At 22.7% G+C, this 288,358-nt stretch overlaps 18 protein-coding genes and 1 long non-coding RNA gene across 20 annotated transcripts; 10 read left to right on the plus strand and 9 right to left on the minus strand.

Annotated features, from left to right (window-relative positions):
- The first annotated feature begins 4,236 nt into the window (after positions 1-4,236).
- On the plus strand, positions 4,237-6,436 carry LOC129615563 (cholinesterase 2). The gene is made up of 4 exons (XM_055530816.1): positions 4,237-4,299; positions 4,375-4,542; positions 4,607-5,780; positions 5,868-6,436. The coding sequence occupies exons 3-4, from the start codon at positions 4,661-4,663 to the stop codon at positions 6,434-6,436; spliced, it is 1,689 nt and encodes a 562-aa protein (XP_055386791.1). The 5' UTR covers positions 4,237-4,299; positions 4,375-4,542; positions 4,607-4,660.
- An 846-nt stretch (positions 6,437-7,282) lies between these two features.
- LOC129615573 (probable serine/threonine-protein kinase DDB_G0282963) lies at positions 7,283-12,619 on the minus strand. The gene is made up of 3 exons (XM_055530829.1): positions 12,493-12,619; positions 8,611-10,863; positions 7,283-8,479 (listed from the first exon to the last, which is right to left on the minus strand). The coding sequence occupies exons 1-3, from the start codon at positions 12,526-12,528 to the stop codon at positions 7,406-7,408; spliced, it is 3,363 nt and encodes a 1,120-aa protein (XP_055386804.1). The 5' UTR covers positions 12,529-12,619; the 3' UTR covers positions 7,283-7,405.
- Positions 12,620-12,815: 196 nt separating this feature from the next.
- Positions 12,816-38,565, plus strand: LOC129615576 (major facilitator superfamily domain-containing protein 6). Of its 2 annotated transcripts, none has more exons than XM_055530832.1 (4): positions 12,816-12,841; positions 36,721-36,866; positions 36,948-37,106; positions 37,173-38,565. In XM_055530832.1, the coding sequence occupies exons 2-4, from the start codon at positions 36,723-36,725 to the stop codon at positions 38,424-38,426; spliced, it is 1,557 nt and encodes a 518-aa protein (XP_055386807.1). In that variant the 5' UTR covers positions 12,816-12,841; positions 36,721-36,722; the 3' UTR covers positions 38,427-38,565. The 2 variants fall into 2 exon arrangements, with proteins under 2 accessions (XP_055386807.1, XP_055386806.1); XM_055530831.1 differs by lacking the exon at positions 12,816-12,841 and adding an exon at positions 32,874-33,107.
- Positions 13,448-25,286, minus strand: LOC129615574 (transferrin). The gene is made up of 4 exons (XM_055530830.1): positions 25,126-25,286; positions 15,589-15,959; positions 15,219-15,521; positions 13,448-15,135 (listed from the first exon to the last, which is right to left on the minus strand). The coding sequence occupies exons 1-4, from the start codon at positions 25,229-25,231 to the stop codon at positions 13,789-13,791; spliced, it is 2,127 nt and encodes a 708-aa protein (XP_055386805.1). The 5' UTR covers positions 25,232-25,286; the 3' UTR covers positions 13,448-13,788.
- Positions 38,566-44,802: 6,237 nt separating the features above from the next.
- On the minus strand, positions 44,803-45,528 carry LOC129615598 (peptidyl-prolyl cis-trans isomerase Fkbp12). Its single transcript, XM_055530872.1, has 3 exons — positions 45,359-45,528; positions 45,151-45,264; positions 44,803-45,043 (listed from the first exon to the last, which is right to left on the minus strand). Exons 1-3 carry the CDS (start codon positions 45,393-45,395, stop codon positions 44,868-44,870), a joined length of 327 nt encoding a protein of 108 aa, XP_055386847.1. The 5' UTR covers positions 45,396-45,528; the 3' UTR covers positions 44,803-44,867.
- Positions 45,529-52,271: 6,743 nt separating this feature from the next.
- LOC129615604 (adult enhancer factor 1-like) lies at positions 52,272-54,247 on the minus strand. The gene is made up of 7 exons (XM_055530881.1): positions 54,096-54,247; positions 53,894-53,998; positions 53,709-53,826; positions 53,340-53,653; positions 53,193-53,276; positions 53,056-53,131; positions 52,272-52,977 (listed from the first exon to the last, which is right to left on the minus strand). Exons 2-7 carry the CDS (start codon positions 53,915-53,917, stop codon positions 52,793-52,795), a joined length of 801 nt encoding a protein of 266 aa, XP_055386856.1. The 5' UTR covers positions 53,918-53,998; positions 54,096-54,247; the 3' UTR covers positions 52,272-52,792.
- A 1,522-nt stretch (positions 54,248-55,769) lies between these two features.
- LOC129615549 (mitochondrial 2-oxoglutarate/malate carrier protein) lies at positions 55,770-65,114 on the minus strand. Its single transcript, XM_055530788.1, has 5 exons — positions 64,789-65,114; positions 57,088-57,324; positions 56,768-57,000; positions 56,484-56,655; positions 55,770-56,387 (listed from the first exon to the last, which is right to left on the minus strand). The coding sequence occupies exons 1-5, from the start codon at positions 64,845-64,847 to the stop codon at positions 56,159-56,161; spliced, it is 930 nt and encodes a 309-aa protein (XP_055386763.1). The 5' UTR covers positions 64,848-65,114; the 3' UTR covers positions 55,770-56,158.
- An 890-nt stretch (positions 65,115-66,004) lies between these two features.
- LOC129615595 (transmembrane protein 39A) lies at positions 66,005-67,568 on the plus strand. The gene is made up of 4 exons (XM_055530869.1): positions 66,005-66,242; positions 66,307-66,446; positions 66,501-66,599; positions 66,675-67,568. Exons 1-4 carry the CDS (start codon positions 66,033-66,035, stop codon positions 67,465-67,467), a joined length of 1,242 nt encoding a protein of 413 aa, XP_055386844.1. The 5' UTR covers positions 66,005-66,032; the 3' UTR covers positions 67,468-67,568.
- Positions 67,488-68,150, minus strand: LOC129615596 (cytochrome c oxidase assembly factor 5). The gene is made up of 3 exons (XM_055530870.1): positions 67,953-68,150; positions 67,800-67,895; positions 67,488-67,656 (listed from the first exon to the last, which is right to left on the minus strand). The coding sequence occupies exons 1-3, from the start codon at positions 68,058-68,060 to the stop codon at positions 67,615-67,617; spliced, it is 246 nt and encodes an 81-aa protein (XP_055386845.1). The 5' UTR covers positions 68,061-68,150; the 3' UTR covers positions 67,488-67,614.
- A 516-nt stretch (positions 68,151-68,666) lies between these two features.
- LOC129615564 (ATP-dependent DNA/RNA helicase DHX36) lies at positions 68,667-71,646 on the plus strand. The gene is made up of 3 exons (XM_055530818.1): positions 68,667-70,128; positions 70,187-70,264; positions 70,322-71,646. Exons 1-3 carry the CDS (start codon positions 68,772-68,774, stop codon positions 71,644-71,646), a joined length of 2,760 nt encoding a protein of 919 aa, XP_055386793.1. The 5' UTR covers positions 68,667-68,771.
- Positions 71,647-71,705: 59 nt separating this feature from the next.
- Positions 71,706-73,457, minus strand: LOC129615600 (probable cysteine--tRNA ligase, mitochondrial). Its single transcript, XM_055530876.1, has one exon. The coding sequence runs from the start codon at positions 73,336-73,338 to the stop codon at positions 71,728-71,730; it is 1,611 nt and encodes a 536-aa protein (XP_055386851.1). The 5' UTR covers positions 73,339-73,457; the 3' UTR covers positions 71,706-71,727.
- Positions 73,458-73,622: 165 nt separating this feature from the next.
- LOC129615589 (LYR motif-containing protein 2) lies at positions 73,623-74,056 on the plus strand. Its single transcript, XM_055530856.1, has 2 exons — positions 73,623-73,757; positions 73,819-74,056. Exons 1-2 carry the CDS (start codon positions 73,719-73,721, stop codon positions 74,047-74,049), a joined length of 270 nt encoding a protein of 89 aa, XP_055386831.1. The 5' UTR covers positions 73,623-73,718; the 3' UTR covers positions 74,050-74,056.
- Positions 74,057-74,161: 105 nt separating this feature from the next.
- LOC129615588 (membrane-bound transcription factor site-2 protease) lies at positions 74,162-76,084 on the minus strand. Its single transcript, XM_055530855.1, has 2 exons — positions 75,793-76,084; positions 74,162-75,728 (listed from the first exon to the last, which is right to left on the minus strand). Exons 1-2 carry the CDS (start codon positions 75,865-75,867, stop codon positions 74,295-74,297), a joined length of 1,509 nt encoding a protein of 502 aa, XP_055386830.1. The 5' UTR covers positions 75,868-76,084; the 3' UTR covers positions 74,162-74,294.
- Positions 76,085-76,886: 802 nt separating this feature from the next.
- Positions 76,887-145,526, plus strand: LOC129615572 (sine oculis-binding protein homolog A). The gene is made up of 4 exons (XM_055530828.1): positions 76,887-77,461; positions 88,294-89,537; positions 140,529-140,781; positions 143,211-145,526. Exons 2-4 carry the CDS (start codon positions 89,385-89,387, stop codon positions 145,394-145,396), a joined length of 2,592 nt encoding a protein of 863 aa, XP_055386803.1. The 5' UTR covers positions 76,887-77,461; positions 88,294-89,384; the 3' UTR covers positions 145,397-145,526.
- An 844-nt stretch (positions 145,527-146,370) lies between these two features.
- Positions 146,371-148,112, minus strand: LOC129615606 (guanine nucleotide-binding protein subunit beta-like protein 1). The gene is made up of 3 exons (XM_055530885.1): positions 147,934-148,112; positions 147,708-147,826; positions 146,371-147,641 (listed from the first exon to the last, which is right to left on the minus strand). The coding sequence occupies exons 1-3, from the start codon at positions 147,950-147,952 to the stop codon at positions 146,823-146,825; spliced, it is 957 nt and encodes a 318-aa protein (XP_055386860.1). The 5' UTR covers positions 147,953-148,112; the 3' UTR covers positions 146,371-146,822.
- Positions 148,113-151,199: 3,087 nt separating this feature from the next.
- LOC129615613 (uncharacterized) lies at positions 151,200-153,336 on the plus strand. Its single transcript, XM_055530893.1, has 3 exons — positions 151,200-151,844; positions 151,915-152,296; positions 153,133-153,336. The coding sequence occupies exons 1-3, from the start codon at positions 151,323-151,325 to the stop codon at positions 153,141-153,143; spliced, it is 915 nt and encodes a 304-aa protein (XP_055386868.1). The 5' UTR covers positions 151,200-151,322; the 3' UTR covers positions 153,144-153,336.
- A 703-nt stretch (positions 153,337-154,039) lies between these two features.
- LOC129615565 (uncharacterized) lies at positions 154,040-160,015 on the plus strand. The gene is made up of 7 exons (XM_055530819.1): positions 154,040-154,323; positions 154,398-154,757; positions 155,080-155,182; positions 157,274-157,378; positions 158,165-158,499; positions 158,788-159,162; positions 159,513-160,015. Exons 1-7 carry the CDS (start codon positions 154,171-154,173, stop codon positions 159,630-159,632), a joined length of 1,551 nt encoding a protein of 516 aa, XP_055386794.1. The 5' UTR covers positions 154,040-154,170; the 3' UTR covers positions 159,633-160,015.
- Positions 160,016-161,894: 1,879 nt separating this feature from the next.
- Positions 161,895-162,808, plus strand: LOC129615618 (uncharacterized). Its single transcript, XR_008697470.1, has 3 exons — positions 161,895-161,965; positions 162,025-162,269; positions 162,347-162,808. It is a non-coding gene; the product is annotated as an uncharacterized LOC129615618 (long non-coding RNA).
- Positions 162,809-190,645: 27,837 nt separating this feature from the next.
- On the plus strand, positions 190,646-192,570 carry LOC129615610 (coagulation factor X-like). Its single transcript, XM_055530889.1, has 3 exons — positions 190,646-191,189; positions 191,252-191,944; positions 192,012-192,570. Exons 1-3 carry the CDS (start codon positions 190,804-190,806, stop codon positions 192,523-192,525), a joined length of 1,593 nt encoding a protein of 530 aa, XP_055386864.1. The 5' UTR covers positions 190,646-190,803; the 3' UTR covers positions 192,526-192,570.
- The last annotated feature ends 95,788 nt before the right edge of the window (positions 192,571-288,358 follow it).

Raw genomic sequence — 288,358 nt, forward strand, 5'->3', positions numbered from 1 at the left:
TTTCCCTCTGCTTGGATAAATATGAAAATAATATTTAAAAAATATTTAATTGCTTTTTTTTTTTTTCGTTAAAAAATTATTCATATTACATTATCCATCTAAATTATAAACATACATTAAATATTTGAAAGAAAATATTTTTTGTTTATTTTGGTATAAAGTTTATAATCAATTAAATAAAATTTTTGAGAACTAAAATTGTATGATTTTTAACTTATTATTGGTTTCATTATTAGAGGTGCATAAAAACTTTTTTGTATAGTTGTTAAGGAGATTATCAAGACAGATGTTGTGCGACATAAATCACTTGCTTCATTCAGAAGGTGTTTTATGAAAGGACTTGGTATAAATGAAATACTTTTACATATTTGTGAGAGAATTAGAAAAAGCAGATCGAGGTATTAATAAATTTTATTATTTTTGCAAAAAAAAATGTACATCTATTAAAAGCAACTCTTGATGAACATAAACTATATTTTAAAACGAACTCGAAATGACGTTCTCTAACTTTAATATAATATATCTCCGCTAATGGTAATGAAATCATCAAAATTAGAAAAAACTACTTTTGCATTGTTTCATCTCACATGAAAATGTACTAAGAATATTTTATTGTCTGATGAGCTCAAAGTCAAAATCATAAATAAAAATAAAAATTATTCAAAAAAAATTTTTTTTTTGTGATTTATTGCTTATACTTTCGTTGTTTTTTTGTTTTTGATAATTTACTATTATTTTTTAGATATTGCTCCAAATTATTATTAACCGTGTAAACTATAACCGACTATAACTAATTTAAATAATTCATCACATGTTTAATTTGAAATTGTGTAACAGATAACAGAATTTTCGATTAAAATTTTTTTTTTTTTATTAAGGCAATACAATTTGAGAATTAAAAAACGTTCCAAATTGAAAATGTCGCATTGAACTTTAGAATTGCAACTTAATTATTATTTGTGATTCTGAAAAATGTGAAACATAATTGCAAAAGTAGTATGAAACAGGTGATACAAGGGAAATTTTTAATATTTTGTTCTTTAATTTTTGTTTTTGTAAATTTATTTCATATATTCTCATCTCAATATCTATGTATTTTATAATAGCACTATTTCATTTTAATAGTTGAATTTCTTCTCAATAGAGTTTTTAAATTCTAGAAGTAAGCAAAATAAATGAAAAATTACAAAAACAAATAAAAAAAACAAAAAAAAAAACAAGTTAACCGGAACTATGGTCGAATTCGGTTGACATTTTTTACCTTTAACTTTTCCGCAATTTTTATACAGAATATTTCAACTGAATTATATTTTTGGTGTAAGTGAATTAATTTTTTAAAATTGCGCATTCATAATATAACAACTTTAGAATAGTGAATAAAATAAAGTTATTCAGAATTTTTTATTATTTGATTTTTTTTTTTTTTTTATTTAAGAGGGAAGAAATTTTTTTACAGAACCAGGCTTTGGTAGTGTTATACAAAATTTTGAATAGTTAAAAGCAAGTTGATAAATTGTGTTATAAAATAATTTTTGGATAATTTTATATAAAAAAATTGTCTTTGTTGAAAAAGAAATTATTGAATTTAATTTGAATTTAAAATAGAAAATAAAAATTTTAATAACAGTGGGTCGGATGAATTTTGTTTTAATTTAAAAAAAATATACATATAATGTTCAAATTAATAAAAGAAATTAATTGTTTATTATAATGTGATATTCTGTCAATGCAATAATGGTAGCTAAAAATTTATGATTTACATTATAAAAATTAAACTGCATAGTTAAAATAAAAATTTATTTTAAAAAATTTAACAAAAATTAATTTTAAACAATTATTGTTGAATGCAGATGTAGTAATGTGCCTGCATATATATTTTTATAATAAATTAAATATAATATAAAAACAAATTCTGAAAATAATTACATTTTAAAAAATATGGTGTGATTTTTTACTTAAAAATAAATAAAGTTTATATAGATTTACAGGGTTTTATTCAAAATTTAAATAATTTTTAATAGAAAATATTCTATTATACTAACATTCTATTCTAATAATGAAGAGAAAATATATAATATTTATTTACAGTATTTTTTTAAAGCTTATAAACAATTAAAAAAATTAGAAAATTTTATACTTAAAATGTGCTTCGAAAAAATTACTCATTTTATTAATCTACTAATTTGTATCAAATGTGATACATTTCATTTAAATTATTTATACTGTTTTTGTGTTTAAAGTGTTAATATGTCTGTACGTACAAGTAAAAGAACATTATGAATGTGGAAAAGAAATACTTGTACTCATGAATATTGTAGTGGAGTAAAATGCAATACTGCAAAAGCATAAAAGTGATTAATATGTACAATATATTTTTATCTATTATTTAAAATCCTATAATAATTGAGCTACTCATGCTAATTTCACTATGTATATATATATGTATATATATTCCGAAAATTCACCAATGTTTATAAACAAACAAAATTAGAAAAATTAGTTTATTGAAGCGCAGTTTTCGCGATATGCTGCTTGTATGAGAAAGCCTTTCATATTCAAAGTAAATGAATATAAGGAAAATTTAAAATCATCAAATTTTCATTTATGAATATTTTTTTCATTTTAATCTTGTTTTTATTTAAATAATCGAATTTTGAAATCAGCTCAAGGCCATTTTCCTATATAATAATTCCATTCATCAAACCGTCATTTTAATTATATTATACATATTTATATAAAGAAGTACATTTTACATTACTTTGTAACAGAATTTAGACGATCACTATTAGTGTATCAATTAGTTTGATACGTACTGTTATTGTATTTTCATTAGAAAGAAGAGAAAATAAAATCTCTATTAATTATACTTTATTGCAAACATACTTTTTTTTTCTGCAGAATTAATATGTTAAAGCGAGAATGTTAACAATATATTTTTCTACATATACATATATTTTTTCTTTCTTTTCCTCTTTAATGCATTTGCATGCCCTTGTATTTTAAACTCAATTTATGGATATTAATAGCGGAACTAAGCGGATGCTATAATTTAAAAATGTTAACAATTATTTTAATTTCGAAATTTTTTAATAAGGGGAAAATAAATATTGAATATTTTGTATACATATCGTATGTATAATTATTTTAATGGCCATATGTGTATGAATGTATATGTATAGTATCATCCAGTTGAAAGGAAAATTTTTCATTTAGGAATCTGGAGTAATTTTTTTTTCGTAATGAGTCAAACTAAAATTTTGATGACATATTTATATAATATGAGTAAATTACACCACGCGACCCAATTAATAAGTAAATAAAGATATAACAACTTTTATTAAGTTAAAGTTTTTAAGAGACGAATCATTATTATACATTGTATCTACCGTTGAATATTTTAATTAACGAAGCATTAGCTTTGAACATATCTTTTACACGTATATGTATGTATGTATTGTCCGATATAATTTTGTATACTTTCAAAAATATTTTCATGGGGATCTACCCTTTCCCGTTTGATTATACCAGAATTCCTAATATTATTATAGTTATATTAATATTTTTTTAAATAAATTATAAGGTCTGCAGTGTATACAATTTAGAGATTGTGTAGAGATTTGGGGTACATTTTTGTTCAGTTTCCATCAAAACCGTTTGAAATTCAAAAATAATTTCTAAAAAAATTTTTGTAATGACCTAAACATAAGTTTTTGCATGCAAAGTGTCTGATATAGAACTTTTTGAACAAAAATGAGAGAAAATTATGACGTTTTCATTTTCTCAATGTTTAAAATTTTCTCAAATAATTTCATTTTGCAGTATCTCTAGGTCTTTTGAAATTTAATTTTATAATTATTGATAAATTATATATAACTAATTTTTACAAATTTTTATAGAACATAATTTAAATATACAAATGGGTTTATAGCATTTTTTGCTTACTTTCTATAAAAGAAAATAATGAGAAATGGGACGTTATAGAGGAAGAACTCATTTACTCAATTTAGTTTTACTTCAAATTTTATTAATAATAATATTAATGAAAAATTTGACTTCGGCAGAAACTTATAGCTATTTAGTTTTGGACGGACAAGGAGCTATTAGTGGAGTAAGTAATTAAAAAAATATTTTAATTAGAAATAGCTATTCCTTTTAATATATTAAATTTATTTGTTTTAATTTTCTATAATTTTGGCGTATTTGTAGTTAAAAATTTTTCCGGAATCATCAAAAACAGCAGTTTTTGCTTTTTTGGGTGTTCCGTATGCTGAACCTCCAGTGGATAATTTGAGGTTTGCTGTATGTATTCTTATACATGTACATATCCTTTACCGTGCTCTTAATATTTATTGTTTTACAATGTTTTTTTTTAAGGTAGCGCAACCAAATTCTGGTTGGAATAAAACATTATTAACAAATTATGTGAAACCAATCTGCCCCCAATTAACTAATAGTATTTATGATGAAACACCAGACAGAATTTTGCCACGACAAAGTATAATAGATGAAGATTGTTTATATTTAAATATTTGGACCCCAGAGGTAAATCTATAATTTTTATTGAAAATGTAGTAATTTTTTTATCTCATTATTTAAATATTTTTAGATCGCTTTTAAACAAGGGAATTTTCCAGTTCTAGTTATAATTAGTGGTGAAGAAATGTCTTTTGATTGGGCTAAACATAGAATATCCGGCTTAGATTTAGCTTCAGAAGGAATTGTAGTTGTTCATGTACAATATCGAACAAACATTTTTGGTTGGATCACTATGAATAGTTCCGAATTTCCGGGTAATTTTGGACTTTCGGACCAAACATTGGCTCTATTATGGATACAGAAACATATAATAAAATTTGGAGGAAATCCAGATAATGTTACCATAATGGGACATGGTACGTCGGGTGTAACATGTGCCTTACTCCATTTAATAAGTCCGAAAACAGATGAATTATTTTCAAAAATGATACTTATGTCTGGATCATCTTTAAATTTTCGTGTAACAAGTGATAAAAGGGCATCTGAAATAATGATTATAAAATTAGGATGCTATGATACTAAAACAAGTATAGTGTTGAGATGTTTACGATCAAAAAGTGTGTCAGATTTATTAAATGCATTTGATATTGTGTATCAACATGGAAACTATTCTATTATTCCGGGTCCAGTTTTAGATACTTTCCGAATAGAAAAACATCAATATGTTCCAAAAAACTTAGATGATGTTTTAAAATCAGGAGAGTATCGTAAAATTCCAATCATTATTGGTATATGCTCAAACGAAGGTGCATTTATTCGTGATTATTGGATAGATTTAGCCAGGGAAGGATTTGAAAGTCTGAGGAGTTACATAAATTTTACAACATTACCCTTCATTTTAAGAAAATATCTTTTTTTGGAGGGTGAAAATAATCAAGTAATAAAAGCATTAAATTGGCGTTACTTTCAAATGGTAAATCCAAGACACCCAAGTTATTTACTGAATTCTATGCAAAGGCTTATTTCTGAAGCAGAGTTTGAAGCACCATTTTACAATACTATAGAATTAATGGCACGATCTATTCATCAATATACATCACCTGCTGATGCAGCAGATTTATATGTTTATGTGTATCAAAACTCAAATTCGATGGACTTAAGAGGAAAAATTAATTTATTTGGTGGAGCTTCACATTCATCTGATTTACCATTGTTATTTGGTCCAAGTTTATTTCAACAAATTGCGAGAAGACGATTCACACAATCTGAAGACAAAATTTGTCGAAAACTTCGGCAATTTTTTAGTAATTTTATAAAAACTGGTATAGAATTAAAAGTTTTTCAAGAAATTTTTTAAAATTCTGACATTTTTTCTAATTTAAAACTTTTAGGGAATCCAACACCAGGTCGTATATATGACGCTTGGATGACATATACTGTTACCAAAAAATATATTAAAATTTTAGGAGATATGATGCCAACGGCACAAACCAATGAGGATTTTTCAATGACTTTTTTGGAAAAAAATTTTGCTGAAATTGAAGAAATGTTACACAAAGATACAGGCAACTTAGAACCATCTCCGACATCAAGAGAAATCTCAAATCCATATGATTTGAATAAAATAGACACAAAACAAAGGGTTAAATCCACTTATGTAATAAATCGTCAAGATTATGAATATTTTAGTCGCTTAAAAAAAGTTTATTCCTTTTGGAATGTTTTACTGCCCAGCATATATCAATCAAACAATTATCAAAATAATAATATTGACACTACATCAATAAATGATAGAAATGGTAAAAACATAATTATTGGTGAAGCTGAAATTCTAGAAGCTAATAAATATAAACATGCATTTTTTTGGATGTTAGGTTTAGTTTGTATTTTATTAGCTTCGTTAGGAATATGTACTTACGTTTTACGTCGTGATCATCCAGATTGGGCTGCAGAATTATGACATAGATTACGGCTTCGGTCCTCAACATCATCATCAGTGATAAGAACCCGTCAACATACAGATGATAGATTAGGTGATCTTAATCATTTAAGTGATGTTAAAATAGGATTACCTAGAATACGACCGAAGCTGACACCAAAAATGTCAAGACGACAAAAATTAGAAACACATAATCGAAGACAGCGAAGTCCAGATCAATATTTACAACAACATCAACAACGATGTGATAGTCGAGATGATCCTGTGAGAGTTAGTGGAAGAAGTGGTGGTTTAATTGAAAGATATGAACGTCGCAAATCCAAATCAAGTATAGTTGATAGAGTTGATAGTGGAAGAATTGAAATTATTGATTCACCTTCTAATTGTGATTGTAATGAAATTCGAAATTGGCGATATCAAATATCTAGAGAACATATGTAAATTAAGCTTTTAATTAAAATAGATATAAAATTAAAATTTAATTTATGTATGTAAATATTATGCATGTTTTTAGAATTGTAATAGCATTATAATTAATTTGTAAATATTTTAAATTTTTCTAATTATTTTTTATGTTTCAAATATTTTTATAACGCAATATCTAAATAGATAATTAAATTAAGATTATATTCGTAATAAAATTGCTTAAAACTTTTGATCTTAAAGGTAGAGTTTGTTATTAAAGAACTATTCTGTAAGCATAAATGTATTTAATGAAATTTCATCGATAAATACTAGGAAACTCTGGAATAAGAAATTAAAATTTTTAATTTATTTTTAAATTGATTTTCTTATTATTTATGAAATATGATAATTAACAAATCTTTTCGTTAGTTTAATGATTTAAATAAATATTATGCATTTATATTTTATTGAATTATAAAATTTTAAAAATCTTGTAACAACTTTTCATAAAAACTTTCAAAAAAAGGCACATTTTATTTTAAATTACTTTTTTTAATTATTTGATTTTACGATTACTAAATAATTTTATTTAGCTGGCGTGTGTATCTCAACAATATTGTTTGATTTTAATAGCACTATACTGTGTTCGGGACCTGATCCAGATTTAATTAAACCTATTCCTTTTATTTCCTCATCTTTTGAACATTTTATTTCATTTCCATCAAGAAAATCATAGATCTTTATATTACCATCACTTAAACAATACATTTTTCTACCATCAATTGATATTTCAATGCAATCGATAAGATTTTTTCTTAAAATTGTTCCATTTAATAAAATTTGTTGATCAAACATTTTATATTGTTTCCATGGATTTTCAAATAATTCTTCAAATTCTGGTATAGCTGTTCTTGGACGAAATTCTTCATCTATTATAAAATAGTTGTTAGATTGTTCTAGTTCATCAAATTTCATTTTTCTTTCATTACGTATCATATTTTGAATGGCACAAGATGATTGAATTTTTTCCATTTCGATTGAATCTAAATTTGATTTTCTTCCATTGTCTTCATTATCAAATTCTTGTTCTATTGGATTTGTTTTATTTTGATTACAATTAATTGCAATCACAGAACCATTTGATAATCCGACTATTAAAAACTCGTCATTTGGATGTAATCGTATCGCTGTTGGGAACATAAATATACTTTCATTTATATATATTTTTCGAAAACGTTCTGGTCTTAATGTTTTTGAGCACACTAATATAAAATTTCGATTTGTTGCTACATATATCATATTACTACTTGTATCTATTGTAGTAAATCTTAATCCTTGTAATTCTTTGTTTTTATTTTGATCTTCTGTACTGGTTTTTTGTAATTCCTGTAAAGTTTGATCATCGAATATTTCATTTTCAAAATATAGAAGTGTCTGTTCAAATTTTGTTTGTTTTTTGAGAATTTTAATTTCTAAATAACTTCGTAAATCACAAATTGCACTCTGTACTAATTTCACTCTAGTCCATGGTGATGAAAATTCATGTTTAATATCTAAATTATTATATTCATTTGATTGAGATCTTGCAGCAAAATTTGACTGATTTATTTCAATTAAACTCCATATAGTTAATATTCCTGTGTCATTCAACGAAACAAACTAAAAAAAAAAATTTCAAATTTTAATGTTCTTCTTTAAATAGTGCGAGTGCTAAAAAGTAATTACATACATATTATAGTTGTACAACATGAACATTTAAGATTTATACTATTAAAAAGTAAAATTATTACCTGTATTTGTCTGTATGCTTTTAATGCATATGCTCCTGTTTCAGGCTTAAAACTTTTAATATCTACTACGGATCCTAAATCTCCTTTTAACCTTGTTTGAATTCCCCTATCACTAGGCACAATCGGTACAATTGACTGACTTGCAGCAAAATGAGTTAAGTATCCGTCTAATTTTGAACAATATGAATATGATTCACGTAAATCCCACATAGCTATGCTACCATCTTTTAAGCCACTTACAATTATATCTGTTGATTCAGTACAAATATCCACTTTACTAACTTGACTCCAAGTAGATAACAAACGTATCGGATTCTCACAATCAGAATTACTCCAAACAACAATTAAATTTTGAAATTCATTTTTATAAATATCTTCAGTGCTCTCATGTATTGTTAAAATGAAATTATATTTGACTGCTGAAAATATTTTAGTAACTTTAAGAGCATTCAAAAAATTCGCATTTAATGTTCTATAACCGCAACTGAAACTTAATTTTGTAGTATTTAAGGCAGTAGCCGTTTTACTATTTCGATTTAAAACTTCAAAAACTGTCATTTTTACTCCATTTAAAAATTGATTTAACTTATCTAAATCGATGTCTTGATTTTCGGAATGTCGATTAGTATTTTTTGAATCAGTTTTCTTAAATGCTTCTAATAATTTAATTGTTTTTGAAATATTATTAGAGAGTTCGATTTCATCATTTCCTTGATTATTATCCTGATTATCATTTACAGCATTTACATGATTATTTATTACTGATCTACTATCTATATGTGATGAATTTTGATATTCATCAGCATTATTAAAACTGTCATTACCTTCTGTATCTAACTGTGAAACTTTCAAATTACCGTAAATTTTTATAAAATATTCGTAATCCATCGGTTTTAAATCAAAAAGATGATACGAGATTTCATCAAGTTGAATTTTTCTCATTAACTCCTTTCCCCGTATAGATTCGCTTGAAACTGGAAAAATTGATCCAACAAAGTCTTCTTTACTGTACTCCGTAAATATAATAGATCCTTTTGAATTGGAGCCGATCCCTGAATCCAATCTATCAGAATTATTTGTTGTAGTTTCTAAGCTATCTAATTGTTGCTGTTCAAGATTTTTTTCTTCCACATTTTGTTGGTATTGAATAGTCTTATTTTCCAAAGATTTGTTACCAGAATTTGTCGATTTTAAATCATAATTTCCCGAGTCTAATTTTCTCTCAGTTTCTCTTTCTTCTCTGTGGATTACCGTAATTGGTGGTTGAGTTTCATCAGAATCCTCTTCTTCGTCATTGTTAATATTTTGTTTGCCACCTACATCTGACCTACTATGAGTGTTAGAATTTTCAGACACATTGGATTCTTCTGTATCGGTAGCTTCAGCAGATGACGATCCACTTTCAAAATCTGATTCATACGATTCAAAATCATCTGCATATGAATTTTCTAATGAATCATTCGAAGAAATATCTTCATCATCATTATTATTAAGATTTTCTCCACTCTTTTTAGTCTCGTTAAGCCCAATTTGACTAGTTTCTAATTTACTTTTTTCGTTATCGAAATTAATTTCGAAGGCAATAGGTTCTTTAATTGAAATAACTGGAATTACTTCACCCATTAAATCTGTATTAGTGGCAAAGCTTGTTTCGGTGTTTTTTTTTATTTCATTGTCATATTTTTTTAACATAATAACTTCTTTTGGCTCCAATGTAACAGTTCTTCTTCTTTCGTGTATATTTGTAGGAATATCATCAAAATCATCTTTTAATTGAGCTTCAGATGGTAAACTTTGAAATTCCACTGAATTTTGTTTTTTCCTTACTGGTGGCGGCGAGGCAACAGTAACATTGTGATAAGTGTCTTTGACTAAATTCGGTTTACTGGGTATGAGATTTTTAAGTTTATTTTGCATAATAACATCACGTTTTGCTTTTAAAGGTTCATACCTCGAAGATGTGGTATCAGTTTTTATTTTAGTTGAAATTGGTTTCGTTTTCATTTTAGAAACTGAATTAGTCAGTTGATTTACTTTGTTAACTGAGGGTTGTTTTGCAAGTAAGTTTTTTTTACTTGAAACTTTAGTTGGTATTTGGACATTTTTTTCATCCTCTTTAGTTTTTTTAGTATCTGTACTTTTGGAATTTGTTATATTTTTTGAGGAGGTACTAGGGCTTGCTGTTGCTGTTTTTGAAGCAATACGTTTTTTTTGGTCTGTTTTTCCGGACTGAAGAATTTTCGTTGTATTTGACTAAATAGCAATGTTATTGGCAGCGAAAAGAAAAATCATTTTATTTTCATTATTATTTAATTCGTTTAATATAATACATATGTACATGCATATGTGTAATTTCTTAAGCAGTTTTATAATAACAAAATCAAAACAAGTATACATTGCAAAGTAAATTTTGTTTAATTTGCATATTTGTACAAACAACTCAATAATTATAAGAAAGACGAATAAAAATATTCTACGTGGATGCCTAAATTATTTAAAGCACTAACTTAATGAAGCTGGAAGCTTAGAGAAATTTCAATTTACTGTATTTGAATAATTAATTTGAAATCGAAAGAAGTCAAAATTAAGCCTAATCGAAACTCAAATAAGAAATTTTACGAATAAATTTTAAATCGATTCTTTGATATTTCTCCTAAATATATGCAAAATATTTGGAATAGAAAATGATTCCTAATAAAGAGATTTTGACTCGACTTTGGATTCATCGAAATATTTGTATATTTTATTATTTTCTTCCAATTGTCGTTTATAAATAAATATTCATTAGAAATATTATGTTCTTATACTTATTACTAACAATCAATTTATTGTTAACCTAAAAACACTTATTTGTAACCGATATAACATATATGTGTGCACATATATGTACGTATTATCGTGTATTCTATACAAGTTTATCATGCAGAAAAAAGGTTACCCTTCGAACTTTAAAAAAATATTAAGAATTTCTTTGATTTCCTTTTTTATTCACATACTTGTATAACAATTTTCAATTACATAGTTATATTATCTTGATTTGTTGTTCTCTTCAACAGAGTAGACTTATCCCAGATTTATTTTTTACTTTGAAAACTTAAGAACGCTCAAAAATAAAAAAAATATTGTCATAATATTTTTCTTATAAATCATCATGATTGTTATTTTTCTATTCATTTTATTAACGTGGCAATTTGGCAACTCTAATCACTTTAAATATAAACATCCTATTTAATAAACATTAATGACTTCAAAAATCAGATTTTCTTTTATAATATTGCTTTTGGTTTTGAAAATAATTGTTTAGTTCTACAAAAAAAAACTAGATTACTAAGTAAACATCTTTATTTCGTACTTGTTGAAACTATTTAAAGCTCAAAACACTTTAAAACAAATTATATTTAAACATTTAAACTATAGTAATTAAAAAAAATAAGCAGCCATTTATGAGTCAATGAACAAATAACATTAATACTACATGTGAATCTCAAAGTGCGCAGTTATAACTCTTCTTTCGCCGCTGATACAATATTGTATGTATTTAAAAATATACATAGGTACATATCTATAGTAAAGTGCAAAAAATAATAAAAAATGAAATTTATAATTAAACACAAGTTAAAATTTTACTTCAAATTGTATTGTATATTGTTTGTAGTGTGTTTGTGCATTTCGGATAAGAAACCCCAGTGTAGAGAAAATCGAATAAATAAAAAACAAGTTGTATACATTTTTTTTAATATTTTTTTATATTCCAATTTTAAAAAAATAAAATAAATTTTCTTAACATTGTGAAATATTTGGTGCAAAATATAAAAAGGAGTTTTTATAAATCGATATTTTTCTACAAAAGAAAAACTATTGATGAATTTTTGATGAACTCACGATTTTATTCGTTGTGACTTTATTTGGTCTAGACATCTTTTTTATTTTAATTAACAATTAAATTTCATTTTAATAATTTATTTTAAATTAATCTCTTAATGAATATATTATTAAAATAAAGCTACAAAAATAAAACAAATTTGCTTGCATATTATGAAAAATTCTTAAAAATTTGTTTTGAAACTTCACATGACAACTACATTAATATGAAAAAAAAAGAAAAATGACAATCAGCTACTACAAATGAAATAGTCAACTACAGTTTGAGAATATCTTATGGAAATTTTGTTCATGAAGCGACTTCAAGTGGTGAATAAGTAAAATACAGAAAACAAAATCGAATATAATGGTAAGTAAGTTAAATTTGTTTGCAACCTATTTGTAAAATGTTTGGAAAATATAATATGTACATGTATGTATGTATTAATGAAAATATAAATTATGCTATTTGATAAAAATTTTCTTAAATTTATAGATGTGTAACGCATCTCAGTAATAACTATAATAAAATATCTTATTTTAATAATGTCTAAATCTATTGATAATGAATGTATATATTATTATTTACGTACATGCATATCGCACATTTGCGAGAAGAATGATATAAGTCAAAATAAAGAGTAGTAAACTTGCTTTTGTTACTACATATAATATTTTAATAAATAAAGGTTCTCTGTAACAATAAAAAATAAAAAATTTACTAATATACACTCGGCTATAAATATTTTAAATATCGGAAGTCGAAGTTATATTTTTCTGTTGTGTCGTTATTCTTCCCAATGTGCGTTATTACATATGCACATATTATGCAGTTCGTTTTAGTTTATCGTTTAAATTTTTACGATATTGGTTATTAATACGATTTACGATATTTCTCTATGAGTGTACATATATACCTATTTATGTGAGAATGAGATAGTAATAATGGATATTCAAGATCGAAAAACGATTTTTGAAAAATTTCGGTCAATACAGTCGGTGACAAAAACATCACAAAGTTTTATTGTTGTTTAAAATGAATACGCTTTGTGCATTTTTAATGAAATTTTTTATAATAAAAAAGCATTAGTGAAATTTAATTCTAAATTTATTTATAGTACAATAAGTTTTAACTAGATAATAATATCACAATATTTATTTTAAATATTTAAACATCTGACTGAAACATTAAACATAAAAAATAAAAAAAAAAAAATATTTGAAATTTCAATAAAATACTGCATACTCATTCGCATTCATTTTTGTGACAAAATTCAGAAAAAAATAAAATAACAATATTCCCTAAATTGTTTCAATTCAATAAAAACTTATGATTACAATTAAAATTCCTATTAATAGAACACTTAAATAATTTTTATTACTGCTATTTGAAATTATTCTTTCAGAATATTTTTTATAAATATCCTCAAGTAATCTTTCGGCTGAATCTTTTTTCATTTCAATATAACCTTTTAATCCATCTGTATTATCACGGAACATTATATTACTTCTTTTATCAAAAGGTCCATACATCGTAAATGGTTTTGTATGTTCTTTATAATGTTTACCAAAAAGTCGATCCATATCTTTTAAAGAATTGTAAATCTCGTGTTGCCTTGTTAAAGTAGTATTATGTACCATAATATGACCTCTAGGTGTCCAATGCAAATAACATAATTCATAAGGTGATTTCTTACTATGGCCATATGGACAAAGGATTTCATATTCATTTCTATCAACTGATTTATCTAATATAAGGCCATCAGTGAAATTTTTATAAATATCAGAACTAATAAATGCAACATCACCATAACCATCTGCTAAACATTTCAAAGCTCCAGCATCACCCTTGTATGCTTCTGGGCACGTATGACCATTTGGTTTCCATATACAAGATTTTCTAGTAAAATAACTTGGTATACTTTCATATTCCTGATGAGTAATATTTGCAATTGCTTCTAAAACAGAAATATAAGCAGCACCTTCATATGATGGAAAACATGCCTGATAATCACGTAAACTTTCAAAATTTTTAAATTTTGATTTCTTCTTTACAACAGCAATTGTAACGTATCGTTCGTGCATTTCTTTTGAAAATTCATATAATAACGGTATAAGATTATAATCTCTTTGTGCTTTAATACGCGTATCCTGATCAACTAAAACAACATCAGCTACTCTATCTTTAACATCCTCTAAACATTCATCTATACTTAATGTTCGAATGCATTGAATATTTGGTTGGATACCATATACCTGAGATATTTCTTGTAACCAAGAACATTTAACGTGTTGAATAATTGAAGTTGTACAATAAACAATTGAACGTGGAGGATTACATTCTGGAAAACTGTATGCACTTTGAAAGCCAATTGCTTGATCTAAATAATCATCAATTGTTATAGTATTGTCTAATGTTTGAATTTTTGATCTATATGGTTCAATTAAGCTTAATAAAGCACGCCGCCATTCCTCTTCATTATTATAACTTAAACGTGACACAATGTCTTGAATTTTGGCGGCAATTTGTCTTTGCGCTGCAACCGCTGGCCAAGGTTTTGCTACCCAAACACAGGGATGTGTTGTATTTAACGGTTGCAAATGACCATCTGGACAAACGAAACTATATTCATTTGGATTGGCTTCTGGAGGTAGACCACTAAACTAAAAAAGAAAATTAAGATAATTTTACATTCGATATGAAAATATATACTTAATATAAGGTAATTTTTCTTTTATTTACGTACTCCGAAATGAGATTGAATATCATCTAATCTAGCCCATGCTACTTCACCGATACCACTAGTTAAACAATATAGAGAACCTCGGCGACCCCAATGCTTGTCACCAATACCGCAACGATAAGAGTCATAACAAATTTCACATAATGATGGATAACGAGTTTTTAATATTCTATCCTGGACTGGATCTGGTACCCATGGTCCAGCTTTACATGATGGTCCGAAAAAGTTTGCTGTATCACGAATTCTACTTTCTGTTAATGATAAATTTTCATCACATTTTTTCGGTACCAAAACTGATTCAAAATACTGTAAAAAAAATTATTTTAGCATAATTCAAAAGTTTTTAATTGTTTTTTTCTTTTTGAAAACTTACTTTTCCTAGGATCTCTGTCATATGATTTTCTAATCCATGACCTGGATGACAGAAACGACTGCCACGTAAATCATGTGCTGAATTAATACCTGATTCATTATCAACAATTGCAACTATTTCATATTCAAATGGTGTATCATGAAAACGCATTTCATTGGTAACCAAAATCTCAATTGAATTATAACGGGCAGCAATTAAATCTTCAGATGAAAAAACACCAAAATGTGCTGTACCTTTATGAATACGTCGTACACAATCTAATCGATCTACACCAATAACACATTCCATATTTGAATTACTATTTTCTAATATTGGACAAAATTTTGATCCTTTTTTATATGATCCTCTCCCTTCAACTATACAAACTCGAACTGAAATTAAAATATTGAGTTTTATTTTTAATTGATGATTGAATATTTTTGTTTTAATTTTTTTTTATTTTAAAAATCTATTGAACTTTTCGATAAATATTTAATTTATCATTTCATGCACTTCATATAAAGACTTTGAAACCAGTTGGCTTTTTTTTTCTTCATAGTTTTAATTTTTTTTAATATGAAGTTTTTTTTTTTTGTTGATTTTTATTCAAGTTCAAGGTGAGTCAATTGATCTTTTTTTTCTATGTTCTTGTGATCATAAAAAAAAATGTACAATTAAAATTAATTGAGAGCTAAGGGGAGAAAAAATAAAAGTATTTTTTTTCCCGACAATAGGAGTTTTTAAAGAAATTGTCATTAAAGTCACTTTAAGTGACTCTAATTGAATTAAGAGTTTTTTTTATCATTTTTCACATTTTATACTTAATTAAAGGAGTGAAATTTTACGTGGTTATTACCTAATTTTCAAGAAATTAAATGAAAAGGTGTTTTTTTTGCACATGGCTACATGCACGTATTCAATTATCAACTTCTTTTATCGTATATTCAAAACGCGACAAAACTGAAGAAAATTGCTCGCACCTTTTTATTTCAAATTATTAATATAAGAATGAAAATTAGGTTTTAATTGATTTCAAAAGCTGAGTGTGTATGGACAGTTTTTTTTTTCAAAATAACAAATATATGTTTTGCATATTTTGCGAAATTGTCATTAGCATAAGAAATTGTGAGTTAAAGTTTATATACGTAATTATAAGGAAAATAATGTATGGTTTTTGTTAAATATCAATTTCTGAAGTAAACGAAAAAATTCTAACTTTAACCTTTAATTTACAAGATGAAATTTTTTTTAGCATGCTCGTCGAGATGGTAATAATTAGTACACATTGTTATCTTCCAGTTTTCCGTACGTGTTATACGCACGCGGCACGATAACAAAATTAATACTGAGCAAGAGAGCATAAAACAGTATGAAGGGAATGTGAAAGTGTGAGAGAGCAATATAAGGGAGTATTTACAAAAGCAAAATGTTGAAAGAGTAAAATGTTCTACTATCACGTCGATTAAAAATTAATTGCTCTTCTTAATAAATTCTTAAAATATTTAGACCTAAGATTCAATTGTTATAATAAGTTAAACAGTTATTTTGTTTTAGCGCAGCTGTCAAATGCTCTACTAATTTCTTTATATCTTTATATCTATATTTCTGTTAGATATAAAGACATTAGCTCTACTTATTTTTAACAGCTGATATACAAAATATTCAAAATATTACTGAAATTATTAAATTATTATTATAATAAAATTCATTTTATATGCGATCAAATACGCAAAAAATAAAAATTTGAACTGCATATTAATTTCATAGAAATTTTAACTTCACTAATATGTAAGTTAAAGAAATTGACTCATATTGTCTACATGCATCATAAAATATAGCTAGCAATTTAATAGACCTATATATGTACATATATGTAACTCAATTATTAATTAATTTTGCATATTAAAATTTTTTATATTTAATAAATTCATAAAATACATTTTAAATTCAACGTCATTTATATTTTTATTTTATAAATGATAAATATCTTAAATATGGAATTCCCAATCAATATTAAAAAAATTTAAGAAAAGAAAAAAAAACAGCAAAAAAATTGTCAAAGCTTAAAATATATTACACGCATTTTCTATCGTCACCGGGTTTTAAAAATTTTTAAAATAGGAAAAACAAAAAACAATTAATCAAGTTTTCCGCTTTAATCATTTGTAGACACGCGAGAATATTGTGTTTTTTTTTTCTTTTTTTTGTTTCTAACAAATTTATTTATATTCACATATAGAATGTAAACAAAATGAAAATTTATTGAAATTTTATTATTCATAATAATATTATCATTTGTATTCGAACTTTAAAAATTGATATGTGAAAATTGTTAATCTAGAATCTAAAATCAAATAAAAAAGTAAATCATTTGGAAACTGTAAAATTTGCACTGCCTTCAAATTGAGAAAATGATTCCTATATTGAGAAAGAATGTACTCTTTTAATTCTTTTTTCATTTTGAAATAGATTCTTTGAAATCAATCTGAAATCTATATAGGATATCAATTATTCCATGTACACTAAGATTATCTAAAATTTAATCCGGAATATTAAAATTATATTTATGAGAAATTGAAAAACAAAACTGATGAAATTTACATCAAATTATTATTATATTTTAAATTAATGGGCACTATATAACTGTTTTTAAAAGTGGATTATAAATGACGTCAAATCTTCTTCGTATAATCAAAACATTTCACACCTATATAACATTAAATAATTAATTAATACTCTTTATACGCAAATTCATTGCCCAACATAGCATTTTGTTTTTTCTCTCTCTCTCTATTTATTTTAGTTTTTTACTTTCTGTTTTTTCTTAAGAAACATGAAATACGTTTGCATCAATCGGAAATTCCAATTCCTTCAGTTTCCTATATTTATGTATATCAAAAAAATTTGTTTATCTATTACCATATTCGTTATATTTTTACATATATTTCTAGAAAATTTTTTTATTTTTAAATAATTTTTGGCACATTTTTATTTAGTATTCATTTTAAGAATTTTAAGTTTATTTATAGATAATTTTAGCACAATTTAAAAAATCTTCTATTGAATTTTAATCAATTTAATATTATTATAGATCTGATCTAAGCTATGTTATGACTAATTATTATCTAATATACTAGGATATTTTAGTGTAAAAATCAATAAATTCATGTATAATTTGAATAACACTAATAATATATTTATTTATTCAATATTAATGTTATAACTATGAATTTACAAGGAATAATTGGTTAAAAAATTACGCTCTGACGTAAATGTTAAAATTAATTATCAAGCAAATTTTTCATTATGGTAAGCGATTTAAAATGAAAATTGTATATAATTTTTTGTTATACATTTATATAATTTCAGGTTAATAGTATTTTTTTTAAGAAAAAATTGAAAATTTTAAAAATTTCCAATGAGTGTATTCGAATTTCGTACGCATGATTTTTTTTTTTCGAAAATGAAATTGAGAAAAGGCAATATGGATGATCAATAAGGTAGGAAAAACCTTTCTTCTTTATTCGTTGTAGAAGCATAAGATTAACACCCCTTTTTTCTAGTGCCTCTCCGGAAATTGTTTCAGATGGACGCCTCGAAGTTGACCCTCAGGTACGCTATTATTCTACCAAACTAATTTCAAAAATTTCATTCTCTTTTATAATGGCCACTAACATGTTTTCTGGTTTAATTAAAACTCATAATTTGGCATTGCTTATGCATTATACGGCCAGTATTTTATTAGTTCAGAAGAAAAGGAAGTACAGTATACAGTAAAATTACAATAAATGGAAGTTTAATTTTTCTATTAAGTGGACTAAGAGCGATTCGAAATCACTCATGAGTATTCACGTACTTTTTTTTTTTTAATAATTTTACCATCCGACTTCGAATTGCCGTTTTGTGAGTGAAGTGGATTTTGGTATAATACAATTATAAAATTTATTAAATTAAAATTGATCTGTTGAATTGAGTTCAGATGTCTGAATTTTCTTTCGTTGATTTAATACATTCTATATGTTGCACATATTCGATTGAGGAATTTTCCTCCATAATAGTCTTTCGTATTTTTGTAACAGAAATACGATTTGCAACAAATTGTTGAGTTGTAACCAAATATTTACCAGCATATTTTAATAATTTCTCTATAAAAAAATTAAATAATTAATTAAATATTTTTTATGCCAAGTACTAATATCGTATAAAAACATTAGTACTTGGTATTAAAGAAACTAAAGAAACATTATCCAAATTTCACGTACAGAAATGAAAATGATAGTGAAAAAAGAAGGTACATAACGTATAAAACCAGTTTTGTTTTTGTTTTTTTTTTGTTTTATTCAATTTAACAAATTATCGTTATTTCTTTTTTTCATTTTTAAAGAAAAATAATAAAATTCAAGGTTAATTCTTTTCTTCTTTTTTTTTTTAAAATTCACGTGAAATATAAAAATTTGAAGAAGAAAAAGAAGCAAAACAGAAAAAAAAAATTAAATGAAATAAAAATAAATTGTATCTTAATTTTTTTTTAATAAAATTTTTTAATTTCGTTGTCGCAAGACCTTAATATCACGGTTAAGTTTAATTTAAAACGCACATAAATATTAATATATAAAAAAAAACATGCAATTCATTTTAACTTTATACATAATATCATATGTCTTGTAACACATGTTAACATGTATGTGTACATACGTAAAATAAACATTATGCCTTATATGTGCATACACATATATACATTTAACTTTGTAATAATGGCATAACCGGATTTTTTCTCATACATACTATTTTCTTAATGTTTAATATTCTGTGGTCAAAAATATATATGTATATGTATAGAAGTACATATATAATTAAATTTCACAATTTATTTTTAAAAATTATATAACATTATTTAACATCACTTCTTAATATCAAAATTAATAACAATTTATTTAATTTACTTATATGAATTTGTTTTTCAATAACTCAAACTTCTCTTAAAATATTCATAATAGTACATTGCAATTCTAAATTTCAGTTAGTTTATTATTTAGGGAAGGGAAAATATTAGGTTGGAATCCTTGCAATTCAATTTTATTTGAAAAAAAAAAAACAAAGCTCCGGAGTCACTCTCTTTTTAAGTTCTGACTCATTTTTCTTTCATTTAAAATCTAAAACTGAATTTTTTTTCCAAATAACAAAAAATTTTATTAAATTTTTGCATGAAAGTAAGAGTTATTTGAGTATTCTTAAAGCAAAAATAATAAGAACGTATGTATATGAGCAAAAATATACTTAAAACGTTAGCGGACACTAAAAAAATTACTGAGCTGAAAGAAAACTGAAAGAGATTTTATTTATTACAAATATGTAAGCGATATCTAACAATTTATGTAGTAGGAATATTAAAATATTAACGTATAGCTTTCGTATATGTCCCATTTCCAATTTGCAGAAACTCCAATGCTTTAGTATTTACATCCGCAAGCTATTAAGCGACTAATCAAAAACCTATATTATAAATTATTAATATAAATAGAAAAAAATCATTAAAATTTTTTGCCAACACTTATTTTATAAGACAAAAGAATTTGTCGAAAAAAGTGTGTTAAATATTTAAAAAAACATAATTTCTAAAAAAAAAAAAATTATTTTAAATAAAAGCAGAAAACCAGATTATCCAAAAATAAAATATTCTTGTTTTAACTAAAAATCCAGTTCTTCTTTCTTTTTTTTTTGAACTAGAACTTATTCATTTCATTTCTTTATTTAATACTTTGTATATTCATTGAATTCTAGTTTGTAAATTTAAAAATAAATTTAAAGTTCTATAATTACAGTTGTTAAAGAAAACATTGTATAACAGAATTAAATTAAAATGATTTTAAAAATTCATATCAGATTTTGTTAATTGACATTATTACTTAATATGAACACAACTCTTTCTCATCAATATTAACTAACTAGATTAGATCTAATATCAAAAAAAAAGAAATAGTTTAAATTAAAATTTAATATTTGAAAAATAAAAAATATTCTCTTATATTATATTTAATTATAAAATAAATTGAAAATAAATTGATATTAATTAGTTAATTTAATAAAAGTATTCCCATTTCATATTGTTCCGTCTAAGCAATTCAAATTTTGAAAAGTGAAACTATAGTCTTATAAAATTGCGAGATTGTTTTTTTTAAATCAAATTAATATCAGTGTTATAAAAATATATGCATTGTATAAATATCATACAATATAATATGAAAACAATCAATGTATATACAAAACCTTACAAATATATATATTTTTATATACATTCCTAAAAGCTCACAACTATATACATAGATCTAATAAATATTTTACCCCTGAACTTAACATTATGTATACGTAATGAAAATTCAAATAAATAAATCATACTAAGATATTTTCTTATTCTTGTAATATAATATTTATTATGATTTTATATACTAATAAATTACTATTTGTGAATAATATTATAGGGAATTCCATAAAACAGGAAGTTTTATAAAATAAACAATAAATTTACAATTTACCTACTATAACTTTTGATATAGCGTCACAAGTCATTAAATTATCAATCATATTATTTAAAATTTATACTATAGCTGTGGTTACAAATTAAATATACATATACATAACGAGAAAAAATAGAGTTGACCGTGTCAACTCTGTGATACCCTTACGAATTTGTTATCTTATGTGCGAATAAATATGTCATACCTGAAAAGGGACAGCTCTGACTTTAAGTTATACCATATTAATTTATGCAAAATTTCAGTACTGTGTTTTCAATATTTTCTAAGATGATATGGCCAAACTGAGTTGTATATCTGCTACCAGAAAGGTCCAAGCAATTTCAACGATTTTTATTAAACACGTTGGCCCTACTAATATATTCACTTATTTCAATATCATAGCTTTAATAGTTTCTGAGATATAGCCAAATAATTTCTGAAGTTTTATGGCAGCTAGCCGAACCAGTATCCCGATCATATCTAAATAGAGTTCTGGCACTTACTACAATAAATCATTTGTGAAAATTTGGTGAATTCAGCTCAATTAGTTTTTGAGTTATCGTAGGGACGGGCGAACGGACGGACGCACGGACAGATAAAGCTAAATCGACTCAGAATTCGACGCTGGTCAAAAACATACACTTGAGTCTATATCTAAGACCGTTATTTCTTAGCGCTATAAACGGTAAGGCAAATTTAGTATACCCTTCGAACATACATTCGTACGGGTATAATGACAATATTACACTCATAAGTTAAAACTCTAATGAGTCAATATTAACAAACGTGTATATTAATTTTAAAATGAATTATTTAATTTCAAATGTTCAAATGTGATTGATGAAATGCTTTTTTCTTATGAATTTTAAAGAATTAATTTGTAATTTGTTAATTTATTTAGAAAATTTAAAACGAATATTATTTTTTAATTCTGTGGTTCTAAAAAAATACTTAAAAAAAAAAAATCAAGTTTCGATTAGATTAATTTCAAATTTACGATTAAATTTTTGAGAACAAAAATGTAGCTCTATAAATATACTTTTATTCAGATTTTTGGAACTATCAGTGAAATAAACTATAAACAAATTTGTAATTAATTTTCAAAGAATTAATTAATTTTTAATTAATTTTTTTTAAACAAGATTAAGTATTCCGAAATTCTTACTAAATGTTTTGCACGTAACCACAGAATTACTATAATTATGATAATCGAATTTATGTTTCCCACCTTAATTTCATTTGAAATTCGAAATTTTATGAATTCATTTTGAACAATATATTTTTATTTACGTAATATATTAAAAAATGATTTTAAATTTACCTTGATTTATTATCTCACAATTAAAAAGATGCGAACAACGTTTTGTCTAAATAAATTTAAGTATATTTTTACTGTATATAAAATATATATATGCAGAGATATTTTTTTAATAAAATATATTGCAAATTTACTATAGTTAGCATAGTTTTAAAATTTTATTAAGTTTGATTATATTCTTATAATGTAATAAATTGGCTGCCTTCTGGGACATTACCCGCAAAATGTCATCAAGGAATTAAATTCCAGTGAGTAACCAGAAAGCTAACCAAAGACTGATTACCAAGAAGTAATTGCGCATAATTACCTATTTAATGACTTGATTTCCCACTGGGATATGTTTTTATATATATTATATTATTAACGATACTGAATCCAAATATATAATTTTGATAGTGATTTTTATAATTTTCCTTAAATGACATTTTAGCATTGACTAACATAATCTATGTTTGTCAATTGCATTCGCAGCATTTCAAATATATTAACATTATTATGTTCGTTCATTGTACCATATGAAATGACTCTAACACAATAATAATAGGAGCGATAGTTATAACAGTGATAATAATACATGTATGTATGCATAAATTTGTTTCAAAAATGTATGTATGCATAAATTTGTTCCAATAAAAGGAAAAATTATTATTACACTAGTATTTTATTGAGAAAATAAGTAGAATCGGTGAGAATTTTTTATATTTAAGAATAAAATTTAATTATGTAATTCAAATATCTACTCTAATAGTATGTAATAATGTCATAATAATGTAATACATTTAATATGTATGTATATGTAACTGTATATATGTAATATGATTACATTTAATTTTTTAGATCTTTCTACTATATACTAAAAAAATATTAAAAACACAAAAATTCTATGTAAAAATACTTTTTCTATATTACTTGTTTCTTAGTCAAAATTTCTTAATAATAAATTTTCTAATAATATTATTTTCTATATAACCTGACCATTGGTGCAGTGATTATGGCACCGGTCCTTTAACCAAAGGGTCTCGTTCAAAAATTATATTCAATATTATAGCTTAATATTAATACTTATAAAATAGTAAATTAAAATAGTATGCAAGTAATTTTCATACATTCATAATATTCGATATAAAAAGTAAGAAAAATAAAGAATAAATATAATAGCCTTAAATATTTAATATAAAGAAAAAAAAAACTATGGCAGGTTAGTCACCTATACCTAGTTAAAAATTGATGATGCAATGAAACTAGGGCATGATTATCTAAGATGTCATGCACTAGCCCTATACACCTCCTAGGAGTGGAAAAAATAAAATTTGATTCAATTAAAATTAAGGGTAATCCATATTACAAAAATAATTATTATAAAAATAGAAAATCAAAGACAATTTCATTCAATTATATTTAAATGGTGAAAATAAATACAATGATAATAAATTTTCTGATTAATTTGATTATCATTTTAATTATTTATTAAATATTAAAAAAAAAAACACAATATTTTGAAATAAAAACGTCACAATTATATTATCAAAATTAATATTATAAAGTTCAATGTACAATTATTAATATTAATTTACTTAAAATTGGAGGCGTTTTATATTTTGATAAGAATTACAAAATATGTATATGTATACTTTGTATTAAAACCTTTAAAATAACATATAGTACTAATATATACTTCTATAGTAAGTATACTAATAAGTACTTGTATATTAAACATTTACTTACTTTTTTCATTATCATTTTTTGTTATTGAATTTTTAATAGCAAAATTATATTCAAATTTAATTAATATTATTAAAATAAATATAAATAATAATTTATAATATTTCATATTTATTTTTCTTTATTTTTTTTTAACAAACTAATAATTTTTTTAAAATTAATAATTAATTGTAATTTTTTTCTTATTTTCGTTTAATTATTGCATAACACAATAACATAATTAAAAAATTAAATAAAATTATATATTTTTTTTTTATGTGAACATTCGCAAATTATAATATTATTAATGATTATAAATCAAAACTCCAAAATCTTTAATTAATACTGGAGTGAAACAGACGATAAAATTTTGCGACTTTTATAATTTTTATAATAATTTTTTTTATTTCTTCTAAATGATTAACATTGATTTAAATATTTGTAATCAGTAAACTTTTATAATAATTATAACTATATAATATTGTTATACTTTGACTATATTTAATTATAATTTAAAATCACAAAAAAAAATTTTATATATTTATGTATATGCAAATATGTGTGTATTTTCTTTTTTAATATTAATGCTAATGTTATTATACGTCTCGAATCATCAGCGGACGGTTAATTACTGACTGATTCTGTTGGTCAACTGTTATGGAATAAACTTAATGAAATAAAATAACAATAATAATAAAAAAAAAAATAAACTTTAAGATTTTGTGTTTTGAGAAGAGAATTAAAAAAAAATATGAGTAGATTTTATAATTTAAATTTATAAAACAAAACAAAAAAAAAAAACAAAAAGTAAAAACTTAAAAAAAAAACTCATGTGAGAATTTATTATCAATACAAAGTCAATGTTAATGAAATTTAAAATATTATTATTATTATGTATACTAGTACATACACTTTACACACAAATATACATAAAAGTAATTTGAGATACAAATTAAGAAATAAAATAAAATAAAAAAACCCGACTTACAAGTTAATATACTAGAACAGGGATGGCGAACCTAAGGCACGCGTGCCCAAGGTGGCACTCGTCTCTACTTTTCCTGGCACGCGCTAATAAATACTTTAGTGCAAAATTTTTTTAAATTTCCGATATTATATTTGCTTAAAAAATAAAAATTATATTTGCTAAAAATTGTTTCCAAAAATTTTTTAAGTGAAGCCTGTATTTCCTTTAAAAACAACTAATTATCATCCTGATATTGATGAAAAAAATCTCATTAATTCTATATTTATAATATATGTATGTATAAATAAGATTATGTCAGTTATAAATAAATCGACATATTTGTGTAAATGACAAATATGTTTTGTTTATTTTAAGGCACGCGAGCATTTTCATTTTTCTAAAATAATTATGTTTTGGCACGCAGTCCGATAAAGGTTTGCCATCCCTGTACTAGAATATTAAATATCAGTCGACTAACTTTTTTCATATAACTATCATAATCCATTAAGTATATAAGAAGAATAAAATTTTATATAAAAAAAGAAAAATCATATTAACTATTTGATAATTTTAAAAAATTTTACATTAAAATTAAATTAACACAAGTATAACTTAATATTTTAGCAATTTTTGGTATATTATCATTTTTCTTACAATGTGTGTATTGAAAATTTATTTAAAAAAAAAAATAAAAACAATAATTTATGGTAGGCGCTCGATTCAATGGATATAGATTGCAAATTTTAATAGAAATTGGTCATGTATAATTAATGAAAATTATTTAAAACAAGTTAATATTAATATAATGCCACATTATCAGTTAGGTATTATAAGAATTTTATGCGTTCTTAAAATAAATAGAATTAAAATAAAAAGCGAACTAATACCGATAATGAATGCTTTCAAATATCATGGTTCAAATCATATCGTCAAACGGGAAAATCAATGGGGACGTAAGTAGTCGTGGGTTAATGCTGGCTGCATGAAGTGGAGGTCGGTTACAGGCGTTCTTGTATGATAAAAAATTTCCAATTAAACTAAATGGCAAAATCTACAAATCTACGGCGGTCAGACAAGCTCTTATGTATGGAATGGAGTGCTGATTGGCAAATAAAACACATGAAAAAAAGTTATATGTCGCCAAAATGAGAATGTTAATGTGGTCCGCAGGCGTGACGTAACAAAAAAAGATACGAAGCGAACACCTCAGGGGTACCTTCAAGATTGCTGACATTAAAGAAAAACTATTAGAAAAACGAATGAGATGGTACGATCATATCATGCGTCGAGACAAAGAGCACCCTTGACATTGCAATACCTAAGAGAGGACTAGGAAGACCATCAACAACAGGACTAGGAATAGTCAATAGAGATATGTAGAAACCACGATTAAACGTAACGACAACTTAAGACAGATGTTCTTGGATCACGGAAGGCCGACCTCAAATAAAGGAAAAGGTCATTAAGAAGAAGAAGATTAAATAATTTACAGTTTAAGTTTAAATCGGTATGCGTCTTTTACAGTCATGATACATTTTGTTTCAAAGTTTTAATATTCTTAGGCAATTACGGTGTTTTATTAAATTTCAAAATAAATTATATAAAAATTTGTTTAATGATTTTTTATTTTATAATATGTACTCTCTCTCTTTATGGTTTTCGAAGACAACACTCTTAACATGTTTATTATATGTGCCTATTATACAAGCAATATTAACAATATTTTTTACAGCATTTATAACTGAACATTAATGCTAATTAAATTAGCATATTATATATACATACGTATTTTGGCATGTATATATGTATAGTATGTAGCAATATTGTTTTGATTGTCATTAAAATATAATTAAATTGCCATTCCCTTGAAATGTGTTTTTGGTTTGTTTTTTTTTGGTTCTTTTAAAAAACCATCCATGTTACTAATTTGTTTATCTTTTTTTTTTTTTTTGATATTTTGCTTTTGGGTAATTCCCATCAGGTACTTTTACCTAGGTAAAAAATATGTTGAAAGAATAATATAAAAACAGGTAACTGTTGGAAATCATGATTATCTTATAAAATGATATAAAAATTATAAATGAATATTTTCTTTCTAAAAGAATTTTAAATTAAATTTTAAAATGAGAATTCAAATTATGAGTGATAAATTTCAACAAAATATGTTTATAGCTCTATAATTATGTACTCTCTGTATAAGTGCTCTCTATATACTCATATTATATTAAAATTTTTATATATTCTGTTAGAATAGTAGGAGGAAAGAAGGATTAAATTAAGATTTACTATTCAGATCGGATTGAAATTTTAATTATAAATGTATGCCGTACTCGTAAGTAAGAATATTTTTTTGAACGGGATTTAAATTTTGCTTTTAAGTTTTCGTCTTAAATCTTTTGTTTTTTTAAATTTTTTAAAAATATATTTTACATTTTATTAATTTTGAGTTATAATTTTTTAAATGTGATTATTTTTGTTATCATTTTTTCTGTTAAAATTATTCAGAAATAGAGAATAGAGAGTTTCTTATATACAAGTTATTTTTTGTGTAATGATTGTGTGTGTGTGTGTATAATTTTTTACAATGTGTTTCATTAAAAACGATTTGCAGTAGGTACACGACTCTTTATAAAATAAAAACTATTATTTTTATTTAATACTTTTTTAAAATGTTATTTATTTCAAGTTCAAATTTATTTATTTAATTTTCTATTAGTTTAAATACCTATATTGTTTGTTAGAACTTGTTTAATTTTGATATATTATAAACTAGTTTTTGATTGATTAGAAATGCGAGAAATTAAGAGAGCTCTCTTTATCAACAAATGAGTAATTAGTCAAACAATCGCTTTTTGATCAATTTTAGAAGAAAATTAAGTGACTTAACAAATATCAATTACTAAATCCTTATTGTGTTAGAACAAGTTTGTTTCAAGTTCTCTCAGTTTGTTTATTTCAAACTCTCAAACAGTTTTGCTATACACTTCAAAATCGCTATACTTAAAAATTGAAATTTAAAAATATTTCGATTTTAAAATAATTATTTCTAAAATAATTATTAAAATTTAATTGATTTTATGATAATTATTTACGATATTACATGAATTTTTGAGCAATGCCGCTTAAAGAATTCAACAATCAAGAAATCATGTATACGTGTTCGTCAGCAATATTGTCGGCAATGTAATATTCTAATTTGTTTTATAGTTAAGGTGGTATGGGGCTAAATTCAGGATTTATTTCATCATTAAATCATTATTACTTATAAATTAGAAATGTTAAAATTTTATTAATAAAGGTTAGTTTAAAAAAAATTAAATTTTAACTTTGAGTTTTTGATTCATTAAAATTCAACAAATTTTCATTAAATACTTAAACTTCCGAATCATAATAAAAATAACAAATTTTTTAATATGATCTCTTCTCATTTCTCAGTTTCTCAGTATAGTGTCTGAAAAATGAACTTATAACTTATATTATTTTAGTGTATAATTTTCTAATGTATATAATTCACATCTGATTATATAAATATGTAATTTAATGATCATACATAGTTGTAAAATTAAAAATAAATTGTTGAAATTTATAAAATTCAATTTTACTTTGACTCTACTATATATAACTGTATATATATATAAAAATTATTTAATGTGTTATACATATCTAACTTTTTACAATTTTAAGTTTGTACATTTTAGAATAATATTAGTATAATTCTAATCGAATTTTTAGTTAGTCAATATTATTTGGTGTATAAAAAACTCATAAGAAGAGAAACCGAGTATTAAAAAAATTAAAACAAAAGAATTGAGATGAAAAAATTATAAACTTGCAAAGAATTCTGGATTTTCAATTTAAAACGTGGAAGTATATAATATAACATTTTAGTTAAATTTAATTTAAATATTTAAAAATTCATAGATGTTTAAACTATAAATGTTATAATGTTATAATATAACATTATAACATAAAATGTTATAATATAACTATAGGTAATAATATCCTCTACACGCACGTATAAATTATTAAAAATATTTTGCTAATACTTTTTCATAATTAAAATAACAAATTTGAAATTAGAAGTTCCTTAAATATTCATGTACTCGTATCATTATAAATCAATTACAATAATATAATTTTAATTATATGTTGACCCATATATATAATAATATTTATTTGTATTGAAAAATATCAATGAAAGATATGTTTTACATTATCAAACATTCTTTATTAGTTTTGTTTGATTTGAATCAAGTTTTACAAAAGTTTGATAATAGTATGAAATACCGGAAATTTTGTTTGATAGAGAAAAATTAGCTAATATCAAATAAAGTACTGAATTCTCTTCAAGTAAATGATAACCGACAGAAATTGTCACTTATGAAAATGACACATTGTCACCATTATGAAAATTATTTAACACAGTGTGTATAGAATAAATTTAAAATTCTAATATGTAAAACTAATCATAATAATATATATACAAACATATATTGTTATAAATAATTAGAAAATAAAATACGTGATTAAAAAAAAGTAGGTAAATTGTTATAAATTTTTTCATGCAGCTACAATAATTAGAATTTGGTTATATTAAATTAAATCACAAATATTTTAAAAAGACTTAGCCCTCTTATTATACTTAATTAAATAATATCATTCCTATAATGATATAGATCTTCCATGATATTAATCTGGATAATCTATAATTCGATAATCTTAAAGAATACCATAATATACATGTTTTCACTATTTGAGAAAAGATAGTATAATTTTTTTCAATTCACAATGATCGATTTAATAAAATTTCTAGTATTTATATATATAACTTCAATAATTCTATATTAAAATTGAATTCGTATATACGTGCATAATTAATTGATCTTTTAATAAAACTGTATAAACAAATCAGTAATTAGTAATTTATTTGATTCAAATGAATCAACACCTTTTTTTCCGAAAAATATTTGTTTTTGTTTGCTTTTTGTTGGCAAGTTACTTATTAAAAAATCATTATTATTATAAGCATATGCATACCGAAGAACACCTACAATATCTATTAATTTTTTGCTATATTATTTCATTAGATTATAATTTCTAATTTTACTATATTTATCAATTCGATATATGTATACACATACATAATATATATATGTATATATACATTTTATTATATTTTGTTGTAGAAGATATATACATATATTATATATTATATATACTTAAATAATATTTAACAATAGAAACGTTTTCTAAATAAAATATTTACTCGCAATACAAAACAAAACAAATGGTAAAAAATTTTACGATAAGGAATTTTATCATCTGTTATATTTGAGTATGATAGAGACATACATATGTATATCTGATATAATGTATGTAATTATACCCGTACGAACGTATGTTGGAAGGGTATACTAAATTTGCCTTACTGTTTGTAACGCTGAGTAATAATGGTCTGAAATATAGACTCAAGTGTATGTTTTTGATCAGCGCCGAATTCTAAGTTGATTTAGCTTTGTCTGTCCATCCGTTCATCTCAGCGATAACTCAAAAACTAATTGAGCTAAGTTCACTGAATTTTCACAAATGATTTATTGTAATAAGTGCTAGAATCCTATTTAAATTGGATTTGATCGGGGTACTGGTTCGGGTAGCTGCCATACAACTTCAAAATTTATTTGGCTATATCTCAGAAACTATAATTGCTATGGTATAGAAATTTCACAGAAGCGGATATATTAGTAGGGCCGATGTGTTTGATAAAATTTGTTAAAATTGCTTAGCTATTTCTGGTAGGTGCCATACACAACCTCAATAATAGTTTGGCACACACAGTATTTTGAAAAACCCTACTGAAATTTTGCATAAATTGATAGGGTAATACGCACATAGGATAACAAATTCGTACGGGTATCACAGAGTTGACAAGATCCATTTTTTCTCGTTTTTTTATGAATTTTTAAAGACTGCTTTCCTTATCACTGATAAGAAAACAAAAACAAAAAAATATTAATTTTATTATTCTTTTTGTTTCCCTTTTTTTTTGCTTTCAAATTAATTCTAGAATAAAAAAATATTAATATTTTATTTTTATATTTTATTTTGTAGATGGTAGACGTTAAAAGACAATGACATTAAAATAGCGAATTTTTGGAGAAAATAAAGAAAAATTTAAAAATAAACATAACCTATTTTTAAAAGAGCGGTAACAAATAATAACGGATCCAAAGTGCAAATATATTTAATTATTTATGTATTTTTTTTTTATTTAAAAATAAAAAACATTTTACAGATGTTCGAACAAAAAAATAATGAATATTTCAAATTAAAATCGAAAATTATTTTCAATTCACAAAATTATTAAACGCGTATATTCACAAACACTACGCAAAATTCAATGTTGACATTGAAATTTTATTTGTATAACAGTTTTGTAATAAATTTATAAAACAAAATAATTATTATAAAATGATAATTGCAATTAATATAAATTAATTAAATTTTAATTAAAAATTGATAATGAAAATTGTAAGTGAAATATGATATTACAATAAGTTTTATTATACACATGATATGCTAAGCTTAAAAAATACAAAAAAAAAGAGTGTAAATTAGTAAAAAAAACACAATGATATTAATAATTTAGAATAAACTAGATATTTTATACATGAAATTAATATTTAAGTATAAATTATTAATAAATCTAAATAATGAATTTAATAGAATTAAAATATTAACAAAATAATATTTAAGATAATTGTGATATAAATTATAAGAATACAAAGAGGGTGGAAAAAGATTATAATATTGAATTACATGAAAAAAAATAATAAAAATAATATAAGAAAATTTTATACCCTTTATATTATATGATAAAATTACAATATTAAAAAAAATAAAAATTTTAAACTGGAAACTCAATATTTTATATCGAATAAAGTATAGAAGAAGAAATATCGTAAATTATATAATATCAAAATGGTGACGATAAATCGAAGACTTCTACCTATTAAATTTCATTATTTTTTCTTTATGGCTGGTAAGTTTTTATTAAAAATATTAGAATATTAAATATAATACTTACATGCTATATGTATATATATACAAATATTATATTAATATATAATACATAGACATTATATTATTAATGAATTAAGTGAAAAAAAATCATCAAGTTCAAAATCCTTTTTAATTGTTCAAATCAAAAATAAACAAGTAAAAACGTTTCAGTCGGTATAAACTGACCGAATAATACCCTGCACGTTAGCAATCTGAGTTTACAATTTATTTTTGAAATATCTAGAATTAGCTCTAATTGTTATATACCAAGTATTCGAACCAGACAAACCACTCTATAGAAACTGCATGGATATGTCTGACCTACTTATAATTGAAAACATAACTGCAAAGTTTCCTGAATCCAACTCTATTATTTTTCTAAATCATTAAAATTTGCTTTTGGAGATGTATGGCAGCTACTCGAATTTGTTAAGTCGTTCCAACAAAACTTCAGGGATATATGTGACTTATAATTGGACACAGGACTACCAAATTTAGTGAATTTCACTTTAATATTTTTTTCCAAATATTTAAAATTAGCTTTTAGAGTTGTATGGTAGCTACCTGAACCAGTGCAGCCATTCCATTAAAACTTTCAGAACATATGTAGAATGTAATTGGACACATTTTTGCAAAATTCGATATTGATACCTTTATTAGTTTTTGAAATATTTAAAAAAAAACCTTTTTGAGTTGTATGGCAGCTAACCGAACCCGTTGTTGGAATGGACCCAATTATAATAGCAGCCGTCGTTTGCGCAAAAGAAGCAACTTGTGAAGTTTGGTGACGATTTCTTTATTCGTTTTTGAGTTATCGTGCGATCGGACGGACGGACGGACGAACAGGGCTTAATCAACGCAGAATTTTACGCTGAGCAAGAATATGAACCGGAGATGACTCCTTCAAGTGGTTACAAACTCCATACCAAAGTGAATATACCCTTCACGAAGTGCAGGGTATAAAAATAAATAAATATTTTACGTACATACTAAATACGAGTACTTGAAGTAAAAGTACATTCTACTTGAATTAAATGAAATAAATGAAAAAATTTTAATTTCTTTTTATATTTCCCTAAATTGCTTTTAGGTTTAGATTCAAGAGATTTAAGTTGATAAAAAAAATATATATAGGTCCTTATTATGCGAATCGGCGAAGCGAATAAAATTTTTGGCGAATATGAATTTTTTCTATTAGGATTAGCGAATTCGCTTAAATTTAAAGTGAATTTCTTAGCGTATTAAGCACTTAAAAAATTTTCAAATAAATTTTTTATATAATTAATAATATATATAATATGTATGTATGTATATGTGTATAAGTTCTTAAATAATTTTTGATAAAAGAAAAACTATTATCAATTTTTGATAATATTTTTCCTATTTATTTTAGATAATCTATATTATTGTCCAAATAAATATTATCACTATTTTAAAACTACTTATAAGTGAGTTTGAAAAAAAATATTTAAGTAATAATATTAAGTGCTTTAATTTAAAAATATTGTGATTACTCACATAATTTTTATACTAAATATAATTAAGCAATAAATAAAAACAACAACATCGCAATGTGTAAAGGTCATTGAATTCATATTAAGCAAACATATACGTATATATACATAATGTATGAATCTATAGTATACATTATGTCAAATATCTTTTCGTCAATTTTTCAAATTTGGCGTTAGCCTTAAAGTACACACATATATACGTATAACAATAAAATATACTTTTTATATTTTAGGTACACGCATACTTAAATATAAATATTATTTATTTTCTCTTAGTACTATTATACTATTATACTATATATACTTATTATATATACATATACAAAAAGTATATCTATCCAAATTTTACAATTTTTTATCTTGGGAATTAAAAATTTTATAATATTAATGAACTATATACATAATAATCTTAAATTCATTAAAAAGAAAATTCAAATTAGGTATAATAAAATTAAATAGTTTAAATATAATTATATAGGTATATATATATACATATATGTATATTACTATTATATAAATTAATATGTTGCTAATCAAATACCATAAAATGTACAATCTCCTTATATAAATAAAGAGCGGGAATTTCGCAAATTTGTTTTGTGTCATACAGACACTTTGAAAAATAAAATTATTTAAATATAAAAAACATATCTTATGTATACAAGTAAGTTTTTTTTAAAATATAGCATTCTTTATAAGTATATTTTAGTATTAAATATAAGAAAAATAAATATTAATTTAATTAAATAAAACATTTGTAATTTCGCATATTTATACTGGTGATCTCACTAATATATCAATTTTATATTTAACAATTCTTATACGTATAATTATTTATACAGTCTTCTTAAAATTTAATATCTACATTTCTTATGATTTCTTATAATTAATAATAATTCTTACTGTATACAAATTATAATAATATACAGTATGTTAAATAATAATATACAGTATGCAAATAACTTAAAATTAACTTACTTTGGTAGGCGCAATATGCTTGCCGGTAAATATCATGAATAATTCGATTTTGACAAATTATATTTGTTGTACTAAAATTTTATTCAAATATAAATTAAAATTATTAATAATTTACCATTTACGATTTACCCAAAAAAAGGTTAGTATACTTGGTTTTAAAGTGCCATTTGCATTTACCCAAAAAAAGTTAGTATACTTCCTACTAAAAGGTATTTAATTTTGATACTTCTAAATTAAGAAATTGCGAAGAGTTAGCGAGTAACATTTATTAGAAAAAATCTAAAGTCCTAGACATTTTATAAATATTATACAGTGTACCATTTCTAAAGAGATACTAGATAAAAGTAATATAAATATAAAATTAATCATAACTCATTAGCTTATATACATACTTAAATTTGACATTGTAATAACTGTAAAAATAATTCTACTTAAATAATAAAAACATTATCACAGTATTACTTTCGGCAAACGTTAATAGGTTTTGTAAGAAATTGACAAAAATAAACAAAAAAAAGTATTGCCAAATGTTTGCTTTCACCAAACTCTTAGCAAATTGTTCGCTGGAAAGTGTCTTGCCAAATAAACCATTGGGAAAAAGCGATAATTTTTATTCTATGTTGAAATTTAGCATACAAAAGATCTTTCTTTTTCTCTTTTGAATTGCTGTTAAATTTTTCTTTATTTTATTCAAAGTAATATCTCCTTCTGATACGCATATTATACAGATTCCAACTAAAGGTAAAAAAAAAAAATTTTTTTAAGGAAATTGATGGAAAATACTTCCAGTTTTGATACGTTAATGAAAAAAATTTTACTTGCGGTGTTGGTTCATTGCGCTTCCATCTTTTCGTACATTTTTGAAGTTACATTTCGGGAAATTTATCGGAAAATAGAAGTTGTAATGTAATGCTAAACTTCCAGTTAAAATTCCATTTCGAGACATTTTGGAAATGAAGCTCTTACTCGTTTTATAATAAAAATGTAAAATTTATATTTATTAAATTGAAAACAAAGATATTATTTAATTTAAATTAATAATTTAAATTTTATTATAAAGAATCTAATATTAACAATTATTTCTTTTTCATTTCATTATAGCAATGGGTCCAATATTGCCACAACTATCTGTCTATGGAAAACAGTTAGGTGTTAGCTCGGAAATAATGGGTTATATAACATCTTTTTTGCCAATTTTATATGTTCTCGCTAAACCAGTTGCAGGCTTTTTAGCTGACTATTTTTCGGTATTTCTTGTTAAAATCAATAATATTAATAATACATATGCATATATTTATATATGTATGTATATTTTTTGTATTTTTTAGAATTGTCGCAAATTCATTTTTGTATGCATTATTCTTATAATGTCTTTATCATATTCTGGTTTCTACTTTATTCCACCAGCACCACCACATAAAATTGATATTAAATCAAATTTTAGTTTTTCTGTTCTAAGCGGTGATTTGAATATATGTGATGATCAGGTAAGTTTTTTTTTATTTTTCTTAATTCTAAAATATTTTAATTTTACTTAATGATTTTTGTTTTAGATCAATATCAGTCATGAAGCTCAATGTTCTATTACAAGACATTTAAATTGTACAATTTTATCATCGGACATTGAAACTCCAATTAAAAATTTTAAAGCTTATATAAGCAGTTTGAAAGAAAATGAATCATCTACATTTATAAAAGATTTAAATTCAAATGAAACATTTAAATTTTGTGTTCCAAATATAACAATTGATTATAATTTAAATTTTATATGTAATATTGATGATATTCCTGAATGCTTGTATAACACAGCAACATTTTGGATATATTTGATATTATTATGTTTGGGAACAATTGGTTATAATGTAACAAATAGTATAAGTGATGCAGTATGTTTTGATTTTCTAGGAGATGAAAATGAAATGAAATATGGTGCACAAAGAGTTTGGGGTACAATTGGTTTTGGAATATCAGCATTAATTGCCGGAATTGCTGTTGATTTAGCATCAGATGATATAATAAAAAGTATAAGACCAGCTTTAATTATTATGTTAATTTTTACTGGATTTGATTTAATGAGTGTTTCTAAATTAAAATTACCAAAATTTTTAACATCTGAATCTATTGTACGAGATGTTTATAAACTTTTATTACAACCATCAATTTCGATATTTCTTGTATTTGCAACATTAGCTGGTATAATGGATGCTTTTATAATATACTTTATGTTTTGGCATTTGGAAGAAGTTGCTGAAGCTACAGGTTATATGGCACAAGTTAAATTAATTGAAGGTTTTGTTATAGCAGCCGAATGTTTATGTGGTGAAATACCATTTTTTCTATATAGCGGAAAAATATTAAAAAAACTTGGTTATGTTCATTGTTTAACATTATGCTTTTTTACATATTCAATACGTTTATTTTTAATATCATGGATACCAAATCCATGGTATTTAATACCAGTTGAAATGATAATGCAAGGTTGTACATACGCCTTATGTTATACATGTATTGTAGCATATGCTTCAGCGATAGCTCCACCAGGTACTTCAGCTACAGTTCAAGGTCTTGTAGCTGGAATGGATGATGGTTTAGGTTTCTCTATTGGTTCTTTTATTGGTGGTCTTTCAATGAAATATTGGGGTGGTCGAAAAAGTTTTCGAATTTTCTCAATTGGTGCCATTATTACTTGTATAGCACATTTTATATTAAGACCAGCTTCAAAACATGAAACACATCGTGCCAAACAAAAAACAAATGTTGTATATGAAATACCATCTGAACAAGTAAAAATTAATGAAAATTCATAACTAAAAATTTATACTAGTGTAGAATTTTAAATTTTATTTTTTTTATGTATGTATATGCGTAATTATGTACAAAATCGACTATAATTTAAATTAAAATAATTTTGTAAGAAAATTATACACTTTCGTATAGTAAATAAGAATTTTTACATTATATACTTATTATCAATTAGCTAAATGCTTTGATAAAAGTTTTATGCTTATATAAAATTTGTACTAGACATTTAAAAATTAAGAATTATGAGCCGAAGAGTAATAAAGATTTTTATTACTCAATTAAATGTTTTCTTTTGTATATTTATAATGGTTGTATATACTGTGATAATATGAGAAATAATAATATATTTAACAACACCAATTTAGTTTCCTCTTTATTATTTTTTCACTAAGAAAATTAAAAAGATTGAATTTTAATATTTCATTAGAAACAATCATAAATAAAATAATATTATAATAAATAATACTAGAAAATTACAGATTCCGAAAATGTTTACAATTCACCAAATATTTATTTACATGTTTTGTAAATTTTTATAGAATAAATTCATTAAGGTTACCTACTCATTCAAAATTTAATAAAATTTCACCTAAATTTCTCAGTTGCAATGAAAAAAACAAAAATTAATCGTATTTGTGAAAAATTTCGCGAATTTCCCCACACTGACTGTCAAGTCAACATTTTTTGAGTATACACAAATATATTTATGCACGTGGATTTGTAAAATAAACATACATATACTTTGATTTATAGATTCGCGGACTAGCTCCCTATTGAATGTACAAAGTTCATTTTTATAAAAATGTTTCAAAACGAAATTTCTTATTCTATAAAATTTTAAACTCTTTGATTTTGTTTACTATTTCAATAAGACGCCAAATTTCGACCTGTTGCACGATGACGTCAATTTTTAGTTATTTTCTTTTTTAAATAGATTTAAAAATAGAAAATTAGAATTTACTCTCATGTCACATAATATATTTATCTTATATTAAACTATAATATTAACTATATATGTATCTCACACGGTCTCACATTGTCTCAGTAATTAATTTTCTAAAGTAATTTGTAACAATTTTTGTATACGAAACTTTAAAAAGAAAAAAAAAATATCTATAAAAGGGGGAAAAATTGTAATAAAACGAGATAATCAAATTTAGAATTGGAATGTCAAACTTGTTTGTTTGAGGTAATTGGACTCTAATTTTCATAAAATAAAAAATTATTGAACTGTGTACATATGAGTATGTACGTATGTGTTTCAATTTTCAATATTTCAATATTTCAATTTTTAAAATAAAAAAATTTTTAATGAAATTGTTCCAGCTAAGTATATACTATAATTTTCCTAGTAAAATCAAATTTTCAAAAATATTCAAAACAAAAAAAAAATTTTAAAATTGTTATTTATTTTCAAAATTGTCTGAAATACCAGCTTCCTTAAAAAAATAACAAGAGGAAAATCAAGAATTTAAAAGAGAGTGACTGTAAATTTAGAAATTAATTAATTATGGTGTTTTTTTTTATATAGAGTGTCTTGTATCTAAGTGCATTGTTATATATTCAATTGTATAGTTTGTTTGCTGAATAGGCGAAATTTTTGTTCAAAGTTTCGTGTTACAGGTACTTAAAGTCACTCTCGACCATTTTTTTTATTAGTCTATTCAATGACTTTTTCATATGAATATTAATTTTAATTATAATTTGTTCAGATTTCCGAATCAAATGTGATTTTAAAATTCAAAAATTTCAATTTTTAATTTCTTAATTTTTAAAAAAGTGTAATTGTTTTTTAATATAACGCAACATTACAGCTTTCTCTTGTTTATGCACAGCTGGCAACCCCGTTAACTAAGCTTTAATTTGATGAGTCATCTTCCTACTTTAAATGATTTATAAGTTATTGGAAAGAATAAAGTACTACAATAATGTCAACTTAACTATCGAGTTTTCCTTACATTTGCAAAAATTAATGACCCGAATGATACCATAATGGTGTGTCCTTCAATGATATAGCCTTGTAAGTTAGCTTCAATTTTAGCAATCGTTTTGCAGTCCACTTACAAAACACTCTGTATATATTCATAGAATATTTTTTTTTTATAAACAAAAAGAGAGCATCAACACTTATCATTTTTTTTTTTGTATTTATAGTAAAAATAAAAAATTACTCAAAAAATGTAAAATAAAATTTATATTGTTACCAGTTGTTACCATATTAAATTATATTTTTAATTTTATAAATTTAATTTTAAATTTAAATGAAGTAAAAGATAATTTTTGTTGTGATATGCATTTTTGGTTTTCCTTAATCAATTTAAACACTTAAATTTTGTTATATATGCCTCTACATACATGCATACATATTTTAAAATATTCATTATCACTCATTATTAAAAAATATCTTAAACCTACTTAAATATGTATAGAGAATAAGAATATTGATTCAATATAAGGTCCAAGCTACAAGGGTTAAATGTATTAGAGACCTTTTCATAAACGTAGTATATAACGATAAATGGTGGAAACTGTGCTATATTTATTTTCATAAGCTAATGTAACTAATCTGGTTTGTTTAGCGAAATTAGTTTGAGTAGCGCAGTTGAACCATATATGAACTGTTTTGATTTTATAGAATACAAGTTTAGAATACATTATTGTATTTTATAGAATACAATAATGTTTTTGCAGTCATTGTTTTGAAAGATTCCGTTTATTGAAATCTCTTTCAACTCAATATTATGTTACATATAGAACAGTAGCAACAGTGTCGTTTTTATAGAAAATTATAATACATATTAAGAATTTTTGAAACACACACTATCAAATTAATTGAACAAATAATGTTTAGGTATGCACTATTTCTTCATTAAAAATTACATAGAATTGCCCATGAAAGAGTTAATTTACAAATGCATTATACGATCATTAATATACTAGTATACATATATGTATATATATATATATTTTTACTGAAGAGTAAATAAATATTATTGCATTTATTTTTTTGGGCGCCGACAATAAAATTGAACTTTAAATTTTATAACTTGGCAAATTAACATATACTATTTACATATATAAATAAACATAAATCAAAAAATAAACATACATACTAATTTAATAATAAAATAAAATAAATGCAATAGAAAAGTCTACAGTTTTCTACCCCTTATACTGAAGTAAATTATATTTATGAGGGTGATATTTATAAAACATTTTTTTTTTTATTTTATTTTCTCTTTGATTCACTTTATTTTAAAAAAAAAAAAAAAACAAAGAAAAAAATATAAAATTAAAAAATAAAATAAAAAATCAACTTAAAAGATTTAAAATAGCCAAATGGAAACTATTCTGTATATATATACATATATATATTTGATTGTTTCTTTCACACATTCAGTTTAATTCTATCATTTATCTTGGTCGAATGATATAGAAATTAAATATTTTTCAAAAAAGTAATTTTACTCTATAAATAATGTTAAAAACGGGAAATTTACAATTTATTTTAATTTTTTTTCTAAATATTACCACAAAATTATTATTATATACAAATGGATTAATGTTACCAGATGGATATTCACCAGTTTCATCAATTCAATATTTTGATCCATGTTCATTATCACAAAAATTATTAGAAGATAATTCATTATACAATATTAATTTACCAACATGGGGTTGTGTTGAATTTAATAATATTGATGATATTAATCGTATATATACATTAAAATATTTTCAAAAATATTGTGATAATTATCAAGAATTAATAGAGGTTCCTTGTCCTGAAAGAAATTGGAAATTTAATAAACATCAAAATCACCAACAACAGCAGCAGCAGCAGCAGCAGCAACGTATTAATGAAAATAATAATCAAATAATAATTAATAATAATGATAATAATAATAATTATAATGGTATTAAAATGAAAAGACGACGATCTGCAGTAATTGAAAGAAAGAAACCGTATGTAAAATGCGTAAAAATTTTTCCAGAAAAAAGTACCAAAAATCATTGTTTTTTAATTAAAAAACATTCTAAAAATAACAATTTTATTTCGAATTTTTTCATATGAAAATTATTTAGAGCTTTTTTACTTATTTTTTTTTTGTTTTTTTTTTTGTTTTTTGGATCAATTAATAAAAGTAAAAATTTTATATGCTTTGAGCATTTTTTCCGCATTGAATATTTGTTGAAGAATATCGAATATTTTATAAGTAAAATAAAAATTTATAATGCTTATATTTTCGATAAAATCTTATAAAATCATTAAATATTAATAAATCTGTGAAATATATATATATTTTATAAATTACTTGTATTATGTACATACATATATACAAATTCAAAAGTTTTAAATTTGTGGAAAACTTCATCGATAAATTCATAATTTTTAAAAATACTTATTTCATATTTCATTTATTCGAAATAATAATTAACACGAAATAAATAACAAATTAGTTACTCCTACTATAATTATTGTAATACAAAGCATTGTTCGAATTTGAATGCGAGTGAAATTTTATTTTTATCTAGAATGTTTTTTTTTTTTTTTTCAATTAATTAATTTTACATATATAGCGTATATGAAATTGCGAAATTAAAATTTGTCTTGAAAAACTGAAGCTCAATTATAAGCTGAAAAGTAATTTAATTATTATAAAAAAATTTTGTCAAAAAAAACAAGTGATATTCAATACAAAATAATTATAATGTGTGTATAAAAATATTAAATAAAAATTAAAACCATATTAAAGGTTTTGTTTAAAGTCTGAAAAAAAAAAATTAATATTAAAAATATAATTAATAAAATTTTTGATTAAAAAAATTAATTTAGTTTCTTTTCTTTAAAATTTAGAAATCCGACTGTGGCAAATTTACTCACCCATATGAAACAAATTTTTTTTGATCAAAACTTAGTCTTTATTCATAAAGTAAAAACCTATGAAAACCATTTTAAAATGTCCTTTGTTCTTAGAATTTATTTAAAAATTTGAAGATTTTAAGATTTCAATTGGAAATTTTCGAAAATTCTGTTCTTACTGAGATTTTAATATAAAGCATATTATTCAATAAACCAAAACAAACATAATCTTTAAAAACGCTTATATATTCAATTAAATCTTTACTATAAAAGAAGAAGCACGTTCCAAAATTTTTAACATATTCAGAGTTCTAAAACGTTTTTAAAGATTTCTTCCAAAAGTTGTAAAAATATTTTAAGTTTAAACAAAATTACATTGAAAAATTAAAATTATTAAAAATCTGACAAAGTAAACTAGTTAGTTAATAAAGATCTGTATTGATAAACAAAAAAAAAAAAATGTTTAAAATTTAAATTAGAACTTTAAGTAAACATATATCTGAAATACTGAAAATTGCCATTTTTAAAAACTTTCTAAGAGTTCTTAAATCTTAGAAATTAATATCTTACAAAAATATTTATGAATTATGGTTATATTGTTCGTGAAGATCAACGAACTATTACTAAAAAACGAATTTTTAAAAATATTTTTTTGAAAATATTTCTCACGATGAAAAAAATAAAATCAATTCAAAAAGAATAAAGAAAAAAAAAATTGTCAATTTATCGGAGAAATGGAAATTAAAAATATTTTTAAAAAATATGTACTGTGATTCATATTTATAAATAACATGGTACCTATGCGATATGCTTGTAGATTGTCTCTGTTTCCGAAATGTAAATAATCTGAAGTTATACATTATATCTGAATATCTAATATTTCCTAATATCCGGAAATTAATTTTAGTTTTTTTTATCTTTAAATATTTTAATACATTGAATATGTGATATTTTGAATACGAGAAATTAATTAGAATGATTTAAATTAGTAGCCCATGTAAAATTATAAAATTTCAAGCATAAACTTATTTTTTTTTTATATAAAAATAAAATATATAACTTCATTAAAGTTTTTGAAATATTTTTATTTTTGTTTTGTCTGTTGTAATTTAATATTTATTTTTTCTTTTTGTAAAATATTATGACCAAAAAATTTTATGAAAAATTAAATTTAGATTTTGTGTATAAATAGGAAAATTAAATATTAATTTTAGTTAAATGCTTTATTGTTAATGTTTTGACAATATTGATTGTAGTTTAGTAAGAATTTAAAAAACTCTTACATTATTTTCTACAGATAATTTCAATTTTTTTTTTTTTTTAAATTGTATATGTATTAGATTTATTCTAAACGAACTTACAATAATTAGCTAGTAAAATAAAAAACAAACTTAATTTCTCGGTTAAGTTTTCATTTTTTTTTTTTCACTTTCGATTTGAAAGTTTCAACAAACCGGAATTTAAATTACTTTATAGATTTTAAAAAATTTGTGGAATTTTAATTTTTTGGTTAATAGTAATTTTTAATTGTATTTTTTTTTTGTTTTCTATGTAATGAAAACCTTTTGTGTGTGTTTTTTTTTTTTTATTCTACTCTAATGAGTTCGACATCAAAAGTTAATGTTGCATTAGGTGGAATAACACCAGGATGACCTCGGCTACCATATGCATAATCAGGTGAGCAAACTAATTTAGCTCTTTGGCCAACTGAAAGTTTCGCCACACCTTCATCCCAACCACGAATGACTTCACCATTACCAACTAAAAATAGAATATGAGATATACATACATATTTTCTATAAAATGACACTTCATTACTATTCAATGATTCACATAACTTTTAACTATGCACGTATTTTAGTACCTACCTACGAATTTAAATGGTTTCCCACGAGTACGTGATGAATCAAACACGGTTCCATTGCTCAAAGTTCCAGTATAATGGACAACTGCTACTTGTCCATTTTTGGGGAATGTACTTCCTGTACAATAAAAAAAAAAAAAATTTATCAATTTTTTACTTCATTTACACATTCGAAAATTAGGTTAAAAGTATGTATTTTGTAATTTACTTACCATCACCTGGTGAAATTGGAACAATATCAACACCCATTGTTATCAATTAAAATTGTAAAAAGATCAGTTTCTACAAAATTTTATTTTTTATAAATAAAATATGGTGCGAGCGTGCTTGCTTGGTTGGTTTATACTTTTTAGAGCTGCTTGTGATTTTTTGGTATATTTCTGGAAAAAAGCACCGGGTTAAAAAGAGATACATAGTTGATTTTTTTTTCATTTTTAAATGAAAGAGATAAATATAGTATATTGAAAAATATAGCGTTGCCTACTTATTTTGATTACATATTTTTTGCTATATTAAACATTTTTTGATTTTTAAGGTTTACATACCAACTTTATATTAGACAACTGTTGCTTTGGTCAAGTATTAAGTATATTTGCTGAAAAACTATAATAAAAGAAGGTTAAGAAAGAGTTGAGATATAAGCTAGAATAATACCAACCATCAACAGAGAATGAAAAATCAAATATAAATTTCAAAATGAGCAATGAAATTGAAAATATGTTCTGGCATAAGCCACTCTACACACTATAAAATTTAATAGATTGACATTTCTCAAACGTCTATACCTTACAACTTTTAGTGCATCTCGCTCACGATAGGATCAATTGTCAAAGAAACGAATGTACATATTACATACTTAGTGACAGTTCTTTTTTTAAATCAGAATTTACCATAAATGCACGAATTGTTTATGTTGAAAATGACCTTACTGAATAAAAGTGAGTTATTGCACTGTTTAGGTGTAAAATATATAAATTATTCGAAATGCCAAAAACAATGCGGAGATTTATATAGTTCATGAAATTTTTAAAATATGATTACTAACGAAATGTGTCTAATTATTCTAACCCAGCATTTACACGTACAAGTTACTTGCAAGAAAGTTGCAATACATACAAAAATTTTACTAACACATTGAAATATTTCTACTTGCTTGTTTACTTGCAGTTCAACTTGCAAGAAAATTTTGCTGCCAGTAATTTGAGCAAGTAATTTGACATATTGAGAAATTCACAAAAAAAAATTTGTTGTTTTGATTTTTTTTTTTTTTTAATTTAAAATTTTTGAATTTTGTTTTGAAAAAATTAAACTTAGCAAACTTATGGTTTCTAAAATTTGTAAACAATTATATATATTGCTAGTTCTTTTCTTCTCAAAGACATTTTCAAAAATTAACTTGCTAAACGCCTACGTCATAATAGCAAGTAATTTGACATTTCGAAAAACTAATTGACAATTAATATTATACAAACTTGCATGCAAGTAACTTGTATGTGTAAATGCTGGGTAACCGTTAAAACATAATTAAAGCGGTGTGCGCTAACGGCTGACGAATTCTGTTGTCAACTCAGAACAAGAACGGAACGGCAAAATCGAACAGTACATATTTTGCATACATGTTGAAGCGGCAAAATAGGAATTTGGGCTATTTCAATACCGCTGCGGAAAAATTAATTCTGACATTTCGCTGCGAAAAATCGCTCTTATTCTATTTTCAATATAAAAGTACAATATATTTCGGCAACTTTTTTTTAAATTTTGACTTTTGAGAAATGTCAAAAATATGTCAATTTTTGAAAAATGCAAAAATATTTTCAGACAAATATTTTCACTCAAATATATCACTCAATGGTAAAAAAAAACGAGCAACATGGTATTTACCAGGGCAGAACTTTACTCGGACATAAAAATTTCAAGTTATCCGCAAATTCTTTAACGTGTTTAAATTCTTGGTTCTACTTAAAGGCTTTTAAATGTAAATTATTTGTGGGATTGAATTAATATCAGCAAATATTTATTTATTTCTACTTTGTGTTGTTTAATGCGGTTTTGCTAATATTTGAATTATTCAAATTAACGAGTATGTTTGCAAATGGTAAGAAACAGACGACCTACACGAAACTTTCACATATGTATTTGTAAAACAAGAAGTCGTATATATAACAAAAAAAAAATAAAGTCAATTCTCAAATTTTGCAAATAATTTTATTTTAATTATTTCTTTCTCATTTGTTCTTTCCATTATTTAAATGGCAAGTACATTATTTTCTGTATTTATTGTTCTTGCTAATATTTGTTTTTTTTTATCTTTTACTATTTTTAATATTAACTGTCTGTCTGTTTATGAAATTTTCATACTAATCATGAATTTACTTTTTTTACTTTTTTTTTTAACATCATTCTAACGATGGAATCGGTTTCATTTTTCATTACAATTTTTTTTTTTTTTACATTTTTTATTCATTTTAATTAAAATCATTAATTTGAATAATATATATATATATATATAATATAAACATTTCTACCACTTTTTTTATTTTTTAATTTTTTTTTTAATACAATAATAATATAATAATAATAATATTTTAATCTACAAGTATTTTTCAATTTATTTTTTCTTTCCATTATTTAATACTACACTACTATTTTTAATATATAATTCATTTCATATCTTTCTTTAAGTTTTTTAATTTAATTTATATACTTTTTTGTTATCTTATTGTTAATATTTTATTATTTTTTTCGCCCTGTAATCTATATTTTTTTTTTTTTCTTAAACACATTTTCGCATTCTGCAATGTTTAAATAAATTTTTTAGAATAAAATTAACAAAATAAAAAAATGTTATATTTTTTATAAAAATAAGTTTTTTTTTTTTTTTATATCCAGTCTAATAAGGTAGAGACTGCAAAAGGATTATATTTTGAAAAGAAATTATAAGAAAATTTTATTTAAATTTGGATTTTTCATATTAATCCTTAAAATACTTTTGGATTTCAATAAATTCGATAATTAATGACAAATTAATTTGATCTATTAAGCAAGTGATTTTAATATCATTTTAAAAAATTAATAAAATTAAAACAAATTTTTTATACTTAAAATAATTTTAATACTTGATAATGAGAATAAATGTAAAAAATTTTTAAGTTGAAAATTAAAATTTTTAATTTTAATTATTGCAATTAAAAAAAATTATCCGATTTATAATTATTTTATTTTTCAATATAATATAAAAAAAAATGTGTCTTCTTTGAATTAAGAATAAATTTTTAATAATATTAATAAGTAAACTGAATTCATAAAATTTTTATTGAAAATATTCTATCAAATCAAACATCTTTTAAAACAAGCATACTACTTAATTTCATTTCATTAATTATTTTTATATATATATATATATTTATTATTTCATATATGTATGTTTCTTAATTAATATTATGGTTTTATTAAATTAAGAAGAATAAAATGATTGTACTATTTAATGTATTTCATATTTTTGTTATATTCTAAATTTTTTTTTTTTATATAATTTAAAATTTATAAAAATAAATTTTGTTAAATTATTAATTTTAATATAATTCAATTGTATTGTCAAATTAACATACTAAATATTATTGAATTAAAAACATTTAATGAACAAATTGTATCAAATTATTAAAAAATATTTATATTTTATATTGCGATGTCGAAATGATTTCCATTAAAAAAAAATTCTAATATTATGATCAAAATAAAACGACAAATTCTAATTATAAATTTTATGAGCATCCAAAAGATAAAATATAAAATACACTTTTATATGAAAAGAAAAATAAAGTTAAGCTAAATAATATGAGATTACTAATAAAAAATTCCATGCATTTTCCATATTTTTTCTTTTATATCGATTTGATTCTTAAAATAATATTATTTCAAATTAAGTACAATAGCAACTAATTACACAAATTTTAATTCTTTTGTTTTGAATTAATTTAAATTTTTTTTAACATGAAGATTCATATTCAGCTACAATATTATTTATCTGAGACCTATTGCACTAACCACTTTTAATTTTAGGTAAAAAAGTAAAAAAATGGTTTGGTACAATAGACTGCTGATTATTTTTTGTAACTGCAAAGTTGAAAAGTTTGATAAAATTATATTTTATTAAAAATAAAAAAATAGGTGTTATAAAAATTTTTACTACATTAAGTTTTCAATTTGTAGTAGTATTTATTAATAATAACTATTATATTTAAAATTGTTACTAATAAATTAATACATTTATTCTCATTAAATATATACAAACAAAAAAAAAAAGGAAATTATAAATAAAAACCATTACTTATTTTTTTTTTTTTTTGAAGAAAAAAATCTATTTAGAATTTCTTTTTTATTTAAAAAAAAAATTCAAAATTTTTTTGAATAATTTTTCTGTTTTTGTTAAATATTTTATATTTAACTTTTGTAATTTTTTTTTGTTTTTTGTTTAAGACAAATTCGTATACTTACATAATCATTTAAGGTCTTTCATTTTCTCAAATAACCGCCTCACATTTACTTTTTAATTAATTACTTTTTTTTTTTTTTATTAATATTTAATTTTTCTGTTTCTTAAATTAAAACGCATCTACAATTAGATAATTAATTTTCTTCTTATTTTCTTTGAAGAATTTAATATTGATTTTTTTAATGCATATTAATTATATTTTCAAATTCTTCTCAATATTGTTATAATTTTTTTTTAATTTTTGAAATGAGAAAATAAAAAACATAAGTTTTACAAATAAATTTTTTAATAATTTAAATTTCATTTTCTTTTCGAATTGGAAAAAAAAAAAACAATAATTTTTTTTTCTTTGAATGCTTGTAATTACTTTTTATTAAATATATATATTTAATTTTATAATTATTTCAACATATATATATAATATTACTTTTATTATTTATATAGCTATACTAAAAATTAGTATACCAGTTAAAAAATCACGACCGACATTTCATTTTTTTTTTTTTGTGATTATGTCTGTTAATAAAATTATTTATTGAAATACTAAAAAATCTTCAAGAGCCATTATTTACGTTTTTTGTTTTTTTTTCATTTTATTTTATATTAAATTAAATTAAATAAAAATTTTCCTTTGATTATTATTCCTTTTATAATTTATTTTAAATTTCAAATTATAGACGAATCTTTTTGTTCTAATATCGTTAATAAGAATAAATTATTTTAAAATTAAAATGATTTTGATTAAATATAATATAAACCCAAAGTAAATTCAAGCATAATTAATTTCTATTTTTATGGTAATATTAAAATGTTTTTTTTTTTTTGTTATAAAATATCTATTTGAAAACTTAATGTTTTTTCTAATATATACATACATATATTTATGTATAAAGTGAAAAATATAAAATATTATAGTTTTTAGTAATAATATAATTATATCTTGGCTAAAATATCACAATTACAAAATTAATATGCAATTTATTTATTTTTTTCGGTTTGAGGACGTCTATTTATATTTTCTTAATATTTTTGTATGTATTATATAATATAAACGTACATAATGAATGAAATTTATTCTTATTAAATCAAACATCACAATTTATTTCTTTTAATTTATTATAAAATTAAAAAAAAAAAAAAATTACACGGCAATAACAAGCATTTTATGTATCGTACACAATTTTTTTCTACATAAAATCATTATGGGTTCAAAGTTTAATTCCATTTAATTTGTATAATTTTAAAGTTGATAGAATAAAAAGAATTTAAAATAGTGTAAAATGATAATAATTAAATAATAAATTAAGTAAATAAATTATAAGCTACATATTATATAAATATATATATTTTTTTTAATTTATATAAAAATAACTTTTTTCTTTTATAAACAATACTTTGAAATTAAGTATTTTTTTTATTTATACTTTTCGAAAATGAAAAAAGTATATATATATATTTTCAATTAATTGATTTTTTTTTTTTTCATTTTTTGAAATATTTAATCTAAACGCAAATTTGATTAATTTTTATAAATGAGATTTAAAAAATTAATACACCAAATCTTTAATTGTGTTTGGAAAAAGATAAAATTTAAAATTATAAATAATTGTAAAGAAATTGTTCAAAAATAAACAAAATGGTCATAAAAAAATTTTTTCAAATTTAAATGAAATTGTACATTTTTTAATAATTTTCAGTAAACAGTATTTATGGATCATTTGATATTTAACTTTTTTCATATTTTACTTTTGTTATTTTAAATTCAACAGTTTTTGTAATTTTTGAACAAGCCATATTTACAAAATTACTTTTTATTTGGTTAACAAATACAATTTGTATTATTATTGTTTTTAATATTTCTGTAAATTTTGCTATTTCTTAAAAAAAAAAAAAAAAAGAAATTTTTTAATTTTTAATAAAACTATATTTTATAAAAAAAAAATTAGGAATGCTTAATTATGCAAAATACATTTTTTTATAATTTATATATGCGTATATATATATATATATATTGAGCTTTTAAGATTTTCAAATAGCCTAAGTTACATAATTAAACTGAATTTTTAAAATTTGCGTACAATTTTTTGTTTTTTAGGCAAGATGAATTTATTTATTATTTATAATAATAATATGTGCTCTTGAAAATTCAATTTTTGTATTAATTTTATTAAAATTGTTTTTATATTTTTTTTAATAGTGTTTTTTTGTTTTTTTAATTTTTAAGACAACACAACAAATCTAAGAATTTTCTATACATCTAGAGAAGATCTATATTCTTAAAAATTTAGTATTTCTATTTTGTTGTTTTTTTTTTTTAAATTGTATGTAAACTAAAAATTTATTTTAAGTAAATTTTTTTAATAGTTTCGTTTTTTTTTTTATAATTTTTTTTTATGTTTTATTATTTTGTTTTCTGTAACAATATTTAATTTTAAAATTAAAACTTACATAGATAAAACCTATTTGCTTTTTAAATATTTTTACACCTTCTAATTAACTACATTTTTGTGAATATATGATAACTAAATATTTATGATAAATTTTCTTATCAATTTTCGTATTTTGGAATTTTTCTTAAGAATACTACCATTTTTATTTTAAACAGTTGAACGAAAAGTGTTAAATTTAATCTTAAAATTTTAAATTAAGAGAATGAGAACCATTTTTTTTTCTTTTAATATATATATATACATTTAGAAATCAAATAATTATAATTTTTTTGAGATATTTTTAGTTAACATTATAATTCTTAAATGAAATAGTTAGAAAATAAAAATTAAAGAAAAAAATAAACTTAATCTAAAGCAGATTGATTTTTTTCTTGTTACTTTTACATAGTTTTGTGTTTTACTAGGAATTCAAAAATAAAAAATCTCACTAAAGAATACTAAACTTAAGAGTAAGGATAAAAAAAAAATCTAATTTTTCACAATTGTTTTTAAAAATCTTAGTATATGTTTTAATTTATCTTTGTAGGTATAAATGAAGTCCAAATTCCGTACAGTTGGGGGCTTTTTGTATAAATTTTTAACAATATTTTCGTTGATCACCAAAAAATATTTTTTTTTTTTCTTTCATTTGTTTTCTATTTTCAAATATGCCCTCACCATATTTTTCATCCAATTACTAAAGTTATGGACTTCCCGCTACACTCTCAGCCTTCCTCTTCTTCTTCTTTTATTTCAAAAGGTGGAATATAAAGCTTATCCATAACGTGAATTTTTATATGATTGTTCAATGTTGAACTTTGGCGAAATTGTTTTTTGCAAACAACACATTCAAATGGTTTCTCTCCAGTATGAATTTTAAGGTGGTTTGTTAATGTGCTAAGTTGACGAACTAAAATTACAATGTATTTTATTACAAATAAACAAATATGTACATATTATAGCATTGTAAATATTTTAGAAAACTCACATTGTTTAACACAATAGCTACAATTAAATGGTTTCTCTCCAGTATGAATCTTTAAGTGATTTGTTAAAGTTGAAGACTAAGAAATTATAAATTAATTGATATTTGTATCTACTTGACCTAAATATATATATATTTACCTGTCTAAAATACTTTTCACAGACGTTACATTTATATGGCTTTTCACCAGTATGAATTTTAACATGATTTGTTAATGTGGACAGCTAAAACCAAATATGATACATTTAAAAATAACTAACTTAAAAAATTAAAACAAATTTTTGTACCTGCCGGAATTTACGTTCACAAACATTACATTGAAATGGTTTATCTAAAGTTCCTATAGTTGATGATCTACCTGGCCTAATGGGAGTTATGGTGGCTTGAGTAGTTTGAACATTTGTTTGAACAGCGTGAACAGCCTGTGTTATTTGCCCAGTCTGTACTGCCTGTGCTTGAGCAACCTGCACCACTTGTGCTGCTTGAACTGCTTGAGCTGCCGCCTGAACAGCTTGGGCCTGTACACTCTGTACAACATGTGCTGCTTGTACTACTTGTGCTGCCTGAGCAGCCTGCACAACAATTTCTGGAGAAGTATTTTCTAAAAGAAAATATGGGTTAAATTTATTTTAATTTTTTTTTTTTTAATATTTTACCAGCTGTCATAACTCCATTATTAACTACAATAGCGCGAGCGGTGGTAGCATTTATTGTCCTTGGTATTTGAATTTGTTGCTGTCTCGTGTTTCCACCGGAATCAGTGGTAGTAACAATCTAAATCATAATAAAAAAATCATCATGTATAAAAATTTAACTTCCACAAATACTTTTTATGAATTACCAATATATCCGTCATTGCTGTCATATTAATTATTACTATATTATTTTAATATTTGTTAAATTATTTTTCATTAATAGATCGTCATTATATTTTCTGTTACACAACCTGAAAGAAAACAATAGATTGTCTCAATAGGGTTATGTCGTGTTGAATCCTTATTTTCTGTCCTTTTTATTTTAATTTCCAAAATTTTTCTACTTACTACAGTTGCATTCGCTTTTGCAAACTTTTAAATTCAAATCAAATATTAATTAATTATGGAAAAAAATTAGAAAACGTTTTTACATTAACATATTAATGAGAAAATTATTTAAGCAGTTTTCATTTTATGAAGACATTTTTATACGAAAACGAAAACCATCAGGAACAACAAGATTTGACACTGAAATGACAGACGAAACAATTAAATCTTATATTCGTTAAGTTTGGAAATTTTTCGATAAAAATAATTTAACGCCATCTTTCAACAAATCAAACAAAATAGAAATATCAAATCAAAAATATGGTCAACACGAATTTAAATACGTACGCATCTTTGATACTGTAATTTTTTTGCGATAATTACATTATATTAATTTTGGTTCAAAATCGCCCAATCAATTTGACACTTTATTATACTCAAGAGTTCTAGTGAATTTGCGTTCTTTAAGGAAAAAAGAAAGACTTAATTAAAGGAAAAACTTCTAGAAGTTTTTCGCAAAATTGTAAATGCTTGTTAATAAAAATATTCTTTTTTTTTTTAAATATTTGGTACTGTGTTACGACATTTAATAGTAGGCAATATGCCAAGATATTTAACGTTGCTAAATATTCGCAACGCAGCCAAATTATCATATGAGTAGCGTAGATAAATCATATGAAGGTTAAATTCGCGTTTGCAGTTCTGAATGCGAGAGATCTTATTAGTTAAAACTGCACTGCAATAGAACTACTAAAGCAGCTGTGCCAAGAAAAACTATAGTGTCAAAAAATTTAATTTATATTATCTACTAATTCAGAAATTATTCTTCAAATATAAAAGCAGAAAACGATGTTATGCTATCGATTTGATAGATCTTGTGCAGTTCTACCAAAAAGAACTGAATGCTTTTTGCTGCGAACTACAAAAATGCGGTGCTATTACAGACCTCTGCTAAAACTTCAAACGCGAATTCAACAGAATTATTTTGATTTCAAAAAGTTAAAAATACTTCGCATATTCATCAATTTATGTTTTTGCAGTATTGCGTTTCGAGTTTATTTGTTTTGCAGTAGGTATTGTGTTCATAAAAATCTCTAGTATAAGATTATGCATGTTTTGATGATAATAATATACTTCTTGATAAAAAGAAAAAAAAAATCATTTTATGAAAATGCTTTATTTAGATTCTTTTCGTGTTTTTATAATTGTACATTCACAAAAAATAATTAAAAATGTAACGTTTCGGTTTTTGTTTTTAAATAAACAACAAAATTTAATTTTACTGAAAACATTATGGTTTATTTTCTTTTCGTTTATTTAGTTTTTAATATGCTATACAATGACTTCTAACAATATTGTAAAAGGTACGATTATAATGGATAGTTATATTTAGTAAAGGCGTACATATATACAAGTTATATTTATTCAATGAAAATTTTACATTAGAATAACAAGTGCTCAAAAAATAAATTAAATTAAAAACATTTGCATATTTACTTGAAATTAAATAAAACTAATTAAATAAGAAAAAATCTAAATTTGTGAAATTTTTTTTTTAAGTAGGTACTTTAAATGAATAGGAATGTTGAATTCTCCTTATTGCTTTAATTTAAATTATATATTATAATATTTTATTTTCAATGAGCACTTCATATAATAGAAAAAATTTTAATAAAACACTGGTTATAAAATTATTCAATTAAATGCTTTGGAAATTTCATTCAAAAGAATAGGTGACAATAATTTTGCGTGGCGTTGTTATTTTAACAACAAAATTAAACTAAGCTCCATTTTGGCAGCTACAAAATTTTAATATTAAAAATTCTAAATATTTTTCACATCTCTTAAGAATGTGAAAATAACAAAAACTATAATTATATTCATACAAATTTATACATTTTTTTTTTGTATAAATTGTTAACATAACTTATAAAATTTTTTTAATACAGTAACAACAGCGTAATAAATTTGCAAAAAAAAAAATGTGAAAAAAAAAAAAATTGTAACAACATAATTTCATATATCGCTGTAATTTTGTTTAGTTGTCCGTTTTGATTTTAATTATTGAAAAATTATTGAAATGTTTATAGTCCTGATCCGCCACTAGTTGATCCTAACACATATTTTGAATAAATTTGATTTATTTGTTCCAGGAATATAAATGTCAACACTGTATGTGGTCCTAAACGGCAAAAGTATGGAGTAAAACCTTTCCATAAAGCAAATATTCCTTCATGTCTTGCAACTTTTGCTAAAACATCAATGGTACCACGATATTCAGGCTTGCCGTCAGTGATTTTCATATTTTGAATTCTAAAAAGAAACAGTCAAAATTCGATTATTTTAAAATTTTAATTTTAATTAAAATAAAAATAAAAAGAAAAATAAATAAATAATAAATGTGCTGACCTAGTTTTGGCAATGTCAACTGGCATTGAAGCAGCTGTTGTTAAAAATCCTGACACCATACTAGCCGAAAAATGTAATTTTATACCTTCTTGCATTTCAAAAATTTGTGCAAAATAGCCTTTTGCTTGCGAATATGATGCTAATTGCACCATATTAACAACCATAGCTCGTCCTAAAAAGAAAAAACTAAATATTTAAAAAGAACTTGAACATTATTTTTTTATAATACTTTTCATTTAGCCTGAATTTATTATTATATATTGAAAAAAAAATACTAGACATACCAACTGTTGCCGTACATCCTCGCCACAATGCTGTAACACCCTCTTCTGTAGTTATTCTTGCTAATGCATTCACAACATTCGTATAATTTCTTCTTTCTGCAAGTGGTAATTTACCATCAGCAGTCATTCTAATTAGAGCTACTTCGGCTGGAGTTCCGATAAACGCTCCACATGCTCCAGCTATCATACCCATAGCCATACTTGATAATAAATTTGGTTCACCTTTATAATTTCTAAGAAATTTAATTTTAAGTAAATAAAAAATCAATTATGTACTGAAATAATATATAAATAAGAAAAAAATACAAATTCCAACTTACTGTCTATAATAATCATTTAAAAATGTATATACACCTATACGTCCTGTAGTATATGTAGCTTGTCGTAATAATGCAGCACCAATACCTTTATATAATGCTAAGGGTCCTTCTTTACTAACAATGGTTGATATACAATGTAAGGAATTTTTGTATTCTCTTGCTGCACCACCAACTCCTTGAATTTGCATACGTGTTTTAACTAAATCTAGAGGCTGAACTATACATGTCGCGCCCATCCTATAATGATTAAAAATTATCAATTACTATAAATTAATTGTAAAACAAAAATACATTTCAATCAAATCCCTTATTTTATATTATTTTTTTTATAGATGCTCAAAAGCGGATTTATTTTTTAATTATAATAGTATTTATTGCAATAATTTGAGCATACACCGAATTAAATTTAGGGAATTGACACAAAAAAAATTCCATTTTTTTATAAATATTGTAACGAAATATCTGCACTCTTTATCTGCAAAGGTTTAATTTTCTGATCTTTACTGATCGAAATGGTCTAGCACATTTGTTATCATTTATGTACATAAATATATATTATTATTATTACATATAAATTTTTCACTAAGTGAATTACTCCATCTATCTCTTAAACTAATTATATTGAAAATATATCGAACCAAATTACTTATTTCATTCTTTTTCTTGCAACTATTGTTATCAAATAATAAAAAAAAAGCATTTGTTCGAATAGCATAATGTCAATGCTCTACAATCTGTTTGAAATACAGAGTGTCCAAAAATAAGTGATAAATAGATGATAAACGTGGAAATTAAAAATTAAATTTCGTCAACACTGTCCTAATAATTAAAACGAATGTACGAGTGTTCAAAAGACAATTTCAATTCGCCTGCATTTACGAATATCAAAATTTAAATAATTAATAGTGTAATATTTTAGTGAATATTCTCAAAATTACAAATTTTATAATAAATGTAAGAAATTAATGATTTCAAATTAATTTATTTAAGTTGCTTTATTATAAAATATAGTGAAAATTTATAAAAAGTTGACGTAACAAATGAGAATTTAAAAATAAAAAAAACTTAGTATTTTTTTTTTACTATTAAAGCACAGATAAATAATAGTGATGCAAGCAACAAGTGTCAACAGTTAAATTTTCATTTTCAGCAGTGTTATTCAAAGCGTAACAGAAAATTTTCATTGTTACATTGTACATTAGAACTAAACAATTCATTAAGGTTTAATTAAACTAGAGTAATTGATTTTTTCAGTTAGTATTTTGACAGAAATTTCTGACGCATTAATTAATCGATGGATCTAACAGTTAGTCAAACTGAAATTTAATTATAAATAATTTATAAATTAAAATTTTTTGTTAACAAGAATGTAATCTTTATTAATGGCACGACAAAGGGATGACAACTTTGAAACATTTATCGAATAATTATCGAATTATGAAAATTACAATTAAAAAAATTAATTTTCAGTTTTATAGGCACTAAAATTAACACTTATAAATAATTACATATAAAAAAATAAAACATTTTTTTTTTAAATTGAAGGACTTTTGTTGCTAGGTAAAAGATGAAAACACGTTACTCTTATTTTTTCATACCCAACAAATTAGTTATTTAGCAATTTAATGTTAATAGAATAAGTAAATGTTTGCAGCTTAAATAGAATATTTTATTAAATTTGTTTTTTCATTAAATATTTAAATAATTTTTATGTTTTTAATAAATTTAGTTAATATTGGAAAAACTATATTGTAATGTGATAAAATATTAAGCAAAAATTATTGGAAAATTCAAATATTTTTATTTTTGAAATTTTGAACCTAAACTGTCCATTATTGAAGTAAAAAATTAACACTAATTCTATGTACTTAGAAATAGTTTGTAATAGCAAATAGATAATAATTTATGCAAACATATATGTAGATAAATTTAAAATCTAAATTAAAAACTACTTTTGTTACCAAATTTCCATATGCTTTCTTTTTAGAAATTTTTCGGTAATGCAATTTCAAAATGTTATTGCATTCGACTCTCATATGTAAATTTATTATAACGAATTTAAAAATAAAAATTGAAATATAACGAAATATGAATATAAATAGCCGAAAATTTCTCAATATATACTGCGAAATTCACGAAAATTTAACGACAGTCTTATCCAAAGTAAGCAATACATGTTTTTTTTCTGTTTTGTAAAGCAATGTGCGTGTTTATAGAATTTGTGAAAAAATCTTAAGTCATAAATTTTCTAAAAACCTTAGAATTTCCAATTAAGAGCTAATATTGTTATATATGTATGTTTGTTCTTATATTATAATAATACATATATAACTAAAAATAGTTTTACAAATCCTAGAAAAAAGTTTCGATAGGGAAAATATGATCTGTAATAAGTAAATTTATTAATGAGAACTTTGTATATATATGTATATATATGTATATATATGTATATATATGTATATATATGTATATCTATGTATATATATGTATATGTATGTATATGTATATATATGTATATATATACATATATATATATATATATATATATATATATATATATATATATATATATATACATACATAGATACATACATATATATATATATATATATATATTTATATATACATACATATATATATATATATACATATATATATATATATGCATATATATGTATATATATATATATATATATATATATATATATATATATATACATACATACATATATATATATATATATATATATACATATATATATATATGCATATATATGTATATACGAGTATATATATATATATATATATATATACCTACGTAATACCATTGCTACCATAAAATTTTTATATTCAACATTTGGAGCAAATTTTAAAATATTTGGCATAAATACAAAAAAAAAATTATCAAGTAACAATTAAAATAAATTCACATTAATTTTAATTTTCTAATTTTAAATATCACAAGTCTCATAAAATTGTTCGAAAATTTAATTTATTAAAAAAAAAATTTTCATTTATTCAAAATTTCTATAACAAAAAATATTTTGTTTTTAAACCAATTGAAGAAAAATTTTTTTTCATTTCAAAAAAAATTATTTGTATGGGGGAGACTATTGACAATGACCTTGAACTTGACGACTAATGGCGTTAAATTTGTTTCTTTTATTTAAATTTTTAGAAAAACATAAAAAATGAAAAAAAAAACACAAAGAAAAATAGTTCACTAGACTGTTTTTCTTTTTTTTCACGAGAAAAAATAAATTAACTTCCGCGTTTTTTTAATTTATTTTTATTTAATTTTTTTTTTGTAAAAAAAAAAGTGTTGTGACAAAATGTTTTTCGTCGTGCCACTGTATTGCACAAAAATTCACTATAATTTTTGTTTTAATTTTGTTCTAAAATAAAATTAATTACCTAGGGTGTTTGGGAAAATTGGCGGTAACGGGAAGAAATGTATTATAAAAACAAAATTTTCTCAAAAACTATAATGGATTTGAAAAAAGTACATTTCGCATAATTATAGTTTAATTAAAAGCACTTTAACGTTAAAACAGAACCAGAGAAGAAATATGGCGAATGATTTACTTTATTGAACAATATCAGAATGGCAATACCAACTCATCAGTATTTTGCATGTAATGCCACACACATATTATGGACACAGATGATTTCAAAAAAAAAAAACGCCAGGAGAATTGGATTTTTATATTCGTCGATCAAATTCCCGGTGGTAATCATGTTTCATTTGGAACAGTCTCGAAATTTTGACATTTCACAGCGAAAAATCGCTTTTGTTTTATTTTCAATCAAAACGTATAGATATTAAAAAAATTTTAGGTTAGTGGTACTAGAAGTTTCTTAAATTTAAAAAAAATGTCTAATACTAATAGTAATTTTTATTGTAAATTTTATTTTATTCTTAAATTTCTTCTAAAATGTGCTTAAAATAAATATTTTTAAATGTTTGAAGCTCATTTTGAAAGAACATTTATATTCATTTCAGTACAGACTCCCTTCATTTTAGTATATAGATTTTATAGAAAAGTGTATTTATACATGTAGTTTTATAATTACGTAGAAAAAATAAATAAAAACAAAAATATTAGAAAGTTTTCAAAAAAAAAAAAAAAAATTAAAAATAGCTACAAATGATTTTTTGTTTTCTATCTATACAATTGCACATATGTACATACATGGCAGGTTGTTATAGTTTTCACCTAACAAAATATTTACATTTGTTTGTATTTATTCATTTCTGTTCCAAAAAAAATTGTACAAAAAAATTGTAAATATTTATTAAATTTTTTTGAATTTGTTTTTGAATTAATGCAAGAAAATTTTATTTGGAAATAAATAGGTTTGTGACTCTACTAGAAATCAAGAAATTTTAATTAAGTTTTTATAAAGAAACAAGAATAGATTTTACAATAATTTATTGATATATTAAATTGAAAAAGCATTTACATACAGTAATTTTTCAGTATTATACTAAGTAAACAGGAATACCCCCCTGCGCCCTCCCCGTTTTAAACGAAACAACTTACATTTCAAATAGTTTCGATTTAAATGCAAACATTTTGATTCCAAATATTGTTAAGAACGGGGAACGAGTTCCTGTATTTAAATTTTAGAATTTATATTATTATAGTATTTTTAATATAAAATATTAATTAATTATTAAAAAATATAAACAGAAATAATTTTATAAACATAATTAATAATATTCTTTTATAAAATAACCCTCACCCTAGAGTTGAGCAGAATTAATTCTAAAATTAAAATTTATAAATTCTTATTTAAAAAAATTTTCATTCAATTTAAAAATGTGTCGAAAATTATAAATAAATTTTCGTCAGAAAACTGTTTTTATATAAAAATTAAAAAAAAATTAAATAATCATACTTATTATATCATACATAATAAATTGTTTTATGTATGAAACATACAAATAAATGAATAATTATAAAGTCCTATGAACTCATTTTTCTTATCATGAGAAAAAAAAAAATAATTTTTCTATTTTTGTTATCAATCAATATACCTAAGTATAAACAATAAATTATTTATGTATTAAAATAATAATTACTAATTTTAGAATATCATTTGTGACTAAATATACATTTATTAAAATAATTTACAAAATAAATAAGTAATTACAATACTTGACGTTCTACACAGATCATGAAAAGTATATAAGTTCATTACAATATAACACTTTTATTATTGTTATTGATAAGATTTAATATTGAGTATGTTAAAAAATATTATTAATTAATAAATAAATATTATGTGAGCCTTAAAATTTTTACAAACCGAAGAACTTTATTTTGATAAGGGTCTATTATAGTAAGCATCAGCTATCGTAATCTCCACTGAAAATGATTTTTAAATTGTAATAACATAAAACTGAATTAAATATATTCATAACAGAACAAGTACTAGATTAATTAAATTTATATTTTAAATATTTTCGTATTAGTAAATTATTTCAACATTTGGTAAAATGTGTTTGTTCGAGTATAGTCTAAATTAAATTCAAAAAGACACGCGAAAAAACTAAAATTTAAAATTAAAATTGAATTATTGAATAAGTAATTATTAATTATTTTTAACAAATTTTAGGTTAAATAGTTTGAACTGGGTACTATACAAGAATATAGTATTTTGATATGCCGCCATAAGTAATTATAGAATATTTAACTTCAACTAGTTCCAATTCAGTGAAATATTGACTAATTTTTCTTAATTTCATTAATTATAACGCACGTAGTCAAATTATTAAAATCTTATTAGGTATTATTTTCAAAAAAAAAAAAAAAATTAGTATTCAAGATTTGGAGCTTTATTAGTTTTTTTTTTTCCTTATTTTTGGTTTATTTTGCTTACTTATCTAAAATTTTAAACAAATATTTATAATAAGCTAGTAACAAAATGTACATAAATTTTTATAAACTAAATAACTCGATTAAAGCTTTAAAATTATTGATGAAATTATAATTAATTTTGATTTTGATTTTATAAATTTGAATTTTATAAAAGCACTATGGGTCTTTTATTTATACTCGTATATTTTAGCGATTTATCAAGAAAAATTAAATGTAGAAGAAAATGGCTTTTGATGACTTGAATCTTAAATTCAATAAATTGAATTGAATTGAATATTAGAAAGAACTTGTATAATAATAATTTCTAAAATAGGCTATTTTTATTTAATCGTTTAATATTTTTAACATAAAGAAAAAAAATTCTAATTTACTTTAATTCCGCTTTAAAAAAGGAAGGATTCAATCTGTTAGCTTAAATGCATTGGCATTGCTTACCATAAATGTAATGGCAAGGCCATTGCTATTACTCCATTTTAAATATTGTTAGTCCAAAAAATTATTTGTAATTAATTTTTATTTTAAATTTCTATGTTTATAATTTAAATATTTAAAAAAAATATATCAAATGTGTGGAACGAAGTATTAATTTTAAAAGCTTAATAATATGCCTTACTTTAATTGATGTAGATTACTTGATCGAATTGCTAGGTTTGTACGGATTGCAATAAAATATTGCATACTGAATTGCTATTTGTTATAAACACATATTTGAATTTCATGCTTCATTTCAAATAAAGGCCAAATGAAAGAATTAAAATTATAAGTAATAAAATTAACTACGAAAAATAATATTATTTAAGAAAATGGAATAAGGAAAAAGTAGGTAAAATTAAAAATACTTAAAATATAATTTAGCAGATATTTGTATGCCTTTGTTTTAGAAAAAATTTAAATTTAATATAAAAATGTACGCAAATTATGGCATTGACCGGTGATAATAATTTATAAATAAAAACAAAGGATTTCATTTATTTCTTTATTTTATTTAGAAATCATGCTAATAATTTCTTAGATTATATTAATAGGTAATTACTTATAAAGCAAATAAGAATTTTAATTTTAATTTGAAAATATTGTAAGTATGTAATAAACACTAAAAAGAGTAGGCCTTTATGTGATTTTGTTAACAATAAAATTATTTTAGGAAGTATTAATTAGACAAAGTTTTATAATTATGCTATAAGTAACTGAATAACAAAAAATTTTTTTAATAATGAGAATGAAGAAAAATTTGTGTGACGCAAGTTAATTTTAAAATTATTGGTCGATACCAATTGTTCATTTATCTGAAATTTTTTATTTAAAAATAAATAAATAGATAGATAGATGCTACCGCGTACAATATGTGAGTACCTATCCTATCTACTTTACCTATGTAAAGGTGGGCTACATATGTAGGTATACTTGTTTTATTTGTTTTCGGTTAAGCCAGTTGAGATTGTGTATTTTAAATCTTATGGAAAAATAAAGTAGGTATTTTAGATTAGTATAAAAATTATGTAATAAAAGTAGGCTAATTTTTAAATTATTGACCTCGAAATTTGTTTGAGCTTTTTTAATTTGCTTGCGAATCGGTGAAAAGCGCTTGTGAATGTTGTATAGTAAAAGTTTTTAAATTAGAATTCTTAACATATGTATGTATGGTCCTATGTATCTCATTGTGAATATTTTTGTTTTTTTTTATTTTTATCAAAACAAAAACGTTGACAGTCATCCCAAAGTTTTAAGAATTTATTTAATATTTTTATTAATATTAAAATAAATTAATAATTTAAAATTATTTATGATTTCGAATTATTTTAACAAATTAACTTACCCTGATAAACCACTAAAAACAAATCTTAGAGCTGTTGGAGTTTTCTTCGTTTCAGTCATCTTGTGTAGTTAAAAAAAATTTCAATAAAAAATGTATGTATTTCTCTCAATTGTTGAAATTAATTCGAAGCAAGAAAATCAAGTAATATCAATTTTGGGCGCGGAATAAAACAAAACACGGAACTTAAAATGAATATTATTTATGTAAAAATAATAATTAAAAATTAAATTGCACTATTTTTAACTTTCATGTAACCTTCACCTTCTTCTTTCTATCACTTATTTAAGGTTAATAAAAAATATGCTATATTTTGTTGTTTCAATTCAACAAACAACATAAACTGTCTAGTTTACGGCGAAAAATGGATTTTTCTTAAAATAAATTAAATGTCACATGTATATATTCGCCGCATTTGAATAATTCATATGACACTTAAAAATTATTTAAAATAAGTGCTGCCATTGCCTAAAATTTAAGCCCATAGAAAAATGTGCAATGTGTGTACGCAATTGTAATTTGATTATTTCTCATTTTGACAGACACTTCACACAAAAATGTCAATTCATGTGGTGATTTGTGTCACCATTTAGATAACAACTTAGTAGGAATTAAATGACAATTTGATCCTATGATATTTTGTAATCTTTCGTTGCGAAAAGAGAGAAAAATACATTTTTTAACTCAATATTGAGTGTCGAGTAGCGTGCTTATATCCAACAAAATTATTTTTTTTAACTTCTATAAATTTATTCTCATTTTTAATATATCAGACATCAGGCGGCAATAAAAATTATAAGCGAATGGAATAAAAAATCAGTTGATTGTCAAAAATTCAAATTTTAATTGAGATATTTTTAATTTTAATTGGATTTGCTAACAAAATTAAATATATATAAACTTAATTTTAAGCGTTCAATATATATTAATCTATAGTAATAATAATAATATGAAAATGGAAGGAAGGATAATAACTCAGATTTTTTTTTTTGCAGTAACCTTATTCATAACAGGAATTCAATTTAAAATTGCAGTTAACTTATATTGAAATTTTATAAATAATGGCCATCTTGTTCACCCGGTTCTGTAATAAACAATCAGTTTCTGTTGAATGCGAAACGTCAAAAATGTACTAAAAAATAGCGTTATGTCAAATTTAGATATAAGTCTTGTTTTGTTTTTTAAAATTTGGAACTTAGAAGTTGAACTTGGTTTTGTAGAATAAGACAACAAGCATATAGTTACAGATGCGTAAATCTACTGTAGAAAATGAAGGGATTAATAACGAATCGATTCCTCTGCCAAAACACATCCCGTTTCCAGAAATACCTAATACTAACGAAATTTTAAATGAGTTGTTAGTTTTCGTTTTTATTTTATTTTCAGCTGGAATGCAATTTTTACATATATATAGAACAATTTGGTGGCTACCAGAATCCTATATAAATCACACAATTGTAAGATAACTCTCGTATCGTAAGATAATTTTATTACATTTATATATAAAATTTTTATTTCAAGAATTTTTATTTAATTGATCCGTACTTGGTAATATTCGTTATATTTATGTTATCGAGACGAGTGCTATACTGCTTGATGAATTATAGTTTAGAGGCTTTTTACAAGGATACTCAACTAAAAATACATAAATTAGTTGGGAGGTAATAAAATAATTTAAAATTTAAGTTTTTCTTTCTTATGATTTTCAATTTCAGGTACTGCTTTGTTTTTGTTTTAATGTTAATATTAGGATGCTGCATTTCAAAAATTTATACAAAACAAAGTTATTTAAGTATGTTCCTCCTATTATATCCGTAAGTAAAATTGAAAATATTTAATTTATTGAACAAAATGGTCAATTAGTAAGACAAATTAAAATTACATTTTAGACTAGTTGTATATTTTCTGGTTTTCGGCCCTAAAATTGAACCTTTTCTTCGAACAATAAGTGAAATTGAAGGAACATACCTCAATGGTTATCCGATGCATTGTTGCTCATCAAATCCAAGTGCTATTAGAGATGAAGTGGACACATTAAAAAATGATTTCAATAATAGGTTTAAACAGGCAATCTTTACATCAGTTTTAAATGCATATTATTCAGGATTTGTTCCTTGCTTTTTTGCTCAAAATCATTTATATTATGATGTGTTATGGGCGACTCAACATGTATTATTCGTGTGGTTAGGTGGTTTGACAATGGTTTTGGTATTTTGCTTTCCAGCAAAATATTGCGATGTTTTACATCGAGCAGCACTTCATTTAGGAACATGGTCTAAAGTTGAACGTATGAACAATATGACTTTGCCACCAGTTACATATACAAAGACTATTGCTTGGAATAATGGGAGTGTTGTTCGTCATTCTGGAGAATTATATCGTTCTATTGGGCCAGTCACATCTGCAACTCCGGGAAACACGACCCATTACCGATTCTATAAGCTATTCAGTAATCCTTCGGTGGTATATATGTTTCTTACAGGATTGCAAGCTTCGTTAGTTATTTTACAAGTTTCATTGCTCTTTTTCTCAATTGAATGGCATAATATTTTATCATTAAGTTTCTTGACATTAACAAACCATCTTACTTTGTTTAAGGTGATCAGAGATTATTTAGTTACACAAAAGGTGTATGCTGCTGAATCGTCAATCTATGAAAAACTAACGTCCCACTTTAATTAATTAAATTTTAGATAAGTACATATGATATAATGTATTAAGAATTTTATTATTTGAAATTAAATTAATTTCATATTACATTTTGTAATTTATTTCAAAAATTTTAAGTCTATGCATTCTATGTTAATATACAGTTTATAAAAGTATAAATCAATAACCTTTACGACCCCGAAATCTTTGCCTGTTGTCGAGCTATAAATAAAAAAGTTTTTTGAATAAATAAGAAAGATAATGAAAAAAATTAAGATATGTAGATATTTAAATCAAGTTTTAATTTCATAACGAAATTATCATTGATCAGCTGCGTAATATTATTTTGAGAAATTATTACGTACCAAAGATCTTTTACATTCGAAAAAAGTGTTACGGAGAACGAGACACTGTTGCGGACAATCTGGCCTTTGAAGGCATTCTCTAGGAGTTTTTTTTTCCTGTGGAAGAAAGTAAGTACAGTTTTGCTACTATAATCTTAAATAAGATTAACTAACTATTTTGCAACAATCTGATTCTAGTAAACACATTTTTAGATCTGCTCGAACACCAGCGCAAGGTGAAGTATCCGCTAATTTTTCACCCTCTTCTTGATATTTCATCATTTTGACGAATTTTTATTAAATATTTTGTTTTGAAATCAATATTGTCGTTTGTTTAGGTATAGTGTGCATAGTTTTTATTTTATTGATAATTCAAAAGCAGCTGTTTTATTGACAAAAAAAAATTTGCTTCGTGGGACACTAGAGTAGGGGTGGACACCGATTTAAATAAAATTCAAAAATTGCAGTTCTTTGTCCCCAAATTTGCTTTCTAGAATTTATTTTAACAAAAATCATATTGACTATTCAAAGAAAGTTCTGATTTTTGAGCTCTTGCCGTTTTCATTAGTAAATTATTACGGGAATAATATAACAAACATAATTTGAGTTTTGTTTTTTAAATACAATTATTCCAAAATCACAGAAGTGTGTAAAAAGAAGGGGCATTTTAAAATTTTTGTAAGTAAATATTTTATTTACCTACCTACATATGTATAAAATTTTCTATTATTATTTGATTTTTGTTAATTTTACTGTAACTTTGCTGATTTTAATTATTTCTTCGACTATGTAAATTATGCGAATATAATATGAAACCGATTTTTATCAAGTCAATGCTCTTCACATCCCTTATTCTTGTAAATAAAAAAATGAAAAAATCAATAGCAAGATACAACAAAAGTATTCTCTTATTATACCTTCTTAAAGATATGGTTGAATAAGAAGTTACTCGAAAAATTTAAGAATATTGAATAAAATAAATTTTAAAATAATATGAAATCTGCAACAAAACGTAATTGTGATGATTCGCGTAGTCCTCCATCACATTTAAGGGGACGTGAACTTGGTTTATATTATAAACAATTGTCCAAGGAAAAGAGGGCCGACGAAACAAGCAAGAAGGTTGTTGGAGGACGTATAATATTACCAGATGAATTTATTCAGCAAATAGAGGATCAACTAAATGCAATTGAACAAGAAAATTTATGCAAAAAAATTAATTTAAATTTTGAAACATATTTTAATGAAATTATTAATTCTTCATTCCAAGAATGTTTGAAAGAAAAAAGTCAAGAGCTTAAGGAATTAGTGCCATTTGGAACTTTTTCACCCCAGGATCATGTTGATAGAACTTTGACGGAAATGCATTTAAAATTACCAGTATTTAATTATTCAGAACAGATTTTAAAATCTTTATCAGAAAACACATTTGTTTTAATAAGTGGCGATACTGGTTGTGGAAAAACAACCCAGATACCACAAATAATTTTAGATGATTATATTAAGCGTGGTTACGGGTCTTATTGCAATATTATATGTACACAGCCTCGTCGAATATCTGCTATAAGTGTCGCCGAACGAGTAGCATTTGAGCGTTCTGAAAAATTGGGTAAAAGTGTTGGTTACCAAATTCGTTTGGAAAATCGTTTTCCACGTTCTTGTGCATCAATACTCTACTGTACGACGGGAGTTTTATTGCGCCGCCTTGAAACAGACCCATTGTTATCGAATGTTTCTCATGTAATTTTGGATGAAATCCATGAAAGAAACATTGAATCAGATATATTAATTGGGCTATTGAAACAAATAACAAAGTATAATAAAAAACTTAAGGTAGTTTTAATGAGTGCGACTTTTGGAATAGAAGATTTCGCAAAACATTTTAATGATAGTAATATAATCCAAATAGAAGGAACTTTGTTCCCTGTTAAAGTAAATTATCTAGAAGATGTTCTTGAAGAAATAAAATTTTTCAAATTTCCTAATCCTAAATCATTTTTGAAAGATAAACCTAAATACGTAAAGCATTTGAAAAGCACAAAAAATCAACTTAAAAAACAATCAGATTTTGAAGATTTTATCAATCCATACGCTCGAAATTTGAGAGGAGAGTACTCTCCAGAAGTTATTAAAGCTATACAAAATCCTACTTCAGAAGAGATTAATTTAGATATGCTCAAAGCGCTGGTTTTTTACATCGATAGCAAAAAGGACCCTGGTGCAATTCTAATTTTTTTTCCTGGATATGAAAAGATATCAAAATTTCATGAAATTTTAAGAACTTCCCAAAGACGTAGTCATATGTTGATATATCCATTACATTCTATGATGCCAACATTAGAACAAAAGGGTCTGTATACTAATTTTTGGACAAATTTTCAGTATGTAATTTACCTTGAAATCTTTAGGTGTGTTTGAAAAGCCACCAGACGGAATGCGAAAAATAATATTGGCGACAAATATAGCAGAAACTTCTATCACCATTGGTAAGAAAATCTCATTTTCAAATCTTTAATATAAAATCTTATATATATAAATTACAGATGATATAGTATATGTTATTAACACGGGAAAAGTAAAATATAAAGATTACAATATATCCCGAAATTATTCAACTCTTCAAGAACACTGGGTTACAATTGCTCATTCAAAACAAAGGCAAGGTAGAGCCGGTAGATGTCAACCTGGTATATGTTATAATCTTTATACAAAAGCAAGAGAGTACACTTTGGAAGAATATCCGCTACCAGAAATTTTACGATCCCGATTAGAACCCGTTATTTTAAATTTGAAAATGTTAAGAATTCACGATGTTAAAGAATTTATGTCAACTCTGATTAGTTGCCCACAAGAAGCTTCTATTGACAATGGTATAAAACTGCTGAAACGGCTAAATGCACTTGATGAAAATGAAAATATTACACCATTGGGATTACATTTAGCGAAATTGCCTCTTGATCCTCAAATTGGTAAAATGATTTTAATGGCCGCCATTTTCCAGTGCATTGATCCTATTACGTCTGCTGCAGCAACATTGTCCTTTAAAGATCCATTTTACAGACCAATCGGCAAAGAATCTGAAGTTGACAGAGCTAAGAATAAATTTTCTGAGTCATCCCAAAGTGATCATTTAACTTATGGCAACGTTATTAGTGAATTTAGAAAACACAGAAACAATTCAACATTTTTATATGACAATTTTTTAGCATTTTCAACATTAAATCAATTAGAACATATGAAAACCCAACTTTGTGAACTCCTTCATTCTGCGGGTTTTATAAATCATTCAGATCCACGAAATGAAATTTCAAATGCAAACTCTTCCAGAGATCATTTGTTGAGAGCAATTATTGCTGGTGGCCTTTATCCAAACGTCGCTGTGATAAGAAAAGTAAAGCAGTTAAAGAATCGTGTTACTCCTGTCATGCATATTGAGACTCCTGAAGATGGTGTTAAAGTCAAAATCCATCCATCATCAGTGAATTCAAAAGAAAGAAGTTTCGACTCGAAATTTTTGGTATTTTTTAATATACAAAAATCTACAGATGTTTTTTTGCATGATACAACAATGGTATATCCAATATCCCTATTGATTTTTGGAGATCAAGTCGCAATAAAAAGAGACGGTGTGGATGATAAAAAGTGGTATATTAATATGGCCAATAATTCTTATCAATTTGAGAGTAATGAGAAAACAGCTAAAATTATTTTAAAACTGCGTAATCGTTTTGATGTGCTTTTGAGAGATTTGGCTTTAAACCCTACTGTTATAAGTGACGATAAAGGAAGAGATAGAAATTTAATTGATGCTATGGTTATGATTTTAGCATATGAAAGTGGCAGTGAAGACAACTACGAGTATAGATAGTAAATATGAGAAAATAAACTATTTTAAACAAAAATATAAAAATTTTTATTTTACGGCTTTTAATATCTTGCTTTATTTTTTCTAATCGTTTTTTTTAAGTTTACTCCAAGTGCTTCCTTTTTTATGGTCCTTAATTTCAATATTTTCATTTTTAAGAACTTGTCTAATTTCATCGCTAATTTCAAATAAATTTTGATTTTTATCAAGTGCGGCTAACTGTCTTATATTGTATCTAATTTCAACTAATTTCTCAATCATGTTATTTAAGTTTACATCTTCTTGCAAGTTGATTATGTTTTCAGTTCGAGTATTAATAGAAAATCCCATTGTAGTCAAAATTTTCTGTACAAAACTTTTTGCAGCAGCCATCTCTACAATTGATGATGATGTATAGGATTCATTGTATGATTTAGAGATCTTGTTAATATCACTAACAAACTCACTTAAATGCCCAATACATTTTGATGTATCAAAATCATCTTTTAAAGATGTATCAATTGCATTTTTTGTTTTATGAATTCCTTTTAATATATAACTTGGCTCTATTTCTCCCATTTGTGTTTTACCATCTAAATAGGCCTGACAGTCTGACAAAAATGAATCAAATTTATTTAAAGTTGTTTTAGCCAAGATCATTAGCTCATCTGAAAATTCCATTGAATTTCTATAATTTGATAAAGCACAAGCCATTCGAAATTCATCTGAAGTATATTTTTGTAAAAGCTCACTAACATTAATTGTATTTTTCAAAGATTTTGACATTTTTTGCTCTTGGCCTTTTAAATTTAATTGACCTGTGTGCAACCAATAATTAACCCATTGATCTGTATTGTGATAACAACAGCTTTGGGCTTCTTCATTTTCATGATGAGGAAATTTTAAATCCAAACCTCCACAATGAAAATCTATTTTATCGCCAAATATTTTTGTTGCAAGGGCGCTGCACTCTATATGCCAACCCGGTCGCCCATTTGTTGCCGTTGTCCAAGGTGTAGTCCAAGCTGGCTCATTTATTTCTTTTTGAGCTTTCCATAGAGCAAAATCAATATTTTCTTTTTTAATTGAACATCCTTTGTACTCGTATAATTCGTCTTTATTCAAAAATTGTAGTTTACCATAATTTTTATATTTGTTTACATGAAAATACACTGAGTTATCTTGTCCAATATATGCTTGATTATATTTTAGTAGTTTCGAAATGAAATCAATGATATATGGAATATTTTCAGTAACTCTAATTTTAATGTCTGGTCTTTGTATTTTTAGACTTTTCATATCATTCCAAAATTCTCTTTCGTACATTTGAGAAATCGTTTGAGAATTTGTATTACACTCCTTAGCTTTTCTAATAATTTTGTCGTCAATGTCTGTAATATTCATTGCCGTGACTATTTCTATATTAAAATAATTTTTCAAAATTCGTTGAATTATATCAAGCTTCATATAGCAACTAGCATGACCAATATGTGTGGAGTCATATACAGTAGGTCCACAAGTATACCAAGATGTTACTTTATTGCTTTGAAGAATTAAAGGCACCTTTGTTTTAGTTATGCAATTATATATCTTAATTCCAGTATCGTAACCACATTTAGGCATGATCCACGATCCATTTTTAAATGTTCGTTTATTTTTATTTGAAAATGCAATACGGAATGAGGAATTGAAAATTCGAGAATTATAAACAATCATTTTATGCAATTTAATTTAAAATATCATTAAAATCATAATTCAATATTTTTTTACTGATAAAAAATTAATAAACTCTAATATTAGATCAATTCACTTTTTAATTTCTGTTGTCTACAATAATAACACCGACTAATAACAAAAACAGCTGATTACCTATGTACACGGTAAAATCAAAACAAAACAAATTTGTACACATGTTTTTGACACTTTAAATTAAAAGGAAAATCAAAAATTTTGCAGCGAAGCAAAACATCAGCAAACTGTCAATAAATCGTCAATGATGTTGATTATCAGATGATTTTTATTTACCTTTTATTTAGAAAAATTAATTTCCTATCGAAAAATAAAAAAATATTTCCTGAGAAGAATATAAATTAAAGATGAGCAAAATACCTCGGAATGCTTTGTCACTGAAGGAGGTTAGAAACTATAATAGCTTTATAATATTGGTTTTGAATAAATATTGTTGAAAATCTTTAGTTTATGTTACGTCAGGAGGTTTTAAAATTATATCGTGATATATTTCGAACAATCAGGCAGGTGCCTGATAAAAATAGTCAACTAGAACTAAAACAATGGGCTAGACATGATTTCCGAATAAATTCTATGCAAAAGGATGAACTTGCTATTAAAATGTTGATTCAACATGGAAAGCGATCACTTACCGAATTGAAAAATAGCTTACAATTAAGCGGCGTTGGCAAATTTTAATAATAATTATTTTTAAAGTAAATAACAAATTTTTTTTTTACTTATATAATTTAATTTCTATTTTATTTTTAGTAGGTACATAAGCTTGTGTTTTATTGTTATGATTAAATTTTCTAAATTGCAATTATTCCTTTTTGGTTTATGTTTTTGCTTTGATAATAAACTTCTGATTCTAAATTTTCCTATACATAATTATTTTAAGTTCTAAATTAAATAATATTATAGAGCTTCGTTATTAAAGAAGTTCAAATAAATTTCTCTAAAATCGATTTCCATAAAACTTTTAAAGTCCAACTAAAAAGTAGAAATGATCCTAAACTAGTTACTAAAATTGTTATTAAATCTCTCTTATTTCTCTCGGTTACTTTATTTATAAGCATGCTATTAATTATTGTGCTTGATATTTGATATCCGTCTAATCCGAAACATGGAATAGCGTTTACTACTGCTAATCCAAGGGAAAATACAATATTATATTTTAAAAACAACGATATTGTGTCTGCAAATCCTGGAGTAAATATATTTACTTTAGGAACAAACTGTGATACCTCTATACTACGTGAAATGTCAACAGGATGTCCAACAAATATTACGTCCTTTGGATTATTTTCACGTTTTATTGTAATTATTGCCGTTGTGTTTTTTAAGAGTGGTCGAATACAAAATCCTCGATCACATTGACTACTACAAAATGTACTTGAATCTTCAATAGTTTTACGAATATCCAAGCAAAGATGCTGAGGAATTTCTATTGGATCATCATTGCTTAAATCTTCGATATATTCAAAACAGCATGTTTTTTCATTCTTTGGATCGGCACAACATTGAATTACTCCATCAGGCCCATGATAAACACGGCTGCTTTCATCATTTATATGAATAAAATTTGATGAAACACAATATCCAGGTCTTGACCGTATGGATTTTATAAGGCAATCATACCACGAATCCATATCATATGTTTTACAATCATTTATATGTGTAATAATATCTTTCTCAAAAAGCCCTTTCTCACCTAGTAAAGGAGAATTTTTATTTATTGACGTTATTATAAGTGACTCATTGACTTGATAAAATGGTTTAGCTATAAATCCTAATGTAGAATAGATTAAATAACAAAATACAGCTAACAATATGTTATGCCATATTCCGCCACATAAAACTTTTAACTTTCGAAATAATCTTAAAGAGTTCATATGATCTGGACTAATGCGTGTAAAAGCAAATGGAAAACAAAAATATATCATTATTCCAAACCCCGAAACTGGAACATCTTCTAAAACAGCCGCTAATGCATGTCCCATTTCATGAAGAATAGAACATATTATTAATGTCGCTACATAAAAACCAATCTCTTGGAGAGGTAACGTAACACCTGGTAACAGAATTTGCATTTGTGGTATTGCTTGTGTTGATGAACTTGTAGTTGATGAACTTGGTACTTTTCCGCTTCCCAAATCCCATTTAAAAAGAGTCATTATTAATATAATTACGCTGATTGGTATAAGGGCTAAGGCAAAGAATACGCCGATGTTGAATGAAAAACTCAATAATTTACTGGAAGAGCCCCATCGGAACATTGTGCGATTAAAAGCTGTAGTATGCCATTTTATACGTAAAAATTGCACTGTTAAACCTGTTTTATGTAAAAACGAATGGTAAGGATAATGCATACAGCTCTAAAAAAAGAGTAGAAGTTATTGAACTATTGTTTACAAAAATGAAGATCCACCTTTTACTTACTTTGAAAAACATGTCGAAGAACGACATAACACAATATATTCCGAATAGGATAGATAAAAATATTATTGGATCCATATTTTTCAATCAAACTCTAAGGTTACGAAGTTTCATTTATTTTTATTTCCAATTTCCTTAAGAATTACATTATCGTTTTCAATCTTATTGGTTTTAATATTTTGTCGGCGTAATATTTTAAAATTTTTAATTAAAAAAAAATATACACGTTATCTTTTATCAAGAAATTAAACAAAAAACAAAAACAAATGCAATTTTCCGTCTCGCATTCTTTTAATTGTCATTTTACCTGCAGTACATGCGATTTCAAAAATTTTATTTTGTCAAAATAATAAATGAAAGATTTTCAAACTTTATTTATTCTAATTAATGCAGATTAGTCGAGTCTGAATTAATCAAATTTTTACTAACCATAAAATTTTTGTTTTACATTATGTCGATATTTCAATTATTTCTAAAAACTTTCTTTAAATATTTTAGCCGCTTGATATAGAAGTGACAAGTATAAAATTGCCATAACAGTTTATTGCCAACATATGCGCAAATTATTCAAATTTTTTTATGAACATATACATATTAAAAAAGATTTCATAGAAAAAGCTGATTTGCCTTTTGAATATTTAATTGTGGTTCAAAAATATATTAAGTAAATTGTTTTGGTACAGTATTGCAAGGTAGAACAAGTACCAGCTGAATATAAATGTTGTTTTCAAAGCAATAAATTTTACAAAGTTTGCAATGCGAATTTATTTTATTATTTGGCACAAATTACACAATATTTTTAAAATACTTACAATTGTGTATAAATTTCTTAACCATATTGTTGATCGAAGGCAATAATGAATTTTTATGTTTCTTCGTGTTCTTGTTTCTGCTCAAGTAGCAATATTTTCATTATTTAGTATACCTACACAAAAATTTAAGTTATTTTAACTAATGTGGCATCTCTAATCACAGCTGTTTTCTTTTTATTTTTTTGTTCTCTTTTTATTTTGTTTTTTTATTTTTATTTTTTGTTATTAATGGCTTTCAAATATTTCAGTTATTGTCAATTTCAGTTTGTAAAATACTGTTGCTTATTAAGGTTATTTACGGAGCGGAAAAATAAATATTTAAAAAAAAAATAACCATAGCAAAAATAATTATAAAATAAAATATTTTATTTAAAGTTATTTTTATAAATTTTTTATAACAAATTATAAAAAATCAATATTAATTAATAAAAATTGATAATAATTAATAAAACTAAATCAAGCTTATTATAAAATTTAGTTTATTCTTTATAATCTTACAAAAAATAATAATCTAAATTTATTTAAAATACACTTCGTAACTACATACATATGAATGTGTACATTGATACATATACATACATATACAATAAAAATGATCTTAATTAAAATAAATAATTAATTTAAAATAAAGAAATTAAAATTATATGTTATTAAAAAAAAAAACATACTAGTTATAAAAAATTTTAATTTAATTAAAATTGTTAAATAAGAAAATATAATATGTTTAGTATCTATGTACTTACCTATACTTAACTACATAATAAATAAAAGAAAAAAAGATTAAAAATTTTGCATTTAAAAACATTTTTAATACCTACATAATTTTGGATAAGATCCAAGGATTTTTACGAATATAATTTGTAAGTGTGTAAACAGATATATATATATATATATATATGAAATTATAGTTTTTATATGTTATCTACAGAATGTTTTGAAATTTTTATTTAAAATTAGTATTTTAAAATTAGAAACGATTTAAAATCCTTTACTGTTTTTCATCATCCTAATTAAAATAATACTTACCTATAAATAATTTATTAAATATTTAACTATTCCGTTTCTTATGTGAATGGCTTATTTTGAAATTGGCCTAAGTTGTACTCGTAATTGAAATTTTATATTCTCGAATAGGAAAATAAATACTGTATAAAGTAAATAATTTGTAAATCGAATTTTTAGTTACATACTTTACATTATAACTTATTTAATATTATACCAAGCAATATATTATTTTTAATTAGAATGGACTTAGATTACTTTCAAAATAAATCATCCATATAAAAGAAGTATACATATTTATTTAATTGTTAAACAAGAAACGAGTAATTTAAAAAAAAATCTGGACAAATTGTTCAATATATTTTTTGGGTTTTTAATACGTATATAGTGATTATACGAATAACGAAGGTCTATTCTGAAGTTTTTATTCTATTAAACTTCAAAAATTTTACAAATTAATTTGTTATAACGTCCTATTAAATATATATTGTAATATATAAAGTGTCTAATATAAATAGATCCTCCATAATGTTGGAAGTTATGTTATAGCTCCCAATATTAAGTACGACATTTTAAAACCATTTTGTATAAATTGGGTCAGATAATTAGGTACAGGTATTTGTTTAATAATAGCGTTTTATAATATTAATCCCATATTTATGATATTTTATTATTCTTATTCCTATTTATTGTAACGATTAATTAATGACGCAATCGTTATATTTTTTCGTAACAATTTGTTTTTTTTTTTTTTTATTAAAATTTACATGCTTTTAATTAAATATTAATGTAAAATTAAGATTAATTGATTTGCGCAATTATATTTTGACGATAATATATACTTTATTTTTTTTAACTTATAATGGTTATGCATGTGTAAATAAATTTGAAAATAACGGCCAAATTATTTATTTTTAATAATAGAACATGATAAAAAATATTATGCTATCTATGTTTATAAATATGTTATACATGTACTACAATACATATATATTATATACATAAATACCTATACTATGTTACAATGTTTTATTTATAGACATATAAATATTTTGTTATAATTTCAATCAACAACAGGTTAAACACGTGCTTTATGTAAAATCCAAATAAAAATCAGAGTTGAATAAAAAAACGAAAAAGAAAAGATAACGTACAATAACATAAAAAACGTAAAAAACAACGGTGTAAAAGCTAAAAAATCATTCGAACAAAAAGAGCGAGACAAAAGTATATGTTGTATAGCAATATATCTATGCATGTATGTATATATATGTATCTAAATTGCAAAAATTATAACACATATATATGTTAAGTATCTATATTATATCCTAATATTTAGTTAAATTGCATTGAAAAGGATAGGTACTTAATTTCGCCTTTAAAAGTAACCTTAATTTTCCACTATTAACTACCTATATACTCGTAATAATGTAATGAGTAAATTAAAACATAATTAAAAATGTAGAGAAAAAATTAATAAATAGTTTATAAATAAATTTTACTGTCGATTATAATTAGGGTTTTGTGTATTAAATTCTTACATATATCGTCTATTTTTGATATAGAGGGCGTAAGTATTAAATTTTTGACGTAACACTGAGAGAGAATTTTCGATCCTATAAAATATATTTATAAGAATATTGAGTAATATACATTCATCAGATTATAATATAATCTTTTTTATATAAATGTTTGTGAGTTATTTGATCTTATTACAACAAAAAATGGTAGTCCTCGAATTTGCCACAGACGAATATTTTCATGTCACACAGATTTGTATCGAAAATAAGAAATTTTGCGTTACACCAACAGAGTTTTTGCAATACAAGATCAGTTTTTAAGTATTTGCTTTTACAGTCAAACTGAATAATACTCGTATGTGTATACTTAATCATACACCCTTAATATTTAAAAGTACTTCATAATTTTTATTGTAGATCTTTGTTACATATTTCTCTTTATGATCTTTTTAGTATCACAAAAGTGATTCTGACTTCATATACAAAATGTAAATGTTAAATAGTTTAAAGAGATTGCATATAATTATAGAAAATAACATCTAGTTTTATAAAGGATCTGTGCGATTAAATTACTATATTTAGCCTTCTATTACTATTGTGAGCCACTACCAACGCAGGGAATGATAAAGTGTACTTATATAATATACCCATACTTATAGTTATTCAATACAAATATTTTGTTTTTTTTGATAAGAAGTTACTAAATCGAGTCCTACTGGTTATCGATTTATGTTATACGAGTACTAATGGTTTAAAATAAATTTTTAAATTATTGAATACAATTTTAATTTTAATTTAATGCTTAAATTATTAAAATTTAAAATATTTATTATTTCTCATTTCTTTATTCTTTTATACTTTAAGTATTTTAATTTTTATAAATGTTTTTAAAAAGAATTTTTGGCAAACATATGAGCATTTAATTCATCATCTTGTTTAAAAATTTAACATGTAGACATGTAAATGTTTTCAGTTATCATTTTTCTATTTAATTAGAAAATTATAAATTAATTTAATTTTATTTAATGATTAAATGATGATAAAAGTGATCCCATTTTATTTTTTAAACGTAAAAAATATCTAAATACAATTTAGAATTTTTTTGCATTGTTGCTTAAATAAAATTGAAACATTGTAATTTATATTTCGTATGAATTTACTTTTGTGTTATACTATATACTATATACTTATTACAGATATACTTACGTATATATTAATTACTTTTCTCTTTGATGCAATTTTTTTAATTTTAGAATTTTATTTTTAGTTGTTTTTTATTTCTTTTATAAAATTTTGCTAAGTATTACATATTTTATATTATGAAATTATTTTATTTAATTTTGTTGTATTTTTATAAAAGAATGCTGATATATTATATAGATCCTAAAATACATTAAATATTTGTACATATAATACGTAAATTTATTGTTAAGTACATAGTTGAATGTCCACTTTGATCGAACAATAAATTTAATTGACTGTTTCTAGCAAAAAATTCTTGAAAAACCCTTTGTTTTAAAAAAAAAACTATGAAGGTTTCTTAAATTATTTTCAAATAGCAATTTTAAATAGAATATAATATGTATTGTATATATTAAAGATAACATTATAAGATAATATGAGTTTTTAATTTAATTTAAATAAAATGTATGTAATTAAGAGAATGGAAATGAAGTTAAAGGAGATTTCAATATCTCGGATTTACTTACTTATATTAACTTTTAAGAAAAATGCTATTATTTATTTGCAATGATTTTTTGTAAAAGTAGAATAATTATAATTATATAAATTTAAAATATTAAAATTGTATACCCATATTATTTATTAATTATATATGCTGGTATACATACACATACTCGTAGTTTTGTATAGATCGAATTTTGTGTTTTGTATATATTTTATCACGTGAAAATTCTTGGCATTAAAAATAATTTTCATATATTTTGAAATACGTAATATAAATATGATTACCGTAGTATAGTATATATGTATATATACATGTATGTACATGCATAATTATGTATCAATGTAGAAATTCAAAAGAAAAATGAGGTTGATGAAAATATATATACACACATGTATAAACATTCCGACATATGTTATGTATGTGCCTTAAAATTTTTTCTTTTATTATCTTATAGTTTTTTTTTTTTTTTGTCTTAAAATTGAAGATAAGTAATTTGCGTCAGGTGTAGTTATTAAAAATTTCTCTTGTAAATATTTTTATAAGTGTATAGAATGCCAGAGAAATTCATAAATAAAGAAAAAATCGTCATAGAATTTAAAAAAAGAACTAGATATTAATTGCCAATAATTGTATGCATAATAAATTAATACAAAAATTATTTTAGTTACATACACATATACATATATACATAATATATTGCTGAAAATAATTGAAAAAAAAAAAATAATGTTATTTTACCTTTGAAATCATTTAGTCAAAAAATACAAATTTAATACTAATTTTTGTATATGAAAATGCTTTGATATTTTTCTTTTAAATATAAAAAAAAAAAAAATATTTATGCCAAATTTTTTAAATTGAATTTCTTCTTAATTCAATAAAATTTTTATATGTATACATTGTACATATATATATATATAAAAATAAAATTGTCTAAAAAATAATCTAGGAATATTATGTACATATATATAACTGTAACACTGCAATTTATGTAATCTGTAAACTCTTGTACAGATTAAAATTATATTATTTAATTGGGATGCTACTGAATTGGGATGCTTAATCAGTTAGTTAAATCGAATACAACAAACAACATAACCAAAGCACTACATTTTTTTTTTTACAATTATTGAGTAAATGTAAGCCTTTTGTAATTGTAAAATTTTCATCAATTTGTATACAAGATGTTTAATCCTTTTTTATTTTCCGAAACAAAACTTACACGCACATCAATTAGATGCTCTTTAATTTTACAAACATATTAGGTAATTTTCATCTACCCCATAAAATTATATGCTTTTAAAATTTTTAAATAAAATTTTTGTAATAAATTTTTATACTGAACTGCTAAGTTGTTATATAAATTTTTTAAAAGAATAAAAATAAAATTTGTAATTTATAAATTTACATAACCAGGAAAATTTAGTATTTTAATCATTATTCATTAATATTATGCTTATACTAATGCTTATGGGTTGCAGTTTCCACATTTCGAAATACGAATTAAAATGAATGTGTTCGCTTCTACCTTTATTTACACTTAGCTTATGCAGATTTACACTTAGTTTATAAGTGATTTTATGTATATGAATTGAATATCATCTACACGATCTATCATTTTATAACAGTGTGGGGTATATCATATATTAATATTACGTACGTCCATAATAGATATATGTATAGTATATCATAGATGATATTTAAAATATTAAATTATTTTAGCCTTAATAAATTTTTTGGCATGATTCGTCAAAATGTATTAATTTTCCATGAAAACAAAATGATTAATGTTTATATTTATTTTATTTATTTAGAAATTTTTATTTAAAATATATTTTTTGCATGTGATGTACATATGTATGAATATGTACTGTACATATACTCATATATTCTTGTTCGTTGAACAAAAGTTTTTGAACTTTAATTATTATTTAATTTTATTAACCACCCATATTAATAATAATTTTTAATCACAAGTTTTAATTAAAATTCAAAATAATTTCAAAATAATTTCAAATTTATTTTTTTATATAATACAATATTACAATATATTTTATAAATACATCTATACATATGTTTACATTTTATACATACATATTTTTCTTTCAAATTAAATATTTAAAATTTGAGATTTTTTTCTTAAATGTGTATTTGTTTGTGTGTTTCTTTTTGAAAAAATTCGACCATTCGAAAATTCCCTCACCTATTTCTCTTAATAGTTTGATGATGACGACGATAAGAAAATACTAAATACATATTTTTTTTTTTATTTTTTTATATATACATACATATATGAATTTCACAATAATTTTAAGAGCAGAAACCTCTTAAATTTTATTTTTAATTTTAAAATATGTTACAATACAATATGCTGTTGTGTTATACGTTAAAGTTATTTCACATATGTATGAGCGTATAGGTACATATATAAATATCATACGTTTGTAAAAAAGTATGTATTCTAATTTGTATTAAGCATTAAAGCATATAAATATGTGAATATATCTTTTGATGGGAAGAAATTTATTTTTTATTTTCTTTGTGCCTTTAATGTACATATATATATATATATATACGAACTTACATATGTATATACATATTTTAAAATTGATATTTGATACCATTGTATATGTTAAATTTAATGTACGAGTATTAAATTTCAGTAGATTAAAAATATTATTTGGATCAGAGAATAATATTAATTGTAAAAAAATATATAGATATGTATTTATGTTAGTTAAAATTTAAAATCAGGGTTGAGTCTAGACTTTTATATTAAATTGCAAATAATTATCTTATATAAATTCTAACATTCTTAATGAATAACACATTGACTTATTTCGGAGAATATTGTTTGAGATTTTGTTAAAAATGAAAAATAAATATAAATATAATTATAAGTGAATGAAAGTTTCCTGCTCTATAAAGTATACATATAGATTTTTTGAACGTAATAAAGAATATAATAAGGTGTAAGGGAAAAAACTTTTAAAATAGTTGTAATCACTAAGTCAAATATTATAATTTCCTTTACGCAAAATAGTTGTTACCCTTATTAGTTTAGGTAAAATGCATTACATAATATATTAAAAGGATTGGCATATAGAACATTGTTATATTTGCATACAACTTCGAGAGTAGTTTCGAGTGAATACCCTTAATTTAAATATGAGCGATATAATGTCATCTCTGATTTCTATCCGTACAATGCATATGTGCATAGTAAATGAATTATTTAAGAATGCATATAAAATACGTGCAGTTCACATGGAAAACTACGAGTACATATATAAAAAACGGATAGTGTTACAAAGGAAAAATAAATGTTTATTTTTTCCTTTTTGTAACCGTAGCTTAAATTTCGAAGTTAATAATCTTTATGTATCATATTATAAGAATGCAAATGCTTATTATTATTACTCCTCTATTTAAGACGCACATGTGTGCGAGCATTTCTATATTTGTGTATTTGCGTATGAGAATTATAATAACATACATATACATACATATATACAAATAACATGATATTTATGTATTAAAGAATTTAAAAAATAAAATGAAATAAAAAAATATAAAATTACAGAAAAAAAAATAAATGGAAAATTAAAAAAAAAAAAGAAAAAAAAAATGGAAAATATTGGGAACGTCTGTAATATTAGAATTTGTACTTTGTATAATATGCATGCATATACATATGTATGCGAGTATATTAACAGAATATTTTACATACAGCTACAAACGTCATATATAATAATATGTGAAAGAAATTTTTTCTGCCTTGATTTTTACTTCAATAAAATTATTTTATAAATATAGAAACTGTTTTTGTTTCATTTTTATTTTTTTTGTAAAAATAACATTTTTGTATTTTTAATGAAAGAGAGAAAAAAACAAAAAATAGAAATGTACAGATTAAATTCATTTAAAAAAATCAAAACATAAAAAAAAAACAAAAATAAATAGAAAAACAGAAACATTAACAAAAAATATTTTTTTTGTGCGTCATTTTTGTTTAAAATTTTTTTTTTTTTTAAATTTTAAATACACACATTTACATATGTACGTACACAGAATGACATGAGTACATACAATAGTTTTGCTATAGGATTCATGTATTAAGATTTTCTTTGAATGAAAATTTTTGGAAAATTTATTATGAAAACTCAAAATTAGTTTAATGAGGTCCTGACATATTTTAAAAAAAAAAATTTAAAAATCATGCTCGTTAACTTGTACGTTAGTATACATTATTGTACATACAGTTGTTGCAAATACATAAGAAATGTTTTTGCAAAGAAAATAATCTCAAAATTTAAAATGCATAATTTTCACTATTATTAATAAAAGGATGTAGCTTAAAAATAATTAACCACTTATTAGGCTATTTAGAAATACAATTAAAAGGCACGTCCTGTTTTCACTCAAAGTTCTTTAAGTGAAAACACTGTGAATTCTATAGACTAGGAATAATTTAAAATTAATGCTTTTGGGTGAAAAATTAGCGCTGTTTTTCTTAAGGTTGATTTTTTTTTACTCTTCTTATATTATTGTTTCTAAATAGCGAAATCAAAAAGAAAAAAATTTCCATAAGTTTTTTAAGTAAGTTAATAGAGCTTTAATAAGACATAAAATTTGTTTTTATTTTTTATTTTTGGGAATCTTGTATGTATATGTATTTTGATTTTCTTTAATAACGGTATTATTTACAACTAAATCGGAAAAAAGATAGATTAGAAGGAACCTCAGAAGACGCAAGATCTATATTCTGTTGGACAACAGGGCAGTTTTCGAAGCCCTTTGGTCTGAAGTGATAATATCAAATATATGAAGTGCGTCGATCTCCTCGGAGATTTTGCTATGCACAAAAGTTTAACGATGATGTGGGTTATCGGCATCGACCTGACTTGTTTGGTGGTTGCGATTCCATTTGTTGGGTCTGAGTCTTGATTTGAGGTGTCGAGGACGACAGTCATTCGTGCCTTTGATAGTTGGCTTAGCAGGCTAGGAATGACTGGTAGAGTTGGTTTCAAGGAGTGCGATATTCCAAAAAATTTATTGTGCCTTCAGGGAGCGGAGTGGAAAAAGCTGATATCTTTGTGTCGTCCATTCTTGAGGCTGGTGGCTTGGTTACTAAATTGTGAAAACTATTAATAGTGAACTGGGTCGTCTTTATTTGGAAGACAATTTGGGTAATCTCGTTCTAGATTGTTTAAAATTTTGATGTACCTTAAGGAAATTTTTCCCAACTTTGCATTTTTCAAATTTGTCTTTTACTGGTTATTACAATGTGATTATATAAGTAAAACAAAAAAACGAAAATTTCTTTGAAAAATTTCTAAATTTTTGAATGATGAAAAAGCAGGTATTCAAATAATTTCCTTTTTTTTTAACTTTTAATTGCATTTTAATTGTTGGTATTTATAATTTTTTTGTGAATAAAAAATTTATATTTGTCATTTACTTATATTATATGTATTTATAATTGGGTATATATATGAATATATACATGTGTCTCTCACGTAATCATAAATTCTTAGAATTTTTCATTTTTTTTTTTTGATTTTCAATTTTAAAATAAGCATGTTGTTTTATTTACAGTAATACTTCGGTTTCGCGCTATCTATTATAATATGATTTTTGCTATAACGCAATTTTTAGTTTTCTAAAATAATTTTATTGTTCAATCAATAATAATAATAATCTCATGACTAGATTATTGTGATTTGAATTTGAATTGAAGTTGCTAGAGATGAGTGAGATGGAATTGTGTTGAAAGTATATCCAGAGAATGCGGAAATTTCAATATATTATTTAACCTTGCCTTTTAATGTGGTGTTACTGTTCTGCACGTTCCCATATTAAAATTTTTATTATCAAAATGATGGAAAAAGTTCGTGTGAATAATTTTAATTAAAAACACTCGCAGATCAATAAAAGAAAAAATAATGGGATATATATTTTATTTTTAGCAATTATTGTTGACGAAATGTTCAAAACCCACTAAAAGCCAAACAATTATTTTAAAAAATATATTAAGTATGTATTTTATAATAATAAAATAGTTAATAATTTTAATTTCTTCTATTTTTTTACTATTTTGAAATTACCAGTGATTTGGATGTATTTCAAGATATCCGGGGAAAAGTAAATGAGGTCGTACATTAGATTCCTAATAAAAATAAAATAATTCTACATAAATAGTACATATAGGTGACATAAAATGTTATAATTAAGTAAGTAATATGGTATGATATGTATTGCACATAAAAATTCTTAACCTATCTACAAGATTATCTAACTTTTCAAAATTAAAGAATTTTAAAATTTCAGTTCAATTTCTTTATTACAATCTAAGTTTTTAATTGAAGTAGGAAGTTTTTTGATATTGTAATTAATAAACTTTGGCCTTATAAATGCAAATTTAAATTGCAATTTATACTGACGTAAAGTGCGCTTTCCATCAGACTACTTCCACGCATGTCGGAGGGCTCGAAACAAACACCTTCCACCCCTTTTCTATTAAGTATGAAAGTATCTTCAACTCAGCGCCTCGCAAGTGCATAGAACATGTTTCCCTGTCTCATCTCACCATGACAAAATTTTCGTAATATGCTGATTGGTTTTGAAATTTTCTTTGAGAAGAGTAACTGCCATCTTTTTGCATTTTTTTGCTGCTATCTAAAATCTTGGACGATTGCTAGAGGGATAAAACCTGTGCCAAAACTGCAGCATCTTGTTGCAGTGTTGTCTTTTTCTTAAAATAAATAATTCGGCAAACTAATATCATTTGTTGTTAAATCAGAGAGCACGATTGGCATGTGCTGCTCACTTTAAATATATTAATTTGTCATTGGCTAAAAATTATTACAAATTTTTTTTTTTATATTTAAAATATACTTACCTAGGCCCATAATATAATTTCAATAAAATTTTTAAATTGGAAATGTTAATTTAACAATTATAGATAAACTTATTATTGCGGCATTAAACAAAAAAAACAATTAAATATATAAATTGTAAGTGATATTAAAAGAATGTTTTTTTTTTCTTTGCGTCTCCGTAAAAATTGGTTTCTATAAATAATTATAAATAAAATTATAATAATATATAATAAAAAATTATAAATATAAAAGTATAAAAGTTCTGTTTTTGAAAATTTTATTATCAATTATTATTGAGGAGGAGTTATGAATTTCTATTTTCTTTATAGTTTATTTAATTATCTTCTAATTTAAATGGTATATTTTTATGTTGTATGCGAATTATATACACTTAGGGTGCTTTAAAAATAAAAAACTAAATAATTTTAAAAATTAATTACAATATAATAAATTTATGTGTACATATTTTATTTTTTTTTTAAAGTATTTTTGCATCATAAAAAAAAACTTATTTCTTTCTTAAATTTTTATTTGTGTTTTTTTTTCCTTTTTTTATTTTTAATGTTTTCATTTCTCAATTCTTTTTTTCTTTTCATTTTTAGGTAAAATGACATTGAGAAAATGATCCACTGGCTCATTGAACCCTGATATTCAGATCATTTACGTACATAGAGGAAAAAAAAGTATAATTATAAAAATTTTATATAGAACATTATATTGAATCTAAATTTATGTACAATTTATACTTAGTACCTACGAGTATTATAACATTTGTGCTGTTATACACATACATTTAATTTAAATAAAAAAAAAAAAAAACAAAAAATAAAAGAAAAATACTAAACATGTGCACGATATCGTTTTGTAGTTGTTTTTGCTTCTCCTTTTTTTTGATTAGTGAAAAACAAGATATAAAATTTTAAAGATATTTAAAATATAATATAAAAGCATTTTTTATATAAAAAAATTATATATATATATATATAGATATATAGCTTAAATTATATATAAACAGGGATGGAAAATTCATAAAAAAAAGAAAGAATAAGAAAATATTTAATTTTTATTAAAAAAAATTGTTGGAATTTAAAATAAGAAGCAAAAGTATAAAACAAAAAAAAAAATCAGTGTGAATTTAGGACGTTTATTTTTATTTTTTATTTATTATTTTTTTTCATATATAAATTTTTTTATAAGTATATTATTTATAAATATAATATAATTTTTTTTTTATCCGAATACGTGTGAAAATTATGATTTAAATAGCGAAAAGCTGCCTAAAAATTGCATAAAAAGATGTTTATTTTCCCATTTATTTTTATTAAATTCTCATAAATATTTACAAAACAAAAAAAAAAGTCCTACATACATATATAAAGTAATTAAATTAATTTATTATTTGGGCAATGAAAAATGTAATATTATTTTATTACATATATATATAAATACATATTTATATAGGTATTAAATAAAATACGAATGAAAATAAAAAAAAAATGTATTAATTTTTTTATTTTATATTTAAACAAACAAAAAAAAAAAAAAAATTAATTTATTTTAAATAAAATTAAGAATATAAAAAATTTAAAAGTAATATCTGTAATTATTAATAATTTATCAACAAATAACAAAAACACAAAAAAAAAGAAAGAGAAAATATTATTAAAAAAAAAACAAAAAAACATAAACAAAAATGACAACAAAAGCTTCACCACCAGCACACCAACATTCAACAACTGGAACATCTGGAACAGTTGGTGTTTCAACATCACTTGTTGGTGTCGGTAATTCTGTTAATTTAGCCAATGTTAAAATTAAAAAAGAATTACCAACAGATGAAATAAATGTAAGTGAAATTTTATTTTGAAAATACAAAATAAATTTTAAAATGAATTTCTTTATTTAATTTTAAGAAATTATAAAATTGAATTGGGTAAGTTGGTGTTTATTACCGTCGTCCCTTGGTACTCTAGAAAATTTTAAAAATTTGACGTGGAAGACCATCATATATGGTATCGAGATTTCGGTTGGATTACTTAGAATTTGTTGTTGTCTATGATCGTTATGGCTCTTTCTGAATTACTTTATGACTATCATATATTTTTGAATAGTAAGCGTAGGTCTGATAGTTTTCCGTCGTCTTTTTAATTTCTTGGTCTGGCTACATGTTATATCGAACTTTTTTGCTTTTTATTTCTCAGGCGGTTTGCGGATGTTGATGATTTTTACTTTGAGTTCATAACGAGATGAAGTTTTCTGGTTCTACTCCTTTTCATTTAGGTGAAATAATTATTGATGAGGCTGTTGTTTTGCAAAATTTATTACCTTTTAGTAACGATTGGTGTTCTGGCTCGAATGGAGTTACTCCTATTGTTTTGCGGAATTGTATTTCGAATCTTGATAGTTCACACCGTTTTCTTCACAATCTGTCGCTTCGTAGTTCTGCATTTTCAGATGTTTGCAAGAATACTTTTATGATACAGGGCCATAAAAGAAGTCGCGTAATTTAATTAGTAATTATAGTATAAACACATCGATAGGTTGTCTTCTATTCCTAAACTCTTCGAAAAAATCTTAATATATTATGTATTTTGTGTGAACCTTATATAAAATATCAAATCTTTGTTAAAGAAACTAAAGAATATTGTTCGTTTTATTTTTAAATCTAAAATTACAACCAAGAATTGCCACTGCATTTAGACATAAAAATATATTTCCACACATAAGCATATATTCATATATGAATATACATGTGAATGTATATTATTTTGCTTTCATCTATAAATTAAGTATTAAATACTGACTATAGCCGATAAATGACCAGCTAAAGAAAGAAAAGTAAAAATATAACAGTAATATAATATCAAAAACAATCTATAACCATATATCTACATACAATTAAGTGAAAATGAGAACGGTGGAAAAAAGTGCAAAAAAAAAAATTAATACACTAGTAAAAGCCTATATTATATACAGGCATGCGATGAAATTTGATAATTTAAATCGCGCGGCTCACCACTATTCTTGCACTATTGTTTGTTTATAAATGCATAACTTATAATGTTCAGGATTGTTATAATGTTTGCGTATATATATATTTCTATATGTATGAGGTAAATAAATTTATGAGTTTGTAGGTACAAACTTACTTTTGTAGCTAATCGCTGTATATTTTTCACTTTTTAACTTTTTTTACTGTTTTTGTTATTCCCATTGTAATACACTTTATCGTCACAATAAGTTTTTAGACCTCTCATCTAATAAGAACATGTATTTATAAAAGATTAGGATACAGATACCTTCAGCAAAAACAAAACTAATGAAATTTGGGTCAAAACATTAGTTTGTAAAACGTCACATTTCCGTCAAATAAATTAAGTTAAAAACAAGTAAAGCTATAAAAATAACGGTGAAAATTAAATGATATGATAGATTTTACCAATTTAATATATTATGTTGCATATTTGCAGGAGGAAAAGCAAAAATATAAAAAGCAAGTTGAAATAGCACAAAATGAGTTCCATTTAAAAGTATACATATGTATGTAAAAAATTGAGAACTCGAGACTTTAACTTTTAAGTATTAATTTAACGAAAAACCGGTTTCAATTTGCGAATTTAATGGACATTGGACATCAATACGTTTTTAGAATTTACCGAAATTGCCTATATGAAAAAACAATACTCAAGTTGCTAAAAATTTGCATTTTCTTGACATTGAAAAATAATAGTTTTCTATGTCTAGTTATAAAAGTATAGAAGTTGGATCGAGATATGCAATAAATTTTTTTAGAGAAATATTTTTAGTAAAAATCTATTAACACATAAAATTTCGGCTTTTCATATCGAAAGTTTTCCAGTCAGGCAGACAATGAAACTAATAAACATATTTTTTCTAAAAATTTTTTCAATATAAAAATAGGAGGAAAAAAAGAAAAATTTTTAATTTTGCTTATTAACACATACTCGTATTCATTTTAGTACCATACGCAATAACAACAAAACTATTTTTTTCTGTTCTAAATTTATACATACAATATATACCAAAATACATTATACATACATACATATAAATGTGACATCAACAACGTCAATGATTATACTTATTATAATATTATATTTGAGTATATTTGTGTATATGTTAATATAAATGATATATGTAAAGGTGTCATATTTCTTTTCTTTATTAAAAGTATGCACAAGATAAATATATAAAGCGACAAAGAACTTTATTATATACCTACATTACTACGACAGTCTTTAAAAATATTTCCAAAATTTATATAGTATTACATTATTATAGATTTTATATTTCACTTTATGTTATATACGCATATACATAAGTGCTTGTATTCAGGATTCAAAGGTAAAATAATGCTGAAGGTATAAAAGTAAATGAATTTTTTTTTCTTTTCTTTTTTTTTTGATATATGATCTTTAGATAATATCCTGTTTCATAGATTCTAAATTTTCATCATTTTTCGTTTTATATTAAATACACACTCCATAGTGTACATAAAATATTTAGGAAAAAAAAAACAAAGAAAAAATAAAATGTTGCATAATTGAGGAAGATATTGTATGCGATATACCATCATACAATATATATTTTGTAATATGAATTCTTAGATAAAATTTAAATAATAATGAAGGAAAAGTGGAAAAAAATAACTTGCTATTAGTATATGCGTTAAAAATAAGAACAACAATAATTAAAATAGAAGAATAATTTTATATATGTATGAGTAGAATTGTAAATATTTTAAACAAATTCATTGTATGTTATATAAATGCTATACCTTTTGTAATTTGACTGTCAAATATTTAATTACAAAAAAAAAAATTAAATGAATAAAAATATTTTAATTTTTAAAATAAAATTTGTATTTTGATAATTTATAAAAAAAACTATATTTAAAAGGTATAATCAAGTTTCAGAGATATTTGATAAAATACGTGAATACCTTCAAAAATGATGCTTATTAAACATTATATACATACTTAAATATACATAAAATTATTTAAATACTATGTTTGTGGATATAATATATTAGTTTATTTCATTAATGCTAGACATATTCCCAAATGGACTTAGACAGCAGTTGAATACTTATGAAATTCTGCCTTAAACAATTGCACCGCCGGACAGCAAGTACTGGGCGATCGAAAAGGATATGTATCGTGGTTTCGTCACTGTCCTCACGGAATCTATACAAGGGAACTAGATTTTCCCAGTTCATGCAGGTGATATTTTATTGGGCCCAATAAAGAAATTTGGAATGGTACGAACTAGGTTTTTATCTATCCCTAAAAACTCTGAAATCGAATACAATCTTTAATCTGCAACAAAGCTACACCCTATATTTTTGAAATTTCGTTTGAATTACACAAAACTGGTCTTTAATCGTATCTCAACAATTTAAAAAAAATTTATTACTAATTGAAAAATAACTTCGATTTTTAATTATTTACCATTCTGGTCACTTTTTAATTTTGTATATTATAAGAGTATAATAATTACGGTTTATATAACTTACATGAAAATATTTTAAATAATTATTTTCTAATAATAAATTTTATATCTAATTATAATCAATTCTTTACCGACCGCATTGCATACAATAAGGGAGGGTAAGTGATGCCAATAAATTTTGGACATCGAGCTTTCGGTGGGAACGTGCTTCTCTATATTAGGGAAGCGTAAATAAATTTTTCGGATATATCAGATCTCAGGAACTGGATCTTTTTTATTTTACATTTTTGCCCATATAAAGAGATAATTTTCTTGAAATTTATTATTTAAACTTGGGTTGTTAAAACAATGAACTCGGAAAATAAACTAAGAGGGGCCCGGAACCTAAAATTTTTATTTTTTACCGATCGATTTTACATTTTTTACCATTTCTACGGAATTAAGTGATAAAATTTCTTGAAATTTAATATTTAAGCTCTTGTTGTTACCGAAACTAACTGATTTACTTTTCAATTCGAATGACATAAAACGAAACTCTACTAACATTTTCGGGTAATGTTAACTAAAACCTGATTTGTATCCTCAAAATTGTAAAGAAGTGTTTAAATAGCATTTTTATAATGTTCTGAAACACTTGCACTAAACTAGACAATGTATATTGCGATCGCTTATGTGTTGACTACATCATATTTTTTTTATTTCATTTTCAACAAATTCATTTTTTAATTCATTACCTTTTTAATTTGTCAGAGGTAAACAAGAATATAAAATTTCAAATTAATATTTTATTTTTTTTTTAATTATAATAATATGTAGTTGCATCAAGTACAATGACATATACAAAAAGTATAATATACGAAAAATATCTACAATCCCAAACAGACAATACATACGTATAATCTAACTTAAAAATACAAAATGTGCAAGTAAAATTTGTACACAAATATACAAATGTACATACATACTCGTATATGCATGCATATATACGTATAAATTTTTTACTGTAACATTATTATTTTACAATATCAATAAAATGCTGTGTAAATATCTAATGAGTCGCTCCGATAATTTTTTCTATTCACATAATATCATTGTTTCAAAAAAAAAAACAAAAATGGCAACTAAAAATGTAGAAAAAATAAAAAGAATTCATTTAAAATTTTTTTTTTTTGTATTTTATTTTCTAATTCATTAATTCTTGCAACTTTCAAATAATAATGGTGTCAATTACAATTTACATATCACATTTTCCACCTATTTTATGGTACGTACACATGCATTTTATTATGTAGAAATATTTAAGTTTTTATGTATGTGTATGATGAAAAATTTTTAAGGTACAATTATATGTATGTATGTATATGTTTTTGTAGAAATTTTTTTTCTATAATGACGGCGTATAGCGTATAATTATTAGAGAATATTGTAGAAATGACAAAAGTTAGTAAACTAGAAAATGTTTGAAATTTTTTTCTATACCTACCTTATTATTGTTATTAGGATTTTTTTCCTCTCGAAAAGTAATAAGTAAATTCTATCTATTTTAAAATAATAATAAGAAAGAAATGTAAAAAATAAAAAAAAAAAAACAAAATAAACTGAAAAATTTTTTATTTTATTTCTCTAATGATATTAAAGTAATCTGAGAATGATTAAGGTAGAAAATTATGCAAAAAATAAAAACAAAAATGAAACAATATCAAAAATTATAAAAAAAAATGCTGCAATTTGTTGGAAAAAAGTTAAATATCCGGAAAATGTAACGAGAAAAATTGTAAAAAAATTAAAACAAAAATTTTATTCGTATTTTATTTATTATTTAACAAAATGACCATATTTATAAATTAAATTTGTACAAAACTGAAAACATAAATGTCATTGTACTTAAACTTGTTATTTCCGAATTTTAAAATTGTTATTGAATTTTTAAAACAAACTTACTAACAATTAAAACTCTTTTCCTTTTTGTGATTCAAAATAAGGAATAAAAATTTTCATATCCTTAATGTGAGTGGTTACATCATACTGAGGATTACCTCCATAGCAAGCTTGTATTAGTTTTGAAGATGGTCAGACTTTAATTAAATTTTTATTTCTTTCTTTACTCTCATTAAGAATGAAGCTCACACATGATATGAAAGTCGTTGTTAGTTATTGCACTATTAATTAAAACTCTTGTAATTTAAAATCTTTGAGTTATATATTCCGCGACACCAAACTCGTTTCCGACACCTCTCTTCCGACTCCTCGAATTCTGAACTTTTGATTCTGCGAATCCAACTCCTTGCCTTTCACTGTTTAACTCAGGGTACAACGGTTACAATGCCAGAAATGAGAAGTAATTTTTGTATAAAAATTTTGATAGTTACTTATAATAAAGTTTATGTACCGCGTATATTATAGAAGTATGGTCAATTTATTAATATTGTAGCAGTAAATATTTAAATATGTAATGCATGCATAATATTGGTCGGTAATTCTTTTATTTTTTTCAAAAAAAAGGATTTAATTGAAATTTTAGAAAGGTACGAAAGTATGAATAATTGTAATATTATTTACGCAATGATAATTATATTTAAATTTAATATTTTATTTATAATACATTATAACTTCATGAAAGTTTATATATAATTACATTTTCAATTTTAGCTAAAAAGAATTAATTTTAAACTTTAAACTATTCGCTGATTCTGAATGATCTTCCTTTATTAATAATGAGTTCATTAAAGGAAAGGCTTTTTTACTATGTTTTTTTTGACTTCGTTTCGGGTTTGCGGTCAAATTTTGTAACTCAGCTTTTGGTTACTTCTAAAATGGAAGGACAGAGACATGTGGATAGATGGTGTGAAAGGGGGATGAAAGTTTGAGAAAGATAGAGTGAGAGGGACAAAAAGATAAAAGTTAGAGAGAAAAGAAGAAGGAGAGAGGGAGAAGAATAGATACAAAGGGCGAAAAAGGGGGAGGAAAAGGCTCATGGAAAAAAGAGAAAAGAAAAGAACTTTTTATTCCAAGCAATGCTGCCAAGTAAATAATTCCGTATATCTTATTTTTTTAATAATAAAATATATTTTGAAGATACGATTAAGAAAAAAATCTTCACGAACCTCTCCACCCTCAATTCAGGTTCAGTTGAAAAAAGTAGGAAGCCAAAATATCATGATTTCAAATCAAATCAAAACATACACCAAAAAGATAAGCTTCGCATTTAGTTAATGCCCCAAGTCGATTGACATAAAATTAATTATTATTATACATTATAGTTTTTTTAGCATTATTTGATTGAAACATCAAATATTAAATTTTTTAAAAAAAAGTATACATAAGTAAATAGTTATCGTTGGTATTAATGTTATTTAGTTTTCATAAAACTGAATATTTTTAGTTATTTTTTTACATGTACGAGTATGTATTAAATTTTGCAAAATAATATATTTTGAGTTGTTTGGCATATGCCCTGAGTTTTTTTTAAATCATATGTTGATATATAGCTCATTCGCATTACTAATTCTCACATATCGCAACTCGGCTTAAAAGATAATAAAGTTTTAAAATTGAATTAAGTAGATAATTTAGAAGTAATTTCTATGAAAAGTTCGCTGCTTACTACTTTTGTTACACAACCTTTTACAAAAACTTTGCAAGAACTTCTTTATATAGTGAATAATTATATAATATATTGAAACACAAAAATTTACTTTAAAATAGATTCAATGCCTTTTCATTCGAGCTTAATTAATTTAATGATTTCAAGAATCAATTTAATGTACAAATAAGTGACTGAAGGAGCGAGAAGAAAACACCTTTAACAATTTGAAGGTGAATGAAACTCATATAAAATATTGTTAGTTACAAGAATCAATGAAGTGTATTTTTTCCAAATCGAAGTTTATTTTTATTTAACAAAGTAGAGACTACTAAATTCAGTATTAAATTGAACAAATATTTGCTAAACAATCAATCAAGGAATAATGCATACTCGTAATATATAAGCATAGGTAAATAATAAACATTTTTTTTTTGCTATAATTTTCGGGCAAAGTTTTATAATTACAAATTTTTAGTATATAAGTACTATTTAGATTATATATATGTGTATATTATATGCGTATATTTTATAAGTTTAAATATGTACATACGCATAAAAATTTAAAAGTATTTTTATTATAAAAAATTTTTGAAAAAAAATTTAATGTATTTTATGAAAAAAAATTTCATGCTCATAAATATGTTTGTATTATTATTTTATATATGTGTAAATCATTATACTCACTTATATATACAAGTACATAATTTAATTTATTTTATACTTGATATTTAAAATATAAAGTATTTGATTACAAAGTATGTGAAAATTATTATACAAAATAATTTTATTATTTTTTTTTTTGTATTTAATTTGCATAAAATTATACCATGATTTTTATATTGTATAAAAATCATGGTAGACAAACTAAATATCAAAATATATGTTAAAAGTATGTAATATATAAACTATATAGTCGTCTCATTTTCATTTTGCTTTCATTATATTTTATTTTAAATTTTCTGTGTTTTTTTTTTCTCTTTAAATTAAGTGTTGTAATAAAAATAAAAATTATTATATTACCTATTTAAGTATATATACCTTTATATTATATTCCATTTTAAATATTAATTTAAAAGAAAAAACAATACTTGGTTACACTATTACAGTGTTTGTCAGATTTGTGTATACTTATACATTTTTATACATAGTGTCAGATAGTACACAATATACTGAGTTAATTGAGCTTATATAGTAGTTTATTTTATAAAATTTTTCATATGAGTCGGTAATTATTTATGTGTCCATTCTAAATTGAGTGTGACTGTTAAATTAAAAAAAAAATATATATATATAAATGGTATTAAATATTATATTTTTATGTACTGTATTATATATATACAAATACGTATATGTATATATATAATAATTATATGGTTGTATACACATGGACATACAATATTTTTGTATTCTTTTTTTTTCCCTTTTCTGTTTATTTTTTACTTTGCGCTCTTATACATTTTATATTCCATTATTAATGGATCGCTCTGTAATGTTGTATTAAATTTCAAAAAGAATATCGAATTTCACTCATTTTATATAAAATTAATTTTATTTTAAAGTTTATAATAATAAAGTTTTATTTTACTTTATTTATATTTTCTGTTTTTTTGTTTTTTTTTTTTTTTGTTAAAATTCGAACTTTATAATTTTCTTTTTTTTTTCTAATTGTTTGTCATTTGTAATTTCGGTCGAAATATAAATCCAGAATACAGAAAGAAAAATAGGAACATTATTAATAATTAAATAATAGCAATCATGAAAGTGTACAAGGTAAAAAAAATTTCAATTAAAAAAAATTTTTTATTTCTATTTTTGCTTTTCTGTACTGCGTACATGTTTATAGTATATTTGTATATATATGATTGTAAGTAAATAATTTTAATATAATGACGAATTTAACATACCGCACATTCGTATTGAAGAGCATTACATACATATTTATATAATCTACGGTATTGCATTAAGCTACTATAGTGTAATCATAATAGTATAGGAGGATTCAAGATTTTAATACTGTTTTAAAATACATAACATTCTATTTATTCTAGTAAATTTTTATTAAATGTATACTTACAATCTACTCAATAATGTACGAAAATTCCACTTTATTAAATGTATTGAAAATGTAAAAAATATTGAATTCATTTATACACATACATACCATACTAGGTTGCAAGATTTGCAAAAATGTATTTAATTAATTTTCATTCTATAATGTTTAATATTCGGATATTTACATATGTAGTACTAATTGCACGTCCAAAATAAAAATTAAAGTTTATAACAACAAATAGAAATAATAATAAATTTTAAAAGCAAGAGCTAGAGCTTCTATTCAAATTCAGGGGTTCATTTTAGAGGAATTATTATTGTATTAAGTATATATCATGAAAAAACTCATAATTAATTAAAAAATTATCTTATAATTTTATATTTCCAAAAAATTTGTTATAAAATGCTATAGCAAGTGATTAAATAATATGAATAAAAATATTGTAAAACCCCCAAAAGTATGCAATCTTTCATTTTTAAAATTGCATGTAAGGTTTTTAATTTATTGTATGCCATTTTAATTGACATACATACAAATTTTAAATAATAGAACATAATAAAATTCAAAAAATAATATCAGTAGTTTTTCTATTTATAACACAATTATGTATTATTTGTGTTTTTTTTTGTATATTTGTAGTATTTATATACATAACTTAAATCCAAAATATGTACTTATAAGTGTATATGCATATTTGGAAATTATATTTTTTTTATTTTAATAGAGATTGTAAAATAATCCATTTTTACTTAAATTTCTTTTCTTATTTTTCATTATTTTTAATAAAATTTTTTATATTTAAATATAAATGATATTTATATGTATTATAAAGTCCATGAGCATTTATAGGCTTGTATAATCGTAACATGAATTTTTTATTAAAAAATTCAATGAAAATATAAAAGAGAGAGAAAAAAATAAAAAACTGAAATATCAAATTTATTTTACTTACCTTTAGGTTGGAAAATTAACACCTTTTTTTGTATATTTAATATACTCGCATTACATATTCATACATATTTATTGAGTATACATTTAAACATATAAATGTACATATTTATTATGTTTACTATTATTCTATTCAAATATTTTAACACTGTAGTATCGGGGTACTTTATTTAAAAAAAAAAAATATCATATTGAAAATTTAAAAATAATTTGTTTTTGTACACTTCCATAAGTTGTGCATATTTTAGAAAAATGAATCATAAATTTTCTTTCTATATATACGTAAGTACAAAACAATGTATAGTACTTATATAAAATAGTTTATTTAATTAATTATTTTATTTAGGAAATGAGAATAAATTTTATTTAAAACTTTGAAAATACTTTAATACGTATTTAAGTTTTACAGGTTGATAAAATAAAAATAAATGTTAAACTTTAACTTTTGTCCCTTAAATTTTGAAAGATGCACATTTCTAAATTTCTAAATTTTCTTTACATTGTTTCGCATAAATATGCGAAAATATTTTTTTATATTTATATGTCTTCTCGGGCATCTCAGTTGAAATTGAACTGATTTTAATAAAAATTTATGACAGCAGATATTTTGAAATTTCTAATTATCCAAAAATATGCAGCGCTATAAGTTATGTGCTAATCATACCTGATTTTTTACATACCATATTTTAAAATTAGCGTTTTAAATTTTTATATTACAAAATATTAGGTGATAACAGTATTTGCAAGTAAAAGGCTTTGGTTAACATTTTATTCTTAATATGTAATAATATGTAATTATAATAATTTTCTATTAAACAAAATGAAATTTACAAAATTATTTCAAACTACTCACTCACACATATCAAATGAAAAAATTTTGAAAAAAAACTCTTTTTTAGAAATTTCCTCATTTATGTTACTCTACTTTTTGTATTTTTATTATATTTTTTTTATTGTAAGTTTACTTAATTAAAATTTTTATCCTTCTTTTGTTCAAAATTATCAAATTTCAAAGAAAATATATAAATTTATATTATTACACTTAATATTTTTATTATCTATTTTTTTTTTTTGTATAACTACATATGGTTTTATGTATGCATCACTTTTCAATCTCACATATAATCATTATTTAATTTTCAAAATAAAATGCAATAGAGAAAAAAGGTTGAGATTATGATTCATTGAGAAAAAAAAAAGCAAAATAATACAATGATATTTTGTATCACAATCAAAAACTGCAGCAAATAAATTTAAGAAGAAAACAAAAAGTCCTCTTTTTATATCTCATATTATCTACGTATAACACATATTATGGGATAGTTATATGTATACTATGATATTTATATTTACTAGCAAAGAATATAATCACACCATACCCTATATGGTATATATATATATATATATATACAACAATAATCATTCATTGTCGTTCAAGGCGAAATACAATCCAACATTATCTTCAACATCATCATTTTGCATCAATATACATTTTTACTACAATTTTAAATATGATGATGAAAAATATGAAATGATATACAAAGCAATGACAAAAAAAAAATGTACATGATAAAAATAAAAATAATACAAATAATAATATAGGGGAAAAAAGGAATGAAACAAGAAATGAATAAAAAAAAAAAATGTGATCCAAAAGATCACAGTATAAGAATCTCACCTTACCAAAAGAGGATCATATTTTGTTATAATACAGAATAAATATTACGTATATGCCTTAATGCAATATACTCGTACATGTGTTAATGTGGGTATAAGTATATACATACTACATTCTCATAACATTTATATGCCGTAACAAATGAATAGATATACGTTTATTAATACAATGTTATATAAATGCAATTGCATGTATTTAGGGGCATTTAATAAAATTTGTTTTAAAATGAACATTTCTTTGTTATCTTGAAATTTAAAACGAATTAATGATAAAAATATTTTTTATTTAAATTTTGAAAAAAATTAATTTTGTTTTAAAAACAAGTTACTTACCTAAAATTAGTTTTGATTTTATTCTTGACAATTGTGTACAATATTCGATAAACAATTTTCAATAAATTTTATCATAATAGTCCCCGAATTTTTGTTATTTGTCACGGTATTTCTAAATATATTTGATATTTATCGCACTATTCACCGCTTTAAAAGAAAGGTTTTCATTCAGTAAAATCAAGACTATTATTTTTATCTGAATTTCCTATATATGTTTTTGCTTTCAGCATACTCAAATATATAAAATATATTTATGCATATGGTGTAATTTTATAGTAACATATTATACTACATTCATTATCCTGTTTTAGTTTTTTTAATTTTTTTAATAGGATATTGGATACTTATATGCAAAAGATTTTATCATTTATATTATTTTCTTCTTATTGTTTTTGAAACTTTCAACCACTGATAAATTACACTTACTATAGTTTTTTATTTTTATTTTTTTTTTGTTTCGTATAAATTCGTATGTTGGACGTTTACTATATTATCATCATCGCATGATATACGTTTCAAATTCTTAGGTGACAAATTATAATGTTGAAGGATTGTTGAAGTATATACTATATACTTAAAGGAGAAATGACAAAAAAAAGTGTGATTTAAATTTTAATATAACATACATACATATATACATTTTGTTCAAAGTTCTCTTCATTATACAGAAGTTGACATTGATAATGATAATCAGACTCTTTTGTATAATGATGATAACTACAGTTGAACCTGAATAAAAGAAAGAACATAAACCTTCCCGCAAAGAACATATTTTTACAAAGATCTGAAGGGTCCAGCAGACTAGGAAGGCCTGAATTGAGATGGAGCGACTGTGTGGAAAATGATGTTGATCGGGTTGCATTGATGATGATACAGCTCTTATACTCTTTATGAATTCTTGAATGTTATGCTCAAATTTTGTTTAGGAAATTTAAATAAAAACAGTATGAAAAATCTTGAAAGAATTCAAACTACACTCAATTTTGTGATTGAGTAGTTGATGGACAAAAGAAACAATTATTTCGGTCTCTTGAAATTCCTCTTATTCAGGTTCAACTGTAGGCATATGAATGTATATACGTACGTATATACTTTGCATACTGATGTATTAAAATTATACAAAATAATATTTAGTGTAAATTAGAGCACCATATTTCTGTTTTTTGTTATTTTTTTTTTTGCATAAAATTTTCTTATTATTTTATGTCTTTTAATCTTTGTAGTACTCAACCATGGGATTTTTCTGTATTTTCATATGTTATGATATAATTCATTATTGTGTATATATGTATAACTATATGGGTTTATAAATATGTATAACATATTATATTATATGGTTTAGAATTTCAAAGTGTACCCATTTACATGCGTTTTCTTTGTTTAGTGTTTTTTTAATGATACCTGTGTAATATGGAAGTGTGAATCAATGAATATTTTTAGGGTGCTCTTATTCCTGGTCTTTTTGTTTTTTTCTTCATAATGTTTTTCTATTTTTTGTTCTCGTTTTTTGTTTCAATTTAACTCACCATTTATAACAGTTAGGTTAGAAATACATTTCATATTTATATATAACGTACTTATATCTGTATCGTACATTTATATAAATATTGACGTATTAGTAAATAAAAACACACGAGAATGATGTTAATTGGGAATTTTATTCTCTTTCGTTAATAACAAAAATAAAAAAAAAATATAAAAATAATAACAAAATAGAATTTAATAAAGTTGGGTCAAACCAATGGTTTGTATTGTAGCACTTTTCCCTTCAACAAGTGAAAATTCTGTAACAGTCTACGAGTATGTATACCTATCACACTATTAAAATTATTTTCATTCATATACAAAACTATTTCTAGGATTGCATATATTTAGGATGATGCATACATGCAGTCTTTGAAATAAAGCAAAAATTAATATAAAGTGGGGTTAACATAATGCTCGATTTTAAGGATTAATTGTGTGAGTTAAGAAAAATAATTATATTTTTTAATGTTATATAATTTACCGTTAGCTTTTCGTGTTTATAGAAATTTGAAAATGTTTGCGGTTTCGGAAATATAAGGCGCCAAAAATTCAAATTTTACAAATTTCAAGAGGCGATAACTTGAGAGGGGGTGGAGATGGAAAAAAATTTTATTCTAACGAAATAAACTATTTGTTAATGTCTATAAGCCACTAAAATTTCAAGCTTCTACAGGCTGGGGTCTAGAAGAAAAATGACATCAAAAATTTGGAAAAAAAGGACTTTAGATAATGGTAAATTTGAACGGCCATTTTGTTTTTCTAAAGTTTAACTATAGTATACCGCGCTAGGGAAAGCAAACCGCTGCCTTTCTGCGCTTGCAAAATTTCAAAAATGCTTATGGTTTCATTGCAACAAATAGTTAAAATAGGCCATTTTTAGTGCTTTGGGGGGGTATAACTTCTAGAGGGGGGGAGATAGGTAAAAATTTTGTTCTACAAAAATTAGTTTCTAGTAAAAATCTATGTACGTACAAAATTTCAGCTTTCTATCTTTAGAAATGTAGAAGTTTTGTAAACAGACACACGGACAGACGGACGGACGGACGGACGGACGGACGGACGGACGGTCGGACGGACGGACGGACGGACGGACGGACGGACAGAGTGAAACTAATAAGCACTTTTTTTCAAAATTTTTTTGGAAAAGTGCTAAAAATGATTGCGCGTGGTGCAAAAAATCAGAGAATTTACCCATAAAACAGACATATTGAGAATTGCATTCAATTGTTATATGAGTACAAATTTTAATAATTAAAAATTAAATAATTTAAAAGTTTAAAAACAGAAGTTTCATTTGCAGTATATTTTGCGGCTTCTCATTATTTTTTGACCACACCATTTTGCAAACGAGTGGAGTATTTTAATTTTTTTGTTACTAAACAGTTAATATATAGAACGCTAAACATTGGAAAATATTCTATTCTATATAAATATATTCTTTACTACATTTTTTTTTTATTCTTACTCCTGTTGGGAATATAGGGATTCCATTTGCATCTTCACCTCGTTTATTTTTTTGCTATTTACTTGACTTGACCCGATATTAGATCTGTTTTTTCTAGCTATGCTTTAACAAATCTCCATCAAGTGTTCTTCCGGGTTTTCTTGAACTTTGTGAGTTTTTTTAAAGCGTGTCCGATCCATTTTCCCTTTATTCTTTTTATTTGTCTATAAATAAATTTCTCGCCTGTTATTATCCAAATCGGTTGTAGTAAAGCAAGAGGTGCTCTTGCTTGCTTTATGGTGTTACATCTTCCTGGACCACACCATCAACTGCTATATAATGCTGCCCAAGTAGCAGAACCTGCTGATACACTTTATTTATTGGTGTTCCAGACAGACTATGCTAGTGAGTTTATTTTTGTCGCCTTGGTTTTGTCTATGTTTATTCTAGACCCAAATGTCTGGCAAATTGTTCAAGGTATTTTAATTTGTTCTGCATGTCTTGTGGGAGAGAAGGCGGATGTTATCGTCATTATCCAGATTTTCTAGATTTTAGATAAGATTCCAGATTATGCCCCTTCTCTGTGAACAAGCAACTTGTATTATACTGTTTAGCACGATTGTAAAGAGTAACGGTGAAATTGGTCAACCATGTTTGACCTCTGATTGGGTGGTGAAAGGTTCGTTTATTTTTCTTCTATGTATTACCGCGGTTTTTTTGTACAGCGCTCGGTACGGTTTCAATGCCTTTATTTGTGTTATTTTGCGTTACTTGCTCCCATACATATAATTTTTTTTTAATTATGTATTTCATTAGTTTAATTATATTATATAGAGAGATTACAATTTCATTTTTCAAAATTCTATGCTTATTAAATTTCATATTTTTTGCTGTTTTTTTTGTTCGTTTTATTTAATATTACACATTATGAGCACTTTTTTGTAAATACATGTATAATTATATGTGTATAACTGTGTATTACCTAAATAGTTTATTTCATAAATTATAAATATAAAGACCATAGAGTATAATATGTATATGTATATACGCATAACAGAAGGATGTATATTTGAGAATTTATTTTTAGAGAACAATTTCATTATTACAAAATAAAACATTAAAAAAAAAAACTATCTATTTATACTTTAGAATAAAAACAAAAAAAAAAAACTGGGGAAAAAAGTATAAGAAATAAAATAATTTTTTTTTAACATTTTTGTAAATGAGTACGTATAAGAAAATTAAAACCATCTATTAAATTCGATATTTATATGCCAGGAGCTTTTTTGTTTTTTAATTCATATACACATGCATATCTATATACAATTACAACAATGTCTGTGTATGAGTAAATACAATGTGTTACGAATATTGTTATGTTTGGATGTAATTTTTTGAGTAATGTTCTTTTTTTTCTTCGTCTTTCTCTTTAGAATTAAAATATAAATTACTACATTTCTATATACTTGAGTGTTTGTATATAAAAATTTTGTTTATATTTTTTAAAATAATATGAAAATAAAAAAAAAAGAATATGGATTAAAAAAACAGAGTGATTTCTATAATATGTATATGTTAATATCGTAACTGTAGATTACGTGTGTTTAGAAAAACAAAATTTCTGAGTGTTGCCACACATATAAAAATTAAATGTTACAAACTTTCATTAGAAATTTCAAGAAATTTTAATACTTAGGGTTTTCTAGCGTATTAAAAATTTTAATGCAATTTTTTCATGATCCGAACCTTTAATATTCAAATATTATGAAAAGAACAAAGGTAAGAGTAGTACTGTGAGAGCGAGAGATGTAAACAACAAAAATTGTGTTATGCATGTACATGTGTGAAAAGACCTTTAACTCAGCTCTATTGCCGAGCCATATAATAGACAAATATCAGTAGAAATTGGTACAATAGTTAAAAGAACAGTTTTAGATCGTACGCAAATGGGTCAAAGATCAGTATTGGAACGGATGCGGGGGTATTTGGGCCAAGAACCAAATTCTCCGAACCTATGGGAACTTTTCCGAGTGTATTTCGGGCTAAGTTGTACGCCATTGAAATGTACGTGCGGTTCAGCCTGGAAAGGGTGTATCGGGGAGAGGAGATAATGATTATGTCGGATAGCCGGGCTGCGATCGGAGCGTTGAACTAGTTTTCAGTATCCTCCGCGGCAGTATGGGGCTGTCTTGAGAAACTCAATGAGTTAGGCAGATGCAACCGGGTCACACTGTGTTGGGTGCAGGGCAATGTGGGCGTGGAAGGAAATGAGGCCGCTGCTGCGCTTGCAAGGAAGGAGGCAAACAAACCGCATCTTGGGCCGGAGCTCTTCTGCGGAATCGGACCAGATACTATTCGTTGGAAATTAAGTAAAGAATCAGAAAGAAGGCGGTCGGAGCGCTAGGGAAGTCTTCCGGGGCTGCGGCAAGCCAAGGAGCTCCTGGGAGGTTATGACCAGAAGCGATTTAAGAAAATTATAGGGATGGGCAAGAACCAGGTGAGAGTCCTCACCGGCATTTTGACGGGTCACTGCAGGCTTAGGGAACACCTCAGTCGGGGAGGTGCTGGGGAGCTTTGCTCTAGCGGTGGCGGATTTACGGTCTGCTGGTCCTCAGGAGTTGCTTGAGTTCATCAGGAGGGTGGGTCCCGAGCTTGTGTTGTAGGGCATGCCCCGCACTGGGATGGGGGCGCGCAATAGGTCCTTATACGTGGTCACGGTGCACTGTTACTCCCGTTGTACAAATCTAAAAATCTACAAATTAGAACAGTTAATTGTTAATAATTAGCAGATATGTAAATGAATTAAGTGGTTAATTTAAATGGTTCCGGAAGCCGTTAATATTCATTTGTATATGATATAAAGGTCTGGGATCTATAGTTTTCGGCAAGTTATAGCTAAAGCACGAAAATATTTTTTCTTAAATTCAATATAATTTTGTTATATTAGATTTTTGTATTTTTTTAGTAAATATATAAAATTATTTACAGTTCAATTTCGATAATTTTTTTAGCAATTTTCTTCAATCAAAACTTAATTTTAAATCACTCTGTATACAATTATTATAAGTAACTGTTTGTATATTGCATTTACATATACATATATTATATAAATATTTCATATTTTATTGTATTAAAAATATATGTGAGCATAACTAAAAGTTCTTATAACAACAAAAATCTAAAATTTCATGTTTCAAATTTCACCAACTCATTATTATTATTTTAATGTATATATACAGCGAACATTAAACCATCCCGATTTTTATTTTATTTTATTATTATTTTTTTTTTTAACTAAATATTAAGTAACAAAAAAAAAGAAAAGAAAATAGAAACAAAAATTATTTAAAAAAAAAAAATTTAATACTTTTTCATAAAAGATAGGACAAATAATATTTTCTATGTACATAATGTACTAATGTAAATATATGTATATACATTTATATTTAGAATATTTTATATATGTAAGTATGAAAGTATATGTCTATATGACAGTACAATATTACAAAGTATATATTATTATATTTTTGTGAATACTTTAGTTCTATACAAAAATATAAGTATATGGATATAATTTTTTAGTATATAAATGTTATATAATAATATTATATATATAATTATATATATAAATTTAATACTCATTTTATATTGTATATAATATTTCAATTTGTATATTGAAGTTTCAAATTAAATATTATACTACATTGAATCGTGATACATGAAACCTTCAATCTATGTCTAAATTTCAAAAAAAAAAAAATATTAATAAAGCATTAATAGCATAAAATTCTCATCTTCATTATCACAAAACTAATACTGCCATTACCCTATAATATAGTGCAAAGAAATATTTTAATAATTGAATTGTAAATTAAATATTTGATTTAATTTATTTTTGTATATATACAATAATATTAATCATATAATAAAAATTATCTTCTATCTGCAAACATATATTAATTTTAATGTAATATTATATTTTTTGTTATGATTGTATTGAAGGTTATACTTGTAATACAATTTTAAATGTCCTTAAAATTTAATATACAAAAATAAGTGTTGAAAATTAATCTTTAATTAGGTTACTAATGAAATATGAATTTATTGAAACTATTTAAAATTTGTAATATCAAGGAAGATTATTTGTATTATTGTTTATTATTCATTATAAGTATAATATTTTCGTACATTTTAATGCATATATTGTCGGCTTCATCCAATAGTACGGAACTACTTTTACGCTAACTTTACCGGAGACAAAAAAAAACAAACTATTTTGAGACAATATGTAGCTTCTAACGCATTCTTTTACTTAATGCTTAATGTTTAAAAATAATTTCAATTAAAATACAACCCTTATTTATCTTTCAATAAAATATTTACTTAGAAAAATTAGTTACAGAAAATGAAATGAGAATTAAAATTTGATTTACGGCTCATTCGGATAACTTATTATACTTTCCCCTTTTTTAACAATATTTATAACCCAAGCAAAAAAAAATGTATTTCTTTTTTCTCTTTTTTATATAATCTTAAAAAAAATTAATAACGGAAATGAGTTATTTGATATTAGAATTAAGCCGACGATATAATTATGTGTACAAAAGTAAAAATATTCTTAATTTCATTACTATATTTAAATACGTTAAAAGCCATTGCAATCATGGTCTATAACCGCCCAACTGTTTAAATTATATAAACTGTAATATGATAAAATTATATACAAATTCTTTAAGTAATAAACCATTGTGTTAAAATATTATTAATATAAAATAAAGAGAAAATTGGAAATCATTAAAAGTTCTTTTAAAATTTTAATGAAATAATAAAATTAGTGCTTGGAAAAATTTATTTAAAAAATATTTATGAAACAAGAAAAGAAATATTAAATGGACAATGTTGAAGTTTTTAGATTTTAAAATAAATTTAAAATTCATTCTTAACAGTTTAAAGTTTAAAGGTATATATATATTAAAAATTAAATAGGAAATTTAATATCTAATAGGTAATTACAAATATTTTTAATAAAGGTTCTGTAATAATATTAAAAAGTCTATGGTAATATAATTTATCTATACTTATTGTAAATTTTTTTTGCAGTTTTCTTTTTTTTTAATATGCTTTTCATTATTTTCTTTGTTTTAATATATATACGAGTATATATATACATTGAAGAATTTAATATGAGATATTAGGTTTTCTTTTCCTTTCTGATTTGTTTTTTTTTAATTTTTTTTATTTTGTTATTGTTCATTAGTTAGAAGGATACGTCATTCTAAACGCAAACTTTATGTGTACATTTTCTTTTTTAGGTTTCAGTTTCCTTTTACTTTTTGTTTTTTTTTGTTTTTTCTTGGGAGTTGTAAGTAAAATATTTTCTTTTTATTTTTTTTTTTCCTTGTTTCTGTTAACTAATAGGTACACCTAATAATATTCTTATTACAAGTTATTGATGTATAAATGTATAATACTATAAATAATATTTACAAGCTCATTTGTATTATTAGAGGTGGTAAATTAATAAATTATAAAAAAAAAATTTTAGATTGTAATTGTGTAATAGTTTAGCTTAGAGACTGTAGACTATTTGAACGATATAATGAAAGGCGAATTTTGTTACCAAAATTTGGAAATTTTTAATTTTTTGATATTAAAAAAACGCAAAGTTGTTTTTTATTATTGAAGATCGTGTACACAAAAAATATTGGCCATTATTTTCATCGGTTACGAACATCGAATATGGTGTTATTCTTCTTCAACTCAAATAATCATATCAGATTCCTGTGGTCTACAGTTTAAGTTATGAAACATTCGAACAATTTTTCAGTGTCAAAAACATAAAAATTATTCAACAATATGCTTTATTATATATACAGTGATCTTGTTAAAGAAAAAAAAATAAATATCGAATAACTTTAAATATCTAATACAAAATTTATCAGCTAACTTAACTCTTCAAAAAATTTTTTACCATCGCAATTGCTTATGGATTTTTTCAAGCCCGACAAAAATTTTTATTTTAAATTATACAAAATCAGTCGATTAGATTCCGTTACCCTTGAAAATATTTTTAATTTTATCGTAACTTTGAAAATTTATGCAATATATTTTTCATTTGTACTCGTAATCATAATTTTAATGTAAGAAAATATCAAAAGGATACAAAGGATCTTTTGCAAAAAAATGAAAAAAAATTTTTTTTTTTCTATTTTAAAGAAAAGAACATTGAATATCCTTGATGGTTTAGCTTTAGTTTCTTTTATTCCGTATTTCTTGTATTCCTGTACATGTGTGTATGTGTATTTATGTTCTTGGTATATTATAAATAAGTATATGTATAGATATATAATATATATTTCCTTTTAAAATTTATCCTAAGATCATGTGTCTTTCATTCATGTAAATATGTGTATGTTTAAATATATGGATATATATATATATATATATATGGATATAAATATATATATATATATAAATATCCATATATATACAAACATATTTATTTATTTTGTTATGTATGATGTATTTGTATAATTGAATGTCATTTCTTGTATAAAATAATGTATAGAATAGTTGGTAGTTCTTTTATGTAATCGAATATTGATAGCTTAGGATTAAATATCCTTAAAAGAGATACTATATATATATATATGTATATATATTGTGTATATATACATATTTGTATATAAATTTTTATGAGTTATACTTGGAACAGTATATATAAATGGGTATAATGTGTTTTGGTATTAAAAAATATAAAATATATTTTGCCGGCCGCCTTTTTATATTTTTATTGCCTCGTTTTCTTTATATATTTATTTTATATATGTGTATATAGTTATATAAACATATTTTTATTGGTAAATGTAGGTATATATAATAAAATTAAATGTATATTTTGTTTTTTAGGTATATGCATAGTATAATTTTAAACTATAAGTGACTTAGGGAAATAATTTTAATTGTTACAATATTACTGCGTATACTATCTTATAAGTAGTTAAAATATTACTATGTATATGGTATACTACTTACATATATAGGCCTAATTTGTCCGATTTTTTAAATTTTTTTTTCGAAATAATCATAAATTTTTCACAGTTATTAAAATAATCTCTTTCAGTATGATATTGATTATACAAAAGAAGTATATTTTTGGAGGGATAAAAAACAAAAATTTGATCAGGAAAAAACACAATTTATGGTTATAATAAATAATATAACACAATTTATGACAGATAAATAGACAACAATCTAAAGTGCGATCAACAACATCTTTGGTGTAACCACCTTTGGTTATTCCACTCCAAAGGTTGTTACATTTTATTTATAATTTGAGGTGGACCTTAAAATAATATGGGGAGAATATAATGTTCCCTAATTTCAATCTAAAAGTAATGTTTCCAATATTTTTATATAATTTACATTTATACACCGTTTCTACATTTAAACGAATTTAATTGTTTTAAATTGTTAATATATTTTATATATATATATATATAACTCGTATAACTCTTGTTATTTTCTTGTTTTGTTCGTCTGCAATTACCACCTTTAATGTCGATTTAAATTGCATTTAATTAGGGTTTTATTTTTAAGATATATAAGTAATATATAGTAAAAATATTTTCTTATAATGTCGGCTAATTAAGTGTATATAAAATAAAAAAAATATTACCTTAAGCATATTTATTGTTTTTATACAATTACATAATGTTTATATATATAAAATAAATATAGAATTGCGGTGGCTTTTTATCTACATAGATCTGATTACCTCTTTATCGAAATACATAATATACTTTTGATTATTTTTATATGATTAAAAGCATATATATATATCAAAGAAATAAATTGGTATAATGTCATTTCATTTGCAAAATGTGTTCAATATAATATTAAATATCAAAAAAGGATTAAAGAAAAAAAGTGCTTGCAATTGTCTTAATCCACACCTAAATTAATTTGTAAAATTTCTATATTGTTAGTTAGTTAGAATGAATTGTAAAAAAAAATTTTATATGAGTACATATTCTTGTAATGCATATTTGTGTAAGTCTTTGATTTTAAAATTTTAAACGAAATAGAAGAAAAAATGCGAATTTGAATTCATTTTCAGTTAAATGATTGCTGTTAACCTTTTAAATATAATTTTTATGTTAAAGTTTTTCGTATATTTCCGATAGAATATGCCCGAAAGCCCGCTTAATAAAGTTTTCCAAAGTTATAATCGTTATTGGATCTTCGATATAATTGAGATATTTTGAGTATCCACTAGAAGAACAATCTAAGGATGTTAAAATATAAGCCTATTTTGGACCTCTTATACCATGTAAGAGATTCAAAAGAATTTCGAAGTAATATTTATTAAAATGTTAATAATAAAACATAATCTACAATCATCAGCTATTCCTTGTTAAAATGACCATTTGAGTTAAATCAATTTAAATTCATAGAGATTTCGATTATCCCCAAGAGAATAATGTTTGAGGATATCAAAATGCATTATTCTGGAGACAAAATGAGAGTGCCAAAAGAATTCTTGATTCTTGTTTGTTACAATATTACTTAGTAATAAATATTAGTGTTCAAGCGCTCCGGGGTGTAATGATTTAATTTTTTGATGATTTTGAATTGTAACAATTTAATCTTTCATAATTTAAATTTTTACTGTTAATTGTTTAATGTTGTATATTGAATATAATTTTGAAATCCATAATTTGATATTTAAGGTTATGTAAAATTTAATTTGAAATTTTGTGCAGTTTGAATGTTAATTATGTTAATACAAATCATTTGTTATGATTAGTTAGTCGTATTTTTGTTTTTCAAGCCTCGCATATTAAAATACTAAAAGAAATTGAATTATAATAAATTTATAATCACTTATATTAACAATAAGTCACCACATTACATACTTATATATGTACATCTTGTATTAAGTAGATAGTATAAAATGATTAACAATATTTGTGTGTGACATTCTCTTTTTTGTACGCAAGAATACAATGTTAATAAATTTGTGATTACTGATTATATTCAATGATATTTGTTTAGACTTAAGATCATATATTGCTTAAATCTTTCCCACTTTAAATGAAATATGAGATTATTAGTTTTTCTTTTTTTTTTTTTTTTGGGAGATGAAAAGGCGAATAATTTATTCGCATATATACATATATCAACATTATCTACAAATATAATGTATGAAAAATTTAAATATACGTGCAAACATTTACATACGTTTCAATAGTTTTCTTGAAATTCTAAGCGGTATAACACAAAATTTTTGTTTTTTTGGGATTTTTCACGACACTGTTTACCAAATTGTGTATTATAATGTACTATATTCTATATACACGCAAATTTTATTTAATTAAAGATTAACCATAAGTTAAAGTGATTGTTACAACTCATGTAAGCATTAAACATTTTCTATAATATTACGTATATAGGAAATTTTTCCACAAAATATTTTTGAATTTTATGAAATTTAGAATATATTCTTCCTAATTTTACTTTTACACGGTACAATCTCATATTTATTTGAGTTACACCAAATTCAATATAGAAGTTCATAATATACGAGTATATTCTTATTATTTACTCCTATAAATTATTATGACTGGTTATACTTAACATATAATATGAGAACGGTAAAGCCATATTTGGTTATCGTGTATACTATATACATTTATGATCAATAATACGATATATCTGTCGGTCATCATTGCCATTGTCGTCAGCATCATCATCATCATCATCATTATATCAGATTATTATTGTCAACATCATCTGTATGATTATCATCATATAATCATTGGAATTTATGTTTGCCACTAAATCACTGGCTGACTGACTGTGCCGAGTAAATTTTGACTTACTTTGTTGATGCTTTACAGAGAAACACGTTATTTTAATTATACATTAAAAGAAGTGTAAATGTAAAACTTCGAATATAAAAAAAAAATTCAAAAAAATTTTTTTTTTTATTTTGGACGAAATTTGATACTTTTTTGACATTGATTAAAAAAAAAAATACATATTTTAATGGTTTTTTTTTTGTTTTTTTTTTTATTTCGTATGGTGATATCCAATATCAATTTCATTCGGCGAATATTCAAAAACGAGAAAAGAGAAAAAAAAAAATATGATTTTCTTCTTTTTTTTAAATTTTTAATGCATCTAAAAACGTATCATTTAAGGCTTAAGGAAAGTCTGCAAGTCATGAATTTTTAAATTTAAAAAAAAAAAATAAAATTTTCATTTTGAATTTTTTTGTTTTTGTAGTTTAAGTGTTGACTTCCAATGCTGAGCATAAGTTTAGAATTTCAAAATTAAAAAAAATAAATTCTTCTTGAAAGAAAAAGAAATTTCGATTTTTGTAGGAGTGGTTGTGGCCATCCGAATATCTTATTAGTTTTTCAAGCAAAAGAAATAATTATATTCGGAAAACCATTGGAAAGAATAATGAGATATTGGTTATTGTACAGGTTCCGTGTGTAGATTCTCTCAGTTTTTATAGTTTGTTAAAATTTCTTCTATAAGTTAAGTATATTTAGATTCATTGAGTTTTTGATTATATTCATGTTCAACTAAGAGATATGCTCATTAAAACTCTATATTATTACGATATTGGATTAAGAGAATGAAATAAAAACCTTAGGACCTTTTACGTTGCGTGTTTAAAAAATTATATGGGGGCGCTTTTTATTATTTTTTTTTTTTTTTTAAATCTTATTAATATATTTTTAAAAAGTTGATTATTTATTCATTTATTTTTTAATATCAAACAAAATTTATAGCTCATTGATATTAAAATTTAATATTTTTACCATTTCATATGTTTTGATTTTAGATTTCTTTATAAATACATAATATATTTGTGTGTATGTAGTAATCGATTCAATGGTTAAAAAATTGATTATAAAAATTATTCGGATTTTTTTTTTAAATGATTATTATTACTTCAGGCTACCTGTTTTCATTAAAAATATTAGAATTAATAAAATGTATAATATGTGTGTGCGCGCCACGTAAATATGTAGTTAAATTCGAATTTTATTTGTTTTTATTTTTTATTTTAAAGTTTCTTGGATGCGTTTGCTTGGTATATCTACATACGTTATATAAAATTTTAGTAATAGGTTTTTATACATACACTTTTTGTAGTTAAAAAGCAGAAGTCAATAGCACCCAATTGAAAATTTCTTTTATTAAAAAAGAATGAAATTTGAGACGTTTTTTTTTTAATAAAGTGAATTGTGAACAGAGAGAGAAAAAAAAGAAAAATTTATTATAAAGGTGTTGAACCAAAAATGGTTACCGGAAAAGTTAAAAAATCAAAAAAATATACTTACTATTTTAATTTTTTCAATGATATTAAGAATTGATTATTTCGTTGCTAACAAACAAAAACTAATAAATGGTTTTATATCAAGACATTCAGAAATAGATTTTGTTTTATTTAGCGCAAAATATAAACTTTTAGGACATGATCGTGTATCTCACTATTCAAATTCACCAAAAAGAGAAGAAAGTGAAAAGCTGTCATGTATTTGTTTAATGTAATTTTCGAGTGAGAAGAATTTGACCGTATTGTGTATCTTGCTTTTTTTTTTAATGTATACAAAATTTTAATCATTATTTAGTTGATCTTCTGAAATACTTTCCCGAAAAAATACAAAATTTCCTGAGAATTGACCGTTTACACCTTTCTGTCACAAGAATTGTGCTCGAGAGACTTTTTATTTCAAGTTTAAATTATAAGTTTCCCCCATAATTTATAATGAGCTAATTACAATTATATACATATGTATGTGAAAAATTTCATCATTTAAATGTCCACTGAGCACGTACGTCTAAATGGTGTCATACGAAAATCAAAATTTTCACGGACTCGCTCGCACATTATCACATTCAGTGTAGCAATCTCGTTCCGATGGTTGTGTTTTAAATTTGAAATTTCTCTAATTTTATTAGACTCTGTTTTTGTTGATTTTTTTTTTATCTATGTATTTAAATAAGCGAACAACAATTATGAATAACCAATTATTAAAATTATTTATGAAAATTTTCTATTTAATGAAAACGAAATTTTAGAATATTTTAAATACATACACATGTATTACATGTACACTATTCATACATAAGCATTAAAGAATTAAAGTAAATCAAATAAAGAAAAGTTAATATTGTTTTCCTATCTTTTTTGAATTCTTAAATAAATTATATAAGAAATTGATTGTTATTTAAAACCATTTCCAAAATTAATAATTTTTATTAAATATTCTATTACTTGTTTTTATTTTAGTCATTTATGTAGGGAATTGCTAGTTATTTTATATTTAATTATATTCTGTTTATATTATTTATTTTACCAAAACCACTTCCTTTTGGAATTTTTAATTAAATTATTTTCTTTTTGTTTTAATATTGTTTTTGAAAATTGAAAAAAAAAAGAAACAATTACAACGTTTGCACGTGAAAAATAAGAGTACATAAAAAAAATGCCCCATCGCTTAACTAAGAAATCTGTACAAAAAATAGGAAAAAAGTATAGTAATAATAAATATAAGTTAGTATGTTAATAAAAGTTTTGAAATCAACAAATTTTTATAAATATTTATATAATATTTAAAAAATTTTTATTAAATGAATATTTTTCTTGATTTGAATTAAAAAACGATAATTTTCTGGTGTTGTGTCTAGTATTTAGTCTAGTAATGTCAGTATGAGTGAGAAAATCTATACGGCAAGCAATTCAAGATTAAAGAATTATACTCCCATTTTGTAGAGAAAGTGTGTCATTTCTTTTAAGCAAATTTGGTTGCGTATAGGCTTGACAATGCATATTCGATTCTGAAAGTCAACTTCCAAAATCGTCGTATATTGCTAGTTGCATTTTAAAGAGATAACGTACCACACAAAATATGTTCACATTCGGAATTCTTGCAAATAGGAACAGGAAGTCTCTTTCTTGCTATTAAAAAATTAAGCTGTTTTTCAAAAGTTCGAACAAATGACGATCGTATAATAAAGAGATTACTCAATATTTACAATATTGCTTTAGTGTTTTGTATTCCATCTATTTTAATTTTACCTGTTTTTATACCCTGCACTTTCGTAAAAGGTATATGTAATAATTTTGGTACAGAATTTATAATCACTTGAAGGAGTCATCTGCGGAATTGACATTTATATATTATATTCTTTTTCAGTGTAAAATTCTGCCCATTCGCTCGCACGATAAGCCAAAAATTAATAAAGCAAACACAACCAAACTCTTACAAAGTCTTTTTTTTTTGCCAAGGACGGAACCTATTTTAATTGGACCGGCAAACGTGTTTGCGTATAGTTGCCATACAACTCAAAGAAATTTTTCTAAATATTTCAAAAACTGTTAAGAATATTTATTTGAAATTTTGTAAATATATGTCCAATGAGATTTTACATATATTTTGAAAATTTTAATAGAATTCCTGTACTGGCTCCATAAGATAATCTTAAATATTCGCGAAAATAATAAATTTAGATTTATGAAACTTGTCATAGGTTACACATGTCTTGGAAGTTTTCTTGGAATGGCTTGACAGGTTCGGATAGCGGCCATACAACTATATGAAAGCTGATTTGTTTACAAAATCAAATTTTAATATTGTGCAGGGTATATTATAAGAGAAAAATATTAATCATTTTTTATTCAGCAAAAAAAAAAAAATATAAAAACAAGAACAAAAAATAAAAAATTTAACCGAACCAGAGAGTTTTTAAGAATTAAGAGAATCTTTTATGGTTTGTTTTTTTTTTGTTGGATAAAAAACGCAAAAATAAATAAAATATATACGGCTATATATGCTTATAAAAATTGAAATAATAAAAAAAAAAGAGTAGATACAACAAGAAAAATATTCAAATTGAAAATTAATCAGATGATACCTTAGAAACTGGCCATACTTTTCATAATAAAATTTTGTATATATATACTTTACGACACTGCCGTATATATAAATCTATAATTATATATAGATAGGTTACTTAATGTAATCTCTTTAATATATATATATATGTTTGTACACAATGGTGAGAGAGGTAAGAATATAAATGAATATACCAAACCCAGGTGTAATATTATATTTTCTTCTTTATAAAAAGTAATATTTCGCAATCAGATACTTTCAGATTTTATTTTGGTTTATTTTTTTTTTTTTGCTTTTATTACTTTTATTTTACTCTTTTTTTTTTTGTTTTTTCCTTCAAAACTCAAATTTCCATAAATAAAAATTCTAGGGTATAACTATATTATATTATGAAAATAAAATGTATATACGAATTTGTACATATAAAATAAATATGATCAAGTATTGAATATATGTATGTGTGTATGTATATTTATTAAAAAATATAAATAAATTTTGCAAAAAGAAAAATAAAACAGTGCCTAATTTAAAAATAATTCGAAATTATGTACTTAAAATCCTCGTATTATTGCGTTCTGCTTTTCTCATTATTATAGTAAAAAATATACATATATATACATATATATATATATTTATGTAAATACATTATACGTTTTATGTTTTATTAAAGTGTTAATATACCGAATTTCATTGTATATATAATAAGTAAGAACTAAACTGTGCTTTACATTTTCATAAATAATAATAAAATATTGAGTAGACACATACATAAGTTATAGTTTAAGCTTTTAAAAGGATATAAAGAATTTTATAAATGAATATAGATAGCATAGAGTCATTTGGAACAAAAACGTGGTAGGAAATAATAATTTTAGGTATACTTATATATATACAAATATAATCGAAATATAGAAATTTAAATATGATAATATTATTACAAGCATTTAAATTATAATATTTAGTATATAATTTATTTTAAATGTAAGAGTTTATCTCATATTACATTTTTGCATTTTAAATTTTTTATGTTACTTATATGAGAATGTAAATATATACATTTATTGTGAGTATGTGTGGAAATGTTAAAAGTATAAATTACAAAATACCACAAAATAATATGATCCATAAAGAATGGGACGAAAAATATATATTTACATAGCTATATATATATAAGTAATATTAATAAAATAAAAAAAAAAAACAAGGATAATAATGCCATACAGTGTTTAATTACAAAAATTAATAAGAATAAAAATAATGGTTATAAAAACAACCACAACTTAAAATGTGGATTATATATAAGAAGAAAATTCTAACTAAGTATAAAGGATTGTATTTATAATTAAAAACTAAATTAAGAAAAATTAAAAATTTTAATTTGATCATGATCATTTTATATTTATAATATTATTCATAATATTGTGTAATGCTATTAAATTTGATAATTTTAAATTATTCTTAAATTAAGAGTAAGTACATAAGTTTTTTGTTATAAAAATACAATAATTATTATTCTCGAATTGTGTTCCTTATTCGAATTCATATTGAATATGTATTAGCGTGTTTCCTGAATTTACATTCACTATATAGAATAAAAATAAATTGACTAGAAATTGTTTAAGTATATAAGATTTTTAGTTGTTTATGAAATAACTAATTTTATAAATAATAATTTTAGTTATTTAACAATAATTTTACTTGCTTTTTTACGATTACCCATTTTTCTCAAATTATCACCAGAACGTCTCCACTCAAAAACAAAGTGAATAAATTCTGTATACATTTTAGAAAAAAACCTGATAAACAATACCAAATCATTTTTCTCACTCGAAAATTACATATAACAGGTATATGTCAGTTGCTCTCTTAATTCTCACTTTCTAAGTATAATATCGAGTTAGACGATCAAGCCCTAAGAATTTTTAAATTTTGACCATTACATATTACATATGTATATATAAGTACATAATATAACAAGTTGAAAATGTTTCTTAGAATATACATTTTATATTCGTTCGTCCCATTGTTCATCATATATATATATATCTATATGATGAACAATGTACACATTGATGAAGTACACATCTATACATATATGATATATGGAGTAATTTTAATTTGATAATTTGAAAATCGATAGTATGCATTTGGATATTCTTCTAATTTTCCCAAGTAATATTTAAATGTAGTATAATGTAGTTAAAATTGCGTTAAATAAGAACAAGAATTCTACGTACATTATTGTATTTAAATAAATAAACTTTTATTTTCATATTTCTTTTCATAATTTCTAAAAAAATAAATAGAACATGTTCAATTATAATGTCAAATATTTTGTATATCATTATTATATAATTTATGTTAAAAATTACCAACAAATGTTTTTTTTTATATAAAAACGTACGCATAAAATATTTTGTGAGAAATTCATGTATATTAAAAATATGTGACACATTGTGTACCTACTCATAAATATGGGTAAACTACTCATAAATATATATATATAAATTATTTTAGTAGGTATACCACTTATTTAATAATTTAACCACCAAATGCTTTAATTTTATAAAGCCGCAAATATTTTATTAATTTTTCTTTTAATCTTTACCTCGTTTCATACACATAAAATATCCAGTACAATATAAATATGCTTGTGTGTATAGTCATATTGTATATATATGTATAGTTCTTGTACACATATTATATTAAAATATAATAAAAAAAATCTTAGCTTCAATGTCAAAATTACATTTAATTAATTATTATTAATATTTTATTTTTTTCCATAATTCAATAGCGGGTTAAACAACTTAAAAATATGCAAAAACAAGAAAAGAACAAAAAAAAAACGAAAATAAAAATTAAAATTCAAATAAAAGAAATAATAAATTTAAAAGAAAAATTATATCGTATTCAACAATAAAATAAAGAATTATTATGTATCAAGTTACAAAAAATATCAAATTTCCAATTTTTTAATTTTATTTTTTTTTTTTGTCATTTTTCTGAATAAAAATTAATAAAAATGTATTATAAATATATTTGTATGCATATATATACATTTGACATATAAAAATGAACAAAAAGTATAAGTAAAAACGAGAAATTTTTATATAGTTATTCAAATCAATTATAGGGTATACACATACCTACATAATGTATACTCGTATGTAAAAAAATTATCAGCAAAAAATGAGTTGTGTTAAAAAGAAGTTAAATGAAGTTTTTGATATTTTTTTTGAATTATAATTTGCTAAAATTCAATGAATATACGTATATTATTCAGTAATGTAATGAAGAATATATATATGGTTTTATATATAAGTAGTATGGATTTAAGAATATGACCGCTTATATAAATATGGACAGTTCCAATATTTCAAATTGCTAATATTAGCGGAATATTATTGTCAAAATGAAAATATCCAGAATATTTTTAGAAGATATTATTTAAACATAAGACCATTTAATATGGTCATATTCATTTTTATATTGTCCATAACTGCCTTTTCATTAATACGAATATTAATGAAAAGAAATACTCGTATGTACGTTATGTACGTATTTTCAAAATTAAAGAATTGAAACTAAAATTTATTCCTCGTTCTAATTATACCCTGCACTTCGTGAAGGATATATTACCTTTAGTATCGAGTTTGTAACTACTTGAAGGAGTCACCTGCGGCATGGACATATATATACTTATATATATATATATATATATGTATATATATATATATATTCTTACTCAGCGTAAAATTCTGCGTTGATTCGTTCCGTTCAATCGCACGATAACTTAAAAACGAACAATGCTATCGCAAGCAAATTTTCAAATAAGCTGTTTCTTTTATGCCAAGGACGAACCCTATTGTAATTGGAGTAATTTCGAAAACTGGTTCGGATAGCTTTACAACTCTAAGAATTTATTTCAAATATTTCAAAAACTAATAAAGGTATAAATGTGGAATTTTGTATACGTGTGTCTAATTACATTCTACATATACTCTAAAAATTTTAATGGTTCGGGTGGCTGACGTACAACTTCAAAAGCAAATTTTTTGTATTCGGAAAAATAATAAAATTAGATTCATGAAACTCGACAGTCGTATGTCAAGTTATAGATCAGATATATTTCTGAAGTTTTGGTGGAATTTCTTGACAGGTTCGAGTAGCTCCCATACAAGTCCAAAAGCTTATTCTAATTATTCGGAAAAATAATAAAGTCAGATTCATGACACTTGACAGTCATATGTCAAATTATAGATCAGACATTTTTCTGAAGATTCAAGTTGCTCCCATACAAGAGTTTATTCTAAATGTTCAAAAAATAATAAAGTAAGGTTCATGAAACTTGGCAATCGTATGTCAAATTATAAGTCAGACACAGCTGTGAATTTTCTATAGAATGGTTTCACAGGTTCGAGTAATTGCTATACAACAATGCAGGGTATAATTCAATCGGGTTATACCGACTGAAACGTTTTGACTTGTTTTATTACTTATATTGTTCTTATATAATATGTGTAAATGTAATGCTATTAAGGGGAATAAAATTATGATTGCAAAACAAAACGAGCTTGTTATTTGTTACCTTCGAATTTTTTTAGTATGAATTTGAAATTCATACTAAGTATTAATAAAAAAAAACTTTTTTTCTAGCATTTTTGACTCTTAGCTGAAAATCCAAAAAAAGTTTTTTTATTTTCAACTAGTTTTTTGATTCATAGATTTTGATACAATAAAAAACTTTTCGAATATTAATTTCAGTGTTGTACTTATACATTATGAGTTATCCTTTTATTTATTACTTAGAATTAATATATTTTTTGTACCAAAAATATTAGATACATATTTACATAATATATTTAATTGCAACTTTTGTGTGGTTTATTAACCCTAGAACAAAATTCTTAAAACGGTTATAAATACAAACGTTTCTCTTTAATTTTAAAACTCTGTGTTCTTATTAAAAATATTGTATTTTATTATTAAACAATTATAAAAACAATTAATGTAATATCAAAATAATATAAAAATAATATTATTTTTGCTATTTACGAAAATTACTAGACACAACTACCTTATAAAAAACTTGAAAATTTTTTAAAATTTTGCACGACCCCCTACCTTGTCAAAAAATTGAAAATTTTTTAAAATTTTGCACACAAATTGAAAATTTTTTAAAATTTTGCACGACCCCCTACCTTGTCAAAAAATTGAAAATTTTTTAAAATTTTGCACGACCCCCTACCTTGTCAAAAAATTGAAAATTTTTTAAAATTTTGCACGACCCCCTACCTTGTCAAAAAATTGAAATTTTTTAAAATTTTGCACGACCCCCTACCTTGTCAAAAAATTGAAAATTTTTAAAATTTTGCACGACCCCCTACCTTGTCAAAAAATTGAAATTTTTTAAAATTTTGCACGACCCCCTACCTTGTTAAAAAATTGAAATTTTTTAAAATTTTGCACGACCCCCTACCTTGTCAAAAAATTGAAAATTTTTAAAATTTTGCACGACCCCCTACATTGTCAAAAAATTGAAATTTTTTAAAATTTTGCACGACCCCCTACCTTGTCAAAAAATTGAAAATTTTTTAAAATTTTGCACGACCCCCTACCTTGTCAAAAAATTGAAATTTTTTAAAATTTTGCACGACCCCTTACCTTGTCAAAAAATTGAAAATTTTTAAAATTTTGCACGACCCCCTACCTTGTCAAAAAATTGAAAATTTTTAAAATTTTGCACGACCCCCTACCTTGTCAAAAAATTGAAATTTTTTAAAATTTTGCACGACCCCCTACCTTGTCAAAAAATTGAAATTTTTTAAAATTTTGCACGACCCCCTACCTTGTCAAAAAATTGAAATTTTTTAAAATTTTGCACGACCCCCTACCTTGTCAAAAAATTGAAATTTTTTAAAATTTTGCACGACCCCCTACCTTGTCAAAAAATTGAAATTTTTTAAAATTTTGCACGACCCCCTACCTTGTCAAAAAATTGAAAATTTTTAAAATTTTGCACGACCCCCTACCTTGTCAAAAAATTGAAATTTTTTAAAATTTTGCACGACCCCCTACCTTGTCAAAAAATTGAAATTTTTTAAAATTTTGTACGACCCCCTACCTTGTCAAAAAATTGAAATTTTTTGAAATTCTGCACGACCCCCTACCTTGTCAAAAAATTGAAATTTTTGAAATACCTTGTCAAAAAATTGAAATTTTTTAAAATTTTGCACGACCCCCTACCTTGTTAAAAAATTGAAATTTTTTAAAATTTTGCACGACCCCCTACCTTGTCAAAAAATTGAAAATTTTTAAAATTTTGCACGACCCACTACCTTGTCAAAAAATTGAAATTTTTTAAAATTTTGCACGACCTTGTCAAAAAATTGAAAATTTTTTAAAATTTTGCACGACCCCCTACCTTGTCAAAAAATTGAAAATTTTTTAAAATTTTGCACGACCCCCTACCTTGTCAAAAAATTGAAAATTTTTAAAATTTTGCACGACCCCCTACCTTGTCAAAAAATTGAAAATTTTTTAAAATTTTGCACGACCCCCTACCTTGTCAAAAAATTGAAAATTTTTTAAAATTTTGCACGACCCCCTACCTTGTCAAAAAATTGAAATTTTTTAAAATTTTGCACGACCCCCTACCTTGTCAAAAAATTGAAAATTTTTAAAATTTTGCACGACCCCCTACCTTGTCAAAAAATTGAAATTTTTTAAAATTTTGCACGACCCCCTACCTTGTTAAAAAATTGAAATTTTTTAAAATTTTGCACGACCCCCTACCTTGTCAAAAAATTGAAAATTTTTAAAATTTTGCACGACCCCCTACCTTGTCAAAAAATTGAAATTTTTTAAAATTTTGCACGACCCCCTACCTTGTCAAAAAATTGAAAATTTTTTAAAATTTTGCACGACCCCCTACCTTGTCAAAAAATTGAAATTTTTTAAAATTTTGCACGACCCCCTACCTTGTCAAAAAATTGAAAATTTTTTAAAATTTTGCACGACCCCTTACCTTGTCAAAAAATTGAAAATTTTTAAAATTTTGCACGACCCCCTACCTTGTCAAAAAATTGAAAATTTTTAAAATTTTGCACGACCCCCTACCTTGTCAAAAAATTGAAAATTTTTTAAAATTTTGCACGACCCCCTACCTTGTCAAAAAATTGAAAATTTTTTAAAATTTTGCACGACCCCCTACTTTGTCAAAAAATTGAAAATTTTTAAAATTTTGCACGACCCCCTACCTTGTCAAAAAATTTAAAATTTTTTAAAATTTTGCACGACCCCCTACCTTGTCAAAAAATTGAAATTTTTTAAAATTTTGCACGACCCCCTACCTTGTCAAAAAATTGAAAATTTTTTAAAATTTTGCACGACCCCCTACCTTGTCAAAAAATTGAAAATTTTTTAAAATTTTGCACGACCCCCTACCTTGTCAAAAAATTGAAATTTTTTAAAATTTTGCACGACCCCCTACCTTGTCAAAAAATTGAAATTTTTTAAAATTTTGCACGACCCCCTACCTTGTCAAAAAATTGAAATTTTTTAAAATTTTGCACGACCCCCTACCTTGTCAAAAAATTGAAAATTTTTAAAATTTTGCACGACCCCCTACCTTGTCAAAAAATTGAAATTTTTTAAAATTTTGCACGACCCCCTACCTTGTCAAAAAATTGAAAATTTTTTAAAATTTTGCACGACCCCCTACCTTGTCAAAAAATTGAAAATTTTTTAAAATTTTGCACGACCCTCTACCTTGTCAAAAAATTGAAAATTTTTTAAAATTTTGCACGACCCCCTACCTTGTCAAAAAATTGAAAATTTTTTAAAATTTTGCACGACCCCCTACCTTGGCCAAAAATTTGAAAATTTTTTAAAATTTTGCACGACCCCCTACCTTGTCAAAAAATTGAAAATTTTTAAAATTTTGCACGACCCCCTACCTTGTCAAAAAATTGAAATTTTTTAAAATTTTGCACGACCCCCTACCTTGTCAAAAAATTGAAAATTTTTTAAAATTTTGCACGACCCTCTACCTTGTCAAAAAATTGAAAATTTTTTAAAATTTTGCACGACCCCCTACCTTGTCAAAAAATTGAAATTTTTTAAAATTTTGCACGACCCCCTACCTTGTCAAAAAATTGAAATTTTTTAAAATTTTGCACGACCCCCTACCTTGTCAAAAAATTGAAATTTTTTAAAATTTTGCACGACCCCCTACCTTGTCAAAAAATTGAAAATTTTTAAAATTTTGCACGACCCCCTACCTTGTCAAAAAATTGAAATTTTTTAAAATTTTGCACGACCCCCTACCTTGTCAAAAAATTGAAAATTTTTTAAAATTTTGCACGACCCCCTACCTTGTCAAAAATTGAAAATTTTTTAAAATTTTGCACGACCCTCTACCTTGTCAAAAAATTGAAAATTTTTTAAAATTTTGCACGACCCCCTACCTTGTCAAAAAATTGAAAATTTTTTAAAATTTTGCACGACCCCCTACCTTGGCCAAAATTTGAAAATTTTTTAAAATTTTGCACGACCCCCTACCTTGTCAAAAAATTGAAAATTTTTAAAATTTTGCACGACCCCCTACCTTGTCAAAAAATTGAAATTTTTTAAAATTTTGCACGACCCCCTACCTTGTCAAAAAATTGAAAATTTTTTAAAATTTTGCACGACCCCCCTACCTTGTCAAAAAATTGAAATTATTTAAAATTTTGCACGACCCCCTACCTTGTCAAAAAATTGAAATTTTTTAAAATTTTGCACGACCCCCTACCTTGTCAAAAAATTGAAAATTTTTTAAAATTTTGCACGACCCCCTACCTTGTCAAAAAATTGAAAATTTTTTAAAATTTTGCACGACCCCCTACCTTGGCCAAAATTTGAAAATTTTTTAAAATTTTGCACGACCCCCCTACCTTGTCAAAAAATTGAAAATTTTTAAAATTTTGCACGACCCCCTACCTTGTCAAAAAATTGAAATTTTTTAAAATTTTGCACGACCCCCTACCTTGTCAAAAAATTGAAAATTTTTAAAATTTTGCACGACCCCCTACCTTGTCAAAAAATTGAAAATTTTTTAAAATTTTGCACGACCCCCTACCTTGTCAAAAAATTGAAAATTTTTAAAATTTTGCACGACCCCCTACCTTGTCAAAAAATTGAAAATTTTTTAAAATTTTGCACGACCCCCTACCTTGTCAAAAAATTGAAAATTTTTTAAAATTTTGCACGACCCCCTACCTTGTCAAAAAATTGAAAATTTTTTAAAATTTTGCACGACCCCCTACCTTGTCAAAAAATTGAAAATTTTTTAAAATTTTGCACGACCCCCTACCTTGTCAAAAAATTGAAAATTTTTTAAAATTTTGCACGACCCCCTACCTTGTCAAAAAATTGAAAATTTTTTAAAATTTTGCACGACCCCCTACCTTGGCCAAAATTTGAAAATTTTTTAAAATTTTGCACGACCCCCTACCTTGTCAAAAAATTGAAAATTTTTAAAATTTTGCACGACCCACTACATTGTCAAAAAATTGAAATTTTTTAAAATTTTGCACGACCCCCTACCTCGTCAAAAAATTGAAAATTTTTTAAAATTTTGCACGACCCCCTACCTTGTCAAAAAATTGAAAATTTTTTAAAATTTTGCACGACCCCCTACCTTGTCAAAAAATTGAAAATTTTTAAAATTTTGCACGACCCCCTACCTTGTCAAAAAATTAAAATTTTTTAAAATTTTGCACGACCCCCTACCTTGTCAAAAAATTGAAAATTTTTTAAAATTTTGCACGACCCCCTACCTTGTCAAAAAATTGAAAATTTTTTAAAATTTTGCACGACCCCCTACCTTGTCAAAAAATTGAAAATTTTTTAAAATTTTGCACGACCCCCTATCTTGTCAAAAAATTGAAAATTTTTAAAATTTTGCACGACCCCCTACCTTGTCAAAAAATTGAAATTTTTTAAAATTTTGCACGACCCCCTACCTTGTCAAAAAATTGAAAATTTTTTAAAATTTTGCACGACCCCCTACCTTGTCAAAAAATTGAAAATTTTTAAAATTTTGCACGACCCACTACATTGTCAAAAAATTGAAATTTTTTAAAATTTTGCACGACCCCCTACCTCGTCAAAAAATTGAAAATTTTTTAAAATTTTGCACGACCCCCTACCTTGTCAAAAAATTGAAAATTTTTTAAAATTTTGCACGACCCCCTACCTTGTCAAAAAATTGAAAATTTTTAAAATTTTGCACGACCCCCTACCTTGTCAAAAAATTGAAATTTTTTAAAATTTTGCACGACCCCCTACCTTGTCAAAAAATTGAAAATTTTTAAAATTTTGCACGACCCCCTACCTTATCAAAAAATTGAAATTTTTTGAAATTTTGCACGACCCCCTACCTTGTCAAAAAATTGAAATTATTTAAAATTTTGCACGACCCCCTACCTTGTCAAAAAATTGAAAATTTTTAAAATTTTGCACGACCCCCTACCTTGTCAAAAAATTGAAAATTTTTTAAAATTTTGCACGACCCCCTACCTTGTCAAAAAATTGAAAATTTTTAAAATTTTGCACGACCCCTACCTTGTCAAAAAATTAAAATTTTTTAAAATTTTGCACGACCCCCTACCTTGTCAAAAAATTGAAAATTTTTTAAAATTTTGCACGACCCCCTACCTTGTCAAAAAATTAAAATTTTTTAAAATTTTGCACGACCCCCTACCTTGTCAAAAAATTGAAAATTTTTTAAAATTTTGCACGACCCCCTACCTTGTCAAAAAATTGAAAATTTTTTAAAATTTTGCACGACCCTCTACCTTGTCAAAAAATTGAAAATTTTTTAAAATTTTGCACGACCCCCTACCTTGTCAAAAAATTGAAAATTTTTTAAAATTTTGCACGACCCCCTACCTTGGCCAAAATTTGAAAATTTTTTAAAATTTTGCACGACCCCCTACCTTGTCAAAAAATTGAAAATTTTTAAAATTTTGCACGACCCCCTACCTTGTCAAAAAATTGAAATTTTTTAAAATTTTGCACGACCCCCTACCTTGTCAAAAAATTGAAAATTTTTAAAATTTTGCACGACCCCCTACCTTGTCAAAAAATTGAAAATTTTTTAAAATTTTGCACGACCCCCTACCTTGTCAAAAAATTGAAAATTTTTAAAATTTTGCACGACCCCCTACCTTGTCAAAAAATTGAAAATTTTTTAAAATTTTGCACGACCCCCTACCTTGTCAAAAAATTGAAAATTTTTTAAAATTTTGCACGACCCCCTACCTTGTCAAAAAATTGAAAATTTTTTAAAATTTTGCACGACCCCCTACCTTGTCAAAAAATTGAAAATTTTTTAAAATTTTGCACGACCCCCTACCTTGTCAAAAAATTGAAAATTTTTTAAAATTTTGCACGACCCCCTACCTTGGCCAAAATTTGAAAATTTTTTAAAATTTTGCACGACCCCCTACCTTGTCAAAAAATTGAAAATTTTTAAAATTTTGCACGACCCACTACATTGTCAAAAAATTGAAATTTTTTAAAATTTTGCACGACCCCCTACCTCGTCAAAAAATTGAAAATTTTTTAAAATTTTGCACGACCCCCTACCTTGTCAAAAAATTGAAAATTTTTTAAAATTTTGCACGACCCCCTACCTTGTCAAAAAATTGAAAATTTTTAAAATTTTGCACGACCCCCTACCTTGTCAAAAAATTAAAATTTTTTAAAATTTTGCACGACCCCCTACCTTGTCAAAAAATTGAAAATTTTTTAAAATTTTGCACGACCCCCTACCTTGTCAAAAAATTGAAAATTTTTTAAAATTTTGCACGACCCCCTACCTTGTCAAAAAATTGAAAATTTTTAAAATTTTGCACGACCCCCTATCTTGTCAAAAAATTGAAAATTTTTAAAATTTTGCACGACCCCCTACCTTGTCAAAAAATTGAAATTTTTTAAAATTTTGCACGACCCCCTACCTTGTCAAAAAATTGAAAATTTTTTAAAATTTTGCACGACCCCCTACCTTGTCAAAAAATTGAAAATTTTTAAAATTTTGCACGACCCACTACATTGTCAAAAAATTGAAATTTTTTAAAATTTTGCACGACCCCCTACCTCGTCAAAAAATTGAAAATTTTTTAAAATTTTGCACGACCCCCTACCTTGTCAAAAAATTGAAAATTTTTTAAAATTTTGCACGACCCCCTACCTTGTCAAAAAATTGAAAATTTTTAAAATTTTGCACGACCCCCTACCTTGTCAAAAAATTGAAATTTTTTAAAATTTTGCACGACCCCCTACCTTGTCAAAAAATTGAAAATTTTTAAAATTTTGCACGACCCCCTACCTTATCAAAAAATTGAAATTTTTTGAAATTTTGCACGACCCCCTACCTTGTCAAAACATTGAAAATTTTTAAAATTTTGCACGACCCCCTACCTTGTCAAAAAATTGAAATTTTTTAAAATTTTGCACGACCCCCTACCTTGTCAAAAAATTGAAAATTTTTTAAAATTTTGCACGACCCCCTACCTTGTCAAAAAATTGAAATTATTTAAAATTTTGCACGACCCCCTACCTTGTCAAAAAATTGAAAATTTTTAAAATTTTGCACGACCCCCTACCTTGTCAAAAAATTGAAAATTTTTTAAAATTTTGCACGACCCCCTACCTTGTCAAAAAATTGAAAATTTTTAAAATTTTGCACGACCCCTACCTTGTCAAAAAATTAAAATTTTTTAAAATTTTGCACGACCCCCTACCTTGTCAAAAAATTGAAAATTTTTTAAAATTTTGCACGACCCCCTACCTTGTCAAAAAATTAAAATTTTTTAAAATTTTGCACGACCCCCTACCTTGTCAAAAAATTGAAAATTTTTTAAAATTTTGCACGACCCCCTACCTTGTCAAAAAATTGAAAATTTTTTAAAATTTTGCACGACCCTCTACCTTGTCAAAAAATTGAAAATTTTTTAAAATTTTGCACGACCCCCTACCTTGTCAAAAAATTGAAAATTTTTTAAAATTTTGCACGACCCCCTACCTTGGCCAAAATTTGAAAATTTTTTAAAATTTTGCACGACCCCCTACCTTGTCAAAAAATTGAAAATTTTTAAAATTTTGCACGACCCCCTACCTTGTCAAAAAATTGAAATTTTTTAAAATTTTGCACGACCCCCTACCTTGTCAAAAAATTGAAAATTTTTAAAATTTTGCACGACCCCCTACCTTATCAAAAAATTGAAATTTTTTGAAATTTTGCACGACCCCCTACCTTGTCAAAACATTGAAAATTTTTAAAATTTTGCACGACCCCCTACCTTGTCAAAAAATTGAAATTTTTTAAAATTTTGCACGACCCCCTACCTTGTCAAAAAATTGAAAATTTTTTAAAATTTTGCACGACCCCCTACCTTGTCAAAAAATTGAAATTATTTAAAATTTTGCACGACCCCCTACCTTGTCAAAAAATTGAAAATTTTTAAAATTTTGCACGACCCCCTACCTTGTCAAAAAATTGAAAATTTTTTAAAATTTTGCACGACCCCCTACCTTGTCAAAAAATTGAAAATTTTTAAAATTTTGCACGACCCCTACCTTGTCAAAAAATTAAAATTTTTTAAAATTTTGCACGACCCCCTACCTTGTCAAAAAATTGAAAATTTTTTAAAATTTTGCACGACCCCCTACCTTGTCAAAAAATTAAAATTTTTTAAAATTTTGCACGACCCCCTACCTTGTCAAAAAATTGAAAATTTTTTAAAATTTTGCACGACCCCCTACCTTGTCAAAAAATTGAAAATTTTTAAAATTTTGCACGACCCCTACCTTGTCAAAAAATTAAAATTTTTTAAAATTTTGCACGACCCCCTACCTTGTCAAAAAATTGAAAATTTTTTAAAATTTTGCACGACCCTCTACCTTGTCAAAAAATTGAAAATTTTTTAAAATTTTGCACGACCCCCTACCTTGTCAAAAAATTGAAAATTTTTTAAAATTTTGCACGACCCCCTACCTTGGCCAAAATTTGAAAATTTTTTAAAATTTTGCACGACCCCCTACCTTGTCAAAAAATTGAAAATTTTTAAAATTTTGCACGACCCCCTACCTTGTCAAAAAATTGAAATTTTTTAAAATTTTGCACGACCCCCTACCTTGTCAAAAAATTGAAAATTTTTTAAAATTTTGCACGACCCCCTACCTTGTCAAAAAATTGAAAATTTTTAAAATTTTGCACGACCCCCTACCTTGTCAAAAAATTAAAATTTTTTAAAATTTTGCACGACCCCCTACCTTGTCAAAAAATTGAAAATTTTTTAAAATTTTGCACGACCCCCTACCTTGTCAAAAAATTGAAAATTTTTTAAAATTTTGCACGACCCTCTACCTTGTCAAAAAATTGAAAATTTTTTAAAATTTTGCACGACCCCCTACCTTGTCAAAAAATTGAAAATTTTTTAAAATTTTGCACGACCCCCTACCTTGGCCAAAATTTGAAAATTTTTTAAAATTTTGCACGACCCCCTACCTTGTCAAAAAATTGAAAATTTTTAAAATTTTGCACGACCCCCTACCTTGTCAAAAAATTGAAATTTTTTAAAATTTTGCACGACCCCCTACCTTGTCAAAAAATTGAAAATTTTTTAAAATTTTGCACGACCCCCTACCTTGTCAAAAAATTGAAAATTTTTTAAAATTTTGCACGACCCCCTATCTTGTCAAAAAATTGAAAATTTTTAAAATTTTGCACGACTCCCTACCTTGTCAAAAAATTGAAATTTTTTAAAATTTTGCACGACCCCCTACCTTGTCAAAAAATTGAAAATTTTTTAAAATTTTGCACGACCCCCTACCTTGTCAAAAAATTGAAAATTTTTAAAATTTTGCACGACCCACTACATTGTCAAAAAATTGAAATTTTTTAAAATTTTGCACGACCCCCTACCTCGTCAAAAAATTGAAAATTTTTTAAAATTTTGCACGACCCCCTACCTTGTCAAAAAATTGAAAATTTTTTAAAATTTTGCACGACCCCCTACCTTGTCAAAAAATTGAAAATTTTTAAAATTTTGCACGACCCCCTACCTTGTCAAAAAATTGAAATTTTTTAAAATTTTGCACGACCCCCTACCTTGTCAAAAAATTGAAAATTTTTAAAATTTTGCACGACCCCCTACCTTATCAAAAAATTGAAATTTTTTGAAATTTTGCACGACCCCCTACCTTGTCAAAACATTGAAAATTTTTTAAAATTTTGCACGACCCCCTACCTTGTCAAAAAATTGAAAATTTTTTAAAATTTTGCACGACCCCCTACCTTGTCAAAAAATTGAAATTTTTTAAAATTTTGCACGACCCCCTACCTTGTCAAAAAATTGAAAATTTTTAAAATTTTGCACGACCCCCTACCTTGTCAAAAAATTGAAAATTTTTTAAAATTTTGCACGACCCCCTACCTTGTCAAAAAATTGAAATTTTTTAAAATTTTGCACGACCCCCTACCTTGTCAAAAAATTGAAATTTTTTAAAATTTTGCACGACCCCCTACCTTGTCAAAAAATTGAAAATTTTTAAAATTTTGCACGACCCCCTACATTGTCAAAAAATTGAAATTTTTTAAAATTTTGCACGACCCCCTACCTCGTCAAAAAATTGAAAATTTTTTAAAATTTTGCACGACCCCCTACCTTGTCAAAAAATTGAAAATTTTTAAAATTTTGCACGACCCCCTACCTTGTCAAAAAATTGAAATTTTTTAAAATTTTGCACGACCCCCTACCTTGTCAAAAAATTGAAAATTTTTAAAATTTTGCACGACCCCCTACCTTGTCAAAAAATTGAAAATTTTTTAAAATTTTGCACGACCCCCTACCTTGTCAAAAAATTGAAATTTTTTAAAATTTTGCACGACCCCCTACCTTGTCAAAAAATTGAAATTTTTTAAAATTTTGCACGACCCCCTACCTTGTCAAAAAATTGAAAATTTTTAAAATTTTGCACGACCCCCTACCTTGTCAAAAAATTGAAATTTTTTAAAATTTTGCACGACCCCCTACCTTGTCAAAAAATTGAAAATTTTTTAAAATTTTGCACGACCCCCTACCTTGTCAAAAAATTGAAAATTTTTAAAATTTTGCACGACCCCCTACCTTGTCAAAAAATTGAAATTTTTTAAAATTTTGCACGACCCCCTACCTTGTCAAAAAATTGAAATTTTTTAAAATTTTGCACGACCCCCTACCTTGTCAAAAAATTGAAAATTTTTAAAATTTTGCACGACCCCCTACCTTGTCAAAAAATTGAAAATTTTTTAAAATTTTGCACGACCTCCTCTTGTCAAAAAATTGAAATTTTTTAAAATTTTGCACGACCCCCTACCTTGTCAAAAAATTGAAATTTTTTAAAATTTTGCACGACCCCCTACCTTGTCAAAAAATTGAAATTTTTTAAAATTTTGCACGACCCCCTACCTTGTCAAAAAATTGAAAATTTTTTAAAATTTTGCACGACCCCCTACCTTGTCAAAAAATTGAAAATTTTTAAAATTTTGCACGACCCCCTACCTTGTCAAAAAATTGAAATTTTTTAAAATTTTGCACGACCCCCTACCTTGTCAAAAAATTGAAATTTTTTAAAATTTTGCACGACCCCCTACCTTGTCAAAAAATTGAAATTTTTTAAAATTTTGCACGACCCCCTACCTTGTCAAAAAATTGAAAATTTTTAAAATTTTGCACGACCCCCTACCTTGTCAAAAAATTGAAAATTTTTTAAAATTTTGCACGACCTCCTCTTGTCAAAAAATTGAAATTTTTTAAAATTTTGCACGACCCCCCTACCTTGTCAAAAAATTGAAAATTTTTTAAAATTTTGCACGACCCCCTACCTTGTCAAAAAATTGAAAATTTTTAAAATTTTGCACGACCCCCTACCTTGTCAAAAAATTGAAATTTTTTAAAATTTTGCACGACCCCCTACCTTGTCAAAAAATTGAAAATTTTTAAAATTTTGCACGACCCCCTACCTTGTCAAAAAATTGAAATTTTTTAAAATTTTGCACGACCCCCTACCTTGTCAAAAAATTGAAATTTTTTAAAATTTTGCACGACCCCCTACCTTGTCAAAAAATTGAAAATTTTTTAAAATTTTGCACGACCCCCTACTTTGTCAAAAAATTGAAAATTTTTAAAATTTTGCACGACCCCCTACCTTGTCAAAAAATTTAAAATTTTTTAAAATTTTGCACGACCCCCTACCTTGTCAAAAAATTGAAATTTTTTAAAATTTTGCACGACCCCCTACCTTGTCAAAAAATTGAAATTTTTTAAAATTTTGCACGACCCCCTACCTTGTCAAAAAATTGAAAATTTTTAAAATTTTGCACGACCCCCTACCTTGTCAAAAAATTGAAAATTTTTTAAAATTTTGCACGACCCCCTACTTTGTCAAAAAATTGAAAATTTTTAAAATTTTGCACGACCCCCTACCTTGTCAAAAAATTTAAAATTTTTTAAAATTTTGCACGACCCCCTACCTTGTCAAAAAATTGAAAATTTTTTAAAATTTTGCACGACCCCCTACCTTGTCAAAAAATTGAAAATTTTTAAAATTTTGCACGACCCCCTACCTTGTCAAAAAATTAAAATTTTTTAAAATTTTGCACGACCCCCTACCTTGTCAAAAAATTGAAAATTTTTTAAAATTTTGCACGACCCCCTACCTTGTCAAAAAATTGAAAATTTTTAAAATTTTGCACGACCCCCTACCTTGTCAAAAAATTGAAAATTTTTTAAAATTTTGCACGACCCCCTACCTTGTCAAAAAATTGAAAATTTTTAAAATTTTGCACGACCCCCTACCTTGTCAAAAAATTGAAAATTTTTTAAAATTTTGCACGACCCCCTACCTTGGCCAAAATTTGAAAATTTTTTAAAATTTTGCACGACCCCCTACCTTGTCAAAAAATTGAAAATTTTTAAAATTTTGCACGACCCCCTACCTTGTCAAAAAATTGAAATTTTTTAAAATTTTGCACGACCCCCTACCTTGTCAAAAAATTGAAAATTTTTTAAAATTTTGCACGACCCCCTACCTTGTCAAAAAATTGAAATTTTTTAAAATTTTGCACGACCCCCTACCTTGTCAAAAAATTGAAATTTTTTAAAATTTTGCACGACCCCCTACCTTGTCAAAAAATTGAAATTTTTTAAAATTTTACACGACCGCCTACCTTGTCAAAAAATTGAAAATTTTTTAAAATTTTGCACGACCCCCTACCTTGCCAAAAAATTGAAAATTTTTAAAATTTTGCACGACCCCCTACCTTGTCAAAAAATTGAAAATTTTTTAAAATTTTGCACGACCCCCTACCTTGTCAAAAAATTGAAATTTTTTAAAATTTTGCACGACCCCCTACCTTGTCAAAAAATTGAAATTTTTTAAAATTTTGCACGACCCCCTACCTTGTCAAAAAATTGAAATTTTTTAAAATTTTGCACGACCCCCTACCTTGTCAAAAAAATTGAAAATTTTTAAAATTTTGCACGACCCCCTACCTTGTCAAAAAATTGAAATTTTTTAAAATTTTGCACGACCCCCTACCTTGTCAAAAAAATTGAAAATTTTTAAAATTTTGCACGACCCCTACCTTGTCAAAAAATTGAAATTTTTTAAAATTTTGCACGACCCCCTACCTTGTCAAAAAATTGAAAATTTTTAAAATTTTGCACGACCCCCTACCTTGTCAAAAAATTGAAATTTTTTAAAATTTTGCACGACCCCCTACCTTGTCAAAAAAATTGAAAATTTTTAAAATTTTGCACGACCCCTACCTTGTCAAAAAATTGAAATTTTTTAAAATTTTGCACGACCCCCTACCTTGTCAAAAAATTGAAAATTTTTAAAATTTTGCACGACCCCCTACCTTGTCAAAAAATTGAAAATTTTTTAAAATTTTGCACGACCCCCTACCTTGCCAAAAAATTGAAAATTTTTAAAATTTTGCACGACCCCCTACCTTGTCAAAAAATTGAAAATTTTTTAAAATTTTGCACGACCCCCTACCTTGTCAAAAAATTGAAAATTTTTAAAATTTTACACGACCCCCTACCTTGTCAAAAAATTGAAAATTTTTTAAAATTTTGCACGACCCCCTACCTTGCCAAAAAATTGAAAATTTTTAAAATTTTGCACGACCCCCTACCTTGTCAAAAAATTGAAAATTTTTTAAAATTTTGCACGACCCCCTACCTTGTCAAAAAATTGAAATTTTTTAAAATTTTGCACGACCCCCTACCTTGTCAAAAAATTGAAAATTTTTAAAATTTTACACGACCCCCTACCTTGTCAAAAAATTGAAAATTTTTTAAAATTTTGCACGACCCCCTACCTTGCCAAAAAATTGAAAATTTTTAAAATTTTGCACGACCCCCTACCTTGTCAAAAAATTGAAAATTTTTTAAAATTTTGCACGACCCCCTACCTTGTCAAAAAATTGAAAATTTTTTAAAATTTTGCACGACCCCCTACCTTGTCAAAAAATTGAAAATTTTTAAAATTTTGCACGACCCCCTACCTTGTCAAAAAATTGAAAATTTTTAAAATTTTGCACGACCCCCTACCTTGTCAAAAAATTGAAAATTTTTTAAAATTTTGCACGAGCCCCTACCTTGTCAAAAAATTGAAAATTTTTTAAAATTTTGCACGAGCCCCTACCTTGTGAAAAAATTGAAAATTTTTTAAAATTTTGCACGACCCTCTAAAAAAAGGTTTTTCTTTTCTCAGTAACAATATTAAGGGATAATTTCTGTTGTATAGGATCAAGAAAAATGTCATACGTATATAATTTTACAAATATACAAAATTATTATATAAGAGAATGTAGCATATTATATAATAAAATATAAGTTCTTATATGAAATACATCAGAAATTGTGCAAGGTATTAAGCCATCATTTATTTATTTGTTAATTAATTTCTTAAAAATAGTGATTAAAATTATGATTTTATGGATTAAGTATAAACATAATTAAAATCAAAAGTATGACATATGTACGTATAGGTTGATCAATAATGAAAATTTTCATTTACTTTTGATTTAATTTTTTAAATTATAAAATTAAAATGAAAACAAAATTCTTTTTGTTGGTTAGTTGATTTTTGTTTCACTCAAAAAATATTTTGTAAAAATTATCGCGGAAATTTTAGTCATCAAAACGGACATACTATGTACATATACATATATACATATAAATATAGAATTTTATAGATATGTATGTACAAATGTTTGCTACTGAAATTGGAGGACAAAGAGAAAAATTATATTCTATAAACATTAAGTTGGAAAAATTAAGGCACAAAAAAAAAGAAAAACCAAGAAAAAATTTTGTTTTTTTGTCAGCGTTCATGAAAAATATGAAATTTTGTCATTATGATACGAATTATATTGGAAAATTTTATTTTCTTTTGATGTTGGATCAAATTGAAACTTCAGTGAAAGGAATATTAAATTTTTGTTTTTTTTTTAGTTGCTGCTATTATTTGACAGGTTTTGTGGGCCAATATTTTTGTGTTTTTATTTTATTTTTAAATTTTTTTAAATTTATTTTTGAACTAAATTGGAAATTTACGTAAGATTTTTTTTTTTTTGACATTTTATGATTTAATTTGTAGTTGATGAATAAATTTATAATATTATGCTTATAATATTATTTATCTACATATTATGTATGTGTGTTCAATGTATGCATTATGTATGTGTTTATGTGTGAATTACTCTAATTTAAATAAAAAATAATTTTAAAATTTCGGTCCATTCAATATTTTGTGTATTTAAAAAAAATCTGAGTGGAGGAAGTTACTTAATATTATAAAATGTATATATATTTAAAAATTAAACTATTTATTACTGTCGTATTTATTAGCTGGAAAATTTCGAACAATTAAAAAAATTCGTATACTGATTCGTATACTGTCATAATATTCCGAACATGTACTACTGCATTTCATAATTTATATTTGTTCTACCGTATATCGTCGGTTAAAAGGCAGAAAGCACTAAGTGCATTTTTTGAGAATTCGGATTTCATATAGATGAATTAAATCAGAATAATATAATCTTTGTTGTGGCAAAAAATCATGCAAATCCAGATTATAGTTTATAAATCCCGAAATTAAAGAGACCAATTCCATTGCACTAATTGATTAGTTTGACAATTTTACGATCGATCTTTTCAAATTGAATTTACTCAAAACATAGTTTCCTGACTTAATGCTTTCTGCTTCTTAATCGACGATATTATATTTTTGCAATAAATGTTATAAAGTAATGAATAAGAACGCTTTATTAAATATCTAATGTCTAAATGTAAGGCTCCTGTGTATTGAGTACTCATCTGAAAAGAGTTTAGGCTAATTAATAATTCTTATAAATAATATAGAAATTATATTCAATAATATAAATCTTAATATACATTACATACATATATATAAAATACAAAATTAATATTAAATAATTAAGTACCATATTCCCATAATATCTAACTTTAAGTACCAGCAAATTAAAACAATAAATATTAATAACCATTAATATTTAATATACGAGTACTTATAAAAAAAACTAAGATAGCCTAGTCACCCAACTATAATTGAAAATCAAATGACGCAAGAAACTGGGTTACGGTTATCTGCGACATCATGCAGCAGTCCTATATATTCCTCGCAGGGGTGAATCAGAACAAAAATATAAAATTAAATTAACAGTTAATTATATTAAATAATATAGAAAAAATACAATAATAATTTCAAAAGTAATTAAAATATTTTTTTTTTTTTGTCTTTTAATATAGGATTTTGCTGAAACAGCAATGAATGAAGTTTTAGGCTGGTATGGTTATGATAATGTTGATCGTTTAGATTTATCAACAAAAGCTTCAAGACTGATGATAGCATCATTACAAAATAGTAATAATAATCGTAATGAATTATTAAATGGTAGTAAGAATAATAGTATACGAGAAGATAGTACAACACCAGATCATGATAGCTCTAGAGAAGATGATTCAAAAAGTCCTTGTTCAACAAAAACTAATGAAAAAATTGGTAAGATTATTAAAATATAAAAAATATTAAAAATTTATTTATGTAATAACATAAAAGTGAAAATTACTTTTAACATATATATGTAGATTCAATTTCAAATAGTTAAGTAAAAGTTTCAAAGAATAACTTTAAATTCTTATGTCTACAATATAAATATATATATATATATATATACTTGTATAAAGTAATATATGGCTATTAACAACTTAAATGAAAATAAATAATGTTTGTTTATAAATTAAACAATAGCCAATAATTATTATATATATATATGTATGTACATATATTGATGTTCTCTTCCTGTATAATATTATTCATAACATATAATATGTAAAGGAACCTTACAAAATTTCTAATATTTCATAAAACTTCTAATATACTTTTTGATTTGTTTTACAAACTATAAATATAAAAAAAATAAAATTAAATTTTATAGATTTGTACTTATTCATATTATATTTATGTACATATGTATGTGCATATATATAAAAATTTTTGTAGACTAAAATTTGTTAGAAAACTATTTAGTATGAAATATTTATGATGTGTATTATGTAAGTATAGTATACGTGGATTATCAATTTTATTAATTTTGGTAATACTTGAGATAAAATTTCAAGATTGCCAGAATTAACGAAATTAATTAACGAAAGTGTTTTTTTTTTATAAATGTTAATGGAAATTTACCATAACCTTTTTTTAGTTTAGATTTTCTAAGCATTTTTGTAATTGAATGAGAAGAGTTAGAATAAAATCCTATAAAAGTTAGGATATACATACATTCGATTAAACTAAAATATTGCTTAATTTGATTTAAATTTTGGCTACTTTCAATTACACTACTTTGAAATACTCGAATTGCCGGCACATTAATTATACAAACTACAATAAATTTGAACAATTCATTTTCGTCTGCTTAATTTAAACTTTCAATTAGACTATTAATTGTAAACGATTTTTATTATATTTATTTAAATACTTATAATCATTTTTTGTAGTATATGCTAATTTATCAAACTGCATTTATTGGACTTTAAACAAAATTGTTACCCCATATACTATGGGTCATTTAGTAGTTCTCAGTAATACAAAAATAGATTATTTCCCTAAACATATTCTGTAAAATAATAAGAAATTTCTACGAAAAATTCACAACTTACAATACATTATATTTACAAAGGATTCATTTAAAAGGATCAAATAAAATTGATTAAGTTTGAGAATACTTTTTTTTTTTGGCTTTCAGGTTTGTTTTTTTACAATTTTTAATAAATTTTCAATTTTTCTTATTGTTATTAAAAAATTAATAACATTCAAACAAATGTATACAGTTCTCCCCGGTTAATTGAACCGAGAAAAGTTGCACACTTTTTGTATCAATTAAGCGAGTAAATCAATTAAAAAAATCCCGTTTAATTGAACAATTGGTGCAATAAAACGAATTTTTTTAACTGAATCGTTTACGCATGAAAACGAATACTCGCTATTGAAGATCAGGCGCAAAAACGAATTTGATCCTGCTACTGCATAAAATTAATAAAAACAATAGGAAGCATATCCTATTACATATACTTATCAAAATATCCTAGGTAAAAAGCTATATTTAAAATAGGGGATACACTAATGAAATACTAAAACTCAAATTTTTTTTTATTTCAAAATTTAAAAACTTAAATTTTTCTTTATTTTAAATCCATCTAAGTAATGTAACTATGAATTCAAATTCAAAATATTTAAATCATAATATTTTTATATCACATAACATAACAAAAATTAAAAATAAATATTTCATATTACAAAGAAAACAAAATATTTCATACGTTATATCTAATTTTTCAATAAATTTACTATTGCTAGTTTAACAACAACAAATAGAATAATAAAAAATTAAACCTATTTAAAAAAATTTGTAATTTTCGTTTGGTTATGTTTGTAATGATTCTTAATAATAAAGGTTTCCATTTCATCTAAGTTTTCAATAAATTTATTTTGTGGGATAAAAAATTTCCGTACAATGTTTATGCCGTTATCAGGTCAATAAACAGGGGAATTTTTCACAGTTTTTATAAGGTAATACCAAAAAAAGAGATTCATTTAAGCGAGTTGTTCAATTAAACGGGACTCAATTAAACGATGTTATTCATGTATATTTTAATAGGGATTTAAAGTTGCCTTAGTTTTTCGTTCAATAAAAGGGGAAAATCAATTAAGCGTGGTGCATTTAACCGGGGAGAACTGTATATATATATATATATATTTATCTAACTTTTACGCTATGTTAATTTTAATATAACTGTGTATTAGAAATAACCAAACATAATATGTAGGCATATATTATCTAAATACATAATATTAAATTAAAATTATAAATCTTATGTACATATATAAAATTTATAACAGTTCTCCATTTATTTATATGTTTATTTTAGAAATCACATGTGGATGGTGCCATCGTATAGTACCAGATAGTTCACCTGAATTTCTACGAGCTCCAGATGGCCCACGTTATTGTTCAGAAGCCTGTTTTGCTCAATCACGTCGAGCATCATTTAAAAGAGCAAAACAATGTGATTGGTGTCGTCATATTCGACATGCTGTCAGCTATGTTGATTTTCAAGATGGTGCATCACAATTGCAATTTTGTTCCGATAAATGTTTAAATCAATATAAAATGCAAATATTTTGTAAGGAAACTCAGGCTCATTTAGATATGAACCCTCATTTAAAAGAAAAGGGTTGTGATTCAACAAATAGTGCTAATTTAATTACACCAGATTTATGGTTGAAAAATTGTCGAAGTCGTTCAGCATCTCCACAAACGGATGGTGTAGGTATCGGTTGTGGATCTGGTTCTAGATCACCAACACCATCTATAAATAGTGCAATATCAATAACACCAATAACAAATGTAAGTTGTGGAACATCAAATAATTCAAAACTAGAACAGCATAGATTGGGAAGTGTCCCATCGCAGCAACAACAAAATCATAAGCCAATAATATCTGTAGCACCGGTTTCAAAATTAATGTCAAAGCAACATAATGTTCCAAGTGCTAATTCAATAATAGTAACTAATCGGCAATCTCCAAAGCATGCTAGCAGGAAAAAACGTAATATTAGACTTCAAAATCAGAGTAATGTTAATAATAACAACAATAGCATCACTAGTAATAATAATAATAATATTAGCAACAACAATAGTAATAACATTAATAATAGTAATAATAAAAATGGAAATAGCAATAACAAAAATAACAATAATAGTCATAGTTTATTAAGTCCAAATAACGGTTCAAATCTGAACAAATCAAAGATATTATTAAATAGCTTAAGTCAATCAGATCGAATTTCGAAACCGCAAATAGCATCATTTCCAAATGTTCAAGATTTACGTTTGAATGTTCCCCCAATATCACCTATAGATCGGTCACAATCAGCTCAAAGTCATCATTCATCTCAGTCACAACATCAACAACCACAGGTTCCCCAAATACGTGCTAACTTTCCTCCCCACGGATATTTTGCGTCAACTGGGACAAATAATTTTCCGCAGCTTCCTCCTAGATTACCATTTCCTCCACCCGGCACACATCTTGCTCCTCCACCACCACCGCACTTAAGGGCTGGAATGCATCCTTTACCTCATCCATCGTTACAAAATTTAATACAATCATCACCGGAGCTCACTATAAATCCTTTATCAGCTCTTGTTGGTACTGTTCCTCCAGTAACGGTCATGGTGCCGTACCCAATAATTATTCCATTACCAATACCAATCCCTATTCCTCTTCCTATTACAGATTTTATTAAAGCAGCTGCATTGAATTCTAAAGATATTAAACCATCATATTCTCAAAGTAAAACATCGTCTGCTAGATCACAGATAGATCCTAATGTATCTACTATAATAGATACTGATTTAGATGAAGATGAAGATAGGAATTCAAAAAATTTGGATCCATTAGAAATTTCAATAGAAAAATCATACAACGATCATGATTCAAATCGAATTTCTGACTCGGAAACACAATCAGATACAGTATTCTCAAATATAAATACGAAAAATTCAGATGAAAGTTTAATAAGAGATATGGATGAACCATTAGATTTTACCAAAGCTAAAATTGTAAAAACAACTGACTTATCTAAAACGAGATTACAAACTTCAAATAATACACAAAATTTAGATGATATTAATGATAACGATAAAACTGAAACTGTTATACAGCAAATCATCCCGGATGATGAAGATTTATCGACAGAAGATAATGCAAAACAGAAAGTTCCAAAATTTAAAATAACACGTTTACATACTAGACGGAATAATACTAACAACGCTAATAATAGTAATAGTAATAATAACAATAATAATAACGATAATAACAACAATAACAACAACAACAATAGTAACAATAATAATAACCATGATAGTAATGTGTCAGGGTCATCGGACTCAATAAATCAAATTAATATGGCCAATTTATCACAAGCTAAAGAAGAATGTAGCCGTCCATTAAGGAAAAGAAAACGTGTCATTGATTGTGATTATAATGTTCGAAATCCAAAGGATGACGATAACAATGTTAATAGTTCTAGTCCTAAATTGAAAAAATAAAAACAACGGAAAAATTAAAAAAATTAAAATTACAAATAAAAATATTATAGATTATTTCAAAATTTGAAAAAGCAATTAACTTACATTTTTTTTTTTGAATTTTAGTACAAGTTTTCACAATAAAATTTTTGCGACGAATATTCTTAAAAATTTGACATGAAAATTGAACTAGTTTTTGTAATTTTTGTAGATATTTAAAACTTATTTTTAGATTTTATGTAATTAATTTATTTTAAATATTTTTATTTAAAATTGGAAATAAATATATGTACTTAATAAACAAATCATATTATGTAGTCATTTAATATATTTGGCTGTGCACATCATACTTATGTGTGAATATGCAAAATCTTGGATGTTTTTCCAGTTTAAACATATTTTTTTTATAAATCGAAAGCAAAAATTAGATTTAAATATTAGAGTTAGGTAAGATGCATAAATGAAGAAAATCTTCACTAAGTGTAAAACCGGTTGCTTTGTAGCCTTTTATAGTGTTTGATTAGATTTTTCGAAGTATTTACGAATCAACGGCAGACATGCTTACATTTGATTTCTAGGTACAGTCTATTTTATTTTTTATTGAGTTTCTCTAAGTGTAAAACGATTGTCTACAACCAGGCACAGGTTTAACGATTAATTAAAAAAAAAAACAATTTGAAATTTTATTTTTCTTATTTTCTGCCTTTTATTCTCATATTAATTTAATTTAACAGCGTACATTGCAGCTATTAAAAAAACTTATTGAGCTTTATCTATCTTTGATTTCTTGTTGAAAAAAATTTCAGATTTAACATAACTAAGAATTTCATAAAAAATGTTTACAAAATTATACAAGTACAAATTAAAGCTAAAAGTAGGACTAAAAACAAAATTTTATAAAACAAAGATGAAGTCACGTTTATAACTTTAAAGATATAAAGCTATACATACATATAATTATATTATTTTTTGTACTACAAGTACAAAAACTATGGTAAGCAATCATGAAAAATTTTGGTATTTGGTAGTCTCAAAATTTAACAATAATTATTATTATGCACATAAATGATAAATAATGAAATTTACTTAAATAGAAAAAGGTTTCTAAGTTCCAATAACTTTTACGAAAATTTCTACTTGTTAATTTGCAAAGTTCATTTTTTTAATTATATTAAAATTTAAACAATATTGTTATTTAAACAAACTTCACTAATTTAATATTATTTATATTAATATTATGTAAAAATTTTACTAACTTAAAAAAATTATTTCTGAATCATTTTGAAAATGATACTAATATAAAAATTATCTTGTAGTAGTAAAAAAGTAAGAGTTTATTTTGCAAAGTTTGCAACGTCATGCAAAACATATTCAATTTTATTGAAAGTCTATGTCCTCTTTATTCTCTTTTGTTATAAAAATATGTTATCATCTTAAGTGTTATTCTTTAGTTATATAAGTCCCACAAAGTTATTTGTCCATCAAAACCTCCAGCTGCCATTATATTTGCATTCCAGGTTGATACTTTACCTGATGAGAAACAAATATCCATAACACCTCCACTTTTATGTTCTGTTAAAACAGCTAAAGGTCTTAAACTCTTCCATGAAAATATTCTAATACGTCCATCCCAACCACCAGATACAAAAACTTTTTGATCAGGTCGTATTTTTATACAATTTATACCTGGATTCTTTATACTTAATTCATTTACTGATTTTATATCAAAACTTTGGCGTGGTGTAAATGAAATAACTTCTAATCTATCGTTTGCAGAACCACATATACCACGATTTGATTGTACATCAAAATCAATGGCCATTGGAAATTCATTTACTTTAGAACTGCTTACTATTTTATTAGAACGAATATCCCAAGTTATTATATCACCAGATTCATAACCAGCTATAATGTAATCTTGTCCAAGCCTATTAATTGCTTTTAAACAAGTTATATGACCTAATTTTAGGGTTTCTGACGGTTGCAAATCAGGTATTTCTTGCATATTTTCATCATTTAAATACGCAAAACCTATAGAATTTTCACTTTTGGGATATATAAGAATATCTTTGTTTTGAATATAGTCACATTTACAAAATGCTATATGTGTTGTTTCATAATTTTTTTTCAATTCGTAACCTGTATTAGTCAATGTCCAGCACTTTATATTTCCGCCTTTTTCTTGCGTAAACAAACTATCTTCAGCATGATATAGGTAAGTTATTGGATTTGTACCAGCTTCAAAGTTTAAAAATGGACGATTCGTCTACAATGATTAAATTATAAAACATAAAAAAAAGAGTTAAAGGCAATTGTAATAAGTGTGACAAACTTGTAAATCCCATAAGTGAATTGATCCTTTTACGGTTCCAGCTAAAATTCTTTCATTATGATGAAAGCAGACACTATTTACTGAGCCCATTTCTGCACACCTTAATGTAAATACAGGATCTAAAATTTAAATTTTCATTAAATAAATTCCATACCTTATATAGAAATACATTTTATTTTCTTCAATGTATGAATGCAGGAATGCAAAAGTAATGATTTTTTTTTACCTGGAGGAAGCACAGCCATTTTTTTTTTTTCAATTCAACGTACTCAGAGATTTTATTTAAATTAACACCTTTTCATACTTTTATAAATTTCAAAATTCACAAAAAAAAATGTTTTATTTCGTTTTCACTTTCCAACTTTATTAGAATAAATTTCGGAATTAGACAATCAAAACATTAACAGCTGCTTGGGTGAAGTTCAGTGATACCAATATATGGTATGTCAAACAAATGTCATTACAAATGCAACTGGCCAATAATTCATTGAATCGTTGTTGGTTGTGTTGTGCTAGTTTAAGGAAAAAAGTTATTTGAAAATTATTATTCGTGGATATTTAAATATTATGTGTTTTTATAGATTTTATATAATAGACATAATTAATTACATGTAATGTTAATATTTTTAATTATGATTATTAAAAGTAATAATATTCATTATTACTTTTAATGATTTTATATCATATTAATGTTGTCGTTAAAAAAAATAAAAACTTGAATCTATATTATGTTTGTATGCATACTACCCGGTAACATTAATCAGTTTATCAGTCAACAAATTTTGATTGAATTTAAATTGTAAATTTGTGGCAATATTGGCAACTACTACAATGTAATTTTTGATCCACGGCTCAATAACGTCACTATTTGTTTTTGTTTATGTTTATAAGATATTTACACATTATGTTAAAGTTTTTCGATTCAAATTGACAAATTGGTTTTATATTGCTATTGTAAATATGTAGCTGCATTTATGATTCATACTAAATATTGAATAAGAATCGGAATTACCCAAACAGGTTTAACTAATTTCTTAAAAATTAAATTAGTTCTAAAAAGTTTTTTGTTGTGACCGTACGTGTATTTAAAATAAAAAAAGTATTAGTTATTGAAATGTCGCACAGTTATAACGAATTACCGCTAGAGGTATTTATTTTATTCAAGAAAATTAATATTTTAAGTTTTAAGCGGCGTGGTCATATATTAGATTTATAGTAATAACCAGATTTTATTAAATTTGTACACTAATAACATTATTATAGAAATGACGTGTATGTTATTTATAAGCTGTAATTTTTACGTTATTTAAATGCAATCCAATAAGAAACTTTCAAATGTAAATAGGGCTACCAGGGGGTTATAGGTACCTCTACCTAAATAATAAAAAATGAAAATTATTTTTCACTACGAATATTCGAAATTTTAATTTCCATTTAAAATAATTTTTAAATAGATGATTTTTTTAATTCACTAAGTAATTTACATTAAAATGAAATATTATTCAATTTAAATTAAAATGAAAAGAAAAGTAAAAGTAATCTAAAATAAACACACTTCGAATGTACAAATTCGTATACTCGGTAGTATTCTAGTACTCTGGGAGGTATTCTGGTAACCTTAAATGTGAATAATATTTAAAATTTATTTACGTTGTATCTACTATGATTTAAATATGAATTTACAATATTGGATATTGTAAATTGGATTTAAAGTTAGTTTAAACGAAAATACATAAGTTTTTCTACCACAAGAATTTACCGCAAAACGAAAAAAAAAACAAAAATGGTTCACCAAGTTGAAAAAATGACTTAATTTAATTTTGAAGAAATACGTTTAATGTAAGATAAATGTAATGTTGCAAAAACATACAGAGTTTACGTATTATGCAATATATAGGGTGGTTCCCATAAGATGGCAAATAATTTTATCAATTTCCAGCAAGAAATTTTAGGTCGTGGGGGGGGGGGGGGGTTTGTTATATTTGCATTTTTAACTATTATATAAAGTCAAAAGAGTTTATATGATTTAATTGCGCTATTCGCTACTACCTACAAGTATCGCAATACATATGTATTTCGAAAATGCAGTACATAATTTTCATAAAAAAATTAGTGTAGCAACATTTTTTTATAAACTTCAATAAAACGCAGTTTTCACTGTACATCGCAATATGCAGATTAGTGGTAAATTCTTAAACGTCAAATTTTACAAAATCTGAGTTGTCTGAGTTTACGGATACTCTACTACGTTTTTCCTCTCAGTCAAAGTTTAAATTCTTAAACGTTTAAAAAAAGTCAATTAAGCGTCAAAATTGTAGATTTTTTTTTTTACATGCAGACAGTCTGACGTAATTCAGTAAATAAATTTCATGTGTTGAGCGACTATCATTACGTTAAAAATAATATAAAAAATATTTTTATTGTTAATTTTTAATATGTAAGTATAAAATTATTTTAAATCTAAAAAAAAAATTTTTTTTGTTTTGACGTTTACGGATGATCAAAATTCAAAGTCAATTACGGGTAAAAAGTTTACTAGATTTCTGTCCGTAAAAGTTTTAGTTTCAGACAGTTTGCAGACTAAAATCAAAATTTTGACGTTAAAGAATTTGCGGTAGTTTATCAAAATATTCCTGAATTAAATATGTATGTATGTATGTATGCAGTTAATATCTTCGGTTATAATATTTATCTTTTTTTTAAATAAAATAATTTCATTAATATTGCAATTTCCATTGATGTAACTAAATGAAAAATTTTCATATAGTAGGTAATTATTAAACCTAATCTAAAAATATATTGAACTGAACTATGTGTGCGTGTATATAATATGTGTTCATGTATGTATGTATTCTACATTTTTTTGCCATTATTTTGCTAACGTGTTAGATATATGATTTTTCAAATTTAATAATATACAGCATAAAACTAAAGAAATACTTTCAGGTAATCGCTAACGTATTTAAATACTTAAATTTTGATGAAATAAAAACAGCACAGTTAACATGTCATCAATGGCTAAAAGCATCTCAATTTAAAGAATTCAACCAACGAGTAGTATTAAATATGAAACTCAATAAGGATAATATCGAGATATGCAAGAAAACTTTTAGGAAATTTTCAAATATACGTTTAGCAATTTATATGAGATCAACTGAAGAATTAGATATATGTGAGAATAATTTAATTGAATTTTTTTCAATACCCAACATGATTGAAGATTTAAAATGTTTGAACATAGAATCTTTTTTTAATTCAATACCATATGAGACGTTAATTAAAATTTTTAAAATTTTACCAAATATTGTTGAACTTAAATGTGGTGGACCAAATTTCTTAAAATGTAATATTACAGAAGAAGAACATATTAAATTCGAAGAATTTTCCAATTTGATACCAACTATATTTAAAAATTTACAACTTCTACATATTCACAGTGCATATATACATCTTTTTTCGAAAATCAAACATTTAAAAACATTATTTATTTTTTTGTATGATTTTGGCGACGATATAAATTCTCAATTATATGAAATTATAAAGAATAATGAAACCACTTTGAAAAGTTTGGGTTTTTATCCGTTTGCTATTGGTAGACAAGATTGGCGTGAATTAATGTTGGATTTTAGAAGTGAACTTCTTACAAATTTAAAATTACAGGAATTTCAAATATGTAGCTATGTGGACTGGCCAAAAATGAAAGATTTTATTGAAAAGCAAAATTTAATATCAAATTTGAGCATGTGTAATAGTCGATATAACCTAACAGAAAATGACATTATTTCAATTATAAATAATTTACCACTTCTAGAAGTATTAAATTTGGAGAGAAACGATGCTTTCAATAGTACTGCTATGAAAAAAGTATTAGAATTAAGGCATCTTAAAATTTTGAATATAAATCAAGCATATAATTCTTTTAATTATGATATTACACCAAGAAAAAATTTTAAGCTAGTACAATTACAATGTGATGGAATTAATTTGAACGATGAAAATTTTTGTAAATTATTTGAGAATTTACCAAATCTTGAAGTTTTACACACAAGTACAACTACAGTTAGTAACATCGGTATACAATCTATAATCAAAAATTGTAAAAAGCTCACTGAATTACATTTTGTTGGTAGTGAAAAGGTAAGAAAAAAATTTTACGCAAATATGCGCTACGGTATGTTAACATTTTATATTTAAACTTTCATTGCAGATTACAAAGTACGGTTTGAATGGTATTGATCCAGTTTCAAGTGAAAAAACGGGGAATTGTATAACAGAATTAAAAAATTTAGAAGTATTGAATGTGCGAAACTGTCACATAACTAAAGATCTACCACTTGAGTTGAAATTCCAAAACTTAAAGAAGCTTATTTTAACTGATATTTTTTTGGAAAATTCAATTCTGGACGAAACAATATTTGAATGTATTAGAAAAAACTGTCCAAATGTCAATTATCTATCTGTATTTCTTAAAAATGTTGATACCTCTGAAGAAATTGAAAGTGTAATTGAGCGCATCACAGAAAAATTGGGTTGTAATATTAAAGATTGGATTTATCATCATCTTCAAGATGGCTTTTGGATAAGTATAAGTAATTTTTCTATAAAGAAATTAATTTATTTTGAAGAAGAAAAATATACTTAGTATTTATTTTTATAATGGTACTATAACTAAAAGTTTGTCAGATATTTGAAATAAAAAAATAAATAAAATAATTTTTTTTTGTTTTGAATAAAATAAATATGTATCTAAAAAGTATTTTTTAGAAAATATAGACAGATATATATATATATAGTATATGCCACTAACAGCCAGTTTTCAATGATACGAAGCAATTTAATGTAAACGAGCTAATAATCTAAAAATTAGAAGTTAAAAAAATTTAATTTTGCATATAATCAGTAATTGTCTACTCATTTTCTGAAAATGGAAAATGAAAGAAATTCAAAGTTAGCCATAGAAAATGTTATTGACTTTTGATTTTAGAAATTTTACGAATCTAATACGTGAGTTGGAAATATTTTTATTGAAAAAAACTTATAAACGTGTAACAATTAAATTTTCATTACCTATGATATGTAAAACTATTAGAATACCCCATTTTACTGTAGCATTCTCTTGATAAATCGATTAAAATAATTTTATTTTTAAGTAGGCACGTGTATATCATATCTGGTATTTGAATGAATTTTGATAAGGGTTATCAATTTCAGATATTCAGTTGTATTTTAATATTTCTAAACATTTATATTTTGAAATTGGAAGAATACGTACAACATTTCAAAATGGTTCATTCTTTTAATGAATTACCTCTAGAGGTATTTATTTATTTGATTTAATTTTGAATTTTTCTGCAAATTATATGTAAACTTCGTAATATGTAAAAAAATATTCATTTTAAAATACTATACCTGGTTATATTTTTAGGTAATAGCTAATATTTATAAATATTTAGAGGTGAAGGAAATAAAAGCGGCACAATTAACATGTCATCAATGGTTACGAGCATCTGAATTTCAAGAATTCGAGCAAAGAATAGTATTTAAAAATTTTATTTGGAATGGCAATTTGGAATTATTTAAAAAAAGTTTTAGAAGAATTTCAAATATATTTTTAAAATTGGATAGACAAAATAATGAACACTCAAAAATTGATGAAGATAGCCTAATTGAATTTTTTTCAATACCAAATATAAATGAAAATTTAAAGTGTTTGACGATAGAATCTTATGCTGGTTCAATATCTTATAATACTTTAATTCAAATATTTCAATTATTACCAAATATTATTGAGTTAACATGTAGTGGATCAATGTTTTTAACATGTAATATACCTAAAGAAACTATTAAAGAATTAATTCCAATTAAATTCAATAATTTGAGTAATTTACATATTCATAATCATTATTTGAAATTATTTTTACATGTTAAAAATTTAAAAACATTAACTATTGATTTATATGATATTGATGATACAATCAATTCATATATATGCCATATTATTAAAAATAATGAAATTACTTTAAAATGTTTATTCATAAATTGTTATTTATTTACTTTATATAGACCCGATAAAGATAAATTGATATTAGATTTTAAAATAAATTTTTTACAAAATTTAAAATTACAAGAATTCTCTATTAATAATAATATAAAATGGCCATTTATGATAAGTTTTTTTCAAAAACAAAATTCTATAAAAAATTTAATTTTAGAAAATTTCCAATACACTTTAAAAGATGATAATATAGTATCAATATTAAATAGCTTACCATTATTAGAAAAATTAAATATACAAAAGAATTATTCTTTAACAAATGTAACAATATTAGAAATATCAAAATTACAAAATCTTAAAAATTTAAATATTAATAATATAAACAGTATCAATAGTTATGGTTTAATATGTGGTTTAGCTAAAACGAAAAATTATAATCTTAGTGAGTTGAAATGTGAAGATATAAGGATGTACGATGAACATTGTAATCAATTATTTGAGAATTTACCAAATCTTCAAGTATTACATATTAAATCAGTTGCAATAAGTGATATTGCTATTCAAGCTATATTAAAAAATTGTAAAAAATTAATTAATTTGTCTATTAATGGTAATAATAAGGTATAAAATTTGATAGTATATTTAGTTGAAAATTGTTAATTTTTGTTTTTTTGAATTTGTAATAATATTTTTAGATTACGAACTATGGTTTTACCGGCATTGATTCGATTACTCAAGAGAAAACAGGAAATTGTATATCGGAATTGAAAAACTTGAAAATTTTATGTATACGTGATTGCCATATTACACATGAACTGCAATATGAATTGAAATTTAATTATTTAAAAACTCTTTATCTTAATATGTGCTTTAAAAATTCAATTTTATGTGAAGCAACACTAGAAACTTTACAGAAAAATTGTCCAACAATTAATAATTTGACATTGTACGTTCATAATTACATAATCAATGGAAATCAATATTTTGATAAAATAATTGAACTAATTATCAAAAGTTTAGATAGGGGTGAAATTAAAATAAATTATAAACATAATGTAAGTATGTAATTGTAAATTGTATTTTAATTTCATTACTTAAAAAACTGCATAAACGAAATTGCAGATTTCACATTTCATTGCAGTCACATTATTTTGTAGTCAATTTAAATTACAACCGTAAATATGTAGCTTTGAAGTACAAGCATTGTCATAATACATATTTATTATTATATATGTATGCATTAAAAAATAATTTTAAATGCATGTCCTACTTGATGGTTGTATTTTTATTGATTAATGTTTAAAGATGTTATTTAAATTTGCAATTTAATATATGCGCATATTTTTTTTATGGATATTATTCATATTGCATTTTTAGGAAGTGGATGAGATATGTTACTTCAGTTTTACCTACACTAAATACGTACGCTCATGTTATTTGAGCTGCAAATGCAATACCTGCAGTGAAATTGAAAAATTATGTAAAAATGTTTTAAAATAAAAATTTAATAATCTAGTTTAATTTTTTTACTTTTTATTTATTTTAAATTTGTAGAAAATGTCTTTTAAAATTCTTTAAATAATATTATAGAGATGCAAACTGTTGAAGCAGTATTTCTTGATCGATGCAGTCGAAAAACCTTCTGAATAAACCAAAAAGACGTAAGCAATGCACTTCCCACTATCAAAGTATCTCGTTATAAAATCTGTTAAACTCAAAAACGCTGCAGTATTCTTGGAGTTTGGTTCAAAGCCATATTGTTCCCTATGAAAACCATCATTGTTTCTCAAGAAGTACGTAAGACGGTTCTTCACAATGACTTCAAATACTTACGATATCGCAGGTAAGACCGAAATCGGTCTATAGTTGGAACAAGTATTTCTTGTACCACCCTTGTAAACTGAGGTAACAATTGCTTTCTTCAGTGAGGCCGAAAAAGAAGGAATCTAAAAAGACTATCTATAAATAAACAGATTAGAGTCATACATAAACGGCGACGATTTATGTTTTATTGCATTAGTTCTTGTTGTTGATTTGAGTAAAACAGAATGTAAATATATCCACATTTTATGTAAAATTTAAAATAACAAATATTCTTTTTCTACATTTTTATTGGCATCTACACGCATGTAGACAAATGAAAAACTAAAAATGAATAAAATGTTGTTTTTACATACACTTGTAAGTATTCTATAAATATTTTCTTGTAAAAGGAGGAATGTCAGTTAAAGTTATATTGAAAATTGTAACTAAAATGACATTTACGTACGAGTGTACAGTTAATATTTTTCATCAGAGATTAACAACATTTTCAATAAATGGTCAATTCACAAATGCTTATTACTTGTATTTTTAATTCACAATAATGATTTTTTACTTACTCTATTTTTTTGTTTTTAATATTTCCAAATAAACATAAAACATAATCTAAATTTAATTTTTTAAATTTAATTTGAAATTTTAATTTTCAGAAGAATTTTAAAAAAAACATATTATTTTTTCAATTTATTTTAAAGAAAAAATTTGTTTCGAATTGAATTACAATAATTTGAACGATAAACTTATTACCAAATTACCAAAAATTTTGATCTTAAAATTAATAATTATGTTTTATTGTTATTGGACTGAATTCGGCCCGCCGCTAAATTTTTATATCAATTATGAATTCTTTATTTGAATTACAAATAATGTACATAACAGAAAAGAAAAGTAAATTTTCAGTTTTAGTATTGCAATAAAATTTAGAACAATAATATAACAGGTAAACGGAAAATTCTTGTGTTAAATATTAAAAATGGAGTTTAGTCGTTTTAATGAACTTCCTTTAGAGGTATTTATATTAAATGAGAATTATTTAATATGAAATTTTAATAAATATATTTATTAAATAATAAATATTATATAACCTTGTAATTTTTGCACTTAATTCAATTAAATTATAAATTAGTTACACATAATGTAAATTACATTGCGTTTTGTTTTGTCATGGATGAATTATATGAAAAGTGTAAGATTGCTATTATTAATTGTAGAACTATAGTTCAAAATGGGTAATGAATCAATTTGTAATTCGGATTAGCTTTTGAAGAAAAGACAAATTTTCTTCGTATTTGCATAAGTATATTAATTATGTAGCCATGAGTAAATCACATTACTCATTTTTGGATATAATCTTTGGATAAGCATTCTTGAATTATGTTATAAAATAAAAAACTTGTAATTAAACTCAGATTTAGGGTCTATTTTCGTAATTTCTATGTTTTGTGATTCGAATTAATAACAAATTTTCGAAAAATTTTATAAAATTTTACAGCTTCTCTTTATATTAAATTTCCAAAGTACAACTATGATTCGGGAAGCAATATGTAAGTATTGAGTCTGGTAGCAATATGTAAGAACGATTGCGGCGATATGAGTGATATGTTCTATAGTTATTTTAAATTAATTATATACATAAATATGTATATATGCATTTTGTAATATAAATATAAGAAATTTATTGTTATAGTTTTATACTTAACTAATGGATATATTTTTTTTTAGGTCATCGCTAATATTTATAAATATTTAGATGTTAAAGATATTAAAGCAGCACAATTAACATGTCATCAGTGGTTGTATGCATCACAATTACCAGAATTTGATAAAAGAATAGTTTTATCATTTTTTTTTCCTGGTAGACTTATTTTAGAATTATTTCAAAAAAGTTTTAGAATATTTCCAAATGTTTATTTAAGATTTAATAGACAAAATAAGGATAAAATGAAAGAAGATGAAAATGATTTAATTGAATTTTTTTCAATAACTAATATTAGTGATAATATAAAATATTTAGAATTAGAATCATTTGGTGATTCAATATCACCTCCAACATTATTTATTATATTAAAATATTTACCAAAATTATTAGAATTGAAATGTATTGGAACCGGTTTTATTGATTTTAAAATGAAAGAGAATAATATTAAAGAAAATAATAATAAACAAACTGAAAATTTAATAAAAAATTCAAAATTTATAAATTTTTCTGAATCTGTACCAAATATAATATCATGTAATATAAAATCATTGTATATACGTAATACATATTTAGAATTTTTTTCAAATATTAAAAATTTAACAGCATTAATTATTGATTTATATGATTTAGATGATGAAATTAATTTATTTTTATATAAATTTATTTTAAATAATGAAACAACATTAAAAACTTTATCATTTAGATCAAATTTAAATTCATATTATAATGGTATAAATAATAATTTAATATTAGATTTTCAAATAAATAATATGAAAAATTTAAAATTAAAAAATTTTTATATAAATAATAATATTAATTGGCCAAATATGATGAGTTTTTTTGAAAAACAAAATACAATAATTAGTTTAAGTTTAGAAAATTTTCGTTATGGTTTAAATGATAATGATGTTATAACAATAATAAATAATTTACCATTATTAGAAAATTTAAATTTAGCAAAAAATGGTATTACAAATGCAACAATGATAGAAATATCAAAATTAGAAAATTTAAAAAGTTTAAATATAAATTATGCATATGATATTGATAGTTATGGTTTATTAATTGGTATAGGAAAAAATAAAAATTATAAATTAATTGATTTAAAATGTGAAGGTATTAGATTAAATGAAATTGATTGTATTCAATTATTTGAAAATTTACCAAATCTTGAAATATTTCATTGTCGTTCAAGTGTATTATGTAATATTATAATACAGACAATAATAAAAAATTGTAAGAAACTTATTGATTTGCGTATCAATGGAAATGATAAGGTACAAAAATATATTTAATAATAAAAATTCTATAAAAAAATCTATTCGATTATTTTAATTATTATAATTATATTCTTTTTAATATATTATGTAAATTTTTAAATGTTTTTAATAATTTTATATTTAATTTATATTTTTGAAATTGCAATTATAGTTTTACTAATATAAAATTTAATTTAAAATTAAAATAATCGAAGAGGCTTAAATATTTTATAATATAAAATATAACAAATAACGTTTATATAAAAAAAATTGTTATAATATAATATATTCTCCAAAATATTTTAGATAACTGACTATGGTTTTACTGGAATTGATTTGATAACAAAAGAAAAAGCAGGCTATTGTATATCAGAATTAGAACAACTTCAATTTTTACATATATGGGATTGTCAAATAACATATAAATTATTATATATGATAAAATTAAAACATTTAAAGAGATTATATTTATTTTTAAATTTTCAAAATTCATTTTCATTAGATGAACTTAATATAATTGAAGAAAATTGTCCAAGAATTAATAATATAACATTATTTTTTAAAAATTATTCATTAAATAAAAATATTAATTTAAATAAAATAATTGAAATGATAAAAAAATTAGAAAAAGTACGTTTACATGGTCGCTATAAACATAATTGGAATCATCCAAAACAAGAGGTGATTTTAAAATTATAACACAAAAATTATAACGCACCTATATAGGAATTTTTTTTTGCATTATAAATTGAACATTTTGCTAATATTATTTATTAGTTTTATTGTCCCTTTTTCACTAACGTACATATATCATACAATTTCTTGTAGAGAACTGTAGAGAAATATAATATACCGTTAAAATATAACTTGTAATATTATGTTAGAGCCATCAGTCACCTAATTAAACTCACAAGTTTAATTTAAATATACATAATATGTAATTATTTTGATGCTGTCATTCATTTACTAACAGCTTATTATAGTCCAATTTTTATATGAATTTAATGAATATTTTAATTTCTTTTTTGCAGAAACTATTTTATTTCAGTTTCAACTATACAAAATATGCACGATCTTTTAATATGACATGTAAATGTGAAATTTGTGCAAATATCGATAAGTTATGCAAAACTGCTTTATTTTCTAAATAAAAAATTCGATTACAATTTCATATATAGATTTGTTCTGAAAATATTTATATAAATGAATAAATTAAATAGTTATTATCAAATTATTTTTGAATATCATATTTTTATTCAATTTATTTAAAATATATTAGCACGACCTACATATTATATTAAAGTAATAAAATATAATATATATGTATAGGTAATTGTATAAGGTTTTGGAACAAAATAACATCATTTCTAGTTTTTACAAAAAGGCGATAGATGGCACTAAGGTAACTAACTATACATTTTTGTACTTTGGTAATGCTGTTAAAAATTGACATTTTATAGTAAAATTTTCAGTTGTCATTATTTCTCAAAAAAGTATTATCAAAGGATATCAATTTTATTTCATAATAATGTAAAAACAAGTAAAAACGTTTCAGTCGGTATGAACCGATTGAATTATACCCTGCACCTTTTTTCATTGTTGTATAGCAATTACTCAAACCTGTGAAACCATTCTATAGAAACTTCACGGATATGTCTGACCTATAACTGAACACACAACTACCAAGTTTCATGAATCTGGTTTCAAAATTTCCGAACCTGCCAAGTAATTCCACTAAAATTTCGCTAATATATCTGATCTATAATTGGACACACAACTGCCAAGTTTCATGAATCTAACTTTATTACTTTTCCAAATATTTAAAATAAGGTTTTGGACTTGTATGGGAGCCACTCGAACCTGTCAAGCAATTCCACCAAAACTTCAGACATATCTTTGACGTATAATTGGACACACAACTGCCAAGTTTTATGAATCTGTCTTTATTATTTTTCCAAATATTTAAAATTAACTTTTGGAGTTGTATGGCAGGTACCCGAACCTGCCAAGCAATTCCACTAAAACTTCGCAAATATATCTGATCTTTAATTGGACACACAACTGATAAGCTTCATGAATTTTACTTTATTATTTTTCCAAATATTTAAAATTAGCTTTTGGAGTTGTATGGCAGGTACCCGAACCTGTTAAGCAATTCCACTAAAACTTCGCAAATATATCTGATCTTTAATTGGACACACAACTGCCAAGTTTCATGAATCTAACTTTATTACTTTTCCAAATATTTAAAATAAGGTTTTGGACTTGTATGGGAGCCACTCGAACCTGTCAAGCAATTCCACCAAAACTTCAGACATATCTTTGACGTGTAATTGGACACACAACTGCCAAGTTTTATGAATCTGTCTTTATTATTTTTCCAAATATTTAAAATTAACTTTTGGAGTTGTATGGCAGGTACCCGAACCTGCTAAGCAATTCCACTAAAACTTCGCAAATATATCTGACCTTTAATTGGACACAAAACTGCTAAGTTTCATGAATTTTACTTTTTTTTTTTCCAAATATTTAAAATTAGCTTTTGGAGTTGTATGGCAGGTACCCGAACCTGTTAAGCAATTCCACTAAAACTTCGCAGGTATATCTGATCAATAATTGGACACACAACTGCCAAGTTTCATGAATCTAACTTCTTTATTTTTTCAAATATTTAAAGTAAGCTTTTGGACTTGTATGGGAGCTACTCGAACCTGTCAAGCAATTCCACCAAAACTTCAGAAATATCTTTGACCTATAATTGGACACACAACTGCAAAGTTTCATTAATCTGACTTTATTATTTTTCCAAATATTTAAAATAAGCTTTTGGACTTGTATAGGAGCCACTCGAACCTGTCAAGCAATTCCACAAAAACTTCAGAAATATCTTTGACCTACAATTGGACACACGACTGCCAAGTTTCATGAATCTGACTTTATTATTTTGCCGATTATAAAAAATTTGCTTTTGGAGTTGTATGGCAGCCACCCGAACCGGTGCAGCTATCTCATTAGAATTTTTAGAGCATATGTAGAATATAATTGGACACATTTATACAAAATTTTATAATTGTACCTTGATTAGTTTTTGAAATAATTAAAATAAACTCTTTGAGTTGTATGGCAGCTACCCGAACCCGTTGTCCGAATTGGTCCAATAACAATAGGGTTCGTCCTTGGCACAAAAGAAGCAACTTGTGAAAGTTTGGTGTCGATTGCATTATTCGTTTTTGAGTTATCGTGCGATCGGACGGACGGACGGACGGACGGACGGACGGACGGACATGTCTAAATCGACGCAGAATTTTACGCTGAGCAAGAATATATATATATGTCCATACCGCAGGTGACTCCTTCAAGTAGTTACAAACTCCATACCAAAGTTAATATACCCTTCACGAAGTGCAGGGTATAAAAAAAGATTACACAACTCAATTATGTAATTTATAATGGAAGAATATAATTACAGGAAAATTTCGCAGAAGTATTTTTTGAAATTTCATCCTATGCTATTCCATGCATATTAATATTTTTAAATTAAAGTTGCAGATTTGGTTACTTGAATTCCATTGCTTGATGGTTTCAAAATGATTTAAAGATGAAATTGTATAAAAGTTTTAACATACTCGCATACAGCTCGAATAAATGCATAATATGAAGTTCTAAAATAAGAGAAAAATAAAAATATTTAAACACGTTTCACTTTTTGGTTAACAATTTAAATTTTAATCTCTATTCTGCACAATTCATCAACAATAAGCAGATTCTTACCTTTGAAATTAATTTAGGTACAGTATTTAACAAAAATTCTTTTTTCAAATTGTAAATTTTATAGTTCAGATCTCATGAAATCCTTTAATTTCAGGTACATGTTCTTTAACCGAAATGTGACTGTGATTTGAATGAAAATTGTTAAAGCTGTTTATATTAACGCAATATGCATTTTTAATGTTCCATAAAAATTAAATTAAATTTGCATTTGTTATAAGGTTTATTAGTTCCACAAAGATATTTTTCAGTTGAAATTTTTATCACCATGTTACCATTGTTAATCATCTTTTCTACTCCGTTTGTTACTTGGATATATAAATAAAATTCTTTCCATAATACAATTATAAAAAAACTGACTTTGAATCTGAAATTGGAATAAATATTAGAAATTAAAATAAAAAATTATTAGTGTTCCTATCGCTTCTAAAAAAAAAATTACTTTTTATACAAATTTTAAGATTTGATTTCAGTTTATGTGGACATCTAACCCAATATTATTCCCAAAAGGGACAGGCGATAGTTCTACGCAAAAGTTTTTAATTGATGCAAATTAGAAATAAATTCTTAAGATTCTTATAATGATTTTAAAAGTGGCTCATTCTAGTAAAATCTTATGACTAAATTTAACTTTGATTTTTTCCTCAAGTTAAAATTCAAATATCAATATTGAAAATAATATGCTGATAATTTCCGTGACAATAATAAAATCATTTTTGTCCACCCAATTTTATATACGAAAAGACGAAAGTGATGACAAAAATTGTTATAAAATCCTTTTTCTTCATTTTTTTAGCTGAGCATATTCCAAAGGTCATTTTCTATAGATTTGCATGCACATATTAAGAAAAAAATTTTTTTTAAAGATTATAGCGTTTTGGGATTAATAAAATTATAATATCAGAGCTGAGGTGAAAATAAAATAATAAAAATATTATAAAAAATTAAAATATTTTTTTCTCATAATTTTCACATTGGGATCTTCTGAAAGCAAAAAATTACAGTATAGAGAAGAGCAAATTAAAATATAAAAATTACTCTCCAAGCAACTAAAGACAGATAAAACTAAAGTAAATTTGTATAGATTATATTAAAGCGACATCTATGTTTATAATATTATATATGTATCAGTTACATTCTTGAAAACTAATAAAGTTCGAAAAGAAAATTACCGAATTAAATTAGTGTTATTAGAAATTTTGGCTTTTAAAAAAGAGGGTTAGAACATGCTTAGTAACAAATTGTTGCTTTTGCTGTTGCTATAATCTTGTTATAAGCAAGAAAATATAGTCTCTTTTAGAAATGGCTGCAAGACCACAATGTTGTGACATGAATCAAACAAGACGGATACCTAATACGATATGGAATCTTATTATCTTTACTGCTCTTTTATATATTATAATATCTAGTTTCTTTATATATATTTGAGACGCATTACTCCAGATTGAATTTAAGAGATTTTATGAAATATATGACGAATGTATGGCAAATAATGTGCTTTTGCCAAGGTATTTTCTCAATTTTTTTAATATAAACACAATTTTCTTCATAACATAATCTATGTATGGTCATACTGTTAAAGCATATTATCTAATATTAGTCCCAAATAGTCAAAGCTTTTTCTCTACATCAATTTGACTGATTTCGTAGCCGATAAAAAAGAAGTTTAAGGTTTGGTTTTCAAAAAACAATCGTATTTTCTTTTTAAGATTTAAGGACACTCTGTTTTTAGGCAGCCATTCCTCAATAATGTTCAGGTGAATTTCTCAAGTATATCTCATTAATATTAATTATCATCACAGCATTATCAGCAAAAAGTCAATCTAGCCGTATCGTCAATATAAATGTTAAATAAGTCCAGACCTTGAATTGATCCCCGGAACACATCCTTTCCCATGTACTGCACCGTAATTTAGGAGTCATTACAGTACATCTGTTGCCTTCTATTTATCAATTTATAACAGTAAGCTTTTGCGGATTTCTATAAAAGCAAAAAAAACTAATCGTAAATAAGTTACCAACAAAAAATATATTTTTTAGTTTTAACTCACCGTTTATTCGAAATGTGCTTCGTAATTAAATGCTTCTTTTATTTTGTAATTATTTAAATTAAAGGCTTGAAAGTTTCAGAATTTCTTTTTTATATTTAAATATGATTTTTTTTTTATAAAACCAATTTTTAGCCTTGTAATTTTTTGAATAGAATTCAATCTAGTTGCTTGATAATTCCACCTACAATAGTCTGATGTTTTTTCTATTATATTATTTATATGTATGTTCATATATGCATATGTATATGAATTTCTACAATTTCTTAATAAATAAAATATTTAATATGAAAGAGGAAACTTTTTAATATGTATGTGAATATTATTATAATTTATTTACTGAATAAACATATCATGTGATCATTAAAAAACGAAAAAACCAGAAAAAAACACCAATTTCAGTAAAAATGTATAAAAATTCAATTTCTTTTTTTTTAAAGGTAAATTTTTGGTAAGAAATAGGATACTTTTATTTTTTGATTTGAAAATAATAACTGAAAAAAAAAAATTATGATCGGCACAACAATCATGTTTTGTTTACAGTAATTGTACAAAAATATAAATAAAGCGGCGAGCGGCAACGGCGGATGATACCTTTGTTAACCCATAACAATAGTGGGACGGTGAAATCAACTGTTCAGTATATTGCATATAATGCCACACACAGATGAAAACGGATTATAATAAAGAAAACCGCCAGCAGTAAATAGGGATTTAAACTATTGTACTACCCGCGGTTAAATTTGCGATGGTGATTTCTCTTGATTTTATAAGTAGTTCCATTTTAATATATTCTATATGAATTTTGATATTTGGTCGCGAGAAGCTGCTCTTGTTCTATTTTTAACTTAAACAATGTATATATGACATTTGTCAAATTTACTTATTAATGTATACGCAAGTTTAAAAGAGCATACTACAAAATTTATGTAACACTAAATTTTAGCTACTTTTGCGTATAATAGAAATGAGTATAATCATTCAGTTAATTTTTAACAACTTTCGATTTTCAAATTAAATAAATATGCAAATCCTTGCCTTGTTTCAATACATCTTTGTTCATAAAGATATTTTCAATAACAAAAAAACAAATTTGTAATAAAAGCATACGAGTATATTTTGAAGATACGTTGTACAATATAATAATACAACAGTATTGATAACTTAATAAGTATGAAATAATATGTAAAATTAATTTTATATATTAAAAAAATAAATTTGAGAAATAAGATTATGATATCAATAATAAAAAAAAAATATTCGAATTGTATAAATTTTCATATTTTGTGTTTATTTAATGTTGAATTAAAATTTCTCGCCCTACACGAACAAATTCTTTGTTGAATCGTGTATTAATACAATGTTACTGAAATTCTGAGTTCATGGTTAATATGTTAAATTTTTTTTTGTTTTAATTTAAGTTTAAGTAATATGTCGAGGAATTATTCATATTAAAGATTTTTTATTTTTCTGTAATTAGAATAATATGTATCCTGCTATTTTTATAAAAATATTCCGCCTTCTGATTTAATTATGACTAATTATGTATATTAATAAGTGCCCATAATATGCTATTAACTTTTGTTATTTAAATTTTGTTTCGTTCAGAATCAAAAAGAAAAACTCTCGCCTTTTTTAATTTGCAATTTTAAAACGTATCTCGTAAAAGTTTCAGACGGCTCAATTACACATAATTGAAAATTACTTCGACTATGTATAATATAGTTCCTAAGTTTCGGTAATTTTTTTTGCTCTTAACGACAAATTTGTTTGATAACATTATAAAATTTGTTTAATAACATGATATTTTAATCAAATAGAAATTTTAGTGGAACAAATTTAATAGGATCAGTTTTCTTTTAAATAATTTGTTCTCTTGTGTATCCTAAAATCAATGAATTAAACATGGATTGGGTAGAATTTTCATTGTATATGTATACATATACTTACATTTATTATGAAATTTATCTATGACGTTGGCTTCCAGGTAAAATTTTATTGGAATTGAAAATTTTTTCTTGGATTTTTCTCACAAATAAATTTCGTTTGTTTTGTTTTTTTTTTTATTTATTTTTCAAATGTCCTTTTTCATTTTATTTATGATCCTTCTTCTAAAAAATTTCCTATTATTTATTTTTGTTTCATACTTTTTATTTTCTATTTCCCTATTTTCTACTTTTATTTATTTTAGCAGAACAAAAGATTTTGTAATTGAAAATTTTGTTGAATAATTTATTTTATTTTTATTTTTTTACTTTGATTAAATTAAAAATTTAAGAATAAAATATTTTCAGGAATTGATGACGTCAAAATGCAAAATAAAAAAAATTTTCTAACATTGTTAAGAAGGGTGTTTTATTAAAATGTTAAAGTACGGTTTAAGTAAATAAAAGAAAAAAATTGTACCATGTTTTGACATTTCGTTTTATTAATATTATTGTATTATGTTTATTATTAGGTAAATTAGGTGCCTATATAAATTGAAAAATTTATTAAAAATTCTTATTTATAAAATATATGTACATTATGTACATATATTATTTGAATTAAAAATATTTGTATATATATATCTATGTAATGACAATCTAAATGCTTGCAATTTTTCTAGCGTCACTTTGACGTTCAAAAAGATTACATTGACAATTAAAGTTTTTTAGTTGTCATTATATGATTTTTTAAAATTAAATATTGTGATTGTTTAGATACGACCTTTTAGAAGTTTCCCAAAAAAAATTTGAAAGAAGTGCTTATTAGTTTCACTCTGTCCATCTGTTCGTCGAAATGTTAACAAAACTTTTACACCTTTGAAGATAGAAAGCTAAAATTTTATATGTATGTACGTAGATCTTTACTAAAAACTTATATCCGTAGAAAAAAAAATTTTACTCCCTAAAAAATTTTAGTCCCTTAAAATCTTAAAAATGTCATTTTTTAACTAATTATTGCAGCGAAATCGGAAGTATTTTTCAAAATTTGTAAACGCAGAAAATATAAAGAAATCTTAGTAGACGTACATGTAATTAAGAGAAAATACTTAGGACTAGTGTCAAACAATTTAAAGAAAAATCCAAAACATGCAAAAGTTAAAGTGATTGGTACGGGGAAAAGCACAATTGGAGTATTTTTTGTGAAAAAAAAAATTTACTTAAACAAACGAGTTTGAATTAAATAAACAATTTTGTTTTTTTATGTTTGTATTATGAGATGAACTGTAAACTTAATTTACCGCACTTGTGTGGTAAATTGTGCTGAATATAAGCAAATATTTCTTTATGTTTTTTGAATTTAAAATAAACATATATAAGAAAAAAACACATTGTGTTACAGTGCTCGTTTAAATATAAAAAAGGTCAAAAGACAAAAAAAACAATCTTTAAAAAGTGCCCAAGTATCGTGAAAAATAGTTGAGGTGGAAAAACAAAAAATAAAAGACAAATAATTGCTTATTTTTCTTCTCCTGAAAATATTTCTCATTTTTGCTAAAAAAAAATTCATAATGAAATTTAAAATATACAATGAAAAATCATTAAAATTTTGTAAGAATAAAAGAGAATACGTTTAAATGAAAGGCTTAAAAAACAAAAAACGATTCAAACAAAAATTGAAAGGAAAAATTTTTTTTATTGGTAAAGAATTTCTGTGTAGGTTTTATTTTCAACGGCAATAAAATATGATACAGAATTTCGAATTGGTAAAGAATTTTACAAAATGTTACAAACAGAATATTACGAAAAAAATATTCGCCCATTAATATCGAATCTATTAAAATTTTTCGATACGAAAAAATATTCGTATTGCGTTTGCAGTATAGTGCACTTAAACACTGACATTTTTCATAACACAATCAACTTCACTTTGAAAATCTTTTCGTAATTGGGTTGGTGTTGAAAGACAATATAATTGAAAATATTGGGTTCCTTTGAATTTTTTTTTTTTTGTATTTTATTTATTTAAAAGACAGTATGCTACCTTAAAACTACCTTACATTTTTTTACAAGCAATCTTGAAATTTATTACAAAGCGATTATAAATCACTTTTTATTTTACATTTTTTTAGTAAAAAGTATTCCCTATTCGATTCGAAAAGAATTTGAATCACGCGATTCGTTTTAAGGTTTGACATTTTTTTGGGTTTTAACATTTCAGCGTTTATACGTTTAAATTGTCAATCAAATATAAATGTCATACTACATAATATGATAAAAAATATTTTATAAAAACCAAACGATTTCGTAAAGTTATGCATTGTTGATAATGTAAGGGATGCAGTATGAAATCAAATATGCTGAAATGTTATCAACCTACCTATGTATAGTAATTTAATATTTGTATTTCAGATTTATATACCTGGCCACTTATGACAGAATGAATATATTTATTTTACCAACATTTTCCTTTAACTGACAATTCTTTTTCTTTAATTAATAATGTAATTAACACAACTCTAGATGCGAAACTAAATTAGTGTTCTCAAAGAAATAATTGAGAAAATTAATTACGCATATTTATTACAGTAGATTGCTTCACATAGATAATCAACACAAAATCGTCAATAATTAAATTTTTAGGTAAATTTTCTCTTTTATGTATGTATGTATTTAATAAAATTTTCTAAACAACAAAACAGAGTTGTATTTACAACTTATAATTCTAATTATCTTTTCGAGTAGTTTGAAGTGTTATATACTTTCGTTAAAGAAATGCACAAAATTATTGTGATTATTTAATAATAAATATGTTATACGAGTATATATTAAATTTTTAACACTGCGTTTAAAATGAATTTTTTCAACTTCATTTTAATTAATTTTAATTTGATCAGAACAAAATTATTTATATCAAATATATATTAATAAAATAATCTTATTAAAATTGATTATTTTTAAATTTTTTTTTCTTTTATTTGGCATTTAATTTTCGTTTAATATTTATAATAAAAATTACATTTTTCGTTATTTATATTAGCGTATATTTATTATTCTATACATATGTATGCATATGTAATTATATAGTTGTGTTCTCAATGAATTAATCTTATAAAATAAATAAAGAAAATGTTGCATGACATGAGAATACAATACAATAATTAATGAAATTGTAAAGAAAAAAAAAATTTAAATAAATATTTACCGTTGTTCTTAATATATGAAAATGAAAATAAACCGTTTTAATAAATCCCACTACATAAAAATAATTGTTTTCTTTCCTTTATTATTTTTGTATACCTTGTATAACTACAATAATATTTACAAACACACATATATTTCGATTTAAATAACAATAATAATTTATATGTACATGGTTGGTGTACATAATATGTGTGTGTACATATGTAAGTAACTGGCGATGACCACAGGTGCAATGTAAATATTTGTAAATGACATTAAAAGTTTTATTTCATTATAATGCATATATGTATGTATGGTTAGATGAAGAAATTATGTAAAAGGTGAAAATTTTTATAATTGTTTCAGTTTTATTATATAAACAATTAATATTATATTAATATTTAATTAACTTATATAATATTATGTACATACATATATAAATATTGCATGTTGTAGATCCTTGATATTTTAAAGAAATCAATTTTTATACATGCAAATAGTTACAAAATGTGGTTAATTAAATATGATGTTAAACATATACTTAATTATGAGGTATAGTAATTTTAAAAAAAATATATATATATATGTATATAAGTATATGTAACGTATGCATGTATACTAAGTGATTACAAAATAATTATGTAGTTTCAAGAAAAAATAAATTATTGATTACTTGAAATTTATTCAAGGAATATCGAGCGGAATTAAATGATACTCGTAGATGGTTCGTAATGTATTTTAATACATCTTTTCCTGTTATTTAAAATTGCATAGCTCTGGAAGGCATTAAATATTTTAAAGAGAACCTGTTATGAATAGGGATTGTATTATCGGTTAACGATTAACCGATTAACCGATAAATCGTCGAAAAATTGACGATAAATATTATCGATAATTTTTTTTAAAATTTACCGATAATTCCGATAAATTAAGTTTTACGAGTATACAACATTAAATATTATACAACAACATCAACTGATAAAATGACGAAAATCAATCAAATCTTGGTTGCTTTGGAATTTTGAAGATTCAAATTGAGAAACGCATTATTAAAGACATACTGTCCTTATGTGAAAGACAAAAGCAAATAGTATGCGACAAAGAATTGTTATATGAAAATTATAATATTTTCAATCAAACTTCTCGTTTGGTTATATCAAAAATTATTGTTGAAATTATTCTTCGTGTTAAAGAAATAAACATAAGTAATACTTCTGATTCGACACCACAAGAGTGGAGTGGAGTGGAGAATTGTGATAAAACTTTATCGCTCGAAAAACAACTAGATTTAAAAATTAAGCCTAAGTTGAATAGCAATAGTGAATCGCCAAATATAAGTTCAAAAGAAACAAATGGTAAAGAACTTATGAAAATTATTAAGAGGGAAATGGTTCATTATGAAGATATTGGGGTACGTGGAGTATATCTGGAAATGGTATATAAATATTTAGAAACAATTAAACCGGCCAGTGTAGAAGCCGAAAGAGCTTTTTCATCGGCCGGTTTATTTTGTACTAAAATTAGATCTAGATTAAGCGATTATACATTAAATTGCCTTTGTTTCTTGCGAACCTATTTTATGAATAAAAATAATCCAAAATACGAGTAATAATGTAAAGTAGAACTAATTTGAATTAATAAAGCATTTATATGTACAAAACAAAAATTAAATTTTTATCGGTAAATTATCGGTAAACCGATAATTGAGAAGAAATTTATCGGATTACCGATAAATGATTTTCGACGGTAAATTGCAATCCCTAGTTATGAATAATTCATGAAAATATATACTAAATACTTTCCATTTTGAATAAGATCCTTCAAAAAAAAAATATTGAAATTTTATTTTAAAATTCTTTGAATTTAATAATAGGTACTACCATTGTGTATATAGTGGTATACAAAACAGAATTTTTGTAACTGCTCAAATGAACTACGTTTTTGTCTTCATACTAACGCTGTTTTTTTGTATAATTTAAAACAGCGCCACTCAAAAAAAGTAATTCTATTGTGTAATTACAAAAATTACCTTTTGTACAGTACTATTTACTATATATTTACACAATAGTACTATCAAATTTTCATTTCAAATTTATGCTCATTACATTTTATGTCATCTTGTAACTCTATATAATTATAGTGTTCCTCTCACGTACATGCCAATAATTACCACTATTATAAAAACGAAAATAAAAAAGAAAAATACATAAGCAAAATTTATTTTCTTAGCATGTACCATATAAGAAAATTTTTTCACATATTTGAAAATATAAAGTTTGTTTTATGCAGATTTCCAAAAATTTTAATATAATTATGGAATGCCATAAACTGAATTATAGCTTAAGGTATAATTTCGTAATTTTTTTCTTCTAAAATTATGGTTTTCATTGTGGTAGTTTTTAACTATATTAAAAAAATTTTTTTTTTAACCAAATATTCATCTATAATACAAACAAATATTTTATTGTAAATTTTAAAGATAAAATAAATTTTGTTAATTTTGAATTTCAAATACGAATATTAATTAAAATTTTATGTAATTATATTTTGTTACTTTTTGGTGAAGATTAATGTATTAATATGAATTATATGTATGTATATATAACAAGTAAAATATTTCCAACCCTATGGAAATGGTAGACTGATCATTTGAGGTAAAAAGGAGAAAAATAATGAAAACCTTAAAAATACTACGCGATTTTCATTGCTATTAGAATTTATAAAATTTTTTAAAATATTGATTTTATTTTGAAAATTAGGAAATTAATAATTTGTGTTTAAATTCGTAAATAAAAAAAAACAATATTTAATTAAAAAAATTCTGTAATTTCTTATGATAAGTTTTTTTGTGTTCGTAATTTAAGAAAAGTTAAAAAATCTATAAAAATAAAATTTTTTAAAAAAATTTTGTATTCGTAAATTTTCTTTAAGCTTCACTTGGTTCATCTATTGATGTGTATTAAAGGGCTCAGGAAAACATGCAATTTTTAGTACTGCAATTAATACTAGTTTGAAAAAACGTGACGCGTACATCTAAGGAACTCAACTATTTTGTCAATTCTGTTTGTTAAAAAATTACAAACTGTTTGATTCCTTAATTGCGTACAATCATACAGTTGCATGCGTGCTCTTACACTTGTGAATTACAAATAAGCAATCAAACAGTTGGAAAACTAAAAATTGCATGTCTTCCTAAGCACTAAAAGCAACTGTTTCACTTAAAACCGTGTTAACCGTTTCTAACAAAATAATAATAAAAAATATTGAATTACTCATATTTTAAAATAAAATTTTTTTAGCATAAATTTAGGCGCTACAACGTAATTTTTGTTTTCAACTTTTTGTTTTGCTCTTGTTATTTTTGTTTTTGTCGTTATTACAAATAAATTCATTACTATTTAAGATCGTATTTTATTCTTCCTCTTAAATTATTAAAATTTCCCAGTTTTTTTTTTTTTATACAAAATGAATTTATGACTATATAAAAGAAAAATAAAAATATAACAAATTATAAAAGAAAGCAAAAAAAAAAAAGTAAAATAAAATTACCTGTAGATTTTCATTACCTTGAAGAAAAAATTCTCCACTTCCCTTATGTCTTTTTAATATCTTATGGTATTGAGTTAAAGTTTTCCTTTCGTTAAAGCATCCGAAAAAAAAAAACAAAATATATAACAAAAATATAACGTTAACAAACACAACAAAAAAACTGAAAACCATTAAATTATAATCCATTTAAGACATTCATTTTTTATAATGATTTTTTAACTGGGTGTTACCTTTATTTACCTGTGGAAATTTTATTATACAAAACAAAAATAAAAGTAACGGAAAAGAAAACGAAAGAAAGCGAAAAAAAAAAATAAGAAAAACGGAAAAGCCCCAGACGTAAATTCAATGTTGTTTATATAGGAAAAACAACTCAGTACCGGATTTTTATAAAAACGCTAATTTCAATGAGAATTAATTTTTCTTATATCTTAATGACATTAATACAAGGGCAGCGGATAAAATCAACATATTTTTTGTATTTCTCTCCACCCATATATACGAATATTATTGAAGACAATGGTAATTAAGAATTTTTCTTTTCATAGGTTCAATTTCTCGAAATATAGCGGATTTCAATATTAGTCTTCCATACAAACGATTTGAACATGTTTGATTAGACAGTGATTAATCATACAATATTTTGTGATCATACAAAATGTTTCTCTTCAATGAATTAAAAAAATCCAGTTATACCTTTTTTAAGTTATGTCTCTAGAGCCATGTTTATCGAGATAGGTAGAACCGTATTACAGAGCTTTAAAAAAAGAAATATTATTAAAATATGAACATTACCTGATCTCTTTGAATTGAAAATTCAAATAATTGACATAATACGACTCTGTTTCATTTTATTTGTGTTATTATTATAACTGTTATTGTATTCATTTTGATGAATTGTATTCAATGTTTTTTTGGTAAATGATAGTAGGAGTAGATCATAAATAAATTGAAATGAAGAAATATAAAAGAGGAGAAAAATAAAAAAAAAAAAAAACGAGGAACTTGGTATATAAAATGAGAGAAAATATTAATTTTTGTTTTTTTTTTTTTTTGTTTGTTGTGATTGCCTTACTGCGTAAAAATCAAAAAAAAATTGTATGTATAAGATTTCTTAAAGAATTAATGGCATATTGTATATGAGAAAAATATTTCAGAGAAAGATCATATGCATACGTATGTATATTATAAATTTCCAAATGGAATCAATTTAAAATTGTGTTGTCAGAAATATTTATAATAAAAATGTTAAATATGAAATGTCTGTTACAGTTTAAAAGTATAGTGTTTTCAATGGGATTTTTCAAAGGCATCATACCGATTGGGTTGCTTTTAATCGCTAATTAAATTCTTAATTACAGGTATAACAGTTTAAATTCTTTATTATGGAATTATATTCCAGTTAATTATTAAAATTTATTTTAAAATTTAGAATTTTATTAGGATCAAATGTTAAAAACAATACAATTTAATCAACAGCTTTTCTGTTATACGCAATGTAGATATATGGATATATAACAAATGTATTTGTTTAGTACATATAATACAAGGTATATAAGGAAAAAAATAATATCAGCAACAGGTGCTATTAACTTTATTGCACCCAAAATACTAAAGTTTTATAACCATCATTTTAATTTAGATATTGAATTGCCTTGAAAATATTACAAAATTTTTATTTTTTAAGTCTCCTAGGTACAAGTAATCATAATAATTATGAATGTAAATATCGTGAAAATATATATGAAAGCATCAGGAATTCAACAAATGGAAATGAAGAAGAAAAGAAAAAATGTCATGTCAATTGATATGAAATGTATAAAGTTTTAGTTATTTCCGAAAATTATAAGACCAAAAATTAATATTCAAAAATTTATATCAAGAAAATTATTTGAATTGAGAATTTTATGTAGCATTATTTTCTAATTAAAAAGAGTTTAATAAGAAAAAGAACCATAGGTTCCATAACATATTATTGGTTGACTGAGAGAAGTCGAAATAAATCTAGGAAAAAAGGGCAAAAGGGGCTTTAGAAGTAATATTATCATGCAGAAAAAGAGTGTATTGCAAGTATTTAAAACTTTATCGCTGAGATAAAAATTATACCATTGATGTGGTTCAGAGGGGTATTGTGTTTCACCATTTGAGGTGTTACGACGCCTCTCGGGAGCGGGAGTAAAAAATATATTTATTCGGATTCTAGAAATAGCGCTGATATGAAAAGTGTCAAAGATCATAAAAAATCATATGAGTCGAAAAATACTCTGGTTCCCTAGAAAAAAAAAATGTTCATTTAATATATGTAATGTTCAGGTAAACTACCTTCTATGTTTTTTCATATTTCTGACGAACTAGGAAATTTTCTTCTTCTATCTTCAATTTTCTTTTTCAAGAAATGAAAATAAGAAAAAAAATTATTTGGGGATACAATAAAAAACTTAGAATATTGTGCGTATATTTTTTTTTTTTTTTTGTTATAAAAAATATTTTCTGAAATTGACTTGAGATTTTCGTCGCATTGTGGTTTTATTAAAATTAACTACTGGTTTAAATGAGGGATGAACTGAAGTAAACAATATTAGCGTTGTTTAAAAATAATGAGTGTTATTGGACTTTGAAGTTTTTGATTAAAAAAATTAAAAATTGAAATAAAAATTTGAAAATTGTACAGTCATAATTTTAAGGTTTGTGCGTGAATTTATAATTTTTCTATCTGAAAATTTTGTTTCATTATAATAATTAATGCAGATTTAGAATAATGAATGTACTACACGTTTGTATGTAGTTTTTTAGTACGAAATCATACGCGTGTTTCTGATTAATCTTCATTGTACATGTATAAAAAATGGTATAAATGATGGTTGTAAATGAATTCTAACAGATTTATGAAGTATATTTCAAATAGTTCCATACATATACACATTCATAATGATCAATAACATTTGGTTTTCTCAAATTTTTCATAATTCAAAATTATTATTAATTAAGTTTCTGTATTTTTAAATCAGATGCATTTGTTTTATTAAAATAATTTGATTAAATTTTACAAAATTCAAAAACTTCATTTATTTTTCCGATTCCGATTGAAATTTTCTAAATAGTGTTTTACCGTATTCTTAAGATTGTAAGCGAAAGTTTTTTAAAAAGAGAATTTTATTTTTTTCCTATTTTTAAATATACAAATTACATTTCTCAAAACTTAATAGAACACGCAGAAGTAAATATATGAAGAGCAATTACCCAGTCTGCGGCTATGGATTTTCTTTCATCGTAAAGGGACCAGAGAAACACACAAAAAAAAAAAAAAATAAATATTTTTCTTTTTTATTTTGTTATTCAAAAGGTTACGTTTTTACTGTTATGCTACCAAAAGCAGTAGCAATAGATTTTGTTTATTTTTTTTTTTACTCTCCTTTTACTCTTTTTATTGCCACTACTTTTTTATATTTTTAATTTTGTTTTTTTTTTTTGCTTTCTTTTTTTGAAGTAAAAAAATTTTCATAAGTTCTTTAGAAAATTTTTTTTTTGGTATTTTTTGTTTACCTTTGTTTTTTATTTTTGGGTAATTTTTCTCACCATTTTATGTTCATTAAAAGAACAAGAAGTTGATTTAAAATATTATGGGTAATGGAAATTTTTATTTTAAAACAAAAAAAAAAAATTTGTTTTTTTTTTTGTGTGTATTTTTATATAAAAAGTTGAATGATTTATGATGACTAAGGACGTCCAACAGAAATGAAAATAAAACAACATCAATTTAGAATAAAGCAACAGAATTTGAAAATCCCTAAATCCTTAGTGTTTACTTAATATTAAAAAAAAAGATATACATACACACATACATAAGTATATGAAAATATTTATATATGTATTTATATATGGTGTATTAGTAAAAGTAATTCAATTTTTAAATTAAAATATTTTTAGGTGAAATTTAAAATAATGCCGAAAAAGATTTTCAATAAAGAAACAAAAAGAGTAAAAGAGATGAAAAGAGAAAGGAACAGTAAGAATTAGTTTTTTTGGAAAAATGTACGCGGTTAGAATAATTTTAAAATATTCTATTTTGTTTTTTTTTTCATATCGGCAATATTGATAAATTTTGAATTCAAGTTTAGTGTTTTAGATTAACCTTGAATTTTTACTAAATAAAAAAAAAACAAAACTGTTGTTCTTAAATTAAATGTAATTTTCATTTACGTAGGTATTTGAATTTTGTCTATTAAATTAAATTATAAATAAAATTGCATATATTTAGGGGATTATAAATGATTTTGTTATTGGTCTTTTGCTTCTTACAATTTGTTGTAATTTTTAATAATTTTCAATGAAAACTTGTATTTAAATTTGTTATACACATATTAATTTTTATATATAATAAAAGAAGTCAATATTAATAATATCAGTGATAGATTTCGGGATTGGAAATGAAAATTATATAGGAATATAGAAGTATACAGCTTTTGTTTTGTGACACTATTTTTTTTTATACAAAGTTGGAAAATAGCATGTTAAAATTATGGAATAAAATTAAAAAAAATAATATAACTTTTTTTAATTGTGTATAGAAAAAATATTTATTTTTAATTATTTCGTTGTAATTTTCATTATTTTAAGTGAAAAATTATCTATTTTTATTGAATATAGTTGATCCGTATTATTTGTTAGAGTGACGTAATATCAAATAGAAGGAGAAAATGGTACATACTAAATAAAGTTGTGTCAAACCAACAATTGGTAAATTGGTAATTGTAAAGTAGCACTCTTTCCTTCAACAAGTAAAAGCTTGTTAATTAATTACAATTATTACTTTCATTCATATGCAAAATTTTTTTAAACATTACATGTATTTAGGATAAGACAACAAAAAAATGAAATAGGTGTTAGCATAATGCTGGAATTTATGGATGAATTGCACTATTTAAGAAATATAATTATATTTTTTGATGGCATAGCATTTACCGTTAGCTTTCTGCATTTATAGAAATTTGAAAGAGTTTGTAGTTGCGTATGCCTCACAAAAGAACAGAATATCCTGTTAGAAAGTGCAGAGACCAGCATAAGGGCCAATATCCCTTTCCTGTTTACAAATGTGGGATTATTATCTACGTTAGTCACACTAGAATTGCTACTAGTAAGGAAATCAAAAAGGTACTCACCTCTACCATTCATATCCGTATCATCTGGCTCCAGATACCATTTATATCCATGCTCTCCAGATGGTATGATGGCAAAGTTTACCAACCGTTTCAGAACCATAGGAGAGCACTCTAAATTTCCATTAAAGTAAGCCGAACACATTATAAAGTCTTGACGTCCTGGGTGGATACATAGACTCCTACCAGGTTTCCTTGACAGAACTCTCAAATTGAAACAAAATTAATATGTTTCCCAAACAATAAACAAGCTTTGGGACGATCAGACAAGATCTGGGTCGATCAGTATAACAATATCTCTTCTGATTCATTCAAACTACACATTTGCTTACCATTTTTACAAAAATGCGGCTCTTACAGTAGACCCACATCCATATTCACTTTAACAAATTTACAGGCTTGGACAGTTGAAGACATCTGAGCATGGTGTAGATTTTCCTGCACCACCTTTAAAGATTGGAGCTCACGACTACTTTTTTGCGTTTATAGAATTCAAAAAAAAAATTGGGGTTTTTGTTACGATAATAAGTCAAAAAATGGCATTTTTCGGATTTTGTGGAATTAAAAGTTTTTGAGGAGGTGGGGGGGGGGGGGGCAGAAGAGTAAAAATATTTATCTACGGACAAAGTGAAACTAATAAGCACAAATTGTTTTTTTCGGAAAAGTGCTAAAAAAGACGCGTTTTTACATTAATTAGAATCCTACTAATCTGGAAAATCATTATAATTGAAATTATTATTTATTAAATTTGTATAGCCTTTCTTGTATACCTACACGAAAATAATAATAATGGTATTAAGAATTTGTATTAAAAGTTAAAATATTTTAATTTTTTAGAATTGTCTTTTGTTTTTTTTTCAAAAAATTTTTTATTTTAAAACTTCTTTATATTAGAAAATAAAAATAAAATTATTAATTTTGGTAAGAGAACATTTGATAATTATTATTATTTTTATTTTCTTTTGGTATCCTTTATTAATAATTAGAAAAAATTTTTTGATCTTGATGTTTTTTTCCCCATTTAGTTAATTACGAATTCTTTGAAAATTTAATCCTTTTTTTTGTTTTTTTTTTTTTTTAAAGTTTTATGTTAATTTTCCACGATTATAATCAAATCACTATATATAAAAAGAATTTTTTAGATTTTTGTGTTTGCTTTTTTTTATAATATTTGAATAATTTCCACTCGAATTAATAATTATAATTAAGATTACAATAAAAATATTCTAATTATATAAAATTATATTAGGTTAGTCTTTTTAAATTTTTGTTTTTTTTAATAATAAAATTTTGGGTATAGTTAAAATATTTAATATTTTTATAATAGAAAGGAGTAAACCGTTTATAATTTTCTTTTATGTATAATTTTAGATCGTAAAATCATAAAACAGTCTGAGTGACAAAAAAAAAAAAAAATGGTCATAAATAATTTTATTATAAATTTTCTAAATTGAATTTTAATCAAATTTAAGAAATGAATAAATAAGGGTCAGATATAATAATTTTATGGTTGGATAAATATTTTGTATATATGATTACAAAGTTCTATTATGTTTTCTATCATTCTAATCACTAATAGAATTAAATTTTCTTTTTACGAAAAAAAGAGACACCCCGTGAAAAAGTTTACAATGGGTGTTTTAATTTTTTATTTCGGAAATTGAATTTGATATTTGAAATTCAGAGTTGCTTCAGAGTAAAAGTAATTTGAAGAGAGATTTAGAGTAATATGAAAACTCTGATTTTGATTTAAATTTTTTGAATTCAAATATTTTTAAAGAAATCTTTATGAGAAAATAAATAAATAATATAATTTTGCCTAATGACCGCGAGGTGTCATATTTGTATTACATGAGATCTATACGAGTACTACAATATTAATCGAAGTCAATATATATATACAGCGATATATATACATATATATATTTTTTGTAAGTAAATAGACGAGTTGTAACTGCGATCATGTTGCTTTTTATTTCTAATCATCTTGTTCTTACAATTTTTTACCTTTAAGATTATTGAACTGTGGCTGTTAAATGTAGCCAGCAGAACGTAAATGACAAAATATGTAGATGGCAGCACGCAAATAGAAAAATAGAGGAATGTCAAGTTTAAAATAGAGAAATGTCAAGTTTAAATTAAAAATATAAAATTTATTTAAATTTGTGAGTTGTGTGCAAAAAAAAAACAATGATTTTATAAAGATTAAAGTTTATTTAAAATTTTCAAAATTTAAAAAATCATTGCATGTTATAAGATATTTAATTTTATATATTTATTATTTAATTTTCATTAATCATTATCATATATTTTTCCATTAATTTATTTTTGTATTTTGGTAACATGCGAATTTATTTTTTCTTTTTTTCATATTTTCTCTAAATTTTGAATTCAACTTTACAAAATACAATATTGAACAGTATTGTACTCATATAAAATTTCAAATTATGTAAGAGTACATAATATATTGTATGTGTTTGCGTATATACATATTTAACAAAAATATTAATATATATTGAATGCCATATAAATTTTGTAAGTAAATGAGTGCAAAGAAAATGCTTAAATGCTTGTACTATATTTTTATTTAATTTTATTTGAGTAAAATGTAATTTGTTACAAATGTGGCCAGCATTGAATTTTGTTTGTTTTTGAAAATTTTGCGTGTTCAAATTCATTTCTTAATAATTTGTTTCGCACATGCACTGTATACAAAAATGTAATTTGTATTTTTTTCTCTATTTTTAATTAAATTCAATTTTATTTAATAAAAAATTATGTATGTTATTTTATCACAATTGTTGAAATAAGAAAACTTAATTAAAATATATATATAAAAAATTAAGGCAATTATTTACAAATTATATAAATGTGTTAAATGACATCAGGCGGGTATTGTGTGAGTTTCATAAAAAATGGAATTTATACTAAACATGATGTCTTTATTTAAACTGACTAATGTCAACCTTAATGATGTCTTCGTGAAACAATTAAAAAAATTTGTATCTAACCAATAATTTTTAACAATATTACATTGTTTTCAATTATTTTACTCTTGTGGGGAAAGCAGACAAATACTGTCTAAGAAAGTAAAAGATATTAACAATTTGAAAGAAAAAAAAAATGAGTTTAAAATAAGACTGTCTAATTATTTTAATGGCTACTTTGGCTACTCAAATATGAAATAAAATGATAAAAAATATGTCCCTTTCATAAATTTATAGTAATTTACCTTTTGAATAGATGGAGGGTGCGGGGAGCAGTAAAACTTGCGTTAAGATTTACAAATGTCCGTCCCATTATCCTCTCTATCGAACAAATAACTCAAAAATTAATAAATTAAACGCACGATCAATCTTTCAGAAATTATTATTCCTCTTCCAAGGAGACCTGCTAGTGTTTAAAATTAGATCAATTTGAACAATGGTCTGCGGTGGTTTCGTATACCAAAAGATTATTTTAATCTTTAATTATAATATAAAAGATTTTGTAAACGTGTGCCCAATTACATATTTTTTATATTTTTGATATATTTGTAGAATTGTTGAACAGGTCAGGCAATTACCATTCATGTGTTCGATTATATAGGTCAGAAATATTTTTAAACTTCTTGTTGTATGACAAATTCGGTTAGCTGTCATACAAGCAAATGATTTTCTTAATTTTTATAGTTATCGGCTATGATATATTTATTCTAAATTCCATCTAAAACCAATAAATTGAAAATTTTTTTTCTTTAATAAAATTTTGCTTAATTATTTTTATATTTCATATTAAAATGTGAAATGTATTCTTAAAACATAAATATTAACGCAGTATAACCATTAGTAAAAAAAAATATTAGAGTAAATTTGATTTATGTATTTATTATTTTGTGTTCTTTATGGTGTAAATTTGTGAATAAAATTAACATTTAATGATGATGTAAAATATAATGTAAATATAAAATAAAATAAAAATCATTATTTCCGTTAATTAAAATTAAGATTATTATTTTGAAATATTATGAAATTTACTTTAAGGTCTAAGGTTACAAAAATTTAGAGTTAATATTTATATTATGAAATTTACTTTAAGGTCTAAGGTTACAAAAATTTCGAGTTAATATTTTTAGCCTTTTTGTTTCTCTACATTTTGTATACTACTTTTTAGAAATAAACGAAAAAAAAATGTATAAGAAAATTTTTATAATTTGTAAATTTTGACATTTAACATATAAAAAATTATTATAATAAATTTTTTTTTTTTTTTGGAAATAATAAATAATTAAGGTAAATAAATTATGTATGTATGTATATAGGTATACGTAGATTTAAGTGTTTTTTTTGAGATTATCATATAAATTATTAAGGATATTTTTAGAAAAAAAGGAAATTACAATTTTATAAATTATTATATGTATAGAAATTAAGTAGGTATATATATATATATATATATATATATATATATATTTATATAATATACCTACATCGTAATATTGTGCGTATAAATTATACAAAGAAATTATTAAAAATGATTATAAAATCATTTTAAAAGGCCAAAGTTAATTTTTCATAGCATTCGAATATAATATGAAATTATTGTCGAAATAAAATACTAATAGTTTTGATTAAATTATATTTTCTATCTGTTTACTCTTAGGGAAGAACAATTCCAATTTACTATCCTTTTATTTTACATAATAGTAAAGCCCTGTCGTGACACTGCTTCCTTCCAAACCACCGCAATCTCTAAAAAAAAAATCACTCAAAAAAATCTCTCAAAAATGTCACTCAAAAAATTCACTCAAAAAAACAATTAAAATAAGTCACTCAAAGAGCTGTATCTAAAGGTCCAAACCCCAACTTTCTACGTTAAGCCGTTTTCGAGCCATTCAAAAATGTCATCAAAAGTGTGACCGACAAACAAACTAACATACAACATCGGACTATTATTATAATAATTTTTTTCAATTTTTCATCAAAATTTATCCTATAAGGTTTTTATATGATGAGCAATGCATTAATTATCATTTTAATGTTAGAATCAATTTTATCTCCTCACCTCACTCAAAACAATGTGGAAATGTAGTAGCTATACGATGTCAGTTCCACATTTCATCCGCAACCTAGTCGTTCATTTGTCTACTGTAGCCAGGCACCCAAATTAAAGTAACTCTGTTTGTCGATGTCATTGAAATGAGTGCAATAAGGTTGCTCCAAAACAATTTGGATGTAACCTAAGCTGAATGGAATGCCAACAGTGCTGTCCTGCTTTTGGAGAACACAAAAATGATATGATTTTATATACCATTTCTGTGTGCATATGTGCACATTTCACATTATCATTAATGTTTTTTCTCTGTCATAATATACAATCTCAACAATATTGCATATTGTGGCATAATTATTTTATAATTAAAATTTATTTTTTATAATATATAAATTTTTTTTTCTAATTAAATAATTTTCACCCATATAAACCACATTTTGTTTGTTATTATTGTTTTTCAACCTAATTTGGTGAAATCGAGGTAAATGTGAAATATATTTTACTAACCGGATAACCAGATAAGTATATTAAAATATGTTTAAATGAATGTAGATCTAAATATTAATATTTGTGTGTGTATGTCATTTATTTTTACAAAAGTTAAAATTTTTTTTACCAACTGCCTTGCATATAATCAAAGAGGTAATGTGATGGCACCAAATTTCACATGTTAACTACTTTTTCTGAAGCGAATTTTTCTAAAATTTGTGTTGTGGAGCACAAAACACAACAAAACACCTAACTATATTGATATTCACATATTTTACATGTTTGACTTTATTTCAGGGGGACTACTTGATGAAATTTTTTGAAATTAAATATTTAAGTTATGAATGTTAACGAAATAAACTGGGAAATTTTGCAATGATTGAAATAAATCTCTAGTAAGAATTAAATTTAAATTTTTCTAAGTACATAAAATATAGAGTCTACTTTCTTTCTCTCATAGAATTTGAAATAAATACTAAAAGAATTTTCCATTATCTTCTGCCACACTTTAACGATCTGTGAAACTATCTGCAATACGGTCGTTTATGTGCTGTTTACATCAGATTTTTTCCAATGTGATTCCATATATTGTAATTCATGTTTTTGAGGGCGAAAATATGATGAGGGAAATTTTTGGTTTTGGTCTTTTCCTTTTTTTTTTTTGTAGAAAAGAAATTCTAGATTTTTTTTCTAAAGGTAGGTGAAATTTTTTAAAATTAGATTTGCAAAATTAGTATTTATAGATAAAGTTTTTAATATATCCCTATAATTATATTTGTTTGTGTGTGCTTCACACGTATAAGTTTACTTTATAATATCTCATATATGAATAACCGTTTTTCTTGCTCTCAGATTCTTATTATAAATTTATAATAATATAATGTTGATTTTTGATATTAAAATTTCATTATATATATACATTACATGCAAAATATCTACATAAAAATAGAAATGTGGAAAATATTAAATTTCCTTATGTGTAAAAAAAAAAACCTGACTAAAAATATGCAACAAGAAAATAGAAGATGTCGCAAATTTTTGATACCGTTGCGGCTGTACGTATATTTTGAACCTGATATTTTTTATTATTTTGTCGTAGTTGTTGTTTATTTTTGTTTTTTTAAATAATTTACCAAGAAATTGACAAGGTCATATAATTATTAAAATTTATAATGAAAAAGGTTTTTGTGGGTTTAAATATTATTTGTTTCTTTTTCCCAAAATATTGCATAGTTATAGGCCTGTAAATATATAAAAAATAAGAGACACATTTGTAATTTATTTTTTTTTTAAGAATTTGAAGGTGTAAAAAGTTATTTAACAACGAAAAAAAAGAAAAAACAAATAAACGAAAAAATTTACGTCATAAGAGAATTTTATTATTAAAACCCCACAAAATAATGTAATTTAAGCATAATTTTAATACAGGGTTTTAGGAGATTTTATAAAAATTTCTCAAAATTAAAATAAAAAAATTATATAAAGTTATTATTAGAGGAAATTGCACTTGCGGCAATGAAAAAAAATTCTATATTTTATCATTTGTGACTTTTCAAATATTTCGTAATTTAATTATTTGAAATATAGTTTTTAAAACAGATGTTAATAACATAAAATTTGGAAAGCGTAAAAAATTAAATAAACACAACATTTTTTCTAAAAATGTAATAGTTCTACGACGTCAATGATTCAGAAAATTTTAAGATATGAAAAATTTTTTAAAAATGAAAAACAGATTGTAGATTTGTACAATCGGGGTAATAGTGCAAAGCGATGACACACGAGAGTATGACACTCACCAAGAAGGTATACTTGGGTCTCCCCATCTTCCCCACAGAATCTGCAAGTGTTGTTACTGTCGGGTATCAGTCAACTGGGTTGTCCCCTAAGACTGCAGTGACCTGTAAAAACCATGATGAGAATTTTCACCTTATTCATGCCCATCCCTATACTCTTCTTAAATCGCTTTTGTCATAATCTCCCAGCACCTCGTTGATCTACCGCAACATCTTCTTCACCGCTTCGAACACCTCAACGAGCCATAAGCCTCCCTATGACAGCGCGTCTGTTGTCTCATAGAAATGAGCGTAGGAAGAATCCTACGCTCACATAACCTGGCACCTAGCTCAGGGTGATTTGATTGCACCTACCTAATTCAATGAGCTTCTCAAGACATCTCCACACTGCCTTGGATACTGATACGATACTGAAAATTAATTCAGCCCGGATATGCGACATGATCAATATCTCGGGTATCTCGGTCAGAAACACGCTCGGAATTCGAAATATTTGATTCTTGGCCAAATCACCCTCGCACCAGTGCTCGCAAAGGTCTTATACAAATCAGTGTGTATCATAATGATCAGGTTATACATTGATTCGGTTGCTTCTTCTATTGCTCAGCAACTACGTAAAATTTTTCTGAAGCTGCATCTCCTTACCATGTCATATTCCGAGAAGATGATTCGAATATCCTGCGCTATATCATTTCAACGCCATTCCATCTCAATTTCTGAATAGAAGTCTTCGCTGCCATCTCAATGGCAAGGTTCATCTCAAAATCACCTTCATTGCTGCAGTTGAGCACGTCTTCATTACCTACGTGTTGCAGACGTATGCGAATCTCTATAATTATTCTTGGCTCCACGGGCTATTCTTCTCGCCCATACTACTGCTCCATATGTCAGGACGAGCGGCACCACCATTATCATAAAAATAATATCAACATAACAGACGGGGAGCAGTTTCATGTCCTGAAAGAGATTTTGAAAGATGAATAGAATGTTTTAAAATATACTAACCTTCTGTAATCGGAAATGTCACTTTCAAAAACAATTAATTAAAAATACGTAAAATTTATTCAACTCTTGACACAAATGTAATTGATTTAAAATTAAATGATTTAGTGATAATTTTCATTAAAGTGTAAAAAGTTGAAGAAAAATATCGAAAAATTATTAAAAATGTAGATTTTACTTGAAATTTTATGATAATTTATTCTATTATCCCAATTTAAAATTAAATATTAAGAATTAACTGAATTAAATTTTTAAATATAGTAAACAAAATATTCGTTACACATAAAATATTCATTAAATTGAAATAAATGTAAATATGCAATAATATAAATAATTTATTTATGAATAGTTTATGCGATGGCTATATTGAAATGGGATGTTTGTATTTGGAACTAAATAAATTTGAATGCTAGAATTAAACAAATTATATTTGACCTCTGTAAGAGGGAGGTGGATTTGTTTCAAATATAATATAGCTCATCATTCAGGGTATATGGTATATTTTAAAATTTTATATGCCTATCATACAATTTTTCTGCTGCTAAGGAAACCTATTATCTTTTACTAACCCTAATACCTTATTACGCCAATAAAGTAAAATTTACATTATTTTGGAATCATGTGGTATTAGTCAATTTATCTTATGTATACTGAGAATTTTCTTATACTTTCAATTATGAAAAATTCATAATTTCATCGTAACATACATTATTTATTTTTTCGGTATATAGAATATATTTAAATAAATATGTATGAATCTTTGAATCGCTTATGCATGCAGTCAAAATAATTAATAACGATTCAGTAACTTTGAATATTTTAATAATATCAATTTAGTGAGAAAAATTGGTAGTATACATTACCTTTTTATGAGCTGTAAATTATAATTATGTAAAATATGAATTTTAATGAGTTGCTATTTTTAAAATTATAAACACTTGTGTTACACTTACCTGCCCACACAAAAATTCAGATTAAAAGTATTTTTTTTTTTTTGTTTTGATATTTTATGGACATTTCTGTATAATTTTAATTTAATATTTTGCTATTATTTATTTGATATATATTTATATATATATATATATATAGAATACATATAGTTACATATTTAAGTTCATTGCTCATTTAAAAACTTTTAATTTATAAAAGTGTGTAATCTAATTTCACTTAAAAATACAAAAATGAAAGGAAAAAAAAAATTTGAGAGATTTGGAAATTTCAAAGGAAATACGAAAAAGAAAAAATAAGTTTATAAATTTTCACTATAACGCGGACGGTAGATAATTGAACACGTTTTTCTTTAAAAACGAACTATTTTTGAATTTTTGAATTATATTTAATTATTTTAGTTATCCCGATATAATATAACATCCACGCATAAGTGTTTTTGCAAACCAAAAAATCTGATGTGGTCAGCACATAACCGACCGTAATATGTATTGTCTAGTTAAGTGAAAATGTTACAGAATATTATAAAAATGTCTGCTTAATGCTTCTTTCCAATTTTTGAGGACATTAGTCAGCTTATAGTTAATATACCTAGAAAAGTGTAAATTTGACTCTTAGTAGATTTTCACTTTGTACTACCCGAATTCTTTAAAATGCTCGCCAGTTAGTTTCGGTAATTATGCTAACAATTTGATATATGTATATCAAATTATATGCAGATATATATCATAATTTGATATATATCAAATTATGATATATATGAACATTATATGCAGGTCGCGTTCTGTACGTATACCGAAGACATATATGACAAAATCAGAGTGCACGTTCAATTATTACTTGTAATTATAATGAAAAGAAGCAGAGATTCTTTGTACCTTTTAATTATTTATTTGCTTCTACATTTTAGATTAAAGATATTCTCAAATGCTGGGGAGAATATTCAGTGTAACAAAGGTCAAATATAAAAATTTTTATGAATAAAATAAAGTTCAAATTAAGAACTTGATTAAAACATTTTATGTGGAGACTTAGACAGATAATAAGTATACATATTGGACTATTGATTAACGGAAGACATCCTGTGTATTATGTTATTAAACTCAACTTAGACAATACAGTGTTTATATCAAATTTTATTTGAGTAAGCTTCAATTGTAAAGGAGAACCGATATCGTACATTTTGTATAATAAATATATTCAGCACATTGAATATGTTTTCTCATATTGTAAATATTTTGGTTCAGATCTTTTATATTTTGATCTACATTCTAAAATATTTAAAGTTCCTAAAATTGCATAAGTATTCTGTATTAGTCGAATTAGACCGACAATAATTTCTTATTTATTTGTAAAACTGAAAATTTTATATATAAAATTTTAATAAATATTTTTAATTAGAAATAAACTTTTTAAATGTCATTTTTATGCAGAAATAAATTATTATAATGGCTATTTAAGTTTTAAATAAAATTTTTGATCTTTTGCAAATAAATTCTATAATAAAATTAACGAAAAGAAAAATCATGCAACGTTAATTACATTGTTAAGAGTTTTTAAATAGATTACTCATAAATTTATTTAAGATAAAATAATTTAACTATATATTTATATATAGTGAATATTATTGTAATAATTAGATATTTGCGGACTTAAAGGTTAAAAGTGAAAATGAATTTTTCAAGGTTTCTTCTATAATTAACTGTCGTAATTAAGTAAATCTTTGTCAATATACTATTAATTTTCTTAAGTATCAATATACCTTCTCTCCACAGTTAAAATCAAAATTTTAATAGGATTCTATTAAGACATAATCCCGGCGGATTGGGCTACGAAATATCCGCAGTAAGGTATGCTTGTGGTAAGAGTTCACTAAAATCCAAATGAAAATCCAGGCGCGACGGACTCACAATGAGCGGCTCTCTGGTCTGCGACTGATCCCTGAGGGGCAGCAGAAATTATATGTGCTAACTTGCACGAGGGAATTATTCTCAAAGGCTAGGAGAAGAAAACTCCGAAATAAAACAAACAAATGAAATGAACAAAACACAAGGATTGAATACCACAGATGGTAATCCAGTAATACTGGAAAATCCACACTCTTCCGAGACTGGTCTCATGGATTCTGTGGGAGACCACTTATTGCATAGTAGATCGGTGTTGATGGACCCATTTAGAACGAGATCGGAGGTTATGCGATCACCCCCATTGGTGATTGCAGAGAAAACAAATTATTTTATTATGGCCAATATTTTTAAATTGAATCAAATGCAAACCCTTTCAAAAGAACCGGCTTAATTCATATCTAATTCATATCAAATATGCTTAGGAAACAATAGGCTACTGGTTCGAGTCCGGTTCCAATATAAGAATTTTTCGAATCTGCCTTGAGTCATTCCCTTGATTACGTCTCTCATCTATTCTGCAGTTACATGAAGTAATTTTTCGTTTAGTTTTTCTTGTAATAATTAATAATAAAGATAAACAGCTAAATGTTGTATTGGTAATTAATAATATTAAAATATTTAAAAATATTAATATTAAATTAATATTAAAATCTGTTTTGAATAAAATCCATGAATTTATTTTTAAACTTCTAGTTTAATTATTTACAGATCATATGGCCTATTATTTATATATGTATCTCTTTTTTTATTTACATAATCTTATTCTTCATTACATAGACTTTCTCTTTCACTATCTATGAAGATTACTTTCATTATGGTTACTCTGATATTGTGAATTAATTGCAATTTTAACAACAATAAAATTGACCAGTAATATTAATAAAAAAAATTTTTATTATTAGAATGAATGTGTAAGTGTTATATGCGAAAATAGCTCATTTATAAAAAATGCTTTATGTATACATACATATAAAGTATAACTAAATAAATCTATCTGTATGTAGGTACATACACCTTTTCTTTCAAGAAGATATTTAAAAATATAAATTTTTACTTATTGACATTGAAATTGATTAAATAAGACAAGTTATTCCACTGTTTGTTTTTATTTTTCTTAGCTTATAATTTACTTGAATTTCATCTATGCAATATGATATATGATATGTAGCTATATTATTAATGTATATATATACATACTTGTTAACTGAAATAAAATTAATTCAAATTTCTAGTTTTATAAAAATTAACCTGTTTCTTGAAATTATTTGAGAAATTTTTTTATTATGAATCAAAAAGCAGAAAGTTATTTACAAGTATTACAGTTAATCATTTCAAACTGTAACATAATGAGTAACTATTATCGGAATATTTTTATTAATTTTATTGTTCCAATTTTAATATTATTGCAATTTATTAAATATTCAAATACAAAATCATGTAATCATGATAATTTATTTCGAATTGGATTAAAAACATTTTGTGAATCAATTGAAGAAAATTCTATATCTTGTTTAGGTGATATGGCACCAATTAAAAAAGCTTATATTCGTTGTACAAACGGTTATCGTAATGACAATAATATAACAGAACAAATTATTTATTGTATGGATAATGGAGAATGGAATGAACAACCAATTAAATGTACAGCTGATTGTATTCATATTGATGAAAATGAATTTAAATTAATGGAAAATCAAAAAGAATATTTAATTTCAATAGTTGATATTATTAAGAAATTATCAAATGGTGAAAAAATAAAGATAACTAGTGGTAAAATAATTTCTGAAAGAGAAATTTTAGCAGAATGTCATTATTTTGATAGTACAAATGTTGATGATTTGAGAATAAAGATGATGTCTGATGTTAAAGGAGATTATAAAGAGAAAAAAATTGCTAGTCTTTCAAGGTTTATAATTTTGTGAAAATTAATTTTTATTTTTTTAAATACCTTTAATAATTTGTTTTTAGGGTATCGGGAACTAAAGATGATATTTGTATTTTAAACCTTTATTATAATGATTACTTAAAATTTAATGAAAAATTTAAGCCGATATGTAGTGATCTTACTTTATCACGTTCAAAAGATTTAAAAAGTAAATTCTTTCAACGTATTATACCAAAAGGTAAATGTTTTATACCACGTCCATATGATTCTAGTATTGAATATCAATGTTTTGAAAGTAAAATGGATTCAAATTCAATTTTGTACGATGTGAAATGTTTAAAATATTCGGAAAAAGTTATAAAACGTTGTCAAATTGGTTATCAAAATAAAAAATATAATGAAAATGGATTAGATCGATTAGATACTTGTATATCTGGTAATTGGTTAAATGAATCTAATGAAAATGGAGATGATTGTGAATTAAAATGTAATAGTGATATAAATCCATCAAATATTGATTTAAATGATGTTATAAAAGCACCATGGCATGTAGGAATTTATTATAATGCAACGAATGGTTTGGATAAGAAAGAAATTGAACAAATATGTAGTGGTACACTTATCCACTTGAATATTGTAATTTCAGTTGGTAGCTGTTTTAATAAAACAAATAATATAAAAAATTATCGTATTGGTGTTGGTAAAAAATTTTATAATGATAAAATAGAGGAATATGAACAATATGCTGGTATTAAAGAATGGCATGTTCCTTTACAGTTAGTATATAGAAGTTATATATGAAATTTCATTATTATAAATTTTTTTTTTTTTGGTTTTGTTTAGATATGAATCAGAGCCAGATCAATATGATATATCCATTATAATTCTTGATAATTATTTACATTATACATCGTACGTTAAACCAGCTTGTATTGAATGGAAATCTTATAAAAATTATGATATTGAGAAAGGAACATTAGGAGTAGTTGCCGGTTGGAGTATTTTAAATATTACAGATTCTTCAAGTAAAAAATTTTATGAAACAAATGTGGAAATTGTTGATAATAAACAGTGCCAAAAAGCTATTGATGAATATTTTCAAATTGAAAGTTTCAATAATCAATTTTGTGGTAAAAATATTAATGGATCAGTAAATTGCTTAAGTGATAATGGTAGTGGATTAATTTCAAAAAGAAAAATTGAATTTGCTGATCATTATTTTTTAATTGGTATTCTTACAGTAGAAAACGATAAAAAAAATAATTGTTTAGAAAATTCACACACATCTTTTATAAATCTGCAATACTATCAAGATTTTATTAAATATGTAATTACAGAAAGTAGAAATTCGATGTAACATCATATTATGTAAGTTGTTGTATATGAATATATTATTGTTATATGTATATGTATGTCCCAACGTTTATACGTATATGTATGTTTGTTAATAAATTGAATACCAATAAAATATTATATTGTTGAATTCATGTAAATAATTTGATTATAATTACAAATTTTTCCATTCATATTCCAAAATATGCAAATAAAACCGTATACGCATAATTAAATTAAAATTTATTGAAATAATAATTTTTTATTGATCACTTCACTAGAATTTGTCATAATCGATTATATTAAAAAAATATTACGGTAATTTATTAAACACAATGTATTTTTTGTCGAAAACATTGAAAAAGGGTAATATAGGACTCGCCTACTTAATTTAATTTGTTGTGTCCTATGTATAACTTATATTGAGACAAAATATATTCTTGCAATATGACTTAATAGAAAAAAGATATTACAAATTTATAATTTTAAATTCGTAGCCCTAAGGCAAACGAATCAAAAGAGAAGTAATGAGAACCAAAAAGAGTTTTTGAACACATTATACTACTGAGACAATAAAGAAATGGACGAGAAAGGCCTTAAAATTTTTTAAAAAAGTTGTGAATTAGAAACGTACTAAATGCTAAAATATCGAGAAGAAAATTACAGGAAGTAAGTAATAATATAAGTAAATAAACAAATGAATGGAAAATTAAAATAAACGAAAGTAATCTGTAAATTTCAAAAACAAGTTGGCTGAACCCACCGCATAATATGTATTTTCATGCTTGGAAGGATTTTGAACGTCAAACTTAGTCAGCAAAAATATGCTAAAAAGAAAAAAAGTAGAATTCGAAAACAAATATAGAGAATTGGATCGGAGATTGTTTCTCTAAATTGACAACATACAAATACATTCAAATAAATTATATATAACCAAATAATAAAAACTGTATGAAGATAGCATTTAGTCATGGGTAATACCAAGCAAAAGCTTATCAAACAAAAACCGGCTTTCTAAAACAAGGTCTTTTGTAAGGAATTCGGTACCTTCGGTTATGTATTAAAGTCAGATTCATAGGGGTATAGTTGCCTCCAGAGTAACAATGGAAGTTCTATGCCAGTTCTATATCATCAATTACTTTAGCGATAACCAGAGGTTAGGGTTTTTATCTATAGCATTTGTGGTTCTGTGTGATAGAGAACTATGAATACAAGCTATATTTCTCGGAGAGATCTCTGCCTATCTGTTGATTTTGATAATAATTTATATCTGAGGTTATTGGTTCTGAGAGACGCTTTGATAACTAGATTTTTACTACGTCCCGTTATACTGTTCAAGGATATCAGATGACGAGCAAAAACTTGACAAGTCGAGTTTACATTTTTGCCCTTATATAGAGAAATTTAATTTCTTTGAAATTGAGATATAACTATGGTTGTCAAAATAGTGTATTAAATCGGGAATATCACTATCGGAACCGAACAAGGAACTTGAAATTATTACTTGGATAAGTTAAAATTTAATATTTGAGATCTGTTTTATCATCGCCACTAATTGAGGAATTTTTTTCAAAGAAATCTGATCACATTAAAAGTGAAACTTTACTAAGATTAAAATTTACGTTTTTACTAAAATTTGGCTAGAAGCCAAATTAACTTAAACCTTGCACATTTCCTTAAAATTTTTGAAGAAGCGTGAATATTTTTCTTAAATAATAGAAAATACAATTTTGAAAGAACATTGCGCTCGGTTATTGAATGATCATATTAGATTTGTTATAACTCTCGTGCCTTGTTTTTTTTTTGTTTTCACTTTCTGGAATTAATTTAACCATCAATTTCATAAGTAAATGCGCACCTGTCGCGCACAGCAACACAAAAGACCTCCAATTAATATATCTTAGCATATATTAGTATATTTCATTGATTATCTCATTAATTGCATGAATTGCAAAAATTTTTATTGGATTACCTAAAAGTATGCAATTTTAAATAAAATACAATTAATTTTTTATACTGACTGAGGCATTTATTTTACATATATATATCCATAATCTGTTTTTTTTTTTTTTTGTTTTTTTTTTTTTTTAATGTATAATAATATAATTTTTTTTTGTGTTTTTTTATGTTCAATTTTTTTTTTTTGTTTTTGTTTTTTTTCTAATTTTTTTTTTTTTAAGATTTAATTATTAATTTATAATTTTCATGTTCTTGTTATTATTTTTTTTTCTTGTTTCGAATTAGTTGTTTTTTTTTATGGTTTTTCTTGGATTTTTTTTTTATTTATTTTATTTTCTTTTTTTTTTTGTTTTAGTTTCTTGAATATACATAAATATATTTTATATAGTATATAATATAACACATGTACAATTTTTTAAATGGTTTTTTTTTTATGTTTTTAGAAATATTTTTTTTTTGGAATTTTTTTTTTACGTTTTTTTTTCTTTTTTGTCAAATAATTTTAATTATTTTTTTACTTTTTTTTTTTTAGTTTGTTTTTTTTTGTTCTTTTATTTATATATATATTTGTTTTTTTTTTTTTAATAGTAAATATCAATGTAATATCAGATTTTGTTTTTTTTTTATTTAATTAAGTAATTTATTTTATATTAAATATAAATTTTTTATTAAATTAAATTTAATTGATTTTTTAAATTTTTTTTTATTTATTTATTTTTTTTTTTGTTTTTCTGTTGTCTGTTATGTAGTTTTTTTCTTTTAAATAATTATATATGAATTTATATATGTATATACATGTTACATAATATATTTATTGTATAATTTACCTATATAATATATATATATATACATAAAATATATATAATTTATACATGTATGCATGTTATATGTACATATAATTATATATATAGAAGTGTAAATTTTTTTTTTTCAATAATTATGTATATATATGTATATATTTAAATACAAATATACAATAAAGTAAATGGCATATAATATAAATAATATTATGAAATATATTTGAGTATTTTTATATATATATATACATTATATAATAAATTATAATTGTTATATATGTATATTAAAAAAGATCATTATTATTATTATGTATTTCATATTTATTATTTTATAAGAATAATTGCGTTGCGTGTATATATTCTCATTCATTTTTTTGTTTTCTTCCAAAATTTTGTTATTTACTCTTTCTCATTTATTTTCTCTTCTTTTTTTTCTTCTCTCTCTATATTTTTATTGTAATTATAGTGTTTTTGTATTTCTCATTTTAATATTTTTCTATTTTAGGATTTTTTTTATTGTTTTTTTTGTTTTTTTATCTTCTGTATTATTCTTTTCTGATTATTTTTTTTTTGTTTGTTTTATTATTATAATAGTAGTGGTAGTATAGTAACAATTTAGTATAGTTTTTTTTTTATTATAGTATATTTATAGTGTTAGGGTATATATATTTCATTTTATATTGGTATTATTTTATTATGATATAATTAATGAATAAATTAATTAATTATTATAATTAATTTGAATTGGTTTTTTTTTTCTTAATAATTAATAATATATAATTAATTTATTTATTAATTATATTTGTATATTAATATATTTTTGATATAGTATTTATTTGAAATGGTTTTATATTAATTTAGAGCTTGTGTATATATATATATATATATATATATATATTTATATTTTTTTTTTCTTATTTACTTTTATTATATACAAATAGATTATTTTGTTTTTATAGTATAATACAAATATTATATGATATATATATATATATATATATTAATATATATATATTATATGTATATTTTTAAATATTTTATATTCATTGTTTAAATAGTTAGGTCTCATTCTCAGTTTTTATAATATTTTTATTATTATATTATTGCATTTTCAATTATCATTTCTCATTTTTTTTTTTGATTTTTATATATTTTTAATTTTAATTTCATTTCTCATCTGTCATATAAATTGTGTCTAGAATTTATATGAATTTCCGTTTTTTGAATTTATTCTTTTTTGTGAACTCTCTCTTTTTTGTATATATTAGTATTTCAATCTATTTAGTGTGTGTGTAGTTGACTTTTATATTATAATAATATTATGTTTGTTTGTTTTTTATTATTATTCATTTTTTTTTAATATAATTATACTTAATTATAGTTTTATTGACATTTTAAAAATTAAAAATAAATTTTTTATGTTACTAATGTTTTGTTTTTGTTTCTTTTTTTTTTTCTTGGTTTTTTTAATAATTGAAATAATCATAATATAATGATTTATTTATTAATAATAAAAATTGATTTTTAAATTTTGTAAATTTATTGTTTATACAAATGATAAAATGTTTATTAATTAATTTTACAAATGTAGTTTTTGGGATTTTTTTTCTTCTTTTTTTTTTTTTATATAATTATTAAATTTTAAGAAAATTATTTTACATATATATATAAATTTTTTGTTTTTTTCTTTTTTATTTTTTTTTTAATTAATTTTTTTTTTCTTTCATTAATATTGTTTGTTTGTTATTTAAATAAAAAATAATGTTTTTCAATATTAATTTTTGCAAAAATGAAAATGTGTTTGATTTTTTGTGTATGTGTGTGTGATTTTTGGTTTGAAATTGTTTTTTTTTTTTTTTGAAAGTATTTTAAAGAGTAGAGAGGATTAGGGGCTATAAAAAGAGCAGAAACAAAAAGAAAATAAAAAAAATTTATTTCTTGGATTTATTTTGATTTTAAATAATTTATGTGGTGTTAATTGTTTTTCGGGTTAGCTCTTTCTTAGAAAGTACATTATACATGAAAATTGCTTTAGTATCAATTAGTTTTAAAAGAGGATTATTTTTTCTTGTCTTTTTTTGCCTTTTTTTTTCTTTAAATTTTGAAAAATATTTTAATAATTTTTTTTTTTTTTTGTTTTTAATTTATTAAATTTTTTTTTTTTTAATTTTTGTTTTTGGTTTTTTTTATGAATACAACAATGAACATAATTAATTTTATATAAAAGTATATATGTATGTGTGTATATATAGAGAATAAAGAATTATTAATATAATACATAAATATATTTTAAAAATTTATATAATGAATTTTGTATAATAAATTGAATTTATACATAAAATTATTGGTACATTTTTTAATGTTTAATTAATATACATGTGTATTTATATATAGATTTGTTGTTAAGGTTTTGAACATAGAAAAATATAGAAAAAAAAAAATTAATTATAATTTCTATATAATTTTGGTTTGATTTTTTTTTTCGCTTGCATTTGAAATTTTTTAAATGGACTTGTGATTTGATTAAAAAAAATTATGGGTATATAAAGTAATCATCAATGCAAACAAGCAAATTTTTGTAACCACACAAACGAACTATTTTGTTTTTGTGAGTGGAGTTATTCTTAATTAAAACTTATTACTCACTAGCGTCATTCAAGAAAAGTATAGTTCGTTTGTGTTATTAGAAGAATTTAGTTGTTTGCATTAATGTTTGTTATACAACTATTTCTGGGTGTAATTAGAAGAATTGTTTTATGTATGACATTATAAACTATATATACAATAATATAATATATGTAATTAAATGTTTATATGGAAATGCTAAACGAAATTTTATTAAATAATAAATAAAATTTAAAAAAATAAAAATTTTATTTTATGTCCCATTTAAAATTCAAAAAACCATAGATTCAATTAAAATAAAACTCTCCTGCAACTTTTTAATATTTTATTAATATCTGTATTATTTTTTAAATATATAAATATTTATTAATTAATTTTGATATTTTGTTTTCTCATCAAAAAAATATAAAACAATTATATTAAATTTGAAATTAAAGAAACAAAAAAAATTTTTAATAAGTATAATTAAAAAAAAAAAATTAATTTAATTAATAAAACTAAAATTAAAATTTAGTAAAAGTTGTTTTTTTTTTTTTTATTAATTGTGTTCGAAAATGTTCGAAAATAATAAATTGTTGTTGTTTTTGGTTCAACATTTTTTTATGTTCAATAAAATGTTTCAATAATTTATTTGTTAATTAATTTTATATAATTTTAGTTTTTTTATAAAATAATTATATTTTTATAGCTGCCATATGAATTAATAAGAATTTTATGAAAACATTAAATATTTCTTTGCTTTGCTCTTCTATTTTTCTTTATTTTTTTTTTTTTTTTTTGTTCAATTTTTCAATTTTAGACAATTCTAATTGTCTTTTTTAATAAAAGTTTTTCAGAATTTCAATTATTTTATGCATTAATTTTTTTTAATTTATTTTCAATTTAATATTATTTTTTAATAAAAAAAATTAAATAATAAAAATTTAAAAAATCATTTCTAATCGTGATTATATCGCCAATTGTAAGCGATCCGGGATTGATTTAAAATTGTAATTTTCGTACAAAATTGTACTTTTTTTTTTTGGTAAAATATTAACGATAAGCAAATTGTACGTAGGCCATAAAAATGGTACTTAGGACTTAACGAAATTTTTTTAATTTTCTGAAAATGTTGGTTGGCAGGTATATATCTAATTTTTTTGTTGAGAAATTTAATAATTGTGCATAATAAAAAATTTTAATATTATTGTATTATGTGTGTGAATGTGTAGAATGTAAAAAAATTTAGCAGGAGCTTTTAAATAAAAATGTGTATATATAAAATGAATAATTTAAATGAGAAGCAAAAAATCAGATGAGGAAAATAAAAAAAAAAAAATTTGTTTTTGTAATACAATTGTGTCCTTGTTTTATTTATATAATTATTTATTTTTTTTCTTTTTTGTTCAATTATTTTATTTTATAAAAACTGAGTTAAATTTCCATTTGTTTTAGATTTATAAATGTGTGTAAACAAATGTATATATATGTATATATAATGTATTTATATTTATACTTACATATATACACATATAAATATATATTTCTATATATATATAGATATATATACATATATTATATTTATAAGTATAAGTATATATACATTAAACACATACGTATATGTTTAAATCCATGTTTATATATATATATATATATATATATATGTATATATATACATGAACGTATGTATATACATACGTATATATTAATGCATATGTATATATATATATTTATCATATATATTGAAATATATATATTATATTATATATATAAAATATACATGTATATATATATATGTAATATACATATATATATGTAATATATATATATATATTGATATATATATATATTTATAAATAATATATATATGTATATAACTAATATATATATATATATATATATATATATATATATATATATATATATATATATACATATATATATGTATATATATATATATATATATATATATATATATATATATATACATATATATATGTATATCTAATATATATATAGCTATATATATATAGATATATATACATAGATAGATATATATATATAATATATATAATATAAATAATATATATTATATATATATATACATGTATATATATATATATATTAATTATATATATATATATATATATATATATATATATGTATATTGATATATATATATATTTATAAATAATATATATATGTATATATCTAATATATATGTCGCTATATATATAGATATATATACATAATATATATATGAATATATATGTATATATATATATATTATATATATAAATATATATATGATATATATATATTTATAAATAATATGTATATATATATATATATATATATATATATATTTGTAAATTCATATTTTATTTGCAATTTTTTGTTTTATTTTTTATTTTATTTTTTATTGTTTTCTATTTAAATATTTAATATTAAATAAGCATAAATCATTCGGTTGTTTTTAAAATTTCGGTTCATTTTTACGTTTCTATTTTTTAGAATTTTTTTTTTTTGGTTTTTGAATAATGTAAAGGTTTCTGTTAGGTTTTCTTTTTTGGAAATATTAAGGAGTTGATTTTTGTATATTTTTTTAAATTTATTTTGCTTTTGTGCAAAGCGTTTTATTTATAAATTGTTTTTTTTTTATTTATTATATATTGGTATATTTAAATATTAGTTTGGTTATAATTATTAATTTTTTTTTTTAATTTTTGTTTTTTAATTTAAATAATTTGTTTTTTTTTTCACATATTTTGTGCAATTTTAAGTGCAATAAGGTGGTGCATCACAACATTGAAAAAATTGTGCATTTTTTTTTTTTAAGTAAAAATCGTTTAAAGTGTATATAATTTGGTTTATAATATTTTTTTTGGGTTTTTTTGTTTTTTTTTTTTTATTAATAAATATAATTATAATTAAGTAATAATAATAATAATAAATGTAATAAATACAACAACTATATATAAAAATATTTTTATAATGCTTATTATTAGTATATCAAATATATATGAATATAATAATATGTTTATACATACATAAATGTACATATATGTAAATATTTATACAGTATATACCTGTATATATATATATATATATATATTTACGGTATACATATGTACATATATAAAGTATGTATAAAACATACATAATTATAAGGTAGAATGATTTTCTCAAATTTTTTTTTATATTTTTTGGTTAAGCACTTTTGTCTTCATAATTTTATTTTTTCAATTTTGCAATTGTTTAATTTTCTTCTTTTTTCAATTTTAATAAAAATCAATTTAAAGAATTTTATTTATATATTATTTTTTGAGAAAACAAAAACAAAAATTTCCAATATTGTAATAGTCGTGCATGAAGCAAACTAATTTAAATATTTTAGGTACTAAAAACAAAAAGAAATGATAAAAGTTATACTTTTTAAATTCAATATCGAATAATTAATATGAATATCGTATACGATATTTTAAAATTTTATATCTGAGAAAATGTATGAAGAAAATGTATTATAGTACTTATTTATAGAAATCATACGAACATGCATATACTCAACATATTTTAATAATTATTATTATTGTATAATAGAAAAGAAAGTCTTTGAATTTTATGTATTTTTTAAGTTACATAAAAAAATATTCTAAAATTTTGATATTAAAACGATAAACAATAAATTTCTAGTATATTGAAATTGATTTTTTGTATTTGAAAATCTGCTCTTAAATCATGCTAAATCATTTCGATGAAAAATTTCGATTTGTTACAGTCATTCTGTTTTCCTTATTTCTGCTTTTAATTAAAATTTTTATTTTAGTCTTCAAAAATATTTATCTTAAATGAAATTATTATTAAAAGTATTTTGTTCATACATTCCGATTCATTTTATAAAAATCTATATTGCAGGAATACCAAACGAATTTAGAAAATTTCGGAAATTGGTATAAATTTGGAATAATAGCAATTTAATTAATTTGTTTATCACGTAAATGATGAATTTCTTACCGCAAATAATTTGATTATGACATTTCATATAAAAATATGTTAGAATACATAACAAATTCAAATTCTTCCCAAAATTAAAACAAATTTTTTAAATTTAAATTAAATTTATTGTAATTAATGTAAAATTGAATTATGCATGTTTTATTAAATAAACTAAAATTAAGTAGAGATTTCAATTCTTTTTCTTTAAATTGAAGACAATTATTAATACATATGAAGATACTATTATAAAAACAAAAATATTTTGATAAAAATTTAAAATACACTGAGAAAAAACTTTATATCAATATTTTTATAATTTTTTTCTTTTTATTTCTTTTTTTGTTAAATATTATACAAATATATTGTGTTCGAGTTTTATAAAATATGAAAAGCTAGAGAAATATTATTAGGCCAAAAATAAAAAAAAAATAGAAAGAAAAAATACAAAAATGAAGAAATAAGAAAAATATGAAAGAAAAGCTTGATTAAGGACGGTTTCGTTTGCATCACTGAGAGAAAAATATTTTTTTTTTGGTTTTTTTTTTCGTTTTCTTTGTATTTCATATAATATTTTTAATTTTTATAATTATGTAATTAATTTAATATTATTACTTTTTTGGCTTTGCTTTCCTTGTTCTTAAATGCAAAATTCATGAATTTATTTTAGTATATTTTTTTTTTTAATTATTTTTTTTTTCTAGTTTATTTCTTTTTTTTTTCATATATATGATTTAAATAATTAGAAGAAGCTTTGCTTCAAGCTTTTTTTTTTCAAAATTTATGAAATATTTTATTATGTACTTAATAATTTTACAGTTCATCATGTATTTTGCTTACTTTTAATTTTTTGATTACTTTTTTTGTTATTTTTATTTCATTTACATTTTTATAGCAATTTAATAAAAATAATAATAAGAATAATAATAATTTATATTGAAAATTATTGAAAAAAAATTTTTTTCTTCAATTAATTCACTATTATTATTATTATTGTTATTTTTTTTTAATATATGTTAGGTACATGTGACTTCAAATTTAACGAATTTTTTTTATTTTAAAAAATTAACATACACATAAATATATATGTACATATATTGTATATATATATATATATATATATACATATATATTGATTAACATGGAATATATGAAAATTAATATTAAAAAAATTGAAAAAAAAAAATAATATAAAAAAAGGATAGGTACAATTGAATTGAACAAAACAAATTAATAGAGCACAATGGCAACACTATATGCAAACTAATAAAGTTTATTATATAAAAATTTATGGAAATTTTTTTTTATTCTAAAATTCATGTTAAAAATTACATAAGTTTAATTTAATATCATTTTGTTTTGCTTTTTGTTTATCATATCCATATATATATATATATTTATATGTATATATGTTTATGTATACATATATATATACTTATATATATTTTTTTGTTATTGTTTGCGAATTTTATTTCAAAAATATTTAATTTGTATATTTAATATGTCTTTAATTTTTTAATATTTTTAAGAACTTTTTTTTTTTTATCTTTACAATAATATACTATATATAATTTAAATTTTGGTTAAAATTATAATTTTTGAAATTAGTAATTGGAATAAAATTAAAAAATTTCACTTCATTTTAAAAAAGTTTATACTTTTATTACCAAAATTTGTATTATATCAAATTGTATTGAGACAAAGTTGTTAACAACATTTCGATTGTTAGCGTTTCAAATCAAATTTAATGCTTTTTCTTTGTTTATTTATTAAAATAAATTTAAATTTTATTCAAATTTGTTATTTAATAATAGTCAATATATTTAACATAACATATAAACTAGATATTTTTAAAAAAAATAATTCATGGTTGATTAAAAAAAAAATTAAAATCAAAAACTAATTCTTTTAAATTAAATCAATTGACTTTTTAAATTGCTTTTAGGTTTCTGAAATGATATATAAAGTGATAATTTTTTGTTTTATACTATTTCGAATTATATTTGATATATATATATATATATATATATATATATATGTATATATATAAAAAATACATAACGTTTTTTTAAAATTTTAATCATAAGAAATTTTTTTTTTAAATCTGGTTCTCATAATATTAATAATACACACTTATTTGAATATATTTAAATATATATGATAAATATTGATATATATATAAATAATATCATATATACTCGTACATAGTGAATGAAAAATTATGTGTAAAGAAATTTTTTTTAAAATTCTCAATAATAAAAATTAACTCGTTAAGTATTACATGTAAATATTTTTAATTATTTTTTTTTTTATTTAAATAAGATGCAATTTTTAAAAAAAAAAATAAAAAAATAAAAGAAAAAGTGCTAAAATTTATTAATTTGTTTTTTTTAAATACTTTTTAATTTTCAATTTAATTTTTTGTTTATAATTTTTAATTGTGTAATTTTATAATATTATATAAAAGTGCAAATTTTTGTGATGGGAACGTTTATAAAGTGTTAATTAATTTTTTAGTTAATTTTGTTTTAATTAATTTTTTTTTAAAACAGAAAAAAAAACTTATATAATATATATGTATTAATTTTTTTTTTGTGGATTAATTCTATATTTATAATGTTTACATACATGCTACTGCTTTATATATATAGAGATATTTGATGGCTATTTAGATATATAAAGATATATATATGTATATATATGTAAAACGTGATATATATGTATATGTGTACAATATATTCGTATAATATATAAATATATATATATATATATATATATATATATATATATACATATATCGTATAGAGTCCTATATATGCACATATATATATATATAAATATATATATATCTATAACACAATAAATGAATATATATTATATATATGTTACATAATATATGTATAGTAAATTATATAAATTATAAGTAATTTAGAGTACATAACATATACATATATGTAAGGTAATTTATTATATGCTATTTGTTGGTATATATTATACATATGATACATATTATAAATATGTAGAATATACAAATTATGTATTTATTATTTTATTTATTGCAATGTCATTTTTATTTTTAGTTTTTCATTTCTTTTTAATTTTAATTTTTTTTTACATAATATTAAATTTCGATGTTACATATATGATATATATATATATATATATATGCGATTATAAAATTTGTACAACTAATATTCATACAATATAATATTATGTGTATAAAAAGAAAGTTGAAAAAAATAAATTGAATTAAATGGTCATTATTTAGAGGACTGTTTATATATATTTAATAATATATATCGTATATATCATCTATATGATACAATTAATGTGCTAAATTAAACATGTTTATAGTTTAAAATATAATTTAAAAATTAATTTGTTTTATGTGTGGAATTTTTAAATTATTTATTTAATTATCAGTACATTTCATTAGAAAAATAATAAAGTTGCTCGTAAAAGAGTAAAAAATAAGAATTTCTTAATATTCCTTTAATAAGATGTATACGAATAATTTGATATATATATATATGATATATACATATATATATTACATTCATATTATCTTAATAAATAAAATCTTAACTACACGTATATAAACATATGCATTTGTATATAAATTTATATATACATGCATACGTATGTACACGTTATATTTATATAATATATTATGTATGCAAGTATATATGTATGATATATAAGTATATATATATATGTATATTTACAATTTTAGTAATTAGTAATTAATGTATATATCAATATTTTTCATACTTTTTTTCTATTTGAATTTAATTTTTATTGCATTGTCTGCATTGCTTTTTTTCATTGTTTTATTTATGTTTTTTTTTTTTTTTGCGTATTTTATGTCATTTAAAAATTGTTTTAACACCGATGATAAAATGTATTTTGTATATTTATTTATTATTATTATTATTTTGAACATTATTGAATTCAAATTTAAGGTAAAAATTATTATCAATATTTTTAAAATATATAATTAAAAAAAAAAAAATTAATTAAATAAATTCACATATATATATTTGAAATGCGGTTTTTAAAACAAGAAATTTTATTATAGCACTGCTTTTTATTTATTTACTTGTGTAATTTATAGTTATATATTATTGATATATTGTTATATATTTATATATTTTGCAATCATATATTATAGTTATATTTTATTATATATTATATTATATATGTTGCACTCAATATGCGCTTTATATCGAATTATATATATATATCAATATATATATATATAATTGTAATGAGTATTTTAATAAATATTTTGTAATATAAAACTTAACATATGAAATATATTCAAGTTTATAATTATATATATATATATATATATATATATATATATATATATATATATATATATATAAGATATTGTTATCACAACAAATTTCACCTACATTGATCCTTTAGAGCAATAATACAAAAAAAAAAAATCACGGTGTATTTATTAAGAAGTAATTTTATATTTTATTTGAGGAAAACTAAGGAAATAATATTCAATTTCTTGATATTTTTTGAATCATTGTTATATATTGTAATAAAAGTAAAAGCATTTTCAAGAAAATAGGATTTATAACCAAATCTATTTTACATTCAAAATTAAGAAAATAGTATACAACACGGTTTATGTTCAATTCAAATAAGTTGAATAATTTTTTTATTTACCAAAGTCGGTTCCTATATATACTTTTATGCCTTTTACAATATTTTTTTGTGAATTTCTATAATTTAATTTGTTTCTAATAATATCAAAAAAAAAATTTTAATCAGCAGTTATTCAGTTAGAGATTATAACATAATTGTATTTATAACATTTTTTTCTTATCATATTTATCATATTTTTAGTTTCCCTGGAAGTAAAAGGTGCAAAAATAATAATTGTAATTGTAAATTTAATAATTTGTAAATACCTGCTTTTTTATAAAAAAAAATTTATATGATTTTTATAATTTTTTTTATACTTTGCATGTTTTAAGGATTTGGTAATTTGTACACTTCACTTTTTATGTATATGATGGGTTTTGTAAAATATTTTCCTTTTTTGAGTATTTTCGATTCGACAATATTTTGGTTTTGACTAACAAACATTGTGATATTAAATTTCGATATTTCTAAATTTAATTTTTTAAATTTATTTTAATTAAATTAGAAAAGAAACAAGGAAATAATTTTTATTTTAAGAAAATTTGCAAATTTACTTATTAAAGGAAAAAATTAAATAATTAGAATTTTTGAGCAAAATCTCTAAAAAATTTTCCTTAAAAACTATATTTTATTTTTTGTTTTCTTGTATTTTCCTTAAAATCTAAGTTTTTCTTTTTTCCCATATTATTAATGTTCTCAAAATAGATTTAATTTTTATCTATTTATTTTTTAACATTAAAATTCGAAACATAATGAATATAAATTTCTAATTTGAGTTTTTTGATTTTTCAAATTATTTTTTTTCAAATATTGTTAACATATTTTTGGGAGAATAGTTAACAATAAATTTTAGATAGAATTTTCTTTATTGCAATATGCTTATTGTAAATTTTTTTGTAAAAAAATTATGTCGGTGGCTCTGAGATAATATTGAAATCTTTATTTTATTTATTATTAAAATATTAACTCTTATTTATTTTATTAATTATAATTTTAATACAATATATATAAGAAAATAAATTAATATATTTATATTTATATAAATTTATTTAATTAATTATAATATTATGTGTAGATAAATGTGTATTGAATTTTTATTTAAATAATTTTAAATATTATTAAATAAAATTATTTGAGTTTTTTTTTTTTGTAATTCAAAAAAATTCATTTTAAGAATTTAAATTTTATATATATATGGGTGCTTGTATAATTATAATTTTATTTTATAAAATAATTTAAAATTATATTTATGTAAAATATAATTGATTTCAATATTATCATCCGGCATAATTTTTAAAAAAATTTTTCTACTTTTACCTTTTTGTTCATTAAGTTTAATATTATTGTTCATGCAGATGTACAAGAAATTTATATTCAGCCTCCAATATAGTTTCAAAAATTAATGTAAGAGATCATTAAAATTTTTATTATTTTCACTTAATTTAAATTGTATTTGTGTTTTTAATATTATTTTTGTATAAACATACTTATAATATGTTTATAAATATAAGATTTTGTTCATCGAAAAAAAAAAAATTAAATTAAATTAAATTAAAAAAATAATGTCGTGCAATTTCCTAGTTATCTAAAATTTGTTCTCATCTCAATCATGGCATAGAATTTGTGTTTTTCCAATCGTTATGCAATTACATAAAAAATATCATGATTTTCATGAAAAATATTATTTGAAAGAAATTTTAATTTTTTAATATAATTTTAGTGATTCTATTCTAATCAAATTTATGTCAATTATGACGATGCAATGGTGTATAGTTGCTTATAAAATGTGACAATATAAATCATATTTAATTCAAGCGCCTTATGATAGAATAATTTCCAAAAATGCTTGATTTAAACATTTTGTATATGATACAAAACAAAAGTCATAATGTAAGAAATTATAAATAAAATAATATTATATTAAATTTTTATACGCATATATGCAATTATTTGAATAAATCAAAATTAAAAATATTATTTAAATGTAAATCAATTATTAAGGAATTTACTACAAAATTTGATGACAATATTTATTACCGAATATAATTGTATTAAGAGTACATTGACAATATTACTATTTGAGAAATATTTAAACACAATTGAGAGATTTATAGAAAATTTTATTGTATAACTGTTATTGAGTAGTAGGATGATTCAATTCAAATATTTTTTATATTGTAGATGAGTACTAAACAATAGTATAATAGAATTATAATAAAGATATAAGATGAGTAAAAAATAAATTTCAATTCTATAACATGTATGATTCATGTTTGTTTATATTTTGTTCATAGTCTCTAAAAGTCTAAACAAATAAATTATTATACAGCCATATTCTAAGTTAGTCGAATCAATTGACGTGATCGGATATCTTGAAAAATCTTCTAATATTCTATACAGAAAAATTAAATTCTTTTCAATAATATTCAATCATCACAAACAATGCGACTAACAGAATATGAGTTATAATTATATTATTCTCTTTGTATATTCTCTTTCTCTTTCTCTTTCTCTTTGTTTTTTTTTATCTGACCATTGGTGCAGTGGTTATGGCACCGGTCCTTTAACCGAAGGGTCTCGGGTTCAAACCCCGGTCAGGTCACTATAAAAATTATATTCAATATTATTATAACTTAATATACAATACTAATAAAAATATTATACAAGTAATTTTCAAATATTCCTTAATATTCGATATTAAAAAAACTAAGAAAAATAAACAGTAAATATTAATAACCTCAAATAATTAATATAAATAAAAACTACGGCAGGCTAGTCACCTACCTAGTTAAACCCTATGACGCTATGAAACTAGTGCATGAGAAATCATGCACTAGCCCTATGCTCCTTCTAGGAGTGAACAAAGGAAAAAAAAAAAAAAAAAAAATAAGAGAAATTTTTAGTTGCATTATCAAGAAAAAATGAATTGAATAATTAAATTAATATTATATAATATTTAATTATTAACTTAATATTATAATAATAATGTTATAAAATTTGAAAATAGAAGACAAAAAAAAAAAAATTTTCGAAAAACACATCACATAATTTTCATTGAATTTATTTTCTCTTCGATTTTTAGAACTATTTATTCTTGCACTTTTGAAATTAAAATGGAAATAGAATTTAAATTTTAAAATAAGAATATAACCATGAAAAAAAAAATTAATATAATAAATTTCGGAAAATAATTTAAGCAAATTCTTAAATACTAATAAGAGTGTTTGGGTTTTTTTTTTTCCACCTTAAAATTTACCAAAGAAATTTTTAATTTAATTTTCGTGTTTCATAATTATCTTAATTATAATAAAATGTGTATTTTTTTTAATAATTATATTTTATAAGTAAATTTTTAATTAAAATTTTTTTATTTTATATGGTTGTTTTTTTTTTTTTTTTTTGTTTTCTTTTTAAATTACAATTTAATAAAGATGATTTTTACAACAAATAATACGCAATTTTTAGACATAATTTCTTTTTTTTTAATTTTTTTTTTTTGTTTTTTTACTATAGTTCTTTTTTATTGAATAGCTATTTAAATATTTTATTGTGAATTTTATAATATATTGTTTTTTTTTTGCGTTGTGTATGTGTATGCTTGTTTTTTAATTGAATTTCTAATTTGAATTGAAAATCTGTAATGGTTTTAAAAAAAAAAGGACAATAACAATGGGACGCATTTTGATTTTGGAATCATTAATAGTATAGCTTCAAAATATCATTAAAAGTAATAATGATATTTTTATCGTAAAAATTTCAAATATATTATTATAGACACGAATCATTTATATAAATTGGTTTGTGTTTACAATAATAATATTGAATTTTTTTACGATAATTATGATTACTATTATTTTTAATGATTCGATTGACCAGTATAAAACACCACTAATATTATTAGATTTGAATATTTTGAAAAAATTATGAAGAGAATTTAAAATATTAAATTTTGTTTTTGGTTCTTGGTTTGTGTTTTTCTTGTTTCTTATATTGTATAGCATACACAATATAAAAATTCTGCAATCTGTTATTAAATAATATTAAAAATATTATTATTGTATATACATAAAACAATAATAATATATATGGGGTAATATAATATATGTATATATATATATATATATATATATATATATATATATACCAATATATATATACCAATTTATTGGTAATATATATATTACCAATAAAACAATAATAATATATATGGGATAATATAATATATGTATATAATATATATAAAATATATATATATATATATATATATATATATATATATATTATATATATATATATATATATATATATATATGATATATATATTATATATATATATTATATATAATATATATATATATATATATATATATATATATATCATATATCATAAATAAACAGTATAATATAAAATTTTGTATTTGAAAGAATTTTTGAAAAAAAAAAAATATTATGTAATAAATGTAGAAGAGTATACATAAATAATTTATTAGGTAGGTATTAATTATTTTTTTTGTGTTTTTTTTTTTTAATTTAAATGTGTTCTTTAATATTTAAATATTTTGGGTTTCTCTTTGTATATTTCATAATTTAGTAATATAATAATTGTATATAATTAAGTGTAGGTGCTATTTTTGTGATTTTTTTTTTATTTTATATTTTTTTATATTTTTCTTTTATTTCTTTTTTAATCATATTTTTTGAGATTTACATACATACATTAATTCTCTACAAATATTCATTTTTAGACATTAAAATTGTCATTCATATTTTTTTTTGTTTTTCTTCTTCTTTCTATAATTAATGGTTTTTTTTTTTTGAAAGGATAACGAATATAATTCTTATTTATTATAATTATTAGTTTTTTTTTTTTTTAAATTATATAGGTATATATCTGGCATATATAGATGTTATATTATAATTATATAATATTTTTCTTATCAAATATATAATTTTTTCTTATACAAACTACCAAAAATGTTTTTTTGTTTTTCTTCTTTTCTTGAAGATTTTGTGTTTTTTTTTTTTTACAATTTCTCAATTTTAATAAACATACACATATATTTTTACATATATATATATGTATATATTTGGTTTTTTCAAATATATATTTATTTTTCTTAAAAACTACAAATAATTTTCATATATACATACTTATGCAGTATGTACATACATACAAATGTGTTAATTGTGTTGTAATTCAATATTTTATTAAATTTTTTTCAATTTTGTTTTTTTTTTTTGAATAATTTTTTATTTTAGCTTAAATTACTTTCCTCTGAAAAGAAATAATAATTAAATAATAGAAAATAATAATTAATAATTTTAAAATCAAAAATTTATAATAATTTATTATTTTCTTGAAATATCAAAATTATTGGATTATCATTATCAAATCGAAAATATGTAAATTCAAACTATATGGATTTTATTCTAAATATTAATTATTACCAAAATATTTCTTTGTTTTATATATTCAAATCCTTTTAAATCATGCATCAAATATGTTGTTATATTTAATTGTACATACAGTATTTCATAGCAATTTCATTTGTTTTTACAAAATGAAAAAAATGCAATTAGATATTATTGTTAATATTTTTTAAAAAAGTTTGAAATAATTATAATTGTATTGAGTTCTTAATATTTTGTATATAATCTAGAAATATTTTATTAAATATGTAATTTAATATAACAATTATAACATATTGAAAAGATTGTATTTTGATGTTTGAATTTTTTTAATTTAAAATTTCAAATTTATTAAAGAATTCAAATCATATAAATAATCGAAAATAAACAACAAAATTTTTCCAGCTTTGGTAAATTTTGAATTGTGAAAAGATATACTTTCCTGAACATTTTTATTCGGTTTGTAATTTGTTATTTTGGTTGCAATATAAAATTGCAAATATCATTTTAAGTTTTCTCAAGGGGAACTCTGAAAATTTTCAATTTATTTCTATTATACAATGCTACATCTCTTTTACATATTGCAATATACTATATATATTGTTTAGTAAATGAAATTCCCCTTAAAAATCGTAAGTTATATATATTGTTTTTTTTGAAGAAAATAATTAAAAAGCAAGAGCATACTAATTGCTTCTGTAGAAAATTTTTAACAAACTGTAATTAGTATTAATAAAATAGGAAGAAGATGCTATTAAAAATGCAATATTAAATTTGATTCTTGTAAATTTAGTTATAAAATAAACACTTTTCGTGATTAAATTATGTTATTTTAGTTATTTAAAGCCGAAGAAAGCAAAATTTTAAAGCACAATGAATGACAGAAAATATTTATTATGTAATATTTAGTATGTAAATATTAGAATTTAAAATATTTTAGTGTTGAATTTTATACAGTGCCGGATCTAATATATATGCAAAGGAAGCATACGCATTGAGCGTCGGAAAGCAGGGTCGCAATTATTATGCGCAAATTTGCAATGTTTATTGCATACTGTTCATTGTGCGAGGGCGTATTTTTTGGAAATTGCTTAGGGCACCGAACAAGTTAGAACCGTGTCTGATTTTATATTTTGGGTTTATATTTGAATATATAATGCTGAATAGAAGAAAATTTTCTTAAATATCCGAGTCATACCCTTATATTTTTAGTTTTATGTAAATTGTACAGTTTTAATTATAATATGTTGTTAAATATTCATAAATATTTTATTATATTTAAATCTTTTATTATTTTATATTTTTTCCAATTTTATCATAATTTTACAATTACAAATAATTTATTTTATATTTATATTTTTTTATTTTGCAGTAAAAAATTTCTTGTTTTAAAAACACCATCAAATATAAAAAATTAACAATTTAAGTAATAAAAAAAAAATTAAAAAAATTATTTTTATTACAATTTTATTTAATATAAAAGAGTAAAATATAAAATAACAATTAAAATAATACTAGTAATGCACATAAATGTGTGTATTGAATATAATATAATATTATAAGTGCAAATATAATGTTATTCGAGACTTATACTGTATACATGTGTATGTACAGTCACCATTTAATTGCATTAATTAATGACATTATGACAGTTTTATTTTCATTTTAATATTAATATTAAGAAATTATTAGTTTAATTTTATAAAACAAAATGATTACTTTGCTTTTTTGGCTACTTGCATTAAAATTATGAGAAAACAATAATTTTTATTTAAGAAATGTAATTAAAAAATTATTATTTACAGTATTTCTTCGCTTTTTATTCGAAAATTATATTGTTATTATTTTATTTATTAAGCAATTGTTTTAAGTAACATTAATTATTAATAATTGTTTTTAATAACAAAAAAATTATTTATTGTAAATCATTTTGATATCATTTTGTATTTTAATGTAATTTGACATTTCATGTTATGCCACAAAATTTGTCATATGTCATAATGACATTTAATAGAAATTAATGCCAAATTTTATTATATTGTATTAATTATGCATTATTACAAATTTTTGGTTTTTTTAACACTTAAAATTTATTTTTGAATAATTTAATTTTGTGTATTTATAGCCAAAAATTGAAAAATTGAAAAATAAAAATAGTTTTAAGGAGAGTTTTTTATATTAATTATTTTTTTTGTAAATTTTTAAATCTCTGAATTATTTAATCAAAAAAAAAAAATGCAATATAAAATAAAATAACAGAAAAAAAAACATTATATCATAACATAAATATTATTTTGGCAAATTGTTTTTTGAATAACTTTCATTTAAATTTATTAAATTCAATTTAATTAAACATGTTTTATTGAAAACCAAATATTTTATGGTTGAAATTTTAATTAGTTATATATGAATGAAAATTATTTAAACATTTATAAAAAAATTTTTTTATACAAATTATAGAATTCTACTTTAAATGATTATAATTTTTTTGAAAAATTTATTTATTCCATTTGTTTCGAATTTATTGTAATTCTAAAGTGCTCACGAAAATTGTCATATTCAATTGTCAATTATTATGATTTAATTATTTATATATAATAATTATTTTATTGAAATGATATTATAAAATTAAATGTTATAATATTTTGTTGACAGTATAATCATGACATTAACTCATTATTTCATTAATTATTAAACAAAATTCTTAAATATAAAAAAAAATGAAAAAAAAATTGAATGAATTCAATAATTTTTTAATATTTATATATAACATATAAAATGCTATAAAACAGTTATTTTTATATTTTATTTTATAAATATTTTAAAATAATAATTTTTCAGAAAATTTATAAATTATTAATTTTTATAAAGTTCATTTCTAAAATTCATTTCCATAATTCATTTCATAATTCATTTCATTTTCTTACAAAATAATGTTATTTATATTTAAACAGCGTTGTCATCTTTCCTATTACATATTTTGTTTACATTTTGCATATATGTAGCTATAAAAGTGTTGTATATATTATGTGTTTTGCTTAAATGTTTTTTTATATGTTTATACGTTGTTGCAATTTTCATATTTTGTAAAATGTTTAAATTTATGTTTTCATGATCTATTTTATTATTACATGAGGTTTTTCATAATATATTTGAAATTTGTTTTTTTTTTTTCATAGAATTTTATATAATTTGCAATGAACTGATTTTATTGTTATAATTTTCATAATAATTGTAATTATAATAGTTATATAATTCAAAATTTTATTAAATATTTTTATTTTATTTACAATTTTATTCTTTTGAAATTTTTGCATTTTTTTTTTCTTTTATTAATATTGTTATTATTAATTTAAGAGTTTTTATAATTTTTATTTATTTGGTGGGATTAATTTTTAATTAGTATACACATTTTAATTTTGTAAATATTAAAAGAAGAAAAAATAAAATTAAAAATATTTTTATTAATTTAATTCAAAAAAATAAAATAAATAATTATTTTTGTGTATTTTAAAAATATTAATTATTTTAATAAAAATAAAAATTGAAACATTTAAAAATGAAACAATTAATTAAATAAATTTAAATTTTAATTTCAAATTTTTCTAATTTTAATTTTTATTTCAAAAAATTATTTTAATACAATATAAGAATAGTTTAAAAAATATCATCAGTCATTTTATCGATATTTAACCTTTTTTTTAACTTTATTTCTTCTACATGATTACTTTTTTATTTTAGTTTTTTGTTATAAATTGTTTATTTTTTTTTTTTATTTTTTCATTTTTAAGTTTTAAAAAAATATTGTTATGATATAATGTTTTCTATATAATATTTTATTTATTTTAATAAATATATATTAATTGCTATAATTAAAAATTAGAAAAAAAAAAACAAAACTGAATAATATGAAATAATATGAAAAAAAAAAATCAATTTTAAATTAACCCATTTGTTACCAATGCACTCGTTTAAGTACAAAGTCTATATTTTTTAATGCTTTGAATAGAAAATGAATTTAAATGAATTAAAAACGAGTAGCACATATACGTACAGATGGATTAATAAAATCATAATAATTGGCAAATGAAGGCTAAAATATATTAAGTTAATGTTAACAGTTACTTTTCTAACAGCTACAATATATATATGATATAATAATTATAATTATTATAATAAATAAATTTTTTTTTTTGTTTTTATAATAAAAATTAAATTTTTCAAAATAATTTTTGTTATTTTTCAAATAATTAAAATTTCTGTGGTAACAAGTAATAACTGCCTAATTTGATTTTTTTAAATATTTTGTTTTATTGTCAAATTCAAGTTCTCTTTAAAATTTGACAAATATACTTTGATTAGTTCCAAAAAGTGATGATGGGTAAAAAAAGAGAAAAGCTTTTTCCGAAAAATTAAATCTTACTAAATCAAACTTAATTTAGTAGGTTGAGTTTATTGAAATTTCTGACAATAAGATTAAATTTTGACATTACTATGGCTGTAATGTATTATGCTGTTGAAATTTTCTCCGAAATTTATTCGGAATTCCGAAATTTATTCGAAAAGAATTGTTTTTTTTGTTTGGTTTTTGTAATTAAGCAGTTTTTTCTTTAAAATCACAGAATTGATTTTTTTTTTCAAAAATTTAATAAAAAACAAAAAAAAGATATTGTAATCAATTTTGTAGAGAAATTTTTTAATGGTAAATAAAACTACGTGAAATTATTAATCAAATGAAGACTAATGCAGTTAATTTTTTTATTTTATTTTTTTTTTAATTAATTTTTAAAAATAATTGGAATAATATTTTCTTGGTTATTAATTATGAATATTTTTTTTTGTTTCTGTTATATTTGTTAATTTTTATTTCAATAATGATTGTTTCAAATCTGATTGTTGTAAATTTATTATTAATTTTTTTTTTGGTTTTACTTCAGTTTTGTATTATACACAAGCTTGTTTTTGTTTTCTTTCTTGTAATTTATACTTTTGTTTATACACATTTCCATTTTCTAAAAAATTAAATAAATTTTTTATTATACTCACACAATTTTTAACAGAATATTTTTTTTTGCATAGCTTGATTTGTTTTTTGGTTGCATTTATTTCTTATTTCATAAATTTAGTTTTAAATATAAGGATTATGGGATTTTAGGGGTGGTCGGATTGAATTTAGGATTTTTACATACGCCATTTGTTTTCATTTATACTACAATTAAATTATTTATTTAATTATTTTCAATAGTGGAATTATCAGGATATTTTTATTTAATTATCTCAAAAACTTAGTTTTTTCTCATTAAATTTTAATTTTTTGTTTTTTTTTTTAGGACAATTCAATAGGTTTTTGTTTTTAACTTAAAAATTTTTTATAATTCATTGATTTGGGTTTCTTCAGCATAATGTTGATCTCAAATTTTTAATTTTTTATTTAATTTTTTATATATTTTAATATATTTGAGAGTTTTGTTTTTGCAATTGTATAGGGGTGTACGGTACATATTTTTTTTTTGTATTTTAATATTTTCATAATAATTTTTATATTTTTATTTCACAATATTTTGTTTTTCTGCTATTTTACATTTTATTCAATGTGTTGAAACTTTTTCTATTAATTCTATACTCTTTCTTTTTTATATACTATATTTCTCATTTGTGTTGAGAGCAATATTTATTAAAGGATTTGTGAGGTAAAATTATAAAATTTCACTACATTTAACAGTGTAAAATAGCGGAAATTTGTATATATTGTACGAGTATGTTTTTGTAAAGTGAAGACATTTTTAAATTATGTGATTTTCATTTTATTTTCATTAAATTTTTTTTTTTTTCTTTTTGAAATTTCATTGGTTTTCTTTTTCTTTAATTTATCGAAGGCTGTTTATTTAATTTTCTATATATTCAATTTTTTTATATGTTTTATTAATTTTGATTTTGTATAATAATATAATATAATATATATATAAATATATTAAGTGTATTAAATATTATTTAATGTATATATGTATTTACATGTATATACAATTCGATCAGTTTTTTTTGGTTTTAAATGTATGTATAAGTTTGTTAATGCATTGTATATATATAAGAGATTTTGTATTATTGATTTCATTAAATTATTTCGGATCATTTAACATTTTATTGAAGAAGATTTTTTAAATAGAAAAATTTTAAATAAATAAAATCTAAAAATTATAAAAAATTATTTAGTTAATATTATTTATTAAAAATTATTAAATCAAATTTAAATATACGTCAAGAAATTTTGGTTCATATTAGATTTGTATTTGAATTAGGTTGTAAAAGTTGCTTTCTCTTATACTGAACAGATCACACAAGATCATGTAGCAGCGTGGATAGGATTATTGTAAATCACATGTGAATACATTTTAGGTACTTAAATATACTCACATATACTCAAACTGTATATACCTTTTTTGCGTTCAGAAATTATATTAGTTGACTTTGAAGATTCATAGACCATAAGGATGTGTGGTAACAGTCATATATAACTTTGTAATAGTGTATATAATTTTATATATTTTTTTTAAATTCAATAAATATGCGGGTTGTTTGATTGTGGATGGAATTAATCTTTTATTTTTTTTTCTTAATTCCATTCTGGATAAAATTATTGTTAAATGTGCGCTGGTTAAGGTGTCGATATAAGGTTTTGTCTATTTAAGTTTTCTCTAATAATCATATTTCTTTATATATATATATATATATATACACACAAATTATTTAATTTATCTCTTTTTAATTATTTAAAAAAAAAAATTTAAAATTAAAACACAAAAATTAAGTGAGTAAGTGAATTTATACATTGTGATAGAACCGAGAACTTGTTCAAAGTATCATCATTTGTAGATTCTAGGAATTTAGGAATATTTTAGGAATTCCTCAAAATTTAGGAGTATTATAATGACAACATTATATTTTTAAAAATTCCAAATTTTTTATTAGATAACACAGACATTTGATGCAGTTAAAAAATGCAACAGTTTTTCATTCATTATTATTGCGATATTTTAATACATAATAAAATGTTATACGATCCCAAAAAAAAAAAAAAAAATAGTAAAAATTGTATTTTCTTATATACAATTTTTTTCTTTTCTTTTTTAAAAAATCATATGTATAACATTTGTGACGTTATTTAATTTATGTATGTTTGGGTGTGTGTGTGTTTGTGTTTATTATGTAATTTTAATACCAAACTGCTATGCATATGAATAAACTTATATATTTATATATATATTTATATATATATATATATATATATATATATTAATATATTTAAAAAAAAAAATATATATATATATATATATATATATATATATATATATATATATATATATACTAATATATTTAAATATATATATATATGTTAATAATACTTTTTTTTATTTTAAAATAATAAAAATCACAGAAAAAATCTTTATATATATATATACATATATATATAATTTTTTTTATATATATTTTTTCTCTTTTAATTTTATTTTACAAATATGTTTGTATATAACACATATATTTAAAAATATAAGTATGGTTTATGAAAAATTTAAGTACATTAATTATTTTTTTTTTTTGTAAATTAATATTATCATTTATTTATATCGTTATGTTATGTAATTACATTAAATAGAACTTCAATATTTAACTTCGGAAAATATAATATAATTACATTCAATTAAAACATTAATCAAATAAGTAAGTTTAAGAGTAAAACTTAATAATTAATCAAAAATTTGGCAAAAAAAAATTAAATAAGTTAAAATTTATTAAAAAAAAATATTGATATTTTAAATTTTAATAATTTAATAACTTATAGACGCCATGTTAATTTGTAATTTTTTTTCTTTATTTTCCGTTCATATAATATTATACATTACTAATTAACATAAATCAAAAACAATATTTATAATACAAAAAATTATTTTTTAAATAACAATTAATTATATTGTTATACTTATCAAAGAGATGCCATGAGGCATTTATTTAATTCACATACTTCACACACACTTTAATAATTTATACGAAATAAATATGTATACTGAATTTGTTTTCCTGTTATATTATGTGTTCCACATATCATGAATGAGTACTAAGTGTGTATGTCAAAATAAATGTATGAATGAATGAATGTTTCTCTCTCATATAATAATTTTCTCTCACATTTTATTCTGTCATTTCTTTTTTGTCAAATTATAATTAAACTAGGTTATATACGCTATAATTCAATAGCATTTATTGAAAATAAATAAGATCACTTATTAAAAATGTTTAAAAAATTCAATATTCAGGTCCGATTTATAATAAAAATTATAAAAAGGAGGATAATTTGATTGCATGTTATCTTGGGCATTTATATCTAATTGTATTAATTACGATTATAATGTTTATACAAATAATAATAATTAATTAGAATAATTAAATGTACTCATTTCTTTCTATACTCAAATAATAATTTAAAATATAATTAAAGAATAATTTGATTAAATAGCTCAATAATCAATTTAAATTTATTTTTTTAAATATTTTATATAAATATATAAAGATATTTCTGTTTTATTTTTTTTTTGTAACTCAATATTATGTATAAGAGATAAATTAATTAATTCTCAAAAAATATTTTAAGTTTATACTGCGTCATATAATAAAGTTTTGAGTGAAAAAATTCATTATATGATGTAGAAAAATATGAATGAGAAAACAAAATTTAAAACCATAATAAATATATATATATATATATATATATATATTGTTCTGAAAAATAAACTCAATTAAAAATAAAGAAAGAAAAGGAAGAAAATAAAATAAAATAAAACTCAAAAATGATTTGTTAAATTTAATATTTTATTTTCATTTTTCATACGTTTGAAAATTTTTTTTCTTTTTTTTTTTTTTTTCTCTTGATTTTTGTTTTCAAAAAAACTTTTAAAATTAAATTAATTTTTAATCTTACTTTTGTTTTTTTTTTATAATATATTACATAAATGCGTTTTCTTTACACTAATTATTATATATATATATTTATATATATATATATATATATATATATATATATATATATATATATAATATTAAACAAATAAATAAACAATATATAATGTTAGAATAAAAGTAAAATATAAGTATATATATAATAATTATATAATATTAATTAATTAATTAATAATGACATGATGTTCAAAAAGGCCTACGATTTTAAAACAACAGAAATTTATTAAAAATTTAATTTTATATTTTTTTTTTGTAATTTAAGCCATTTTTGTATTTGAAACTTTTTCATTTTGTTTTTTTTTTGCAATTTTTAAGGTTAACATTTTAGTTTTGTAAATAATTTTTATTTATTAATTTTTATATTTATTTATTTATTTTAAATTATTATTGCATTTTGGATTTTTAGTTATTCAGTTTTTCGTGTTTGTTAATTGTGAATATACTTTTTTTTTGTTTTGTTTTAGTACAAATCCAAAATATATATATATATAGATATATATATATATATATATATATTATATAATATAAATATTTAATTTTTTAAATTTTTTTTTTTAAAAATTTTTTAATTATTTTATTTTTTATATATATATTTTTTTTGTATCTACAATAGCTGCCTTGTCCATGAGAATTGTTTTCATTATTGTTATTTTTAATTTCATTTGTTTTGTTTGTTAATTTTTGTTTCTAAAGGACTTTTTTCTTTTATACAATTATAAATAAAGTCTCTTTTTGTATTTTATTTTAATATTATAAAATAATATTGAATTAATTTATATTTTTTATAAAATGAATTTATTTTTCAGATTATTGAAAAATTTTTTTGTTTGAATAATTTCGTGGAATCTAAAATAAATTATTATTTCGATTTTACATTTTTATAGAACAAAATTTTGGTGAAATTATAAAATTAGGTGTATAAGTTGTAGGAAATATTTATGCATTAAATCATTATTATGTTTTTTACATTATTTATACTTGAATATTTCAATTGAACAGTCTTATTTTATTATAAAACAATTAATAAAGAATTTTATTTCAAAAAAAAAAGGAATGCTTAATTTTGAAAATTAAATAAGAAAAAGAAGATTAAATAATGTATATTATATACTATATTAGTATATTATAAGTATAATATATAATAATAATTATTGACAGTCAAAAATCATTATTACCATTATTTAGTGACAATATGCCATTTTCGAAATTATTTTTCAAAAGAGTATTGTCTCATACATATCTACTATGTAATATGTGAGTATTATGAATTAATTGGAGTAGAATTAATTCAATAAAATTTGTTAGAATAAGAAAGCTTTAATTTTGATTTTCGAAGCTTTATTCCTGATAAATATAAATAATTTTTGTTTTTTTAAAAAAAACCATGTTAGAAATTGATGAATTTAATCATGTGGTTACCACGTGACGCTGCGTAATTTTTTTCACAATTTTGTGTTATGAATTTTATCATTGTGAATTTTAAAATACATTTTGTGGTAATGTCAATTAATTACAAGTTAAACATGTAATAGATTAAAAAATAATGTATTAGTAATTCAATGAGAAATAATTAAGCAACTCTAGTAAATTTTAAAATAATGGAAAAAGAATTAAAAGAATTAATATTTAAAATTTTAAATGGAAAAAGAACGTTAGCAGGTATTTTATAGTTGAAACGAGGTTTTAAAGAGAGCAGTCGAATTTTGGAATTCAAACCACAGCAACTTAATTTCTGTTATCCACATGAAATTTGTTAAAATTAAATAAAAATTATATTTGCAATAAAATTTAGAATCGAATTTTTGCGATAATTTTTTAAATTTAATATTATTTATAAGCAGATTCTTTTAATATATGTAAAATTTATTTTAATAATGTTATAAAATATTATGTAAATTAAAATAAAATTACGTATATAATAATATTATATTATTAATAAAAATAATCAAATATATTTTCAACATTTTATTTTGGAATTAATAAAAAAGAAAATTAAGATTTCGAAAAGAATATTTTTTTTTTTTAATTTTCACACCATAATGCGCCATAATGATTTTAAAAATTCATTATTTATTTTATTATTTAGTATAGACACAAACCAATTCACATAATATTTCCGGAATGCATTTGATTTTTTTATTAATATGACAATATAAATAAAGGGGATTTTATTATAACAATTTAGTTTAATTCAATATTTCTTTTATATTATTAAGATAATAACATTTTTAATGTTAAATAGTGTAAGTTTTATTTAAAAAAAAAAAGACGAAAAGAAAAAAATTTAATTTATTTTGATTTTTTTTTAAATAGTCGCGAATCATCTCAATTTCAGCAATAATTTCATTTTTTGTTTATTTTTCATTTCTGTATACTTTAAATTTACTTATGTACCTTATGAGTTGTCTTCTTCGTGTTTCTTTTCTTCTTTTCTTTATTTCAATATTATTTCATAATTTTTTTTTTTAATATTATTATATTTTCATGTATGTATATGTGTGTATATACATATTTTGTATACGTGAATGCTTTACAGCTTTATACAGCGTTGAACATTTTGAATTATTTTGTTAATATTGTTGTTGTTGATTTTTTTTTCTCTTTCATATTCTTTTGTTAATATATTTAATGCTCTGTATATATATATATGTATATATATATATATATATATATATATATATAGATATATATATATATATATATATATATATGTATATATTTCAATTGTAATTGTATCAGTCAAACAAAAGTTTCATAATATATTTAAGTAATATATATAATTAATTTTCTCACATGTACATTATTTTAATATATTCATAATATAATAAATATAATTGCAAATTAATAATATTATTTATGTACATTTATAGAGTTTTGCATTATATTTTTTATATTTTTTTTTTTAATTTTATATATTATGTTTTTTTTTGTGGTTTTTACATTTTTCATTTTTTATTTTTTGTTTTTTTTTTTTTCAATATTAATAATTATTTTCTATATTTTTTTCTTTTGTATTATTTTGTGTAAACTAACCTTGTGATAATTTATGTTTTTTTTTTAAATTTTAAATATGATACAATAAATTTATTATAATTATATATAATTAAATTTTAATTATAATTAAAAAAAATTTTTTTTTTATTTTATTCACAATTTTCAATTATATATTAAGAAATTAAGGGGGTGTTAAGAATTTAACAGATGAAAATTGAATTTTAAAGAAAAAAATTAAAATTAATAGTTAAAAATATTCTATTTATATAAAAAAGAAATAATTATTTATATATATATATATACATATATATAATATTATAATATTATATATATATGATATTATATATATATAAAATTTATATATATAATTTTTATATATTATTATATATAAGAAAATTGAATATGAAAATGAAATAAAATAAATTATTTATTATAAATTTTTAATTTTTTTTTTTTTGCTACTAATATACATAATATCTATATATTTAATATTATTAGTATTATATAAAGTCTTAATCTGTTGATTTGTTTGTTGATTTCTCTCTTTATTTCATTCTTTTTTTTATTTGTTCTGTTCTTTATATTATGTTTCATTTATTCTGTATAAAATGTCTTGTTATACTTTCTCTCAAAATGATGTTTATATTTTGATTTTATAATTATATTTTTGTTATTTTAATTTCCTTTTGTTAGTCTTTTAATCTTGTCACCTTTTTCAATAATGTTATTTAATCTTATCACTTTTTTATAACAAATGTTAGTTATAAAAAATGATCGTTATATCGATTAAAAAGTGATAAGTTTATATTTATATAGTTATCCTGACTGATTATAATGTTTTCATTGTGATCAGAAATAGTAAAATTATTGTTGTTATTTAATAATTGCTGAATAAAATATAAATCATTTTATTATTTCTGATCATAAGCTTTAGTTCTTGTTTTCTGACTTTTTTATTTGAAAATTGTTTGTATTAATTTTTAACATTTATGGATGATATTCATTTGTTTTTAGTTTTTTTTTTTCACTTTCTTTCATTTTATATTCTTGGTGATTTACACAATATTTTTTTTTATTTGAAATATTTTTCAATTCAATTGTATAATTTTGCTCTTTTTTTTGTCTTTCAATTCATTTTGTGTTCTTGCTTTTGTATTGTATATAGGATTGTATTAAATCGGATTGTTGTTGATGCAAAATATTAATATTAACTATTAATTAATATATTTTTTAATTTTTTTTTTAGTTTTGTACTTTTTTTTTGTATATTGTGTAACTTTCAATATTTTATAATTAAGTTATTTGAAATTGTTGTCTTTTTGTATTTTTTTTTTTAAATTAGCCCTTTTTTTAATTTTTACATATACATGTATATATGTATATATATGTAATATATATATATCCTTTATATATATATATTTATATATATATATATTTATATATATATATATATTATATACTACATATATATATATATATATATATATACATTATATATATATATATATATATATACATATATATATATATATATCATATACTACATATATATATATACATATACATATATATAAATTTATGTAATATATTTATATATATATATGTTTAAATTATCATAGCCTTTTTTAATACATACATATGTACGGATTATACAGACATGTATATATATTGTTTTTTTTTTGTAATATTTTACATACGTTGTTTTTTGATCATTTTTTTTTTTGAAGGACAAATTAATTTCGTGTGAATTTTCATATTCATTCAAAATATAATTATATAAAAGAAACATTGTTTATAGGAATTTTACAGTGTATCGTGGAAAAAAACAAAATTTATTCAAGACTTTCAATAATTTTTTGTGTTGTTTTTTTTTCAAATATTTATATATAAAGTCTCGTAGCAAAATTTTGTAATTTTTTAAAATTTATTGTAAAATTTTATAAAAAATATTTCTAATATATAGAATTTTTTTGGGTGTGTTTAATAAAATAATAACAATCCTTTTTATTTAAAATTATTATTTTTGGAATGATTTTTGCATAATTTTTTTTTTGGTATATTATAAATGTATGTGTTTGTGTGTTACCATCTTAAATATTGGAATGTTATTTATATTTTTACAATTTAAATTTATACGATGGTATTTATGTGTGTACAATTTTTTGGTTTTTGAAATTTTCTACATATTTAGATCTTAATATTGTGTGATTTGTGTAAAATATCTATGATATTTTATATTATTTTATCTTTTATTCTATACAATTTTTCTTTCAATTTTTTATAATATTTTTGTGTTTTCTTCTGTTTTAAATTAAACATTTAAATAATATATATATATATATATATATATATATATATATATATATATATATATATATATATATATATAAATATAAATATATATATTATAATATATATTATAATATATATATATATATATATATATATATATATATATATATTATAATATATATTATATATACATATTATATATATATATATAAATATTTAGTCTTTTCAATTTTTGTATTACATAAGTTTTATAAATTGTTCTTGATTCATTTTTGCTTTGTCATTTCTCCTTATTAATCCTTATAATTGCAAATAATTTATGTAATATAATTTTTTATTAAATAATATTCTTACACATATATTAGTATTTTATTTTTATTTTATTTTTTTGCTATATATAATAAATTCTAACTTTTTACACTCATTTTCTGTTTTTTTTTTTTTAATTTTAATATTACTTTTATAAATATTGCAATAATATTTATATTAGCTTTCAGATATCCGTACAAACTATATATATATATATATATAGAAGTATTTTTTTAATATATATATGTATATATATATTTACATAGTCTTACATTTATTGTAGTTACTTTTTGTGTTATATATATGTGTATGTATATATTTATATTGTATACAATATGTGTCAGTATATATATATAATTTAACGTCCTCTTGCCCATCTTAGTAAAGCATCCGCTAAAACATCTAAATGTGCTTTTGTCTGAAATAATTTGAAAAGAATAAAATATTAAATATAAAATTAATTTGAAAATATTGCATAATTAAAATTAAATATTTATTTAAGATAAAATATTTATAAAAGTGAGATATAGTAAATTCTAAAAAAATTTTAAGGTGTAATTTTAGAGAATGAACTATCCTTGTACAATGCTGGTACTAACTGAAATGTTCGAAGTTGACTAGAAATTAAAGTTATTAAATAATTTTAATTTTTAATTAGACATTTTTTTTTTAATTAAATGAAATATCAATTAATTTTATTATAAAAATTTTAATCTTGATTGAAATCAATTTGCCAATTTGAGAATGAATGTCTTTCCAATGAGATTTTAGGTCGATAGTAATTTTTAATACAGTAAAATAAAACATTTGAAACGTGGTATAAAATTTGAGATTTTGTAATAATTTTTTTGGTTTGGTAACCGAATAGAATATGGGAATAGGAATTACAAAAAAAATTTCATTTTTGAATTCGTTTTACCATGTCTGATCCTAAATGATTAAAAATCTGGTTTGAGTTGAGGGTTAATTTAAAGGACTAATCTAAAGGACTATTATAATAGAATGAAAGTGGAGGTTTTTTGAAACAGATTAAAGCAATTCAGTCAATTAAAATATTATAATTTTTGTAAAGGTTATCATTATTTAGTTTTCGAATCATTGAATTTAGCCAATTTAATTCGAAATGAATTTTGTAATACTTGTGAAATATTTATATATTTATTTACTATACTTTTATGTACATATTTATATTATATATTGTATGTGTATATATACAATTAAATGCCCCATAATATAGACTGGTTTTAGTTTTATTTATTTGTGCAGAAAGGCATAAATATTTTTTTTTCCTTATATTGGTTTTCTCCCCCATTTTGGAAAACGTAATTTATAATGTAATCAAACAGTGTTAAGAAAGTGTAGGCGTTATTTTTGTTCTTTTATTTCTTGAAATTTAAATGTAAGTACTTAAATATTTTTTTTTGTAAAAAAATTTTTTTGAAAAAAAAAAGAAATTAAAAATAATATGAATATAAATGTATGAACCCAGAATACAGGGTGTATAGTTGTTAAGAGTAAAACGTTTATAGATTGTTGGGGAAATCAAATCAATTAATATAAAAATTTAAAGATTTGCAAAATGCACGAAGTGACAATAGATTTTGATTGGAGGCGTTGAAATTTAAAAAAAAAAGTATTGTTTTATTTGAATACTTTTTAATTTTTGATCGTTCCGGCAAAGCTATTGTAGTTTTTATATGGTTCCGTAGGTAAATCCAAAAATCATTTGGATTCCTTTACAAATTTTTACTTTTGATGATATTTCTCTTTGTAATTCAAAATAAAATTTTTTTTTTTTCAAATTCTTGGAAAATATATAATTATTTATTTTTTATTAAATAGATTTATTTTTAATATTTAATTGTTACGAAGAAACAATTAAATCAAATAAATACTCTCTTTCTCTTTTGTTCTATTTTCTCTCATTTATTTTGAACTTACACACGCACTAATCGCATTGTTATTTGAAGTGCTATTTTTGAAATTTTTATGGAGAAGCAAAAGAAAGGGGAATTAAAGAATAGCTTATTAAAAATAAAATGTCAATCATAGTTTTGAATTCAGAAATTTCTAGTAATGTAATGTTATTATTACTTTTATTGTTCTTCTCTGCTCTTTTGTTATAATTTTTTTTTTGTTGTTGGATATAATAATAGGCTTTTTATATTACTATTTAAATTTTATTTTCTTTTTTTATATAAAAAAATCAAAATAGAGGTCCTAAATAAATATGTTTACGTATATAGAAATGATTATGTTTATATAGTTTTAATTTAAATTTTAATATTAAATAATATAAAATAGACTATATAGGAGACAGTGAAATATTTTTTATAACAATAGGCGAAATGGCAAAATATAGCAAATTTTGTTTAATGTCATGAAAAATTTATGTAGTTTTAATAAAAATTTTACTGTTTTTACTCTTAAAATTTAATTATTAAATATTAGAACAATATTTTCTAATTAATCAATAAAATCAATAAAAATATTTTAATTCACAAAATATTTTTCAAGAATTAAACATTTATCAATTGTGGGGTCCTGGAGGAATTAAGTGTCAGTTGAAACAACAACTACAGTATAGTTATAGCTCCCTATCGTGTTTTTGAGTCTAATTATATACTTAAAAATCCAGAAAATAATATAAAATATACTTGAAAATGTAAGTAAATTAGAATGAAAATAAAATTCTACCCTCAAGTTATGAGGCATACGAAATTCTTGCTAAAATAAATTTTAAGAAAAAATATTAAATAAAAAAAAATGAACATTAAGAAAAAGCATAGACAAAAATAAATTTTAGAAAATTTTTAATAAATAACAGAAAAATACGAGACTTGACGAGGATATAAAAACAAAAAAAAAAAAAAGAACAATAACAACAGCAAAAATCATAAAAATATAAAAGAATTGTTTCCACTTCTCTTAAAAGATTCTTCATTGATTTGATAAATTGAAATTGAGAAATACCAACTGTGAACAGAAGTAGGGAAATAAAACTTGAGGGGAAAAAAAAAAATAAGAATAAAATCTTTTTTTAAGGGCTTTCTTTCTTGAGAATCTATTAAATATAAGCCCATGAATCCTTTGAGTTTTTGTTCTTTATTTTGTTTTTTTTTTTTGGTTTTTCTTTTTCGGTTAACTTATGAATAAGTTGAAAGTTTTCATTTATTAAAATGCTAAAATATTTGGTGATTTTTTTTTTTTATTTTTTATTTTTTATTTAGAATATTTAATTTTTGTTTTTGGTTTTTATTATGGGAAAATTTTTAGGTAATTTTTTTTTCATTTATTTTATATGATGAATTGTTTTGGGATTAATAAACAATATAAATTTTGGTGTTAAATTTTCAAAATGAATTTGTTATGTGTATGTGTGTCTGAAAATTATCTATTATTTAAAAAAAAAATAAATAAAAATTATTTATAAATCATAAAAGATTATTTTTAGAAATTCCAAACTTTCAATTTTAATTTAATTAGTTTATATGGTTAGATTTTCTGTAATATTTTATTAATTGAATTATGATTTTAATTTGCAAGAATTTCATTAATAATATTAAATAGGGTTTAATGTTAAAGGTCTATATTCCAAAAAATATATTAAAATTTTATTTCGCATATTTATGTGTGTATGTAAAAGTACCGCATATTGACTTGTTTTATTTTTTTTTGGAATAAGTACATTAAAATATTTGAAAAAGTTTCCTCGCCACTATAAAATAATAAAATTAAAGAAGAATTTAAAAACTTCATATTTTCCTTGAAAAAAGGAATTGCTGTTGGTTTAAAAATTATGTTCTAAAATATTTCTTTTTTTTTTTATTTAAAAATTTTTGCTAATGTATTTATTCATTTTAGAATAAGTAGGTATTTTTAAATCAACTTACCGTTTTATAGAACATACATGATGACCTTTCTTCATCTTCACCTTCAGGACAATCAATGAAACCATCACACAGTACATGATCATCTATACATCTATATCGACCTTGTCGATCTGGTGACGGACATGCAAATCTTTCCATACCATCCATCGCTGACGGACACTCTGAAATTAAATTAAAAAAAAAAAATGATTAAAATTTTTATAATTAAGAAAATTATTTTAAAATTATTAATTGATTACATGATTTTTTATAAAATTATTTTATTTTCTATTATTTATACGTTTAAAATAGGTGGTTCCCATTTATTATTATTATATAGTTATTTTTCGTTATATATCAAATATAATCTAGGAATTTTGAATTTTTGAAATGCATGTTTGAACCCAGAGAATATCATATTCTATTGTAGAACCATGTGTTACAATATTAAGAAATAACCTGTCATTCGTTAACATATTTGCAAAATTTTCACAATTACCTGAAAATGCAGGTTTTTTTTAAAGGGTGTGCGATTTTGACACTTTTTTTGAGAATATTATGCGTGCTAGCCCGACCAAAGAAATTTCGATATTGCGACTGTGATAAAACATCTAAATAGGTTTCTTTGATAGGTATGACTTATAAAAGGCGGTCTACTTACAAATACTGTCTCGAATACTATTCGAATACTGTCTCTAGCAATTCTGTCACTTTTTTAAATTTTTGTTAAATTATTAAAGCATATATTAGCTCAATTTGCATAAATTTATATAAAAGTGACAAATTTGACTAAATCAATTCATTTTTTTTTTTCTTCTTTTTTTCAATTTAACTAAGATAATGTTATTGTTAAAATTAAAAGTTTACAGTTTTTTTTACATTTTTGTTTACCTAGGTGCATTTTAAAAAAGTTTGTTTTTGCATAAATTTTTGTTTTTTTTTTTTTTTGTGTTGTCAATTTTCAGAGAAATGTGGAAGAGTTTTGTATGAGATTTTATTTTTCTGAGCATAAAATCTCATTAATAATTCATTCAATATTAAATGATCACAAACATAAAAATGAAAAATAAAAAAAAAAATATAAGAAAATTTATGCGACGGCTAAAATAAAACTTAAAAAAAAATTTTCAATAAATTTTACCTTTTCAAAAGACAAACCATATAAAAAAGTGTATAGGAAAAAAAAAACTGAAAGAAAATAAAAAGTTTTAAAAGAGAGCGGTTTTTATTTTTCTCTTGTCTTGTTATTTTGAATTTTTTATTTTTCCTGCAGTTTTATTTTCCTGTCGTCTGGATGAAACTTTTACAATTTTTTTTTTCTACAAAATAAAAAAATTTATAGTAACTAACATAAAGAATCATTAAAATATTGCCCTTATCGACTCAAAATTTATAATATTGTATGTCTGTATGTATAGTATATGATATGAATGTATGCGTGAATATTGAAACGCACAAACAAATTGAAAAATAACAAATACAAAAGAAAAAAAAAGAGAATCCTTTTGGAAAGAAAATAAATAAAAAAAAAAATTCTAAAAAAATAAGAAATATAAAAGAAAAATTGATGTTATACGAACATTTTATAACAATGTTGCAAACACTGAACTGAAAAACTTTTAAACACGTCCATAAAAATTACTTAAAAAAATATCACGTTTAATAAAAAAAATTCATATAAAATAAAATTACTGTTATATTTTATCTACATATATAATAATAATTATCTTAAAACACAATGTATGGAGAACGATATTCGCAAGCGTTTTTCGCAATGTCAATGGAATTCATGCATTTATACACGGAGGAAAATAATTAGTTGTATATATAATAAAATCTTGTATATAGTTGTGTTCTTAGACATTGTAATATTTAAACTAGATAATGAGTTCTAAAAGAATTGCAGTCTTACGAGGAAACTAAAAACCTCATAATATGAAGGATAAATTGTAATCGAACGTTAGTATGTTGAAAAACGAAAGAAATTAAGTATATGCATGAATCTAACTTCATTTTTTTTTATATAAAATGCAAGTAAATGAATATTAATAATTTTTTAATTAATATGATTACTAATAGATCGAATTCAGTAGTTTGCCAAATGACCTAGAGAATATTTTGTAAACTCATACTCATCATACCCAGAAAAACAAATGAAAGTTAATGAAAAATGTTTAATTTATCCAAATTTCTAAATTTTGCTATCGAATTTGCTAAAAAAGTTGATTTTGCTTTGCATCCAGACCTATGAGCCAGAATTCTCCAAAAAGAAAAAAAAAAATAATTAAAAAAAAAGTAAAATTATTTGAAAGTTTAGCTTCAAAAAATTATATACGCCATGAATATTATTGCCTTGACACTGGCCATTAACATAGCGAAAATATTAGTTTTTAAAACAAAAAGTATTATGTATTAAAAATTGCTTGAAGTTTTCGAATCACAATGTCGTTAAGAAAGATTTGGGGGTAACAAGTCGGGATTATTTGTGACGGAAAAGCATTGGGATAACAATTTCGGGTCCAGGCTAATAATGTATATTGCTGCAAATAAAAAGTTTAAATTTTGGTGAAAGAGTCAAGATCACATTTTATTTTTTAATTTAAAATATTTAGAAAATTTTTGAAGCGACCATCAACACCATAAAATAAAGTAGAATGTTTACGACAACAACAGCTGTCAACTACAACAATTTATTTTGTTGTATCCTTTTTCGATTGCAACAAAGAAGATTTTACATTTTTTATATATGTTTGTATGTATATAAATTTCATTTTATAAAATACAAAAAAAAAAAAGAAAACAAAAAATGTAAAATAAAATAAAAAACTCCAGAAAGGAAAATACTTAAGAAGTTTTAACAAAAATAACATGAAAAATAATATTATGTACCGTTATAGTACACAATTTTTAAAACGGAAAACGAAAAATAGAAGAAGAAGAATACAAAAAAAGAAACAAAAATACAAAAATAAAAGAAAAAAGATGAAACGAGTGAAGGAACCAGAAAATTCCCAGGTTAATATCTAGTAAAAGTTCAATACACTTTTTTTTGTTTTTCTTCTTTTTGTTTTATTATTTTTATTATTCTGACGATGTTGTCTTTATCTTCAGTTTTTTTTTTTTTTTAATTTTTAACTGTATTTTTAATCTACTTATATATTATATGTACCTGAATAGTTACGGACATGCGGTGTATGGGTTAGTACATAAGGATCCCGAATAAGAGGGAGGGAACAAGAGAGATTACACTTTTCGAAAGAAATTGTAGTAGTATAGGATAGCATTGAATGTTCAGAAAAATCAGAAACAAAATAGGAAAAAGACAAAAATAGGAAGAATAACACTATAAAAAAAATAAAAGTTTTTATTTTACCTGGCAGCGGTACCTATAGCAGCCAATAAACTGAATTTCATTTAAAAATTGATCTAAAAAAAAACTTTTATTTTTTTTTTCTTCTCATTTTAGTGCTTATTTTTTTTTTAAGTTGAAAAGAAAATAAAATTAAAAACATAAAAATTATATTTAAAAAAATTTTCAAATTAGGATTTTTTTTAATTTTATGTACCAATAAAGATGGTAAAAAAAAAATTCAAAATATACTCGTAATTTTTGTCAAACAAGAGAGAAAAATTGAAGTTGTTTTGAAGAAAATTTACCCAATAAATTAAAAAGTAATGATTTCCTTTAAATTTTTGTTATTAAATTATGAAAATATTTTAAAATTATTTTTAATATATTATTGTATTTACATATTAATTAAGGAAGTAGAAGAAATTAAATTCATACTCTAGATTAAATATGAGTTTTTTATACCAAACTTTACTCTCTTAGAATTGTACAAATAAGAGAATTTTTTTTCAAATATTTTATAATTACGGTTGTCGTTTAGACTTTGAACAGAGATTGTTGCCCCTCTGGGTCAGTGTTCCCATAATGACACCTTCGTGTAAAAATTTTCACTTTTTTAAGATTTTGTGCACCTTTTATTTTTTAATCTCAAGATTTTGCACTTTTGTTTTAATTTCGAAAAAAAAAATTTATACTATTAACAAAACTGATTTTTACAATTCTTACAAATAAGTTGTCGGAAGAATATATCAACATTTTGCAATTTGGACTTTTTTTTTGCACCTTTGAAATTTCCCAAGGGGAACAATGTTTCGGATATATTTCTAAACTCATGATTTAAGTGATTTTTTTTTGCATTTTTAGTACAGAAACAATTTATTATAATTTTGAATTTTAATAAACATAAAAATATTGATAAATAATAATTGTCTCCGCTATTCGATAATAGCCCTATATAAAATCCTACATAACGAAAATTATTCCTAAAACACAAAAATATACAAAAGTGCATTTTACATTAATTACATTTAAAGTTTCTTGGTCTATTTAATTTTTTGTGTTCTTAAAATATTTTGATTTGTGAAATACGTTTCTTGGTTTGTAGTGAAATGTCTACTTTGAGAGAAGTTGAAATGTTGAGAGAAGAGAACGAAAATGTTTACATTTTTCAAAATTTCGGTAACTTTAAAAAATGTTGGGTATCTGAGTCTGTATCGGCTCAGTGTGTATAAAAAAATTTAAATAAAATTTTATTCTAATAGTACCGAAAATTTCAAAATTAAAATATTAAATTTGAAATTGTTTTCAACATTTTTTTTTTGTTCACCATAAAATAATTGTTATTTGATCTTTCACCTATATGCAAGTGGATGTATTATTTCTCTCATATAAAAGTATATAATGGTGTGTACATGATATTTAGATGATTATTTTATTATTACTGCACATGTGATGTTTTTGTGTATGTGGATTGTGTTTATTTTTTAAAACATTTGTATACGACATGTTATCCCCCTTTTTTATAAATTGTTTTTTTTTTTGTTTTTTTGGAAGGGTTTTGTGATTTAAGTGTATTGTATGACATGTAATGTTACCTGATATTATTTTGTAGTGTCAAATGTCAAAATAACAATTTGAAAAATATTAAAAGAACTGTTGGAAACAACATTAATTTATTTTATTTAGAAATTTTTTTTGCTATTTTCGAAATTTAATATTGCATATTTTTGGTAATATTTTTACGGAAAACAAAATTGATCCAACTTTATTTCAATTTTTTAATAAATTGATTTTCAAGTGTATGGTATCGAAATTGTGTACTAGTATAAAATCAAATGATATTCAGGAAGATATAAATTTTAGAGTAAGGATAGAAAAAATGCCAATTTTGTGGAGTTAAAAAGCAAAAATATTCTTTGTGCGAAAAAGAAAAATTCTTATGAATAATAGGGCTTACTCTGAATGCACGAGCTGTCAACCACCTGTCCTTCTCCATTCAAAGAATTTTTTCCAAGAGAAGCTCCAAGAAATCAATATAAAACCACTGAGGTCACCTTTGCGAATCAACGGCTAAGGTTAAACCCCATCTATACTAACAATTCCATTCCCAAACCCGCAACAATTTTTGTATCTACATTGTGACTGTAGATGATTACAATGTACATCAAAATTTTTGTAAAATTCATATTGTTGATTTAAAATTAAAAAAACATTTTAATGTTTACAGTTAAAGAATCGACATAAAAGGACAACTAATCAAACAAAACATAAGAGAAAAAAAATTACAAGTACCATAGTTTTCCATATTGATTTTAAAACCACACGCCTAATAGAAAATTTAAATTGTCGCAAAATGTATTCACTTATTCATTCATTCGTGAATAGAATTTAAATTCCTAAATTGTTATTGAATTTGAACTCTTTGTATAACATCAAATAAAATGCATAAGCAATTATGTTCGCGATAAAGATGAGACGCATTTACATTTTAAGAACAGAGTGTCCAGTAAATAAATTTAACAATAAAAATTCACAATTAAAAATTCATTTTGTATATCAAGTTTTATTTTTGGGGAAAAACGAGGCAAATATTTTATTAAGGGATTCTCTGTAATGCACGAGGCATGCATTTATAAAAGATGCTGTCTTGTAAAAACGTGTATTTGTTTCATCGACTTTTTTCCAGCAAAGTAGTGTATGATTGTAGAAATCAATTCGATTTAAATATTATACGAAAACAGTGAGTTCTGCTTATCTACATATACAAATTTCAAAGTCTTTTATGGGATACTTTGTATATTTTATTAAAGAAAAAGTTATGCATATATAAATATTAATTGAACAAACATGTTTGGTATAAGCATATATTATGGTGATAGAACAAGATGTATAGGTACAGAAAAATTAGACGGAAACACAAGAATGATGTTCACCAAAAAAAAAAAAAAGGAAAAAAACAAGATTAAAATAAACGACCGACGACACAAACAAAAACGAAAAAAAAACAGAAGAAAATCAACAAAAAGAAAGGAAGAAATAATGTTAAATTGAAAAGGAGCATAGGCCAAGTATTGCACAATGACACTATATGGTAATTGTAATTCATTTACCTCTTGTTATTGAATTGACTGAAAAATGGCATCTGCTGGGCTGCTTCTCAATTTTAAACAATACAAAAATTGAAAATATAACAAAAGAACAACCAGTATAGAAGGTATAAAAGCACAAATAAGAAAAAATAAATAAAAAAAAACAAAAAAAATTTCTCTTTATTTTTTCATTTAAGTGTTCTTTTTGTGTTGTGTTCTGTGTGCTATGATGGTATAAGAAAGAAAAAGAGAAAAACAGAAGAAATATGAAAAAAAAAGTAATAATAAAAATTTATATGTAAAAAATTGCAAGGACAATAGAAAATTCTTGTATAAATTGTTTATGAATTCCTGATTTGTTCGCTCTTAATCTTGTTCATCAATTTATTTTTACTGTAATATTCTCACTAGATTGCTTTCCTCTTTTTTATTTTACTCTTATTTTTCTCTTTCTCTTGTTTTTTTTTTGCACTTCTTGTACCTTTATAAAATTTTTTTGTTTTTTTGTTCATGATTAATTTACTCATGCCATTGTGTATAGGAATTCAGGTACACATAATATATATATTTATAACATTGTATATCATTATTATGCATATGATATATTATATATATATATGTATATATAAATTTATATTATATGCACATAGTATAATATAATACACCTCTGACTGGTAAGTGTAAAATTGTCTGAGATTTACAATTGAAATTATAAATTGAGGGTTTTGTGATAGACTCTTGGGTCTAATGATTTTATGTTTTTCGTTAAGTGTGTTATATTTAGAGTTTTTGTTATTTTAACTTTTTCATTTCATTAACAACTAAAAACTCTTGAGTTTATGTCTCTTTTTGAAATTGCGATTTTTTTTTTATTATTTCATTTTCAGTACATTTAATTTTTATTATATTATTGTTACTTAAGTATATAAATGTAAAAATGTGCATATAGACATATATATATATATATATATATATATATATATATATATTTATTATATAGAAATTTAATTGTTATTATTGTAAATTTAAAAAAAAAAATTTGAAATATTCAATAAATGTTAAAATTTATTCAAGAAATGAGAATAATGAAATTTGGCTAATTTTGACAGATAATAACAAGAAGGGGGGTGTAGCAGAGAGAAAAGCAACCATTTTTACCAGCAAAATTAATCATTTGCTAACAATTATAATTGTCAAAATATCGAAATTCAACATCTTATTACTTATACTCGTAAGGCGTTACTGAATGTCACTAATATTATAAGTGACATTCTTCAACTCCATTTTGAGATAGAACAAAAAATTTGCTATCTTTTCACGAAATTTAAAAACTATAAATAAATGTTATGTGGTTTCGAAACAATAAGATTGTAAATGAATGCAATTTCACTGATTTTGACGATGGTGCCGTTGGTTAGGAGTACTCCACTTTTTTTTTAAATTGAAGTATTCCCCACTTTAAGGTGAAAATAAAACAAGAGCGATTTTCTACTGCAAAATATCAAAATTCATAAAGATTATATAAATAGGATTTCGCTCAATATAAAGCGAAATTATCGTGGCAAATTCAACCGATGACGAAATCGGTTTTTAACCTAAAATTGGGTTTTTTTTTAATATCATCTCCTTCTATAAGTGTGTGACATTATAATTATGCAAAATATACAAAAGGGTTGAGTTTGTGTGTCGCTTTTGTTCTGTGTTAATAACAGTAATCTTAAGCAATGGCCTTAGGCTAGATGTTTTTGAGAATCAATCGACGGAATCAACAGAACTTGGACGTTTTGGTATAAAAATCTTAATTGATTTTTAAAATTTATTTAGGTTTTTTTTTATGTTTTATTAATTCTTATGCCAAAAAAAAAATTGTTACATTCTAATATTGTAACAGGAAAAGAATTGTTTAATTTAAGAATTTAGAATATTTTTTTCATATTTGTGCATCTCAGTTTATTCAATAGACATTGTGACGACAATTAAAAATCTAGGTTTAATTTTTTTCCACTACATTTGATTTTGTAATTAATTTTCTAATAAATTATTTAGAAATAGGAAAAAAACAAACCCTAAAACCTAATTAGAATTTTTTTTTTAAATTGGAAAGTACAAAATTTACGTTGGTGTTGATTATTTTGCTGTGAAAATAATAAATTGAAAAACCAAAATCTAAATCATTAAATTAGAAAAAAACCAAACCCTATTTAATTTTTAAATTTTTTTTTTAAATCACGAAAATACGGTATTCGATTTTAAGAATGGTTAAAATATTTGTAGGTTGAAATAAGAAGATTTCATTTAATAGGAAATCAAAGGTTTGGTTTATTAGCATGAAGAGTTAGTTAAATGATTCTTGGGAAGAATAATTTTTTTTTTTGTAAAAACGCGGATTTTCAATTATTATTTGGAAAGACCTACTTGTGTTATTTAAGGGTCTTATGCTTATATGAATATTAAAAATAAAAATTTTGCTTAACTTCAACAGAAATAAATTTATAAAAAGAAAAAAAAAAATTGGGTTCTTGGTTGGATTTAAAAAAAAAAAATTAAAATATTCAAAAATGGTAAAAAAGTAGGCAAAAATACCTTCCTTGGAATATTTTCATTTTTTCTTTTGTAACAAAAAACATTTTCTTAAAAAAATTATAAATTACCTAGATTTATTTATGTGTATAGAATAATAAAATTTGTACTTCTTTTCGTTCATTTGTATATACAAAAATATGTTTACCTTATATACACAAACACAGTGGTGGATTTACCTATAGTCTGAGAACAGAGTAGATTCCGAAATTGTTTGAATTTGTGATATTTTATATAATAATGTGCAATTTATTTAAAATAAATTTATATTATCAGAAAGAAGTGATACTGGCTAACGATTGTTTTCGGCATTTAGTTTGAAAAATACTAAAAATTTATAAAACCGAAAAGAGCATATTTCATACATTTCATACAAATTACGCAAATTACACATACAAAACTAAAAAAAATATTTGTAAATGCTGTTTGTATGGAAAATGTATGAAATGTATGAATCGCATGTTTGTAAACACAAAAAAAAAACAAAAATTCTGGCTTTGACGAGCTGTATCTCGAAAACTGTGGCTCAAATCAAATTAATTGTGAAACCATAAATAAAGAACAATCAATCGTCTGTAAAACAAGCTCCGGTATTTTTTTTTTCAACAGGCTGACTATATCTGCACCCCCCCCCCCCCCCCCCCCCCCACCCCATCTTCCAACCATATAATTTTTTGCTGGAAATTGATCAAAGAATTATTCCTGAAATTATTTTTAAATTTTAGAATTTATTCTGAACACAATCAAGTTTTACAATTTCAATTATAACAAAATTATATTGTGTTTATTATCTATATATTGGTTAAAGGTTCCTAATATCTGTTAATTCAGCTCTGCTTATTAATATACCCGAGTATCACATAAAATGTAAAATTACATACATACATTGTAGGGCTGTACATAGAAAAAAATTTTTAGTGAACCATTTGGTATGAAAAAATTTATTTATTTTATGTTTTGTCTAAGGTTTATTTGTCCGTAATACCCAACTTTGGTGTAATGAATTTGGATAAAATTCAAAATAAAATACAAAGTACGAAATGCAAAAATGAAAAAATGAAAAAACAAAGTACAAAACCAAATTTTTATATACTAAATTGCTTGGCATACTTATGGAAGCAATTCCCAGATGGACATTTGCCCAGTCCTTATAACGTACACACACCGACAAAATACGTATATGTGTAGAAAATTTTTTTTTTGATTATTTTTTATTTTCTTTTTCTGTCACCTTATTAAGATGACTTTAGTTTAGTTTTTACTTTTTTTTTGCTTATGGCACTTTCCATGTTTAGAATTTTATTTTTTGGTTTTAAATATATGTATGAGTTTGTATAATAATATATCTTATTATATATTATGCATGTGAATGAATATGTGCTCTAGTATATTGCACGATATGTATATATATGTATATACATAAATATACGTCTTATATTTATAAGCACTTTTTTTTCATTTTGAACATTTGCTGTTATACAATTTATATTCTACATATTAGAAATATTTAGTTTGTTATTTTGTTGTATGCCACCATTAATAAGAAAAATAAAAATTAAAGGATATACGAAAGGATAATTTCTTATACACGAATAGTAGGCTTAGAGGGAAAATAAGATCTGATTAGAAATTAAAGGGAAAAAATTCATAAAATATCGTAAGCAAATATATAGATATATATGTTCTTTTTAATATATACAGCTATGGTCAAAATAATAGAAGCACCTAATATTTTTGTTCATAACAATCCCAAATCATTATATTGCCGCCACCTTGTTTTACGGTTTTGAGCGTGAACCTAGGGTTTAATTCAGTATTTGGTGGACGTATAACGAATGTAGGAACATCTGGCCCAAAGAAATTAATTTTTGTTTCTTCCGAACAAAGGATATTGCGCCACTTCTTTACACCCTCTAGCCCACTGCACACGTAATGAGTTTTAGCAAAAGTTTTTCTATGTTTAATATTGTTTTTACTGACATAGGGAACTTTTCGAACTTCGCGACCAAATAAATTATTTTTGTTCAATATTTTGCGTATGGTTCTACCACTCACATTAGCCTCTTCCTCATCCTATTCAGGACTTTTATTACTTTTTAAAGCGTTAAAAACTAAATGTACTCAACGTTCAATAATTGTGGCAATTTCTTTTATACTTTTTCCTTGGTTTGTTAAGTTTTTAATTAATATATAAACCATATTTCCAATAAAAATTGGAAAAATATAGACCCATAATTCTGCAATATTTTTCCAATTTTTCAAAAAATTAAATTATTTAATTATTAAAATTCAAATATTGTTCAATATTTGCTTAAATAATTTAAAAAAAAATTAGTTTTCTTCATCAATAAAGCTACCTTCGTCGGGTGTTTCTATTATTTTGACCAGATGAAATACGGTATTTTTACTTTCAAATGCTGAATTCCCGCAGATTACAGTTCTTTAGTGACAATAAATATATTCACAATAGAACATAATATAGCAAAATAATTTTACAAAAGATGGCATTTAATTCGAATATAATTTACAAAAGATATAAAAGAAATTAAAAACGTATATAAAGTGTTTCTATTATTTTGATCATAGCTGTATATATATATATATATATATATATATATATACATATATATATATGATATAATATCATATATGATATATATATAATATATATATGATATATATATAATATATATGATATATATATAATATATATATGATATATATTATATATATATGTATATATACATATATCATATATATATATATATGATATATATCATATATATATCATATATATGATATATATTATAATATATATATGATTATATCATATATATATATATTTATATATCATATATATATATAATATATATATATTATATATATATGATATATATGTAATATATATATATATATATTATATATATATATATATATATATATATATATATATATATATATATTATGTATTAAAATTTTTAAATGGAATAGATTATTTTGTGTGGGCTTCCAAAATTGAAAAAAAAACAGCATGGGTATACTTGATCGTGTTAACTGTGTGATACCCGAACGAATAAATGATTTTTAATGTTGAAGATAATTGACAAACAATTGAGTTTTACACAATCTCTTGCTTTTTAAAATATGTCTAGTGCTATGCTGTTCATATATGGTACTTACCATATAAACTCATACGATCTAAAAGAATTTTACAGAAAATTATGACCATTTCACCAAATTTATTTATTCAAAATTTCAGTTTTGCAACTTTAATAGTTTCTTGGCTATGAACAAACAACTTATGAGACTGTATGACAACTACCACAAGCAGTCGCAAAACTTCAATGGTTTTTAACAAACAGCCCTAGCAATACATTTGCTTGTGCAAAGTTTTAAAACTGTACCCTGAATAATTAATAATAAGATATGGCCAAACAATTTTTGAAGTTGAAATAAATTATGAACTTGAGCTTATATCTCAGACTTATTTCTTAACGTTACAAAAATAGTATACCATTCGATCATACGTTCATAAATTTAGTATACCATTCGATCATACGTTCGTACGGATATACGTATGTTTACTACAAGAATGTAAATTTTATTATTATTAAGCATAAATATCTATATATGAAATATATATATCTATATATGAAATATTTGTTATGTTATATAAGTATAAATATGGTTCAGTTTTTGAATTAAATAAAATGTAATAAATAGTAAAAAATTAATTTTGTTAAATATTTTCAGGGTTTCATTTATCAGGGTCGTACTGTATTACATTGTGTACATAATTTAAATCTGCACGCTATTTTTCCTTTTACGGTTTAATTTTTTTTTTTTGATTTTCTCTTATATTTTATTTAAATTTGTAAATCAGAGAAAAAAAGTTAAAAATCTCACAAAATTTTTTTACAAAAATAAAAACAAATTATATTTCGAAATGTTAAGATTAAAACATAATGTATGTTAGTGTGTACATATGTATACAATACATACATTTTTTCATGGAATAATAAATATTATTTTGTTATTGTGGATGTCATCATACATGTTTTTAAAATATGTTCAGCCGAAATTATCAATAATTTTTAAATAAATTTTTAATATGAAAATTTTGTTTCTTATATCCTTATTAAAGTACAAAATGTATTATTTTCTTACTTCACTCGATATGTACTCGATTTTTATATGTATGCATATATGTTTGAAATTTATATATTATATGAATTATATATTTATACTTATTTATTTGAATTTAAGTAATTATAAAAATATATAACTTTAAGATACAAGGTTGATGCATGTTTTCATTTAAAATTTTGTTATTATACATGTTATGATTGTGGTTAAGTACTTGAATATGTTAAAATATTATTATTTAATATTTACAATATAAAATAAAAATCAATAATTGGTATTTTAATTTTTTATTTAAAATATGATTACTAGCTGCCAAGCTTTTGTATTTGTAAATGTTTTTCAAAATAATTTTTGTATTTTTTTTAATTTGTTCTACATTTTGACACCAGCATGAATTATATTTAGAAAAGAAGTGATACTTTCTTAAACCAAAATTCTCATTTCGTTCGAAGTTGCAATAATACAATGCTGCAGCACAATTCAGAAACTGCAACTGTATAAGCCGAATTGTATATTGATACATTGTTGCTGCTATAAAATGTAGCCGTCATAATTATTTTGATTTTATATACTGCGTTTTGAATGATAGGGTTTATAATAAAAAAATAATTTTTTTTTTTCATTTAAATTTTAACACACTCTTTTAGAGTTTGAATAAATATATTATTAAAAATTTTGTATAATTTATCGCACGATATGTCATTATATATGCACATGTATTTATTTTTTGTTCCAATCTTTTTAGCTAATCTACATAATTTTATCTAATATTGCCTTGAAATTGAAAATCTAATACAGTAAATTTATATTATTTTCATTTTTATAATTTTATAGTAGGCGTATACAGTAGTAGTAGGTATAGTGGGCTTTTAATCAGATTTTCACGAATTATATAAATTTTAGAAATATTTTTTAATCAAATTTTGTATTTTTTTTTTCTTGTATATTTTCGCTACAATTTCGCAAAGAATACTTTGAACTTTAAAATTTATTTTAAATCTATAAATAATAAATTTAATTTTTGGAATTTGAAATTTTTATGCCTGTTTTTTTTGCTGTTGTATAAAGCATTAAATTTTTAATATTTTGTACTTGATAAAATTTATGTTTCATTAATTGCTTTTACAAATTTTTTTTTTTTAAAAGACAATTACATAAGGCATATAAAAATTGTAATTATACAAATTTAATTAAAAATTTAAAAATTTCAAAAGAAAAACAGAAAATTAAATTACGCATTCTAATAAAATATTTAATTTTTGTATGTGTGTGTGTGTGTACTGGTTTTAATTAGTTTGCAGTACATTTTATATAATATGTGAGTGTAGAAGGATAATATGTTGCATCAAAGTTATGTTATGATTTTTTTTTTGATTTCTGAGGATAGAAAGTATATGAAGAAAATATAATAGGCATATTATGTAGGATTGTATTTTATTGGAAGCACATTGTATATATGTAAGTGTGTAATTCTAAAATTAAAATATAAATTGAATTACTTAAAATTTTTGTTACAAATCATTTAATTACCCTTAATTAAAGTACTTTAAATTTATAAAAAATTTTAACTTTAAATTAATATTATAAATTATGCAGTATAAAAGAATTTGAAGAAAATTTTTGTTATATAAAATACAGGATGTTTAATTAAATTGCTATAAAAGAGCGTTTTAAATTTAAAAGTTTTATTTGTTATATGTTTTTGTATTATACTAACATATTAGTGTAATATGTTTAGCTTTAATCAATATGGGTTATTATAGTTAAAAAATTATTCTAAAAATACATTGTATAGGTATACTATATAAGAAGAACTCGAAATATATAAAAAGTATATTTGTATAACAGTTATAAATAAAAGCAAAAACTGTTATACACTTTTGTATAACAAAAAACTAAAAAAGAATACGTAAAATATAAAAATGAAACTATTTCCAATTACTTTATTTCGTTATTACTGAGATTTTGCGTAACTGTTATATGGTATATTATACTCTAATATATCGTTTTCATTATAATACTTTCATATTACATAACTTAAATGTTATTTAATGAAATTTGATAATATTTTTAAATTTTCTCATAGAATTTACATGACATGTTATTCATTAATTCTAAAAATATAACAGTTTTTTTTTTATAAAATTCTTGAAATTTTAGTTAATAAATTTTGAATTCAAGTTAACTTGATTTATTAACAATAATTATATTGTAATATTAATTGAATTAGTTTTAAAAAACAAAAAAAAAAAATTTCAAGTCCCTCAATAAAATTTGAAATTGAATCCACTTGTAAGTAAATTTATTCAAATATAAGAACGAAATTATATACATACATACAGTGTAATTTGTATATAATATTATGTATATATTATATGAGTATATGTAGGTACATATTTTAAGAGTAAGAAATATAATTTTTTCTAACCACTTTTTCAAAAAATAAAAAAAAAATTAAATTAAAATTATTAAAATAAGAGAAAAACTTTTATAAAAATAAATTGAAAATTTATTTTGGTTTTTTGTTTTTTTTTTCTTCTTTCATTCATTTTATTTTAACTTTTATTTTGTAACAAAAATATTACATATAAACTGCATTATAAGTATGTATATATAGAACGCACTTAGTCCAAAAGGGTACTTGTAACATTTTTTTTTTTTCATTTCAAGTACACACTTAAATATAAATATTTTGCGTTTTATATTCAGTATAATACTTTCTTTATATCATATATGTATACTATGTAGTTGTATAACAAATATATAAATATATTATTTTATAATTTCTGCATATAAATATACCAATAATAAATTTTAAACATATCCATCATTATATGTGCATGTGATATGGGTAAATTCACTTGTCCATAATTTATTATAATATTTGTGTAAAATAATCTAAAAATAATATTGAAGCTGGTTATAATAAAAACATTTTATATAAAATACGAGTATAAGCTATGAAAGAAAACTATAAATATTAAGAGAAGTGAAAATATAAAGGCATTTTTACATAAAGAAAATTTATATAATAAAATATATATTAAAAAAAATTATATAATATATATTGAAAACTGTTATATTAGTAACATAAAGTAATTTTGTATATATTATATTAATATATATATATAAAAAAATATTGAAGTGGTATGAAAATTTTCGAGTTCGTTTCAACTATCAATATTGACTATAAGAAAATTGTTATATATTATTTCATATTTTTATATAAAATAAAATATAAAATATTTTTATACATAAAAATTATATATTAATATAATATAACAGATATATTTGTCGTTTTTAATATGAGACACAGCTGGGGAACATTTCATATTTGACTGTAAATTACTAAATGACAAAAATGCGTAAATGGGTAAATGATTTCTCCATTTTATTTTGTTTCATTTAATAGCGCATTTCTTTTTAATAATTAAAACAAAAAAAATTACAATTGTTCATATTATTTACATTATTCTTTTAATATCATAAAAAGTAGTAAAATTGCATACTTTTAGGTCGAGCAGAAGGAAAATTGAAAGAAACATTAAAAAAGAAATAAAATTTGTAGAACTTTTTAGTTCTCTTAAAATTTATAATAATTTTTTTTAATAAAGTAATTGAAAATCCCTATAAGTTAACGAAAATTGAAATTCTGGTTTTGAGATAATACGGTCTTAAAGAGAGAAAAAAGGTTAGAATTTTTTCTGTGTAATAAACTGTAATAAACTGGAAAATATTTTTTATTTTTGAAATTTGTTTATGTTTAAATAAATAAATTATTTGATTTATTGACTAAATTATTAATATACTAACTGAATTGTCGGCCAACACAGCTATAATAAATATCCCGTCATATAATTTTACGGTCATAATTTTACCGAAAAAAAAAATGAAATAGTTTGTGAACGTAGTGCAGAGTCTGCACAGTCTATTTTTTTTTTTTGTTATCTAGTATGTAAAAATAAGAGAGATTTTAATTTTTTTCCTAAATTTTTATTATAAAATATTTGTATAACTACATTATGTACAAATATTATTATATGTATATGTATGTAGTATGTATGTGAAAATAAAAGAAAAAAAAATTTAATAATAAATGTGTACATGCATTCAAGTTGAAATAAATTTTCTCTTAATTTTTTTCTTTTTTTGTTATACATTTTGTTTTATTTTTCTTTTTCTATATTTTTCTTTATAGGACAATATTTTTAGTATCATTTAAATCATTTCAGTTCCAGTTATTTCAGGAAGGAATCATGGAGCCAGGTAGATTATAGTTTAGATTACAATAATATTTTATCCATTTTACGAATTACACATGATATATACATATATTATATAACATATATAAATATATATTTGTATATTTATTCAATTGCATATATATATATATATGAATTTTTTTATTTTAAATTTTGTATGTCAAAATATAATAGTTGTTATACAAACCATATAATATGCAACTGCACTGCGTTACATTGAAATTAAAACATACATTCATATGTATATTATCACATGAATACGTATATATATTTGAACTTACAGTATACTTGTTTGTGGTTATATACTTATATATATATAGCATGGTATATACAGTATTGTTAATGCTTAAATGTCATTTCCATTCTATATAATATCTATAATATTTTATTTGAATGTTAAAATGTATGTTAATTTGTAATATTGTATACTTAAAAAAAAAACATTTTCAATTTTTCGTTTTTCTATTTTATTTTTTTATGCAGAACATAACCTATAATTGAAATTATATTTATAAAAATATCAATATATATCTATATGAATACATGCTGACATATCATATAGTATAACAAATATTTTCTTCTCATACAAAACTTATACATAACGTATGTATAAATGTATATTTTGTATATAATGTTTTAGTTATATTGTGTGGGTATATGCACCTTTTTTACATACTTATATATTATATTTTTGTGTAGAACAAAATATTATAACTAGTATTATTTTTGTTTATTCTTTTTTAATTTTTTTTTGACATATAAAACTATATTATACTTATGTATTAAGGTGTGTATAAGTATTATATTTGTTTGTTATTTTAACTGTTACTGTTATTATTTTCATATGCATTTATCATTAGTATGTTTTTCATGTTTTTGTTTACCATACACTTAAATTTACGTATATATATATATGTATAAATTTATATTATTTATGTAGATAACTTATAATATGGCGTAAATAAACTATTTAAAAATTTTTCAATTTTTTTTTGTGTTTGTTTTTTTAATTTTTCTTGTAATAGAATTTCGTATAACAAAATTTTTATATGAAAATTTTGTATTTATAAGTACCTTATATGAATATTCACAAACATAACAAGTATATATATATATATATGTATATATACATACTATATATAAGTATATATATGTATATATACTAGAAAGTATATGCATATATGTATATCAATGTCCATGCATATTTGAAAATTTTAGAAAAAATATAAAATAAGAAAAAGAAAAAAAACAAAAGAAGAATTATGTGAACAAAATTATTATGTGTTGATGTTTGTGCGTATTCATATATATATCATATGTACAAATATATGTGTATAAATAACATGTGTATATAATTGTATATATTGTATGTATAGTCTATAAAAATGCATATTCATATTTTGTTAAAAAATAAATTCAAAAACTAACAAAAAAAAAAAAAAATAAAAATGAAAAACAAAATGACTCTGTGACATTTTGAACGTGTAAAGTGGGGGTGCGATGAACTTTAAAAAAAAAAAAAAACAAATACAAAAATGAAATAAACTAAAAAGGATGGCAAAAAAAGTGAAAAACTAAGTAAAAGACAAAAAAAAAAACGTTTATTTTTTATTTTAAATTTGCTGCTTTTGTGTTATAGTTTTGCTTTGCTTTAAAGAAAAAAAAAAAATCTATTGCATAAAAAACCTGAAAAAAAAAACAATAAATTTAATAGAAAGAGAGGAGAAAGAGAGAAGAGAAATACATGTAACAGAGGGCCAGGGAGGGAGAGAGAAAGAATAAGAGAATACAAAAAAAAATTATGTTTCCGTTTTTGTTTTTTGTAGTTAAATCGTAAGTTTTTTTGTTTTGCATGCCGATATATGCAAGTATATATATGTATATAGCCAACATGTATGTATGTACCTTTAATAATATTGATTCATCAAAACAAACTGGAACCAATCATTATAATATTTTTGTTAAAATTTTGATAAAAATCAAACTGAATTTCGATTATAAATCAATTTTTGTTAGATTTTTTAAAAAAATTAATACGTTCCTTTAAATTGCCACTTTTAAAAATTTCAATTAAGCGTTCCCATGTGAAGAAAGTTACTCTTTATTTTGATATTTCACTCAAACGAAAACTTTCTTATCAGCCTAGTTATGTGCACAAAGCCAAATTGTTAACCATAGAAATTTGAAGACGGAAAAGCATCAGGGGCGCAAAATATATTAAACACTTAAAAACTGTATAGCAATAGGATGTGTTTAATTGTTTACTTCTTTCAGTAGAAGAATGGTTACAAAAATTCTGTACAGTTTCAGTAGAAGAATCCGTAACGGCTCGTGAGAGTCGTATGTACCTCTTTTACTTATTTTTATTTAATACTGTTTAATATTTACTAGCAATTAGCAAGGCATTTAGATTAGAACTCTGTCAGCTAAGGCTAATTATCTTCTAAAATTTCTTAAAAAATTTTTTTTTTTATATGAGGTTTTAATCTCATTTGCTTCCATTATATTATTTATAAGCATAACATGATATTTAAATTAATAAGAGAGAATAGCAAACATTACAAAATATTTGATACATGTTTATGTGTTTGTGTGTATGTATATTAAGTTTGTGTTTTTGTTTATTAAATTAAAATAATTTTTTATTTTGTTTATGTCTCGTGTTTACCATTAAAAATTTTCCGCATTTGAATTTTTCTTTTTTGATTCTCAATTTAAATTTAATTTTTAAAATCAATTCCGATTTGTATTTGTGCTAATTGGTTTGTTAATGAACTGTTCGTCAGTTTTATAAGGTGAATTTAAGTTGACCGTTGTGCTAATACAAAATTAATTTTGGATTTCTTAATATAAATATTGTACCTAAAGATATGCAATGCAATATCATAAAAATATTGGAAATTTATTAATAGAAAGGCCTAAAAATCATAACCATCGGCAAATAAAATTTCTAAGGTGAAAAATAACATTTTATAAAAAATAATATTTGTAAGTAAAAATCACATGCTACAGACATATATACAAATATTTTCTATTTTATTATAATATAATTTGTTTATAGATTTTATGCCTAAAGGTATGTTATAAACATGAATTGAATTAATCAATTAGATATTTTTTTTGTTCATTTATTTTGTTGTTTTCTCTTTTTTAATTTTAAACTTCTTAAATCAATAATACTATTATTTTGATTGTTACTATTTGCTTCTACTTTGTTGTTATTTTTATTATTTCTATTTGTTTGTTTTCATAAGTTTTTTATGTATTAAAAGGATTAAAAAGAATCGTGACAATTTAATTTATTCTTTTGTATACAATGCATATATATATATATATATATATATATATATATATATATATATATATATATATATATATATATATATATATATGTACATATATATATATATATACATACATATATAAATGTAATATTATTTCCTGGTTTATTTTGTTTATTTTATTTAAAAAAAAAAGAATATGTTAGTTATAGAGTAACGATAACGTGTTATGAGATTATGTGTATAGCCATGTGGAAATTGTTTAAATGAAAATTCAATAATTCAATTTGATTAAACTGTATTGAATAATTCACAATAGTTAAATTGAAAATAATTTAAAAACGATTCTAAAGTAGAGTTAAAAAAATTTCGAAACAAAATTTAATTAAAAAACAAAAATTTAGTTAAAATTTTTTTATTTATTTTCGCCTGGGATTCAGGCGAAATAACAATAATTATATAAATTTATAATTGAAATTTCTTGAATTATAAAAATTAAATATTTTGTAAATTGTTCTATTTTTGAACTTACTGTTAAAATTATATTATAATAGGAGTAAAATTTGTATTTTAATTTTTTGGATTTCTGTTCACGAACAAATGTTATTGCCTATTTGGAAATTAAAATAATTTCATTGTAAATTAAATATTTTTAAGCAAATATTTCGGAATATTTCTAATTTGGTTGGTTGAATCACAATATAGTTAAATGACTATAATAGTATCAAATTTGGGAAGAATTTATTTCTTAAACCTCATTTCATTTTTTATCTCTTCCACCTAAATACACACTTGAAATGTATTTTAAATTCTAATGGGTCACTGAACACACACAAACAATTTGAACTCTTATAGCATTTGCGTAAGTATTCTCGTTATGATTTTTTTAGTGTAAACAAATTTTGACTTAACTCATCCTGACCCAGGAAATAACTTTATTATGACGAGTATACTCGTTTATGATTTTGAGTAGGGCTAAATGAAAACATGTTATTGTAAAACAAAAGAACTTTTACTTAGATTTATTTTATTTAAATTATGCTAATACTGAAGTTCTCAATAAGTAGTTTTTAATTTAGCATTATAAAAAAATTTTGAATTCAATTAAATTAGTATAAATATTTTAATGATAGTACGATATATTTTGGCCTTGCATAATTTTTCTAGATTTTGATTCTAGAAGTGAAAATATTTATAAAATTTATTAAAATTTATTTCTCTAAAATTGTTAATTATTTATTTTGAATTATACTACAGCAATAACCAGAAGATTCAATGTATACCTATGTGTATTATATACGAATTTCAAGATTTTTCTATATTATTTTATTCTATTATATAATTTGTATTGGTACTCGCTGCTCTACTCATTTCAATAAGAGTCCCTTCTCAATTTTTTTAAAGTAGCACTTTTTAAAAAATAGTAAAATTTTCAAAATGCAAAATAATTTAATTTGAATTTCAAAGATTATTTAATAAATATTATTATATATTTAGAATATAAATACATGAATATACTATAGGTGTATACTAAATTCTATTTTCATCTGGCATTACAAAATTATTTTACAAAAAAAAATTGTAATTTTTTTTTGAAAAAAAATTGTAACAAGTTCAATAAACTTTAAGTCTTATAGAAAACACTTGACATAATATTAAGTTTTTTTCTTGTATAATTTTTATTATTTCAATGTAATAAAATTGTACAGGGTATTTTTAATATTTGATTGTGAAAAAATTTCAAATATAATTCCTTTGAAAATAATTTAAAACTATTTCGCGCTGCTAATAACAATCTTGTACAAATAAAATAAAGTGAAAAATGTTTGTTGAAAATGTTTTGCATTCTAAAAAATTTTAAATCACTTATTGTTTTGGAATATTGTGAATATGGTTATATTGTTTTCGGTTCGGAAATCAAATACACAAAATTTTCGATAATATTTTCACTTAAATTGAAATCACCATGTTTAACAAAATAATGCGAAAAATTGTTTTTATATTTTTTTTTTTTAGTAGTAAATTATCATTCGTTTACGTTCCATTTAAAACCAATTATAAAATATCATATTATATTTTTTGTTCTCCAGTTATGTATAAGTAAGTGCATACATAAAATATAGATATATAAATAATATTGTTATACATATATATATATATAATTATGGTGTATATTAAAAAATATTTAGAAAACAACTATAATAGCTATACACAATTTTTGTTTTTTTTTAGTTTTATCCTCAAACTTTATGTTAAAATATAAGTAGGAAACAAAAAACAGGAAAAGAAAAACAATAAACTAAAAGAAAAAACGAACATATATTTGGATATGTATATGTATATATATATAGTCAAATAAAACAATAATATTAACCACATTCCAACGAAGATTACTTATATAATACGTAGGTACTCATATGAACTTAAAAATGAATGTTTTTTTTTTCCTTCATTTCAAGTTAATGTTTTATAAAATATACTAATGTTTTTTGTATACACAAAAAAATATAATATATGTATATACAGATTTTTTTCTTTCAAATGATAAATCTAACTAAATTGGCTTATAATGCAAAATATTTTAAAAAGTAGGATTAAATTAATGTGGCGCCCATAAGTATGCATTTAAAATTTATTTTTCTCGCTATTTAATATTAATTTTTTTTTTTAATTTTACATTTTTTTTTTGTAGCAGGTATTTTTTTTTAAATACTTGGTAATCTTTAATATATGTATATGTAAATAAAGTTTATAATATAAATATATAAATAGGTGTACAATATTATAACACTTACTTAAAAAAGTAATGTACAGTTGAATGACTCGCAGTCTTTAAAAGTGTTATACATAATTGAAAAATTAAAACTATTTTTAATATTAAATCTTAATGCAAAAAAAAAAATTTTATACAATTAAAACTGTTATACAATTGAATCTGTTATACATTTTAAACTGTTATAAATTTTGAAAATTGAATTAAATTAAGCATCAATTGATATGTTTATTTTTTTTTTTTTTTTTTGTTACTTATTTTGGGCCTACTCCTTATTTTAGTTAACTAACTGAAAAATTTCATCTCTTGTTGCTGAGCTCTCTTCCTATAGTAAGACTCATTAAATTTTATTATTGTAATTCCATTACACATTTATACTCTTTATTTCTATGTATAAAATCTTAGTCTACAAATAAAATTATTATATAATTATGAATCATATATTACAAATTATAATTACGTAAAAATTTTCAAAAACTATACTATATGATATATAATAAATATTATGACTATATAAATATTATTAATTTTATTAAACAAAATGAACAAGAGAATATCTTTTAATGCAACTTTTAACATTGTTTAAATATCATTTATCGATAATTTCTCATTTCATTTTCATTAATATTTTGTAAATATAATAATATTAAGTAATCATAAATTTTACATCTAAAAGTACTTTCTTAAATTCTTTATATAGAATATAATTTGTTATCATTTCTCTTTTAATACATATAAATAATAAATATGTATTTGGATAAAGAGGAGCTAAAGTCTTAAATAAAAAAAAAAGCTACAACTAATAAACAATAGTTCTGTATATACATACATGGAAACAAAGAATTTTAAAAACTAATATTCAATAAACGAAAACAAACAAACAAAAAAAAAAGCAAATAAACAATTCAGAAATCGGAAAAAAGTAAAATAAAACAACAATTGACAAGAATTTTTAGTCCATTTTTTAATTTATTTGAGTTTTTCGTATCGTAAATTGTCCTTAAGACTATTTACTACATAAGATAAAAAAAAAAATTTGTATGTATATGCGTGTGTTTGTATGTATGTATGTATATAATTAACATGAAGTACAGGGTGGGAGTAATGATATTTTGTTAAGAGAATATTGTGAGTGTAAAATTTTTTTTTCTGTTTAACTAAAACATATCGTATTGTTTTTAAACTCTGAAATACTAATTACGATGAACAACATCATTAGTTCATGGTATTTAGTATTTATACGATATTAAAAATATCTCAAAACTTTTACGATAATAAATAATATCGTAAATTCTTTACGATAACAAATGATATCGTAAATTTTTTACAATAATTGAAAATTGTATTGTTTTGTATTACTATAATTGCTTTAAAATTATTAAATTTCAAATGATTTTAATTTAATAATTTTGATATTGCATAAAATTTCTTCTACGTACACACATAATTATAATTTGATTTTTTTCATAGGGTCAAAATTTTCAAAATGGTCGATGTTTTTGCTTTATCTAAATTTATGTGTATTGTGCCTTTGTCATTTTCCGATATTCTAAAAAATATTTATATATTAAAATTGTGCATTGTATTAAAATTTTCCAAAATATGAAAATGTGTGTATGTCTAGTACATAGTGTATACGAGTATGTAGCTAAATCATATATGCACTAAAAGAGTATATTTGTATTTATTTATATATATAAAATATATTTGCAAAGAAAATTTTGTAAATTTTTTTGCTTTTTGTTTTTTTTTTGCACATATTATAAATCAAAGTGGGTGATATTATTTTATTTTTTTCTTTGCGAATATTGGTATGATAAATATGAAAAACCGGATGTTATTCGAATTGGCGGATTTCTTTTTATATACCCGAATGCCATTTTTACAATAACAAACAAACAAACAAAAACAAAACAATAATATTAATAATAATAGAAGAGAAGAGAAGAAAATGTTTTTAAGGATATTTCATCGCTTTAAAAGAATATAAAGAGAAAAGTTTTATTGGTATAATGGCAACAAGGCAATCAAAGAGCAGCAAAAATTTACAACTAAAAATATTAAAAAAAAAATTATATTTTTACTTTTTTTTCGGGTTTTTGCATTTTATATATACAATATATATATAGAACTATTAATGCACATCTATATCTATAGTATATTTATAAGTTCACAAAATAAAAAATGAACAATTTATACGATCAAAATTGCTTGTAAGTGTGTGTGTGTAATAAACTCTTATAACATGTGGGTTGAGAGTATGTATATATAGAGTTTTTAATATTCCATTTTTATAGAATTATTTATTTCTGTTGCTACTATTGCTTCCTGCTGTTTTTATTGCATAAGATAACTGTTCAAAATATTGGCTACTCTTTATGAGCGAAGAAGATGAAAGATTCAGTTTTAAAAAAAATCACACAAAAAAAACTTTTTTAAATCTTATTTGTCATGAGAGTTTTGTTTTTTTTTTTTGTATTTTTTTTTATTCTACAGAATATTGTCTTTTCCATTCATAAAAAATCAAAAAAAATAATAAAAATCGGAATGTCAATTTATAGTGTGTGCGTTTTTTATTTTTCTTAACTTTTTAATGTGTAAGTGCATTGATTTGGGCAACACAAAAAAAAAAAAAACAAAAAAAAAACCAATTATTTTTACAATATTTTTTAGTTTTAATATTTTAAAGTAAAATTTTTATTTTAAGATGGAATTAAATCAGAAAATATTTCAATAATTTTAATAATTTTATTAAGAGAAATGCAAAACTGTTGTAAAAATGGGACAATTAAAAAATCTTTTTACATTTAGGTACTTACTTATAATTAATTTAAATTTATATTATTAGCTTTCCAATAATATTTATTCAATTGAATGTTATATAAATTTCCATAACAATTGATATTAAATTTTTTAACGGAAATTAAATTTTCATTAGAATTCCTTGGCATTTTTGTGAAAATTTGATTCAAAATGTAGTCTAAATAAAATCTAAATTCGAAGCTTTTGGTTGATTTAGATTTTTAAGTTTAAACTAAATTATAAAAACTATAACTAATTGTTTAATAAAAAATTGATTTGTAATAATTATGTTAAGGTTTGATTTTTATTCGATTTAATGATAAAATAAAAAAAATTGCATATATTACGGCGCAGAAATTTTTTTTATTTTGTATTTCTACTGGAAAAAAATAAAATTTAATTGTTCATTTCTCTAACCGAGCATAGAATTTTTAAATTTATTTATTAATAAAAATTTATTTAATATTTTGATTTTAATCCTTGATTTTATTTACATACACAATTATTATTTTAATATCAAATGCACCATGTATAAGAGTGACAAAATTTCAATATACAATCAAATTCAATTGAAAATACAAATATATAAAAAAAAAATTTGTACAATACTATTATATCAATGTGCTTAAATGTTCAACATTATGTATAAAAGATAAATTCTTAAAATATGTATAATAAAACTATTTATCTATCAATTTTTGATTTTGTTATTTTTTTTTTTTTTGTGCTTTATATTGAACAATTTGTTAAAGTATGTATCAACAATATTATTGAATATCAACGATTATAAATATGAATATACTTATATACACATATTATAATAATATATATATACGCATATATATTTTTATAAACATATTAAAATTGTTGTATATAATCTTTATTTTAGCAAATTCTCATGCAATACTTTTATATAATATAATATTCGTATATAAATATTCATAAATATATATATATACATATGTATATATATATATATGTGCATATATATATATATATATGTATAATATTAGCTTTATCATGTTTTTATATTATATAAATTATATGTATGTATGTAAAAAAGAAATATGAAGGAAAACTTTTGTATAAACAAACACCCCCAAAATGTCTGGACAAAACGGCGCCTAAAAATTTCATTCAAGTTAGATTTAAAGTTATCTATTTATTTTTGAATATGTATTAAGTGTATATATATATATATATATATATATATGTACATATTGTTATATTGTGTATATAAAAGTGTTATACAAATATAATATATAATATATTGTATAAATAATAGTGCAGATAGTATTATGTACATAATCAGTGTTCAACTTACCAAAAATTCTGATTTAGTATTGTAATTTTATGATTTTTCATTTGCTATTTGTTGTTTTTTTGCTTGCTACATATATAAAACGGATTTAAAATTTTTGCACTGTTTCAATTATAAAAATACATACATACTATATTATAATATACTGTAAAATAATAATTTCTACATATATACATACTAATATAGAGTAATATAATAAGTATATTATAGAGGTGTGGATATAATAATGTGTAGGTACTTGAATGAGAACGGAGACTTAAAAATGCTTTTAAGAAAATATAAATTTCGTATATGTACTCTTTTGTTTTTGGGTTATGTTATGTTTTTTTTTTTTAACATTTTTTGCAATAAGCAATCAAATATTTTCATAAAATCTATTATATTCTTGTGTTTGTGTATGTATATAAATTTATTGCATTTGTGTATATAAAATGTACAATACATATTTTCATAGATCTATATTGAATGTGTATAATACCCTAATGTCTATTATAAAAAAAAATATTTCTTTAGACTTGCTTTAAATAATTCAGGGCATTTTTTATTCCGTTTTATGTTATTTTTATATAAAGAAAAAAAAAAATTCAAATAAATGAGTACATCTCCATAACTACATTCACATGTGTACAAAATTACTAAAATGTTATATAATTTTAAATATCTTATTATCTATATTGGTATCAGTAATTTAAATTCATCATATAATATTCAAATTTTTCTTATGACTTTAATCTTTAATACATACATAATATTATGTGTATATATTTTTTATTTGCATAATTTTACCCCTAAACTTAATTGTTATTAATATTATGTAATAATACTCTTTTAAACACATTAATATTAGCGGAAGTTGAAGTATTAACAATAATTATAACAAGGATTATATAAGGATTATTACAAGTTTAAAAGTAAATTAATATCAATAATGAAAAAGTAAAAAAAACAAAAAATAAATGAATAAATTTTTGATCTTTAGTAATGTGGATGATTGTTTTTGTTTTTAATTGATAATAATTAACTTTGTAGTTTTTTTAACAAAAATTTTGTTATATGGAATATTTAATTTTATATTTTAAATTTATGAGTTATGAGTATATTGTAAATATTTTTATTAATATAATTATAATGTTATTAGTTACATATGATAGTAAATGTGTGTAACATCGCCTTGTTTTGAAACATAATTACATTATTAAAGTATACTAGTTACAGTGCTCTCAGTTTAAATATGATATGATCAAATATATAAATTTAATTAGTAATTTAATTTAAATTCGAAACATAATAAGAATATAACAGTATGACAGTATAACAGTATGATAGTATAACAGTATGACAGTATAACAGTATAACAATAAAATTATTTCATAAATTAGACAAAATGTATATATATATACATGGATTTTTTATATATGCCCAGCTTTTTTTTTACTGTTAGTAATTTTTCTATTGATTTTCATAATATTATGTAGTTATATAACAATTTTTTTTTTGTTTGGAATCATTTACATGTTTTTGATTTTTAACAAAAATTCTTGAAATCAAAGTATGTAAAGCTTGACATTGTGTTTTTTTACGTAAAATAAATTTAATAGTTTGTGATTTGTAAAAAATTGCATGGGTAAGCTTAAAACAAAATCAACAACATTTTAATAAAAAAAAATTTTTTTTTTATGTAAAATAGCAAAGTCTTTTTAAACAAACATTGTTTTTGTTTGTGTAAAAAATCAATTTTACCCCATACCCTCTTAGAAAATAAGAAAAAACAACAACTTTTTTTTATATATTTTTTTTTTTGTGTAGGTTGAAATTTAAATTACTTATTTTATCATAATTTTCTTAAGATACTAATTTTTTTTCTGTTATTTTCAATATCACATATGTATTACAGTTATATTTATATTTTAGTAGTGAATATTGTGTATGTTTTTTGTGAAATGTTGAATAAAAATTTTTATCCTTAAAAATGCCGGCTGAAAATCAACTTTTGTAAAAATAGGGTCTAATTTTAATATAAATTTTTTATTTTTTTTTTTTTTTAGTTTAATTTGTAAGGATCAAAATTGTTATACGCACATACATTCTGAAATTATATTATTTGTATTTTATACAGGGTGCAAAATATATTATGAATTATAAATATTTCTCAATTTTGATTGTATTACATGAACTTTAAACCTATTTAGGTTTCTTAGCATTATTGTAGTAAAAATAATGGTTTATTATATTATAGTGAGTAGAAGACATGAGTGGCCCAGATATTAAATTAATTATGAATTGTAAATCTTCTCAATTAATTATGAATTTCTAAATAAATTTTAATAAAATATTATTGAAATGGGGTGAAATTATTTGTATTAAACAAGAATAAAATTAATTTGTTTTGCACCAGTGCCTCAGTATTACTCATTTTTCAACTGATTTCCTTTATCTCGTTACTTTAATTTAAGGGCACATGAGGTGAAGGAATGAACTCATATGCACTTGGTATTTTTTCGAAATAAAAGGTGAAATACACGATTTGTTTTATTATCTTTCATTACGATCGAAAATATACGATAGAATGAGAGTATAAAGAAGGGGACGAAATAATTCACTTTGGAAGTGTGTTTTTTCTAATTTTTTTGAAACACATGTAAAATATTATAGGTAATCCATTTCATGAAAAATTAATATTTGACTCTAAATCATTGATACTGTCTTAGTTTAATTAATTTTTATGGAAATTTCAAATCAAAATATTTAAAGTAAAGATTAATATGCTAACATACTTTTTATCGGACATCAATATCACAAGTAAACACTTTTGCGAAAGATTATTTTGTTCAAATCTACAAACAAAACCCTGTTAGTATAAATGATTATAAATAAAAATGAGAATTAAAAAACGAAAAAGAAAAAAATAATGATGTGAAAAGAATGTATAGATAAAAATGAGAAAAAGAATAAAAAAAAAAGATGCCGAAAAATGTAGAGGCTCCGGCTTTGTCTTATGTTTGTAGTTAAGATTTTTTTTAATCCATATTGTGTTGTACATACGTTATTTTATTTTTATCTTTGTGTTTGTACCAATATTTATTACAATTTCTTTTCTTTTTCCTATTTGTTATATTTTGCATGTGTTCCATCCTTTTTTATAATATTAGGTTGTATATGTTTATTTCAATTGCGTTTATCTTATTATGAATTTTTGTTATATTTTTTATTTATTTTCTCCTATATACTTTTTCATATATGAATTTTTTTTTTTTTAGAATATAATTTTCTATTTTATTCCAATTTTTATTACTACATATCTATATTTTATTTCTTTCATATAAAATAATTTAAAAACCGACTCCTACGATATTATTGTGAATGAACTTAATAATATTCAAACAATTTTAAGAGTATTGCCATAAATTTTCATATTTATTCACATTCAATTGATAATATTGTGAATTCAAACGGAATTGCATTTTTGTAATATTTTCCAGGTTACGTTGTAATTATATATATTGTGAATCGGATATTTACTAATTGGAAGGTAAATGAGTTTAATTTCAACTATCATTCATTACATTTTAAAAATAAAAATTTAATTTTAAATTCTCATTATATAGAATTTCTACACAAAAATATATATAGTCAATATTATACAAACAACAGTTCAACTAATTGAGGAGTAACTGCGAGTCTTTCTTAAAATGGAATACTCGTATAAGAAATTTTCATATTTGTTTGGTAGTGTTGTTAAAAATAAACTAGTGTAAAACTAAGTAAAATCGTATGACTAAGCGTATAGATATTAAATTTTGTAGTATAATATATATGTACATGTATAACAATATGCATGTATGTATATGCATGTGTAATAATATATTATATGTAATAGTAATATTTGTGTAATAATTGCAAATGATTTGCAAAGTAGCACTTTTTTCTTGAACAAGTAAAAATACTGCTTTTAAAACAAATCTACTACATTATTTAAATTACTTTTTCTCATATACGAAAATACATAAAACTATTGCATACTTTTAGGGTGAGTAAAAAAAAAGGAATATTAAAGAATCGTTAAGACAATGGTTTAATTTGAAGATTAAATAAGTGAAAGAAGGATTCAGTATTCATTAATTTTGATTTTAAATTTGTTAAAACTACCTAACTAGTTGATATCTGCTGGTATACCAATAAGTTTTGCTGTACAACATCTTGATAGTTGAATCTAACCTTGGACAGCTTTATATGTATTTTGTCAGCATATCTCATTTTCATAAGCATCTGCGTATAGATATGGTTTACTATTTAGATCTTAATCAAGCAAATTACTTATATACAATGAAAAAAATGTGGGTTCAAGCGAGATTACTTGTATCACACCAAAATTCATTTTTCTGGTAATAAGACCATAATATTTTGCGAACTGTTTTCTGTTACTGAAAGAGTTGTGAAAGCATTCGTATTCTATACCTTTTATGCCATATACTGAAATAATACTCTTAGTAGAATCAAATTTTAAAAAAAATATTAAGTCAAAGATTTACGAATATTTGACTCAATCTTATAACCCGTGAAGATAAATGAGAACGAAAAATTTAATATGAGAGAAGGGTATGAAAAAGAGGGTATTCAGTTATAAAACATTGCTGGATGCATGACTTGTTTGTGGAGGAGTTTTAACTTTTACTGTAGGTATATTTTCGTCAGAGAGTTTAATAAAAATTATAAATTTTTTTTTTATATTGTCAATGATTTTTCGGCTTAATGGTAATCCATGTGCAGATTTTTTGAGAAAAAAAAAAACCAAAAATTTCATGTACGTGAGGTTTTTTTTTCACATACATGGAGGTACACATATATGGATGTTGCGTACCACTCCATATATATTTTATATATGTACATATATATGATTTTTGTGTAACGTATGTATGCTTAAACACATTTGAGTTTATTACATTTTGTTTATTTAACCCCGCAAATAAAAATTTATGTGATAATTGTCAAAAGTTACTTTCGTACTTTAAACGTGTTCGGTATGTTTTATGATTTTTGTGGTTATTAATTTTAAAATAAAATGTTAAAATCATAAATTTGTTTTTTATTCCTTTATGATAAAGTAAAATAATTTGAAGAACAAAATAATATTTATATAGTTATATTGCAACAAAATATTCTAATAATCAAAACAGATGGTTCCGAAATCTTATATTGTATATTATAATGGTAATTTTTGTTCTTTTCATTTAAGGGACGAATCGAATAATCAAATTGACTGGCCTTGACTTTTCATCATGTCCGTGTCTATGAAGTATTAGTAGTCAAAATGTAATTGTTAGATAAGGCATATCAAATGTGTGGAGTATGGAACAATTTGTCAAAACTCATGTACGCGAGCTATACATAAATACATAAATGTTTTTATTTTTTAAAATTTCAAATTAAAAAAAAATTGCATATATGTGGGCGCGAACAATTTCTATTACGTAGCAGCCATACAATTTACTACAATATTTATTTTTGTTATAATGACTTTAATTTAGACATGCTTTAATTTTTGGCGTTCTAATCGCTTAACAATAGTTTTTATGAAATTGAAAGAAATTTAAAAAAATGTAATAACTAATAATTTTTAAAGGTAACAATGTAAAAGTAAATTAGATTTCTGAAAATTGCATTTATGTAGGCGCATTAATCTAATTGATATTATAGATAACAACAATAAATATAGATACCATATTTTATTTAATTCTGATTTGGTTTTGCAATAAAATTAATATTACAGTTAATATGTCTTTTTATATTGATTTTCTCCTTTCTCTGAATGTTATACAACATTTTACATAAAATGTCAAAATATATGGAAGATATACTGCTAAATAATATTTCCCGTAATTTCTTTATTATCGACTGCATTGCATACAATAAGGGAGGTTGTGTGATGGCAACAAATTTTGCATATCGAATGGTAGAGAAGTGTTAATAAAGTACTTTTAGATAAATTTCGGTCTGTGAATTTGTCTGTCTCTGTGTGTGCAGACACGCGTTCGGCTGAACTAATTTTGATAAGATTTTTAATGTATGATGTTATTTTATGAATTGATCAACTTTTGTGATATGTCAGATCTCGGGAACTGGATCTTTTTGCGAATTGATTTTACATTTTTTGCGCACGTAAAGAGAAATAATCAAACAATTTGCTTCATATTTAATATTCCAATTCTAGGTGTTAAATTAATGAACTTATAAAATTTTTTTGGAAAGATACGAGCTTGTAAACCAAATTGGAGGCTGTTTTTAAATTTTTTTCCATGTCTACTGAACTAATTGATGAAATTTCTTGAAATTTAATATTTGAGTTCTAGTTATTACCGAAACTGATTTTGTGAATTTTTTTAGAAAAATCGATTAGCACTAAGCGAAATTCTATTAAGAGCCAAATTTCAATTTTTCTAGGTATATTAACTAAAGCTCTTTAGCCTTCTTAAAATTTAAAAGAAGTATTTAAAAACCATTTTAAAAGGCATCCTGTGTAACACTTACGGTCAACTAGGCAATATATATTACGGTCGGTTATGTGCTCACCATATCAGATTTTTTTTTTTCTTATGTTATGTATTTATATTTCTCTTATAATTATTATATAAAAGTGTTATATATACGAACAAAATATCTTGTGATCTATTTCAGAAATGGTTTCTTTTTATTATTATTTATATATTGAATGAACTAGAAAACTATAATTATTTATTGGAAGTATATACGTATATTTTTAGTTTATAAAGGAAGTTAAAGTATTTTAGAAGATGAAGTAGAATTGAAAAAAAAAAAAAATTTTTTTTTTAAATGAACGCACACAAATATCAATAAATTGATATTTATTGATAAGAATAATACTTTTATATATCTATATATATATATATATATATATATATATATGTATTTTAGGATTATATTATATAAATTATATATATATACATATATATATATATTTATTATATTATTATTTATGTTTATAGGTTATGTGGACCATTATTTTATTGTTTGTCCAGTGGTTTTATGGTACATAAAATTTATGAAGGCGACATCTAATAGATAGATAAATTATATATTATAAAAAGGATAAGATTTTCATTTATATATATATACACATATTATATATGAAAATATTTCTGTATTTATATGTATATATATTACAATATATAGTTCAAAATAACTGTAATAGATCATGATTGATTGTCGTTCTAATAATAATTTATGTACTGTACCTACTTTACAATTATTTATAAGAGTAACAAAATATAAAATGTAATTTATATTAATTTATATTTCACATTTATTGTCATTAAGTTTTTAAATCTTTGTATATGTCTATTAGTTTAAAATATAATTGAGTGCAGATACACGTAATATTATGATAAAATTAATTTAATTTAAAACTAAAAATGAAACATTGTGATATTCTAAAACTAAAATCTGTAGAAGTTTGAGTAGAAGAATTTGATTAAAGGTGAAATTTGTATAACAGTTATTTTTTATGAAAATATGTTATTGTCTAGGTTTGTTATAAGAATTAATAATATAATCGAATGCTATAGAGTTCTTCTTCAAAATGCATAAAATGTAGTTAATATCGGAAATTTTTAAATAGAGCCCTACTATAGAGTCAATTAGTGTAGTCTTCGAAAATATTTACTTTTTGTTCCTTATTACTTGCTAAAATTCCTTATTACTTGGTAATTACTTCTGAATTCACATGTATTTAAATTTATAAATTCTGAGATCATAGTTTTAATCTAACATTCATTGGTGACGTAAAAAATTTTTTCGTTACCAATGCAACGCTTCAATAATTGCAATAAACGATCATTGTTTTAATTGTATATTGGACTAATTACTTCTTTGATTTCATTTGTTCCATTTTTTAAATAAATTTTTTTTTCTCAAAGTTGTATGATTTTTGTAAAAAATGTTTATAATTAATTTTTCTGTTAATACTCAAGTTGTCTAATAAAAATTGCTAAAAATATAATTTTGGATATGCAATCAAATATTTTTTTTATGTATCTAAAGGTATAAATATATTTTGTATAATGAATTTCTAAAAATAACTTTTTGAAAAATTTTCTCTATTAATGAGTACTTTCAATTTTAAGTTTTTCTTTTTCCAAAAGACAAAAATAAGTTTCTTGTTCTCTTGATTTTTATTAAAAGGATATTTTATTTAAAAATTAGAAACAACATTATTAACTTTGAAAAAAACATTTGGAACAACAACATTTTCGCTTACTTAACCTTTGTGTTCACACTCAAATCAGTTTACCTCTTTTGTACACCTATAACGTACCCAGGTAAACCTAAATGTTGTCTATGAAAATAATATATAGGAGTAAGGATGATATGTACAAAAAAAAAAAAACAAAGGGGGAGTAAAATTTTTAATGATTTCACTGTTGGTACTACTTTTGATTATCTTGATTATCTAACTTTTCAACATGATTTGTATTTTTCTTTATTAAGATTTGATTCTGAATAAATTACATAAGGAGTTAAAGCTGCAATATCTAATATAATAAAAGGGAAGGCTATGGGTTATCGATTTCTCAGCTATTTACAGATATGTTTCATACAGAATTTTATCTAAATTATTGACACCACTCTTTGTACGGCTGCAATCCAAAATCAAATCCGGGTTTTTGTGTGAAATGCGTCAAAAATGTCTGTGTCATAATTTTTCATAAATCCACTTGCCTTATAATTATATTCACTTTTATAAGTTTAAATGATTCCGTCCGGTATGGTAAAATGAGAAGCTTTCTCCAAGTTACAATTTTGTAAACTCACAAATATCATGTATTTTATATAAAGAATAACTAAATTTTCGATACTAGTTCAGATAACAGTTATTTTGAGTATCTGCTTTCAATCATATTTTTTTTCGAATTCAATATAAAATGTATGAAATGCATACTGTTTACCTGGGTATGTTGAGTGTACGAAATATAAGTTGCATATAAATTAAATCGCTCAGAATAGATGAACTTAACAGAAATATAACAGTTTTTGATATTTATCAATTATATGAGATTATTTGAGATTCTAGAGAGAAAATATTAAAATCAAGCGTTAAAATCGAAAAATACATTCAGATAATTGGTGTGTCAACATAAGGGTTAATAGTAAACATTTAAATAAAAAGGAAAACTAATGATTTTGATTAAGATTATTTTCAGCACATTTTTTTTTGGTTAAAGTTTTTCAATAGAAATGAAAAATTTTCTAATTGGCGAATTAAAAAATTTTTTTTCTAATTTTAGAAAAACAAAAGATAAGATTTTTTTTTTTCATTATAAATTAAATCGTAAATTAAAATATTTGAATACGAAAATTAGGTTAACCTTGAGCTTAATTTTCATGAAACTTAAACGAACTGATATTGTTTATTTTCTAAAACACGGTATATTATAGAGAATTTAACTGTAAAATCCCAGATACTTTGACTCTTTTATTTGAAATCAATGGTAATTAATGGTATGATTTGAAAATATCAATTGAATTTTTTAATTTTTTTTTCTTTTATTAACAGAATGGAATGCAAATGTGAGAGCCTTATCTAACAATTTCAATTAATTTTGTAAATTTTAATTTTGCAATTATAAAGAATTTTACAAGATGAATTGATAATTTTGTGAATTCAAAAAAAAATGTTGTTTTAATTCGAAAAAAAACACCTCATTTCTGCTAACTTTTCCACTTATGAATTTCGTTCACAATATACACACTTTATCAAGGCCGATTTTTTTCCATGTAATGTACTCTTGCAGTTACCTGATAGTATTTACCAGGTTCTAAACAAACCAACAAAACTGTAAGAAGATATCGTTAAGATATTGAAATTCAATTAAAAATTTCAAATTATAACAATTGATGAATATTGTGATTGTGTCATTTTTAATTAATAAATTAAATTTCTAATTGAAATATGTATCCAGCTTTTCACCTTGAACAGATTCATTGCTTTTAAACATAATAAATCATTGTTGTACAAATTATTGTCTATTTGCTCAACAATATTAAAAGCAACAATGTAAATGTTTCGTATTCCCTATTTCTTTCTATATATATATACAATTAAAATTTTTCAATTGGGATTTAAGAATGTATTTAGAAAGTTTTTAACCTTTAAAATGAAAATTTTTCTGGTAATCCTAAGTATTTGTTCGATTGTTTGTTGTTTTCTTTTCCTTTTTTTTTTATTGCACCTTGAAATTTTAAAAAATGGAACCATTTTTTTTTTTTTTTTATATTAAATCTAAATTAATTGGATTAATTAAAATCTGTTCTTAATACGAAAAAAAAGGACGTCAAAAAAAAAAATATTTTCCTATTTTAAAGTGGAATCGGAAACCGAGACAGAAATAAGAGAAGTAATAAGTGAAAGGAGGAAGGAAGAAAAACAAAATGAACAATGAAACTTTACGGAAATTTTTTGTACAATCTAGTTGAATATTCTTTTGTACATTAACTGAATTGCAATTTAACTGTAATTGAAAATAATTGCAATTTTTTTTTTAATTTTTGCACACTCCTACATACATATAAATATTCTACATAAAATTTATATATATAGATAGTAGGAGTATTTTACACAATCAAAAAATTCAATTTCTATTTCGTTTTTTTACGATAAAATAAGTATACAAGGCTATTCAACGGAAGAAGGATTAAGGTAAGGCCTGAGATTGTTAAATTTTTTTATTATTTTTTTGCTGTTGTTTTTTTCGGTTTTCGATTTTTTCTTTCCCGTTTTTAATGGATTACGTAAATGAAAAGTATGAATTTAGTTGAATTAAAACGATTCCATTTGAGTTTTTCATTGGTATTTTTCCTTTTATGTTTTTCTGACGTCAAAAATAAAGTCTATAGATGTATATATATGTATGTAAACGAATAGATATATTGAAGAAACAGGATATACAAATAAATAATAATTTAAAAAGTAAAAGAAAATGAACAAATAATTAGGAAATTTAGATTATAATAGATTAAAGGGTTGTAAACTACGTAAAAAAAAAAAACAAATTAATCAAATAGAAATTTCGTATGAAATTTAAGTAGGTACATGCCTTTAAAATTATGATATGTTTGTATATTTGTAAAACTGTTCATTTCTATTATAAGATAGTGAAAAAATTTTATAAAAATTTTTGCCTAATTATTTGTAGATGATTATAAATTCTTTTGCTCTTTTAATATTAATTTTATACTCAAACGATTTTTTATGTTATGTGCCGTGGATGATAAATTTGATTGATTTTTCGTTATGAATGTTGCTGAACAAATAAATGTCAATGAGATATATTAGAACATAATGATATTGATTGAATGTTCGAACGGAATGATACCGGAATGCACAAACAGAATGACATCTCTCAAAAAAAAAAAATAGTATTCAATCTCCCCTATCATAGTGAATCACATTTCCTCTGAAAATCCGACTTGTAAAATTTAGTGCCATCATATCAACTCTCTTATTTTGTGCAACACAGATGGTAGAAATAAAACTATCTAGTATAGAAAAAAAAAAACTTATCGATATTAATGAAACAGTTCAAATTCTACACTTATCTGAACTGCTCTGTAGAGAAAACATAATTATGAAAATTATCGAAAAATCAATTTGAAATAATAATTAATATGAACGGTAAATTCCAAAATTTTACATTTCCTCCTGATATTTCATGAGAGACGAAATAAATTGTGACTTTTTCAAATTTACGAATTTTATAATAGTTGCTTTTCTTTTTGATACAAGAGTTTATCAATTGTGAAAATGGCAGGGGAAAAAACAAAAAAAAAATTATTTTAGAGAAATAAACAAAATAAATTGTTGAGCATACTTGGCAGACGGACGATAAATGACACTAATGTACACTTTTTTTTTCCAAAAACGGCAAGAGTTGATATAAATGACTCCCTAAAAAAAAAGAAACCCTTTTTTCTAAAAATTTCGCTCAAAATTTAATGAAGATTATCAGGTTGAATGCTACTTGATGCGGTTTAAATTGTTATATATATAAAAAGAGCAGCAACTGACCGCATAATATCGACTGAATTTTTTATTCTTTTAAAATTTACTCTTTTATTTTTTATGAAATAGTATTTTTACCATTTTTAATTATCAATTAAATCTAAAAATAACTAAATTATATTTGATTTTTGTTTTACAATCTTATAAATATAATCAGTGTGTTATAAATATAATCTTATTTTAATATTTCATATAAAATTCGAATTAAAATATTGCGGAAATCAATCAATTCTAATTCTACGAATATTATAAAAAAAAGCATATAATTAGTATGTATGTAGGACTACTATTTCTGCTAATTGTTATATAATTACATATGTACATATTGTCTACAAAAATTCTATAAATAGGTTAATAAAATTAATTTTTATTTTATTTTGTTGTTGTTGTGTATATAAGTAAAAAGAAATCTATTTGAATATTCTTCTTAAAGGATAATGTAACAAAAAAAACAATCCTTATTGATTAAATTTCAATAGTTTTTAACTTGAAATAATTATTATTTAATGAAATATATATAGAGAATTTTTTTCATTATGTGATTGTGTATGGAAAAACTTTGTATTAATATTAAATAAAAAGGATATATTGAATAATTATTCTTAATAATTGATACTAAAAATAATATTGATTTCACATTGATTAACTCGTTTTTGTGAAATATTTTACATATATGCTATATAAATATGATATAACTATTTTATATTTGTGTTGTAAACTTGTTTTTGCGCAATTTATCACCTTTAGTTTAAAAATTTCCATTTTTTCCTTTTCCAAACCATATTTTTTCTCGAAATAATTTCCCTTTAAGAAATTTATACCCATACATCTAGGCATTGTACTTAAATAAAATTCGTATTTAATCATTTTTTCGATCGTATAACTTAATAATTATAGTTTAAACAGGTGCTTTCAAAGTGTAATGTAAGTAATACTAAATCAATATAAGAGCTTCCAAATAAATAATAAGGCTCTTAATTTTTGATTAAGTGAAAAATGAATTTGGTCAAAAAAAAAAATTTAAAATAAATATGTTAATGAAAAGTTTTCAATGGAATTTTTCACGATTTTTGGTCTTATTTTCTATTTTCCCTTCAAGGCTTCAATATTCTCCCAAGATGGGAAATTTCCCACGATTTGGTAATATTGATTCTAATCCTTAATGTTAAGCACAAATCATGTTTTTTTTTAATATACTCTTTTAGAAAATCTCCAGTATTAACTAATATTTGCTATTAAAATTGTAATTAATTTTAAATGGTTGGAATTGTGACATTTAAGCAAAACGCATCTAACACAAAATTAAAAGTTATGAATGAAACAGTGTTTCAAGATTCAAAATCATATATATATAAATTCAAAATTTCATAGACTATTGATAAGAGTCAATCGTAAATTTCAAAAAAGGTCGATTTTATAAATTTTTTTTTTTTATTCATATATATGTATATGTATTTTCAAAATGAACAAATTTTTAGAATAGTTTTCCCCAAAAAAAATTATTTGGGTAAAATTTATAATAAAGCCTATTATAGTTTTAATTTATGTCTCTTATTGTATGCAATACGGTCGGTAAAAATTTCTAGTTGTGAGTAAACTCATTAACTGGAAAAATATTCCATTTTTCAAACTTAAAAGGAAGTGCAATTCTAATAGGTTATGTGTGAATAAAAGGGGTCTAAATAAAACCTAGCCTAATTACTTTTTCAAATATAAAATACCTAGCCTAATTACTTTTTCAAATATAAAATCTATAATTCAAAATTATAGATTTTATATTTATAATTATAACCAAATTCGATAGTTACGATATAGAAAATATTACAAGAAATTTTTATATTTTGCATACAAATATCGTTGTTTTTTTTTATTTCATTTCTCCATAATTTGTAGAGGTATTTGTAATTTTACATTAATATATTACTGCTTTTCATTAAGTAAATGATATTTTATATAATATCCTTATATATATCATACAATATTCTTTCAAAATTTTCAATTATTTTCGATTATTATTATTTAATTTCTTTAATTTTCTTGATTGACATTTAAACTTTTCAACCTAAAAGTTTAACATTTAATATATATATCACACATATATCACATATATATATATCATATATATCAATGAAAAGAAAGTTATTAAAATAGTCATTATTACTATTATTATGATTTTTCTTTTTTATTTTTTTTTTCAACTTAATAAAATAATTATTTTATTGTTATATATAGGCAATCAAAAATGTTTTATAATTGTATTTATATATATATATCGATATATATATATATATATATTGATATGTATACAATATTGTACGTGTATATAATGTGCTAATAATATTATTATAAAAGAATTAAATTTTTGACCTAAATGGTATTATATTTCTTTATAATTTGTGAGTATAACAGTATATGCAGTTATAATTTTTATATATGAGTAATATATATTATTATAATTTCAGGTATATAACAAAAAAACTATTCAACTATACTATAATATAATAATAATAATAATAATAATAATAATAATAACAAAAGTTCGACAGCGTCAACATGCATTTATTAAATATTAACACACACTTCAATGCACGTGGAAATTCCATTAGTAATAATTTATTTTTATACAATTTTTAGTTTCTTACTTTTAGTTTTACATGTACTTGTAAATTATAGCAAAATAATAGATTTATTATATAATACGAATATGTGGTTACTTATATAAATCGTTATACAATTAAAATAATTTATATTTAGAATAAATTATTTTTAGAAATAATTATAGGCTTTTGTTTTAATAATAATAAAAAAAAATAGAAACTATGTAATTATATATATGGAAAATAAGAGAAAAAAACAACAATAAACAGTCATAATAATTGACAAAATATTGAAAGTTTTGTTAATAATCTTTTGTATCAAAAATTTTGATTTCATATTTTTATGTAATTAATATAAGTACATGAGCTTATTCATAGTAATTTAGTAAATTTAATTAGGTACTGCTTTTTCTTCAAAAAAAAAAATTTATTGCTTTAATATTTTGAATTTATTGGTTGAAATATGCAATAACACCTGACAATACGACACGCATACGATCAAATTATTATAAACTAAATTATGTCGATAACAGTAACATTGCCTATATTGTGTTAACAAATTGTAATATAATCATATCAAAACACTACAAACGGTGTATATCAGTTGTTGTATCAGAGGTTACTTTTAAAAATTTCAATTTATATGCAATTTCTATCTTTAATAACTAAATACTACTGAAATTTGAATAATTTTAAAAATAATAAAAATTAATTTCCAAATTTTAAAATGAACAAATTCTATAATTTTATTGTAATTAAAAATATTGTTTTGTATTATAAATGTAATCATACATATTTTAATTTCGTGAATTATTTATATGTATATAGGCGGGGCTCATCTTTCGTTTCAAGAGAAGAAAAAACATTTGACATAATATTATGAAGTAGTGACGAAGGCCACAAAATTATAAATTAAAAAATTTCTCATACTATACAACGTCACACTAACAGTTAATCACAGAGTATATATAAATTATATTTCATATTTAATATACGAGTATATATCATAAATTAGTTAGAATTTTCGTGCAAAGCAAATCATTTTCAGTGCTCTAGCCGACATGCAATTTTTTAAGTTTTTCAACTGTTTGATTGCTTATTTGTTTTCCATAGGTTGCATGGATCAAACAAGCAAATATGTATGATCGCATGCAATCAAACATTTTGTAATTTTTTGTAAATAGATTGTCATTTAGCAATTTAAAATAGTTTAGTTGTTTAAGTGTGTGCGTTATTATTACCTATTTCGGTTTTACACTTTCTTTTGTATTGGAAATGAAAAAAAAATCAAAATTTATTAATTGTTGTATATCATACATTTGGTTTGAATACTTAAAATCGTTTCAATGTATTACCATTTTCAATGGAAATAATGATTGTTAGAATAATTTACATTCACATTTATTTTATATGTGTTTAAATTTTGATCTTTCTATTGTGGCTTAATAATTTATGTTATCAAATTATACATACATTTGAATATGATTATATTATAATATTTATCGCAGATTTATCGAAAATGTAAAGTATATATAGGTAAATTATTATTATGAAATAAATAATTCGAATTAATTTTAAAACATAATTATATTATTAAATTAATTAAGTTTTACCTTAAAATAATTATCTTTTATTGCAATTTTTATAAATATGTACATACTTTGTTTGATTTCATGTATTTATATACATTTTTACATATTCTCATTTATACGTGATGTAATCATTACTGTCAATAAAAGGGATTTTATCCCATAATCGTATATATGCCTACCATCATTATTATTTAATTGTTAATTTTGACTTGATTGTCATACAATATTTTTATCTTTTAACTATATAGAATTAAAATTGGTATTAATAATGACAATTTAAATAGTTGTATCATGGATTGTCATAATAATATTATAATGTCATAATATTGTCATAACATAATATACATGATTATGTGTATATTAATTATTTTTTCTTGATTTCGAATGACCTTTTATAAATCCTCTTTATAATAAGTGTGTAAATATTATACATACGTCATAAATTTATATGTAATTAAATTTTTGACGTAAAAATTGTAAAGATAATAATTTTGGTTTTTCGCGTTTATTACAGTTTTAATGTATTGTTGCAAATGAAAATAAAATGAAAAAATTTTTTTTTTTAAATTATTTTTGTTTAAATGATTTTCCAAAATAAAATTATAATAAATTTTGAACAAACACAATTTATTGTCAAAATTATTCAAATTTAGTTTTGTATAACAGGGAGCTCTGGGATTTTTCTGTGATTAATAATTTTCTCTCTCTCCCTCTCTCTCTCTCTGTTATGAATTGTCACTTTCTTCATCTGAAATGAGAGCTGTGCTCTTAATATATCGAATTATCAAAAATTTTATTTATATGTTGTAAGTATATTAAATATTACGTGTAATGTCAGAGTAAATAAAAGAAAATTAATATAAAATTAACAATATAGTAAAAACTTTAAAATTATATAAAAATCTTTTTTTCTATTTTCCTTAATTTAGAGCTAATATAGAATGAAATTACAATAAAATTGTATTATATTGGATAGACAAATTAATCAAAATGTAAAAGAAAACAAGGAAAAATTAATAAAAGCCAATATTAGGTTTTCCGGCAAAACTAACAATGTATTTATTAATGTTAACTGGTTTTTTTATTCTACATTAATCCGGATTATTATATTGTTTCTTTTCTATACAAAAAATTTTACATTTTAAAAGAGTTTTTATTTTCTATTTTTTATTTTTTATTTAATAATGTATAATAAAACTTGTATGTAATCATAATATATTGTGTAGTATAAGTCAATATATAAATTTACATGAGAAAATAAATAAGTATTTTATTGTTAAAGTGTAATTAATAGCATTTAAAATACTCATCATATTAAATAGGTATTTAATTGTTTATAATACTAGTTAAAACTTTCTACTTATTTTAAAAATAATGTAAGTGACCCCTTTTATTTTAATTTTTATTATATACATATATATATATATATAACATAGAGGAAAGAAAACCAATAAAAACCAATAATTGATTTGATTTAAATAAAAAAAATAAATTTAATATTCATTCAACTATAATTAACCTGTAAAATGTTTAAATTAATATGTAAAAATAATATAAATTTTGTACAAAATCTTCCAATATGGTATATATAAATTTTTAAGTAGAAGAACTTTTTATTTTCTATTGATATTTTAGCTCTTCTATTCAATATCTATCATGTATTAGCAAAATAAATTTAGTATATCATAAAAAGTCGAGGAAATGAAAATTTACGATATGAATTTTTAAAGCAAAAAATAATTGTCTTTCAGGAATTCGTTCAAATTATTGTCGATGTAATTATAAAAAATTTCATGTAATTTTTAAAAATTTTCAATATTCAAGTATCAATAAGATTACTTCAACAGTTTTATTTAGAAAAACATGGAAATGCATTAAGCTTGAAGTCTCTAATTAATCAGCTAATTGAAAAAAGCGTTTAAACAACGGATCGGACAGAAGAAAACGATCTATGTCTTCGTATATATTGCATTTAATAGCTCAACATTTGAATTCTTTTAAAATTTTTATTGAATAATACAATAAATACGGTATAATTGGAAAAGAAAGTCTATAAAATTAATAATATGAGTTTTTTACCCAAAAAAAAAAAAAGCTTAACTAAACAGTTTTTTAAATTTTCATTCTAAATTTTTTTTTTAAATTAATTTTTATTTTGATATTTTTTTACACATACCTAGTTATTTTTGGAAATTTTAAAATATCATCGATCATATTTTGTACATAATGAAAAATCTTTTGTAATAATGGTATTAAATTTCTTATATACCGTTTTACGTGTTACCTTCCTATACCTGTATATAGAATTGGTAATAATATATTTTTAATGTGAATAAAAAAAAAAAAAAGAAACTTACATGACAGATGAAAATTAAGAATTAAAAATATACAATTTGATTAAAATAGATAAGTACATATATATTTAATGTATATATATATATATGTATATTAATATATATATAAAGAAATATAAATAAAAGTGGTTTTCTTTTACCTAATCAGATATGTCTTTTTAATTATTGTATTGCTATTTTTAGTCATTTAAAAAATAGAAAATGAAATGAAAATAAAAACTAGCTTAAGGAGGTCATCGGACCTAATAACATACTTGATTATTTCAATTAGGTGTATAGATTGTTGCTCTATATATATATACCCAATAATTTATACTTATTATGTATGTATAATGTCTGTAATTTTTATTTTATTTTTAAAATTTATAGACATTTTATTAGTAGATTTTAGTTTTTATTTTTTATTAAAATTTTAAAATAGAAAGTGACTGTGATTCAATTACAAATAAGAATAAATTAATATATTTGTACATACTTGTATCGGAGTTAAGTATATAATATAAAAAAATAATATGATTACATGAAAGTCAGTAAAAATAAAACATCATATTTTAATTTATGATTAATAAAGGTTTTAAAGCTGGAACAAAATATTAGGTGAGATATTGCTGCGCTCATTACGCTTATAATTTGTCAGTGCCATTTAATAAAATTTTGATTTCCATATGACAACCTGGAGAAATGCTCATGGTGCACATTTTTAAGATGTAATTTTTCATATATAATTTTAATGAGCTACATTTTTAATAAAAATTGTTAAAAATTAAAAAAAAAATTTAAACTTTTTTATGTCTTATTTTAAAAAATTTATAGGTGTGACTTTTAAAATGCTCTATATTTTTGAGCCCGATCGGAGTTTCCAAAAACGAAGATTTCTTTAAAAATGTAATGAAATATTCTCGAAGTAAGATGGTTAAAACATTCCATATTTTATTCTCTTTCAAGTTAAGTTATTACATTTCATGTTTATAATACAATTAATTTTCATCGAATATTTCAATATCTAAATAAAATAGTATAATATCTAATTCATATACTAAGTTTAAGTGCAAAATACTAAATAATTATTTTAATTATTATATTAATTATCCTGGTATAATACTAAAAAAAAAGAAAAAAAAACCGAAAAAATAATGATAGAAACGAAAACAATAAGAAATGAGCTCAATATTAGCTCAATATTATTTTTGTTGTCGTATATGTTGTAAATACGAATGACACACGATTATTTTAAGTTCTATGGAAAATATGTGAAACATCAGAAAAATCAAATGCTATAAAAAGTGAATATTATGTATAGAATTTAAATATAAATAAAATATAAAAATTTTGTAAGTTCATTACGGTATTAATGTGGTAGAAATTACCAAAAGGACCTCACTCAAAATATCACTTGTTTCAAAAAAATTTCTATTAAAAGTTTAAACTTCCTATAAGATTTTAAATATTTTTAAGTTTTTTCGTTACATTTTGCGAGAAGTTGTTGTTCTTAAAGATTAAGATTTCTATATTATATTTTAAAGGCATTTAAATGTTATATAATATTGATTATAATTTTTTTAAAATGTTATATTATATAAATTACAATCAAATATGTAAGGTAATTTTATATATAATTTACGATAAAATTTACGATAAAAAATTTACGATAATGTTTTATCGTAAATTACAATAAATTTTCGAAATAAATATTTTTAAATTTTTTTTCAATATAAATTTTGTTAAAAATATTATTATTATCGTAAATATCAAATAAGTTATATTACTTGCATTTTTTATTTTTACTGTAATTGGTCCCTAATAAAATATTACTTCTTATAAGCGCCTACACGTTATGAAACGTAAACGCTTTGGGTATACATTGTGTTTATGTGGTTGGTGTATAAAAATTATAACAGAATAGAATTTTAATAATGACGTGTTCTACAATTAATTATTAACTTTTAATTATTTAAAAATATTATTAAGTAAATAACTAAAAATTTTTAGATGGCTTCTTTTTTTTTGGTTTTTTTTTTTATTTAATTTGGTAATTCTACAAGTATTTTAATCTCTTTTATCTTTTTTCATTGCATAAAATTAATGATTGTTGACCAAAAATAAAAAATAAATTGTCCTTAACAAAAAAAAAAGGTTAAAGGTTAAAATTCATTAATTGACGTAATAAACTTTAATACAACAGATAATTTAATAATAAAACTAAATAAAAAAAAATAATAATAAAAGCATAAGGAAAAAATTAAAAGTAAGAGAATTAAAAAAAGGAAAAAGAAGAAAAAATGTTAAAGAAAGCCACTTAATTGCGTAATAATATTAAGCTAAAAATTTTTCAATAGGAATAAAAAAGTAAACGAAATTGTCATACGCACCGTTATTTAGTTTTTGTTTCGTTGTTTATTTTTGTTTTCATTTTGTATTCATTTTTGATTTTGAGTGTTATATGACGCGTCAAGGACATTCACACATAAAATTCTTTTATTTTGTTATTGTTTTTTTTTTGTATATCACATACACCACCTATAATAATATTTATGTATGTGGACCTATGCCTTTAATATGTGTTATTTCCTGTACTTTTGTTTTTTTTTTTAATTTGAACACCACATATGATATGCATAATCCTTTTAAATTTATTTGTTTGTATTTGTTAAGTATATATACGAGTAGTACAAAAATATTTTGATATAATTTTACAGGTCAGGATTATACATGTTTTTTTTTTCTATTTTAGTTCGTGGTATTTTGATATAATATTCTATAAGTAGTAACAATACATACTATATACAATTACTTGTATAACAATATTAGAAATATATTAGTAATGAAAATTGTGAAAGGTTAATTTATATTTAAATATTATAAATAATTTATTGGTGGTTAATTTCTTTCAAAAATAAAAATTACAAAAATGAATTTATGTTTTTTTTTTTAAATTTTTGATGATAGCCTGTATTGGCCAAATATTACGGTCACATATCGAAAAAATTTATATATTTTTAAAGTTCAAAGTTTAATAAAATTTTTATGATAATTCAAAAGAAAGAATTCTGTAAATTTGTTTATAATTTTATAATATTATTCTGTGTTTAATGTATTGGAAGAGTAGACGAAGGCTATTCGAAATGTGATGATTCAAAATGAGATGGCATTCCTTACAGAAAAATATAGTAATTGCCTTGTTTAAATATGATGAATGTTTTAAAGTTCGCAATGTAATAAGATAATATTTAATTTATAATTTAGTTAAACCTGAATTTGAGAACCTATGTGAATCGATTATATAAGTAATTTCTCCATTTTATTTTTTTACTTTTTGATTAAGCGTAAAATTACAGTTTTTGTAGAAAAACCATTATTGTGGATTACAGGGTCAAATTACTTGGTATCTGAGCTCTTGAAATTATTTGAAAATTTTTAAGTTTTTGGTAATTTTTAAGTTTCCAGTAAATATTAAAAAAAAGTTAAAAAAAAAATGGTTTTTTACTGCCTGTATTTTTTAAATAATAATTTTGTACAAAAATAAATTTAGCCCAAACTTTTAGTTTTTGCAATATTAAAATCATATTAAATGGTACGTCATTGAAAAAAAATATTTACTTACTGGTTTCACATTAAATTAATTGACACTTAATATTAATCAATTGGAAACTATTTTGGTTTTGAAATTTTTCCTCCTTTTTTCTTATTTTTGTTTGTTTTTTTTTTTTTTTTTGTAAATCATTTTGCTGTTATACAATAAAAATAGTAAATTTTTTTTTTTTGTTAATGTCCTTGAAAATTTAATGTCATTAAAATAAAAATTTTTTATATAAAACAAAAAAAAAATTTTTTTTTTAGTTTGATCAAAACTTGAGGGTAAATTTTAACGTATGTAGATATTATGTCACAAATGACATATTTGATTAGTTATTGGTTACAAGAATACTGCAATGATCTAACAAAATAAATATGTTTAATGATGATTTGAATTGAATTTTTTTTTTTAATAAATATATTCTGATTAATTGTGTTAATTAAAAGGGTTACTTAATAAGAGTTACTAAAATTTGGTCAATATAAAAGCAGCACATTTGCTTATAACTTCTTATTGACGTAATAATCAATTTTTTTAGGTATCATAAAGGAAATTTCAAATTCACTATGTTATTTTAAACACAAAGAAAAAAAAATTAATTTTTAGCATTTGTGAAAAAAAAAATTTGAAAAAAGTGCTTATTAGTTTCATTCTATTCGTCCGTCTGCCCGTATGTCTGTTTACAAAATTTATAAGCCTATATAACAGATCTTTATTGGAAAATCATTTCCATTCAAGAACTTTTTTTTTCGATGTAAAAAGTTATAGGTCTTCCCTTTTTCCCCCTTTCTAAAAGTTGTAGCTTCTCAAAGTCCTAAAGCTGCCATTATTTAATTACTTATTGCAACGAAACCACGAACATTTTTTAAATTCTGTAAGCTAAGATATGTAGTGGTTAGCTTTTTCTACCGTGGCACAGCCCTATTGACCTTTCAAAAAAACAAAATGATTGTTCAAGTTAACCGTTATCTAAAGTCCGATAAGATGTGAGAGTCTGAAGGTTTAAAAACTCATTTTGCAAGAAAAAAATTTTTTTCTAACACGATCGTCCCGAAATTTAAAAAATTTGAATTTTCTGCACCTTATATTTTCGAAATTGGAAATTTCTTTTGGAAATTTCTATAAATCCAGATTGCTATCGTTAAATATCGTGTCACCAAAAAATATAATTATTTTTCTTAATTTACTTAATCGTCCAATTCAACCATTATGTTAATGTTCTTTCAACTATGTATTTTTTTTATGTTCATCCTAAATTTATGCAATAGTTTTATATTATATACAATTAGATTGGTTTTAGAAGCAGTATTTTCACTTGTTGAAAGGAAATGTGCTTTTTTACAAATCATTGGTTTTGCCAAACTTTATTATTATATTAGAGGCTATTTTTGACAAACAATTTCACAAAAATCTACAAAAAGAGAAATTTTTTTTTGGGAAAAAAAGAGAAAAAAGCCAAGAATATTCAAAAGGGATGAAAATTATATGTCATCAAATTATTCTGGAATCCAAAATAGATTTATTTTTTAAGAAGTCATCCTTGTGTAGTAATATGAAAAGAAAAATGTCAAAAATAATTTATTTTTATAGTATTTGGGTCCTAATATTATTTTAATGGATTTTGATTTAAAGAGACGTAAGATCAAAAAAGGAATATTTTTTGATTTTCTTTGTTTTGTTTTTGATTCTTATGAATAAAGAAAATCGTTTTGATGAGTATCTTGTTCGTTTTTTTGTCTTTTACAATGAACGTATGTATAAAGTTTCCCTTTTATATTATTTTGTTCGACAGACAAAAAAAATTGCATATTTTTAGGGTATTTTTTTTTTTTTTTGTTGCTGATATTTTTTTTGAATATGAGAAATTGATTAAGACTGTTTTAAATTTGAAATTCAAAATTCGAAGATAAAGAAAAGCATGTATATTGATTAAAAACTATCGAATTCGGCAGGAAAATTAGAAATTATAGAGATGCACTCAGCAATTATTTTTGCATATTGTTATAGTTGGCATTATATTAGGGGTGTTGCAGCATATTAAAACTATTAAAGTGCTTCAAAAGGCAAAACTTGAAAATTGCTTTATCTTCTCTTATTTAAACCAAAAACACATTGTAAGAATAAGGACATTTATGAAATAAATATGATTTTAAAATATGAACAGATAAATTTTTCAATTTTTTACTGTTTTTGTATCAATAATAATTTTGTTATTTAATATTTTAAAATTAAATAGTTGCATTTAATTCTACATAATTCTAAAATAAATAATTTTCTTTAATTTCAATAAAAATGCTAATTATTACGGCTATTGAGCATTTCTTATAAAGGTTATAAAATTAATTTTCGTGGGTTTTATTTAGAATTTGTAAAACTATTATTTTTGGGTATTAAATAAATAAAATAATTTTAATAACAATTATAATGTTATATGCGACTGACAACAGGTGAAGGAATCTTAAATCATTAAAATCAAATTAAGTTTATTGTTGTTGTTTTAATAATGCCGGCTAAAAATAAATTTTTTGTATATTTTGATTATCGTAATGATTTTTATTTTTGTTTATTTTAATCAATAATATCAATAAAATTTGATTATTTTGGTATTTACAGGGTGGTTCGTCTAAGGTGGCGAATAATTTCAGGGATAATTGTTTGATCAATGATACCTAGAAAAATGCCAGATTTTTCCTGCATATAAATAAATCCTTATAACTTCGGAACCATGTGATATAGAGTAACTATCAGGGGTTGGTTTCACAAGCGATTGATTGTTCTTTATCTCTAGTACAACATTCAATCTGATTTTATTCATAATTTTCGAGATAAAGCTCACAAAAGTTCAAATTTTTGTTTTCTTTTTGAATTTTTTTTTTTAAAAACTCGAAATTTCTCGAGAATTTTTGTTGTTTTTTTTTTGTGCGATGCGCTACAATAAGATCTTAATCTATATCTCGTATAGTTTTGACAGTGAAATGTGTTAAATGTGTTTAAAAAACATGCAAAAAACATGCGGCCATTCTTCAGAAGAAAGTGAAAATTTTACATACATTTTCCCACTTATTTTCACATACTTATTTCATGCAGTCATATATTTTTTAATCTTTTTAACTAACTTACAACTATAACAATAAAAATAACGTTAATATACTTAGAACTTATATAATTTACATAAGATAATTTAATAAATATAATAGAATAATAGTTTTCCGAGAATTCCAAGTGATTTTTATTTGTATATAATTTTTGATAAAGTATATATGAGCAAGTCAACTATATATGGAAGCAAATAAATGGGAATATAATGAGAATATTAAAAGTCAAACCCTAATTATGTTTTACATAATATACATCTTTACATACTTAAAATTTAACGCCGCATTATTTCTCATTAATTACTCACTAATTTTAATGTTTTCTCTCGCATATACGACTGTGTTATTATTTTATTACTCGTTTAATTGTAATTAAAATATTGCAACAGATGTGAAAATTTTTATTATATATCGTTTTTGTTATATATACGTATATATATGTAAATAAATGTGGGTATATGTAAATTTAAATATACATATAAACATTTGGAATTATGTTATTCCTAAACTAAGAAAGAACTTTGCAAAAATTTCATTAGAAAACTCAAAACTTTTTGTTATAAAAAATTATGTTTCAAAACTGGGCTAATTTATATTAATTATTATGATAGTATTATGACCATGATATTCAAAAAACAAAAAAAAATTTAACAATGAAATGAAATCATTAAAATGTTATAGTGTGGAGTATGAGAAGAATTAACCGTGGTTGGTCCTTTTTTTCTGATCTGATTTCATATACAGTGAAGTAGATATTGTAATCGGACAAACTAAATAAACTTTTCTTCGTGCAAATTTTGGGTAAGGAAAATTTTTACTCAAATATTTGCCTATAATTTTGTTTCATAACCGTGCGATTCCGTTTTAAATTATCGCCATTATTTTGACAGCTTGCGATAGTAACTTTTTTCGAAATTTTGTATGTTTGGAAAATACAGTGTTCCATAAATTGAAATTGTTTTAGAATTTTTTTTTTTTTAAATTTCTTTATTTCTGTCATAAATTTCGAAATAAGATTATTTTTATAAAATAATTACCACGCATTCTCCCTTTCTTTTTTCTTCTACAAATTTACGATTTTTTATTTAACAATGCGCTTGGTCATATACTGCTCATATCCTCTTTATTTATTTTTTTTTTTGGTTCTAATTGAAACTCTACACACATATATATATATATATATATATATATACCAATCTATCATAATAATAATGAATATATAATCAGTGATTATGATGGAGAGTGTGTAAGTTAATGTCATAAATTCCCGTCCCCCTTCTATACTTTTACTAAAGTGATTGCGTATTTGTTAGTATATATACATATATTATTTAGATAAAAGTATTATATCGGAATAATGAGCTAAAAAGCAACAGAATATTAAAAAAAAATAAAAATATAAAATAAAATAAAAAAAAGGATCCAAAAAAAAAAGAAAAAATAGAGAAAAAACAACACAAACTTGAATACCCTTAAAATAAAAATAAAAAAAAAGTGTTCACTGACGTGTGTAGGTGTTAAAATATAATCTTTGTACTTTTGCTTTCTTATTTTGGTTAACATTTTTTAAGTGACACTTGACAAATTCAAAAATATAATAAATTACTATTGGGAATTATAATGTACATAATGGTACATGTTATACACATAATATTATACTGTTATACACATATATACTGTATATTGTATTATAATAGATAATGTACATACTTGTGCATAGAAATATTTTTTTACAAAATAGTTTCAATGAATAATAATGCTTATATGTGAAAGTATATATAAAAAAAATTTCATGGAATTTTTTAGAAAATTCTTTACACATGCACTGAAATACTGAAATAATATTTTCATATTATATTAAAAATGGCATGAGAATTGATCAAGTTTAAAATTTTCTGTGTCATTCGAAGGCGTTTCAAAAAAAAGTAAGAAATTTTTCCTTTAATTTAAGATGTACCAGCAAATTTAAAACCGACGCACTCAAGTTTTTTAATTAAAATTTCACAAATATTTTGGTATGCTGAAGACTACTGTGGTGCGGTTCGTAGAAAATTTTCAGCGGAATTTAATTGGAATTTTAATTAATTGGGTTTTTTGTGTTTTTTGAAAGGAAGTTGCAAGAATAATTTTTTTTTAATTTTTTTTTAATTTTAAAATTTTCTAAATATAGTCATAAATGATTTTATTAGTATTTTTTTTATATTTTATTTTGAATTTTAATAATATGACGTTTATTCTGTTAAAATATCAAAAATAATCTGAAATTTTTCACTGATATTCAATTATTTTTCAGATATTTAAATTTTGCTCATCCAAACTCTCAATAAGCTCAGTTATCTTTCAGCTCAATAACTCCATTCATCTCAACCAGTTCAATTATCTTTCACATATTTATATTTTATCTTTTTTGACTTATTTTACAGATATTACTGAAAAATTAATATAAAATTTCATGTAATTTTATAACAGTTTTATAACAGTTATAATGAAGATAATGTTATAATAACGAAGTCAGATAAATTAAGAATATTTATATTTAATTTAAATATAATTTAATTGAAACAATTAAAATTATCATTATATTTAATAATAATTACAATTAAGAGGAGAATAAAGCTTAATAAAATTAATTGAAACGCTGAATAAAGAAAACTATGAAATATTTAAAATTTCTTGTATTTGAATACGTTTATAAATAATTTATATTACAATTAATATTTTCACTAGGAATATAATGCAATATTGAACAATTATATTATACTGTATAACAGAAAGAATAGTAATAAAATTAATGGAAAATTTCAAATATAACATCAACTATTATTTTGATTTAATATATTTAATACACAATTATGATTTATAACAATCTTCAAGTTGGATTAACACGTATCCTTTTTAATATCTATATAATATGAGAAACGAGCGAGATGGTGAGTAAAGAGAAGTACAATGTTTAGTACAATAATTTAGGGAAAAAATGTCATAATTTTTGTTATCCTTCTTTTTTTTTTTTTTGCTTTACACTTTATTTTTGAAGCAAAGAATAAATAATTAAATTCATTCATAAAGTAAGTTGCACACACATATATAATATTATGTATATATACTTACATATATATATTTCATTTGTTAATATAATGTGAATATAGTAGACTGATTATACATTGCTTCTCTTTTTACTTTTGGATTTTTCAGAAAAAAATATTATTATGAATGAAATAAAAGGATGTACGTGAAAAGACTATGTAATATAATTACGTACATTACAGATGTATATATATATATATATATATATATATATATATATATATATAGAAATTTATGAATTCTATGAGCATAATATGTAATAAAATATTACTTTTACATATATATATACATATATATCTAATATATACATATTATAATATATATATATATCATATATACCATAATATACAAATATGTTCTCACTGGTTAAAAAAATTTACTAAATATATTATATGAAACAGGTAAATTTCATACTAAATTTTATGTTATATAATATTTATTTGATAATATAATATATGCCATGTATATGTATTTTCAAAATTTAATATTAACAAGCTAAAATATTTTCATGTATATATATTATATAAAATATGACTATATAATACGCAATTTATAATACACAAGAGAAAATTACTCAAATGAATTTATTATAATTTTGTTTTATACTCTTTCACTTATTTTATGGACATAATATTATATATATATATATATATACAAACAATAAGCATACATATAATATTATATATTATGTATGTATGGATATATATGGGATAATATCATATTATAAGTGCCCCAGGAAGTAAAAATATAAGAATGAGTTTTTATTTTAATATTATGAGAGAACTTTAAATATAATGTATATTATAATGTATGTATAATATGCAATATGCATATGTGTGTAAATATAATAATTATATGAAAGAAAAAAAGAAGAAAAAAAAAAATGTCAAATAAATGAAAAGTGAAGGAAATGACTGATAGAAAGTACTAAGAGAAATATATGACAGGAGACGGGACGGGATAGTGAAAGTGCTGGTGGTTGTGGGTCTGGTTTTGGTAAAATAATATTTTATCAATATTTTTTCGAGGGTTATTCGTTTCTTACTCGTATTTTTGAATTTTGATGTAGAATTTTCAAAAGTTTTTTTGGTATAATTTTTTCAGTTTATTCTTTGTTTTTTATTCAAGAAATTCTTTTGAGATTTAAAAATAATTTTAAATTTAGTTATGAAAAAAATATCATTTGTTGTTTTATCAATTAATTTATTTTTAATAAATTTACATTTATCAGCCTTAAGGCTGCGATTATGAAAGTTCTGTTGAAATTGAAATGTCTGTTTTGACGCAAGTCTATCCGAAACAGTCAGTCTATTTTAAATATTTATACTTTTAAAACTATTTCCAAAATATTGTTTAAAAGTTTACTTGGACTTTACTAAAACTTTCTATTTTTAACTTAATTTTTCAGTTTCACCCAGCCAAATGATTTTGGTAATGCATTCCATCCTAATTTACGACAAAAATTTGGGGAATTTTTAAAAAATTAAAAAAACATACAATCTATACCTGACCAGGCATAATACGGAAAATTAAATTTTTTCTTCTATATTTGATAAAATTTTCTATATACCATTGCAAATTTCTGAAGTTTAATTTCTCAATATTAGTATATTTAGTATATACGCATAAATCACTGTACAAAATGAATTTTCTCTAAATCTGTTATATGTTACATGTGTTTGTTAAACCGTACTCATATTACCACAGTATATAACAATTATATTGTTATATATGATGACTTAAAAAATATTTAAAGATACAAAAAATAAAATAAATAATTTTAAATAATTTTTATCTATTACAATATTTTTCTTTTGTAAACTACCATATACAATATTATTGTCTATTAAATGAACGCGAATATCCTCAAATACAAAAAAATATATATTTCAATAAAATTCAAACATAATTTTGTATATGTGTAGTATAACATTATAATTTTATTATACAATTCTTTCATTCTTAACATTATGGGAATAT

The sequence above is a fragment of the Condylostylus longicornis genome, unplaced genomic scaffold (assembly GCF_029603195.1).
Source record: "Condylostylus longicornis isolate FDR11 unplaced genomic scaffold, ASM2960319v2 ptg000137l, whole genome shotgun sequence".
NCBI classification, from domain to species: domain Eukaryota; kingdom Metazoa; phylum Arthropoda; class Insecta; order Diptera; family Dolichopodidae; genus Condylostylus; species Condylostylus longicornis.

Excerpts from the sequence above, each read along its gene's own strand:
- LOC129615563 (XM_055530816.1), top strand. The coding sequence starts at position 4,661 with ATGTCTTTTGATTGGGCTAAACATAGAATATCCGGCTTAGATTTAGCT. Across the intron at positions 5,781-5,867 it reads AAAACTTCGGCAATTTTTTA|GGAATCCAACACCAGGTCGT; the intron begins GTAATTTTATAA and ends TAAAACTTTTAG.
- LOC129615573 (XM_055530829.1), bottom strand. The coding sequence starts at position 12,528 with ATGTCTAGACCAAATAAAGTCACAACGAATAAAATC. Across the intron at positions 10,864-12,492 it reads AAGTCACAACGAATAAAATC|TCAAATACAACGAAAATTCT; the intron begins GTGAGTTCATCA and ends ATTGCTATTTAG. Across the intron at positions 8,480-8,610 it reads AAGCATACAGACAAATACAG|TTTGTTTCGTTGAATGACAC; the intron begins GTAATAATTTTA and ends TTTTTTTTTTAG.
- LOC129615574 (XM_055530830.1), bottom strand. The coding sequence starts at position 25,231 with ATGAAATATTATAAATTATTATTTATATTTATTTTAATAATATTAATT. Across the intron at positions 15,960-25,125 it reads AAAAAATGATAATGAAAAAA|TTCGAGTTTGTATAGTTGAA; the intron begins GTAAGTAAATGT and ends TTTTAATTTCAG. Across the intron at positions 15,522-15,588 it reads TGACAGAGATCCTAGGAAAA|TATTTTGAATCAGTTTTGGT; the intron begins GTAAGTTTTCAA and ends TTTTTTTTACAG.
- LOC129615576 (XM_055530831.1), top strand. The coding sequence starts at position 33,047 with ATGGTGACGATAAATCGAAGACTTCTACCTATTAAATTTCATTATTTT. Across the intron at positions 36,867-36,947 it reads TTTTAGCTGACTATTTTTCG|AATTGTCGCAAATTCATTTT; the intron begins GTATTTCTTGTT and ends TGTATTTTTTAG. Across the intron at positions 37,107-37,172 it reads TGAATATATGTGATGATCAG|ATCAATATCAGTCATGAAGC; the intron begins GTAAGTTTTTTT and ends TTTTTGTTTTAG.
- LOC129615598 (XM_055530872.1), bottom strand. The coding sequence starts at position 45,395 with ATGGGTGTTGATATTGTTCCAATTTCACCAGGTGATG. Across the intron at positions 45,265-45,358 it reads TCCAATTTCACCAGGTGATG|GAAGTACATTCCCCAAAAAT; the intron begins GTAAGTAAATTA and ends TTTATTGTACAG. Across the intron at positions 45,044-45,150 it reads GAAACCATTTAAATTCGTAG|TTGGTAATGGTGAAGTCATT; the intron begins GTAGGTACTAAA and ends TTCTATTTTTAG.
- LOC129615604 (XM_055530881.1), bottom strand. The coding sequence starts at position 53,917 with ATGACAGCAATGACGGATATATTG. Across the intron at positions 53,654-53,708 it reads TAATGGAGTTATGACAGCTG|AAAATACTTCTCCAGAAATT; the intron begins GTAAAATATTAA and ends ATTTTCTTTTAG. Across the intron at positions 53,277-53,339 it reads GTGAACGTAAATTCCGGCAG|CTGTCCACATTAACAAATCA; the intron begins GTACAAAAATTT and ends ATTTGGTTTTAG.
- LOC129615549 (XM_055530788.1), bottom strand. The coding sequence starts at position 64,847 with ATGACTGAAACGAAGAAAACTCCAACAGCTCTAAGATTTGTTTTTAGT. Across the intron at positions 57,325-64,788 it reads GTTTTTAGTGGTTTATCAGG|GATGGGCGCGACATGTATAG; the intron begins GTAAGTTAATTT and ends TAATCATTATAG. Across the intron at positions 57,001-57,087 it reads TTAAATGATTATTATAGACA|AAATTATAAAGGTGAACCAA; the intron begins GTAAGTTGGAAT and ends TAAATTTCTTAG.
- LOC129615595 (XM_055530869.1), top strand. The coding sequence starts at position 66,033 with ATGCGTAAATCTACTGTAGAAAATGAAGGGATTAATAACGAATCGATT. Across the intron at positions 66,447-66,500 it reads ATACATAAATTAGTTGGGAG|GTACTGCTTTGTTTTTGTTT; the intron begins GTAATAAAATAA and ends TTTCAATTTCAG. Across the intron at positions 66,600-66,674 it reads ATGTTCCTCCTATTATATCC|ACTAGTTGTATATTTTCTGG; the intron begins GTAAGTAAAATT and ends ATTACATTTTAG.
- LOC129615596 (XM_055530870.1), bottom strand. The coding sequence starts at position 68,060 with ATGATGAAATATCAAGAAGAGGGTGAAAAATTAGCGGATACTTCACCT. Across the intron at positions 67,896-67,952 it reads AATCAGATTGTTGCAAAATA|GAAAAAAAAACTCCTAGAGA; the intron begins GTTAGTTAATCT and ends TTTCTTCCACAG. Across the intron at positions 67,657-67,799 it reads TCGAATGTAAAAGATCTTTG|CTCGACAACAGGCAAAGATT; the intron begins GTACGTAATAAT and ends TTTTATTTATAG.
- LOC129615564 (XM_055530818.1), top strand. The coding sequence starts at position 68,772 with ATGAAATCTGCAACAAAACGTAATTGTGATGATTCGCGTAGTCCTCCA. Across the intron at positions 70,129-70,186 it reads GCCAACATTAGAACAAAAGG|GTGTGTTTGAAAAGCCACCA; the intron begins GTCTGTATACTA and ends TGAAATCTTTAG. Across the intron at positions 70,265-70,321 it reads AGAAACTTCTATCACCATTG|ATGATATAGTATATGTTATT; the intron begins GTAAGAAAATCT and ends TATAAATTACAG.
- LOC129615600 (XM_055530876.1), bottom strand. The coding sequence starts at position 73,338 with ATGATTGTTTATAATTCTCGAATTTTCAATTCCTCATTCCGTATTGCA.
- LOC129615589 (XM_055530856.1), top strand. The coding sequence starts at position 73,719 with ATGAGCAAAATACCTCGGAATGCTTTGTCACTGAAGGAG. Across the intron at positions 73,758-73,818 it reads ATGCTTTGTCACTGAAGGAG|TTTATGTTACGTCAGGAGGT; the intron begins GTTAGAAACTAT and ends GAAAATCTTTAG.
- LOC129615588 (XM_055530855.1), bottom strand. The coding sequence starts at position 75,867 with ATGGATCCAATAATATTTTTATCTATCCTATTCGGAATATATTGTGTT. Across the intron at positions 75,729-75,792 it reads TCTTCGACATGTTTTTCAAA|AGCTGTATGCATTATCCTTA; the intron begins GTAAGTAAAAGG and ends CTCTTTTTTTAG.
- LOC129615572 (XM_055530828.1), top strand. The coding sequence starts at position 89,385 with ATGACAACAAAAGCTTCACCACCAGCACACCAACATTCAACAACTGGA. Across the intron at positions 89,538-140,528 it reads TACCAACAGATGAAATAAAT|GATTTTGCTGAAACAGCAAT; the intron begins GTAAGTGAAATT and ends CTTTTAATATAG. Across the intron at positions 140,782-143,210 it reads AAAAACTAATGAAAAAATTG|AAATCACATGTGGATGGTGC; the intron begins GTAAGATTATTA and ends TGTTTATTTTAG.
- LOC129615606 (XM_055530885.1), bottom strand. Across the intron at positions 147,642-147,707 it reads TTCACTTATGGGATTTACAA|ACGAATCGTCCATTTTTAAA; the intron begins GTTTGTCACACT and ends TAATCATTGTAG.
- LOC129615613 (XM_055530893.1), top strand. The coding sequence starts at position 151,323 with ATGTTGGATTTTAGAAGTGAACTTCTTACAAATTTAAAATTACAGGAA. Across the intron at positions 151,845-151,914 it reads ATTTTGTTGGTAGTGAAAAG|ATTACAAAGTACGGTTTGAA; the intron begins GTAAGAAAAAAA and ends CTTTCATTGCAG.
- LOC129615565 (XM_055530819.1), top strand. The coding sequence starts at position 154,171 with ATGTACGATGAACATTGTAATCAATTATTTGAGAATTTACCAAATCTT. Across the intron at positions 155,183-157,273 it reads CAGTGAAATTGAAAAATTAT|ATGTTAAAGATATTAAAGCA; the intron begins GTAAAAATGTTT and ends ATAAATATTTAG. Across the intron at positions 158,500-158,787 it reads GTATCAATGGAAATGATAAG|ATAACTGACTATGGTTTTAC; the intron begins GTACAAAAATAT and ends AAAATATTTTAG.
- LOC129615610 (XM_055530889.1), top strand. The coding sequence starts at position 190,804 with ATGGCACCAATTAAAAAAGCTTATATTCGTTGTACAAACGGTTATCGT. Across the intron at positions 191,190-191,251 it reads AAAATTGCTAGTCTTTCAAG|GGTATCGGGAACTAAAGATG; the intron begins GTTTATAATTTT and ends ATTTGTTTTTAG. Across the intron at positions 191,945-192,011 it reads GAATGGCATGTTCCTTTACA|ATATGAATCAGAGCCAGATC; the intron begins GTTAGTATATAG and ends GGTTTTGTTTAG.